The 288,358-nt window shown below is 37.7% G+C and overlaps 1 protein-coding gene across 1 annotated transcript; it reads left to right on the top strand.

The window, feature by feature from the left end:
* The first annotated feature begins 63,520 nt into the window (after nucleotides 1-63,520).
* NAALADL2 (N-acetylated alpha-linked acidic dipeptidase like 2) lies at nucleotides 63,521-276,346 on the top strand. Its single transcript, XM_088523818.1, has 14 exons — nucleotides 63,521-63,542; nucleotides 64,270-64,771; nucleotides 104,805-105,075; nucleotides 119,732-119,851; nucleotides 138,707-138,851; nucleotides 167,590-167,733; nucleotides 177,818-177,910; nucleotides 181,754-181,959; nucleotides 183,466-183,585; nucleotides 205,259-205,405; nucleotides 221,901-221,996; nucleotides 257,291-257,384; nucleotides 264,282-264,480; nucleotides 275,730-276,346. The coding sequence occupies exons 1-14, from the start codon at nucleotides 63,521-63,523 to the stop codon at nucleotides 275,926-275,928; spliced, it is 2,358 nt and encodes a 785-aa protein (XP_088379944.1). The 3' UTR covers nucleotides 275,929-276,346.
* The last annotated feature ends 12,012 nt before the right edge of the window (nucleotides 276,347-288,358 follow it).

Genomic DNA, 288,358 nt, shown 5'->3' with positions numbered 1-288,358 from the left:
CCCTGGCCATGCAGCCTGATCCTGCCAAGCGCCGAGCGCAACCGGGACAAGGAGGCTGGGCGCAGCGGGGAAGGGCTGCACGATTCCTTGTTCTGTGTTTTCTGTTCCTGTTCTGGGTGTTTTGTGGTTGGATATAAAAAAAAATGTGGTTAATGTTTACCCGTTTAGCTTGTAACTGACTTCAGCTGATTCCCGCCCCCCCTTCTTAGACATGCAGTTGTGCTCCCAAGCTGGGCACCTGGCATTACTTTTGGTGGGGTTAATCACATGGGTTCTCCCCCATTTGTTAACAAACACATCTTCCCTGCTTAAGCTGGCAAAGGTTCAGGAGGTGGGATTTCTTCTTTAGACCTACCCAAAAGCAAGGGGGGAAAGAAACAGAGTGACTCTAAAAAATCCTAAAAGCCATTTAGAGGAAGGTAGACTTGGTGGCCAGCACCACTGCCGCAGGTTAGTGTGTGCTCTGGTTAATTTTATGTGCTGAGGAGCGTCCCTTGTAGCTTTATTTCTGTTTATTGCCTTGCCTTTAAGAGAGACTGAACAAAAAAATTTTGCTCAATTTAATAATGCTTGTGTCCTAGTTCTGTAGCATGTACGACTACTGCTGAATTTCTGCTAAATGAATATTGGGGCAATAAAACCTGTTGTTTCTTGTCCGTTTACAAGGTCAGCTTTTGGGTTTAAGAAATTTAGACCATTCTTTTCCTAGCTTGGAGCCAGCTGCAGCTCCCAGATCTGGGCTGCAGCTTCTATTGTAATGGCAAGGGAGCAACTGAAAGACACAGGAAAAAGCACCTTCATGATGCTCAAGTGATTTCTTAAATAAAATGGGCTTTCTGTTGTCTCAAGCAGATGCTTGTTTAAACCCAATCATGAACTTGGACTCAGACTTAATTTGGCATTTAATTTTATTCCAGTCTTCTGTAAATGAACTGCCTCAGGACCAAACAAGTGAGAGTTTTCACTATACTGAAGACTTTGACTGAGGCTCTTTCAGCAGAGAATTAAGTAGCTCGGGAAAAGAAGCAAAATTACTGGTGAAGCAAGCTCATGCATATAGATATTTGCCAGGTTTCAAAATGATGCAGGACCTTCAGTTTGCAGCTAGTCTCTAGTCAGGTCTGAGTAATCTAGTTTGCGCCAAATTACATCTGAGATGTCAAAAGTCAAGCTTCCAAAAAGTAATTTTATTTTATTGCTGCTTTTATTTTTCTTAGCTGTGCAAATCTGTGGCCCTGACTGTTTTCTGTGTTTTCTTATGCACTGCATCTGAGTGAAGGAAGATTAAGTGCAAATGGTAAAGCGGAGATGATCAGAGAATCAAAGCAAAGTTGCGGTCGGAAGGAGCCCCTGGTTGGTAGCTGATGAGATTCAGCTGGGACTTTCCAAGTTGTTTTTGTGCAGAAGGCTGAAACGATGGGACTCTTGCTCTCCAACCTGATGTGCAAACACGAATGTCGCAGGATGAGGCTTTGAACCAAAACCAACTGCTAAAGCTTTTGTGAATTGCAATCATACACTTCAGCAAGTTAGGAGTATGATATGCACATACCTACAACCATTTTTAAGAGCATTTATCCAGAAATTCAGTTTGTCCTGGATGTGATAGTTTTTTTTATTGAGCTTCATTACCTGTGGATTTGATACAAATTCTTCTTCCTGTTAAAACTGGCAGAAAAATATATATTCTATATTTTCTCTGTCATGTTCCGTTAAATTCACTTTACCTTGTGTATATTTTTTGCTCAGAGTAGATGAAGGGGCACTTAGTCCATCCAATGGCCATGTCTGGCTTTTGGGAAATGAAGAAAAGAAAAATAAAATGCCGTGTGGTAGAGGCAGCTCTATCTGTCTCTGTGCTTTGAGTTAACCTTTAATAGGTGGTGCTTATATCTGGAAAACATTCAGAGATTTTTGTGTAGAAAAACATCTGTTGAACACGATTGCACATTCCAAATTCAGCTCTGTAATATTAACTGGAATTAGATAAATTGCACTAAAATCTATTTTAAAGGAAAAGATACCTATCTTCTTGGAGTACTTCTGTTTAACAAACTGTTTAGTGGCCAGCATCTCATTTTCCTCTTGTTTTCTTGGATGTAATACTTGCATTTGGGCTAAAAGGTTATATTGGCTGTGCTTTTTCTCTGTTGGTTTTGTTTTGGTGTTTGTTTATTTGGGAAAGTTAGCATTTACGTATCCGAATATGCACATCTACTATAAAGATGGAAATCTGGTGGAGGCACGATTGCTTACTGTAATAGAAAATGAAAATCCTGTATTTCATGGACTGGACTGGAAGCAGGATGCTCAGATGAGATGCTTGAAGAAGCAGCATTTGAGACATTACTTGGTTGTTCGGATATCATTTGTGAACCCTGTAACTGTGAGGCATTTCAGCCACTCTAAATTACTAGTGTAAAAATGTTTAAATTATGCCAAGTGTAAAGATAAACATTTCTATTATGCTTCAGAATTGGAAGATAATCAGTAACTTCCTATTCTTCATAAAGTTCAATTTCATGCAAGAGTAATTGATGTTTTCAGATGCAGTCGGTGATGCTGAGGCTTCAGCAACGCACTCGGTTTGTGAGGTGGAAGAAATCAGAGATGAAGAATTTTGAGGAATGTGTCGCTGATTTACTGAGGCTGTTGTGACAGTGTCTCCAATATTGTGTTATTAAGCTCAAGTGTTTTATTAGCCATTTTATGTGTTATCATGATCATATAATTTGTCATTCATATTCCATATACCTAAGTCTGTTTCTTTTAGTTTTTACTCTTAAATAATTTGGGGCAGATTTTAATTTCCGTGTGAATTAGCATGTATTTTTGTGAATGAGGTCAGTCTTTGTAAAAACTAGGAGATATTGACTTTGACCATTAAGAAAGTTTGCTTTTGTCCTCAAGTTACAAATCTCATATTTCTTAATAGTTTCTCTTTCTATAATTAACTAAAATTAGGACAGTAAAAACAGGATTTAAAGGAAATGGTCCTATTTGAAATTCTTTTCATTTTTGCCATAATGAGTGATTCCAGTGATTCCTGTTTTGTTATTTTCCAGATCATTTATATTAGCAGTTTGCTCTGGCTGATTAAATGTATCACTAAGAATCTCTCAGGACTATCTCTAGCCCAGTGACTGCTGATGTGATGTGGAAATTCATTGGAAATGACAAGCTCTGTCCACCTGGGATTTCCTCCCTTGTCAGAAACATGGTGACAAGCATCTCAAAATACAAATATAAAATATAAGATGCAACAACTAATGGTGTGGGACGTTGTTCTCATCCAGCAAGCCACCTGTTTTCGGTTTGGGTTGGGCTCATGTTCTTATGTCTCTGTCTAGCTGTAACTGGCAGGAATATGTTTATTTTGGTAGTAGTGGTTTCCCCCCAAAGCATTTTGTGTTGCTGTTGTGTTGCACTTACTGTATTATCAGAAAGCTGTGAACTGAGTCCAATTACATGCATGGTCAGCTGCAAAATAGAAGCTACTTCAGCTAGTTCTGAAAAAAATGGCAATCTGACCCTTCCTTCTATTGTTAAGAGCTTGCTATTTATAAAAATATTGCAACTGTTAAGTGTTGCATATTAGGCAAAGTTTCTGAGGTGAAATTGTATGGTCCGATTTTCTTTTCTCTGATGATTTTGCCAGAGATGTACTAGTGCTTTAAATGTTTTGATACACTGGAAAAAAAGAAAAGGGAATATGAAAATAGTTCTTTTTTTAAAAAAAAAAAAAAAAAAAAAGGCAAGAACCAGTTGCAAACTGGAGTTGGAACAATGATTCAGTCTTCATATGATCACAGTGATTAGTTATTGTGTTAAATTTGGCTTTGATCATTAATATCGGGGAGGGGGAGAGTTATAAAGCAACATTAAAATGATGTTGTAGGAATACACATTCCCCCCTTCTGGATATATAGCTGTCAAAGAGTGCAAGACCTGGAAAATTCATGAGGAGAGATGGCAAAAAGCTTGCTTGCAGCTCCTAATCCATAACCAAATCTTTAATTTTCAAATGGATAATGAAGGGGGTGAGATTGTATTAGTCAAATGTGATGCTTAACTCTGCCCTCTTGACTTCCCTCACGTCTGTTCCTCTTGTGCGGCACCAGTAACGGCATCAAATTTGAGTGGCTTCATCCCTCTGGTTACACCCTCCGGACTAATTCTGAGGCACTGGTAGGATGGGAAGGAAAAAATAACTCTGCTGAGATCTTCAGCATTGCACATATCCCACAAATCATTAAGGCTCAGCTTGTCATTGTGTCTTACCATTCATTTTTGCTACTGGTGCTATCAGGGTGAGCAGGAAAGCATATTTCAGTCTCACTCTTCACGAGTTGTGCATATTTTAGTAGCAGATCCTCAACACTGTTTGGAGCTTGAAGTGTATTTATAATACTTATGAAATATGGATGCTGCTCTGCCCTTTCTTTCCTGCCTTCTGAGCTGTGTTGTGTGAGGGAAGGGGTCTTTGTCGCTTAAGGAAGAGCTACAAACTTCATAAACTGATTACAAAAATAATCAGTGTACCCAGTTTGCATACATTAGGAAAGCATTAAAGGCTCATTAGTGCTCTGAAAAGCTGCTCGTTATGAAGCTAGTTGCAGTTGGTGTACAACTTGTCTTGCACATTTTGCTTTGATACAATAATGTCCGTCTAAATTAGAAATGGAAACATCCGAAAAGCAGAAAGAAGAAAAACCAGTATTTCCTAGCCGCCTTTGTGGGGGCATGAGATCATCTCTGCTGTTTCTGTTGGTAGGGGTAGCTTTGCATCTCTAAAGGCTTTTTTATAAAGTGCTACAGAATAAACGATGCTGTGGGGACTCAGCTCCGCGTGACGTCTCGCTGTGAACGTGATCCCAGGTGTGACAGTGGGAGCGCTGCTGAATCCCAGCGGAGCGGCGTGCTGCTTGGGAAGGACAGGCGCGTGGCCTAGAGACGAGTTTCCTTCCAAACCCGGAGCCTGAAGTGGCAAGTTTGCATCCCAGCTGGGATGTCAGCGCTCTGTTGTCACTTCCTTCACTCAGGAGAACATTCAGGGCACAAAACTTGGCTTTGTCGAAGCTTTGCTTGTGCACGAGTGTCCTGCCCCACTCCAGCTTTTTGGGCGCTCGCTGCCTGCAGCCTCTCGAAACCATCAGATCTGCAAGTGCAAAATCTACTTTTGCCCCATTTCTCTCGCTCTTTCCTGCCTTGAAAATCTTCAATTGTAGTTTTAGATTCAGGATAACTACCGCTTTGCTAAGTGCACTGAGAGGTAACGAACCATTCCATCTTACTTTAGCAACCCGGTGGTATCCGCAGGCTCCCGAGCTGTGGCTGGTGAGCAGCACTTTGCTGATGTAGAGTCACCCGTAGCTCCAGCCTCCCAGTCCATTGCTATTCTGGCGCCTGCTCCGCTGTTCAAAGGTCATTATGGGCTGCTTCTCTCTTGAGAAATGTGGTGTGTGCTGGGTACACAATATTACACAGTGCTGCTCAGGAGGTGCTGATAACAAACTCGATATGCCAGTTTGCTTGATGCTAGATCATGTTTCCTGCTTTGCAGCCCGTTCAGGGTAGAAATCAGTCTAATTTACTTCAATTTAAATGTTAATGATCCTTTTCTAGATGCAAAGGGAAGCATGCACAATCACTCTGTGAAAATAAAGATTTATTTTGCTCTCCTGGCAATCTTTGTGATAAGTTTTATGTCTAACAGTCCCTTTTAAACATTTGACTTGCTCGTTGGCATTAAACTCTTTCTTAAATAGACACCTTTTTTCAAGGCATTGATCAGAGGATGGAATATTTCAGGCTCAGTCTGACAATATAGGCACTTTTTATTTCAAGCCAGCATAATAAATAAACAATGGTAGGTTTTAAAAAAATATTTTTCACACTGGAAATATCAACCCTGTTTGCTTTTCTTGCTGTTGTCAATTTTTTACTAGCTCCATGATGTCTTTGGAAGCTTCAAAGCCTTTTAGGAATTCTGGGGATGGAGGTGTCAGTATTTCATCAAATTTGCAATTCAGCTTTGTCAGATGCTTTATTTTGAGAACTTTGCCAAGCTGTATTTATGTAATAGTAAATTTTAAGATATCTTACTTAAATTATGTGCTGTATAATGTGCTCAAAACTGGTGCTCTGCCATGAAATGGACTTTGCCTTGAAACTCTTTAAATGAGTATCATGGGCAGCACAATCAGGTGAATGTGGTACCAACAGATGGGTGGAGAAGCGTGAAACCTATATAAATATATATTATATATATGTTTATGGATTTAATTACATATCTAGAGAAGTGGAAGGACTTTGGCCGCCTTGGCTCGCTCCCCGCTCGCCTGAGCTGAGGCTCGTGGTAAGGCTGCTCTCGAGCAATGGAGTTGATACTAGTTTGAGCATAGGCCAGCCTAGGCCTATTCTGTTCATTAAAATGTTTGCAAAAGTGCTCGGTTTGGGCTTCAAGTGGTTGTTAGTGTCCCCTCTGTCCATCCTTCCTTCCATACTGTTCATTCTGCCTGTCTGGAAAAAAATGCAACTTTAGGCTGCGTTTTTCTCAGCAGTCCATTCTTGGACCTTTATCTCCCATCTGTCAGGTTTATTTATTTATTTATTTATTTTTGTTTTTTTCTTCACTTTTCTGTCTGAAATGCCCTTATAAAGGCATTTATAGGTTCAGTCTTTATAAGGAGCTATCTAATTCTTCATTGAGCCATTGGTACCAGTTCTGTACTCTTATGTACTGTGCTTTAAACTTGAATTCCATAAACAAAATAACAAATGCATAAGCAAATAGCAAATGCATCTACTTACCAAAAAGGTTATATTCATCCTGAACCTAAGAAAATACAGTTGTTTCTTTTAAAATGAAGGGGCTGACTCTTTATGGCAAAGCTGGGGCTGCCATTATTTTTTTTTTTTATTTTGTCTTTCCAATATCTTTTGTAGGCAAAGGCAGTAAGATGCTAAAGTCATCTAGCACTTGCACAGCACTTCTGCTGCTTGCGGTATTGTTTACTGGCCTTGGATTAGATCTTAATTACTTGATTGCTGTATTCTGGATTTGGGTACATGCCTTTGCTTCTGTGGCCTTCCAAATCTCGTTAATATCAGCCAAAAATATTGAAGTCGTTGGTCCTTGGTGCACAAAGCTGTGTCAAAATGGAAGAATGTGTCGATAACAAAACAAATTTCATTTCAAATGACTACTCATAAATATGTAGAGGCTAAAGAGCTGGGAATTGTTGTATGAATTCTAATGGTGTGGTATGCCATAGTATTATGTAAGAGAAAATCAACGGCATAAATTACAGCCACATATTAATTCATAACTTATTTCATTTTACATGAGAGCTGTATCTGTATGCAGCCTAAATGATCCATTGTTCACACATATTGTGGCTCTCCTGCTACAATACGGAAACTCATCTGTTACTACCCTGAAATATGGTAATATTTTCAATAGTAATCATCAAAACTATAGTGCAGTTTCAGAAAGGCTGAGAAAATCTGTTCTGTCTAGTACCCAATGTAGGAGAAGGGAGGTAACAAGTAGTATTGGTTCGTTTTAACACCGTATTAGCATTACTGTGATTCCCTACTAACTTTTTTCATTAAATTTTTAAGTAAGTAGCTGAATAAATGATAATGTAGAAAGTAACCTTAAGCTACTTGTGTACATTTCCTTCTGCATTTATCTTGTTGAAAGCGATGTAAACAAAGGATTGTTTGACAAAGTGATATTATTGCTTTGGATAGCTGTTAATTTTATATTGGTGGGAGGGAGAGAGCTTTGCATGTGGTCTCAGTGTGAATTCATGGATAATGATGGAAGTAATGCATAATTTGTGATAGGCAGCAGTGGATGTCAGTGCTTTTTCTTCTGAAATCCACGATCAAAGCAGAATCCTGCTCAAGGATGGAACCAGGACATGGATTCAGGAGGTCACGGCGCGTATTCAAGAGGTCAGAGCTGCATGTATCTTAATGTTACACTCTTTAGAAAAAATATAGACCATCATTTGAGTGTAGTGTTGGCTCTCATAGGAGTAGTTAGAAGCCTACAGAAATGAGAGCAATTTGCTGACCTGCAGAGGTAATTATTACTGACCAGCTCCTGCAACTTCCTTGCAGAAGAGAAGAAAGAGGAGGTTCAAAGTAGAGTCATGCTGAGCTTCACTAGACAAGTATCCTGAGAGGAGAAGGGAATAACGAGTAGAAATGAGGCACTGACTTCCAGCTAACTTTAAACCTGGGTCTGTTGGTTTGAAGTGTCAGACAACTACATTTTTAAGGATGCATGAAGGAAATGAGGAAAAACAGAACTTTGGTTGCTTTGCCTAAATTCACAAGGCTCTTCATTGACAGGAGAAAGTCTCACTGATCAATAAAATGAAAAGCCACTGGCTTAGAACTTGCCAGACCCATTTTTGGTTAAAATTACTGTAATATGAATTAATAATAACTGGATATTTGATAACTTTCCATATCAATATTTTAATTAACTACAAATAAAGTTTGGATTGCCCTTGGTACTGATGACATCCTACAAAGTTCTGCTGGTTTTAAATCGTTCTGTGGGTTTTGCTTTTGATTAAAATTTCCTGTAGAATGGAAAGCCCCCAAAGATTCTCTGTCTTTTTATTTTAGCCATCTTTATTGGGGAAAATTAGGCTTTGAAAGGTGTCTAAATTTTGCAAGAAAAGCGGAACTCAGGTTCTCTAGTGTATTCAAATATGCACAAACGGGCACTGTGCAGCAGCTAGCTGAAAATCAAGTATCATGTCACAGCTATAAAAGGTATCACAGAGTTGTTGTACAAGACATTTTCAGACATTATTTTATTAAAATATTAACTAAAGGCAGTATTTCATACCTGTGTTCTTATATCAAAGATAGTTGATATAATTTATTAGAAATTGAGAAACTGAGAAAACTCTCAGCACGTTCATTAGCTTTTTGATCAGTTCCAAAAAATAACCCTTCACAATTTTTCACAAAATTTCCGAGCAAATTTTCTGTTGATTTTAGGTAGGACAAAGTTGTGTCCCAAAACATATTCTTTTAAGTAGCAGCCACTAATTTAATTTGAATCCCCCTGTGCAGTGCAGTGTGACAGCGCAATGTGTGAGTTCTTTGAGAAATGGAGCCATGTCCAGATCTTCAGCTGGTGCCTCTTGCCACATGCAAGGTAAAAATACAAGATCACTGCACATTCATTTACACGTCTCTCTGTCATTTCACATTATATGCCGTGGGAATCCCCTTGAAAATTGCAAAGACAAGTTCCTTTCTCTTGAGCGCGTGCTTATGAATGTGAACAGGAAGCAGTGGCACCTAGGAGCAATGTTGCTGCAAAACCAACTAGAAAAAAATAGTTTTCCTGCTATCCTTATTCTTCCTTCTGGATATGTTGAAGGAGAAAAGTATCTTTGACTTAAGAAAAAGTTCTACAATGTTGTTGATTTGCCATCCAAAAATAGATATATTTTTATTCTAGATGTCTATAATCAGCTTCAGAGTCAACTATCTTCAGGTATTTGATGCTTTTTGAAGTAATTTTCAGATCTTTCAATGATACCTGATATTTTCTGATTGAGACACACATTCTGTAATATATTGGCCAAGATTTCAGCTGGCACCTTATGTGAAGACTAGTCATCTGCTTGTTATCTTAATTTCCTTTATGCCAATTGCAACCCAAAGAAGAATAGCAAACATACAGAACAGTCAAATAAAACAAATTAAATCTACAAAGAAAATCTGTTCATAAATGGACAGCTTAAAATAGGCTGCAGGAAGTATATTTTCATTACAGTTGTGCCTATTTTGTCTGTCTTGAAATGGCTAGAACTAATATCAAAAAAATTACATGCAATATCAGTAGGCTTTGTGGAGTATGTTTTTAGAAAAGAAAAAGCTCTGCAGCTTGGAGATAAAATGTAATGTAGTAGTTGCTAAGGTAACTGCATGTTTTCATGAATAGTGGAACAAATTAGGTGAGCAAAACAGCTGTAAATTGTCAATACAGAGGGTAGAGCTGCCCTAAAGCTGCAGAAATTAACCTCTTCAGAGCTACTAGTCAAGCCAAGAAGGTGAAGGAGGAGTGGTGGTGCTTATCTGTTTGTAATGCTAGTGCTTCACCTTTCTGCCAGGGAAGTGGAGGACTGTGGTGGTGCTTCTCCAAAGGGCAGTGAACAGATTCAAGCCCAGCTGCTGGTGCAGAACGTGCAGCTGCTTTGGTTTCATCTCAAACACTAGCGTGGATTTGTCTGTGTGCCCCAATAATTGTCTTCTGCTTCTGGTGACTAATTTTGGAGGAAGATGAGGCAGGTAGTTTTGCTGTGAAGATGCATGTGAGTCCTGAGTTTGAGCTCAGGTGGTTCAGGAGTGGTTAGATCTTATTTGCCCCTTATGTTGGAGGTATTTCTTGGTCTCCTAAATGTACTTCTAAATAATGTACTCCTGAAAGTAAAACAGATTTAGCCTCCTCTGCAGAGGTGTCTGTGTTGACTGAGCCCTTCAGCAAAGGGCAGCAGAGACCCAACAAAAACCTGCATCAGGGCCTGTTCAGCCTGGAGAAGAGAAGGCTGAGAGGGGATCTAATCAGTGTCTATAAGTACCTCAAGGGAGGCAGTGAGGAGGATGGTGCTGGTCTCTTTTCACTGGTGGCCACCGACAGAACTAGAGGTAATGGCCACAAACTGAAGCACCAAAAGTTCCACAGGAACTTAAGGAAATTTTTTTTTAACAGTGAGGGTGCCAGAGCACTGGAACAGGCTGCCCAGAGAGGTTGTGGAGTCTCCTTCTCTGGAGATCTTCAAAACCCGCTTGGCCGCAGTCTTGTGCCACGTGCTCTAGGTGACCCTGCATGTGCAGGGGGGTTGGACTAGATGATCTCTAGAGGTCCCTTCCAGCCTTGAGCATTCTGTGATTCTGCCTGCAGTGTTTGCTTGACTTGGTGGCATGTCGACATGTTTCACAGCTTACATGTTGTTTCACAGTGACTTAATTATCGTTATTACCATCCTAAACAAAGCTCTGGGACCCAGAAGTGGAATGATTTGCTGAATATTTTGGTGGCGAATCAGGGAATAAGATTATGAGATCGTACTCCTGAGTTTCTTCCCAAGTTCTTGCCTGTTGCCTTTAGTGCAAGAACATGAAAGTCATCTATGGTGCCTTTTCCCAGAAGGAGCTTAGACAGATGTTCATGCTGGATATGGACTATTTACAAGCCCCAAGAAGAAACATCTTATGGGAAGGAGGTGGATACTTGTACCCCTGATTTGGCCTGGTCACTATGTGGTCTGACATAAACAATATCCTCTTTCTGTCCCTCACTTCTTCATGTATTAAACAGGTTATGATTTTTCTGTGGCCTCCCCCCATGTGCATCTTGTCTACCCTGATCTTTGGATCTGCAAAGCAGAAGCTGTTGCCTTTTCCTGTGTAAACGTCCAGCTCATACAGTGAAGATTCGCTGTGATTTTCAGTGTATCTAACAAGCAAAGATAGTGTGGGGTTGGTTAAAGTGGCTAGAAACCTGCTTGAAAGAAGAGTTTGCAGTAAAGATCTATAGAGGTTTATCTGTAAGGTGTTCACTGAAAAAAGAAATCAGAGAAAGGCTTGAAGCACTTCCCGTTCAAAGAGTTTTAATGCTTCAGCATGCACGGTCCTGAAATATGCTTCTTTTTTTTTTTTTTTTTACAGGCATCCAAATATTAAGCTACTAATCAATTTTACTCATATTTAAAGAAGTAATAAATGTAGATGATGAAATAATAATGGAGTAGGAAGCATACATTCTTTCTCTTTAATTTAGCCTTTCCTCATAAAGTTGAATATTTTATCGCTTATAGTGAAATTAGCAAGATTCAGTACAGAAACTAGACAGAAGTAGCATAAATTATAATTCCGTTTAGTTACTTAGAACATATTACATGTTATTGAGGGTCTCTATTAGTCCCTGACATTGTGCAATAACAGCATAATGATACACCTTCAGAAAATAGATTTATAGATAGATAGCATCAGATTTAATCATTAGAGCAGGCACAGTGTATGATTTTTATGGAATTAATTTGCTGGGAGCTTCAGAATTAAATTTGGGATGTGGCATTGGCACACATACTTCCAACACCATCTGTGTTAATCAAAGCATGTGCTGCATGGTTATGGCTTAGGCTGCCTCTGTTACTGTATTTTGTCACAGTCTGTGGCTAGATTCAGATTCTAAAAGCAAAATAATTTTTGAAATCTTGTCATAGTGGAACATATTCAAAAGTGAATATGAAGTGAAGCAAACTGTCAGTAAAAACCACACCTTTTCTTACCTAGGAGAAGGACCAGTATTTCATGATTCTGTCCCAGAAACAGCGTTGGCATGTATCATGGATGCACCAGTGATGAATCTTCCTTATCTTAAAAGGCTTGTTGAAAAATATGAATTCAGAAAAATGAGAATAAATAAGAAGTAACTTCAGATTCAAAAGTGCACAAAAAATACTTTTTTCCAAACAGAAACAAGGTATAGACAGCACTAGCTGGATTTCAGGTTGGCTGGTCCATATACAGAATCTGAAATATTTTGTCTCTCCGAGGAAAGGAAGAAATAAAATTAGGCAGGTAGTATTTTTTGCAGGTATTTGGTCTATTTAGAGAAAAGCAGGCTCTTGTAGACTTAATTCTGTAAATCAAGCTGTGCTCCCTTGGCTTGAGATGCATGAGCTTTACCAGCTTCACGCTTTGGGTTTCATGTTGTCTTTTTAACAGTTTGATTGAGTTTTTTAAAACCTCCTACCTTATCTCCGTACTATTTAGATTTCATGGTAGTTTTCTGAAATGGCACTGACTGGTGCTAGTGGCACAGAGAGGTAACGACTAGGTAGGTAGGATGAGCTTTCCCGTGGTAGGTTATCCATGGGCTTTAGCTTGCAACTGCTGGGGTTCTTTACGGGCTAAGTTATAAACGGATTTGCTCTGTGTAGCTGCATCTTCCAGCTCCGAAGCCTCCCTGTTTTGTCCCTTCTAGCGCGGTGCTTGCTAGAATTCTGTACTTTGGAGACAGTTTCCAGCCCAAATGGCTGTGTTCAGAGTTGAACCGGGAGGTCCCGAAAGCTTTTATAAAAGTGAAAATTACATTCATCTGGCTCTGAGCGTGTTTCCATTCCCTCCATATTTTCCACTTCACCTAACTAACTTTTGCTGTCTCCTTCTAGCTAGTTGCAGTCAGAACTGCTTTTCAGAGTGAGGTTCAAGACCATCTAACAAATAGTGTTATTAGTGTGGGGCCTTAGTGTGGAGCCTTGTTGATGGTCATCTTCACTTCTTCAGAAGTGAGAAACTGAGGTGCTGCCAGATATCCTGAGGTGAGCAGGACGCCGGGCATCAAATACAGCCACGTTAAGAAACAGAATTCTGCTCTCTGGGCCACTCTTGGGTTTTTTGTTCTTTTAGGTGGTGAGTACTACTCATGTATGTCTCCAAACTACACGTGCCATGTCTCTGTACCATGAAGTATGTATGTTCAGATGGCATTAACAGAGTGGGGAGATGCACTGACTCATAAAATATAGATCTTTATAAATATATTATATTTTGCTTTCTCTTTAAAACTCTTTGAAGTCCAGAGACTTTACTTTTATGGCATCCCTTTTCTCCTAGTGAGACCTTTGCCGCCTTCTCTCCAGGCTTCCTTTAACAGCAATGACTGGCTTTGCAGTCCCTTCTTTCCTTCCCTTGGCTGTTTTACTGTTAAGCATTCCTCAGTTTCCTTCTGGAGAGCCCTTAATTATAATCTGTAAACCTTTAATCATTCTGTAATTCCAGCAGGGTCTCTTGAGGAGATAAATCCTCTTGGTTTATGGCAAATGTTGACACCTGCATAATTTCTGCAGTCTCTCAGATGAATGGTGATTATTTCTCAAAAGAACAATCTCAAAGAACTTCATTGGAAAACTGTTTGTGTTATTGGCCTCTAACAGGAAGATCCAGACTGCTAATAGCTGTCAGTCTGAAATGAATACTCTTGGAGTCTATCCAGAAAATAGTTTTGCCTTATTAAACAGAATGTATTATTTTATATAAATAAAGTGCTCCCTTTCTCGATGGCAAGGTCTATACTGAAGAGTACAACTTAAAAATTAAAACCAAAGTTAAGAAATTGCTTTTCTCTTTTCAGCCTTAAGGTAAAGTCCGTATGTGATGGATAAATGGGAGAACCGGCAGCTTGGTCAAAAACTGGGATTTAGGCCTAACAGCTAAAAATGGAACCCTATTTTTTTTGCCTATTTTATTGGCATTTCAATTATTTACTGAGTCAGAGAAATGGCAGGCAGGTAACACAAACACACTGCTATTGAAAATGAGGCAGAATGGTCAGTACTGTGCAGGCATACATAAAAATGAGGGTGAGGGGATGGAAGGGGCAAGTGTTTGCGTGTCGGCGACGATGCCCCCTCGGAGCCAAGAGGCGACGCGCAGCCCCCGGCCGGCACTCGCTGCGGGGGACGGAAGCTTCATGTTTTTGGTCTAGGTTGGTTTTCCTGTGCAGGCAGGGCATTGCTGCTGCATTTCTTTTCAGATGAGCCAAATATTTTTTCCTGTAGGAATTTGAAACAAAAAGATCCTAACGCATTCCGCATGGAAAATCTATCCGTTATGGAAACTCTTGACAGGTACCGTAGGGTTTTAAATCCAGGTGACAGTCATGGCTGGTAGCGACAAATCCTTAATTCAAGAATATAAGAGAAAGTTTGTTGCAAATCAACAAAATAAATTCTGAAATAAACCCGTGCACCTTTGTAACTTATGGCAGTGATTGTATTCCTGAGGGGTTTTGCATGAAAAGTGCAGTGTTTTAATGCGTTTGACCAGTGCATTCATCTGAATGAATATTGTAAATCCTAAAGCCTATGACTTAGATGTGTGTTTTGAATGTGTATAACTTTGTTACAATGAGGAAGCAAAATTGTCTTTCTGTACAAATGTATTGGAAAATTATGGCATATCATGCTGTTGGAGCTAACAAAGCAAACTTGGAGGTGGAAATGCTTTATAAGGTGGTGGTGAGGAGCAGGATTTCAGAGAAGTTAGGAGCTCATTTCACCCTTAACTGCAAAAGGTTTGTTTTCCATCAAAATGACTTTTTTTTTTTAGGTGGAGCTATTGTGTCTATGAAGGATAGAGAATGAGAAAAGTTGGATTTTTGTTTAAAAATAATGTATTGGAAAAGCGATGCTCTTACTATAACTGAGCTGGGTGCTTGTTATCTTTCAGATTAAAGCACATCCTGGTTTCCCTAGGGATGCACGGGCAGTAAAGTCAGGATTATGTTGTGTTTCTGGAGCAATATGAAGAAGCAAAATGCATTTTCTCAGGTAGTCAGAAGGAGGGAATGGTTTGGTACTACTGATGTATTTACAGGCTGGCACCCAGAGTCAGAGATCATTTTATGTTAGTAGATGGGTCTTTAAATAGCCAAACACCTTCTGCTAATAATAAGTGTCATAAATGAAACAGTTATCCTTAAGGTCAAATCCTCTGAAGACTGAGTTAGGCCTTCTTAACAAATTTGGAAACCAGAATCTGAAACTGTGTGTTCAGGTACTGTAAATGTAAGAATTGAGTGTTTGAGAATAAGCTGTTGTAGACTGAAAGTTATTGTGGATGTGTGTTTAAGATTTGCGATGCTCATCTGTAGGATGTGAAGCTGAGATTAGAATTGAACTGGTTCATCTTGTAGACTGGAAGGCTCAAAGCGGAGGGAACATAGATCTAAGGGTTGTGAATCTGCTCTGTTTTAGGACTTCTAATCATCCGGAGTCCTGGAACTGTACAACGATTCTTGTACCTCTGAACCATGACCTAAATAGCTAAAATGTGGTGGACAGGGAGCATCTAGCACACAAAGTATTAATATGGCTATAAAAAGTAAATAGCATTTTATTTTTAAGAAAAAGTTGAATAGGCATGATGGAGAATTTTTGTAGTATAAAGTGGTGTGTTATCGTTTAGATTATCAAAATGTAATAATCGATTCAAAACCTCAGCTGCTGCAAATTCAGAGAAACCCCACGGAACGTAATGGATGTCGGTGTTGGAGCCGTTGCCGTTGTGTGTGTTTTAACTTGCCTTGTCACCCCTGCTGTCCATGAGCACCTCCTCATGGCCCTTTGCCAGGCAGGCCTGGCCCCGCTGGACAGGCTGGTGGGCAGGAGACAGGAGTTGCTGCTCCAGACCCTGTGCTCTCGCTGCCCCAGCCCTGGCCCACCTGCAGCAGCAGCGTTTGCATGTGTTAGATCTGGGATCAAGCTGAAAGAGGGTGATTTGCTGCCAAAGAGGAGAGCAGCAGCAGCTTCAGCTACCTGGGGCCTCCCATGCCCGAGGGGAGACCAGAAGTGCTTGGTGACACTGTGGAAGAGGATGCAAAGGGCTGGGAGGACACACTGCTGTTCCTGGCTTTTTTTTTTTTTTTTTTTTTTTAGCTCTCTCTCCCCCTCTTTTGCAAAATTTATAGGTGCAATCTGCATCGGATCTTCCTGTAAGAATAGCAACCTGTTGTTTAAACATTAATCCAGATAATAGTAGCATCGTAGCATGGATTTGTTTTGTATTCCCTGAGCAGTGCAGATCCCCTTGAAAGGTGCCTGTCAGCCTGTGTGGCAAGCCCAGCTCTTGGATGCTCCTAGGTCCCAATGACAATACTCAGGTGATAAATCAGTGCTCTGTTTCCTTCTTACTTTCCTTCAGTTCTGTGTATTTTTAGTCTAAACTTTTACTAACATGAATTTGTGTGGCGAGGCTCCTCCTAGCTACTTGTTTTTGCATTTAGCAGTATTGATAGAGAACTTACCCATTCACGGTCTTTTCTTCACAATTTGTACAGGAAAAGGAGCCCAACAGCAGATGGAGCAATGAACTATTTACACTGCTGCATTCTGACATTGCATGTGCTTTTTATTTCTTATTCTCTCCTTTTCCCCAGGCTGTTTAGATCGATTGTCAAACATCTGCCTGACTTAAAATAAAATAAAAGGTTGGGCTTTCTATTCGGAAGATTAATAGGGTTATTTCAGTGGGAGCAAAGTTGCCAGCTCTTGTAAAAATGGGAGGAGAAGGATTGCAAATTCTAACAGGTATTGATTAATAGCGGATGTATATTTAAAGGAATGGAAGATCAACTGCCTCTTGCAGGGATTTGATGGATAGGGCAGTTGCTTGGCAGTTTCCTGGGAACGTGGCACAGGTCCCGGTGGGTCTTTCCCACATGAAGAATCTCCATTGATTACGAGGTGGGGAGCATTGATCAGTCAGTCCCAGCTCCTGCTGCTCCTGCCCACGTTTTTCCACTCCAAACTCTCTGGAAAGCATTTGCCCCCGTTTGTTGACATTTCTATTATTCCTTTGTGCTGTTAATGGCTACCTTGAAGCAACCTGTGTTTTCAGAGGAAGGAGGCAGCCCAACAGGCGTCCTCTCTTTATCAGTTATTCCCGTTTAATGGGGGAAGCTTCCAGCTGAGCGGATAATTCAGTGTTTTGGTCAATTAGAAATCAGTGTAATCCAGAGCAAAAGATATAAACTGCACAGAGAGCAACTGGGGAACAGATTTTTTTTTTCCTTTAAATGTAATTTCAGAGCTGCTGGTTAATGCTGGAACCAAAACAAAAAAAGGTCCACTAAGAGTAAATTAAGTGCTAGACTGCTTTGTGGTGTGTCCAGGTACAAAGGGCCCACAGTTTTATTTATACCATCAGGAAAGATTGTTATTGTTGGCCTGTCATATGCCACAGTGGGATTTTTCTTGGCATTTTGTGCCCTGGTTGCCTGCAGACAGGTAGGTGGCTCTTCTAGGAAGGTCCGATGAGAAGATAAAGTAGAATCATAGAAGTAGGGAAAGAAGAGGTTGGTGGTAGAATTGCCAAGGGACTTTATAAAAAAAAAAGTACCAACTTGTTACGTAAGATATATAGCACAAAAATGCTAATCTACTCTCTGGAGAGGAATTGCAAAGTGTGCTGGATACAGCAGTATACACACGAACAGGGGAGTGGGTTTGAGGGTGTACCCTCTTTCTCATCGGTTCTGTGCTTTTTTTGCCTTGTGAAATCCAAAGCTGAAACTCATTCATATATATACACGCATATGAATATATTTGATAGATCTGTGGCAGTTCATTTCAAAGAAATTTGGACTTATTTCTAAAGGTTTCTTCTCATCTTTTATTTTGGAAAGTGTCTCTCTGATTTTGCATTGGGGCTTGCGTGATGGCGTTCCAGGATGACTGCCGGCTTCCTCCGATGGAGACTGTGTCAGCTGCAGATGTCCTAAATTATCGCGAACTGCAGAGAAGCAGCCAGCTAGATCCTCACTTTCTGGTGGGTTGACAAGCACCTTCCTGCTTGGTAGCAACAGGAATCAAACAGGAATCGAAATCTAAAGTCTGTATCTGACTGCAGAAAGTAGTGTCCTTTTTGCCTTGGTCTGGTGTGCTGAGTGTCACCAGCAATATTCAAAGTGTCACAGCACTGCATGGAAATCAGGTGGGCTGGCTGCTTTCAAGGAGCACAGGTCTTTGCACAAGTCAAGCAGGTAATTATGCCAAACATGAATGGATTGGGTGCTTTTTCCTCTCTTTTTCCCGTTACATGCATGAAAGCTACATAGAAAATGTTTGGTTCCGCTGCTGAGTCAGTGGACCCACAAGGATGGGGAATGGCAAGAGGATCTGCTTCGTCTCTGGATTTTTGACCATGTCCCTCAGCAGACCCGTGCTTGCCAAGGCGGCTCCATGAGGAATTGCTGCAGCAGCTCCAAGGATGTTGGCTGAATTACAACACTCCTTAGCTGGTGGGTGTCTTTGGATGATGGCAAGAGAAAAGACTATGTGGCTGCGTGAAAATAAATCTGTTGCGTGATAAATTACACTTTTTTCTTTTATCACATCTGTCAAATTAAAAATGCATAAGCATTGATATTACAGTTTCTGACTTTCAGTGACGGTACAACTAGAAGAAATGCCTTGGAGCCGTGAGAAGTTAATTGAATGAAATATTTAAATATTCTGCTTAACCTCCTGATGTTGCAGGATAGGTTTGTACGCTGTGCAGGTGTTGCTAGTGATGGATGCTCTTTCTCTACTAGAGGGAAGTTGACTGGAGAGTCTACAACTGTCAAATTCTTACAAATTTGCTGTTAGTGAATGAAAAGTTCCTTGCCTTAAATATGAAACAAAACGCAGAAGTGGATAGAATTTAGTTTTTGACACTTCACAGTCTGCAGGAGGCTTTGTTCAAGCATCTCCCTGTTTGGATGAAAACACTTTGCAACTAGAAGCTGAGGAAGTAACTGTTTGTCAGAGTTCTGACACACTCATAAATATTAACAAGATAATTAATAGAAGTGCTGGTGGAGCTTCCTTGGATCCAGTGCTTTGTTCAGCTGATATTAAACATGGGTATTTTCCAATCACATATAGAGAAGCTAAAGGTTCTGAATTAAATACCACATTATTCATGTGAGAAAATAATCTGATGAATTATCTTAATTTTGGAGGGGGGAGGTGATCTGAGTTTCATTCCCGTTCTGAGAGCTTTCCCAGGGCAGGACCATGGCAGCGCTTCCCGGGGGCCCCATCCCGTGTCGTTGGGAAGGGGCTGCAGGGTCTCAGCCACTCTCTTGGGCTCGACGCCTTTTCCCTCTCCGTGTAGCCCTGCCTCTGCTTTGAAGTTGCACCACGTTAACTCGAGACTTTGTCTTCAGCTCTCTCACCAAGAAACAGTAATGAAAATGTAAAGGTCTTCCTGCTTCAGGCTCCTCGGGCGAAACCACCTGCTCGCTGCCATTACCCGAGGCTTTCCATCACCCGCGCTTTCCCATGCCGCCAGACTTCAAAGGAAAGGCATTAAATGCTACTTTGTCTTAATCATTAATTGTAATACAGCATAATGCAGTTTCTGGTTTCTCCTGTCTTGCTTAGAGAGGCAAGGAGCCCTGGCTGGGAACTGATTCAGAAGTTTGTTTCGTTCTGTTTTCCCCTCTCTTCAGAGAAAAAGTGCCAATGTAACAAAGTCCAAATAAATGCTTTTATCTTTGCTTAATCAAAAATCTATCCAAAATATGATCTTTGCTTTCGTCTTTTTAATGTAATATAAACATATATTCGTTTTTCTGTTTTTCTTTTTTTCCTGACCATCTTCCAGTGTACTTTTTTGTAGGCTTACTTGGGTTGTGTCCTCGACTTTTTTATTGTTTTTTTTTTCTTCTGTTTTCTTTTGAATAACAATTTCAGCCTGTGGAATAGGATCGGCCAATCAGTAAAGATGGGAAATGACAAAAAAAGACAGTAAAAGTGAAGAAGGAAAATTCAAGAAATTATCAGTGTTGCCAAGCACAGAAGCGCAATGCACAGTGTTTGTGATGTTCCTGCATTGTAAGATCTCACTTTAAGACACTGAAATAGTGGAAGGATAAGTACTACCTTAACTGTAAGCAGACCTGAATGTGATTTTTATTGCATTCGTATATCTCATCCACTCATCTAGAAATCGGTCCAACCTCTATATACTCTCAGAGAATTCAAGTTTCAGCAATGATGTTTTTGCTGCTCTACAGCCAAGATTAGCTGGAGAAGTTCAGCAGGAACCGTAGACTTGGAGTGTAATCTGCCTTGGCACTGAGCAAGAGAAAACCTGGATAGGTGAGAAATATCACTTGTGTATGTGTATATATATAGATCGATAGAATCGAAGAAAAAAATATAAAGGCATAAAGGTCCCTCTTGTAACAGTGAAATATGCGTATTTTTCATTTGCTTCTAGGCCTTAATACTAACTTAGACACATTAGCTTTTAGCACTCTCTTTTCTATTCATGTAATGAATCAATTTTAACCAAAAGACTGCTTCTGCTAAAAGTTTTCAGTATTATAGTATTCTACCAACATCCACTATAGCAGCTTTTTACAGCGTGAAGGACCACCGCTACAAATAAGCATTTTTGTGCTGCCAGCCTGAAGTGTTTCAGGTTTCCACACTGAGCTTAGTGATACTTGGGTGCTGCTTCCGTGTCCGTGTCCTGCCGTTACGGAGGAGGCTGCCACCCTGGCACAGGTGAAGGAGAGGCAGGTTTGTGTGAACACAGAGTCGGGCTAGTTTCCTGTAGCAGTCAAAATGGTTAGAAAATAGGTTATTTGCTCCTTAGCCATTTTAGAAGTTCGCATTTATTGTATTTAGGAAGAAGGCTGTTTGTAGGTTTAAAGTTGTCTGCTACAGAGTTGTCTGTGTTGGATCTTCCTGATGCTTCAGCAGTTGCATCACCTGTCAGAAAGGGTTTTTCGTGATTATTTATTTATTTATCCAGTGTTGCTTTCTCCCCAGTTTTGCCTGCTGCATAAGAAGGCTGGACATGAAGGGAGGGAGGCAGCTCGCCAGCTAATGCTTACTGGGAAGGCCGAGCTTGCAGGGCAGGATTTTAAACCTGCTTCTCCCCATCCTGTGTGAGTGCTGTAGCTTAGGTCACTCGTTGTACCTGTTGCTTTTGCTTCTTTTTTCCATGAGTTTAGGAAACTTCACAGTGAGGTTTCCAGCATCCATTTTTTGGAAACCTCTTAGTTTTTTGAGAAACCAGTGCTTTCTAAGGGGGACCGGTTTTCTTGGAAAATCATGCTTATCTGTTCTCACTGTTGAGAAGTGACCGTGTGGGTGGTAGTGTTGTTTAATATAAATGCTGAAGTATAACCGTTGGGGCAAAAAAACACCAAAGCAAACAAGAAAACCCACGGAACCAAATAACAAAAGCCCTTTGCCTTAACCTTTCTGAGTGTGAACTGATTCCAAGCTCATCACCGTTCTCCTGGTCCTTGTTTGTGTATGTCATGGCCATCCCCAGTGCCCTGGGCTCCCAGCTGTGGGAGCAGTCTCTTTCTTCCCGTGTTCTGCCCAAGACACGTTTGAGTTTACTGGTAGGGAGCCCTATAGACTGTCTCGTCGTTACACCATGGCTTTCACTTCACAGTCACAGAGAATTTCCCCTGGAAGGCTTCAGGCATCCAGCGCGGATGCGTGTTTCCTATCCTTACAGAGGAATAAAACCCAGCAAGCTCCAAATTTGTCTTTGCAGTAAGCTGCATTTTCCCTGGATTTCCTGCAGTTACAGTATGACAGGAAATGAGCACCAACAGCAGCAATACTTTTATTGTATTTCCTTATTTGTGTATAATACCTTTTTTCATAGCAAAATTCTGAATGCATCCAAGTAAGGACAACACCCTTAAAGTGGTTCTTTTTTATTTGTTTTTGTTTTTTTAAAGAAGAGCTTTCTGCTGTTACTCAATAACTCTATAGGATATTTGCCTAAATGCTTTACTCAGGCTCCATATTTGTTTTTATTCATATTTTAAATCGCCTCTGTTTAATTATTAATGTGAACTTTGACTCTTGGGAGTTTTTTTATAGCTGCTACCTATGGCAAGAATGTCATTCCAAAAATGGTGCACGATATTACTGTCTTCTCAGAGGGCTGTTTATACCTAATGGGGCAAACGGAGAGATTACTTCTAAATCAAGATCACCTTCACCAAGCTAACTACTAAAACTCTTCTTATACTTTAAAACATTATTCCCTTAATGAAAATTCATGGGAACAGCAGAGAGAGGAGAGGTGGTGATGTGAAATATATATTATCAGGCACAAATATGTTTTATGAACTTGTGTCACATGAAGCCTTGGGAAATCTTATACACATGAATGCTTTCACAAATTATGTTTATCTTGTACGTGCGCGGGAACAAATTATATTTTTATTCTCCAGGGTGGCTGAGGATGGTTCTATCCTTGCCTTAGTCTGCACTAAGAAATACATCAGTATATCAGCAGGGCTCTGGACTCTGCAAGGTCGCCTCAAATGGGCAGGGTATGAAATTTCCTACTGCGACTTGAGAGCAGATGAATCCAGGTAGTTTCATCCCTTCAGTATAATGTGAATTTTTTTTTACTAGTTGTGGAAAAGTAAATAAAAGAGCTAGCAGAAGTGTCAGATTAAAGCATTCTTCCGAGTTCTGCTGTTATGGAAAGGGAAAGAAAAGCAGGGTTTGGGGAGGAGGAAAGGAAGCCTTATTACAGGTATATAAAACGGGCAATTCCACCTGAGCGTCTTTCCCAGCAATAACAGCGTTAGAGATGAGCTCCATGCAATGAATTGTTCAGAAACATTAAATATCCGAGTCGGTTCCGTGCAGTTTCATTACAGCGTTACGTGCTGGAGACCTTCCAGCACGAGCAGCTCCGTCCTCCTCCCCTCTGTGCAGCCCAGGGCAGGCAGAGGGCCGTGTCCTATCGCCCTGCCTGTCTAGGGCTGCTTTTGTTGGCTTTGGAGATGCGGCATTGCCTGAAAACAAACTTTTTTACTTAATTTTCTTTTTAGTACAGTGGGTTTTTTTGGTTTAGAACAGGTATCAATCACAGTTCCTGAGCGTAAGGCTTAAAGTTGTTCTTTGGGAATTAATCGTGAGTCATGTCCCAAGGGTGATCCTTGTGAAATAGGTCTGGGAACCCTTTGGTACATTTTGCATGTCTCAAAACTGGATTTTGATATTTTTCAAGTTAGCTCTGGTATTTCAGGCAATGATAACAGAAATAAAACCATCCCCGCTGTGAGTAACTCGCCGTTTCCCAATAACCTTCCAAATAGGATCAGTTTTGCATAACTTTCGCAATGACTTTGAAGAACATTCAAATATACTTCCCGTGTTGAAACACTCTTAGATTTCCCACACACGGGTCCACGGTGAGCAGTTCTCTGCAGGGCATTCCCAAAGCCACGTGTGAGAACCTGGTGCTTGAACCACTCCTTCCTCGCGCCTGCCAAACCAGTTGTTTTAGCTATCGACTTTCTCTTTTAATCTTTGCTCTCTTGGTTATTCACAGGTACTGAAGAATGAATGTTATTACCTCTGATGATGACAGAAGTACTGCATGCAAACTTGTTTAAACTGGGAATGTAATTTGAAATTTATAAGGGAAATCTTCAAGTGGAAGCAAGTTCCCCACCAGTAGTTTTATAGGTCCTGTTTCAAATACAGCTTTTCGATGCATATTTGAAAAATAAAACCTTTATGGTTTCTTTTCGATCCTGTGTTAGAGAGATGCTTTTCTGAATTAATAAATGAAATGTAACGTTATTCGTATGGCAGGCAGGGAGATGACACTTTTGGGGGCTACAGATAGAATCTGTTTGGGCACAACTGTATGGAGTAATGCAAGGTATGATCAGCCCAGGAGAATGTGCTGAAAATGTAGCCCACGAAACACTCCTGATCTAAAGGTGAGAGAGAGTAGGACACCAAATGCCACAGCCATAATGTGCAATAGGAGAAGAGGAGGAGAAGTGAAAACTGTGGCTGTTGCTCTGGTTATTTGCAATAGAAGGAAATTACTGATTTTTTTTAGTTGCAAGGATTGGGCCATGAAGGGGAAGGAGAAAACAAAAATGGCAACAGTCCCTTCCACTTGAGATAGGATGCAAATCATCACAGAACTAATGGAGAAATGCATTTTCTGTGTTTTAGCTGGTGTTTTCTTTAAATGTGGCAATGTCTTTAAAGTGTTAGGAATCTGCTTTACAGTCTGTTTTTCTCAGGTATTAAATGGAAAACTTGTCCTTCAAAACGAGTATTGATGAATAGTAGTAGTGAGAAAAAAAATAAGGCTACGGCTGTTATTCAGAAGAAACAATTACCGCAGTTTTAAACTAAGCATGAAACTTAACTTTTAGGAAAATTTTAAAATAATTAATCTCAAATAAATAGTAGTTGCAGCATAATCTATGCAAATCTATGTAAATAGGTAGTTTTGCTGAGTTAGAATGTAATATGACTGAATAGACTCTTCCAAGATTTCATGGAAGAAATAAAGACTAAAAAGACTAAAGGACCTTGTTTACAAAGAGAAATATCCTTTGCTCTGTATCAGTTGCTGTAGGTTGTTAGTTTGGTCCGAAATGACCAGCTTCTTATTAATCATTGTGGTAAAGATGGGTTTAGTGAGCGTTAATGCACTTCTCACCAGGCTAATAGTTGTGCAGTGCAATATTTATTAATATAAATGGAATAAATTGGAGGCAGAAGCTTCAGATACTTAACCAGATCTTCCAAAAATTGCATTAACTAAACAATGATACATTGTTCTTCAGTACTTTGCATGCTTTGTTTTGCTTCATTCTCTTCTTTTCCACTTCCCCCACACTCAAAACTGAGTTCAGCACAGGTGAGTAGCCCAGTGTAGAGTAGTTTGTGCGTAACAAAGTGCTGATGGAGGGTCTGCCCATGCTGTGTGTGTGTAGTGGAATATTTTCGTGGCTTTATGAACTTGCTGGACAAACCACCTTGTTATTCAGGCCTGTGTATTAAGGGGAAAGCCTCAGATTTTCTTGAGTTTAGAAACATTTTCTCATCTCTGAAAATAATTCTGGAATCAACACTTTTTTTTAACTAAAAATCTCCTTGTGCACTTAGCTCAGAAATATACATGTGTGTCCATATCTCAAAACAAAAAAAAACATACAAACAAACGCTAATCAAATTGATCCAAAAATCCCCAAGAGTGATCAGCTCTTGTTTGTAATTCATTTCCGTTTCCGGAACACGGATACGCACCTGAAATGGAAGGTTTGTTTCTTTGAACAGGCTTTTTCCTGATCTTTTTACCCTTTTAAATAACAGTTCCTTCTAATGCAAAATGGATGACAGCTACAAAGATGATGATTTCCTACCCAATCCTGGTTCCTGCTTGTAAATCACCTGACAAAAAATATCATTAAGAAGTAGGTGTGACATGTGCTCATCAGTCATTCCTGCTATTCTCCAGCAGCTTTGCAGCGAGCAGGTTGGAATAAGAGCGGCTTTCCCGTGGATGCTCCTCAGGGTAGGTGGTTTCAGCTTTGCCTTTCGATTTGAATAGGACAGGCCTGTTTGCAGTTGTCAGTTCTTTCAGAGCATGCCTTCACATGCAGCTTCTCCGTACCTTTTTGGACAGTCTTAAAAGAAATATATACCTGTAGTTGACCTACTTAATCCATGCAGTTGCTTAGCTTTGGTAGGGTGCCTGTACATCTTGTTCTTGTTTCTCTGCTTCCCCTCCTCTGAGTTTGGCAATAATTTCAGTGCTTGCTGAAAATGCCATGTATTTGGTAATGGAGTGGGAGTTTAGTATTTCTGTTATTGCGATTACTGGCAAGGAGGGTGGAGGCAGATTAGTGTCTCTCAAAGTCCCGCTCATTCACTGTTTTCTCAGAAGTCCTGTTGGATTAATTTGGATCTTTGAAATAGTATTTAGTAAAGGAAATGGACTCCTGATGGCGAGTGAAACATCAGTGGTTGTTCTAGTCAAAAATTCACCTGTTTCTTGCAGAAAGAAGTGTAGTGGATCTAGTTGGAGGCTTCAAGATCCAATGGGTATCCTGTGCCTAACTGCTACCTTCTGTGTGATGCCAGTTTTCCTCATTTTTTTTTTCTTCTCCATGCTCTAAAGTAACAATACTCTTTAAACCTCCAGAGTTTTCCACGTAGGAAAATCGAATATTTCTATAGATTGTTGCATCTGCATAGCTTGTATTGAGTGAAGGCTTATTCATGCAAGATAATGTATGCTTCATGAGCCAGCTATTAACATGTTCAACCAGAGACATGTAAATAGTTTTGCTGAAAACACTGACTCTTTTTTTTTCTGCTGTGTGATTAATGCTAAATTCTTAACATATTATATGATCTATACCTTATTCAATACAGTTAAAAATTAGCAAATTTCCTTACTACTAAATATCAGATTAGCCAAGCTAGAAGTGACCTTGTGTTTATTTGTTTAATGATCCTGTCACCAAGTTTTTTTTTTTTTTTTTTTTTTTTATTGATAGAACGTTTTCAAGTGTGTTTTAGGTACTTAATAGCATACGAAAGAACAGGGTCCTTGCTTCTTGTTGTTCAAGATACACAGATTACTGTATGCCTTTGTACAACACTGAGAACACGAATTATTTGCTAGTATTTTGTTTCAAAGTTTTTTTTTTTTAATTCAGATACTGTAAATAGTTGACAGTATTAACATGCATAGAGAACTGTGTGAGGATATGATGGCTGCATTCTTAGCTATGCAAATTGTTACATAAAGCAATGATCTAGTTACCTAGTGATTTGGTTGTAGCACTTCTGATGCTTTGCTTAACATTTTTCTTGTAAATGTTGCTTTTATAGTCTCTCTAACCTATTCTTGTGTCTGTTATCAAAAGGGTTGCTTTGCCCCTTGGCTGTCATAGGGAAGCAGCTGTGATTTAAGACATCAACTTGGCTATTAACATCAAGTGGCTGCATAACAGCTATGAATCATTTTTTATGAATGTGCTCTGACTAAATCACAGGGCTCATTAGGGGTAGATGGATGGATATCGGACAGCAATAAGGGTACTGCTGCCTTCTGAGGTAATGAAAAAGTTTTCACCTTCACTTTTCTTTTTATGCCAGTCTTGGATATGGTTACCTTGTCATGCAAATGCCCAAAACACTGCTGAAAATGGGTCTTACATAGAAATACCTGAAATGGTTTTGTCTATCGTTTCAAATCCAGTCATACTCTGAAGACAGATTTACCTGAATGAACAGTGATTATTCACAGTTCAGGATCAGTGTTTTATTGGAGAAGAGCCAGTGAAGTCTTCTGTGGTGGGAAGTGACCTGGAGTCTGTTTGGAGCTTGTCTGTTGCTCATGTTCTCTTTCCAAGGCATGGAGATTGGCTGCAGGGAATTGTATAGGAATATACAGAAAACAGGCAACTTTGTTATATTCTTAATTAGATGATAAGCTTCTTACCTTTATTCCTGCTTAGACATTGGATGAGAGCATCCCCTGCCCTGGGGTGAGGGGTTTTCACCTACCAACAGCTATTTAGACAGGCCAGTGTGAACCTCTCTCTCGAGAGCTTCTTTATTTCTTCTGTCTCTCTCAAATATATAATCCAATATACTGTCACGTGGTTAAGGATGATCTCCCCATGCTGCCCACTCCTGATCACCCTCGTCTGCCACGTGTTTAGGGATGACATCCGGGATGAGGATCTAGGTTAGGATCTGGGGGTCCTAGGCCGACACAGTGAATTCCATAATTAAACACCTTCAGAAAAAACAAAATATCTGTAAAGAAGATGAAACTTTCAAAATACATATTTTAAGCTGAGCGCTTACATGAAACACTCTCTTGTACAGCAAGTTCTGCCCTCCAATCTGTGGTGAGCAGTTAATAAAGAACTGGAGTAATGACGGATGCCGCTTCCAGCCGCAGGAATGTGCACGGCGCCAGTCATAAGCAGGGAGCACATATGCCCGTTTGAAGGATGAATTGAGGTTTATACCAAGCTATTGCTTTTACAGTCAAGCAGATGTCAGTGGGCTTGCTTTACAGGATATTATGATATATGGAACGGGGGCTTTTGAGAGGTAAAAATTACTCCTGTCAATTTGTCTCTGTGCATGGCACTTTGATATATCATTCATAGCTTAATTATATTGTCATAGTTGAGAGATTAAAACAAAAGCCAGGTTGACTTTTGCTTAAACCTCTCTCTAAAATAATGCTGATAGGTGAAGGGGGAAGAAATCCATAAGACCTATCTAAAGTTCCATTATAATGTGTTGTGCCATCAATAATAGGTTCCTTTCATGGTGTAGTTTCACATACTGCAGAAAAGGAGATATTCCACAGGTCCTTCCTCTTAGGCAGGAGCACAAACTGCTAATATCAAACATATCGGGAAAGCAATGGGAGGGATTGTGTTCTCTATATGAGTCCTGAAGGTGTTGGGGTCTAGGTTGTGCCAAAACCATCTGGAATTAGGGTCTGAATGAGCCCCAGCAAGTGGACAGAGAAATGGCTCCACTAGTGCAGCTTCCCAGGCGGGCGGTAGGAAAGAGTTGGATAATCTCAGACTCCCAGCAGTGCTCGTGCTGGAGAGATTTTGGGGGTTATTGACTTAGTATTGTCTTAAGTAGTTACCAAGGAGGTGCACATTTGTCTATTAAATGGAGAGTTAAAAATGACCAAACTCTCGAATCAAAATAAATTGCCATATGCCTTTGGGCATGCAGGTTTGAGAGATAAATAATTCCACTGACTAAAGTGAAAGCAGTCACAAATTAGTAGAGATTTTGCTGCCTTCTTGGAAGCTCTGCCAGGCTTCGTGCTTGGGCACTTTGCTGCACAAAATAAGCTGCTCTCATGTGAAGCTCCTGGCCAAAGTGAACCCCTACCAAATTGGTACCTACTAGATGCCTACGTGGCATTGGAAGATCCAGTCACTTACCGTAACGGTGTTGAAATTTTTCATTTTGTGTTGGGTATATTACTTCTGTGAACTCATGTTTCTGGATGATACTGTGGTACATGTGCAAATTAAATAATAATACCTAGATGCTGTGAAAAATACAATTTAAATACCAGATAAGTATAAAGCTTGTTGAAACAAGCTATTGTCTTTACTAGTTGCATGTGTTTTATGTGCATTGATTCAAATGATGAGCTAAGATGTGTGTGCTTACTGCGTTCAGCACCTTTTTGGTGTGACTTGGTGCACTGGATTCCTTTCAAGGTAGCTGGAGTTGCAGAAGGGTTGGTCGGGTGGCTGTGGGCTGCCAGGGGCAGGGTGTTGAGCAGACAAGAGTTCAGGTGATGAAGCCGATGTCTCAGACCTCTTTATCTGGTGTGGAGCCTGGAGAAAACTCCAGCTATCTAGGAAAACGCGTGTGACATCTCGTGCTGAAACCACAGCTTGAATGGAGGCAGACACGTGGATTGGTGCTCGTTGTGTGAGTAGAGGACCTCTGCAGTTAGAAGTAATTTTCTGCCCCAAAAGCATTTTGCATATTTTGTACTTGGAATGTATTTGATCATTGTGACTTGGGTACATTAAAATAGAATTTAATTATATAGATATATTTTCCCGTTACAATCAGAGACTTGCAGAAAATAGCGTTTTCTTTTTTTTTGCTGAGTTTTTTATATTTCTTATTCTACTATTTTACTTGTCTAATGGAATATCTGTGTGCTCAGGGTAAGATTTCTTTGTCTATTCTGTATTAAAGTGTTAAGTAGGTCACTACTGACCTATAACACTGTAAAATTGGCTTGACCTAATGATACTAATACCTATTTGGTGAGTTTCATCCATCTGATTGAGATATAATAAAGTCAGTAAATGCTGGGGGTTTTTTTGCTGCATGGATAATTCTTTTTTTTTCTGTTTTAATTTTTTTCTAAAGCAAAAGGAAGAGGTGCAGTCCAGTGACGTGTACTGATGGTTGGCATAGTAATATTTCTGTTCCTTTAGGAAAGCATTGCTGGGCAAAAGACCAGAAACAACAGCTTAACTACTATTAATCTCTCTGTGGAATATGTAATCTTCTGTTTTTGGATGGATTCTCTAATAGAGTGGTTCTCATGACTAACCAGTGTTTTTCTGAAAAAAAAATAAACAGATTTGATCATCTGTAGTAGGTCACTGAGACTTTTCCCTCTGTATATATTCATTATATTTTGTATGTAGTAAGTAAGTCCTATGTTCAGAATTGTGGCATTACCTCATAAAATTAACTGTAACTTTTTTGGTTTGTTATTCTGGATGCCTCCTGCTAAATAAATAATTAAGGTGGTGGATAATATAAAGCACTGGTTAATCGTGAATTCCATATAGCTTCCATACTAACGTACTGTACATACAGAATACCTATATTCAGAAAGCACATTTTTATACCATGCAGCACATTTTTATACCATGCAGGTATAAAAATGGCTTGTTAACAGCCATGGGAAGGAACCAGTGCTGTGTTCCTGAGCTATGGCCATCACTTTATAGTACTTTGTTACTTGATTTTTGGCAACAACATGGCACAGAGTTAATGGTGATCATAAGGGCTCTTACAGTAGGAAATTGGACTGTAGTTATTGTAAAACTTTATTTTACATTTGCAGTGCTACTTTGATTGTAAAAAAGCAAATGATTTTATTCTTGACCTATACCACAGCTACTGCAGTTTGGCTCATGCTGTAGGAATGTGCTGTGCTCATGTTTGCAGGTCATGTCATCTTTGGAAGTACCTGTTTTGTAGAGAAGAATATGAAGAAGCACTTCTGTGCTCTTTTTTATTATTTTTTTTATTCCTGTTGGGTTGTCTTTCTCTGTTTTAGTCATTCCATTCACAAGGCTTTAGAGTATCTTGTCCTGAGAAGCAATGACTCATAATTTGCCGTTAAAATTCAGTATCATCTATGCAGAAGGCTAAAATCTCCGCTTTCTAATAAAAATTGGAGGAAATAGACTTTAGAGAGATGGGGACTGTCACATCTGAAAGCTGAGGAAAAGGAAAACTGAACTGTTCTAGGCTTCTGGTTTCATGCTGCACAAAGCTTTATAATGCTATAGCTTTTTTTTCACTTTGTAGAAAGTTGGGAGCTATAACTGCATCTTACCTAATGTCCAGTAGTAGTATTCATATATATCGTCATTTATTTCTAGCTCTTTTTCTAGTGTTATGTCTGATCTGCATGAAAAAGGCCGAAAATGTGTTTTTTGTTTTGCTTTAAAGGGCTGACTATTATACTAAGAATGTAGCTGATATTCTACACCCTGTAACTTAATTGCTCTTAACTTCATTTAAGTAACACCACTGGGAGTGAAAGCGTCTCCATGGACGTTTTTTTCCTGCAGGAAAGAAGATATGTGGATTTCCAGATATATGGATTTCAGTATCTTGCCTTTTCTCCTTCTCGTGGTGTTCCCTGGTGACTGCAAATGCTCCTCTCTGGGAGCAGCTCTGGCCCCCTGCTTGGGGATCCTTGGGGAAAATTTTAGGGCCAGACCAGAAGACAAGGCAATTGGAACATGAAATATTTTGGTGGATACATAGGTGGTTCTTGACTTGCTGGTATGTTCAATAGAGCTCATTCCTGAATTTCCCCAGAAGCTTTGCTGTGAACAAACATTATGTCCCATTTGCCGATCTGTTACAGGGGAAATGCAAGCAGTAGTAACCTTCTCTCACAGCAAACCTGATACTTAGCTATGTTTTCAGATATTGAGAAGAAAAATAGATTTTGCTGTCTGACTACACTTGTAAATTACTGCACTTTTAAATTACTTCAAAATTACTACAGTAAATTACGGCACTGTAAAATACTACTTCATAGTGGTTCAGGAGAATTTTTTATGTACATGCCTCACTTAAAGGATACTGTAACATTAATCAGATTTATTTGAAAGGTGTTATTAGATTTTGTGTACTCTGTACTGAATAGTAGTGTATCTTTAGCAATGATTACTCATAAATCCTGCAATTATTCAAAGAATAACCTCATGATTAGTAGCATTGACTGCATTATCCTCTGCTATTACAACAGTATGGAAGCATTTTCATAATAACAAGGGATTTAATTGCTATGAAGATTTATTTGCAGAATACTAAACACATTGGTAAGCAAGGCATTTGAATTGTATGTTACCAGTGTTCAGAGTATTATCAGCTAATTAGGTATTGGAAGGGCATATGTGATGTTAGCTAAGGCTGTTCAACTTTCCAACACAGTTGTTTTTGTTTTTTTTCAGTATCGAAGTGGTTTGAGCGCTGACAATTTCACAATTTTTCTTTAAGTATGTTTTATTTTCTTGTGCGAACGGTTTCTAAAACAGCTTAAGCAGTTCTCAGGGAGCAGTGTTATTAAGTTTTGCAATGAAGCTACTGATATATATCTAGGAACTTCTGCAGAAGAAGTGTTTACATGAGTAATAAATATTACAAATATTTAATCTGTTTCCAATAAAACCTGATCTTTAAGCTAACAGCAGCTCTATTTCCAGAGGTGTGGTGGGAAAGGGTGGCTGTGGGTTGATCCCTGCACGTTGAGGAGATGCCTTACCAAGAGTTTCATGCTCTAGGGAGATCTGGGTTATTAACTTGTCACTTTGAAATCCCATCTTTAATGTACTAATAAAAAGCTTGTGACAGCTTTATTGTTATTCTTAAACCTTTACAGAAGGCGGATTCTCCTCTAAATCCTGCCTATTTAGTATACATCTGTTAATTATGTGATATATCTTGCTTTTTTTTCTTCCTTCCAGACTAGTGTCCTCTCTGGAGTTCTTTTGCGTCAACATTTCAGCTTCTCAATCCTTTCAATTTCTCAATTTGTATTGAATTTCTTGGCAGAAATGCTAGCTCAAACGAATACGTCATCTTTTATTCAAACCTTTGATGGTTTGTGACCATCCAAAACACCGGAGCTGCTATCTGCTGGAATGCTGCTGCAGGTAGCCTAGCTGGAGGGTTTATTTTTTTTAATGAGGCAAATGTTTTATCATCTAAGAGCAATGTTGAAAGTAGATAAGAATATATTATTAATGCTTCACAAAGAAATAAAACTATTGCTAAGCTGGACAGGGTGGATTGTAATTTCATGGAAAAAATGCCTTTTTCTTTGTGGTGCACCGTGGCGAGGGATCGCGTTGACTCCCCTGGCCTGCGAAAGCACACAGCAATGTCAGTGTTTGCTCCTTGCCAATCTTGAAACGCGTTACTGAGCTGCCTTGTCAACTGTGACGTTGGTGGAGGTTTTATTTGATTATTTATTGTTTGAAGGTGGCTTAAGGAATCCTTTTAACTCTGCCTGCCCAGCACTAGTCCTTACCTGTTGGATGGAGCTGTGCGCGTCCAGTGCTTACGCGGGGACGTGTTTCACAACCACAGCTGGAGGTAACGGAAGGGCAAAGTATTGTGTTGTGAAATGATGTTGCTGGTAGACTTCACTGAGAAAATACTGCGCAAATTTAACATTTTTACGCTTTTCCAGGGCATTGTAATACCATTTGCATCTCTAACATCCATAATTAATATGTGAATGCAGCATCATTTTAAAGACAGAAGATGATGAATTACAATGAGGAGTTTTATTTCTGTTATGTATAGTACCCTTCAGCCACATTATTCTTAGATCCCAGATGTTTTATAACTTTTTGATAATAGTGCAGGGTGTTTTATCCTTGAAATTAATTAGACTTACACCTTTATAAAGAAGAAATGCATTCTTTCCATCCTTAAATATGTCGAAAACAAGATATTTGGCAGTTTATGATTCTACCGTAGATACTTTAAAACCAAATGCATGCACACACACGCAAAGCATTGATGAACTATATAGAGAGGAAGCTCAAAACTATGTTCTGTGTTGCAGCTGTGGCCTGGGATGCTCAAGCATAGAAGGGGGAAGTATCACTTTCAAAGCTGAGCTTATAGCTAGGAAATAAGCTTGACTCGAAGAACACTATGGTTATACTGTTTTGATTGAAGAAGCTATTAGCTGGTAGTACATGAGAGAGTTTTAAAAGAAATTGATTTGCTTACTAACAATGTTTTCTTGCTTGAATAAGAGTTTAATCATATTGGTGGGAAGCAAAATTGATGAACCTTTAACATCACATGGTAGAGAAGGGGTGATTAAAATCCATTAGCCTACAGTTTAGAAGACAGAAATTTAGATTAAGCACAACTGAAACATCAATTTAATCTAATTCTGTTGAAGCCATAGGGATAATCTGCTGCACCAATAGTAATCTTATTCCTCATTTACAGCTATCAGAAGAGTACAGTAATATCAGTACAACTCTAGCATAAAAGTCATCAATATATTTTCTTCTTTGCACGTAATGCAAATATGCAATTTCAATCACAAAATGTTGTTGTCTTCCTGTGACACAGCTTTTTCTTGAGCCTCCCCCTGCCTAGATAAATAAATAAATAAAAATCTAGCTTTAGCTTTCTAATGCCAAGGAAGCGAGATGCTCAGCAGTTGAATGCCTGTTTAGAACAACTTCTCCAAAAAGAAAGCTTCTCCTCCCGCAGGTGGTTTACAAGCTTGAGTAATAGAGAGAGATCACATTTTTCTTTGAGCGTATTCCACTTTTAAAAAAAAAATGCACAGAAGCTGAAATCACATATGTACTTTTTCACCTTCTGCCAAGGCTGGTCTGGATGCTCGTGTCTCTTCTCTGGCACATTCAAAGTGGAGACAGAAGGTTGTCTTTTCCCTTCCACGCTGATTTCCTACTAAAAGGAAGATCACTCGTGGAATTTCTCTCTCCTTGACATGGTTCCGTGATGTATAAATACTTCAGTTTTCATTGCTCTGTTGAGAGAAAATGTAATTTTGTGATATTTTTGCCCATTGAATCAGGCACTTGATAGGAAAGGCACTCTTGGTTGTTAAATAATTAATTTCTGGTTTACCAGAAGAATCAGAGGATGCCACAGATGGGGCTCTTGGACTCCAAAATTCATCACTGTATTAAAGCCCAGATGTGTTTGCCCATGTATGTAGGCATCTCTATCACATAGGTGCACTCTTACCTGTAGTACTTAACTAAGAGCTGGACCTTCCATGCTGACCCTGAGCTGCTCCTCTTGGTTACGGCAGCATTCCTGAGGTGGAAAGAGGGTGGCTAAAAGGCTCTATTTGACTTCAGGCATAGCCTGAAATGGAAGAGGCCTGAGGTGCTCCCTTGCACGTTGTGGGCTAAGAGCAGGTGACCGCACAGTTCCTGTGGCTCAGAGCTGACGTGGGTAATACCTGATCCGGCTGCCTTCTCACTAAATATCTTTATTAATGCTTGCAGTTGACTGTGCAAAATTCATATTGGCTTTAGCTTGCTTGGTAATATTCAGGTTATGAAGGACAGGCACATGGTGGGTTTGGAGGTGATTCTGCTTATGTACGTAGATACCACAGAGGTATTTGTAGCAGTGTTAATGACACTGCTTCTTACAAACGAAATGCCCTCCTGTTTGCATGGCAGGTAAATTTAACCAGAAGTTGTGCACCAGGGAATAGGCTTGAATTGAGATGTGTTGGCTTGCTGTGTCTTCCTGTTGATGGCATCTATTGCTCTGTTATTGCAGAGTCTGTTGTTATGTATATCTGCTTCAGTAAGGTAAACCCATGAAAAAACTTTCTATCTGAAAAATTTGTGCTACATAACACCCTCAGATAATACACCCTAATGGATTTTTTTATATACATAAAATTTGGGGTTAAAATGCATCTCTAAAAAAATTCTATTGCTATAATAAAACAATGCGATTATTCACCTGGGATTGCATTTATAGCACAATTTCTTTAAAAGAAAACAAATTCTTTTGTTTTTCTCTTCTGCAAAAAATTATCAAGTAATTAGTGTGTGTCAGAGTAATTATTCTTATGAAAGCTAAAAATCAAATCCAGCATAGTTCCTTCCATGGTAACATGCACTACTTTTAAAGGTCACCATTTAGCTGTATACTTCCTTTTATTACACTTTCTCAGAAAATAAAAAGGGAGATTGAAGGATGAGAACTTGGATCTCTCTAATGCTTAATAAACTTAACCTTTAACATGATGCTGAGCTTGGTGATCCTGCATGAAAGAAGAGTTCATGCTGCTTCAGAGGCATTTGTGCTGACTGTTAGTTAAGCATTTTTATTTGCTTTATGGATAGCACAAGGAATATTTATTCAAATTCTTCAGAGAATAGTAAATATAAAGAGAGATTAAGGTAACCAAATAGGAAGGACAGCTCCTCAAGAAGGAAGGGTATGTGTGGATACAGTGTGCCGTAGGGGGTGCAGATTGACTTCAATAAGACTTCTCCGTGAGCAGTTGTCCTGATGTCTGAGCCTGCACGTTCTTACATTTGTAGGATGCAGATTAAGCTAGGAACATGATTTATAAAGTATTTGATCCAGGGCTTTGCACTGTAACAAATGGTTACAATGTGACATAAGAGAAATCCTGGAGTTTTTCTGCTCCTATGCTCATATTAGAATGTCTATGGAAAAACAATGATTTTGAAAAGTAAAAAAAGAAAGCCATAAAATATAGTTTACGTAGGGGTATTCTTAAAGCCCATCAAACTCAAAGCTTTGAAATTTCATCTCCGATCAGGTATCTTTTATTGCTGCATTGTAAGGAGTTAAGTATCTGTTCTCAAGCAGACTATAATTCTTCTTCATACACGTTATGGTAAGTTGCTTTAGGAGGTAGCTAGAGAATGAAATTGTTTTTCTTTTATTACTGATCCAGAAGTAGTGCCCAGAAACTTACTGGTTCCATAAGCGCTTCTAATGCTTCATTAAAATCATGCTAACCATGATAGATTGCAGGATGCTGTCTTTTACATCATGGTTCTCATCTGTATTAAAATTAAGTTCTTGTTTTGATAATTGAATATTAAATTTACAGTATTCATCAGTGGACTAGATCCTTAGCAAATATAAATTGGGGGTTTATTTGCAGCAGATGTTGATCTAACCTCAAATACAAATCCCTTCCAAGGCGCTCTTCCCAAAGAGCCTTGGTTGCTTCCCTGCACCGTGCTGACCATGCAGTGCGTGGGTCCTACCTCTAGGTTGTCCTCCTGTCAAGGGGATAAGGAAGATCCTAGTAAATTTAGTGCAGAAATATCAAATCTCTGGGGGAGACAGAGGGGAGAGGCTGATTTGTGTTTCTCCTTCCTCCCCTCCCCACTCATGAATATGTGCTAATATTATCCTTGTTGTATTACAGGTGTGGGTATCTTCTTACAGGTCTTCTTCACTAACACATTTTAAAAAAAATGTGTAAAATACATATAATGAGTAAAGTAGACTAGATAAATAACCTCATCTGATCTGTGTGGTAGGAGAAACTAATTAGAAGTAGCAGATGCCTGTGAGATACAGGCAGAAAAAATAGGTCATTAAAAAAAAAAAAGAGGTTTCAAACACAATTAGTTGAAAGAGTCCATCAGGAGTGATAGCTAAAGGTCTGAAAAATTTGAACACACATGTACATTTAGGAATATTTCCTATTAAGTGAACGTTTATGTTCAGTGGAAAGGCCGAGGGATGATTAGCTCTGGAAATATTCTAGCTTCATCAGGATTTACGCTGCTGCACACAGTAAGGAATCGGTCTGTTTGTTCTCCTGAGATCTCAGCCCAACTCTTTGCTCCAGAGGAAAAACGAGGTGCGAGGCAGGGCCAGTGAGGGAAATAAGGATGTCTGGACAAAGAAGCTTGACCAATTGTCCCTTCACTACATGCAGCAATATTAGTAACTGCAGATAGCACCAAAAAATGTATCAGTGGGGTAGTGTTGCTCTTTGAAGCCATCTCACCTGCAAGTTTGTCCTGGTGTCAGTCTCACTTAACACCCGACTCGCGTGTCAGCTTGTTCCGCCGCTCCCGGCGGCAGCGCAGAGCTACCGGCACGATCCTTATGTTAAAACCTCTTTACTCATTGTTGGCTTTGGTGTGAAAAGCATCCGTCAGCATTGCTGGTGGGAGGAGACTGTGCTTTCTGTGCCAGAATCTAACGCTCCTGGTGAGTGGGTTTGTGGTGGTGCCTCCTTGGTGCCACCAAGATGGCGGCGCGTCGCCATGTTGCCTTACGGTGCCGCCGCAGGAGCTTCCTCCGTGGGCTCTAAAAGCAGTAGCTTCCTCCTGATGCTTGCTCTCCACAAGCACTTAGCATATCCAGAAGGCAGAAACCTGCTTTCCAGCAGAGTTTATTTTCCTGAGAAATATGTGCAGAACTTCTGGCCGCCTTGTGTTCCTTCAAGGATGTCAAAAGTAGGAGAGAAGTAAAAGGTGCTGGCAGTTGCTGCTTTAATTTCTGTGTGGGTCGCTGTTTCCTTTATGTGTTAGTCTTTTCAACAAATAGCTGGGAGATAAAGTCCCTCTGTTGAGATGGACTTGAATGACACGTCCTCCGCTGTAGGGCGTATGGCTGCTCCTGAGGTTCCTCGCACGGAGATGCGGTAGGACTGCCCACCTGCCCGGGCTGTTTCAGACCTTTCCCTAGGGAGGAAAAATACATTACCAAGCATAAATGGAAATAAATGTGTTTAATTGTGACCCCACCGTACACATGTCTGTCCTGGGGTGTTCTTCGAGAAATGACTATTTCCTGCGTATTTCTGACGACCAGATTATTCAGGCAGTGTGTCTGTTGCAGTGGCTAAAAGCAGCTTTGCTCAGAATTCCCAGGTGACAAATGTGTGCCACTTTTTGCTGGCACGTTCAGTGCTAAGCAGTTTGTATTAAAAGCAGGTTTAAATGTGTATTATTCGTGAAGCTGCCTTCAGTACCCAAAACAAGGTATTACTGAATTTATGAAAGTTGGTGATTACTGTGAAACTGAAAATATTTTTTTGCATGTTACATATCTGGGCAGGCAATTAAGTGGCTGTTCATGTATGAAACATGTCTAAAATGTTGTTAACAAGCCACAACTCATTGCATCTCCAGACTTGTGTAAAAAGGACTCATTTTCACTGCAAAAGAGACATACTTATCAGATGGAGAACTCTGTAAAATATGGAGAATTTCTTTGTGACTGGGTAATACGGAAAGGTGCAGCTCTGCTCAAGCAGAGTGTCCTGTTCTGCTGCTGCAAACGTTCATACAACTCTGTGAGATATCAACAGTATTTTCCATGGCTCACTACTTATGTGAATAATCAGCTACCACTCTCTTTTGCAATAGGCTTGATTTCATAAAATTCAGTACTGGAATGGTATTAGAGCTTGCAAATATTTCAGTCAGCTTTAATACAACTTTTTATACTGTGCTGGAGTGAAGCCATAGTCTGAAATAATTTAACATTGTAAGTGGTTCTAAATGAATGCTCTTGCAGATTATTTCCATCACATTTGTGGAATAATAATAATAAAAAAAACTCTTCCCACCTAAATAATCTTTAAGTCTATTACATTATGAGAAAACAGTCATTTCCGGTTTTAGCACCTGAGTGGTGCTGAGCTTGGGTGATACTAATAGGTAGGTAACAGCTTCGAAGAATAAAATCACTGCCTTATCAGGAAGAAAAACCCTTTCAGTGCAGATTTAGGAGTCTGTCTAATAGATTCTGGATAGGCACAGTCCACTGTGCTAAAGCCTGATGCTGTGGTCTACCACTTTGCCACTTTCTGGATGTGGATCTGAGATAAATATATACATGTTATTTTTGGTAAACATGCGCAAATACACGTTTGTGTATATGCATCTTGCAAATGTTAACACTATGTTTTTATGTTTACTAGTTTACTAATTATGAGCTAGTTTTGGGTTATGGGCAAAGTACAAGCAAATCCTGAGCATAATACAGAAGGGAGACTGCTTCTTTCGAGAACTTATTTCCATCTCATTTCATTGCTTTCAGAACCTTCTCCAAGGAGAAGAGAGCAAGAACTGTTATGCTCCTTGCACAGGGCACATCTACCAAGAAAGAAAAGGTTACAGGAGGCCTGAAGTGCCTTGTTTGCATAGCTCAAAGTTCAGGAAGAAAAGGCTTGGGTAGGTCCCAACGCTTTGCATGTCACAGAACGTTGTGTGTGCCCCCGTGTTCAGAGGAAACTAGTGGAATTCCTAAAACATCCGCAGAAGCCTGTGGAGCAGTACAGCCCCCCTTGAAGTCTGGCTCTCTAAGTTCATGTGAACATTTTGAGCCAGAGTGGGAAGCAATAGTATCTGCCTACTTAACTATTTATTGCAATGTCTTTAATATTCTGCTCTGAGCTGTTTCATGCTCTGAGCCACTCACCATTATACTTCGGGGTTTTGCTTGAATGTTATAAAGGTTTATGCATTTTTAAATATAATTTGATGTATGTAACAATTGCTGTGAGGAAAAATGATTCTCGTTTCTTAGTTTTAGGCATGTTTTTATGGAAAATTGAAAACTCCAAAATTACCACAGAAGTGTATCTAGTTTTTTTTCTAATGCAAATGCTGAGGATGGAGACAAAAATACAGAGTTATTTTCCTTTGTTGGGGTTTGGGAAATCCCATGCCTTGCAGTGTATTGCTTGTATAACACTTAGGATTGGATTGAAGTAAAATGGTTGAATTAAAAATTACACTTTTTTGATGCTAGTTTTAGAAAATTCTAGGTAATACACACAAGTTATTTTCTGTTATGGACAAGACAAACTCTTGTCTCCTGGCCTGGTGGAGACTGAACCTTGGGTGTCTTCCTTGATGCATAGATGTCTTCATCCTACTTCTGAGGCTTTCCCTTAGATTTTATAGACCATACTAGCGTTTGTAGCAAGTAAAACACAGAAAATCCTGTTCTTCAGCAAATTTTAATCAAGCTGTTTAATCACACTGCTAAGTTAATTAACCTTAACAATTTAATGTTGTTGTGATGCTTTGTGGTTCAGCCCTTAGGTTCAGATTGCTGTGTGATACCGAAAACCGGTTTTGGACAAGAGGAAATAGCCTCAAGTTGTGCCAGGGGAGGTACCAGTTGGATATTAGGAAATGTTTCTACACGGAAAGAGTAGTCGAGCATTGGAAGAAGAGGCTGCCCAAGCAATTGATGGAGTTGCTGATCCCGTCAGTTTTCAACAAACGTGTTGATGAGGTGCTTAGGGACATGGTTTAACAGGCAGGATGTTGAAGGGCTTACGGTTAGACTCGATGATCTTGAAGGTCTTTTCCAATCATAATGATTCTGTGACACCTCCACGAGCTGTTGCATGCTGGAACGCTGTAGCTGTCACTTAGTGAAAGGATTTGTCAAGCAACACCCCTGTGGGCATGTCCTCATCCCTTGCTCGTCCGTGTCCACGCGCAGGTGGCTCCTCCGCAGGTCCTGCTTGCTCTCTCCCACCTTCTTGTGAGGCACCAGCAGTTCTGATCTTCACTCATGGCTGAAGAGCCTCTAAAGGAGATGTCTAAAGAGATGCTCAGTGCAGCATCTCACTGATTCGGTTTTGCCCATTTTTAGCTTACATTTAACCGCAATGTATGTCCTGCAAATGTACCTTAGAACGCTGCATAGTGTTGATGGTAGAGTACTAAACAAGTAGCTCTGCAGCGAAGCTGAGCTGTGAGACATCTCATTGGATTTCCTTTTTCATGGACCAAAATACAAAGGCAGCAGGGAGCAGTAAACACGTTCTAATTCAGGTAAAGAAAATCGTCGTTCCTCATATGATAGCCGAATGAACACCTTTTCTCAGATATTCTTCTGAAGTGCAAGAACTTGACTATCTTATGAAAGTATGCATGGAAAGTGTTTCTTTTTTTCTTTTCTTTTCTTTTTTTTTTCCTTCTGTAGTTTTTGTTTTGTAATAGCTGCCAACAGGTTGTCTAGGCTGACAAAATTATATATACGAAAGTACAAAGTACAGGCTTTTGGTTGTCAGAGCAACCTATATATTTTGGAGCAGTGGGTAGTAGGGTGGATCCAGTGAGATTTCGAGGTGATTTACAGCAATGAGAGAGATGAGAATCTAGCCTGTATTACCACCTACAGGAGACATACAAATGGGTTTTATGGAATGTGGTTTTTTTGTCTGTTTTTTTGAAAGTGTTTATTAAGGAAGAAGAAGAAAGGAGAGGAAAGTGAAGTTACCTAACAGCATGCTTTATCTTTTAAAATGTTATAAGTTAAAGAGTTTTTAAAAGCAGTATTTCAAATATTGCTCGGACGTTATTCTTCAGCTTTCTTTCCCCTTCAGCTAGTAATGATAATTTCTTGTAATGCTCTGTATTTGAAAACCTTCGTCCTTAACAAAAGGAAAAAAATACAATATTTGGGGTACTCGAGTTGCATATGCCAAGCTCTTCACACGTATTGCTGGAGCGTGCAGGAACATTTTGTGCACGTTTTAGGAAGCTGCCATTGAGCTGGCTGCAGCAGGAGCCCTTAGAGGTGCAGGGAGAGCGGCCACAGACCCTCGCCTGCAACGTGAGCAAAACGTGTCCCTCCTTCCAAGAATTCGCTTCAGTGCGTTTGTTCCTGGTACGAGAGATGAGCTTGAAGCCGTGTGTAGGGAAGCATCCTTTGGTGATACGGTTTTGATGGAATAGTTGGCTCTGAAAAGTCTCTGCTCTGGGCTTTTGGATGTAGAAATCTATAAATCTGCCTTTCCACACTGAACATGTGCAAGCATGGTTCAATATATAAAACTATCTGTCACAATAATATATTTAGGTGTGTTTTTTTTGAGGTATTCTAGAGGGATATTAAATCCACCAAGAAATTTTTGCTTTTGAGTACCCTGGACTTTTAGTCTCTCTGAAGATGGGGATTTAGCAGTTTGGTTTTACCAAGACAAGACGGAAAGTTACATTAACCTACTTGGATCTGTTTAAAATAAATAAAAGTACTACCGCTTGTTTGAACATGTGGTGTCTTACCCAAAGCTTAAAGTTGAAGGCAAATATTTTTGTTCCATTTTCTTTATAACAGAGCAACCTTTTAGACTGGGAAGAGAACAAATATGTCGCATTGTTGTACATCTAGATTTATATGAGAATATAAATGTCATAAATGAGCGTAAGTGTCTGCTCAGTCCCTGCCAAATCAAGAGTATTATTTTCATAACAAATGGCTGCTAGAAAAGATTTATTGATTTCCTTACCTAGGTTTATTTGTCTGAATGCTTGAGCAAACATGGGAAAGGCAAATGTAAGAATTGACAATGATACCTGGTCTGTAAAGAGTTGAAAATAAGAGGGTGAATTTTGATCTATGTAGCAACAAATGTTATCCAACAAAGGTCATTCTCCAAAAGAGCAGCAAACATATTTTTGGCCTTCTTTGATAATGAGTTTAATAAGTGAATTTAATTAAAGAGATGGCATTGCTTTTGGATGCCCTTCCTCTCGTTTCCTCCTTCCTCGTCACCCCCAAGAATTTCCTAGTGCTTCATGGAACCTTTGGAGTCAATTTTAGATCTGTGGGCATAACTGCTGACATCTGCTTTCCTGCTGAAAACAGGATGCTGTTCTCTGTTTTTGTTGCTGAAATGTTCCTTTTCGTGAAGGTGAATACTTTACTGCTTTGAAGGTGAAGGCTTTACTGCTACTCCAGGAGTCCTTTTGAGGAGACGAATCAGTGGGATCAGTTGGAAAATGTCCTGCTCAGGAAGGAATTGGAGATGCCCATGTTGGTCTCTAAGTGCCATGGTTTGGTTGGCTTCCTTTAATCCTCCCACTTTGGGTTCAGAAAGCAGGACTGAGTGACCTAACAGGTCTGCTGTAATTTTAATACTTCAGCGTGTTTTGACTATTATGTCAGTGTTAATGTGGAAGATGTGTATATACATCATTAGAAAGGGATACTTACAGCTTGGGATTCAAGGCAATAACAGCTTTCCTTCCCGCAGCTGCACAAGAAACAGCCTGTGTGCAAGGAGATGGTACAACCAGCCTGTAGCCACACTTGCATATTACAGCCACAGTTCTTGTTTACTGGGGTGCTCCCTGCATATGTAAAAAAATGAAATTGCCTTCTTTTTTTTTTTTTTTTCCTGCAAAGAAGACTATTTTATCTTTTTCCCCCAGGAATCATGAGATTCCTTGTGCAAACATGGCAGACTCGAGGGGGAAAACCCAAACCTTTGTCCTAGCATTCATAAATGCAATGCATGCTAATTTCTGTGGAATATAGTAGTGCTGGAGAGCCACCTTGTTGTAAAGGAAGCAAGTTGCCCATATCTTCATCCAGGAACATGGGCAAAATGTAATTAAAAAAATACTAAAATGTATTTTTACTTTGCATACATAGTCCCTGTTGCAAATGAATTTAAATAGAGAGTTGAATGCTATTAATGAAAAAGATTTTTAAGTTTTTTTTTTTTTTTTCCCTTGTCTCCTTTTCACAAATCCAATTTTGAGCTTTGGGTTTTTTTCCCTCTTTGAAGATTTGTTGCTGCTGCCACCAAGGAGAAGGCTAATCTGTGTAAGGGAGGTCTGATGTTCAACCTGAGCAGCTCGTGTGCCTTTACCTGGTCCGGGCAGAGCCTGTGGAAAACTGCATCATCCTCTGCCTGTGTTATGGCCTCGTAAGTCTGAATGACATGAAAAGGAAAAGCTGGAATTGCCTCTCAGCAAGGCTAACAACGAGGAGGAAAAAAAAAATACAATAAACTTTAAGACCACAATTCTTGCTTAAACATCTTTCTCCTTAAACTCAATGCTTTTTTTTTTATTTTTCCTTTTCTTTGTATTGGTGCTGAGTGGTTGCACCATGTGCATCACGGAAGGGCCCTCCGCTTGGTCTTGCTTCTCGGAGCACCCGAGGCACCGCGCTAGCCTTGTGCTTCGGAGCAAGGTCAGACAAGCACCAGAGGGGTATTTGCCCTTCCCTGAAGCGTCATTAGCAGGTGAGGTTTCCGGGTGGACACGCTGCCTGTCAGGAGAGCGAATTTGCTGTGGTTTTGGTGAACCTGACTATAAGGCGGTCTCCTCTCCGGGGAGCCCGCGCAGGACGTCATTCCCGTTGCGTGTCAGAAGGTGTCCTGAGCATTGGCCGGGATCCCTGAGCTCGCTCCTTCATAAAGTGCCTTTTATCAGCAGGAAGGAGCTGTCCCGCGGGACCTCAGGGACCTGCCCTGCGCCTCAGAGTGACTTGGACCCCCGGTAATTACCAGGGCCCTGGAGGCACTGACTGATTCAGTTCATGAAGCCTTTGCTCTGGTGCCTTCCTGCAAGCAAAATGAGCTGGCAGCAAGAAAGGGGGAAAGAGAGGTGAGGAGTTTGAAGTAGCAATGTAGAGGATAAGCCGAACACAACTCCCCCCATGTGCGTGTTGTTTTTTTGTGTTTTTTCCTATTCACAGTACTGTTGTTGCCTTGCTGAAATGCAGTTCTAAAGGGTTTTGAAAAATTGAGCTGCATTGCTCCAAAGAGATTCATGCTAATATCTAGCCTCACGTGGCCGACCGTGTTTTTGAGCATCTCCAGAACTGAAAGCAAGGATACATCTAAATAATCAGCTTCAAAGAATGACATTGTGGAGCCAGAGTGTGTTTCTTTTCTAGGTTGAAAGCTTTATGTAGTCATCTTGTTTTCAAGGAATTGTTTGTATCCAGAATATAGTTTTGAAAACATTAAAATATATGAAGGAGAATATTTTAATAATTGATTTTTTGATTTCCTTCTTGCAACCTTCAGAATAAATACAAGTAGTATAATCCAAAGCATGCAAGGTCAGAACACAGTGGTTATGGGCATGCAATTTCATCCTGTTATTTAAGCACAGGTGTCATCTTAGGCCCTTTTGATTTGAAATCCCTCTAGTCTATCATGCTATAGGATATATTATTCCTAATTAGAATTGAGATTCAGTGGAAGATAATATTGAGCACTGGCTATTTTAGAGGCATGCTTTTACTAAAGCTTTGGATTTAGCTGATATTTGGCATTCGAAAGAATAAAGAAGTTGAAGATCATCTGGGCTTTTTGATCCAGAACTCCCTGAGATCAGGAGGATGGTGCCCACCAACCTCAGCTGGCCTTGGGTCAGACCCTCTCAGGTCACAGGCTTATTCTGCCTTGGCTTCTATTCGAAGGCTGAAGGAATTTTAGTGAGACTTGGTTTAATAGGATCTCAGAGGGCTTCTATTGGTGGGAAGCGGCATATTGTACTGATAGGTAGAGCTCAAAAACCTATTTAACTTTTATTTATCAGAAACCTATGACGTTCTCACCACTTTTGCAATAAATGGTACAAAATAGCTAGAATTAAATGAGTAAATTAACAGTAATAAAATTAGGGAAGCATGAAATTAAAAAAGTGGTTGCTATAATAAGGTGTAAAAGTTTTCCAGGAAAAAAAAAAAAACTTGTTAATTTAGTGAAAAACAATATTAGTGCTGTTTGTTAGAGGAATGCGTTTATACTGTCAGTCTCATCTGAAGTCTACATACATTTCAGATTCCCCTACTAACAAGGGCATTAAAGAGGAGGAAGAGTGAAAGAAGGGGAAGAAAGGGTAAAAAATGAGGTCATATAGTTCATCATTACTCCAGAAGGTGGAGTTTGGACTTGAATTATTTCAGGAAATGAAAAAAAATGGATTGAGGCTCTGCAGAAGCAGCTGATCTCTGCATCCTCCTGGCTGTGTCAAGGGAGAAGTAGGCAGATTGCGAGAAAAGGATTTTTTTCTCCATCAGCTTTACAACTATTCCATAAAACGTGGGGTATAGCTCAGTTTTCTCTTTCCTTGATCCTGCACAGCCATTCATATGGGGATGGGAGTCTGGAGGTGAATCCAGCTGGAGTGTTGGTCTGACTTCCTTCTCCATCCTCCACATTTGTTGGTTTTGCCAGTGAATGGGTCAGTGTAGCCAAGTGAAATCTTGGATAATGAACAGCAGAATCCCAGAATAATCCTATTTTTTGTTATATAATCAGTTTATTTTATAGCAGCATTACAATTAATAATGTTTCACCACAGTAATATTTCTGAATAACTGTTGAGATCCCCTTTTTTTCCCCCAAAGATCTTCATTTACATGCAAGTAGAAATATCCTAATAAACTTAGAGACAGAAGATATTCAAGAGAATGTCATTTTAATAAACTGTTTGCATGAAAACAGTGTTTCCTGGCTGAATTAGTAATTGCGTTCCCCCGAGGTTCTTTGCTTTCACAGCTCTCCAGTTGGCTGGTTTGTTTGGTGCTAAACAGCTCGAGCAGATCTGGAGAAGCTGAGACGCTCGATAAGGTCAGAAGAGCAGATGACTGCTGAAAACGCAGTGCACTAAAAATGCATATAATTCATGGGATGCGTTTTTATTCATCTTTTCAGATTAGCGTCTCACATTCCTTATGTTAAAATGTCGTTCTTTTTTAATAGCTTGCTTTCAGAGCTGCTCCGTGCTGTTTTCTTGATTCAATAACCTTAAATATAGGTGCTTTTCTTGCAGGGACATGGGCTGCTTTGCCATGAGGGTTCCAAGGGGCTCTTGGCACGGCAGAGCGCGTCGGGTGTTGCTATCTGAGTCCCATCAGCTCAGTGGCACTTTAAGTAATAGGCTGAAATGGGCTTGAGCATGTTCCCCTGAGCCAGCCTGAGCTGCCTCTTGTGTAACCAGCCCAGCTGAGGCCGATGGAGGGACCCCGCGTTCGGAGGCAGCAGGAACGTAGCTGGTTTTCTACTCTTGCACCTATTTTTTTCACTAGCTTTTGGGCTGGCAAATGCTTTTGCACCTTCTCCAAAGCCACTGATGTCAGGAAACAAGCATTAGAGATGATGGATTTGTCCTGTAGCACAGAAAAAAAAGTGGGGAATGAGAGAAGGCATTTAATATTTGCTCTGAGAGGGGAGTTGCCAGCTGTGGCATTGCCCCAGACCCTGTGTCTGATACTTCCAAATCTATATCCTGCCACTGGCACAAGGCTGGAAAGCTTGTTTTCCGTGATGTTCTCGATGTGACCTTTGGAGAAAATACCTAATTTCTTTGTTTAGAGTGCAGAGGGCATGGATCTCGGAGCAGTTTGTGTTAAATGCAGTGTATTGCTTCACTGTCAATGTCACACTGTCAGAAAGTGGCGCTTTGTTAAGATAATGTGACCTTTAGAAGAATAATCTTCCAATTCTTTGTTCTGTCTTAGTACAGTGAATCTGTGCTTTAATTCTTAATGCCCTCTGATAAAGTAGAAATAAAACGTAATTGAGCTATTTTTATTATTTACCTTCAGCTTTGTAACTTGTTTTTCTTCATAAAATGGCACAGGTGTCATTTCATCCATGAAAAATATGCTTACTGACTGTAAAATATACATCCATGCTGAAATGTAAATTGGAGAAGCATTTACATATTAAAAAAAAAGAAAGAAAAGAAAAAAGTAAGACTGATATAATGCTATCGACCGCTTTCTGTTTAGATGGCTTTTATGGAAAAAACAAATGGACAAAAATTGCCCTACAAGCTTTGCATAAGGTTGTCTGCTGTGGGAACACAAAGCCAATGTCCTTGAAAAATAACTATTTCAGATGAGCAAATGAGACCAGATCTTCACAGCCCATGGTAAAATATCTAGTTTTTTTGAGGAGTCCGATTTTTTGTTTCGAATCACATAATTCTTGTATTTACCATTCACTATGTCTTGAACTTGGTCAGAAGCTTGAACTTGGCCTTAGTGGTTCCATTTACTCGGGCTGATACAATATGCTTTGGGTCAATGGAATGGAGGTTTGTATTTCCATAAACGTATTCTGCTTTTGAAAAATTGGTAATTGAACAATGACAATTGATAATTGAATTGATAATGAACAGCTACCAGGCAGCTTTAGTTGGAAGTTTCCTATCCAGCTAAATTTCTATTTACTAGGTGTTCTTTTTCCTTTTGGGTTATGAACTCTCTAGTGCCTTGTGTGAGTAGAACCGCTAGAGAAGGAACCAGCGATTCCTTTTCCATGCTCTTTGTCAAGATATAACTCAAAAGTAATAGAAATATAATATATAGATAAAGCTATTTAGCCGCAATTCTCAATTTTTGAAACAAAATTGAAGAAATGTTCACATCACTGGAAAGAAAAGAACAGAATGCCATTCAAAGCATGCTTTTATGGTGTGATGTTTCAGTAATTTTTAGTAGTAATTATATGATGATCTTAAATACTTGCAAATATTAAAAAATATATATATTTTTCTGAGCTATGGCAGAATCCCCCTATAAAACCTCAGCATTGTTATTGTACTTGGACAAGCGATTAAGGATTTGTGCAGAATTTTAAAAGGTGTAATATATATATACATGTTAACCTTCTAGAGGCAATCAGGAAAATAAAGAAATAAAGACAAGTATACTGTTTTACATTTTGCTAGTGCTTAAAATTTAGAAGTTTAGCATCTCTTAGTGGCAATATTTAATAAGATTTTTGAGATATATTTACTTTTGAAGCTCCCTTAAATTTTAAAACAGTGTAAGTTTACAGAAAAAGTCAGTCATATGGGGATTACTTCTGATTGAAATACAAGGATAGATTTCTGAGAAAAAACTGCATAACCTGTCAATAAAAATTTCAGCAGTAGAGCTTGCCAGAGACTTGATTTTTTCAAGGGAAAAGACATTATATAATCTAATTGGAATAAGAAGATGAGTATGTGTTTATATGAGATTTTTGCTAATGATAAATGTTCAAGCTTTCCAAAATCTCCACTGAAATTCTATACTCTTTAAACGTTTCTTACTATGAATGTATTACAAAATATTACAAAGTTCTGGGGAAAAATATATACAAGTTATTTTTATTTTTAAAGCTCATTTTCATAAAGCTTTTCACAATCTTTTGAACAAAAATACTGGACTAACTAGAGATGCATAGAATTTGTTAAAGCTGGTAGTTTAAGGATGCATATTGACACTTAAAGTGAGTCTCCCAGATGGCAACGCTGTCATTAAAAATTCATTTTATAACCACTAGACCTGGCTCTAAAGATTTTTGACCTGCTGAGGCTTTCTAATTGTATATTGTTGCTCTCGTTCACTGTTGAAGCGAATCCAATGACTTTCTCAGCATATGGTCTACTTCTGTAAATGAAAGTGCAATTTATTCCCTTTAACATATAGATTGTAAGACTAATCTGATTGACACATCATAGTCTTCTGCGTGTGGAGCCCGGGCTGCCGTGGCTGGGTGAGGATACAGTAAACCAGAAGACACATCGATCACCTCGGTGTCATTTAAAATGCAATTAGAGCTTAGGTTTGTAGTTGCCCTTGATGTCAAATATTGGGCCATGCTCCTCTGTAGGGTGCATCTGTTGAGCTAATAGAATTATATCAGGCATGAGGTCATCCTGCTGCACTTTGCAGTCAAGAGAATCAAACCAAACAAACCAAAAATAGAAACATTATATAAGATTGAAAAAACAACAACAACAAAAAGGTTTATTTTGCAATCATTATTCATTATGCAATCGTTAATTCCACCCTGCGTTGGTGGTGGGGTGTTTTTCTTTTTGTACATATGTTTGCTTTAAACCTGTATCTTCTTGACATCTTACTAGAAAATGAAACACAAAACCAGCATCACATGGGAAAAACTATTTAAACTTTATAATGATAGCCTGAATTGTTTCTATTCCTTTGCATTTATTTTTTCGGCCATTTTTATCCCTTGGTTTCCGACGGCAGTGCAGAAGATGTTTCTGTGATGTAATTCCAAATCATTTAGGTAAAGAGGACTTCTGCTGACCTGGGAGGCTACCCATCAAACTTTGCATTCTCCAATATTGCAATGCTCTCCCTGAGCATTTTTGGCTTCCTTGGAGGTACCACATTTGCATAGGTAGCACGTTAACCGGACCAGCACAGACTTTCCTTGTTTTTAAGTTCCTCTATAAAAATAAAGCACCAGTTCCTGCTTTATCGCTGATGTAGCCTGTGTACCCATCTTTGCTTCTGCTCTTTGAAACAGCAATTCTGTGCTTCTGCATAAAATGAAGAAATAAAAAGAGCAAGACTAGCATTTCTTTCCTACTGCTAACACTTCAGGAGTATCGATGTTCCTTTCTGACTCAAGGGCATATATTGCGTATCCGTCTTTCTGACCTCTTTGTAGCTGCAAAACTGATGACAAATTCTCTTGTTCAGTACTATATGATTATAGTTATTTTCATTTCTTAGACAACCAGTTTATGTTGCTTTTTTTCATCTTAAATATTGTGATAGGAATGAAACATGGTATAGAGCTTACGGTTTATTACTGCTTCAAAGTACAGAGTAGGTGGAAAATAATTGTCAATTCAAGAAAATCTATTACATTGTAACGAAAAGATCAAACTGCATGTGGCTTATTGCCTCCCTTTTCCCTTTATGCTTTTGGAGGCATAAACAGTGTTTGCTTGTCTTTGGAAAACTTTGTTCATGTTCTAGGTGCTATGTAGTTATTGCCTGCTGTATCACCATCTGCTTACCCGTTTTTGAAGTATTTATTTTGTCTATGTGCACATCCACATAGATGTGCATTTATGCTTCATGACTTCAAAAAAGTGCTAAAAAGTGATGAAGTACACAGCAGATTGGGCAACTTGCAACCTTCTAAGCAGCCCATCTTCATTGTCCTGGGTATAATTTAGCATATTTTCTCCACAACTAATTATGTTGTTTCAAAACATGGCATGTTTATGTTGGTAATAATAAAATATTATTTCTGGGATGAATACATAAACAAAGTCATGTCTACAGATAAATATTACATATTTTCCTAATATGCTATTTTATTTAGCTCAGTAGTTGAATTATTATCTTTAAGTGAAAGATGTTTCAGCTCATTAGTCCTTGCACTCTACACTGCAATATGGAAATCTTAAAAACTAAGAAACTAATCGGGCTGCTCGTCGGAGGCCTGCCAGAAAGCGGCATTTAGATTGCAGTGCTAAGAGCTTCAAGTGCATGTTTGCCTCCCAACATTATGGCATCTCATGAAAATCAATTAGAGGATTCAGAGACATAAAGTTGGGCATGTCAGCCAGCAAAAAAATACTGCCTAACTTCAGTTGAGGGGAATAGAAACCCACCAAGGATACAAAATCTACATGGGAGAAGGACAATAAAAGGTGAAATCTGGCTCTGGCAAAGTAACAGGACTCCCCCTGGCTTCATTAGGGCCGGGAGTTCGTTTAGGGTGTTAATAATGGTTCATGTAGATCCTTGATAACGTGCATTCATTCCTGGTCTGGTATGGAGAATTATGGGATTTATGGATTGCTGGGATATGTCAGCCTACCCTTCCAAGAAACTGGATATCTGTTAGTTGAATGAGGTGCAGAACTCACGGTTTACAAAATGAGGACCATGTTGATGCTAGACCAATAATTGGTTCTTAAATTACATACCTTATATAACATTATCTTGATTTATTTTTTAGTATTTTATTTATTTATTTTTATTTCCTTGCTCATTTTGTAATCATTTGGGGCTCGGTAAAAGAAATTCAAATTGTTTTCAAAATCATTGTCTCTCTTTTTCCATTGCTGTACTCAAAAATTCAGCAGTGCCACTGCTATATTTCGTATTCTAAAATATTTATTTTTTGTTTCTCATTAGTTTAAGGAGACTGCACTCCCCTCAGCCTCCTTATAGAGGACAAAAATATTTTGTTCTTGCAGCCTACTATTGGAGAGATGCCTGCTCATAGATATTTGCTCAAATGCAGTAGCGTTTTTCTTTCCCTGCATGCTTAATTCCTATATTGTTATTGAAACTGTTAGGAGTTTGGGATAACCTGCATCTCTAATGACAATGACATCTCCTTGCTTCAATGATAACTGCCTCAAAGGAACATAAAAGTGTTTTAAAACAGAGGTCAATTTATTTATTTATTTTTTATTTTATTTTTTATTTTTTGTATTTTGTTATTGAACTCAGCCAATGGCTTAACAACTGATCTGGAAATGAAATTCAGTTCTTCAGTTCTTTGTAGCAGTTGCCTACTAGGCAGCACAGTCTATGGGCATTGAGTCAACTGTCTTTTGAAGCGTTGCATCCACCTTGTTTGATGTTAATCTCTAAGAATAAAATCCATATGTAGCCCCAGACTGGTGTTTGTGGGCCTCTAAATTACCATCAGAATAATTAAAATTTTTACTTTCATGTCACAGATGGCAACTGCAGTAGATAATTGTGTTATTGCAATTATTCTGAGCTAAGTTTTGGAATGAAAGTTAAAAATTCTGAATGATTTCATAGCAGCACCCCATTGACTAAACTTAATTATTTCCTAGATCTAAAAGGGAAGGAAAAATGAAATGGAATAATACGAAGAGATTTACAAAGAGTTTGTGCATTTTTGCATAGCTACATGGTTTGGGGTAATTTTCTTTACACATATGACAGGTTAGACTTTTGGCATGACTTTGCAATGAATTTTTTTTATTTGTTTGTAAGATTACTAAATAGTGGAACTGTTTTATTTTGATCTTTATTCTGACTGTGCACCTTGCAATATCTATTCGGCAGGTAAAGCCTTTGAATGTGTAGGAAGCAATTCATAGCTTAGACAATTTTTTTAAGAGAAAGAAAAAGAGTTTTTTAGTGGCGTATCAATTGCACATAAAATTGAAGGCAATTTTTTGCAATCTGTTTGCATTATTGTGATAAACAAGTGTTTCAGGCTTCTCTTTGGCGGGACAAATATTCTGTGACAAACCTGTCTGTTTAACAACTTACTGAATGTTACTTTTTCATGGCATTTAGTCTCCTAACAGCATTGCTTTTAAGTGTCATTGAAGATGCTTTATTTTTAATAATATCCGTGTTCATAAATAAAGTATAAAAGCTATGAGAAGTCTTTAAAATAGTTCAAGGTGTTTGCTAATACTTCTGATTTATGCAGAAAGTACAGGTATGACTGTGTATCTAAAATGCATGGAATTTGGTGTGTATGCTGCTGGCAGAAAAAATAGCACTCAAACTTTTGCTCAAAATTTATGTTAATGTAACTGCTTTTGAATGTCGTTTCTTGATTCATCTTAATTATAAATTTAGTTGTTTTAAATTTTTCATTAGCTTGGGTGACTTTTCGCTAGAGACTGATTTTCCTCTCTCTTTCCATACTATAAATCATGAAATACTCTGTACTGCGAAGCCCAGTGGAAGATACTTCACTGTGAAAATGAGCATAAGTGAGGAAAGAAGTTCTGCTGTTTGAAATTGCATGGCCTGATCCTCCTCCCCAGAAGCTCATGGGCATCTTCTTTCTCTCTCGCCCCACTCTTTTTTTCTCCCTCCTTTCTCTGGAGCTTGAAATTGGGTCATGTAAAAATAAGTTGTTTCATGAGGGAAATACTCCTGCTGAAAGATGAAATTTTATTAAAATGTTAATTTTTCAGCGAGAAAATGATTTTTTTTTTCTTAGCAGAGTAATTGACTTGTAAAACAAAGCAATTGTTCAGTTTCGAACACCATTTCTGGAGACATTTGGAAAAAAAAAAAGTAGTTTACGCTTTTGAAGTGCAAGGAATTATATACGGGGTTGTAGAGCTGTATTTTATCCCTATTTCAGTATATCCATTTAGTGATATTTCAGGAAGGACAGAAAGTTAGGGGAGACCAGGGACAATGTAATAGTTACAGCAGTGTATACAATTTCCCAGAGGCCTGAGGAGAGTCAGAAGAATATTAAGGATAATCTGTCTTGAATTTGCTTGTTTTGCAAAGTATTTTTGTCATCTTTTTGTCTTTTCATCCTTCAAGGTTGCAGCAAAGTATTACAAAAGAAAAGAGTGAAGGTAATGTGTCTATACTGTGTATTGTGGTCCAAAAATGTCCATATCGTGATAAAACTATGCATATTTGTAGAGTTTATGTGGTCATTATACCAGTCAGGATCATTAATACTGATTTTATGGGCTCCTTTTACCAGTCAATTATGGATAATATTTTCACAGTTACTGTGAAACTGTGTTCTTAGCTTATGGAATATCTTCATTTATGAGTTGCCTTTTGAGAATGTATATGAACATTGTTTTTAATGGTTCCTCACTTTGTACGAAGAGCTGGTGGTGAAACCGATAGTTAGATGATAGAGAGTCAGACTGGGAATAAGGTCAGTAGAAAGCTTTTGCAGGTATAACAACATTGAAATTTCCTTGAAACTCTCAAATGTGTCTTGTAAAACACACTTGTCTCCAGTAGGGAGGGTTTCCATCCATCTCTGTCACTGGGAAAGCACGGCAGATACAGCCCAAACTGGGAGGCAATTGGGTGCCTTGCTGCCAGATGAAGGAAAAAGCCTCTGTGCTAATGATTTTCCTCCTCCTCCTTGCTGCAGGTCCCGCTTCAGAGGTCCCGTGGAAAGGAAAGGGTTGTCTGCCCAGGCCTAGGACGGGCTGCTGTCTTAGACCTTTCAGAAATCTGGCATGTTTGGTGCGTCCCAACCTCAATCTGCTCCGCTCCCGGGAGGAGACCTTGCAGCATTCTTGCACTTCAGGGGTTACAAGTCAAGCAGAGCGCGATGTATTTATTTTATTTATTTATTTATTTTAAGCAATCTGCCGGTCTGCTCGGCTTGCTTTGTAGTTGTAGTCGCTTGCTTTCCCACGAGCTTGCAGCAAATGCTCATGCAGTCTGATTAACGTGGTTCACATACCAAGGACACTGGCTTGGGGACTACCAGGTTTTGCTCCTGGAAATGCAATTTGTACACCACGGCTGCTGCATCTGTGAGTTAGGGCTCTCATTTATGCTTCTGTTTCTATGTCTTTTCTGTGGTTTAGGCAAGCATTCCTGTGTAGACATTAATGACTGATTATATTACTTTTTAAAAATAGTGTTATTTTCAATAATAAACAGGTGTATCTACAGTAGAAAAGGAAAGAAATTCCATGTGCTTTGGTTCATATTGAACCTTTTAGCTCTGCACTTGATCTGTTGTTCACAGTAGTCTCCCTTTGAGTGCAAAGTTGGATTAGCTGCCCCCCAGAGGTCCCTTCTGATCAAATTTCTGTGATTCTGTGACTCCTCTTGACTTTTCAGTATGGATTTCCAAAATTAAAGAGAATTAGCGTAATTGAATCACCACACATTTTTTTTAAGAAGCTTTAACGTATTTTGTGCAGTGATATGAATAGTTCTGTTTCACAGCTAGAGAAGGGAAGAGAGGACTTGGTCTTCAGCATTTTCCTGGAATAATTTGAATTAGTATAAAAGTCAGAGAGAGGAGCTGACTGCCCGTGTGAGTGGATGTGCAGTGTGTCATCCACTGCACCCCTGTGTTCTGGAAGCAGAATGCTACCCATGCTGTCTTCAGAACACACATCTTCTTCCAACATTTAAGAATATTCTTTTCTTAGGTTAATTATATATCTGAGGAAGAGGAGAATATGGCTGTTGCAAAAACAGGGCTTAGGAATTTATACCTGTGAATCATAGGGCCCGTGAGGCATCAAGCAGCCAGAGCTGCATTATTTACACGTTATGTAATTGTGCCCGTCTTATCGTGATGAGTCACCAGGTTAAGTAAAAGCAGATCTCACGTATATGGGTGAGGGTGACTAATCACTGCGGTGCTGCTGGCTGTGCTGGGACTTTCACTGTTTAAAATATCATTTTTAGTGTTTAAAGGTTTAGTGGCAGCAAACCGTCATTTCCTGATAGGACTGCTTTGCTGTGGCGTTCCAGACATCTCTAGTTGCGTTGCACGAGAGCAGGTGCCCAACATGAATGTCCAGGATCATCTCTCAAGAGCACCAACACACATTTGGGTGATTTTGTAATACTGAATTAGTGCAAGTCATCAATATTTCTGTCAATTCTTGTTTTGGGTGCCTAATGAAGAAATACCGCAGACACTGTATGATTTGCATCCTAGTTCAACTCAGCATACCAAACTATGTAAGTTTTCTGAATATGCCTCTTAATTCTTGTCTTAATGCATACTTTATCTTTAGATCAAAAAGTACTAAAGCATAAAGTGTTTAAGCTCTAATGCCTGTGTGCAAACTGTGGTCTAGTCTAAAAGATCATGAGGGTTTATTGAAAATATTTGCTCTAATGGAGCTGATACCTCTCTATTATACTTAAGGCTGCTCTATTCACAGTAAAGAAATATTATGTTTACTTTTTAAGTAGTTACTTTAACGTCAGTAGGATAGACTAATTAATAAGAACAGTTCAGAGTTCTACTTAATAATAGTCTGATAAATTTTGCACGTCAAGTTTTCCAAGTTGCGGGTGTCTGAAAATGTCTGTAAGAGGTGGGTAGGCAAAACTGAGAATTGAGCTTTTTAAATACTGCACTTCTGTAGTTCATTAATCATGACACCCTCATTCTCATACATCTCTGAAAAATTTGCATAAATAGAGGACAGCAAGTCTGTGGAATAAATTATTGCTAAATCTTCAGCCTTTTACTGTATACCCAGGAAGCATCTATGTATTTCATCTCTCAAGACTAAATAGGTGCTGTATGTGGTTTAGCAGTAAAAGAGCATCAGTTCAGCTGGTTTGTGTGGTTTAATTTGGGAAGGGCTAACTGCAGAGTGCAAAATTCTGTTAGAAAGTCATTGAAAAGCATGTACACTGCTGAGAGTCTTGCTTGATCCCAGGTCCTAAATGTGTCTGCTTAGTAGTGCATAACTAAAGGGGAGAAAAACAAACAAAAAAAGTGTTTAATGTAAGATGCTCGCACACTGAGCGCCCAAATATCAGGCAGGGAAAGGCTGTGTCAAGCATGGCAGAACTGCATTACTGATATGTATGCAGGCAAAGAAACAGAAAGAATGACGCTTCCTTTGAGCTTTATTCATAGGAACCCACTGAGGATTCCTCTGCTGACCCGCACTAATGCACCTTGTGTTTTGTTGCAAAGAGAAGTCATCAACTCAGTTCCGCACGAAGACACTGGAGCACGCAGGATGCCGTGTGTCACCCCGCGTTGTCTGCATGTGAAATAACACGTTGTGATAAATTTGCAGGGCTCATGTGGCCTGCAAAGTTACACCTCCAGGCCAACTCAAATGACCAACCTCTGACATTTCTTAAACTTGACAACTTGTTTCAGCAGAGATTTAGATTTAAAAAAACAAAAATGTCTAAGGTCACCAAACACATTTGCACTCCACTCTTCACCTACAGCTATAGCAGCCCTAGACCTGCTTATGTTGTACCTTACAGCAAGTTCAGTTAGGCCCTAGGGACAGAGGTAGTGGCTTGATGGCCTCAGGATCCATGGACACCACCCTGCCTTGCCTGTTGTACACGGAGTTGCTACCCCCTAATGGCTTCAGTGGCTGTGGCCTCCGTTTGCCAGGGTCAGAGTGGGACCATTAGCCAACGCGGAGGTGGATTGTCCCTAGATGGTGTTCTGGAGGGTTGCTGTGCCTCGGCAGGGCTAGCTGGGCATAGGAATGTCCTTTTATAAACGTTTTCTCCTCTTCGTTTGCCGTAGAGGTTGCCTTGGTAATGGTGCTGCGTGTGCCCAAATTTTAACACTCTAGAGGTCTCCCAGAAAAAAATCTGGCATGTTTGTGAGGTAAACTTGCTTATTTTCTAAATTCTTTGGATACATATTGTTCAAAAAAGCTGAAAATTACCCTCCTGCCATACTCTGTTTTCTGCTCTAAGCCATGCAGGGAATCATTAGGGCCATCATCTATCACAATATTGTAAAATTCCAATAGAGTTAAATTGTAAATGTTGTCGTCTCCAGTTCCATAATATATTATTTTTAAGAGCTCTATGTCATTGTTGAAGTTGATAAAACTCAATCAAACCTCACTGAGCAAGAAATGAACAGAAAAAACATCTATAAAATAAACCCCTGGATCATCACGTCCTGTGGGTCACCAGAGATAACAGGGAGTTTTGAGTCAGACTCCTTTCTGCAATTTACTGAAATATGGCTGAAATATGGTCTTAGGACCTCATGTTTGCAGGTCTAGTTAGCTCCATGGTACATCCCCTTATCAGGGTGACCTAATTTCCAGGGCTGAATTATGTCAAGGGTTTTTTTTTTTTTTTTAACTGGATTAAGACTACATAATCTTGTATCCTTACCTACTCAGAAGGTGTCTTTCATCCATCATGGTTTTTGCAGCAGAATGCCCTAATATTGTATTTGAGTGGAGTCTGTGTTTGAATGAGCTGTTAATTTGCCTATTGTGACTGAAATATGGGCTAAACCTCTGTCGCAAACACGACAAAAGCAAAAATATTTCTGCAGAGAAATAAGGCAAAGATGATGGAAATATCACATTATTTCTTGAGTTACAGTACAGTGTAATATTGCTCTTGTCAAGTCGTTCTGCAAATGACTTGTTTTGGGGATTTACAGCGCTGATGAAGAAATTTGGCTTGGCCTGAAACTGGGCATTAGCTGATTGAAGAGTGCCAAGTTGCTGTCATAGACACTTAAAAGACCTGGATGTGTGCTGGTTTTTTATTTTGGGAATAAGTACATATATCTGCCCTGAAAACATGTGACAGTAGATTCATTTGAGGAGTCTGCCAGACACAAAATGATTACAAGGACTTAAGGCCAAAACACTCTTAATGGAGAGCATTAAGAGAGAAGTGAATCAGAATGAAAGAAAACCATTAAAAATGAGATTAGCCCACAGTCTCGGATTTTGCTTTTTGTGACTCCTGAAAGAAGCAGTGATGCTTTAGTACCTGTCCATGGTAAATCTTGCCTTTTAGATAATGAACACTATCTGTCCTGAGAAGGCACCACTGCCTCTTTCATGCAGTCCTTGTTATATGGTTGTCAAATACTTCATTGATGGGGACTCAACCAGGAAAGATGCCACAAAAGAAATTTCTGGTGGTTTCCTCCCAAGATGCCCCTACACGTAGCGCGTAAATGCGTGATTTTTAAATGAAGAAGCAAGTAGGCTCATTAAGGCAATAACGGCCGGATATGTCTCCTGAGTTCTTATGTACCCTTAACTGAAGGATGTTTAGCTCTAATTTGACATCTCACTATAACCATTCTCCTCATAAATAAGTGGAAGAATAGAAACACCTCAACTTTATTGGGTATCAGCTTTGGTGCAGTCCAATATTCTACTCTTTATGATCCCTTTTGCTGTTGAATGACTTTCGAGTTTACTTGGTGCAGATTCAGACCTTTTATCTTTATAATAAAATGTGTATTTGACAACAATTAAATGTTGAAACAGCTTGCAGGCAGATGGGAGGGATTTTCTATCTCCTGAAGTTTTCAGAAATGTCTTTCAAAAGTATATTCATTTTATGGTCTGTTTTGAAAATGACTGAGGTACCATGAGGTTATTTTTCTTGGCTTTATACTTAATCTGACTTTCTGTTGTCTATTTTTCACTTGATTGTTGTCTTTGTAATGCTTTTATTCTACTAGTTTGTACCTAAAATAGTTTATATTACGTAACATTTAAGCCAAACTACCGCTTTAACTAGCTAAGCAATAAACTAGGATGTTAATATACATTAAATTTTAGAGAATGAATAATTTGTACCTTCAGAACTAGCAGACCAGTTTCTAGAATCATTATTGATATAGTTAAATACACTGAATCATGGTATCAGATACTTTGTGGTATGTTGTGTCCTTATAATCAAACAGCAAATTTGCCAATCCTAGTACAAAATGAGAAGACATTCACTGAGACTGTCATGGGTCTTTAACAAAAACACATGTATTTCTAAGGAGATACACAAAAGTGAAGATAACTTTTTTATATACTCTATTTTTTGTTTCTTTTTTTAAGTTTTTTTGGATGGTTTCTTTTCTGAAGCGCAGTAACTGGGGTTGGTGCTCTGTACAAAAATCGAATGGCTGAAATATGAAGCTGTATAGTGTGGTTACTGCTCGCCTGCATTAATAACCATTTAAATAAATTTTGTAAGAATTTTTATTGTACACTTACGTGTAGCAATTTAAGTAACCTGCATTAATACACTCTATTAAACAATAACATACATTTTTAAAATGTCATATATGCGTGGAGAACTTAACTACCATCACTATGTAATGGTCTCCATTTAAAAGCTCAACAGGTTTCATATTTGCCATGCAGCAAAATTTGAAATCCTGCCTTTAATTCATCTTCTGTAAGTAATATTTTAGTGACCTATTAAAAGTTCATTTATTTGGCTAAAGCAGCTTTGTTAAATGACTGAATAATTCAAAATAATTATTTCCAAAACACAGTAATATTTTGTGTTGTTTTTAAAGGAAAAAAACAGCAAAAAACTTTAATTTCTGTTAAACATAGTACAAAATCGAGTTGAAAAGTTGAGGTTTCTGGGCAGTTGTTCTTTGGTAGTGTCATCTGCCACAGACAGTTTGCAAATGAATCCCTCCATCAACAGAACAGGAGACAGAGTGAAGAGGGAGTTAGGTTGAAAATGGTCTGGACAAGACTTTTTTTTTTTTTTTTTTTTTAAATTTATTGGTCTGTAATTGGTGTTTGTAACGAGCACAGTGCCCTGAGGATCAGTTTTGGAAAATCTGTTAGGCAATGTCTTCATCAACAGCCTGGATGATGAAGCAGAATGATCCCTCAGGAGACTTAGAGGTGACACGTGCTTGACGTGCTGAATTGCAGAGCTCCAGTTCAGAGGGACCTTCACAAACTTGCTAGATATCCTGTGTCTGGTTCGGGGTACCCTGGTTCAAGAAGGATGCTGAGAAACTGAAGGGGGTTCTGCACCCGGTCCAGGGCTAGTTTCTTCTGGTGAAGATGGGAATGTAACAAAGTGCTTGGAGAGACAGCAGAGCTAAACTCATCTGGGTAGGGCTATGTGATAAAAGAAAGTGCAAACTGTGGCTTTGGAGGTTCAGGCTCACATTAGAAGAAATTCCAGGAGGAGTGTAGGGCAGCAGTGGAACAGGTTACCCAAGGTGCTGGGATCCTCCATCCTGTGAGGTTTGGTAGGACAGAGCCATGGTTTGCTGATACAGTGCTGGCCGCAGTCCTGCTTGGAGGGAGGTGCTGAGCTGGATATCCTCCAAAGATCCCTCCAGAACTAACACTGTGTGAATATATCATCCTAGTCACTTGGAAAAATGAAGCATGTGTTATTTTATAGGACTGTAGCTACATGACCTTTGCCATTTTGATCTCTGATCTGCAAACCAATGAAGCACATGCACGATTTAGAAAATGAACCGTGACAAGATGCACAAATGCACCCCGGAACAGCAAGTTTATGTGACTGCCAAACTGAACAGGATCTGAAAAGACCTGAATGTTTTGCACATCTTTAGGGAAGATACTTTTGATAAAAACTCTAGGATCCTTAAGGACAACTGAAATATTTTTTAAATATTCCTCATGGGTTTTCCAGAGAAAAGCATGCAAGTCCATTCATTCAAACGCACTTAAAATGATGCAGTGTTGCTTTAACCCCTGGTACTAAGGCTCACTTGGAGTACTTTGCAGAAACAAAGGCAAAATGCCTTATGACTATGCAGGTTTAAACCATTTGTTAACCGGATTTTAAAGACAAGCATTTCGTAATCATTATTTAAGTAAATAATGAGGCTTATTCACACTAATTTAGATTCTTTAGTTAAGCTCAGCCTAAGCTCTGTTGCTTCTGCTGCATACAGAAGAATTTCGATCGCTGTTGGTGGATGGATTTGCAAAACCTACATGACAGGTAGATTTGAAACATTGTTGAAAGTATGAGCTATATTGCCAGCAAGTTGCAGACAAGGGTTTTTTTTTATATGGCTTTGTGAGGAAATAGGATCTGTAAATTGGCATTTTATAAAACAAGATAGTATTTCAGTGAACAATAGACTGGTTCATTATATCAGTGCTTTCTAATGGTTCATTTTTTTCAAAGAGCTTCAAAAAGCTAAACTCTACTTTGCCATTAAAGTAGGTTCATCTATTATGTGGCCAAAATAATGCTAGCTCGAGGTAGGTCTTTAGAGAAAGGAAATGTCTTAAAATATCAAAAAGGAGGTGTAGTGTTGTGCTGTAGATGTCAGTCAGCTCTCCATCACTGTGAGACGTTTAATACCTATAGCTGCAGTCTTTCTAATTGATGGTTCTGTCTAGTGTTTGAAAAGCCCTAAATTACTGATGCTTATGTGATGGACTGTCCACGTATGGCTGAAAACGGCACCGCACTGTTGCAGTGTGTTGAAAAAATGATTTGTTGAAAATTGACTTGGAGAATTTGTCCTGGAGGTCAGAGCTCCGTTTAGAGAGCTCGTGCTTCCATAGGAATGGTTAGAAATGCTGCAGATTGGCCTCACGAGTAAATGAACGATTTTGATGTATGTACCTGGCAATGGTTTTGATTCATTAAAATGGGAAAAATAAGTGGAGCAAAACAGCTGGGGCATTTTCTAGGTAAATTCATCAGTCATTCGGGAACTATGCATTTAAAATACCCATAAATAATAGAATACTCTATCTAAAGGGAAGTCTTTTATTGATGCGTACATGCAGTGTCACCCTGAATTTTCATTTTTAACTTATCATTTCCTTGTGTTTAGAACCACATCAGGCAAGTTATTATTATTATTACTATTTTATTATCATTATTTTGCTTTATTTTAAAGGCATTATTTTGTATGATGAGTAAAATGAAGTTGATGCAGTTGTTGCAGCTTTAAAATGACTTTCAAATAATAAGCAATTGCTTTGGAAACTATTTACCTTCACTCAATTTTTAATATTGGAGACTAGAGATTGAAAAAATAACATAACTGTTGTGTTTTGCCACTGGTATTTGTGAATCCCCTTTACTAATATTCTTTCAATATGTTGTAGCTGTTTAAATATCTTCTTTCCCCTCTGTGATGATAATCATGGGAGTGATAATGCTTCCAAAGGCAGGAAGGAGTGTCGAAGTAGTGAGAAAGGCACACTCACTTCGCAAGAAGCCAGGTTCTGCTTTTAAATATAGATGCTGAAGTCTCTCAGGTTTACTGAGGAAACATAAGAAAATGAACTTTTGTTGTTGTTTTTGTTTTTAACAGATAAAAAGATGGCCTACCACAAAGTGCACGCAGACCAGAGGGCCCAAGGGCACTCTCCGTACCTGGACAGCGATGACCTGCAGGCCACGGCGCTGGACCTGGAATGGGACATGGAGAAGGAGCTGGAGGAGCCCGGCTTCGACCACTTCCGCGTGGACGGTGCAGCCCAGCATCCGCTGGGGAACTCGCAGAGCCCCGACCTTGATCTGGAGCCCATCCAGCCCTCCGCGTCTCCCAAAGGAAGATTCCAGCGTCTTCAGGAGGATCCAGACTACATCTCGCATTACACGAGACAGGCACCAAAGAGCAACCGCCGCAATTTCTGTCAGATGTTTAGAGTACTTTGCACTGTTTTGATTGTATTTATTTTGGGCGTTTTGATAGGATATTATGGACACAAGAAGTGCCTGCCTTCCTCAACATCTCCAGAGCCAAATAACCCTCATCTCTACCAAGAGATCCTCAAGGAAATCAAAGCTGAAAATATTCAACAGACCTACAGGTATGTAATCTTGATGCGTTTTTGTCTAAAGGCAATCAAGTGCCATAAGTTGCCCTGTGTTTTATTTTATGTGGCATCTTATTAACAAACCTTCAATATTTCTTTCTGTGCTCAATTTTACTCTGATGCTTGGGAAACTTCCCATATGTATGTATGGGAGAAAGAGAGAGTGAAACTAGAATGATGTGCAAGAGCATGGGGATTTGTGTTGATCATCCTGTTCAAGAAAGGGAGAATTATTGGCTTTGCTTTAATAACATTCTGTTGCTAAATATCAATATTACCTTTATTGTACGTGAGTTGGAGAACACTTAAAAGGAAGTGGTAGGGAACGCAGAGAAATCAACTTGGTAATCCGGTGAGCTGTCCAATTGCTTTGTCAAACAGCAAGATTTTTGGACTCAGTTTTGTAATATTTCATACTTTAAGAAATCCCCATTTAATCTCAGTGACAATTGAAGTGGATCCTGACTTGTTTTTCAGCCGATGAAGTGAAAGTGAGCCTTTAGTCTGCATGAAAATGTTAAAATTTACTGATTATAAAGTCAGTGTTTTAATCTCAAGGACCTCATTTAGGGACATGGAGGGCTATGAAATACCCACTGAGTCCTGTGACTGGCTTTGATAATACATATATGTGCACCCACACACACAAATATATCAATATATAGACATATGTTTACAATTATTTAAATTTATATTTATGTTCGTATTCATGTATATTTAACATGGGCTGTTCCCACTGATTGGGAAGTACACTTATCAAAATACACCATTGGCCCAAGATAAATGTAAATTATAATCACTTTTCCCTAACAGTGAATGTGGAAGAAACCAGGTTTTCTGTCCTAGTTTTGAAAGTTAATTTCTACATGAAGGAAGAAATCAGCCTCCTTCAGGCTTGTGAAACTGTCCTGAAACAGTGAACAGTGGAAGTTTTCACCTTTTTTCTTCTCTCATGATAAAGGAGGTGCCTTGATGGCTTTATCATTTGTAGAGCAGAATGTATCTGAAGTTACAAAGGACTGTTGTAGTGGAAGTCTAAAAAACCAGTCTAAGTAGATGAGAAGTAAATTGAAAGTATTCTTTTACATATATATATGTGTGTGTGTGTATGTGTATACACACAGATATATATATAATATTTGATAAGTGAAACTAAATAAAGTACCATGTTTCAAGCCAAGGCTTAACTGAATTCAAGAAGAAAAATGTATGTACGACTTGATGTCAGTTTTCCTGAACTGATCCATCTCTATTTGATAATGTAATTACTTCCATAAAAGAAAGGATGTAGTTGATGAAAAAATGTGGTTTTGAAGGGTAAAAAAATCAACGTCCTTATCTGCTTGGAAAGGAAATTAGATTGAAGTTTATCATGAGACTTAGACATGAACCAACCATCTGAATAAACTGAGCTATACAGATTGGGTATTATAAGAATTACCATAAATGATAGAGAATTTGGTGAGTCCTAGGAAAGTATTCCATTAGACTGTGTTTTGGGATTGGGAATCACTTTTCATTTTTTATTTCAAAGAATGTCATAAAAACATTCATTTATTTTAACACTGTTCAAACTGTTTCAACTTGCTATTAGGATGTCAGTGGGAATCCAGATTTGAGAGGAAGGGAATTACATAGCTGGTTTGGATCTTACAAAACTTAGGTTTCATTTTATCCCTCAATTCCTTATCTTTTTATAAATATATACAATTCTTAGAATTTCAGCAGGACATATTTGGCAGTCTGTTGGTACTACACATAAAAAGCCAAACAATGCTTCTAGTATGGTGCAGTACTCAGAAAATAGATTTTCCTAGCTCAATATTTTGGTCCAAGGCAGAGTTCTGTGTGTTGTCAATTGTACGTTGTGTTCAGTTGCTCTCCTGCAGCATCTGTTTTGCAAGAGTTGGAGCTGTCACATGTAGCCCCACAAATATAAAGCAGACAACATCTGTTCCTTGGAGAAAAAGAAAAAAAAATCTGACAAAATCAATATATGTTATTGTAAGGCTTCTTTCAACTTAATGTACTTGGAATTATGAGGATAAGTGACAGCTGCTTAAATTGCAATTTCTAAATGTTACTCAGAATGACATTAATTTAATTTTATTAGATTACTACTTCGATCAGAATCGATAATAATGAGAAATTTCGTTAACAGTCCTGAAGAAGGGAAATAGGAGAAAAATGCACACTGGATGTAGCAGTACCAATCTTATCAACCAAGTGCACATCACCTTGATGTGCTTGGAGATCTGGAGTAAGAACTTTCTGCTGCAACAAAGTCTGCTGCACTCAGGTGAATATCGGGATCTTCTGGGCTTTTCTGCAACTTGAACTGCACCAGGAAACATTTTGGAGATAATGCATCAATGAGCATAGTTAGAAAATAATGGTGTTTTGATTCTGTGAGCGTCATAGATCCTGAGTCTTCAGAATAACTAAAATTCAGTTTTCAAAATGATGAACGTGATTAGATGTGGAAGTCTCTGAGGTTTGGATCAGAAGATTTTGAAAAATGTGGTGACACCCAGTGATTCTAAGTGCATTGTCAAAATTTCAAAAGCAAATGAATCTGATTTTCTGTGAAAACAGACACTGTTGAATTCTTCTTGAAAACAGAATTCTGTTTTCTATTATCACTCAAGTGCATCTGAAAGTTCAGCTGTTTTTCCCTTCTTGCTGTGCATAGAGAGGGAGGCACTAAAGATGCATTTCTATCCTGTTTTTATTGTGGATCTGCCAGATGCGGTTTAGCTGTATAGTGTTCATTATTACATAATTGAACTATTCAGCAGATTAGTGTTTATAATGAGTGGATTGAACTTCTGTTGCCAAATTAAAGATCAGAATGCCATTAGTGCTGTGCAGTGTCAGGCGAATTTTTCCTGACCTATTTTCTCGTGGAAGATACAAGGGAAATAGAAAATCGACAGTAGTGTGGCATTTTGGTCACAAAATTCGCTAGTGCCAAGGTTTTGTTCATCGTGTGTGTTGTTAGGCTTTCACATTTAACAAGGATGAATATTTAGGTTTTATGCAAACAAGAGTTCATTGGTGTTTCCCATTAAGGCTCGAGTTGAATGTTAATGATGAAATCAAAGGGGACAAGACTGTGAAAGCATGGAAGCCAAAATACCACCTCTAAGACCACTAATATTGTATTAAATACTATTGCCCACTGTGACATCCTTTTCTTAAAGTATTTCACATTGTATTTCTGGTAGTGCAAAGCATTCAAATAGAAGAAATATAAAAACCAGTATTTTAGTTTTGTATGATGTTAGTTTAAGTTGTTCCAAGACAGAAAAAAGGAAACAAAATCCTAAACTTGGAACTGAAATATGGATCTACCATGTATACTTAATAAGAAGCTGTAATTTTGTTCTGACTTATGTAAATTAAAACAGATAAACAAGATTATTAATGTTGCATAGTAAGCTGAAAGAAAAGTAGACTGTTGTGTTGATATGGTAAGTCTACCTATTGCATTTTGTTTATCAGATTAGTTTATTCTCTCAAGCGTTAATTTTGAAACCGTAATAATCTTATACTGCTTTACTATGTAACTCCTTTCACAGATTGTGTATCTCCGTGACTGTCATATTTGTGACAATAACAGATCGTATTTGCAGTCAACTTGGATATTATTTTCCATAGTTAAGAAGGTGGGGCCACAAACAGAAGGATTTTTTGCTTTTGTTCTTCATCTGGTCTATTGCTCTTTGTTCTGTGTATCTTTACTAAATTGTTATTTTTGCTACATTTTTTTTCTCCTTGAGCAACAGGAAGGTTTAAATCCTTTCATAGTACATCCAGTTGTAATAAGTGTCCTCTGGAGGCATATCTGTTCTTTCTTCCAGCTAGTCATATCACCTGCACAATCTCACAAATCCATCTGTGGTAGGAATTGATTCATCACTAGTGCCCAGTGTTATCCATAACTTAAGCTTTACTGCTTCAAAAGGCATTAAGAGAGTAGACAGCAACAGCTTCCCTATACCATCATTGCCAAAGAAACAGCAGTTCCTATACAGCTTCACTTTCTGGAAGTGAGATAGGAAAGTGCCATTTGATACCCAAATGTTTGATGTCTCTATCAGGTCTATTCAGCTCTGTAAAAAACTTGGAGCTTCAAACCTTTTTCTGTTTTCCTTTTCTCCAGGTAAAAGCCTATGAAATGTATATCCAGCAAGCAAAACAAGTCCAGAAAGTCTCAGCAAAATCAAATTTTTATAGTTTGCACTGAATTACATTTCCAGCCTGCTGCTTGGCAAAGCTTTATCAGCTGTTGCAGGAATGAGGAATCGTGGCAGGAGCGAAGTTTTGTCCCCTCCAGGAAGGCATTGAGGAAGGAAAGGAGAAATCAGAAATTCTAGTGTCCCTGTGGGCTCTGGTGGCTGTTTCTCTTGGGAAGGACCGGAGACTCTTTCTGAAGAGTTGGTAGTAATGTCAAGCAAATGACAGTGTCCCACCATTGCTACCTTGCCAATAAAGAATCACTTTTATAGAAGGAGGATGCTGTGCGTGACCCAAGGGGTTCTCTGGAACCATAACTTGGTGGATGTGGGCTACTGGTGGCTGGTTGTATCAAGTGTTGTGACTCCCTTGCAGACAGAGAGTATCTGGACCTCGGACGTGTTATCAGAAAATGTCAAACATAGCTCTTTCATTCTTTTTTTATAGCAAAAGAAGGAAGCATCGTATTGATACAATACCTAAAAAGGAGATGCAAATTTGTTCCTGTTAGAGTCGGTCAGTTTTTGAATAAGATCAGAATTTTGCCAAAAACAGCTTGGCTTATGATTTTTCAGCATTGTAAGGATTCATTTAATGTTTCAGGTCCACTGTATGGCTCAGTGAGCACAATTTTTCTCTGTTGATATTTTTTGTAAGGATAGCCATAAAAATATATTGAATTTTGGATGTTAGATTTGGGAAGTCATTTACAGTAAAATCTGATTTTGTATAATGTCAGTATCCTTTGTAAATGAAGTACACCATGTTGCTTTAAAGCGATATACCAGTGTGATAGAGGAATGAATTAGATCTAATAAGCTGTATATTCGCATTGTCATAATAAGTAACTGGTCCCTTGATAAATTTTCTTATCTGTCCCAGCCGACATGAGTGGTTTCTGCCTTATTGTTTGTTTCTCAAAAACAGCATGTAGTTCTGCGCTGCAGAAAGAACATCAAAATTGGGCCAACTTATCAGTTCATAAGCTCTTTAAATGACAGAAAGTATCTAATTTTGTCTGAGATGTGTGAAAACAACAGAGGTATTGTCAGGCCTCTGAGACCTGTGCTCAAGAGGGAAGAGGCAGGAGACTTTTAGTGTGTTGTATATGTCCTGCCTGGCTGTAAGGAAATGGAGAACGATGCATTGGAGTGTTCTAGCACAGCAATGTTTTTCCACGTTGTTTATCTTGTGGAATTGCAGAGCGTGCAGATGAGCTAGTTGGGGATTTTCAGAAGTTCTTATTGCAGGCTTTTGTTGTTGTTGAGTCTTTCATAAATGTATTTTTGTGATACAGAGTGAGATACCTCATTTTAATGAAGCATTCACAGATAAAGAAGGGAAACATGAGAGCTTATGCTGAACTCTGCTCAAGCCTTATCCTGATTTCCTCTCAGAAAGGGAATCCCAATTCCTTGAATTAACCTGGTTTCCGAGGCTGCCCTTGTCATGGCACGTCATCCTGGATGTCCTGCCCTCTCCCTGGACTCATGCTGGTGAAGGCTGCTTGGGAAGCCAAGGATGTTTCTTAGGGTTGTTCCCGTTGTATCATGACAAACTGGAAAGATGGCAAAGGACCCGTGATTCACAAAGTATTAAGGGGTTTGTGTAGTGGTTGCTATACTTTTTATATACTTTTGGTTGTGGCAGGCTGTGTAGTAGACTATTTCTGAAGAAGGGAATGCTTTTCTAGACAATTCTGCTTCCTCAGATTGCCTCAAGTGACTCTAATGGCCCAAAAGGCAGTGTTTAGGTGCGAGACCCTTCATGTCGCCACTCTTCAGTTTTATGAGTTTCGTTTAACAAAAAGAATCTGAAAGAAAAAGCACAAGTGCCGCTGAGGTGACAGCCAATTTTTATTGTGGGCCAGTGGCAAAATGCCAGGGGATGGGGGTATGGGGCGAACCTGTTCTTCACTGTCACTTCCCAACCGAGTAGAAGAAGACTGGACAATTTTAGCAAGTGATCACAGGGACATACTTAAAGACAGGGAGAAGCTAAACCTTCCAAAACAAAAGCCCTTAACAATTTAATTAGCAGCACCGGGTGTGCTGACTATCTGCTAATTGCCTGGGCAAGGGCAAGGGTTTGCTCCTGCAGGAGCTCCTGCAGGAGGCAAGAGGACAAGAGTTGACTGCACTGGCTTTGCATCTCTGCCATGCAGCCTGGTTGGCTCCACTATCTCCAAGGAGAAGTGGAGTGGGGCAATGCCAAGAGTCCTCTTGGCAAATTTCTGGAGCCCTGAACCCATGCAGATGCCTGCTTAGGATGCATCTCCCATCTGCAGACTGTAAAGCTGAAGCCTCCTGGTCCTCTTGAGATGCAGCGTTGGAGGAGAAAGCTGCAATTCAAGGGTCTGCACTGCAACAATTAGCAATTAGCTTCCTGCCTGTGTACATAAATCAAATTAACAAGGCCTCGAGGGGGAAGAGTTTTCTCCACCAGGTTTGGTGGTGCTTTGACATGGAGCTCCCCACAGTCAGCACCTACGACAGCTTTTTGCTGGAGGCCTGCTGATATGTCAGATTCCTCCCAAATTTACCAGGAGCAGCAGGATGGCAATTTGTGGTGCAGTATTAAGTTATCTTTCATGCAGCATTTGTAACTGAAGCTAAGGAGCATTGCTAGGAATCGATCAGAGATAATGAAATTGATATCGTCTGAATAATGATCAATTTTAATAAGCGTGCTCTCACGTAGCCTTGCATTTAGGGGCTTCTAGTCTCAGCTCAATTCTCTTGGAAAGGTGATGAATTTCTGAAGTGTAGGAGCTGTCGTGCTGAAACAAATAGAAAATGTATTAAAAAGTTGGGACTTTCCTGGACTAGCATCTCTGAATTTCTGAGGAGGGCTCTTTGCAGAGAGCAGGGTAAATAAGTCTGTGTATAGGGAACATTTTTCTCAGTCTCACTAACAGATGACCTTTCAACAGGTAAGAAGTCTTGTCTTTAGTGTAAGCTAATATTTCCCAATCATAAGGATATTTGGTCCAAATTTATGTCCATGCAGTACATAATGCATCTTGGTCAACTGGTGCTTGTCCAAATTAAGAGACTGAGCCCCACTCTGCTTATTTACCTGGATATTTTTCAAGATTGAAAAGGATTAAATATTCCAGTTGAATAGAACTTTATCAATTCATACGTTTTCTTTTTGTGAGCTGTAAAAACTGAAAAGCTCACTCAAATATTGCTCTCAAAACAAAGTTTTCTAATGTCACAGAAGCAAAATTATTTGGAAATTGTTTTAGTTTCTTTAAGCTTTTAGTTACTTTTTTTTGGGGGGGGCGGGGGTGGTTTGTGTTTTCCATCCAAAACAAGTTTTGTTCATCAACTAACTTAATGTCCTGATTTATCTTTTGCAAACACCAACCTGACACCTTTTATCTCTTCAGCTGTTAGGAAGGGATTTGTGTGTCTTTCCATTGGAAGTTAGGATATGGCTGAAGATTGATACCATAGCCCACATAATATGATATAATGCTACCTAATATAAAATGCCCAAAGTTTTAAATATGCTTTGCCAGCTCATCTATCTTTATCCAATATTTGTGCTTTGCTCTCTGCAATAACAGGTTATGCTTGTGAGCTGGAGCCTGTAGGCTGCAGAAACCTGGGAGCTGCAGTGCATGTGGAATTGCTGAAATGTTAGCATGCCCTTGATGGGAATGTTGTGTTTTGCTGGAGCGGGGCAGCTGCAGGTTAGCACAACGCTCACCTATTCGCAGTCCTTCTTCTGACAGGGCAGGAACACATTCCCAGCGGTTCTGTGATCCGGTTCCTGTTGCAGTCTGCATGAGGCAGCGCTGATGTGGTGCAGATTGGGATTAGTTAATTATTTAAATAGCTGGGTGAATGCAATTGGAGAGCAAAAGGTGGCAGCTCTGGGAAGCTGCTGCTTTCTTGGCCAGTTTTGAGCAGTAGCTATTCAATACTCTTATTTTTAACAAATGCCAACCTAGGTGATGGGCTCCATGATGTACATTATTAAATAAATAGACAAGCCTAGAAAAAAAGGCCATACGGTCATGAGGAAAGTTTCCATCCCCTGTCAACTATTTAGGGAACAAAGCAGGAAGCTCAATTATTCATGATGTGCTTTGTGTAAGGCAAATGGAAGCTGCCACGGTGCTGCTAGCAGTGCACATAGTGATTTGAAGAATACGAGTAATTTTCTTCTGTATTACCGAGTTTGTTTTTCATTGCTAATATTTCTACAATCTATTCGAGAAAACAAAATGCTGACAAGGAACGAGTAAAGTCTGCCTAATTTCTCAGAATCCTAGGACAGACCCTTGGGGCAGATTTTGTGATTTTTGTTTCTAAATTATTCAGCCTATGTGCTAAAAAGACAAATAAAACATTGTATTTTGAAAGTTAATACAGGTATCCCTTTTCTCCCAATGGAAAACTTAATCCCTGTAAGTTTCATAAGGACCATTATGTATTACAGGAATATGCAAGAGTGTGTGCATGTGTATGTATATATATATATATATGGCTCTCTCTATATAGCTGTATACATAGCTATATGGCAATATAGCTATGTGTATAGCAGAGATTGCCAAATATACTACTCATTTAAAAACTTGAATGTATTGTAGTGTTTCCCATCATTTCTTCTTTGTGATAATGGCTGAAACCTGATTATTGTTTTAACCTTAAGATCCAGGCTTTCTTTCAAGGTCTTCATAATATCGTATGTTACCATCATATTCTTAGTTTCAAAGACACAAAGAGTTACTAAGGATTTAGGCCTGCAGTGGAGCTTTGTGAATCACTGTTAGTAAAAGTGGTAGCATTTTTTTAGTATTACATGAGAAATACTTGTTAGATCTGCTTTGGGGGTGCTCATTGCCTTCATGTTGTGGCTGTTGCAGGTCACTATTCCATGTTGTTCTCGGTTCCACATTTTCCTTATGAGAGCAAATTCTTAGTATGCTAGTGTTCAGGTGAGCAGGGAGGTTGTTTTTGTTACTATCTTTTATAAAAAAAAATGCAAAACTTTGAGCAAAGGTTGAAAAACTTGAGAAGCTCTATCAGTTTATCAAAAAGATTGAGTGGGTAGTTTATCACATGAAAACAGATACCAGCACTCCTTAATTTACTGTGGGAAAAGCAAAAAACAATGTTGACAAGATGAAGCATAAAATTAAAAATAGAAATGACCGATAAAGGCAAGGTGATACATGAATGCAGGAGGCTTCATCATGACTTTGTTACGAGGACTGGATATTTTTCAGTTAAGGGGCTCTACCCAAGGCAGAATATATGTGCATCTGTGGCACAGAAAGTCTCAAATGAGATATTTAATAGTTGGTTTTGATCCAAAATTCTCTGAATCTGTGTGTTTCATCAGTCTTTTCTAAATTTTACTGAAGTGTTCTTTTAGTTAAAGAGATCAGTTAAACTTGTCTGTATATGAAATAGCTCACATATCTTGGAGGGTAAATTTGCAAACTCTTGGTATTTTTGAAATGGCATTAGCTTTTTTTTTCTTCTGATTAATAATAGCGCATTGACAGTATAAGAAATTGGACTCCTTTGAGGTATAAAAGCAGAACATTGTTCTTGTTTGAGTTCCTCAAAGAGCCAACAGGAATTATGTTGAAAACAGGAATGTAAACTTTGACTTTTTGACCGTGCTTTTAGATTATAATCACCATCTCTGAACTAGCGGTTGAACTGCAGCTTGCTTGTTGTAGTCAGTTACTTCTGTACCTTTGAGGATGTGCACGCGAGGTGGCGGCTGGAGAAATGAGAGAAGTAAAAGCTACAAGCTTTTTTATCTCCTCTTTAAAAAGAACCCCAAAAAACAACATGCACTTGGTCTTTTTTTTACATTATAAGTCAAGTAAACTAACAATAACTTTAAAAAGTAGATGAATATTGTGTTCTCTTCAGTTAAACAGGGGGGTGTGTGACCTTGTTCTGTTAAGTAGCCTGTTAACAGAGAAAAAAGTGCTTAAAATACATGTATCAAAGGAGGACTGTCTTCTTCACTACTACTTTCCTGGGTTATAAAGTTCCTTTAAGGGGGCTATCTGAAAAGGCTTGATATTAATACTTCCTTTTGAATAAACCACCAAACAAAAACAGAGCATTTGATTTTTGGCAGTAACAGATGTGGTGGCCAAATGGGGTTGTGTCCCGCATCCGCTGGAGCTCCCTTGCACACAGCGTTATCTTGGAGTTGCAGTTCTCAAATGGCAAAACTTAAAAACCAAAAACAACAAAAACCCCCAAACAGACACTGTTAAAACAAGAATGATTTGGTATTATTTCAGCAATACAAAGATAAATAAATTAAATTTTACTTCAGTCTTATGGATTTGGAAATTGGTTTTACACGCCTTCATCGCATCCTGACTGGATTAATCTAATTCCCTTTTTACAGCTGTGCCAACATTGCCATTGCAGAAGCTGTGGCAAGTACAGACTGTGGCAACTGTAGCCATGATCTCTGAGTCCCCAAGGAAGCACAAGTCTCACCAAGCTCTAAGTCTCTCCTGAGTCTATTTTCTCCTGATGTGCTCTATCTCAAAAAGGTCTCACTCTTGGGGAAACAGATAATTGGATCAGGAAGAGTCCTGCCCAGGAGTAAATGCCGGAGGTATGATCAGATTGCGTTCTCTTAGTTAATGTAATTAAGTCTGACATTAAAGATCAAATTATCCCTTGCAAAATTAGGGCCTCGGGTAAGAGAACATCCCTGAAGAGCTTCTCCCTGCCGTGCTGCCCTGCCTTGCTAAGGAGGCCGTGGGGTCAAGCAGCAGAAAGGCCGGTGCTTGTGGCTCCCGACAGGACAGGGCTGTCCTCAAAGGTTCAGACCTCTCAGGTCTCTGCTGGCCTGGAGCCTAAGGGTCTGTGGAGATGAGTGTACCCAGTGTAGAAGTCATGCCTGCAGAGCAGGGAAATAATGTGGAAGTGCCTCATGCCAACTGCTACTTTGCTCCCGTTGTCCTCTCCTTGGGAAGGGACATGCATTCCTCATCCCGGACACAGCTGGTGCCTTGGCACAGGAGCGGGAGAAGGATCATGGTGTTATTTTGCAAATGCATAAAATGCTGTACTGGTGGCACAGGGAGGCCTGGAGGATGGTATCTGCTGAACAGAGCTGCTGTGAGGGGCCTGGTATCCAGGTATGTGCTGCCACCGTGGCTGCGTTTCGCTCCTCCCTGGCCTTCCACAGAGGCGCTGGGGTCAAGATTTGGTTCAAAACATTTCTAATGGGAATACGGAATCGTATGTAATTGCATTTATGTCCATTGCATCTTTTTGCTGTTACCTTTTCTGTATCACCTCAAGGATAACTATGGACCTTTGCAGGGTTTCCAGGTGGAGCTGGGCCCCCTACTTCCAGAAATGTCACAGAACAACCCAGGGCCTCTGGAGAACTTGGTCTGAGCTGTCTTTGCTGAAAGCTGTTTCTTTTCTTCAAAACACCTAATTTGTTTGACATCCAGTCTGGTTTTCTTCATCTCGGATAAGAGCAGTTGACATTTTAGCAGCACCTTTAAAACCACAGGATTTCTTTTAAGAACTTGCTGCAGATTGATTTCACCTTCCACAGGATTCTGGATGTTTGAGTTGGAAATGCTGCCTGCCAAAAAAGAATCAAGGTTAAGATTAGGTTATTTATTGAGATCTTTTGGTTCATAAAGACATTTTAAGTACTTCTACTTGTATGTTGAGCATGGGTTGCAGGCTGTGCTATATTTTCTGACTCTTGGCTCCGCAGAAATGTAAACCAGATTTATCTAAAGATAAGCTTGAGTGTTTTCGTGTGTTGTAACATCATGAACGTTGACGGGGATGAGGATGGTGCTATTCCATCAGTAAGTCAAGATACGTTGCCCAAAAAGAAAAATTGTTACATAACTCTAAAGCAAGGGAAAGTGGCTTTACAGGAATGAGTAAGGATAGTAGTAATTGTCACAGGACTTTACTGTAGGTCACACGCAAGCTGGTTCCTAGTTTCTTATGGTTTCTTCTTACTATAGTAGAAGAGGTAAATGGGCGGATCATAAAAGTAATCAAAAGATAACTTCCAAGGAAGAGGTAACCTTGCAGATAATGACAGGGTAACCAGTCCGGAAGTAGTAAAAGGGTATCATAATAGCGTCTATCTAAAATCCTTTAAGCAGGTCATTTGATTGTAATGATGAATAAGTGTTCTTTCCTAGATTCACTTTTAGCTATAAAGTGGGTCATTTTAGAATAAAAGCTTTGTGCATTGCAAATAGTATGCTAGCATGTCTTTCAGTCAATATGCAGTTAAAATTTGCCAGAAAAACTCTTCATCTCCACTGATGTTTTAAATCATGTAAATATTAGAACATTTTAAAGATTGTTTCTCATTACTATAGCCAAAAGCAATATAATCTGTACCTGTTCGCATATTTTTGAGAGTATCTAAACTGCCCTGGAAATATTTAGAAATACAGAGCAAATGACTTTTTACTTAGAGTATTATTTGAGCCCATGAGACTACCATTAGCTTTGAGAGAGGCCATGTTCTCAAGCTTTGGAAAACTGAAGTGAATATTTGCTTGCAACTAATTTTATGACTGAAGTTCTACCTAACAGGGCAAAGCTCAGTAGGAAAGTCCTTATTTGATCTTGTAGGTTGTAACAAAAAGTTTCCAGTTTCTTTTGCCTGTTTGCCAAAAGATTTCCAGACATACTGGAACAAATATATTTATCAGCCTTGCATATGTAGAGATTTCAAGGTACAGCTCCACAAAATAGTTATCTCTATAGTTGAAATTTTGAATATCAGATGGGGATTAATTATTTAAGGAAAATGAAGAATGGATGAAGAGGAGAAAGTCTCCTTGATGGCATTCTGCTTGGATTCCTTTCAGAAAATGCATTCAGTAAAATGTTTTTATTTCACCAGATGTAATTACCTTTATTTCAGTCTTCTTTAAAAAAGAAACTGTTGGAACTAATTAAAGGGCAGGGAATGAATAGTTTTGTGAGCAGTATTATGCACTGGGAATCAAAAAAGTTTGAGCTCATGTTGTTGGGATCCTTTTTGAAGAAATAATCAGACTCACTGAATTTCATGCAGAATTTTATCTTAATAACTTTATTGTAAAACCAGATTTGAGCTGTGACTGGGTTTCAAATTGCTCTGCTTCCGGTTACAGATAGAACTTTTTTTTCAGGAAAAAAGATGCATTATGAATTAAAATGAGCATCATTTTAAATAATAGGCAGGAGACCATGCAAATGGAACTGAAGTTTTGAGAAGAGCAGCAACCACGTGATGGCCTATGGCAAGTGACATTCAAGGCTTCTAAAATCCTCCTTGTCTTTCCTTTATCAAAGAAGCGAAGCCCCTTCAATTTGCATCCATCTTTGAGCCTTTCTAAATATATTACTAAGTAGCATGAATGTAGGCTAGACCTCTTGGTAGAACACTGGTATCATAAAGGTCCTAGTGATTTGGGCCTTAATTATGTATCTAAACTATTACATTTGGGCAGTTGTCCAATTTTCCAGGGAAAGCTAATGGCGTAGGAGTCATTTTTGGAGAGAAGCTTATTCTTTTCATTTGAGTTTGTGCAAAATGCCCGTTGATTTAATAATTAACGAGCGTGGCACAAAAGGTGCTGTGTCTGAAGAACATCAGGCACGTTTCAAAAAGATTGGTACCCTGTGGCTACAGTTAATTTTGTCTTAAATATGTTTATTTTTTTACTAGTATCAGAGAGTTCAGCTGGAGTTTGAATTGCTTCCCTGTTGAAGATAATTTGCTTTCAAATGGCAGCCGTTGAGTGGTGTATAAATAGAGGAAAATTCTGCAAAAACTGTACTGTATGTAAATCATCATCTTCAGGCAAGGAGTTTGGCGTTAAGTTGCAAGTTATGTCTTAAGAGTTGAATGATTTATGGGTTTGATTATAACGTTTTAGAATTCTGCTGCACATGCCTGTTTTTTAATAGCTCTTGTGTCATCCAGCTGGCAAATATTATGTCTGCACATGAAAGTTGAAGTTAAAACAACTAACCGTGTCTTAACGCAAGGTTTGGAGAGAAAGGGGTTTCAGAGACATTAATATTTTTTGTCAGGCAAATGCTAAAAACGAGATTCAATAGCTCAATAGCTTGGTGGAGACATGGGCCTGGGCAGGTGGGAGCGATTACGGTGAACCTGCTTGGCTTTGATGCATTATTTGCCAATGCTGTTTTCTTGTTTGCATGCTGGGATTTGCATGGCTCGGTGTGCCAGGTATTGGGCTGCTGAAAACTACCTGCATCTGCTGAGGTGTTGGGAGAAAAACGCTGGAGGCCGGCCAGGTTTCTGCAGTGCTTCTGCTTACGTGTTTGACAGCAACATCTGGCAGCGCAGCTGCTGAATTGGAGAGAGCCGTAATTATTTTGAGGGTAGGGAGAAGTTGTCACACGTAGTTATAATCATGGTACTATCACAGGTATTAGAATCAGAGAGATCATTTTGTTCTTTGCTGACAGCATATGTTTTCTCAGCTTTGGAGATGTGCTATTTTGATGCTATGCAATATGCAGATTAAAAATCACCTTGTTTTTAAGTAGTTTGAAGGGTATAAAAAAGCAAAGAGGATGTAGATGTAAAATGCTTTTCTTTAGATTGCACAGGTGGGGTCCCTGCCAAAATGTTTTGCATTGTCCTTAAACCACTCATAAAGACTATGGGATTTTATACTAATGAAAGGAATGTGCCTTAGCTCTGTTATCTCGAGTGTTAAGGTGTTTTATTTTATTTTTTAGCTCTGTGTCACTTTCAAACAGTGTTGCTGGAAGAAACGTGACAGGTGTGATTGGGGAACTTTTGCATTTACATAAGATATTGTACAACAAATATTTAAACTTCACTAAGAGAAATATTTAAGATCTGCTAACAGAAGAAGTCTGGAAATTTTAGTTCAGTTGGCCAATTTGATAATAAGAATTCACATCCTTTTCTATAAAAACAACCTTGAGTTGAAAACTGAAAATCTGCAGTTGTTACTGCTTTATGTCCTTACGGTAAATACCAGGATTTCTTCTTAAAGCTCTGCTTTTGGGCATCTGTGGGGCTGGAAATGATGAGCATCTTGTGAAATTTTTGAAGTCTAGTCCAGTGCACAGCAATGTTTTAACATTTTTCTGGGCTTACGCTTGCAGTAATAACATGAAAGATTCCTTAAGCAACTCAAGTTTCTAATGGAGTTAGTAACAAAAGACCGGATTTTGCTAGATAAATCTCCCTCTTCTCTAGATGTAGAGGAACCCAACCGTGCACTTGCTACTCTTTGCACTCTCTAGGACAAATCTTATTCATCTTAATACCTGCGTGGATATGAAGGGAATTTAACAGAGTGGAACTGAATACAGGAGTCCCAAACTTCAACTCTAAGTACTACTAATATCCTGCTGATACCTCATCCCACACAGTCTAAAGCTGAAGTTAATATAAGAACACTTTTATAATACTTGTTTTTATTCAACCTTAGAAATGGGTGCTTTATTTTCTTTAAAAATATGGCTTTACTTGTGTGTTATTGAAAAGCGGGTGTGTTTGTTTAACCTTTTGAATAATTTCTGGTTTTGTTCTGCTCTGCTCATGGCTCTTCTGGTTTAAGAACCTGTCACTGCAGCTCTTGCTTTTTATCTTCTTCCTTCCCCAGGCCTTGGAAGAGCAGCACCAGCTATTGCTCTGAACTTTTTCGCAATGCTTCCAGATTTGTATTAAGAAAATTATTAGAATCAAGTCTTATTTTTTTCATCTGATGCTTACAGGGATTAGCAATTATTATTTTGCAAAGAAATGGCTAGGTTTATTCTGAAGCTTTTCTACCTTGCTCTGAGAGCTTGAACACTGGTCATGGCTGGAGATGGGCCCCTGCACAAGGTGGGAGATTCCTTTCCAGCTCCTCAGCTCTGTGATCCCGCTGACCAGGTCGCTCCACAAGTGCTCAGTTTGCCGAAGCAGGAGTGCAATGATGAGCAGAGCGTGTAGCTGGCTCTGAAACAGTTTGGGTTTTATGACCCTTCTTTTAGCATTGGCCTCTTCATCTATAAAGAAGAAGAAACTGCAGCTATTTTTATAATATTATCTATTTGTTTTAACAACAAAAAAAAGAAAAATACAAGCATTATATTTGGCCTATAATTGAAAGCAGAGTTCCTTGTTTCATGGAACTTCTTCTAAGATGATTTTTATTAGCTTATTTTTTTTCCATTCATTACATATAAGAGTGAGTTTTCTCTATTTTTTTTTCCTTATGACTTCGTGTGAGGTAATGTAGTTCTCACATCTAGAATTATGACCAAAAGATACTATTTTCATAAATGCATAGGATTTTGTTCTTAAGTGGTGTATTTGCCAGAAGCATGAGCATTACACCATTATGTGCTGTGAAATACTTGCTTATTTAATGATTCATACTTTTAGTCTTAGGTTTGTTTTCTTTAAGGTTGAGACGAGAAGAAGAGTTACGGCAATCCTCATGATGCTCTCTACTGTACTTACCGATTCATCTGCTGCTCCAGAATGTTAATATTTTTTCTATTTTCATCACGCATAATAGAAATTACACAGTGACCCAAATCTCGGTTTTCATTAACCTAATGTAAATCTTGCACTTTTCTACTGGAGTCACTTTGGAGTTATACTGAGATCTTGAGAGAAAGAATTTATACAACCTTAATTCTTTGGTATCTGGCTTCTGCTACAAATATAGGTTGTTATTGAACTATGTCTAATATATGGCCCATAAAACCTAATATTTTTTATTTTCCCCTTCACTTTTTTCAAAAGTTACTGTGTTTATATTCTGGGTAAAGCATTGCACTTGCCTCCCGTTAGAGGCAGATAGATTACATTATCCTTTAGGGGATAGTTTGAGACATCTCTCCTGCAAACTAAGGAAGGGGGGTTCTATTGAATCTCGAATATGCATTTGGTACTTTAGTTGACAACTGTGAAAACCACATTTATTCTTGAGAACAGTGTGCAGAACGCCAGTGTAAATGATGGAGAAACTTTACTATGAATCAGAGTTTGTATCTGAAACCCTGTCAGAGTAGACCAGATTCTCTGAAGATTATAACCAAAGAAATAGTGATGTGCCCGTTCACTGAAGATAAGTGGGAAGTTGAAGACAGCTGTATATTTATCCACACAAAGAGATGCTGTGCATTTCTGTGTGTGTGCGAGTAGAGGTGATGTGTTTTGGTCTCATTTCTAGCACTAGGTTAGGGGGTTTTGGCTTTGCTCAGGTGCATGGTTCAGCTCTGGCTTTTCAGTGGGTTAGACAAAGAAGCATTTTCCTTCCATAAGAGGATATCATTAAGGATGGAAGCAGCTGATTAAGCTTGATAGGACTGTAACATGTTTAATCCCTGTGCAAAATCAAAGTCGGGAAAAAACGATCCATGATGCTGTGAGATTTCTTCTTAGAGCGGTGTGAACAAGGTCTTTCTCATGGTCCTTAGCACCATGCAAGAGTGAAAGTGGAATGAAAAACTCAGCTTTTGGGCAGAGGCCTCAGAATTTCACCTTACCAGGCCTTGAACATTCAGGTACTGATCATGATTGATTAATTGCAGGGAAAATGAGTCACTGCTATACTACCAGGACTGAGGAATTCATGGCTTTTTTGTCAGCTGTCAGGGACCAAGAGTGGCAAGAGGAATGGTGGGTCAACTCCCCTGTTGTCCTGTGGTGCTGGATGGCCATTGCCAGGCCATTTCTATCCTGCACCTGCCTTTACTTCTCCAACTGCTACAGAAAAGGCCGATGTCTTTAGGTGGATGAAAACTTTATGCCACTGGTTCCATCAAGAAGTAAAACAGGCCATTTACCAAGGGGAGTAAGTGGAAATCTGCATCTTTGCGTGCAGCTCAATAAAAGAGGTGCTGAGCAGGCTGCTGCGATTCCTGCAGACCAGAGCTCCTCTCTGAACGTACGTTTGTCCGAGGTTGACATTTTCACTCGAGGCTCCAGTTACTACCAGGTTAACAGAGAGCTGCTAGCGGCCCTTGAGAATCTCTAAAATATTAAATCTTCATGTGATGGGACAACACTTTTTTGCTTTAGGCCACCTGTTACCTACTTTACTAAGGCCTCACTAGTGTCCCTTTGCTGCTGCGCTGTCCCTACATTGCTTTGCTTTCCAGCAGTTTGCATTCCTCACATAATCATTTCCTCGTTCAGACGCTGCCAGTGCTGAAGTTTCCCAGAGTGAGTCGTTATGTAGGTTTGACTTGACTTTGATGTAAGTGTTGTATTATTTTGCTATCTGTTGGACAGGAATGGATGCCAAGAGACACATATTTTGCAACTTCCTGATATAGTTTGTTGATGCAACAACTTAAGCAATTTAACATCATTTTCTGCTTTCTAGTTTTACTGCTGCTGAATGAAAAGGTCTGTTTAGTTTTATTCTCCTCTTTTATTTGTCAAGAACCATGTCTTTGATCCGTACGTCTGTAGTACACCGGGTCAATTTTTAGTTTCAGGCCCCTCTCAGTAGCCATGATGTAACTACACCAGTTAACCCATGAAGAAAAATTGGGTCATTTTTACATCTTATGTGGGACACTTTTTTCTTTGCTTTATGTTGTTATACTGTTGTGTAACTGATGTTCAGTTGAATTTCCATGCCATGTTGCTAGCTTGCATGTCAATGGCCTCATAGGAAATATTTTCACCCCAGTCCTTTCCTGTAATTCTCTACCATCTTTTTCTGCTGTGGAAATCATGGTAGCTCCTCTCTTCCATTAAAATCAGGATTTCAGATTATACATTAAAAATCTGCAAATAGTTCCAATTCCGTGTTATTTGAAAATACTGCTTACATTCTTACACATGATAATGTGATTATACGTTCATATTGTTAGAGTGACAGATAAATTACACTTTAAAAATATATAATCCCAAACATCATTTGTCATGTGCACCTTTGAGTTATAGCTCTAATTTGTTACAATGGAAAAGTGCTTGTAACAGCAGGATTCGGATGTATCGTTCTTCCTTTTGTCATCCTATGGTTGGTCTTATTTTTTTTCTTGGCGTTTGAAATGGGTAGAGGGTCAGAAGAGTGCGACGTGGTGACCTCCTTGCTAGGTGCTCTTCACCGGGTGGTTGGGTAGGTTGGCTGCAGTGCTGTCCCTAGCACTTCCCTGAACAGACTAAGTACCTGGGTTTGGAGCGATGGGTCTGAGGCCTTTCTTCAGTTTGCTTGTTGAGTTCTTTGGTCTTTGCTTTTCACTGGAGTGCTGGTAGATCTAATTTATGAACTTGAGGCTTCATGTGAATATATTTTATAATCTTGTGATCCTGATGTCCATATTGAACATCTGCATATCCATATTAGGAGCTGTACAACTTAGACTATTTGTTTTTTTTAAAAAAAAGAAAAGAAAAAAAACAGCAGGCTTTTTGTTTTGTAATGGTTTATTTTAGGATGGTGCTTGAGGTCTTATTATCATTTTTCAAACAAAAGGAGGAGTTGCTTCTCTATCTTTTTAAAGTGTGCTGGAGATTATTTGATGGCAATTCCTGAGGACGAGTTTTGCTGGTCTTCCTGCCGTGGATCTGCTAATTTATCAGCCTCTTTTAGGGGTGTAATTGCCAGATGCTGTCTGATGCTCATTAATCTGGAATAACACTCTTCTAAGACCACTGTGGATGTACTGTGATACTGCTGCTTCAAACAGGAAAAAAAAAAAACCTGTCATCTAAGAACGCCAAGGAATGTAGTGGCCGTAGAGCATTGCAGCAGACATGGTCTTCATTGATGTGGCTTTCTATGAAAAAAAGAAAAAGGAGGACTAGTTAAAAACCATGTCGTGTTGAGTAACTTAGATCTGCCCAGTGAGCATTAATCTTGATATTATTTACTAAATAATTTTTACTCCCACTCATCTATTATTTCTATCTCATTACAGAAGGTAGATTCTGAGAATAAGATAGCTGAACAAGCTCACCTGAAGCTAAAATTCTGATTGTTTTTCACCTGAAGAATTTTCATTTTTTTGAACAGATTTGAATGAAAATCTCAAATTTGAACTATAACTCTGGATAAGACTGTGTCAGTAACAAACATTTTTATAAAAATATTGCATTTTTGTGTGTGTTGTATTTATCACTTGAGGAATCAAAGACTCATACAAAATTTGAGATAAAATTTGGAACTGTGTATACAGGTGTGCTGAATAACAGCAGAAAAGAAACTGTCCTGAGTCCAACTTAGTCATTGATGGGATTTAATTCACTTAAAAAACAGGAAAATGTACAGTACACAATTTCAGCATCTTTCAGCAAGAATATGGAAGTTGATATCACTTCTGAAGATCCATAAACTACTCGGATCAAGCATGTAATTGAATTATTTTATTGCGTCCTGTTCCCTGCCAATGCCAGATGCATCAGAGCACACTGGAAGAGTTCACAGTCAATAATTATGGCTCAATTATTGGTTGCATTATGCCTCGAGGAAAAAAAAAAAGACTGTTCTGCAGGTTTTTATTTTACGTAAGGAAAAAGTTCTCACTAGTCATCCTAATGCATAGTTCCTCTCTAAATGTTGCCTTGCTGCTCTTCGCAACTTTATCTTGCAAGGGAGTATTCTACAGTATGATTGTGGGTTTTTTAATCCATTTTTAGGTGGTGTTTTGCATAAAAGAGGGTTGAGTTTGAGAGGGGAGGGGTGAGGATGTACCACAACTGGCCGTGGCAAAGGTGACCTCTCTGCTGGACTGCTAGTGCTTCGAAGTGGCCTGTGCGCCTTTGGCGGTGGCACGTACCAAGTGATGGGACCTCTTCCATCAGGGTCATCTCCTGGTGTCCTGTCATATGGAAGTTCTGTGACATCTACAGCCTAATCTCTCCTGTCTCCCAGGCTTTCAGAAAAAGACCCGAATGTACAACAGAGTGAGGTTTCTTGCTCACTTTGGGTTGTGTTGGCAGTAGTAAGATTTGGGCGGTGTCTGCAGTCATGGGATGGTTTTAATATCCCCTTAAAAATCCATGTGTGCAGAACCCCTGAGGTCAGTGGCCTGTGCAGTAAACCTAGCGAGAAGGTGGAATACGTGGCTAGGTCTGAGAAGATTGATGACCCAGAGGAAAGCACTTGAATACAAGCTGATACACTGGATGTGTGGGGCCATCCCTGCTCAGCTGCCTCCAGAGACCCCCGTTTCCACTAGTTATTATAAAGGGAAGAAGTGACTTCCTAAGGTAATCCTCCTGGATTACCTTAATGCTGCTTACAAATTTCTCTAAAGATCGAATCCAGAGAGCTCTCCCAGATATTTTGTTCCAGAGCTTAGTTATTTCAGGCTTTGGGGCTTAATTAATAGTACTAGTATAACCATTTTTCTTTTCTTTTGTAAATAAAACTCAACTTGCAGATTGCATAGGTTCATAATTTAATACAGAACCTTATTTAATAAACAAACTCTATTTTTATCATGGACCTTATTGATCTCAGTGTCATAACTCTAATGGGGAGATATTTCCTTTTAAATCTGGAGTGAATATATTATTGAATTTCATTTAAAAAGAAGAAAAATGTGCAGTTTTTTAATATGGCTAAAGTTCAAATTCAAGTGGGTTATTTTGAAGGAAAATGTGCAGATACCTATTACATGTATCCGTTCCTACAGTAGAGCACTTGGGAGGTTTGGTCCCTATGTTTTGGGGCTTGCGAGAGAGGTTGAAAGAAGCCCTATGTGTTGTGCTCAAATGAATGGCTGGCCTGAAACTGGATCATATTGTAAAATTAATAAGGCACATTGAACATTGTTGGGTTCTTTTTGCAAATATTTACTTGTATACAGTAAGGCCAAGAGGCAGCTTGTGTTGAGAGAAACAAATTTTATACATTGTTTTTGAATTTTTTTTGAAGTTATTTAAGTATATTTGCTTTAATCGATATACATTAGGTTTTTTATGGATTTCAAAGGTATTGGATTTTATTTTATGGCTCATGTAATTGTTAAACTGCCTTTGCACAAACCTGAAAACCTCTTTTTTTGTCTCGAGTATTACAGATATATAACGATAAGTTATAATAATAAGTTGATAAAATGCCCTTGTCATATGGCAATTTGATGTTATGGTGTTGATGAAATTTAGGTAACTTATTGCATAGTCTTTTCTGAGGTTGACAATGGTATGCACACATTTGACAGTTATTTTCTTTTGCTATTAGTTTTAACAAATTGTGTAGCATGTTTACTTACGCCTGATTTTCATCTTGTTTGTTTGTTTGTTTTGTAATAACAGTCGATGATTGCAGGAGGTATCAGATTGGCAGCCCTAGTAAATGACATTGGCCATTGAAATTTTTTGGAATTGTTCCTTCCACTTAACATACCCCCTGTAAGAAATTTTAGTCTGCTTTGGTTAAACTACAGTGGTTCAAAGTTTTATGAACCAGGAGGCTGAAGGAATCCATTCAGTAATGGATTTTTTTTTCCTGCTTTTTGACTTTTTCCTTTTTTGCTTTTGGCTGGCCGATGGCCGTTTAAACTCGAGGGGCAAAGAAAACTCTTCTGCACTGCTTAAAAGAGTCTTCTATTTTATGACTTTCTGGTGACGTGGTGATCCTGAATTGTTAGGTCACCATTCTAGGACTTCAAGTAGATTTTGAATTAGTGGGTTTTTTTTTTTCTTTCCTCTAAGAAGATCATTTGACTTAACATGATTGTGGTTTTTTGGCTATTTGATGGAAATTTGATTTGAAAGAAGTTGACGTGTCGGAGAGAAGAAGTGAATAAGGTGCGTTTAGAAATGTATGTTTTTAAGATCACCCAGCTGATACCGCCAATGTGTTCATAGACCTGTCGGTTAAGATGAAAGATCCCCCAGTCTGGAGCCGTGCTATCGCTCTCCATCCTTGTAAAATTCGATATATCAGTCGTTGCTATCTGGTGACACTGATATGAAAGACCGAAGTGAAAATCTTTATGAAAAGGACGAGGAAACTTTCCCGGCTGGAGTCGGCCGGCGCGCTGGGCTCCGGTCTTTGCCTGCGGGCTGCTTTGGAGCGCGGCCGAGCCCGTCGGAGCTGCGCGACCATATATCTGCTTTTGAAACGATCCGTCTGGAGGCGGCTGATAAGACGACCAAAGGCAATCTCGAGTTGAGAGGAGAGACACAACAACAGGATTTAAGATGATAGGCGAGAGGTGAGGTAAACAAGAAAGATAGATCTGGGGATGATAGATGTGTGCTCCGGGCAGCACTAAATAACATCCCGCCTAGCAGAGCAGCCTGTATATATATATATATATATATGTACAGATAGGCTGTAAGGACGTCTTGGGAACGTGGCTGGTGTCCCTAGGGCACTGTGGCCCTGTGCAGCTTCTTGTTCCCGTGTCACCTCTGTCCCCTGGGAAGCACCAGCGGGAATGGGGCCTGCTGGTTGGATGAACCTCCCGGCTCTCCTGCTCCGGACATTGAAGCACTGGGTCTCCTGCCCTGTCCTCTTGCCCACAGCAGCAGATGCCTGAGCAGGATGTTGCTGCTCCAGACCCAAGGCAGGGCTGTGTGTACCTTTCCCTTCTGCACTTGTGGGCAGCTCTCTGAACTTACCATGAGACCACTTGTGTTTGCTGAGAGTAGGTTGCTTGGTTTTGCTTTATTAATAGATTTCTGTTTTTCTGCCTAGCTTTCAGTGTGTTTTTTCACATGTTTGCATCTATCCAGTGTGTGGTGGTGAGCTGCTGTTGTGCTATCCAGGGGCATCTCTGGAAAAATGGTGCCTTTTTGCAGGAGATAGGAAGGAAGCAAATGACTGTGGGGTTCTCTCTTCGAGAATGAGTGAGGTAGTTACTGTGTGCCAAAATTATTTATGGATAACCTTGGAATCACTTAAACTGTCAAGGGCAACAAGAAGGGGGAAAACCCCTGTATTTTCAGTGCTAAAGGATCAGGTTACAGGTGGAATAGCTGGGTTTTCAGGCCCATAACATGTTGACTTTGAGCATTTCTACTGAAGTCAGCATGATTTCTGCCTTCAAAAGCACTTGGCTTCATCTCCAGTTAGCTGGGCCTCAGTAGCAGGCACTGGTTTCCCGCTTCCTATAGGGAATGCATGGCCAGCCCAGGCCCTGCTGGCACCAGCGCTGCCCTCCGTGGCTACCCTTTCCCTCACCGTTTCATGAAGAGGGTTTCAGTATTGCTCGTGCTCTTTAAAATAAAACAGTCCATCTCATTCCAGTTAAGAACTTACAATCTAAAGAATGTAGTTGGCTGGTTATGTGGCTATTGTTCCGTTTCCAGCACAATGTCAACTAAACTATTTAATAATATTGAAAATAATGGGGTTTTTTATGTGTTTTTCACCAGTGATAGCTGGTGAGGGAGAGCTCGCTGCTGGGCCCCGCCGCGTGCCCTGGTTTGGTGCAGCGCTCCCCCCTTGGAGCGGGCTGAGGGAGGTGACATCGGCCGCCCTGTCCCCTGCGTGTCACACAAGATGCGCGCTCCATCTGGTGGCAGGATCACCAAGGAGAACGAAAGCAGGAGCCTTTCGGGAGCCACTAAAAGCCTTTTGCTCACTGTTGACTGAGCAAGGCAACGTCTCCTATGGTTAGAAATTAAATGGTTAGCCTTGTATTTTTTTTCTGATTTATTTATTTATGTTTCATTTTTTCTTTTTTTCCCTCCACCCCAGAATAGACTTCTTAATGTTTAGAATATATTTTCTGATATATTATATTATGATAAGCAAGTAGTGCTTAAACATAGCTACTCAGGTGCCTCTGCATCTTATCAATCTAAATCAGAGTGGGTTTGTGTCTTGGCCTTCTCGCTGTTTCAAATCTCATTGGTTTTCTCCATCATTTTGCAGCAACATAGATCCTGTGGCCTGGCACACCGTAGCTGTCCAGCTAGCAGGAGATGCAGGCTGTTTCTATTCAATTTGCTGTTTTTATGTGGTTATTGCAACTCTGATGTTGTGCCTGGGCTTGGGCATAGAAAGCCTGGCAGCTGCTCTGCCTATGATGATTCGTCTCCCCCCTTATCATTTCTAGCTTATGTGCTGAAAAGTAAATCTATTCAAATATTAAGCTAAGATTTTTTCTTTATTGGTTTTCTGCTTTCTGGAGGGCTCACAGGTCATTCTGGCACGGCCTCCTTTGTACTCCTAAGAGCTAAAGACTTTTTAATAAAACTGAGAATCTGACATCACAACAGTAGTCCGGGAGCTAAGTCGTAGCGATGCATGCAAAATAGATTTGCACTGGCAAAACTTATTTGTTGCTCTAGGCGTTTCTAGAAGAATCCAAGAATAAAGCTGGGGGTGAGGAAGGCTTTTTTGTGAACCGTGCGTGCCATTTCAAAGTAATATAGCCTGTCTCAGTAATAGTGGTTTTAATGTTAGACACTCCGGGCAGGATTTTTACAGAAAAATTCCTGTTTTAAGCATGTCAGTGAGGCAGACAATGGTACCATGTCATCTTGTTCTGTTTTTGGTTTCCCATGTGTCCACTCTAATTTGTGTTTATGAAACTGCTTTTAGCTGCATTTTGTATATGTGGAGCATTGACCGGGTATTTTTTTAATTCCTAACGTGCCTTAACATGTGTTAGGGATTGGGAGTAATAGAAGCATGTCTGTTCAATATAGCCAATAAAGGGCCCACATCCCTCCTAAATTTTTAGTTATTGCCCCCTCCTTCCTGCGTGTATCTGTTTTAGGAGATGAGGAAAATAATACTAACATCAAAATTCATATGTTGCACAGTCCAGCGTTCTCAGAAACACCTGACGGCCTGTTGTCTTCTCAGAATTGTAGCTACCATGTCATGTTCATTGGACGTTCCTCAGCTGGTGACTGCAGCATTTAATTTTAATAGTGATTCTAATGCGGCGCTTAGCAGGAATTACTTGATAATCTGAGCTCTGACAATTTGAATTTTAAAATTTTCAGGCCATTTGGAAATATCTCCTAGGATGTGGGAAAGCAGATTATAGTTCATTTGTCTGTGGCAGGTTGCATGTCTTGTTTTTTGTTTGTTTTTTTGCTTGTTATGTTTTTATGTAAGCGTCTGCTAAGAGTTCAGATGCATCATTTCTGTTTTCAGTTACATAGGAAAGATATATAAGAGCTTATGTAATAGCAGGAATGCTACTGTAAGCAAATATTTTAGTATTCATTGGTCACCTGTATTTGGAGGGTTTGGGAAAACTCGTTTCAGATGATTAAAAGAATTGTTCAGCATGGTTCATGAATGCATTTCCTGGTAGGGAAATGTTTTTGTCACGTTGTGGTGATGACTGTGATAGAGCAGCTATTCTCACAATTTTCTATCTTAAAGGTGTTCATGAACATGCCTTAAAAACAAAGAAAAACGAGAGATAGTAGGTGTAAGACTTCGATTAATTTAAACTTTACCCTTAGTGCAGTACCATGACTTCCTGGGCTTTAATGCAAAGGCACAGCTTGCTCTGTAATTAACGCAGTTGGACAGTCAAAGTTCAGCATATGTGAGGTGATCCTGTAATTATTATTTTAATCTGAAGACCTTCCATTCACTTTCTGACCTTTTTGGATAGTGTTTTTCTAGTGGCTCTGAAAAACGCTGCTGTAATTGTATTATTTCCAAAAGATACTAAGGGGAAATGAACTTAAAATATCATCAGTAGGCTCAGTAGTTTGTCCGTGTCATGGAAAATCCTTCTCTTCAGTGCATTAAAATGCAAACGGTCAAGGAAAAATCATCTTTGCAAATGAGAAAAATGGGTGCTGTTTGGTTTATTTAAACTTCGTGTAACCAAAGGTTTTTCTCCCTTTTTAGCCTTCATGTGTTTCTGGCAACTGTGACTATGCAGAGTTAAAGGGACATTTTACAAAGAAAACCAGAGAAGTGGATGAATCCGTTTACGCAGTGGGACAGCCTGATGAGCTTTGTTTTGCCTTATTTTTCCCTCATCCTAAAGCAGGGGCTGGCAGCATCGGGAAGCTGTTGTGGAGCTTTCCCCGAGCTTCCTTGAGCGACGCCGAGTGCCGGAGTCATCCCTGGTGCCGGAGCAGCCCCGCGGCAGCCGGCTCTCCCGGGGCTCGTTCTGCACCTCTTCGAGCTTGGCGTGTGCAGGGGCCACGGGAGCAGGTTGTGGCCCTGGCATCGGCGCCGTTTGCTGTCGTCGGGAGCTGTCCTGAGGGCTCGGGGTCCTTGGGCCACCAGCCATCGCCTTGAGAACAGCAGGTGCAGATGAAGCAGTTGTCCAGGTTCTTCCCTTTACAGCTTGTACTGTGTGTACGTGTACACCTACACACACACACACACACACACTTTACCATCTATACTTAAATATATATCTATACTTAGAGAAAATGTGATGTAGGGGTTTTGTTTCAGAAAGCAGGCCAGCCTGTGCCTTTTCTGAGAGCTGAGGAAGTTCAGAGAGTTGTCTGAAGTTTGGTGGTTTGACCAAAAAATTGTAATTAGTCTTTGTTACCTAGATGTTGTGCCAGACTAACAAATACGCTGTATGTAAACTGTGTAAATAAACCAAGCCTGTTTTGCTTGAGCTCCTTAGTTGTTCCACCAATGGAGGTGAACAAACTCATTTTCAGATGGAGGGCCAAGGAGTGCAGGAGGGTTGGGGGACAATCCTCTCCTTAGTGGAAACACCTGGAGCCAGAGGGATGTATGAGTTCATGGGGGGAATTTCCATCACTGACACGGTAGCAGTGTGTTTAAAGGAGATGGCTTCATTATGTGAATAGGAAATAGGATGCTGAAACCAGCTACTTAACTCTTCATTAAAACTCCTACGTATGTGACCTGATTTTGAGTGCTTGTTGGTTTTTATTCCAGATGTCCATTTATTTATTTGTATGTTAAAATATGGAGCTGGGATTCCAACATAACTCATCCATTAAAAACCCTTGGCTGTGCTTAGTTGGATTAATTCCTTTTTTCCGGTTGCTGATATGTCTACCAGATACACAGCTAGAGAGGGTAATTCTGTTGATGAGTTAAGAAGCACTTGTAGCAACACAGGATGTTGTTGTCTTTATACCAGTGTGCCATAAAGTGCATATCCTCGTGCAGTGCCAAAGTGGACAGAAGATAAGATAAGGCCGAGGGAGATTGATCTAGTTTACTGTGTCTCCAATCTGTAAATGTTCTCATCTGTCTCTGGGTAACAGTTATTCTCATGAACAGCTTTACAAAATATTCTCCTAATGAAATAGAAAGAAACCACCTAAATACAAGCTGCTCTTTTGTATATGAGTAATATTTCAAATAAAATTGACAAGCTAATTATGAGGGTAGCAAAAGGTTTCACCTGTTTCCTAAGGACGTGTGTCTTTTATTAGCCTGGAGAGCAAACTTTGGGTTGGGGGACACCAAATGCCAGCATATTATGAAACAGTTATCTCAGGTGGCTTTTTTTTTTTTTCCTCCAATTTCAAAACCAAAGGACATGAAGACAAAACATTTCCAAACAGCTAGTCTGTTCCTGTCCCCACTCACCACCTGCATGTTGTGAGTTACAGTTTTGCGACAGCGTTTCTGGTGTATTTTTGGTGCTTTTTCCCGCACCTTGAGTGCGGGTGGACGTATGTGGGTAGTTCCCTCTCAGGTTGGATTCTTTTCTTCCCCTGTTAAGATGTTTTTGTTAGACCAGCTGTCTCTTCGTTCCCAAGGCTCAAATACATATTTTATGATTTGCTTCCTGATCTTTTCAGTATGCAAAGTAACATATTACACAAAAATATTAGACTGGAGTTGATCAGGAGTATTTCAGGGGTGAAATGTGGGAAAGGGAAAGAGCAGAGGTGAAGCCACCATAGATAGTGTTTATGTTTCCAGATGATTATTTTGTTTAGTAGCAACCCCCAGTAGTAATGTAGTTTACCTACTACTTTTTACCCTCTAACATTCCCTGAATTGCTCAGCTCCCGTAATAGTTTTTACTTGTGCTTAAAGTGAAGTTCATAAATTTAAAAACAACTTGATTAAACATCTAACCAAACCTCAGACGTTAATAAACACTAACCTAATTCTCCTTGTCTTTGGCTTGTATGCAGGAAGAATTTGAAGTAGAAATAGTAGAACTGAACCAGTAGGCTGCTTTCAATTTAGGCATATTTATTTTGGTTTAGAAGTAGCTTGTTTGGATGGAGAGGGAAAGTAAGTTTGCGGTTTGCTCTGGGGTAACGGGTTGCCACTTTGCAGCACTGGAGTTATTGAAGCTCTATGTGGGCACCATTTCAGCCAATGCAAAGGACTAAAGGACTCGGGTGATTTCTCATTAAATACAATAACTACTTTAAAATGTCTGCATCTGGGTTTGCACCCAGGTAATTCAAATCAGTCTATTAAAACAGATGGGTGCAAAATCTATAACTTGATATTACCCTCAGGAATAAATTTACATGAACTGTTGAGTCTTTTGATGTCTATTTTTTTAATCTCTTTGTCAGGATTCTATTTATAGTGCAAATGTCAGCACAGTCAGCGAATTTGTAGGAATATGGGCTATTAATTTGAACTGTTTGGAGGGGGAGAAAGTTGAAGAATGTGGGGAATAGTCATTAGCCTGTTTGCAGGGAGACTCTTGTTGTATTCCCATATTCACTAAGGAAGATACATCTATTTTGTGAAGATTTCCTGTAAAATTAAATTCAACTTATTTTTACTCCAGAACAAAGACTTTACAGATACCTGTGTCTTAGTGGCTGTTTTAGATTGCGGATACATTAATAAAGCTGCTTTGGGGTCCCCGTCCACTAAAAAAAACCTGCTCGTCAAACTCCTTATTAGTTTTTCCCCTTCAGTAATTGTCTTTTTATATCTTAGTATCACAGATTTTTGGAGGATGAAATATTGTTGCTATGTAATATGCTTATGTAGTTTGTTGTTAAGAATGTTAGCATGGATAATACCCGTATTAGTAACATTAATAACAAATAAACCCCTGCTCCCCAGTTCCTCCACCTAGGAGGCAGTTTAGGAGGTGACTTCCTTGTTTCAGGGTAGAGACAAGAGGCAATATTGGATGGCAGATCTTGCAGAAGCATCTCCTGCAGCGTAGGTTCATGACCACAGGGCCAAACTTGCATTACGTGGTAAAAACAGGTACCAAATTTCTGCATTGGAGTGCAGTTTTGTGTCTATACATGTAGCTTATTTAATACCGCATTCAAAACAAGGCGAGACCTGGAATCATCATATCTTTGCAGGAAAAGAAATGAGAAAAATACTGAAACTTACTCTGGGTACATAATGCTTCTGCTTTTCTTTTTCCCAAGATTTAATTGATGCTGCCGCTCACAAGAGGAGCACTTTCCTCTCCACTGCCTAGCAACAGCCACCCCCCTCTGGCCTTGGGGTTTGAGCATTCCCGAACTACAATAGCCCATTTGTACTTGCAGCGAGCGATTCCGGTGATTGCACCTTAACGCATGTTGAATACCAGGGGGCATTTTTTAGCCTTGATTCTAATTTCTGAACATCTGTGTTTTGCTGTTGTGTGCGTGTGTTTTTTTTTTTTTTTTTTTTTTGTCTTATATTTGTGCTTTATTCAATCAAAAGTGGCGTGGAAATTCAAGTTAGACTGTAAGAGATGCTGAAAACGAAGGGGACTGTTGAGGTAGCACTCTGGGAAAGCACCAGCAGCTGTTTGTGTAACATCACTGTTTATTTTTTTTTAATTTTCTCAGATAGAGAAGGGCCAGAATGCTGAGAGGAGCCCAGAACAGGCGAGATCTTTGGGGCAGGTCGCTTTGGGGAGCAAGTTACGCTTTTGGTGTTGCCAAATGGAAAGAAGGAATAACAGGGTAAAAGGAGAAGCCTGGGGCAGGCCTGCCTTGCTGTAGCCTGTGTTTCCCGTAGCGATGCTCCCGTTGGGGACACAGTTTTGTGGAGGTGCCCAGGCCCTTACAGAGCAACCGCTTTGGATGCTGTGGTGTAACGGGAGCTGCAGAACCTTCAGGGCAGGGAGGCTCCTGAGAGGGGTGCTGTCCTCTACAGTACAGGCTGCAAGGTAGACCTTGCAAGACCTCCGCTTTTTAGGTCTTGCACTTTGTGTATAATTGCTTATATGAGAGGTATTTCTGAGTAACATCTGGTCCCAGCAAGCCTGTCTTGATCCTCTCCTTATCAGACGTTTTGCTTGCTTCTTTGCAAAGAGCTTTTGTGTCTGATAGCTATTAGATCTGCCATACAGCAATAGTAATTTCAGGACATCGTTTTGGTTATCCAAGTTGATTCCTTCAGTTGCATGTCAGAACTGAAGGGACAGTTTAAAGATACCAGTATTTTAATTTAAAATAAATTAATCTGAAATGCAGTTTCCCTGGTGAGATGGAGATCATCTGAAATGAGCAATGTGGTATGACACACAGGATAACATTTCCCTTGCATAAATATATGGAAAAGGTATTGGCTCCTTTTTTAATTGACAAATTTTGTTTTAATTAATTCACTTGACCGAGGATTTGGCCATATGTATTATGTATTAGGTTGAATATTTTCATAAAGCATCTAAGTTGACATTATATTAGTAGAAATCTCCTTAGTCCTAGCGGAGTCGGACCGGTAAATTAGCAGGTATCGATAAGAAACATATGTCTGTTAAAGGAAAGATGGTAGAAGCACAAGGCAGCTTGTGTTTGATTGAGAGTTTCCTCTATATAGGGGTAATTTTTTGAAATTCATGGTTCAAAATGAAGGCTTTAATTTTAAAAATTAAATATTTAGCTGGGGGTTCCAAATCAATCTAAATCTCCAAACAACAGGTAGCTCTTCTAAGCATTGCTATATGTTTTTGGGGATTTGACTTGGCCTGCCTTTCTCAGTGTCCTTTGGGAACTGGCTCTTATTCAGAAGTTAAATCATGTAGTTCAAGCAGAGATGACTGGTGCTGCCAGAGCATCACCCTGTGTTCAACGTAACTGCTTTCCAAGTCAGTGTGACGCCGAATGATTGGCAATGGTGAGGGGTAAAATCCTGCCCAGTGGGACAAGCTTTTAAGAACATGTGAGCAGCCGACCTGCTATATGAAAACCAGGTTTCAAGACGTTTGATCAGTAGGTTTTCTGCATCAAAAGCATTGGTAAAACATCCATTGCTGATCGCATACGTACTGAGTTTGTCCTTTGCTCTCCATTAATGGAATTGTCTTAGGCAGTAAAAGATGCCACTCGGACTCGATAGCTGGTCACATTTTATTGAGACGCTCACGCGCTCCCTGCACTCTGCGCAGACAAGAAGATGCTCTCGTTGTGAAGCCTTGCTGGGGCAGCACTCACCTGCTAAAACGGGGCTAGGCGCAGGTGCTTTCAACGTGGGAGATGTTGTTTTGTCGTCCTCCTTTAGCTGTAGTGTCTGTTGTCCTCGGTGTTTTAGCCCGTTGGATCATGCAGAGACCTCTTGCTTGAAACTCTGGGTCTGAGTCTTCTCTTGCATTAGGAGAAAATAAGGATCAATTCCTTTGTAAACAAGAGACCATGAGATCCAGAACCTCTGAGAAAGAATATTTTCACTTTGCTGTATTAAAAAGAGAGACTCAGGTATCCTTGTATGTCCCAAGTAAAGAGTTAGGTCAAGTCATGCTGAGTGGCACTGTATCTTCATAGGTTGGACAAGTTTATTAAGGTATTATAGGGGCAATTATGCATTGACATAGAGTGTGGTGTTATACACATTTATAATCCTGTATATGATGTAGGAATCATAGAATCATAGAATGCTCAAGGTTGGAAGGGACCTCTAGAGATCATCTAGTCCAACCCCCTCCACACGCAGGGACACCTAGAGCACGTGGCACAGGACTGCGTCCAAGCGGGTTTGGAAGATCTCCAGAGAAGGAGACTCCACAACCTCTCTGGGCAGCCTGTTCCAAGGCTCCGTCAGCCTCACTGCTAATGGGAGTCCTTTGTTTCTGTAAACTTGAGCAATGAAGTTAACTAAGTTAGCAGTGCAAATCACTAAGTGCAAATCAGGCCCTGGAACTCTTAGCTGCCCAGTTTTACAACTTTTTCAATATGCTAACAACTTTTTCAAAAGATTTGGATGGCCAGGATTTGCAGGTGCTGCTTATTCATGACCCACCAGGAATATTTACTGCTTTGCTCTAGAAGACAGTCTGTGCCATACACAGAAGAGTTTTCCTTGTCCTGGAAAGCAATTTATGCCTAAAGTTCCTTCTGAAATGATGGCTTATAGTATCATGAATTGCGGAAAACAAGAATAAAAGAATGCAGAGAAGATACAAACTCACATAATTTCTGCAGGGTGAACAAGTATTGCACTTCTTGCTAACATGTGTTCGGAGACAGATTGCTTGTTGACAGGTATTTATTTTTCCAAACTTGCTATGGATTAATTGAGATGGCTTCTGCAAATGTCAGTCGATGATTTGTTGATGGATCTACTCCTTGTGTTGTAACAGAGTTAAACTTTTGCTCATCATCTATCTTCCATGTCTGTCCTCTGAAAAATGTAAGAGCTAGGTCATCTGGAAAGCTCCGTTTTCCGCAGGGTCTTGCTTGACACTGTAGGACTCATGATGCTGTGTATCCCTGTCTCAATTTTGTAGACAGCCATTTATTTCTTTGCTTTTTACATATATATCTTATCAACATTAATGTGCATCTTTGCAATTATATTAATATATGCATAGATATTTTTATCCATTAATTCTAATGGTACTAAACTTTCAGTGTGAGCCCAAACTTGAATCTTGCAGAAATTAAATCATTTTCTGATTACTAAAGTATACTTTACCCTTTAAAGGGTATAAAGTTTTCATGTGAACGTCTGCTTCAGCTGCTACACGTGTAGCAAAAGGTCAGTAACTTTAATTTGAATAACTTTTTCTTCCACAATCATAAGATGTAAACAGTAACTTATTTGCTGATGACAAGTCATTACAAACTTTACAAACAAACAAAAAAGAGAGAACAAAGGTAAAACAGTGCAAATTTGAAGAGTTGTCAAGCATGGATAATCGTGCTGTTGCTCCTGAAATAGTAATTTGTTGCTTTTAAGATGAATTTTTTGATTAAGATTAAATATCAGTTATAGCTGAACTGCAGATAAAATCTTTGCTTTATTTTTCCATTAATAGACAGATGTAAGCAAAACGCGATGAACTTTTGAAATATGTGTGAATGAGCTGTTTAGTGCTATTACACTGAAAATATTTTAAATGCTGTTACATTATTTCTGTGCCTCATCATGGCGAAATATTGGGATTTTACTGTAGGATTTTTTTTTTCTTTTCCCTGCAGTAAAAAAAGTGTGTATTGAAAGTTGTTTGATAACAAAATTAAATGGATCCCAAAGGAAATCTTTTCAGCTAGAATGGCATGTTGTTGCTGGAAAGGAAGGCAAATACTCTCCAAGAAGTCACAAACATTTAGAGAGAGCTTTGGAAATTCGAAACAAAAATGACTGGAGACTGGGAGACTGTTGGAGGGATTATTGTGCACGCTAGTGTCTCTGTACCCATTTTTGAGCCATTGTTTGAATGGAGTTTGGCCGTTGTTAGTTGTGACCCTTTGGGAATTGGGGTGCTGGCTGGGTGTCAGCATCACCCCCGTGAGTGCTCGGAAGGTTCTGGAAAGCTTTCCCGTGGCTCCTTGCTCACTCCGTGCAGTTTGGTGTGCAGGACCAGGGATTTGCCGGCTTTTCAGCGAGCTGGAGGAACGCGGAGCGGAACGCGGCGGTCGTTTCTCAGGGCCTCCCGCCATCTGCCTCGACACGCGGCCTTGGCTGCCGTCCTGCTCTGGGCAAGGGACACTTCGGACTTGCCCATCAGTTTTCTTGAAATCATATAAAAGGGATTTGGCTGTCTCGTGCAGGGGGCAGTACCAGTATTCCCAAGTCCTGTAATGAGAAAATGTATAAAATAGCTCAGTTTGGAACAGCATAAACTGAGATACCCATGCCAAAGAACTTGGAAAAATAGTTGGTTTGGCCCATCACTGTTGAGCATGTGCTTCCAGCGCAGGGTGCCTGGGTGTATTTTTGGTGTTTTTTTTGTTTTGTTTTGTTTTGTTTTTAATATCAGTTTAATACGATTGTCTGATAACTGCCATACAGTTAAATTATTCTTTTATCTGGTAGCCTGACCTTCTGTAAGTTTTCAGTATCCTTTGAATGGCATTTTTTGTGTTCTAGTGTCACTCTGGCAATGAAGAGCTGGTTTATTTGCAATACTTTTTCTTCTCTTCAGGAAGCAGTATTGAAATAAGTGCTGTTTTAGCAAATGACTTTCCATTAAGCTGCTTCAGCTCTGTTCCCCATGGTTACCAATTTTAAAATGAAATTCCTGTATTTTGTGTGTTCGTTCACCTTTGATAATCATCTGTTGTAGATTTATCTTTTGAAGCTGCAGAGACCGTCAAAAGCACAGCTTTTATTACAGATGTATTTTGTCTTGTTTCGAATTATGTCCGTAGCTTTAGGACTTTGGACCTTCTGACTGGCTTGTCTTAACTTGCCCGAACATTTGGCAGGTCAGTCAGTAAAATAATAATTAAAAAAACAGCATAAATAGATCTTCATAAAAATTTTCTTTTTTGTGATCTTTTCATGCTAACAAAGTGGGAAAACTCTACCATATCTAACTGAGAAGTTGTGTGCTTTCTAAGCACATTTAAGCACAATTTTGTCCTTTATTTTAATTTTATTTTTTCCAGCTCAGGAAGATAGCATGTTTGAGGTGGAGCAGAATGTGTGTTGAAGCAACTTATGGACTTTTTTTTTTAATCTACCTGTGCTAGGAAGTAGTGGAAAGAGCAGTGAAAGGCTCTCTGAGATGCCCAGATAAGGACACAATACATTCTGGTTGTTACTGTCGCATTTATTAGCGCTGATTCTATCATGAGACTAAATCTCAAGTCCCCAGTGGCTCCCCCTCAATAAATCAGACAGATTTACAGTAACTGAGGACCGACCATTAACTTTGTCGATATTCCCATTGATTGAAGTGGAACAAGTAACTGCATAAAGTATCATTTTAATGCAAGGGAGTAAAAAATTTGGCTGACGTTATTAAAAGCAGTCCTGGAAATGGAAATTGGCAATCGCTTTGCTATCGATTCCTCCCAAGTATGCAACAGCTTGCAAAAGTGAGAAACATAATCATCTTGCAGGCCTGTTGCTTTCAGCTGCTTAGATCTTAATACCGTGAATCTTAATGCCCTGCCCTGGCAGTTTTAAAAAGTAAATTAATTGCCATTGGTAACGGTGGGGAGGATGACGATGGAGCACGTGGGAACTGCGGGCTTTGCCCTTTACCAGCTAGGAAAGGTTGTCAAACAAACGTTAGCGTTGTGAATTTGGTCTGTTTTAGGAAATACTGGTTTCACATATTCTGCTTGTTATCTAAGTCGGATGTAATAAAAATAAGGATGCAAATTGAGCTCTGGCTTTAAGTCCGTGTAGTCAGCACATTTGTATCAAAGAAACTCAACGATTGTAAGAAATTGTGAAAAAAAAAAACCTTGGTGCTGCGTTGTTCAAAAGACTCATCAAAGAAGTCTACCTGCTGAGATACTTTAATAAAATGTGTGCCATAGTTTGTGATTTGATTTTAACATTCTTTAGAGAAATTATGGAGTAAATAGTGGGTATGCTCATCGTTCCTTTGATTTAATCAGATGGGCTGTCAGGCAGGTTTCGGAGGCACGCTTACTTGATTATGGAGTGGAAGGCAGCTTATTGAGGGAGCGATTTGATTAGTGAATCTTCTCCTTTTATTAATTCCTTTTATTGAGATCGAATGCTCGTTGGAATGTGCCACAATATTATTGGTATGGGATACGTTTCTTCCAACTGCTTATTAATGCTTCTATTGCCTGTGGGAGATGTGGATGTTTTACTAAGGACCATTAATCAAACAACTTTCTGTACTTCTGTATTGCCCAAGCATTACATTAGCAGGCATGGAAGGAGAAACTGTAGACTTGAAATACGTAATATGCTGCAGATGGGGTTAACTTGTCTGTTTTGTGCAGACTGCCCAAAGACTTGTTCTAAGTAACTTAGATCTTTCAGAGTTAATCCTCCTTAGAGCATCGCTGAGATCTCTAGTTCCAATTCCTGTAAAGTTTTTGAACTTCTTATGCCAGTACTTGTGTCATTGTAATGCAGACTGTGATACAAAGTATCTCTTTAGACCGTTTTTAGAAAGAAAAAAACAGATGTTAGGATATTTATTTTGTAGTAATATATATAATGTATTGAACATGAGACATTTGATATTTGGGTGTTTTCCAGGCTACAGTAGAAAATGTTAGCGCTGGAACGTTGTTTAGGTAGGAAAATGTTCTTTTTGCAGTGGTCTGGTAGCCCGTTCACTAACTTGCTTGGAAATGGGGGCGTCCACGTGCTTTCCCTCTGCCCTCACCTTACCTTAGTGCTGCTCTGCTCGGCTGAGTGCCGACCTCTCTGCGAGCAGGATCAGTGCGTTCCCTTTGGCGCAACTTGCCCCTTGCAGCTGAATTCCTTTAATGCAGGTGTCATTAAAGGCCCCTGTGCACTTGGTGGGATTCTCAAATACCCATCCATGGCAGTAATGGTTTTAAAAGGCCTGCACATTATTCAGGCGCCGCTTTTGATGTGGACAAGATGGCCAAGGTATTTCTCTAAGTTCCATTAGGCATATAAATATCTTTTGAAAATTGGTCTTGTTGCGAAGGGGAGTTTATGAGCGAGAGTTCCAGCAAGCATCTGTATCTCTGTGCTTGGAAATTAATACCTCAGTGCTCCAGCCTCTTGCTGCTCAGCCCGGCGAGGTTTGCAGCCCTAATGCAATCGAAAATCCTCACGCAATTCAGCATGTAGCACTTTAAGCTTTTTGCTCTGCATTTGAATAGCGCTTTTGATTTGAACATTTGTATAATGCTTTCCCACCCCACTCGTGCTCTACAGGCACTTTATATAAGTAAGCAGAGACCTTCCAGGTGTCCCTGCAGCACCTTTCCTCTAAAGTTACCCTCAGTTCATGCTCTAAGCTTGGGCTCTTAGGTGCTTGCTGGGTGAGGTGGATGGGTGGCTTTTCAGTGCTGTCCTCACGGTCATCCCCGTCTGGTCACGGATGTCAAACTGTGATAGAAACCCAGTGCTAGGAGCCCTAACCAACCCATCTGAAGTCTCTGCCGGCCCGAGGGATAGCTAGTGCCAAAATAATTTGCAGGCTCCTTTGCTGCTTGCCAAACTGTTGGCTCAGGTAGTCCTTTATAGGTATGAAGTCTGAGGGAAACTTTCTGACAAAAAAGGTAATGTTTGAAGAGACAGTTCCATTCTGCTCAGCAGATTTTTGCATTACCTGATGAATTTGAGCCAAGCATGTAATTATAAGTAATTTTCAGCATTGCTCCCTCCCTGCAGTCCCTGAAATATTGCTTCAGATTACATTATTTTACATTAAATGGTTGGTTAAATTGATGCAATATCAGAAACTTGATCAGCATCACAGGGATTAATTTTGAAGCAATTAATGTGATAATTTCTGTGGGATTCTCCACATTGCAGTTGGATGCTTTTCCTCTAAATATCTAGTTCTCATTTTTATTAAAAAAAAATGAGTGTTTGGAGCTTTTTTTTTTTCTTTTCTTTCCTTATTTAGTTTTGTCTCATACCAGGTAAGGAATTACTTGCAAAGAAAATGGAGAGTGATTATTTTGCATGTTTGATGATCCGTCACGGATCTCATACTTCACATAAGTGAAATTAGTCACTATGATTCTAGTTGGAGGCCTGTGGCTAGTGGTGTCCCCCAGGGGTCAGTCCTTGGTCCAGTCCTGTTCAATTTATTCATCAATGACCTGGATGAAGGCACAGAGTGCTCCCTCAGCAAGTTTGCTGATGACACGAAACTGGGAGGAGTAGCCGATACCCCAGAGGGCTGCGCTGCCATCCAGAGGGACCTGGACAGACTGGACAACTGGGCGGTGAAAAACCTCATGCAATTCAACAAGGCCAAGTGCAAGGTCCTGCACCTGGGGAGGAATAACCCCAGACACCGGTACAGGCTGGGGACCGACCTTGTGGAGAGCAGCTCTGCGGAGAAAGACCTGGGTGTCATGGTGGACAACAAGGTGACCATGAGGCAGCAGTGTGCTCTTGTGGCCAAGGAGGCCAATGGGATCCTGGGGTGCATTAAGAAGAGCGTCTCTAGCAGGTCGAGGGAGGTGATCCTGCCCCTCTACTCAGCCCTGGTGAGGCCACATCTGGAGTACTGTGTCCAGTTCTGGGCCCCACAGTACAAGAGGGATGTGGAGCTGCTGGAGAGTCCAGCACAGGGCTACAAGGATGATCAGGGGCCTGGAACATCTGCCCTATGAGGAGAGGCTGAGGGAGCTGGGCCTGTTCAGCCTGGAGAAGAGAAGGCTGAGAGGGGATCTGAGCAGTGTCTAGAAGTACCTCAAGGGAGGCAGTGAGGAGGATGGTGCTGGCCTCTTTTCACTGGTGGCCACCAACAGAACTAGAGGTAATGGCCACAAACTGAAGCAGCAAAAGTTCCACAGGAACTTAAGGAAGAATTTCTTAACAGTGAGAGTGCCAGAGCACTGGAACAGGCTGCCCAGAGAGGTTGTGGAGTCTCCTTCTCTGGAGATCTTCCAAACCCGCTTGGACGCAGTCCTGTGCCACGTGCTCTAGGTGACCCTGCGTGTGCGGAGGTGTTGGGCTAGTTGATCTCTAGAGGCGCTTTCCAACCTTAATGATTCTATGGTTCTATTCTATGAAATTATGGCCTGCTGCCTGTTGACAAGGTACCAATGTCTTAGGGCAAAATAAACAGGAACTTGTGTTTTCTTTTTTTTTCCCCAGAGATTTGTTGCAGTTTCCTAGAGAAGACGATACAGATGTTGCAATGAAAATCCTGGCTCGCTGGACTTCTTATGGCCTTGAAGATGTTCAGCTAGCAAATTACTCTGTTTTGCTTGACCTGCCAGGCTCTGCTTCGAATACAGTAACTCTGAAGAAGAGCGGTGAATGCTTTTATCCTAGTGGACAACAGTGCAAGAGGGAGACCAAAGAGCTTCGCAGCCAAGACCTGCTGTACTCGTACGCAGCGTACTCTGCCAAAGGGACTCTTGAGGTAATGTCACCCTTTGTCTCTGTTGTTTTGGGTGAAATAGAAAACAACAGCGGTTGAATTTGGCTGGCAAAGTATGCGTGGTTGAATGCCCAGCCTGAAACAGCTAAGCATATTCAGGTAAAATCACATTGGCCCAAACCTCAATTCAAAATTAAGAATTAATCAGACCTGAAGGCCTTACAGGATATTTCAGAAAAATAATCATCCGAGTTGATGAATTAGCATCTATTGCTGGTCAACAAAAACATCCTGCATATTAGGGTTGGTAAGTGGCCAGGTGAAGGGAGATGTTTAGATTGTCATCCTCTGGCCTCTTTACTCTCTTCACTGGCTACTTGCCTATATTTGCTGCCCAAACACATCTGGGGCCTACAAAGGGGCAGACATTTCCATTCACCTTCCTGAAATACTGTAAATATGGATAAGCATATCTGAAATATGAAAGCTGAAATGAATTGCATTACTGTTTTCTTTCTCCTCTAGGAAATCTTGTGTATTGCCCCCAGTGATGCGGATTTGTTTAGTCTTAGTTCATTTGACTGTTGTTTAAAAGATGGATTTGTTTTCGTGACTTAGAACATTAATAGATTTAAGTAGGAATAGGCTTGATGGTTTTTGAATTTGGATACTCTTCCAGGAATACCTTGATAGTTTCTGAGTTTCTTAATATTTAAAGCATATCAATTAATTTCTACAATAAAATACAATAGCTGTGTGTTTTCTTTTTGGAAGTGTTTGCCCATAATTCATATAATGTTATGCACTGTGTAGATCTTGTAAATGTGTCAAAATAGAGTAAGTTGCATGATGTTAACTCTCCCATTTTCTGAGCTCCTGGAATACTTTGAATTTTGGTCTGAAATTCAGACGTAGTAGAAGGAAATCTGAGGGTTGCTAGGAAGTCAGACCTCACTGTTCCTTGTCCTGAGGTCTGCAAACTTCAGCATCTTTCTTAAAAGCATCCAAGTCTTTTCTTTTAGCCCAAGAGATTCCTGTAATACAAAGGGGGGGAATGGGGCTCCTCTTCATCTTGTTTTTCTCTGTACTCTGTGTATCTACTTTCCACGTTGAGTGTCATGCTCATTATCTTATTACAGCTCCTCTTCCAGGGCTCCATCACTAAAAAACAAACAAACAAAAAATTGAGGTTCAGTTTTAAGAAGTGAATTAAAGCAGGCAAGAGCAAGTCTTAACCTTCACATTACATGCTTTAACTCTTTTTATTCCACAGGCAAGTAAAAAGTACTAAGAAAAGGTATAGTTTACATTTGTCGGGAAGCTTCATATGTAATTTCATATTCTCATACTTAGCTAGAAAGACTAGTAACTGTAATGAAATAAGAATACAGATGTGGCCTTGAAGTTTAGTTCATGAATGTAAATGCTGCTAACAAATTCATCAGGCTAAAGGAAATCTAACATCCAGAGAAAACCACTGATGTACTTACCAGCTACAGTTATGTTTCAGGATGCTTTTCTCTATGCTTGGGTTCTGCAGGGGTCAGGACTACATCTATGGGTGAAGACTCAACAGGAGGGCCTTGCTTCAAAATCAAAGCTTATACTTGAGCCAGAGATGCCCGTATTCTGTTTTTATAGAGGTTTTTAGAGTCGCTTGTTGGAGATATCAGACACCCTCCCACTTTTATATATAAGATACACACACACACATATATATATATATAAAATTCTTCCAACAGTGTAAAGAGTGTGCACTAAGTGTCTGTTGATCTACAGAGTTTTGCCTTAAAAGGGAGATTGAGCTATTTGTTTAGGCTATGGAGAAATTACTGGTGATCTCAGGCTTAGACAAAAAACTCTACTATTTAGTCTAAGGGAGTTAGAAAATCCTTAAATGAGAAGTAGCAGGTGGTGGTTGTTGCTGGGATCAGCCTTCAGAGGGAGACATAATTGCATGCAGCAAAACTACCTATTGTCTACTTGGAATATGTAGCTTTGGGTCAGGATTGCAACATCTTGAGGGTTTTGCTGTGAAAACGTATCCTTGTAACAGCTACTCATGATCTGAATAATTTTCTTAAAAATACTTTGCAACCATAATGGCCGGTTTCTATCATGTGGTGCATAATCTGTTGAATTGCTAAAATTGCTTCAATACTGCTGCTTCATTGTATCTCTTTTGTATGCTTGTTTTGCTAGAAGTTCAGGCAAATAAAACCATTAAGTTATTGTGGCCTGGCTACCAGTAGAGCTATAGTTCTACATTCCGTGTGACAAGGTTATTTGTAGAATAACAGGACTCATTTTCTTTGAAGACCTGTCATGTCCATTCATCATATGGCCATTGTATATGGGCTGTCCAATTTGTGCTTTCTGGAAACAGTCTAAACAGCATTTGTGATATCTTAAATCTACTCCAAAAACCTACTTAGTGCCATTGTGATGGATGGTGCACTTTGCTACTACTCTATAATTCACTGTGCTCTGAGAAGGTGACACTGTTTACCCATCATGGTGACAGGCATGACAGCCTACTGTTCTAAAGAGAGCTGTCTTGTCAGGTTTGAAATAGATATTACAGTGGTTATGTAAATAATGTGCATAGAACCAGGTCAGTCTAAGGAAAAAATGACTTAGGTGAAACATATTTTTAATAAAACTTAACTATCTTTTATAGGGTTTAAACCTTTTGTTTGATGAAATCAAGAAAAGTACTCTGGCCAACGGGGTAAATAAAAAAGGAGCTTGCGTTGCCTCCGATTTCTGCGTTAAGGCGCAGTGCAGTGTTGAACAGCAAGTGAACGAAGCTCCAAGACGCTGCAGCCTGGCCTCCCGAGTGTGGTTTTCTTCGCCTTCGCTGTGCAGCGTTTGCAGAGCGGTGAAGGTTTGAGCCTGGGAGCTGTCAGCATGGTGCGTGGAGAGGTGAACCTGCATCCTGTCAGCATGGTGTTTGTCTGTTGTGTGGCTGTAGGTGCGTGTTGTAGCCCATCTGTTAAGGTGCAAGCACTGATCTCCGGAGCGGAGTGAAGAGTAAGTAGGGATTTCTTGGAGGGACCCGCAGCGAAGGCTGGGCGATGCTGAGGTGATCTGGGTGGGTGGTTTAAAGTCAGCCCACTGAGTGCTGTGAGTTTTAGAAAAACAAGTGTTTGGCTTTGGTTTTGCAACATTCATCTCCTCTAGTCTCTATTTCTTTCGCAACTGCAAAGGGAGAATCTTAGCAGATGTAATGGTTAGTGTGTTGAGACAACATTTGAAGACGGCTAATTAAAATGAAGATTATATTTACTCTGTATTCCCTTTGCTTTTCTGAAGTTGTTTGTGTGACCTGATTTTTTCCTGACCTTGCTTTCAGGGCTTTAAATTTACTCTCTTTGCTTTACAGAAGAGTACAAGGAATTTCTATCTACTCATGCTACCCTCCAGTTGTCCTTCTCCTGGGTAATAAGTGTCTGCCTACAGAATGCTCCAACTACCTGCTAGTTCCCTTGCTCTTCCTACATCCTTTCCTTTTTCTGTCCTAGAGAGTCTCAAACAGACCAGGAAAACGTTATTCTCCCTTCTTGGACCATGACCTGGCTGGACTACGTTGGCTCGGGAACTGGGGGTGGATGCAAAGAGCAACTATTGGCATGGACAGCCCCTGGAGTGGGAACATACGCGTGGGCAGGGAATTGGGGGGGTTTGTGGTAGAAACGAGCCCCCTGTCTCTGAGGCACTTCTAACATCCATGTGTTTCTCCTTTCTGTCTGATCTCTCTGTTCCTATCCCTGTGCAGCCCAGGGGGTTTTGCTGTTCCCCTCCATGCTGCTCCTCAGCGTGCCTCCCTTCCAAAGCCTCCTTGTAGCCTCTTTGTAGCCTCCAGGCAGGCAGCGAGATCCTTGATGAGCTTGAAGGGGCTGCAGGCAGGGGCCGGCCCGCTGGGCGCAGCGGCTGCTGCTGTTGCCCCTTCCTGAATCCGCGCTGCTGCGCAGGGGCATCTCGAGCGCATCCGCCCGCTCTGCGCCGCTGCCATCGGCGGCGTTTCTGCTGCTTGGTGAGAACTCGGCACAGGAGTAACGCAACTCGGAGCAATGCAAGAAGGATGAGGCAGTCTGTTCCTCTCTGTTTGTCATCTTCTCACTGCTTTTTTTAATGTCAGCAAGAGGGGAATAGAGTAAGGGGTGCTCAGATTGCTGTCGCGTCTCCTTTTGCAAGGAGGACGGCATCCTGCCCTCCGTCCCCTTCCTTCCCGCATCCTCCACCCTCTGCGGGTGGCTGGGACCCTTCCATTCCTCCCCACCGAGTCCCTGCTTCTCCCTCAGTGGGAAAAAGCCACGAGCAGCTTCCCCTGGTGGCCCTGGCACCAGGAACTCGTTGACCCGGCAGCGTCCCCTTGTTTGATGGCATTCAGCTCCGCTGTGCTGGGAATGTGATTAGTGTGCCCTTATTAACTTAGCTTCCCTCTAGCTAATCAGCATTAATTTCCTTAACAATATTTCTGAATTAAGATTGGAGTCAGCAGGTTGGCTTTAGAAAAGTTTAAAAAATTATTCTGCCCTGGGTTATTGTGGTCCCCAGGCAAAATGAGCAGATGAGCCTTCCGAAGCGTGCTTGCTAACGGGGCAGAGAGGGCATCTCGCTCAGATTAAATAGTCACACCATTTCACCCTGAGTCTTTCGGTCATTTTTGTTAACACATTGGTGCAAAATATCAAGCTAGGGGGAATCTTGATACAAGTGTGCATTTAATTCTTTTAGGCATGCCAATTTAGTTCATTATCATGTCTATTAAGATTTCTTTAAATTTCTTCCCTGAAGAGACATGTACTATCTAAATGAATCTCTAGCTACGGGAATCCGTTTGCAGGCTATTGGTTGAATAACACATGCACATGAAGAATCATATAATTTATGTAAAATTTACGTGTTTTAGAAGCATTTTATTTACCTTTTATTTATAGAGGAGTTTCTCAGAAACCTCTTCTACAAATAATCATAATTTAAACCGCTGCTATGCATACCAAGTAGGCCAAGCAGATTTTCAAGACAATCAAGAATATGGATTTTAGAGTAGAGTTGACCTTTAAATAGAAAGCAACAGTCAACATTAACTAGAGCATAGATGCCAATCCGCTATAATTAAATACAGAAAGCTGTGAAATGCAATGTAAAGGTTATATAATGTAAAACTCAAATCCAGAATAACAAAAACGATCACTGAAGAGACTTGCAGCAGAAAATTTTGTTGGTTTTCTGGCATATATCATATAATCATTAATAAATAAGTTTCACATTGCCCTAAATTAACAGTTGTAGTTTATCATGGGCAATAGCTCAGTTGCTGTTGCTGCAAGATTTTCCATCACTGACGAGCAGGGTTTAAAAGCTGCACTTGGCTACTACTGCAAACCCTTTTGTTGAGAATATTGTACTAATACTGGGACTGAGGCTTTAGTAATATTTTTAGTAATCACTTTTCAGTAACAAGTTAATGTAATTAATAATGTAATTAATAATTGCAGAAGGCCAAAGGTGAGAAGTGTGGATACCTGCAGATATAATAAAGCACTATAATTTGGACCAGGTAAACAGCAATTCAACTGGGCAGGTTATATCGACCCAGGTACTCTTCTTTCATGCCCACTTTCTGTTAATGGTGTTTGGTGCAGGCCTAACTAGCAGAACTCCAGGTGAGATGGGAATCTTTCTGTAAAGCTGCGAGGCATCTTGGTTTTTTGCATTGCCTTTTTAATGTCCTTCTTGGTGAACATGAACCTACCTACAACATACCTGTAATTCAGGGCCATATGATGAAATCTTCTTGGGGACGTTTGCAAAAGCAGCTTTCCTAATGGAGGAGGAATGCCAAGCAGGCTGTGGGTACTGCTGTGAGCAGTTTGGTGTGCTTCTCAGGGCCCTTCTTCATGATCTTTTTCTTTTCTTGAACTTTCTCCAGAATTTTAAAAGCTTGAACAGCTTTGAAGGGATCTTGCTTATGGTAAAAGCTGATGAAATGCTGAAACCGAGAGAAAATAAATAAAGCAATGTTTTCAGTAATTAAGAGATGACTAAGGTGAGAAAGGGATGTGAGAAACAACTTTGAATTTATAATGAGAGCTAACAATAGTAGCATAAACATTATTTACTGTAAAATACAGTAGCAATTCAATTCCTAATTTGTTTTTGTGAAAGAGAACCAAGTACTAGAAGCTTTCAGGAGAGCAGTCAGGTCGAAGTGGCTGCGGCTGGAGGCAGCAGGCTCTTACCTTTCCTATCCATCCTTTCCATGGGAGCACGACCTTGGCAGTCCCTAGAATCAGCCAGCCAATCATCCATTTGAGTGCAGGTTAAAATCCCCAGAAAAAATATCTGAATTATTACACTTTGGTTTTGAATTTTCGAAATAGAGTAAAAAGCTAAGTAACAAAGGTATCCCGTGTGAATTAGAGCTGGCAGCTGGAAAAAATCAGTGACTATTTTAATTTTCAATGCATCCTGATGAATCTTAACAGCAGAAGCCTTGGCAATATGTTTTACCATAATCGTTATCTGTATCTACGAGTGTAACTTTTACAGTAAATAGTGCACAACATTTTGTCGAATCTTAAAATATATTTCCTGTAGTGTAATAATATCAACTCCTTAAACACTTTTCTACAAGTGTTTACAACACTCCCATTATTAAGACCTTTTTAATATTACAGGATGAAAGTAGCATTGAGAATTCCACAAAAGTCTCCAGATTTCTCCTTTTTGTATTAGAAAGTGGTGATAGCAAGTCCAAATACCATTTTCTAATACTGTCACTTGAGCTCTTATTAAAAATAAAGTTTAGATGACATGTTGTAACAATAAACTAATTAAGGATAAAGCTACTGTAATAGGAGCAATTTGATCAGGATGGATTTGAGCTGTCTCTCTGGCATCGTTGCTAAAGAATTTTTGTGTAGTGGAGCAAAGGATATATTTGGTTAGAAGTTGCTTTTGGGAATGTTAAAAGCCTTGACACAGAGTCTTAATAGTAGGAAAGACCAAAAAGCCAAGAACAAGTCTAAAAGACAAAAAAGAAAACTTTGAAGCAAGTATCTTTTGAAAGCTTTTCAGAGGAGAATGAAGAAATGTGCAGAATATAGCTCTGATACAGCTGGTTCAAAAATATATGTAAGAGCTGAAGTTTTTAAAATGTGTATTAAAATAAAAAAGGTGACCCAGTTACTGCCCATAGGCAAGCCTAAGTTTGGTAGCCAGGTGTAGCTGGTAGAAGTCTATTGTGTGGGTCCATGAACAGTCAGAATTTTCAAGCCCGTACACTGACTCAAAATGGCACGAGAACAAGCTTTTTGTTCAGAATTTCACTTTTGATCCAGTTGGAAATACAGTAATCCTCTAAATGAGGAGAAAAAAATATATATGCATGTGCAAATATATCGGTCTGCCCTTTTCCTAGAATAAGGAATTATTTTTGTTGTCTGGTGTGCTGTCTTTTGCAGTGAGTACAAATAAATCTAATGACTAGCATCTCACATAATGGATATTAGTTACTGTGTTTATCCCATTCATTAAGTGGGCCTTAATGCGAATTAATCATGAGAGATACCAGTGCTGTTCTCATAATTATTTCTTATGTTCTGTGCTCTGCAGTTCAAAGAGAGGGTGATTAATCAGTCACTGGCTTGTGGCTGGCCTGGGAGCTGCTGCACACGCGGAAGATGATGCTTGAAGGAATTTATCTTCCTTTCCTTGAATTATATTGCAGCGTAGAGAGTGAAGCTTGTGTCCCATGAGCTTTGCTGCTTCACACTGGTGCCCTCGAGGGTCAGACCAAGGGGAATAAGGGGCAATAAGGGCAGAAAAGGTATGGCAAATGTCCCAGCTGGCATGTCCTCATGGAGACACCTCTCCTCCCACTGTGGTCACTGCTTTCTAGGCGCAGTCTTGACTTGGGAGCCAAATAATGTTAGAGAGCAAAATAATAAGAAAACCTAGAAATTGTGTGACAGGGAAATGACCAAAATTTTAACTACAATTTTTATTTCTGAAGATTTTCTCATTTAGATAGGAAATTCCAGCATCACAGGGCAGAAGAAAATGTTACAGTCATGTAGCGCTACAAGCTGAACACCCAGAAGGAAACTCTTTCAGCCTTGGCTAGGATTTTAGGCTCGGGATCTGATGGATAAAACGGATGATTGTTTCAATTCAGGTGTTTTGCTGATGATCTTATTGCCTCTGTCTTACTGCGTATAGAGCTTGTCTGCCTTAAGCTTCCATTTTTCAATTTTCTCTGCTGAAAATTACACTAGTAGCTTCACTTTTTGCTGTGTTTCTGGAGTGCATTTCAGAAATGCAGAGAGAATATTGAGGGAATCTTTTCTGTATATGATAAAATTAGTGAATGTTTTTAAGGGCAACCATAGGAGATATAAAGGAGATATAAAAGGAAGGTTGAGGATGATGAATTCTTTTCTACTAGAGGTTAAAGCTTGGATAAGGATTGTTCAGATTTGCTTTAGGGGAAAAAAAAAAAAAAAAAAAAAACCCTGATTTCATGATTTCAGCGCTTTGCAGGATTTCACATACCCCAGATCTATCTCCAGGCTTTCCCAGACGGTCTGTAAATGTGAGTGTCACAGGACACACAAAACACACTATTTGCTGCCAGGAAACAGCATGCTTGGATTTTGAAGTCCTACACCTAATGGCTCACAGTGTAAATAGACAGTGGAAAGCTCACCAAGAGGCAGTGTCATTCTGAAGTTACTGTAAATACTGGAGTGTAGTGTTTACATCCTGCTGTTTTAAAGACAGGAATTTGTAGTTTATAGCAAAAACAGTTCAATTAAAAATGATCCTCTCATGTTAAAAACAAAACAAAAAAACTCTGTATTCTCAAAAATGACTTTGTCATCTGCTTCAAATTCTTTCCAGATTTTCTTTGTATCTTATGCCTGATTTGTATTTCTTTTACCAAACTTTGAATTGCGTCCTTGCTTTGTCAGATCTCTTCCTTTTTGTTAACACTGAACTTCACAAAGTAAAACACAGAAAACAAAGACTACTGCACGTGAACTTGGCTTCCGTGAATTTTCATAGAATTATTTCACTCATATTGACTTTTGTTATTGTAAAAGAAACCAATACTTCAAACTGCACTTTATTTTCTTGGTTAAGCCAAGCCTTCCTTGAATGAGAGAGTACCGAGACATCGGCCTTTAGCACATGCACTTCTCCCACTGTCTATTTTTTAAACTTCAATCAAGTGAAGAGAAGGGAAAAAATTAGTAAGTCTGAATATATACAATATATACAAACATATATATATGTGTATGTCTGCATATATGTATGTGACCATATATACTTATATATATGAGTAAATATATATAGCAAGGCCTAGCGCAGCTTGGGCAATAGCAACCACTAGGAGATGGTTCTGGTTCCCCGACTACCCACCCCTCTTCATGTCTATGGATGACGAGTTTTGATTTGCAGCCAACTTTGAGTTTCCTTTTTTTTTTTTTTTTTTTTTTTTTTTGCTGTGCTGAGTGCTCTCTTCAGCCGCAATTTCGGAGCTGTGCAAATAAATTACAGTGAAGTGTTTAATTAAAGTTAGCCTCTTGCTCTGATGGTCCTCAACTGCCTTCCTAGTTACAATTGGCAAATACATTTTGGGGATTTTACTTTAGGCAGAATGAATATTTGGAGCTTATCTGACTTTGATCATAGATTGGATGTTTGTTATCTTTATTGGGTGAAAATAGGAATGGAATGTCAAGGGGGAAATAAAGGGCATAGAATTGCATAAATGAAGGCAATGGAGGGAAGTAGGCCTGAACACTCACTGCTCAGAGATGTTGGTGCTTCCAGAATTACCTCCTTGCTCTTTAGAGAAAGTGTCTTTCTCAATTCTGAGGAGTACATAGACTTAAATAAATCATATAGAGAGTGTATGGTTTAATTTTTTTTTTTTTAATACTTGGAGCTTCTGAGATTCTTTTGGTAGTCATGGCAGAATTTCCAGGAATTTTTTGAATGTGCTTCTGAGTATTAGTTATTTCACTGCTGCAGTTTCTAAGATCTCGTTTCTCTGAAAGTTTGTGTATGGGCAATTGTTAAATAGTAGTCAGCTGAGCAGTATTTGATGAAATGCATTCATAATTTTTGGATTCATTGAATATGGGCTGCTTGTGCTGAATTTTTCTTCGTGGATTTGTTTCCTCTAGACTTTGAAAGAAACTGGCTGTACCTCACACTTGCTGAGCTGAGGCATTAATAATTCTCAGTAGCACTAAGAAGGGATGACACTGATTTTCATCACAGCCATTTTTATACCTCTGTATTTTTGTTTTTGGCATAAGTTTATGCCCCTCAGATAAGTTATATAGAGATGGCTCAACACTCACCTTAATGTATCCTCCTAAGGATTAGAAGTAAAGCTCTTTGCGTGCACATGATGTGTTTCTAGCCTGGGATTTCCAGCCTCGACAGCTGGAGCAGAGGCAGGTGAAGTGCGACCTTCCCCCCTGCACTGTCTTCCTCTGGGTTGTGGTGGTTGTTGCAAACACCTGTGCCTGGTTGTGCAGGGCTTGAGTTGAGAAAGGGAAGTTTTAAAATTGTATCCAGGATCTTCAGGACTCAGAGGGCCACCTATTTCAGATTATTATTCACGTTTTTCCTTTCAGAAAATTTGCTTTCTCTAAAATAAGTAAATTCACCGTGACTGGATGAAGTATGTTGTTTATCCTCTTTATTTTTAGAGCTATGTAGATAAGACTGAATAAAGGCCTTCGACTGCCCTGTTGGTGGCATTTTCAGAGTGCTTGACTTTGCTAGATTGATGTGGTTTTATCGTAGTTTTTAAGACAGAACTAAGACACAACTTTTACAACTCCTTGAGCATCGTCTTGGGACCTAGAAGCTAAATAGTAAGTCTAACATAAAATAATTACTTTTTCTAAAAATGTTAGTTTTCTTACCCGCCTTCATTTCATGCATCAGGGAATACTACCAAACTTCATATTGCACATCACAATTTGTTCTTCAATAATCGTATCTTTGTGCCTGATAAAAAGAAGGGTTCACTTTTGTTTTTAAACAGAATTATCCTGCGAAACAAAAGCACTTCGTCACGTATGGATGGCTAAGGGTGGAATATACTGCTTTTTAAAATATGGCTTGTGCAAAATAAGGATTATGTCATATTGACCATCTCTAAAATGAAAAACAGCAACAGAAAATTCAAACTTCTTTTTGTAGTGGCTTTTAAAGAATATTATGGCTAAAACAGGGCTTCATACAACATAATCAGAGAGGATTATTGAGAGGGTACTGCTCTTGATTACGAAAGGGTTCTTTTAACATGATTTTGCAAGTTTTTAAAAATTATTTTTATGCAAGAACAAAAGGATCCAGTTAATTGTGCCTCAGCATATTCAATAAAGTTAAACCGTGACTGACTATTCTGAGCTAGTAGTGCTATATGGTATTTGATGAGATAATACCATTGAGTAGTGCTAAACTTTCCTTATTACAAATTCCATTAAAGTCTTCAAGTGTGGAAGACGGGAAGGGTCATATTTAAGGTCATACTTAAAACTATCATTATAAATATAATGTTTACCTATTAGTTTCTGGGCAGTGCTGCTAAAATTTTATGACCTTATTTTAAACTTACATTTAATAATTGATTTAGTTCAGGAGAGGAGGGTTACTGTGCAGTTTTCCTCAAGGGTTTTTATTTATTCTTGTTCTTTGTAATGTTAGCTAAAGTTTAAATCTAAAATTAGGTGAGCGAACCTCCAGCTAATCCATGTCCGCTGGGGCTCTCTGATGTGATGTTACCAGGATGTGATAATTATTTTAGTAGATATGTGCTATCTTTACTTCCCTGCTTCTCAAAAAGGTAAATTTAAGAAGAACTGTGATAAGACAGCTCCTTGGAAGTTTTAGTGAAATATAGATATATAATTACCCCTAAAGTTAGGGCTGACAAGAGCCTTAGGTCAACCTTCTTTTCAGGCAAGGATAAAAGAAAGATTTGTGATAGATTGCACTTTGGCAGTTCCTTCATGTGGAAGAGGTGCAGTGAAAGCCCAAGTAACTCACTTTCATAATATAGCCAGCTGCTTTTTCATTATATAATGATTTCTTACATGCTCAACATAGGGAAGTATTTAACAGCTCTGGCATTGCAGCCTGTTTTTCAAGCTGTGGAGCAGAGAGCATGGTCTTGCAGAGCTTTTGAGGCACTAGTGAATGAAATTCTGTTTCTCATGATTAAAAAGGAAGCTATGTTTTTGTAGCGCCTTTTATTTCGTATTTTAAGTGACTTTTGCTGAGTTCCTGTGTTGACTGGGATTGAGCAGAGAATAGCTCTCCAAGATGCCATTTGCACCCACAAATTACCCTGCAAACTCTTAGGACAGTTAGCAAGTATCAGCCATGCAAACATACTTGACTTTCTAGGCTTTAGAGCAGGCGATGATGGCACCCTGGAGGAAGAGCTAGCAAAAGGTGACAGGAGAAGAGGCACCTGAATGGAGCTGGGCAGGGATCTCGTTTCCAAACAGGCACACTGTGGAAGCAAATAGTTTGATACCTCATTACGTCCTATTTTTGCATATTGGTTTGTGCCTTGGGAAATTGCAGTGTGGTTTCCTCTCATGCAAGTGATGAAAGCTCTGATTTTCAGTTTTCTTAAGGGTAAGTGGGGAAAGGCTTTGGATCCAAAGGAATTAGATTAGAAGTCTCTCTGACAGTCAGTTTCCATATAAGGCCCCTCTCAAGCCCCTGCACTTGTGGGATGCTGAATAATTATTACACTTCAGTGTATCTATTGACACTTCTGTACAAAGTAAAATAAAGTTCAGATCTACAAAATGAGACAAAATTTGCGTGAACTTTGAGGAAGTCCATTGGTTAATTCTCTGTCCTTCTTTGATATGATCTGTTGATAACTAGACTCCTTGTGTGAGATCTTTTTGTACAGGAGCATCAGATGGGCTTTCACGACTATAAGCAAATCTTCACTTGCTTTTATTGTCCCTTACAAACAAGATGATCACAGATGAAAAATTTACTTTTGATTGAAGCCTCTAGTCCCCATTTGAAATTTTATAAAATAGTTTTCATGTTCTTTAGCTACTGAAACCCTACCTTTTTCAAAACAAACTGCACCAGGTCAAGATTTTCTCATCTCAAATGTCAATATTTGGTGTTAAATCTGATGTTTGCTTGTTACGGAAGTGTTTTTTTATTGGCATTTTTAAATACTTGGTTTCTACAAGACTGCTGATATCCTGTAGACTTAGAAAGTTGCTAAATTGGAAATTTAAAATAATACATTTAGGAATACAGGGACCTCGAGGCAGAAAGTATGAATTCCACTTAAATGTTGAGTCACAAACTCAGGCAAAATATTCAGATGTAGCTGTCAAAAGTTAAGTACTTTCCTAAAATAGGAAGCTAGCGTAGGAAGCTAGTGAAGTTTCACACATCCTACGACTCGGGAACGATTGTTAGATTTTCAACAGTTTGTGTAGAGAGGCCTAAAATGAGAAGATTGCCTTTGGCAATCCGTCCAGACTCAAGTTACCCTGGCTGAACCCGGGGAGGAGAAGAATCTCTTCTATCCTGTACGGTTCCTCTTTAATTTTTAAACACTTGTGTAATATTGTTTTGTCATCTTGTGCTTGTATTTTATATAAGCAGTGTGCAAGAATTAGAGGTTCCAGAGCCTTCTTGGCAATTTCCTGTTAGCTCCATAACATTTTAATGTAAAAATGTACCAGACTGATTATCCTCATAGTTGGTGTTCACCCAGAGTTTATTGCCTTAAATACATGCGAAAAATGCCCTCAGTCACTCTTAAATTATGAAAAAAAAACCTTTAAAACCTCTTGAAGTATTCTTCCCTCTCTGCCAATGCTTGACATTTAATCATAATTTAGACTTTTAACACATCATCTTGGAGTGTTTTAAGAAAAGAGATAGATAAAGATTTGCTTGTTGTAGACACTTTGGATTTAGTTGGAAGTAAGCTAAATAATTTTAAAAATTGATAGAAACATCAAAGTGTCATCGGTCATCATTATGGTGATCCATATATAATGCTTGGGTGACTGATGGATGATAAAATTCTTTAACTGTTGGACTAGGTTGCTCACAAAGCTTATGGGATCACCTAGGAAAAGAGTATGCTGATAGAGGCTGTATATCTAGATATGCCTATAAGTGACCAGGATAATCGTTCATACTTCTCTGCAATGCTTTACACGGCTGTGGTTTCATTTAAGAAAATTGTCGGGGGTGAATGAATACCCCTTACATGGTTTTAAATGCACTTGTGTAGTTAATGAGGGAGAATCCTCATCTGTCAGAGTCCAGTACTGACTTCAATGCGTGCAGAGGGCAGCATCGGCTGCGCCAGGTGGTTTTGTACAATCATCATCTCTGTTTTATTGGTAAAACAGTGGTAAAGAGTGTTTTTATTATTATATATATGTATTTTATTGCAGGAGAGGGTTTGTAATTTAAAACTGTGATGATCGAAATGTATCGGTCAGATCTAATTCTCCAGCCCTTGAGAGTGATGAGGAATAGGAGGGAAGGACATGGTGGCTCCTGACCAGTGTTGGTGGTTCCCCAGGCAGTGCTGTCCCTCCGTACCGAGTGTCCTCATTGCTTTTAAGCGTAACTTGAACTGTGTCTTCTCTCCCAGGCAGAGCTTGTCGATGTGCAGTATGGGACTGTTGAAGACCTGGTCCGGATTCAAGCCATTACTGATGTGACCAAAAAAATAGCACTTTTGAAGCTGGGACAATCACCTTTGCTTTACAAGGTTAGTTATGTGCTTGCTGGGCTTCAACTAATGTATTGGTTTGGTGTTTAGTTTCTAAATATCAAGGCGAGGCCTTTCCCATCACATCATGGTAAGTCAGGATGCATTGCTGTTTAGATTCCTAATGCTGACTAGCTGTCCCTGTAGTGGCTATATGTCTTGCTGCTGTTGATTTTGCTGCATATGTTACAGTGCTCCAGTACTGTCTCTTCCCTGGGTACACTACAAGCCTTTCGGCAAATAAAGAAATCCCTAAAAAGTACAAACAGAAACAAACAGTGTAAGCACACTACCCCACGAGAGCTGTGTATGTGTATAAATACCCTGCCAGCAATGGTTAGTCACTGTAGGTAAGGATTTCTTGGTCTCCTGCTGGTTTAGCACTCCGTTTTTCTCCCATTCTCTCCTTCCTTTTCTTTGGTTGCAGGTGTATGGAGAGGGCTGTACGTGTGTATGTCTGCATGCTCGCGCCAAGGCTGCTTCTCCTCCACCTTTAGTGCTGTCAGAGACCACAGAGATTGGGCTCGTGTGTTCTCTTGTGCATTAGACATGACAGACTCAACATATAAAGCCCATTTAAGCTCCTAATGTCAGGCTTCTCTTGCAAGTACTTCATAAACAAAAGCGTTATGTCTTCAGAAAGCAAAGTAGCCCTGTAAATAATTAAACAATTTATGCCCAATTCACAAAAGCAATTATAAAAGTCCAGTAGCTCCAGGTTTTGTAATTAACAGAATTTAGAGCTGCTCACTTGGCCACAGAAAGCACAATTTAGCCCACAGCACAGGTTCAGGAAACAACCACTTTTTATATATTATATAAATATATAATTTATATATTTTATATATATATATACCCACACACACACACACACACACACATATATATATATATAAAGAATAATAGTTGCCTCAGTAAAAAAATGCCCTTTTCAACTCAGTAACTTTAGCTATTTATCTAAATTATTTAGATGCAATCTAATTATGTTCTTGAAAGGTCAGTTACTGTTATTGGAATTTGGCTGTTGCCCATCATCTCTGCCCCTAAGACCATTCTTCTCATTTCACTGCTCTCCGACAAAAATAATGAAAAAGCTGTGGGAGCTCCTAAGATACTAATTTGGTAAAGATACAAAATTCACTGTAATACTAGTATGTACAGTGTTTGCAAGACTGAATTTTAACCAACTTAATCTCCATTTTTGTAAGCAGATTTTAGGAGCTTTTATTTTGTATTGATTCTAGCCTGGTCCCAGGTAATAAAATGTTTACTGGTGGTGGAAGTGTATCAGCTGCATTCCTGGTGCTGCTCATCTGCTTTAATTTTATTTAGAAAGAATCCACTTTGCCCGGTTAGGGAATGCTACACAAGGTGAACCAAAGGGTGGTCAGCGGGTTGGTCAGGAGGGTGACTTCAAAACTGTGAACTGCTTATCTGGACTGAGATGGTGACGCACCCACACACACGTATCCAGCTTCACTTTTAAAAATGCTCACTAAAGTCTATAGGGGAAAAACAAAAACAAACCCCCAACCCCCCACCCCGCCAAAAAAAAAAAAAAAAACAACCTCCAAAGCTATTTACTTGTGCTCTCCTTATCCTAAAGATAGGAAATCTGCCCTTCACTTCAGCAATTTTTTCTTTCTGAGGTCATAAACTCTCCTTTTTGGAATATAAACTGCATAGAGTATCTTTGGTTGGGAAATAATTGTGATTTTTAGAAGTATCAGAAAATATGTTACCAGATGCTAAGTTACCAGAAATATATTCCTTCGAAGAAATACTTGTAAGTGAAAGTATAGGGAACATTTGGTAAGTGAAAGATGAAGATAGCTTTAAGCAGGTTGTCCTAATGGTTTAAATGGGCACAGTATCTCACTGCTGAATCTACTGTTTGTGTACTTTTTTCTAATACATACTTTTGGGTCTCACATTCTCCTTCAATAGACACTCCTCTCTATTTGCCTGTCTTTTTCCTTATCTTTGACTTGCACGTGGCTGAGTTTGCATCACATTAAAACAGAAAGCTAGGTTCTAACAGAGCTGTCACTGTACTTTTCTCTTGCCCCAAATCTCTGCACTTACCTTGTATTTTTAACATTTCAGTGTTCTTTAATTTCTCATTATTTTACTTTATATGTCCCACTCAAGATTAGACTCTTACCTTTTATAGGTCATGTACCAAGATACATAAAGAGGTTTCATCTTCATACCATGAATACAATGTTTCTTACTATGTCTTTATTTTTCATTTTCCCTTGCATGTGTGTGCTTTTCACTTTTCTCCTTTTTTACTGTCTTCTGGTCTGTTTTCATGTGTTCTTCATTTTTCCCCCTTTTGTGTTTTTATTTTCTTGGTGCTTATGGCAGTGGGCAGATTAGCTGAAGGTTGGGCAGAATCACAGAGATGTGTCCTGATCTCTTAAAATGGACCCTTTCAAATGAAAAATAGGTTAGTACAGCTATATGATCAATCATACATATAAAAAGGAAGAACATGGACTCTATCTTTAGAGCAGGGCAATGCACCCAAAGACAGCATGGACTCTGAAAAAAAACAGGTCGAGCTTGCACTTTTGTGATAAAAAGGATATATAAGGGATATATATTGAAAGATCTATTAATAACAGATTAGAGGGGAGGTTTAGCAAGTGCTTTTATCTTTGATACAGCACTGATAAAATCAGTAAGGGAATAAAATTCTGCAGTCTGATTTATAATTAATATTAAGAGAGAGAAAATGACAGAAATGCTTGAAGGGGTGAAGACAGGTATAGTAGAGTGAAGGTGGAGTAATTTTCAAATGCAAACGGAAGAGTTTTAGGTATTTTCGGCAGCGGCGCAGGCCGAGGCAGCTGGTTGAGCGGTGAGGGGTGGAAGGAGGATTCCTGGGTGCGTTAACGTGGTGCAGCCGTGAGGCTGCTGATCCCTTCCTAAAGGGCAGCAATGAGTAACTGAGGAAGGGTAAATTCTTCAGATACTGTGGCTGCCTCAGAAGGGATCTTGAGACTGCAGCCTCAAGATGCTTAAAGAACAGGATTGCTCTTGAATAAAGAGGGAAGTGGATTAAGAAGGGAGAGAAGAAAGAAAGGAGGAAAAAAAAAAGTTGAAGCTAGATAAATTTAGAATATAAATGATGCACAGCTTCTAGAACTAATTTCTAGAGACAAGGTAGAATACATATTTCTTCATGCCTTCAGATTGAACTGACTGCCTTCTGGTAGCCTGGCTAGAAGGGAAGTTTCCTTCCATCAAACAGAAGTGGCTCTTTGACCTCAGGTGGTTGGGATCTCTGGGCTTTAGTAGCCAGTTACGTGCAGGAGGTCAAAGCAGACCCATCCATCCCAATAAGTTGGTTCCATCCATGTGGGGAAAGATGGCAAGATTTATTAGTAGTGATTAAGCAGCTTACTCTTGTGATGTGAAATACCTCCTTGAGAAAGAGCAGCTTGAGTTGTCCGATTCGTTTATAGACAGAAACATCATCTTCCAGCAGTATAAAAATGTGTGATGACAGACTGGTTAAAACACCTCAGCCGCATGCAGCTCCACTGCCCTCCAGCTCTTCCGAGCTCAGGACTGTGAGCCCGGGAAAAGCAGCAAGAGGAATTTTGATTTATTTTTTAATAGAGCATTGCACAATAATTTCAATATCCAAAAAGATATTCCAGCCTCCGGAAATACCGCCACCAGTTTCATGTTTTGAAGAATATTGTGATCGTGATTTAATCTTTTGGGTTCAAGTTTCAAGAAAAAGCTGTAGTTTCTGTCCTAAATTAACTTTTAATAGAGTAACAAGAACCCTGAAGGCCAAACAACTTTATCTTTAAAATGTTCAAACATTAACTTTTTTTTCACATTTGTTAAATGAAGATGTTGTTTCAATGTGTAAATATCTATATTTGTTTTAATAATTCAGTGCTTTCATAAATATTCATAAAAATGCTTTTTCATAAATTTTAGAAAATGTGGATGCTTGTATGTTTATGCAGAGGTTATGGGCAGCCGCTTATGGATGAGAATTTCCTAAATATGAAATCCTAAAGAGTCTTAAAATACAAGCAATTTGCAAAAGGCTTCTATTTAATAACTGTGTTAGTTATAAATATATTTACTTTAGAAAAAGTCATTATACTTTCTACAGTCTACATTGTTTATTTCTCCTTTTTTTTGCTTTGTTTGTTCCCTCTGGCACTTTTTATGACTAGCTCATAACTGTAAAGATTACATTCTAAATCTCTGTTTAACTAGGACTGACTTTTTCTCTCTTCTCCTTCTCTCTATATACACACGCATATGAATGTATAAATTATGTTGAATGTAAAGTATTTTAGGAATTGCTAATACCTCATATACATTTTTATTGCTATGGACGCAATATTTTGTGTAATGCAATGGAATTTTTTCAAAGGTGCATAAAATTTTTAGATACCCAATTCCCGTGTGAATTCTATGGGATGTAAAATTGTATTATATTCCCTCCCACGCCCTTTTTGTAAATTTGAGCCCTATATAGGCTATATAGGGCTATATAGGGCCCCTATAGGGCCCTATAGGGGTTCAAATAGGGTAGTGTGGATAGAAGTCCTAGAAACATAAAAAAAATAGGCTTGGAGATCTGAATCTTTGCTGTCCCATCCCCAGGAGCCTGACACTTCCCAGAATTATTTAGAGCAAGCATGTCAATTCACACCATATTTATTCCAACATCCAGTAATGGATGGATGGGATACTGTGACCTACACCACCTAAAAGTGAAGCAATGCCAACACACTTGTGAATCCAGCCTGTACCTGTCCAGGAGAATACGAAATAGTTGACAAAATTTTGCTCTTTGATCCTTTTAGTCAACTGCACTGCAGTAAATAGACGTACAGGAAGAATTCCTTCCTTCTGTAGTTTAATTAGGGGAAAATGCTTCCTTCCTGTAAACGTGCTCAAGTAATCAACATTTTGGCTGCATCAGTAAAGGCAATTTTGGTTATTACTCATTTCTGGTTTGATTACAAAAATCCTGGATTTGTTTGAATGGAAGGAGAAATGAGCTGTTAGTAGAGAAAATGAGGGGACATATAAGTTAATGAACAAAAGTGGATATTGCTCATTCTTTGTTTCTGGAGTCGCAGTGTTTTTCAGGGCTGTTCTACATACATACTTGTAGTCCCAGCTCAAGTTCCCGTTCTCTCTGTTGCTTTTGGGTTGTTACAGGGGTTTCTGAATTCCCTCTGCGAAATCAAACCCTAAGCTCCTAGCTATTCAACTGTGTACCGTAGTCCTGGTAAAGCTTCAGTAAAGTTTAAAGCTTAATTTTCACTTAGGAAAGTAATTCTAAATATTTGTATGCTCAATTGGATGTTTAACTGCACATTAACTGCATATGCTGAAGGCATCCTCTGAAAATGAGTCCAGCTCACATTATGATCCAGTGTTTCCAGAGGAAAGGGGCTGTCTGTTTTACAGCACACCTCCTCCTATTAGTCTAATAGGCTTAAATTGAGTGAGACTCTAAGTGGCTTCCATTCAAGGCTAGAGGTTGGCTGACTCATTAAAATTTGATGTGGAGTCCTCTGAAACTCGTGTTGAATTTTAGAGGTGTGAAACCCAAGCATAATTTTCTATTTTATCAAGCCCTTAAAAGTAAGTAGTAAATGCAATCATCCAATTTACTGTCTGATGCTATGTCCTGAGAAATGGAGCAAAGTCAAGTGAAATGGCTTCGCTGCGAGGCAATTGCTCGCATGTCGAGTGGAGTAAAGGAAACCATGGCCTCAAATTGGACCTCGCAGCCTTAAATTCATGCAGCTGTTGAGCTACTGAAGGGCAATAGCAAAGACTGACTTTCTTTCCATCATAAAATTCAAACCTTTTAGCTGTGGTCCTTCTGCTGGTGCACTAACCACATTTCTACCGTGGTTTTGGCATTTTTGCTGCTCTTTATATAAGTCTAGGCTACTTCTCTGAGCTGTTTATTGAGCAGGTGGTGCTTCACATGTCTTGAGCTTGGACTGCATGGAAGAGCCACTGCCTGACAAATTGTCCTGGACCTGTCTCCACCTCATGTTTCCAGACCATGCTGTGTGATTTCAGCAACAGCTGAGAAAGTGAAAAAGTAAGGGTGAGGAGTGAATGATTCTGGAAGAACAGGTCTGTTTCCAGGTTGATTCTCTGACATTTTCAGTTACAGAAATGTACAGAGTAATTCAAACTGTCATTGTTCTTCAGAATTGCCCAAACAACACCACTAAGGATAATTATAGACCAGTACATGCTGGATAGTTTAATTTTTCTGGATTAGAGGACAAGGTTTGCTTTCTTCTGGTAACAAGTGTTATGTCTATACTAGCTTCATTCTGTTGTGAAATGTATAGTGTATTCTGCAGTTGTTACTGATTTATTATTATAAATAAGCTGTGTCTGTGCTCTGGCATTTTTATGCTTTTAGTTTTGGGGGCTTTTTTTGCTTTCTGGTTTCATTGTAGTTATTTCTTAATAATCATTTTCTCATTTACCCACCTCAAAGTCATTATAGCTGAACAAAGTTCTTGTGTAAGATTTTTATAGCAGTTAGAAAAAATGAATAGTTCCATTCCTAGAATCAACATTTTTGTTGATAAATCAAGATGTCAGAAATTGCTTCTACTTAACTAGAATGATGTCCATGCCTAATGGCTTGTTTTGTTTTGTTTTTTTTTTTTTGTCACCTGCCCTTTAAAATGTATCTAATTGTAACAGAATTAAGAGAAAAAAAAATGTTTTGTCAACAGAGTAAGTTCTCTGAATAGAAATAACCTTGAAGCTGGTCCTGCAGTTTGAGCAATATAGCCAGGTCCCGATCTTTCTGATCTGTATTTATGTTGTGAATGGCTTTAAAGTTTCATCTATGGAAGGTGTTTCACAAATTGAGCACTTGAGATTTGTATAGGAAATGCCTTACTACACTTGTAGTTAGCACTGCTATCCGAACTTGGAGTAGACACATGGTCCTGCTGAATGCTGATACCCAGACTTTTCTTTGACCTCAGTGGAACCGGGTTTTATACTTTTTATACATTATATTCTATAGCCTATGAAAGTGTTTTTTTTATTCTTATTATTTCTGTAGGTTATTTGATGTACTCTCTTCAGATCTTCTGTATCTGAATTTTGTGGAACAGAGCTGGTAAAATATATAACCCTTTGTCCTTTTTTGGGACAAAAAAAAAAAGGATTGTCCTCTTTTGGGCTCTTTCTACACTATATACTTTGCTTTTCTCTTTCTTTCCATTATGTAATGCTGAAAGAGTGCTATAACACCAAAGTTAGAATTTTATTCTTAGCCTTTTGGGCCTGTATCTGTTTCCAATGACATTTATACATCAATGTGAATTTGAAAAGGGCTGAGTGTGTCATTATGACTAGAATTGGCACGCTTTTTGCAACTACAGCAATAACCACTTGGAATGTTTCATTTAGTTTGATTGTTAAAACATTAACTTTCTGTGCAGAAGGTGATTCTGCTACAATTAACATATTCAGCAACATAAAAAGACTGTGTGTTTGAGTAAGAGAACTGAGGCGTTTTAATTTCATCTTTAGGTCTGAGTGAATAATTTGTAGCAAGCATCTTACCAAATTTTTACTTTTCTGTTAACTCTAGAGCTTGCTGTAAATTGAATCACATAAATTGTAAATTTACATTTTTCTGTGCTATATTTCGATGTTCTTAAAGTACACTTTTTTTTTTTAAAGTCTTAAATTGATTCTGAGCAGTTTTCTGTTAGCACTTGTTTTTCTACCTTTGAAATTTGGGTTGCGATCATTAATGTTGATTGACAAAACAACAAAAGAAGCTGTTGATGTTTTTGATGCAAATAGCCAACCAAGGATGTTACGTACAATGAGTTTCCTGAGCTGCTTGAAAACTGCAGAAGAGAAATCAAAGTAGCATGAACACAGTCAACATTAAGCTAAAATAGGTGAAGATTATTTCCTAAGTCAGCTTAGGATGCCATGTAATAATTAGTATGTTTTCATTAGCAGTTCCAAATTTCTCACTATGGTCATACTTTGTTTTTCTTTTTTTCCTAAATCTAGTTCTTCATCATATAAAAAAAAAAAAAAGTCCATAAAACGTTGCTTATGATGGACTTGTAATTGTAAATAATCGCAGTATGTGCAGTGGCTGTGATTTGTCAGCGCAGCACACAGTTATGTCTAGATACAGGTAATATTTTAGGTAGAGGACAGAGTATTTGCATTTTGCGAAGGTTATAGGAGTGCCTGCACTGACAGGCTAGCCTGTTATTTATGACTTCCCACGGCAAGTTATTATGCAGCCATCATAAGAGCTCCCGCCACATTGCCACCAAAGTGACCTTGGGGTGACCTAGAGAGCCCACCCTTTCAATAAGGAGGGAGCATATTTTTCACTTCTAAGTCAATCTTAGTTTTCTCTAGAGTGAAACCTGATTATATTACCTTTTATAGCAGTATTCAGTTATATGTGATGGTTTTATGATATAAACTGTCCATTGGGGAGCTGACCTGATAACTCATTTCACTGTGGCCTCCTGCTGTGATCTCAGAGGAGAAAAGATAACATTTAATCCACTTAACTACCTGACCTTGTCCTGTTCCTGCTTATCATATTGTAGGCTACATGAGGTGCCAGGTAAATCCATATCTGTTGGTTCAGGTAATGCTTGGATTCCAGTTATAAGGAATCTTCATGACAGATTAGAGTAGCCTTGTGCATCTGACTGCTGTAGACACTGCTCTTAATGAGCAGGTATGTTAATCCACAGATTCACTTTAAGCAGTTCAGGTGATGGACTGGACCTGCTGTTTCTGACATGAGATAAATTTTGAGGTCTACACACACTTTATTGGCTCTTGCTCTGTGTGCCAATGTTTGTGTCTCTGCTGTAATATGCCATATGTGAAGCTTAAAAAATGAGATACAGGAAGACATTTAGATTAAATTAGGAGAATTAAAACCTAGCTTCCTTTTTTTTTTTTTTTTTTTTTTTTTTTTTTTCTGTGTTGGAAGCATATGAAGCGACAATCACATTCGAAATCACATTCCATATTACAAAACGAAAATGGATGCAACAACGCTCCATAAGGCATACAAGCTTCCCTCTCTGTAGGACCAGACCAGAGTAAATCATAGAATGCTCAAGGCTGGAAGGGACCTCTAGAGATCATCTAGTCCAACCCCCCTGCACACGCAGGGTCACCTAGAGCACGTGGCACAGGACTGCGTCCAAGCGGGTTTGGAAGATCTCCAGAGAAGGAGACACCACAACCTTTCTGGGCAGCCTGTTCCAGTGCTCTGGCACCCTCACTGTTAAGAAATTTTTCCTTAAGTTCCTGTGGAACTTTCGGTGTTTCAGTTTCTGGCCGTTTCCGCTAGTTCTGCCGGTGGCCACCAGTGAAGAGAGGCCAGCACCATCCTCCTCACTCCCTCCCTTGAGGTACTTATATACACTGATCAGGTCCCCTCTCAGCCTTCTCTTCTCCAGCTGAACAGGCCCAGCTCCCTCAGCCTCTCCTCATAGGGCAGATGTTCCAGGCCCCTGATCATCCTTGTAGCCCTGCGCTGGACTCTCTCCAGCAGCTCCACATCCCTCTTGTACTGTGGAGCCCAGAACTGGACACAATACTCCGAAATTGGAAGGTACCAGCTGTGTACCAAATGCTGGTCTTCTCCCAATAAGGGCCTTAGGAAGTTATATTCTTTGTCTTTTGGCCCCTAGATGAAGAGATAATATAATAAGAATTAGTGATTCAAGAGCCTGTGGTCCTTGCACAATAACATACTAGTAGGCGGTGGTGTGATTGCTTGCTTGTCTTGTGAGATTTTTCAGTTATTTTGCCTCCCATGACCAAGGTGATAATGATTATCTCTGAAGGTATTTCTAAATACCAGCATAAAATTTTTTTCTCATTGTGAAGTACAAAGCACATTCTCTGATCACTATTTTCTAGCACATTTATCACTGCTATTATCATATTCTCTAAATGATCTCAAAGAGGCATAATAAAAAATTGCATGTGTCTTGTATTTAAAGAAGAAGTAACACTTTAGTGTCCTCTGGTGTTGACCTGAGTCACCATATTAACATTTCAGGCAATTTGGTTTCAAATAGTACACCTTTGTTCCAGAAATCTGTTAATAATTATTTTTGGACAAACCTATATATCATGCATCTTATAATCCATATAACTTTAATTTCCAAGCTCAGACCAGCTGGGACTTTTATGCTGATGGATAATACATGATGCTTATTGCTTTATGAAATTTAGAGGAGAAAGGATGATCTGAAGTGATAATGTCAGTAATACAAGCATGAGAATATATGGCCCTGAATTTTATGGCATTCTGAAGAGAATTCTTGTACATGTTAGTAAATTTATGCATTATAAGTGAAGCTGAACGGCACAGGCGGCATATAGATATAGAAAGCATATGGTTACGGAAATTAATTACTGAGTAAGTAATCAATATACCATAATTATGGAAGCATTAAAGAATATAAATATATGGAGAAAATGTCACATACAAAACATTTTTAAAGTAAAAAACATAGTTCAGAGATCTTATGTTCTCTGAATTCTTCCAATATCCATGCCATCTGCTACTTCCAAAGGCAAAAAGAACAACAGTTAACCTTCTTATTAGAGAAGAATTCATATATTCCTCCAGGTACCCACTTATTAGCCTTATCTCGGCATCAATAGAGTTCAGGACCTTCTTCTCCACAGCTAACCAGGAAACATTGGGGAGCTTAATGTCTTCTTTTTGCATCTCTCTCTAATGTAGTGCATGTGAGAGATTTTTGGAGAGAACTTTCTCCCAAAACAACGGACTTTTCTCTCATTTACACCAAAGGAAGGTAGACTTTTTCTTGTGCTTGATTTTCATCAGAAACAATGCGGTTTTGTTCCTTCATGTCTTAAATTTTCTTAAATGATAAACCCTCAGACTTGGCACTCTCAGTGAGTAATCTCACAGCATGAGGAACCTTCCTGCAAGCACACGCGGCGCGGAACCGGCGGGGATTCCCTTTGTCCCCGTCGTCACTGAAGCAATTAACTCTTTATCTTTGACTGTTGTTTCTTCTTCAGTTATTCGGGTTGAACCGAAACATCTTGACTTCAAACTATATTGTTTCACTTCTTGGATACATTTGTAGGTGGCATCAAAATCAAATCCAGCTGTTTAGCAATAGAATGTAGTTGTTTCTATGGTCATAGGATTGAAAATAAAACCTGCAAGAACACACTGTCATATGTCGTGATTATTTTCAGGTCTCACAAGTAATTAAAATATTTCAAAGAAAGATACAAAGCAGAAAATCTTCTTCCCCCCTCTCCCCCCCCCTGCCAAGGAAATACTAAATTGATGCTGTAAGCAACAGAAATAAAACTAACTTTGGCTACCTCGTTGTTCTTGTTGAAGGGGCAGCCGAGGAAACAGGTCAATGCAAGAAGACTGATGATTAGTTAACTGCACCTTCTGGAAAATCGTAAAAACAAATAAATAAAGTAAAAGAAATAAATAAGGGAGATCGCTTTAGTTGTCTTAACAAAAACTGTTGATCTGTTCAGCGCTTTCAGTTGGCGTATAGATGCTTGTTGGAAAGATGGAAATTAGTTTTGTTTCTCTGTTGATTGTAGGATTGAGTTTTGTCTAGTCTTATAATTGGCTATTCTTTTATGTACTGAGTCTGTTTTAAGATTAATCTTTAGCATTTACTATCTAAATGAGTCATAAATTGTATATGTACTTTAAGCATTTTTCCCTGCTCCTGAGATAATACCATTCTTTACACTTAAAACTGTTTTCAAACCTGATTTTTCTAGTTCATCTATAAGTGTATGTCTGCTATAATTTAGAAAGTTATAACGTTAAGCTGCTGCAATGAAACACAGACCCAGTGATTTCTGTAACTTTCAATATCCTAAATATAATGGATGTAGTTACATTTTCCATTAAGAAGTGATACAAAGGTAGGATTGATATTTAACCTTGAATTGGCTTTCTTTTCACCTTTTTGACCAGTTGCAAGCAATGGTAAGTGCAAAGATTAGTCATCATTGCCAATGTGTCATCAGAGAAAGGGAATTAATGGACGCGAACAGAAATTTCTATTTATGCTGTTTCACTGTCTCATTTGTAAAGATATTGCATGAGAAAACGCTTGTCTGAACTTGTATTATTCGTTGCTTTCTATAGATCCCTATGCTGTGCTAAACACCAGGGGATATGAATATCTTCTTCACTTTTATGTCAGACCGTTCATTAGTTGGCCTTGCAGCATAATGCTGTGTGGTGCTTGTGTTTTTATTCCTTACTTTTTGGAGGGCAAGGTTGACAAAGCTTTAAAGGATTTTACTGGATGCTCTATCTCAAGGGAAAACAATGGTGTAACAGGAATTGACTGATCATGGGTTTCATTGTATATCGTTTTCATTTATCTTCAGACTCCAGGATTCGGTGTTTATGTCATTTAGAAGGCAGTTCGGTAAAGTTTTAGGAGCCATAAGCAGTGCTAAATCTTTTAAATGGGCCCATTAGAGAGAACTGTATTTGCTTTTAACATACAAGGCTTTGAAAAATATTTTCTTTCAATCTCTCCTTACCTTCTTCAAGAAATTGTCAAAGAAGAAAATAGCCTAGTGAATCTCATATGTGAAATTACTGTGACTGCTGTCCATGACCAAGCTGACCTGGCTGAGGAGGGAAGTGATAGGGAGAAATCTTGGTGCTTAACCACCCATTGTATAACCTTGATTTGCTAATCACTGCAAAAACCATCTTTATGACAATAAATCTAACATATTTATGATTCTTTTTTCATATTTTACATTTTTTTCAGTCCAATTTTGATGTCAAGATAAGGGCATGATTTTGAACCGGTGTTTCAGCCTACTCCTATACTAGTTGTAGCAGAGTTAGTGGGAGCCTCTTATTGTTTTGGAATTGATTCCTTCTCCCCATCTCTCCTTTTAACTGATGAGGAATAAATGACCATAGTGCTTTGTGACTGCAAGGCTAATGCAGCTAACGTTCCTCTTGTCATCATGTACATCATTCTTGGACCTCATCATGACTCTTTCGACTATTTCATTTTGCTGAAATGAGCTATTGAGTAGGTTGAGGGGGAAGCTCTGATTTACTCATGTGCTGCATAGAAAATAATGAAAAAAATAAGGATAAAGCAAGTAAAATACTTCTAAATGTTCACTTTTTCAGCTCTTGAACCTTTCGTATAGGTTACCTGCAGTTGTGCTTTACCTAAGTTATACAGAAGTAGTACTTTGTTGCATATTCCACTACACAACCTAATGTTAAATTGCAATGATACACTAACGGTATATTCTATATAGCTTAGTCAGTGAGAAAGATCTTGTAGAAAAATTTCCAGAAAAAAAAACTGTTGATAGATCTCGAATTTGGGGATTTCTAGGCAGGCTTGGGAGTGGAGATTAATGCTGATGATTTATAAAGAGCTTTCAAAGCTAAAATATTTAATTACTACTTTAATATTTATGGTTTTCAAAATAATTTTATACATTGGGTCACATTCCCTATAATTATTTCTTTATTTCCTGGCTTGTGACTGCTTTTCTAATAAGGAAGATAAATAAGTTCATTTCCAGTATGAATTTATTTAAAGGCAGGCTAAGCAAGTAGTTAAACATTGGTCTTTTCTATAAATGAAAGTAAAATATTAATCAACCAATTAATATTATGCAATTTTCCCAGTTGATATTCAGATATGCCTGAGGCTTGTATATAGCATATTCTACATCATTATATGTTGTAGAAACGAAATTAAACCACATGTAAATTTGAAAATAAATAGCAGTTGTTTTATACGATATCTAAGGAGATTGCTGCACAATATTCATGGCATTATTTTAGAAGCATGAAACCCTGATGCAGCATAAGGCCCCAGAAAATAGTGAGCAGAGAATCTGCTTTGTGCTTCCTAAGAAATAATGTAGCTTTTCATAGACTCTCTCAGGACACTAATTGCAAGATAATAAAATAAGTGAAGGGGAAGATTTTTGCACAGGTCTAACAGTCTGTTGTTTTAACAATGTAACAGACATCCTACCATGCAATTACCCAAGGCAGCAAATGTGCCTTAATTAAAAGTCTACGACCAATTGTTATGTGGGTTAGAGAACATCTGCTAATTTCTTGATAGATACCCTAACATCTGCACTCATGAAGCTAGTAAAATCAAAATCCTACTTTAATCTGGAGATGGTATATCAGAAAAGACACAGGCTGTTTGCATTTCAACAATACTTGCTTTCAGTGTCAGTTCTGGAAAATGTATACTGAAGGCACCCCAAGAATATCCATCCCAGCTATAAGCTGTATCTCCTCCCTAAGCTGAGAAAAGATGGTTGTGAAAAGAAAGATTGCAAGTTTGCATGGTGTGAGATGCACTTTGTGGGGAGTTTAGATAAGCAGGTATTTCCATTTCAGCTTATGTACTGCTAACTAGTTAAGTGGCACTTTCAGAAACACCATTAGGATTTTTCCAAATTATTCTCTGCTATTTTTGTACTGTGTTGATGATCTGGGACCATTTAATGTTCAGACACTGCTTTGGAGAATTGTTCGTGGGAAACCATACATAAGTGTGTGTGTGGAATTACTGCCTATGTCACGTGCATAGTAGGAATAACCCCAAGAATCCCTGGAAGTAGTTTTAATAAACTGATGTTTTACCAAAACGGTTGGGATATTTGGCGTTAATTATCACAGAGTCACAGAATGGTTGAGGTTGGAAGGGACCTCTAGAGATCATCTAGTCTAACCCCCCTGCTCCAGCAGGGATACCTAGAGCACGGGGCACAGGGTGGCATCCAGGCGGGTTTGGAAGATCTCCAGAGAAGGAGACTCCACAATTATGCATGATTTCAGCGTGTCTGTCACCTCTGATAGCAGATCTAGTGTTAGACTTTGAGGACTCTCGGCTGGAGCCAAATGCTCACCGCGTTTGCCGTATGTGGGATGCCCACTGGTCTGCCTCGTCCCCAGAGAAAATCTTCTGGGCTTTTTGTGGCTGCTGGGAGGTGCAGGACAGCGATGGAGACTGAAACTGTGACTTTATGTAAGAAGTGCCATTTCCTGGGAATATTTATAAATTTGGTGTGCTGACCTTGCAGCATCTCTCTTGTAGCAACAACCAAAAGACAAGTTTAAGGATTAAGGGAAGTTGTGCCTGGTTGTTTCATGCCTACAACTGCGCAGTCCCTTTGGATTTTGGATTGTAAGTCGCATAAAACACATAATATTCAATTCAAGGTCTATTCAGTTCATTCCTGATGATTTACCAAGTCTTAATTATATTATTTAGTAATTGCCTTTTGTATAATGGATGTTCAGCCCTAGTCTCTCACTAAGCCTGGACACAGTCTGAAATAATCATAGACACTTAAGGAGCAACATTTCCCATGTGAACAAGGAAACGCTCTTAGCTTTTTGAAGATCCCACAGCTGGACATTCATCCTGACTTGTTTGTTTAGGGAGCATTTAATGATACTTACACAGTGCTCTAGCAAATGCTTATTTAAAAGTAAGTAGCGTTTCTTGAAGATTTGGGAATGCATGACAGTATGAAAGCTCTTGTGTTATATACTCATCAAATAATGAAGCATTTTTTTCTGGACTGTAAGCAATTCAATTATTTTGTTTCTGAAATAAGTTAAGTAAAGCTTATTGAATCCAATCAGCCCTTGTTTCTAGGGAATTGCAGTTCAATTTCATTTTTAATTAGATTGAACATTGTGATTTTCTTAGCAATAGTAAGCAAGTTCTTGCAGTAAAATATGCACTCAATTTGTATTAAAAGTTCATAAAATCACGTGTAGGGAACTGGCAGTATATTTGACTTTGAATTTTACCATCCAAGTGAAAACTTTATTATTGTGAAGTCTTTTTAAAAACTGATGTTTTACGAATAACTCTTTTAAAACTGCATTGGTAACAGCTTTGCTTGTGCAAGGATTACAGGCAAAGTTTTGTCCGATGGAGAGAGAGTGGCATGATTAAACTTTTAGTGTGGTAATCAAAAATTAAGCTAGAGCCAAAATGGACCTTTGCCACCTACTTGTTAAAAACATGTAAATTGGAGGATTTATATAGAAAGATATTTATAACTTAAAAAAAAAAAAAACCTTTAATATTGATTATGATACTAGCAGCCCCCAAATACACTGCATTGTAGTAGGTGGTTGAGAGGATAGTAGCATCTAATTAAATCTGCACTAGATATAGATGATATTTGTTTATTTTTAACTCAAGAAATAGAAATATGTGGTGTATCGAGGACTTCTGATAATTTAAATGGCACTTTACTCCTGCTTGGTAATTTTAGGTATTGACAATTAGCAAAATGGGGTGGGTGTTTCATGCAAAGCCTCATTATTTTGATTAGAACTTCAGTAGAAAAGAACAATTAATAACTTACAGCCTGTCCAGCTAGTAAAGCTGTGTCACGGATTAATGAATCATGTCTTTTGCATGTTGAGCTATGATTTCAAAAACTCACTAGTTAAAGACTATTTGCTGTTTTTTCTCTAATTAATATTGGTCATTGCACTGCAGTGTGGCATTTTATATTGTGTCTCTAGTGAGTTTAAAAAAAAAAAAAACTGATATTTTGCCCTGAGGCTCGATACAGCTGTTAAGATGTCAACTTTATTTAAGATGAAAATGGAAACAACAGTAATTGTTTATTGCGGGCGTAGCTGACAAAGTTGTGATGTCAATGTCCAAAAATTAAAAAGCAGCAATTATAGCTGAAACTTTACAGCCGATTTATAATTTTGCATGTAGAATGCAACTTTTCACTGGAGATTGTAGCCATGGCAGCAGTAGTTGCTCTACTTGGTGAATTAGAGCTGTATAGTTATTTTCGTTCTGCGAAACCAAAAAATTTAAGTGTTTTTTGTTAAATAAAACATTTCAAAAGCTCTTCTTGAATGAGTGACTGCATATGTGTTTCTTGCCTGCTATACTATGAAATAAAATCAGAAATGAAGAACAAGATATGGATGCTGGCAGAGAAAAGGTAATTGTTATTGTGAATCCTGGCTGTTACATCACTCAGCTATGATGTTTCTTCCTCCTCTTGCAGTTTTCCCACCGCTTTTGTTGCATTTTCAAGTTCTTGGCTGAATACCTGTATAGGAATATAAAAATGGGAGCAGTGCATTGCAATAATAAACTAACCATCCAGCTTGGAATTTTTTTTTGCTTGTGTGGCATATAAGGACTCTCATCCATTTTTAACCTCCGATTAGGAGTGTTCCTCCAAACGCCTGTGCCTCTGTGTACAAGACACCTGGATTGATCTGAATAGAGTTGTCTCAAGGAGACTGCTTTTTAATCCCTATAGGGATTACTCATATAATAAAGCTCATAGATTATGTGGGTGATTTTGTGGGAAAAAAAAAATGGTTCACTTGCACCCGTTTTTTCCAAATTCATCTGTTCTGTGAAGATCATGGCTAATTGCAATAGTAGATGTGCTTACGTACAAAAATGGCAAATAGCAGGCATAATTATTCTTATACCTTTTATTTCCCATCATCTTAACTTTCAAGAAAAGCAGAACTAAACATGACATGTTTTGGAGACTTAAACTGAATGCCATATATTCAGGTAATTTACATAATTGCAAAGCCAAAATAACTGTGCATAAATATTCCTTAAAACCAACATCTAACAAAGAAATTGAAAGAAGATTCCTAGTCAAGGGACTAAAAGAAGAAAATTAAACTGAAGAGTGGAGGGGTAGTCCCAAGGTCTCAAGTCTCTACAACACCCGACTCGTGCAGTCTAGAAATAGCCTCTTACATTTAAACATACTTTTAGTCATTCCTCAGATCTCTTAGTAGCCATTTGGAAAGTCATCAGTAGAGTGTAGTGAATAGTAACATAATCTCTAAAAGGGAAAATTACTTCCATCTGAAGAATTAATGCACTTTGGTGTCAATGCTGTAGTCTTCAGTCACTTGCAAGTATCTAGAGCATTAAAGAGAAAGGTCATCTCATTTCATGGGAGCCTTTGACACATTCTACTTTGATTTCAGCTGATACAGAATAAAATCCCCTTAAACAAAAAAAAAAAAAAATTAAGGTAAAATCAGGGATTTCTCAGTCAAAATAGTTCTGTAGGCTGCTGTATGCTTGGATGCTTTTGCCCTTAACTTTGGGGCATTGCCCAATCTGCTGCCCTGGATCTATAGATTTTTGGAAAGGCTAATTGCTAGTACCAACTCAAGCTGAGGTGTTCTGATAAGATAGAATAAAACCTGTCTGACAGGAGTCAGAGCCCAAAGATTCGGTAATTTTGATGGCCTTTTTATTTTTTTTTTAAATGATCTAGGAATTCCTGCTTTCTCTCTTAAGGGCAGCCGTGACCGGAGATCCTACGCAAGAGTGATGTAGATTAAGCAAAGGGCTTTTATGTGCTGCGCGCGTTTATGCATGTCCTTGAAAAAGTAAAACTGGATCACCATAAAAAGTGAAGATGTAACAGTTACAGATTTCAGCTGCAATTTCACCGGGCACTGTGTTTCCTCAACATACTCCATACCATTTATTTTGTAAATAAGAATTAATTTTGTCATTAGCCTTTGGAAACAGCTTTTAAAGTGAATTGAGAAACGCGATCTTGAACTGACTTTAGTTTTTAATTTTCTCTTTAGCTTTCCAATGATAGCTGCTGTGTTTAGGGGAAAGCCTGCGAGATTAAGCCCTCCTCTAGAGCATTCATAACGAGAACTGCGTTTTGCCGTGGCTGGTGCGAGTGGCTGTCCGTGTGTTTGTGTCCCCGCAGCTCTCCCTGCTCGAGGACGCGGGGTTCGGCGGCGCTCTGCTCTACGCTGACCCCTGCGACGCGCCCGGCGCGGCCCAGCTCGAGGCCTTCATGGTGTCCCTGAACAGCGGGGGTGATCCCTCCACCCCCGGCTACCCCAGCAGCGGTGAGTACAGCCAGCCCTGTCCAGCTCAACACGTCCCAGCTCCAGGCGTTACGTTTGGGAGCACAGGAAGGCAAATCCCATCGGGAAGAGGAAGCCCAGAGGAAGGGAGTGCTGTGTGAGGGCAGCACAGCCCACAGCGGGGACCGCAGGTGGCTCTGCCCTAAGTAGTTTATTTAGTTTAGCTTTTTTTCATTTTTGGTTTTTATTTCATTGTTGATTTAATCCTCACACACACTCTGCACCATTATTATTGCCTTATTGCTTATTCTTACCACATGGCAAAAAACATTAATCCAAGTCCACCTGGATCTGCCCCACTGAAAAACGTGTTTTTTCTTCCATTCTGTATCCTGCACTTTCATGTGAATGGTAGCGGAAGTTTCTGGACACTAGCTCCTAGTGCAGTATAACCAGACAGATAATATAGATGCAGATAATATAGGAACAATTTCTAGAACCCTTGTGCAAATATCACTTGAATAGGGTTTGTTCTTTTTTGCTTTGTTTCAGTTCGTAGACTTGCTTATTAGTTATGCATCTCTAAGTACATTTTTTTAAGTATGGGAAATAAATAATTGACTTACCTTGACTAAAAAGAATTAGGTACTTAAAAATAACTTTATTTTTCAAAAGTAATGTACATAAATTGGAACAGCAGTGTATTTGACTTGTACACACCATTTAAATCTCTCTTCTGGCAGTTCAGTGAATGCGTGTTCTGCCTGTCTACTGTCTTTTCAGCTTTACAACCTTTTTTACCATCTGACTATTTGGAAATGTATTACGCAGCACTCTATGAGTTTGTGACAAGGCTTCATCAAGTATATTTGGTCCAGTTACTAGCTTAGACATCTAAAGTCTGACTTGAATTGGCACTAAATCAACTGAGGCAACGCTGAGATGCTTCATGACTAGAATGGCAGAAAATAGAAATATTTGCCTGGTTGTCAAAGAAGGGTGTTAGCTATTCACAGCATGAAATGCCTTGACAGCTCAGTGGGAAGAAATTGCACATTTTCTCAGCGTTTCTGTGTACCTGACCTAGTGTTCTTAAAAATGCCCTTGGAGCAGAAGAAGTAAATGTAACGTTTTCAGTCTTTATTCTTGCTCATTTCATGGAGCTGTTTGAAGAATGATGTGCTGTTTATCAGTCTGACTGTCTCCATAATGTTTTATTTCTCTTACACGAGGAGAAGTTAATTAAAAGAGATATGTGAACATGAAAAGGACATTTAAGTGTCTAACCCTTATATGTGGGTTTGCTCACAGTAAATGTTCCTGTGGACTCTGTGCATTCCAGTCTCTTGTTTGAGAAAAGCCTCGATACTACCAGAAACGGTGACAAGATTTTAGGCGGGTTGATGGATTTTGCTGGAACCTCAGTACACCTTGTCTGTGCTTTCAAACCTCTCAGCACCATACATAAGCAGGAATAGGCTTATCATACTCTTAGAAGATCCCCAGAAATTCCTAGGAGTGTAAGTGATCCAAAGGAAACAAATGGATGAGCTAATGAACAAATAGTGTTGTACTGGTTGAGCAAGATGCAGAAGATGCACATTGCCATGCTGTTACATATTTTTTTCTTTTTCCTCTGCAAACAAAATTGTCTGTGGCTTCAGAGTATTGTACTGCTTTGGTTTTTTTTTTTTTTTTTTCCTACAGGAAGATCTTCAGGAAATAAAAAGGTTTATGTATTTCTTCCCAAAGTTGACACCACTACGCCACTTTTTTTTTTTTTTAATGGGGTTTATGTAATAATTCAGCAAGAACTTTGTAGCTCTCTTGAGGTTTTAGTTCAAATCATCTTCTGTCTCATGAAGATGGAAATGCAATACTTCTGCATATGAATTATTTCAGAATAGTCAGTAACAGCTGGAGGATGGGCCTGAGATGTCTTTATACTTGTGAGTGGATTTTTTTTTTTGTTTCTTTTTTGGCTTTCTGTTTAAAATGAAAACAGGAAATCTGTTCAAAAACTGATAGGAAAAGAGAAGTCAACACCTTTAGTTGAAACAGAAAACCAAAATTTTCTGTTGAGATGTTTGATAATTTACTAATTTGTAGTTCTGCTCCTCTTGAGAGGAGAATCTCCCAATCCTGTGTCTCTCCACCACCATGCCAGTCCTGGAATAACTGTTTGAGAATCGTTGATTCTGGTTTCCAAGGACTATCCACCTCCATTTTCTTCAGTCTTTGTTGTATTTGCTGATTTGGAAGTGAAACAGATCCAGTGGCTGGGACTTGAGCATATGTAATTAAGAAGGTTCAGAAATGTATAAGAGAATTATCTCCTAACTCACCCTAAATAAAGTCCTCTTAAGAGTCTACTTAACCAAAAATTTTCATGAAAGTGGAGCTTAGAAGAATAGCATAAAAATTGGAGCAGCTTCCTACGTCTACTTCTTTTTTTTTCAAGTTTCTGAATGTTTTTTTCCATCTTACAGGTTCATCAGGTTTCTCTATTGCTATACTTCAGAGCCATTTTAAATAAAATCCCTTTCTTGATAGAAAAATGGCTCAATAAACAAAAATACGGATGGAACCTAGTTGTCAATATTAGTATGTAAATGTAAAAGTGTCCTTGCAATAAGCGTTAAGAATCTAGTCCCTGAAATAAGGCACTTTTGTAATAGGATTCCTCTCCGAGCAATGAGGGACTAGAAAGTATTCCATGAAATATTCTCCAGATAGTATCATAGAGAATATTTGTGAGTTTAAAAACACTGAAAAATAGTGGCTCTGAAATAGTCTTACCCAGTCAGCCAGAGGTTCTTGTGTTATATTTTTAAAGAATTTTTACGCAGAGGTTATAGCCTTCAGACAAAGCAGTATATTTAAATATTATTATTCAGAAATAGCCCATGCTTCAGGCCGCTGTGAATAGCTAGTTGTGTGAACTGTAATACAAGGACTTGTGTGAAAAACCCTGTTTTTCACAGACTGTACTAATAAGGAATTGAATGCAGTAGATGTGTACAAATAAAGGCATATATTTAACAATGGTTAATGTTGCCATATATTTATGTGAGTGTATATAATAGTATAATGTCTTCCCAGCATTCTTGTACACACATTGGAATACTACAAAGTAAATTCTATATATTGCAAAGTTATATATTGCACCTGCAAGTGCACCCTCATAGTATCAAGAGCACTGCAAAGTCAGCTGGCTGATTCTTTGAGCAATCGAAGGTATAATTAGTTTTATAATTGAAATTTTGTTAGTGCAGTTTGAATAGTGCAAGCCAGTATAAACCAACCCATCTTTAGTTCAGCTTGATCTTTGTTCCAGCCGACTGCTAACCATATTCAGCTGCTGCATAAAAAAGATAATAGCACCTCTTTCTGCTTTCAGACAGGTGGAAACTCCCCCAGAAGTAAAACTAATCATCTTAAAGTGAAGATATGAAAACTGTTCTTTTATTACATAAATATATAGTATTATATATTATACACTACTGTTCTACAGAGTAGTATAAGATAAAAGTAACTCATCACAATGTGCTTTTGGCCAATTTTGAGAAGGATTTTGTTCTTTATAGTAGCTTTTTTCAGGTTTGCGTTGTTTTCTTCTCTGCAATAGTAGAATCCCAGTGGGAAGAGAGAAGAGAGCGTAGAAAGAAGAGAGGCTGTTGTTTTGGTTGTTTAGCTGGTTGGCCAAGGACATTATTGGAGTGAAGGAAGTGGATAATCCAAGATAAACGGTGCATGTGGTTAGTTCATGAGGGTATTGTGGGAGACAATGTCAAAAGCCTTGCTTATGTCAAGATGAACATCAAACTCCTCTCCCCTCATCCACCTAGCCACTCATCATAGAAGGCCTGCAGGTTGCTCAAACATTATTTCCCTTTCATAAATTCACACTGAATACTCCTTTCCACGTTCTTGTCCTTCATATATATTTGGAAATGGTTCCCAGGATTATCGTCTCCATCACCTTCATGGGAATCAAGGTGAGACTGATGAGTCTATGCTTACCTGATCTTCCTTGTAGCTCCTGGTGAAGATAGTGAGATTTGCTTTCCTGGCCTCACAGTAGCATCAGCTAACACCCTCATTAAAGGGGGGGTGCTTCCCATCAGAGCTTACCCTGGTGGGTGAGCTTACCTTCTCCTCTGTAGCTAGTGCTCTCTGAAGCTATTTGTTCCCTTGGTCATCATTCCCAATGTCATCCTCCTAATGTCCCAAGCTATGCTTCTTGCTACAGCAGTTTGAATGCTGAAGATTCATGGTAGATGATGGTTCTTGGGTATGGCAGGATGCAGAGTTACAAAATGAATTTTGAGCAGCCAAGTGGGGTATCATGTCCAGCGAGGTCTCACACATGAGGGGAGCCTCCTTGGTCTGTTTGTCCTCTGTCAGATGGTCCGTTGGAGTGATGCCATGGAGGGCTCGAGGTACGTGTGCTCCCTGGGACAGGAGTGTAGAGCTGTGAGGCTTTTGGAGGAGTTCTGTATGCCGTGGCCCTCGGCACTATTTGCCGTGCGATGTGTACAAAGCCAGATCAGGAAATAATCAATTTGTTGCTGAATGCTTTTGTTTTCTGACGTGTTTTTATATGCAAAAAGCTGGCTGTAATAATGATGTGAATATACCTTTGGAACTTTGCTAGCTATTTCAGTTTCAATTAGGACAAGTATGTGTAGCTTCAAATACCTCTCAAGTGCGGATATCAAATAGCTTCTGTTGACCTGGGCGGGGGAAAAAAAAAAAAAAAAAGGATGAGGCCTCTGGGGTTATTTAAAATCTTGCTAAAGTTATAGCTGTTTTAGAATAGTAATATAATGATTTGCATATTTATTTAAAAGTGTGCTACAGGGACATCCCTTTACAAAACAGGTAATGAGCAAATGCTTGTGTTGTCTACATGGGAGGTAACAATTTTTTTCTTAGAGCAGACGTCAGCTAAAGCTGACACTTTCTGATGGACGATTCCTTTTTGATATAATGCTCATAACAGGGAGACTGATTTTAGAACAGCTGGCATCCTCATGTTTTAAAATGCCTTTTTTCTTTCATTTCCAAACATCAGCAATCTTTCAACCTGTCCACTGTGCAGTTTTTTCAGCATTAGTTTAATCCAGGACAGCAAGGGATTTTCAGCAATATTTTGCCCATTTTGATGGAACTGAGCCAGCCGTTGCCAAGTCATTAGCAGGTAAAGCTCAGGAAGTTGTAATTTCTGCATTATGTAGAAAACAGATGTTTACTTTTCATAATAGTTAATGCAGCATATAGACGAGGTAGGGCTAAGAACTCATTCCCTAGGTAGCCACCTCTGCGCCCTCCCTCCCCAAGGTCACTGGATTAAATGTGACTTCGAGTTGCAGTGGTGAGAGGCAGAATATTCCCCTGTGCAGAAATGGTTTGTGCTCCGTTGAAAAAAGCAGACAGATCATCTAACATCCACCGCCTTGGAGGATCTTTTAAAAACTGCTCAGATATAGAGCAAATTCAGGCCTTGAGGAGGTAGTATGAGTAGAGTACTTCTCAGGAGTTAGAGGTAGGTGGCAAGGTGTAAGGAAGGTAATGTCATGTAAAGGTAATTTCATGAAGTCATAAAATAATGTCATCAAATATTTTTAGTTATAAAAGGGGGGAGTGGAGAAAAAGTGGCTAAAGAGAAGAAATTCAGTAGTAACAAAAATGTAGGCATGTAAGTATCAAATGACCACTGCTGTGTTTAATTTTCTTTCATTCTTGTGTTACATTTGTAAACCTGAGCTCTTTCAATCCTCTTACTGCTTTATTAATGTTAGCTTTCTTTTTTATTTTAAGGGAACGTGATATCCTTGTAAGCCTCATGAATAGTGGGGAAAACAGAAACCTAGCTTGAGTGATAATTAAAGAAAAGAAAAAAAAGGAAGGAATCTAACAACAGAATTTAAATGAGGAAAGTCTCTGTTGATTTTTAAGTAACTTTCAGAATTGTTAGACATTACTCATGTTTCTTTAAGTAACTTTAATTTGGAAGAAGAACTCATCAGTTCTTAGATAGAAAGTCTCCTTAAAAGTCATCTTAAAGACAAGACAGGAGCAGCATCTCAACTGGACAGTAAACGATCTTTTTAAAGTTACCGTTTCAGTTTCAGAAGTTTTATAGGTTTCTGGTAATATCATCTTGATAGACCCAAAACACTTGTGTTCCTAGGCACTGGATTTATCCTCTGATTTATATAACAGATCAGTAATTCTGAACTCTGAAACACTGATTTGGAACTCAGTGCCTTAAGGTAGGATTTAGTTACATCTCACATCTCCTTTGTAAGCTGAAAAGTTGAATTGCAAATCCTGTAATAGATTTACAAATCCTAAAGCATATGTGGAAACATTGCAAAAGATTTACAAATCATTGCATAAATCTTAATAAAGTGATTTTTAGCTTTACAGAAGGAATATATTCATTTCCAAGTCAGAAGCTCTATGATCCTGGCAGAAGTCATACGTGAATTTTGATGCCTGCTTTGCTTTGCTTGTGGTGTTCATGATTGTTTTCCAACAGGATTTATGTTTATTAAAATACTTTGTCTCAGTTTTTTCTTTACCTTCCTAGATCAAAAACCTTAGAAACATTGTCCTCTGAACAGAGTTGTTGTTGTCCATTAGGAGCTGTGCTCCCAGTGTACTGTGCTTTCTTGCCCCAAACTTCATCTTCCCCAAAGGAGTGCAAAAGAGGAACTAAAATATCTGATTTTCAAAAGGTAATAAATGTTGTCCTACTGTAGTCAAACATATCTCCTGATATTTACATTATAATACAAGCAAGGAATTTCAATTTGCATAAAATACCATGATACTTGGTTCTCTATTTTTCTTTATGATGATTTTTATCTCTATTAGATACCTTTGACAAAAACTTCTAAATGGATTTAGCATTAATACTTAGAATTGTGTTAAAGTATTTCAGTATCATGTTGTTAGTCTGATTATTTTTTGCTGGCTTCTGTTGAGAGATGGATTTTTTATGCTAGTAGAAAATTATTTAAAACCTTCTTAAATATTCTCATACTGCTTTTTGTTCCACATGCTTAATTAATCTGTATATAATCTGTTTATTCTTCTGAAGATTGAGAAATATAAGTGGTGTAAAGATAAAAGTTCCAGGGATCAGTTTAACAGAAAATAAATGTTCCAGTGTGTGTTTAGGTTGTGAACTTGCTCAGGTTCTGGGTCATGCAGTTTTATTGTAAAAATCATAGAATCATAGAATCGTTAAGGTTGGAAGGGACCTCTAGAGGTCATCCAGTCCAACCCCCTGCACACACAGGGTCACCTAGAGCACGTGGCACAGGACTGCGTCCAAGAGGGTTTGGAAGATCTCCAGAGAAGGAGACTCCACAACCTCTCTGGGCAGCCTGTTCCAGTGCTCTGGCACCCTCACTGTTAAGAAATTCTTCCTTAAGTTCCTGTGGAACTTTTGATGCTTCAGTTTGTGGCCATTACATCTAGTTCTGTTGGTGGCCACCAGTGAAAAGAGGCCAGCACCATCCTCCTCACTGCCTCCCTTGAGGAGTTTTGTGTTATCAATTTATATACTTTAAATTGGCATTGCTTTCTGAACTACGTAAGACACCGAAGCATCTGTTAGCATCATCCAAATCCTGCCAGTCTTTGTATTTGCATTGATTTTCATGAATTCTGGATTATCTGTTGTAGAGATTATCTGTGTTAGAGAATTATTAACTAATACTGAGATTGTAAATTGTTGAGGTACTTAGCCCCATGACAGGCTACTTGTATCATAATTTCAAGAGAGAATAACAAGGAAAGGATTTATGTAAATAAGAAAATATGTTTTGAAGGACGGAGAGGAGTGGAGATGGAGCTTTTATGTACACCTGAAAGGTCAATATAGATTGTTAGATAGGGCAATGGGTTGGTCATGGGCAATTTGGACAATGTTAGGCAAATTCCCTCCTTTTCGTATAGTTGTTAATTTATCGAATGAGGATAACATAAACACAATAAAAGACCCTTGCTCAAAGCCCTTAGCTCTTAAAATGTATTTATTGTTGATGAAGAACTGTGTGAGTGCTAGAACTCTGACAGTTTTGTGAGTGCTTTGGGAGAGAGCTATTATCTTAGCTGTTTATGTATTTTTCAACATAGAATTAAGGGAAAATTCTCAGAAAAAAAAATCTTTATCATAATTGCCTTTATTGGCCCAGAATCTACATTTTCTAATCAGTCTGTTGTTTCAAAAAGTATTTGGAGTATTTAAAACAGTCGATAGTATTTCATGTTTCAAATAGATGTTTATTTTGTTATTGCTACCATTGCTTAATTCATTTGTGAAACATATACAGCTTTTCCCTCTCTTCCTCTGCCATGTTACAGCAAATAAACACTTGCTATTACTTGCATCGTAAAGACTCAGTTCATAAAGGATAATAAGAAATTGTTTCTCTTATTCCTGCACGCTCTATACTATGTATATGCAACTTCTAAGTCTTAGCAGTGAATGTATTCAGTTAAAATAGAATTTCCCTGAGTCAGAATTTCAAGGTCTTTTGTAAAATTGATGTATCCCTGGTTTTGGTACAGAAGTCTCTTGTACATGGATATTTATGTGCAGGTGAATATTTATGTGTGTTTGTCCTTTGCATGTGAACAGACGCTGGAGATGAGTCCTGTGTTGGTATGTAATCATCCTTGTGGTAGATTTCCAGGATTTTGGCTTCAGTCTGTACTGAATCCAATCCAGACTGTTAAACTTATTTCAGTAACTGTTGGATAGAGCTCAGAAAAAAAAGGATTTTAAGTAATGTCAGTCAAGTGCTTCAGTTCCTCTTCAGCTTTAAATACAGAAACTTATTTTTATAACATAACTTTTTTTGATTATATAAAAGGTACTGTAAAGGGGTTGTGCATATTATACAATTAGCAATAATCTATATAGACCTCTGAGTTAAAGGAACTAACTGAAGGTTAATGAAGGTTAATAATGAATATTTGAGTAAGTATGAGAGCAACAGTGTTAATCTGATTCTTTCATTCATGTATGAGGTTCTTTCATTCTTGTATGAGAACAGAACACTGTTTTGCAGGACTGGTATTATAGTTTAGTAGTCTACAAAATTCTTCTTCACTCTCCAGAATTCAGGACAAAGATAAATCCACTGTTTTAGTTTTCACTAGTGCTTCACAAGGCAAAGCTACAAGTGGATTACTTTGAAAGTATTCTGTCTGTAATTAAAAAACCTACATGGAGGTAGAAGAAATGTGTTAAAAGGATATCCAGAAACATTCTAATGGCTTTCTGTGCTTGAGATAAGATCTCCAGGTGTATTGCTTGTCAATAGTGCCAAAGATTGTGATATTAAACAGCTAGATAACAGCAGTTTAATGCTCAAAGGTAGGTTAGAAATGTTAAACCCAGTAAACCTCTGGCCCACCAATGTCTTGAAGTATTCAAAATCTATAAAGAAAAGTGATCAAAATGAAAATTAGTCCTTATGGACTTTATATGGACTTTAAAGGGTACAGAATGATAGTAACATCAGGGTAACAAAAGATTGGCAGGATGAATTCAGAATATGGGCAAGGACACATTATGTTCATAAAAAAGAGACTAGCAGGTGTCAGTGAAAGAAACCATCTTTAGACAATTTGCTATTTTTCCAGTATTTGACCTGATTATTTGGTTTTGATATTCTGTGATGTCCTAGTTTTCTCAATAAGTCCTTTTCCAGCATATTCATCTTCCACTGTCCTCTTGAAATGGCTGCTGTGTCTTCTCCTGAGTTTGATACTGAATCTCAAGTGTTCTCCCAAGAACTTTTTATTTAGTGTACCAGTGAGACAGAGGGAAGGACAATTCTGAGGACTTGAAAACCGGCTATAATTTCCGCCCTTCAGGATGAAAACATGTCGTTCGGATCAGTGCTGGCAAAGGTTCAAGGGAACACAGCTTGTTAAAAATACTCCCATCCCTGGAGAGCCCTTTAAAAATGTTTTATGAGGTCCTCTGGGAAGAAACTATTGCATTCCCTTTGCAGCCTGAATTGCTTGGAGGGTAGGTGGTCTGGGGCTTAAAAGAAAAATGTCTCAAAGGACCTGGTGAGGCTCAGAATGAATTCTTTCCTAACCCTTTCACTGATATAACTGCAGTCTGGTTACACTGCACTTGTAGGACATGCTAGAAATGCCCAATCTCTTCTTGGGGTAGCCCCAGGTGCTTTACAAGAAGACGCCTTCTACACCTACCTGTACTGGGCTAGATTTTGATAAATATAATCTATTCCAAATATGTAAAACATGGTGGTTTTTATTTTTTTCTTTTGCCACAGCCTGGCAAGATTTTCTTCATGTGTTTGGTGTTAAGTAAAGGATAGATTTTGGACATAGATTTTGGGGGGGAAGTTTTGTATTTTTTGAACTTCTACTGAACTATATTCAGTAGGAATGCCCAAATATTATTCAGCGTAAGTTACCTTTCTTGTATTAGTCAATAACTAATTTTATTTTCCATTAATTTGTGGATGTAATAATGTATCCCAAAATGAACTGAAAACCAAGATACAATGCCAGAGTTCTGAATGTATTTGAAATATTCCTATTCCAATTTCAGTGCTGTTAAAAAATAAATTAGTGTATTATTTCCCTTTCAACTCCATGGTGATAAACTGTAAATGGAAAATTTGAGTATTTCTTTGGTTAAGGCTTTAGTGGCCGTAGGGAATAAATACAGATTTTATAAATAGACCTTTTGGCACTATTCAGATGTCTTCAGGTAAGACATGGTACTTTATCTCAGATTTTCACATGGAAAACATTGTTTCCGTTTCTTCCCCTCTCAAACTGTGTCTCAGAAATCTTTTAATTGATGCTGAAGTAGCAGAAGAACGGGTAAAGAAATTATGACTTGCTCTGCTTTGGTGGTGTAGCATCGGGTCTGCTCTTCCCGGCTGCAGGGATTAAGTACTTACTTTTGTTCTGCAAACAAAACTACTACTACTAAATGTTTTCTCCCTGTAAGGACAAGGTAACACCTCCTTTAAATGGTCCCTCTCTCTGCCTTAATTCTCAGTAGCTTGTTATATGCCCTTAGAAATATTTCAAAAACAAACAAAATCAGAAACACTTTATCTTTCCACTTTTGACCTTTCCTATTTGGCAAACACTGTTTTTGAAGAGCCATGAAAATAGGAAATGCCATCTTAGGGTTTCTTACTTTTTCTCTTCTTTTTGAGGACAAACTATCATGTTTCTGTATTGCACACTGTGCTACTTACTCATCAAGGGTTTCTGGTGTCAGCATGTTGACCCCTTTGCATGTGCTCTTTGCAATGAAGGCATAATGAAAGAAACTCCTTGAGTTACTAAGTTGAGAAACATAATAAAATGTCTCTCCTGTTTTTATAATACTTTATCCTTAAAATGCCTAAAACAGGCCCTGTCTCCTGGCTGGCTGGCTGTATTGGTTGGATAGATGTTAGCATGTCAGTGGCACATGCTTTTTCCTGTGTCTGTATCAGCAGAGTAATGACTGCTTAGGGCTGTTTTGTTCCTCACTATAACCTCTGTTGTTTATTACTGCTGCACTTGAAAGAGGATGGCAAAATTGGCTCCTTCAGATCTCTAAAAATTCTGTTCAGAAACCTGGATAAGGGTTATGCTAGCTTTAAACATTTAAATGTTCTTAACTTTTATTAAATACTTTATTAAGGTGAAAATATGTTTTGTAGAGTGGGACATTTACTTCCAATTTGGCTGATATATTATATTCCTAAGGTTTTCCCTGTTAAATTCCACTTTTTATTTTATAATAACCAAATATATACCAAAGGTTGAAGTCTTCTGTGTGTCAAATGTACATGAAACGTCTTCCCCCTCACGCTTTCAAATTGTGATTTAAAAAACTCTTGTTACCCATTAACAGTATTTGCCCAAGAGTATTATATTGTCTGAAGGTGAATAGGTGACTTTCAATGAATTAAAATAGGTATGTAGAGTAGAATTTCTAATAATAATCTGTAATTCCTTTTTTATAGAATAAAAAGTGAGAGGTAGGTGCTTAGAGAACTAAAATTTTGGTCATTTGAAAGTCCATGGCCATTTTCTGTTGGCCTCAGGGTCAAAACTTTAAATTTCCTATCTCTGAGTTATTGCAAGGTCAAGTCAGCAGAGATTAAAAAAAAAAAAAAAAAAAAAAAAAAAGTCACATCTGTGTAGCTTGTGCAACAGCACTTCAGAAAACATTTTGAAGTTGGGTGTTTGGGAATTAATTCAATTTGCTGATGCATGTCCACACATCCTTCCCCGCTGTCATTACCTCTCTGTTCTTTCTCTATTATTATACAAAGTTTATTTTCCCTTTGGAGCAGACACTGCTTCCTTTTTTCATAACAGACTGGTAAGACTTAATAAAACAGTACTGAGAGACAGTGAACTCATTCTTTCTACCTTGGATCAGTTGTTTGTTCAATATAAAATATGTATTAAAACAGCTGTCACAATATTTCTTAATTTACTTTTTAAGCCAAATACTCAAAATATTTCACAGGTGGTTGACTTTTGTTTTTGATATGTCCATGTTTCACTGCTAACAAGGTAAAATACTTAAGACTGTATTAATCCATCCCTCACCTCCTTATTGTGGGGTCAAGAATGGGTAGTGAACTATATGTATTGAACTGGCTAAATGCCTTTGGTCTTGGTAATAGCAAAACATTGCTGTCGAAATTAGTTTCTGTAACTGCTGACAAAATTTGAGCTGAACTATGCCCTTCCTTATATAACTTTCTTATTTGTGTTTAAAGCTTTTTCCACTAAGCATTTGAAGACGGTAGCAAAAACAGGTTTCATTTTAGTCTGCCAGTATCGAGGAGCTTTCTGCTATTTATTATTCACAAGTGCAGTATCTGTATTCACTCCTCCTAGACTTCCTGCATGACAAGTCATTAGAAAAGTCATCCAGGTTGCTTGGTTATATCATTCAAAATTACAAAACAGTGTCTTCAGTCATCTGTGCCCCTTCTCCCTGTTTTATTTATCAAGACTTAAATCTACTCGTAGTTATTCACAGCTCAGTGCCTGTTGATTTGATTGGGAACTCTTAGTTATAAGAAGAGTTTAAAACGTTATTTTTGAGAATTCTTACAAGCCGGGAGGTTTGGTAGGGAAGCAAATAACACTCAGGCTCTGGATGCTTTTTTTTTCATCCTGACAGATTCATCTTTTCAGACTATATAGCTTATAGTGTATATAGATACATTCAACAGTATCTCCTTTCTTGATCCCTATAAGCTGTTGGACAGATTGGAGGGATTCCAGCAGTGAACTTACAAGCAACCCAAAGTACTTTTTTAACTGTCATTTTGAAAGGTTATCTTGCCATTGGCTTTGAACTCCTGAGAGCGGAGGTGCCTTTTCATTTTGGTCTCCTGGAGGTTTGAGTTAGACCAGGAAGGAAAATAGAAGCCGCAGGCATCAGAACAGGTGGTATCTCAATGTATTGGTAAAGAGTATTTGATAAGTTAATGTTTAATTTAGCCAGCCTATTAGAAAGCAATTTAGTATGCAGCCCAACTGTTGTCCGACATCAGCATACACTTTAAGGTTATATGCTGCTCTCCCTTAGAATTGGCTTACTTCATCTTTCCTTTTAGTAAACTGATTTTATATCATACCTTTTTTTTTTTTTTTTTTGTGTGTGTGTGTGTGGCCTACACCTTTTCACAGGAAAAATGTTGTTATTTGAAGTCATGACTAAACTAATTTAAGAAATGTTATTTTAAATTAATAACTGAAGATCCCTTTACTGTATAGGAAGGACATGTTTCTTTGTGTTTCATTATATAAGTATTCAAAATGGCATTTTTACTTCGTTCCATCCCATAGAAACCTCTTTCTTTTTATATGCCTTCAGCTATTTTGCCCATTTTTATTAACAGGATGGAATTATTTATTTTTTGTGTGTGTGTTTTTGTTTTTCTCCAGACAACATATGCAGTCTCAGTACCTTCCTTTGATAGGCGCTAATATGAGTTTCTTCATTCTTCAATCTCTGCTGTTTCTGTGATAAGGGTAGGAATTAATGCTAACGCTCTTCCTCAGGAATATGAACGGTGGTAAAACAGGTTTACGATGTGGAAGGAATGGAAACTGCCTGGATGAGCCATCCCGGGCCTAATGCGACAGTTACTTTTTCCACTTCTTTTGGCTCCTTGCCTCGTTTGCTGTTCCTCAGCCTCGAGTGACAAGTGTCTGTAGTGATATGGCCCTATCTGCCTCCAGGTTTTGCTAAGAATGGCTTCCATGCCAATTATAAATGTTGGACCCACTAATCCTACTTTAAATGGACGTGGTGAGATTTCTGTATCTAAGTACACCAGAATATCCTCTTTAATGCAACAAAACTTTATTAGTAGGCCTAAAAGTCCAACGTGGTGCTCTGAGAACTTGTGGGAATAACAGTTTCCTCTCTCATGGTTCTTATATTGGAAGTTGTTGCATAGTGTTCCAAAAACTGTTGCTTAGATTGCACCATTTTAGTGGTACAAATATTTTTCTGTTTGCATAAGTTTAAAATGTATAGAGATCCGTCTTTGATTAAATGAACAACTTGCTCTGGTTTTGTTTGAAAGTGGCTATTTCCTCCTGTGTAAGCTGACATTAATATTGTATTGTCAGTAGCTGCCCATTTCAAATGCCCAGAAAAAGACCAACCCAGACGCTTTCAGTGAAGGAGATGGTCACATTGTACGTACATTCTACATATGTAATAACCATGCCATTTTCCGATTTCAAAATCCCCTCTTCCATGGTTTGATATACTCTTTTCACTGAACATGATATTTGTTCCTCCTTCGTATTTTAAATTCTTGGGTAATTTTATTGATAACTTAAACAGCCGCAGGATACAAGTGGCAGCTAAAGTTCTTCTAATGTATAAAACGCTTAAGCCCTTCAGGATCATTAGAATGAGATATAAATTTGCATTTGTGCTGCTGGGAGACTAGGGCTATCAGTTATTTCAAAGGAAATCTGCAGTTGTTGCCAATAGAACCAGCGAGTTTTCCCTGGTACCCTATCATATGTTAACCTTTTCTTACCTTTATGCTTAGGGAATGTTAGCACTGATATGCAGAAAAATGTAATTCCATTTTGATCCAAATACATGTTTTTCACGATGTGTCATAGATGGTCATACATACCTTGCAGCCAGGAGGTTGGGGCTGTATGGTTTGAGTTGGGCTATATGGTGACTGGTCTCAGTGCAGGGCTGGCACAGGATGGTCTGAATGCCCTGACAGAGGGAAGAGCAGCGTTGAGTGACGCTAGTGGGTCACCTGGGGACATGTTGAACACTGACCCTTTCCCATTTAGTTCTTGCCACTGTTTCTTACCAGTAAACCAATCATTAGCACGTAGTGACACTCTTAAGGATGAAACTCTCTTGATGCCATCAGTTTTGTGCATCTTCCATTGCGCGCACAGCGGGTGTTTCAGCATATATTCAGAGTCTCTGACCTCTAGAATTCAATATGTTGTGAGGTTCTTAAAGAAATACTGAGTACAGAATGTACCTATGTAATTAAATTCCATTTTATCCTATATGTTTTAATAACATCCCTTTGAGAGAAGAGGAAAAACACAAACAAACAACAGAAAGAACATGACACATTAACTGTAATATATTCTACATGTTACTCTGTTTTTATTCAGCTAATCTAAAAGAATTGAGGTTATATTTGGAAGTGTCAAAAGGACTTACTGTATTGAACTTTTCTGGAGTTAACTGTGTTCAAAGTTGTTAGTTTATGTCAGAGTATTAACCTCAGTGTAGTTACCTACACACTAAGCATTGCACACAGATTATTTCACACAAGGATTTGAAAAACATTTTAACGACTCGGGGTCATTTTCAGAAACTTATAAGTCCTTATTTCATTAGAGGTTAAAATGCTCTTGAAAATGAACATTCCTCCAAAAATTTTACATTGTTCACCCCAAAATCAAAACACTAGACTTCTAGTCTTGTTTCAGTCTAAACTTCTGTAAATTTACTGCAAAATGAAAAGGTAATTTATATTAGTAGATGATCTGTTCCTGTGACTGTGAGCACACATTCAGATTGTGAAGTTATAAAGCAACATTATAGGCTATTGCCTTGGTGGGAGCAGAGATTAACTTAATGGATAACAAAATGTTAACATTTTGGGTCAGTTTTGTTTTGCTCAGTAATAGTTCTCTTTAAAATGTATGTTCCATTGAGTCCTGCTAAAGTAAATAGGAACTGCGGGTTAGTGAGAAACTTCAGGTTTGAACTGCAAGGATCTGACATTCTCCCCTTAGGAAAGAAAGAGAGTGGGGGGGAAAAGTGCCACGTTGTGGTAATTTAGGAATACTTTCCTTAAATGACATGTAAGAAGCCATAGATGCTGCACATAACAAACCCCATGAAACAAAAACCCAGCAGAATTTACTCTTGCATAGAAAATATTTCTGAGGGAAAGATGAATATTCCACAGTTTAAGGAAGGTCTTGATCATTTGTTTTTGAGGTAAAACGAATTGGAAATCTGCACCACTTTTAGAATCTTGAATTTCATTCCTGTAGGTGTCTACTGTTGTAAGTAGCTTTGGCAACAATTTCCACACCTTTTTATTTAAATAAATTGCTTTTTAAAAATCTCTTAAATTAGAGGAACTGGAAAAGGCATTAATATGTAGAAAAGCTTCCATTGGCAGTGTATTTTATATTAGTGAGTCTGCAATATAAATACGCTTCAAATTCGTTCGTATGAAAGTAGACTGTGATAATCCATATATGTCAATCAAGGTTCTTGCTGCAAATCCACAGAATACAAAAGAACTCTCGTCTTCCCTCAGTGCATTTATAATCCTTATTCACTAAGTGTGACAGCTTACCTAGCCTACCCATTTTTTAATTTTTTTTACGTGGGTATCCTAAGAATGTTTACAGCCATCTTGCAGAAGTTGTTTTACAAAAGAATTCAGGTGAGCTGCATACTAATCCTCAATATTAAATTGTAAATGTGAAGTTGTAGTGAAATCTGAGCTCCACAGTTCCTCACTATTGATGCAAAAATGGTCACAAGTGATTTGGGATTCTATTTCTACTTATTTTGGGAGCTTGGTAGTATGACCGTGGAAGGAACAGGACACACGTGAGCCAAGTGCCAGGTTCCAGCTTTGTCTTCTGCTGACACCAATGCATAAATTCTGTGTTGACTTTCTTCTGAAAGAGCTATTTACTTGCAGTAAGGCATTAACTGTAGTGTCCAGCCTTATTCTGATTATTCCTCAGGGAGGTGACTCCTACTTAAGCAGTAACTGAAGTACTAAAGCGAATTGTGGCCATGCTTTTTTATTATGTGTGTTTTTTCTTATTTTTGCTTAGTTTATTTCATTTTCATCAAAAACATAAAGAGGGTGTAGGATGTGTAAGAAGTTATTTCTTTTGTGAGGTAGATATCACAAGTATTTGGACTGTGGTGGTTAAAATTCAGTGTTAATAAGAAGACTTCTGACTGCTGAAGGAGGGACGGTTTTGTGTAGTGTATGTAAGTGTCCTTCTTGGCTACTTTCAGAGGAATAATATTTGGCCAGTCAGGCTTCCCTTGCAGCTTAATTTACGCTTTAATTTATGCAGCCTTTCTCTCTGCTGGTCATGCTGTTGGTGTAGCCCAATGCATATAGTTTAATTCAACAATCATTGGATTCCCTGTGTGCCTTTTTGTTGATGCGGTTACCTTAAGGAGGCGGAAGGTGCTGCTGCACTTCTGGGGTTGGATTGGTGCGATAGGTGCCAGAATCCCTGTCTTGTACTAGATGTCAGCATTCAAAATTAAAAGTAATGGGAAAAAAAAATCATAGAACCTGCAAAAAAAATCTAAGGTTCAAGTCTGATTCTGCATGGAAATACCTATTGAGCCTTGCTGTTTATTTTGCAGGTGCTGAAATAAGTCATTTAGTCATACGAGCAGATTAAGCCTCTATCTGGTTTTTAACTGTATGTTTCTAATATGCACAGTCCTTACAGTTAGTAGTAGTACTGCCTAAATGAACTGAACCTGAGCAGAGCAATAAATCGGTACTTGTTGCTTTTCACTGAATTGGGGGCTTACAGGACTGCTTTGAATTTAATCTTTTACATATTTTATGTGTCATTTTGTAACCATACAGTTTGAAAAGATACCTCTCAGAACTTTTTTTAGTGTCAGATACTTTTCCCAGAAGAAATGCTTTTACTTTTTGCAAAGCCAAAGTTTGACTTTGCTTTTCAACATGATATTGTATGCTAAACTTAAAAGGGAGGGAGGGAGGGAGGAAGGCAGGAAAGCTACCAAGAACCACCACCCAACACAGGAGAGAGAGAGAGAGAAAAAGAAAAAGAAAAAGAAAAAGAAAGAAAAAAAAAAAAAAACAAGAAAAGGACAAACAAAACCTCCAAACTGCATTTGTAAAGAATGGTGGAAGCAGTTTGAAGAAGAATAATGTCACAATAAATAATCAATACTGCAGTTGTAGCTTTATTTTCTCTTGCCATTTCAAGATACACGAATACTGTTTATCAGAGAAATATTTCTTGGAAATTTTAGGGCAGAGCAATCCAATTCTGACTGTATTTTGCACATAATTCAAGCCAAATAGTTTTGCTGTCAAGCTCATAACTAACTGTAGCAAATGCTTTGGAAATGCACTTAGTTTTGATTTAAATGACAGTGCTTCTGAGTAAGTTTTGATAGTATTTTGCTTCTTAAAAAAATATTTTTTAGGATGCTTAATTACAAGTATGAGCTGCATAGAAAGGCTGCATCTGCCAACCTCAGTCAAACCTCTGCAATAGCTTTTGCTCTGCCCTCTACATTATCTATAGCCATGAAATGACACAGATGAAAGTATCTTTGGTATAGAATTTCACTGAACGACATTAAAGCAAAATAGGTGGTTACGGTTATAAAAGCTCCTTTGAAGAAGCACTTTGAGTTTTACAGATTGATCTAAATTATTTCAGTCTATTATTCTGTGAAATATTTACCTTGCTGAGCTGAAGAACTTTCTGACTCTAAGCTGTCAGCCAGAGATGGTTTCAGGTAGATTTGGGTAGTTTGCCACTGTTGAAACCGTCAGTTTATCTGACCGTAATGAAATGAGTTTCTCCTGCAGGATGATAAAGGTTTGCAGCAGCTCATGCAAAAGAGGCCCCACACTCTTGGTTGTGCTCAGCGCAGAGATGGGTGAAGGAGGATCAGGACAGGCAGGATTCGGATCGATCGCATCCTTCAGGAGCTGCCCCGAGTAGAAGGTTACATGGGAATGTGCAACTCGGGCACAGTTTCATTTCCCTTTGTGAAATGCTTTTGAAACCCACAGAGAAGTTCGTTACAAAGGACTCGAACCTATCTAAAGGTTACTACAATCAAGCCAACCAAAAAACCCAAGAGTAAGTTCTGAGCTCCCATTTTCTGCTTTGGCATTAGATCCGGGCAAAGTTTCTTGTTTTGACAGACAACTGAAGTTTTTTTCTTGTTGTTTTTGTTTTTGTTTTCTAAAACCTGTAGCCAATTTGGGAAGGAAACCAAAAACGCTGATCTTGGGAGGGGAAAAAGAGTTTTGCTTTAGTAAAAATTCGAACATTTAATTGCAGTGTGTTTAAAATGACAACCCAGCTACTTTATTTCAGCTGAGTTTTGTAAGCGGTAGGAGCCATAACCCCCCTGCTATGAGATTTACTCAACTGTGAATGACTCCACCAGTGTTAGGGAGTCTCCTGGCTTCCTACACCTTCCATACCACCAAGGTCATCATGTGAGCTGTCGCTGAGCTTGAGATACTGCAACGTTGGTGTTGTCAGAAGTTGTTAAATGAGTCGCCAAAGAGCTGGACCTGTGGAAAAATGGATCACTGCAATCTCACCAGTGGCAATCCAGTGGCATTCATCACATCTGGCGTTTTTCTGCAAATATTGGCATCCTTAATCGAAATACAGCAGTATATAGAGGTAGATAAGCAAACTTGGCAATAATTCCTTACGTGTTGTAGGAGACAGGATGCTTTTGGACATATTTTAAATAAATTGTAATTAGATTGGTCAATCTAAGGCAATACCTTATTCTGCTCATTAACCTCTGATGAGAAGATAATTTAAACAATCAAGTTGAAGTGCATAACTCAGAATCTGGTTTTATGATTAAATCATATAGGTTCAGAGATGCGTAAAGGTTCGTTAATACAGTTACTGTACTATATAATTATATGGAAAAGAGAATTCTGTAAAGGAATAGCATTATTAGCTTCTAGCAAATTCATAATAATAATTGAAATAATTGATAATTTCAGGCTTCCTTTTTCTGTGTTTCCTCATAGATGGTTAACGCTTCCCAAGAGTCAATGGCTTTTTTTCAGCTGCCCTTAGTAAAATCAGATTTTTTGAGAAGGCATCGTGTAAGGGGCTAGATTTTTAGTTTTTCAAGAAACTTCAATTTCTGTGTTTCCTGACACATCAATACAACTGGAACACAGTGGATTTTTTTAATATACATTATGGTCATAAGGAGAAGATAGCAGCTTCTTAGCAGCCAACTTTGTGACAATGTGCTCACCACTGATAATTGAGAACATAGAATCATAGAACACTTAAGGTTGGAAGGGACCTCTAGAGATCATCTAGTCCAACCCCCCTGCACACGCAGGGTCACCTAGAGCACGTGGCACAGGACTGCGTCCAAGCGGGTTTGGAAGATCTCCAGAGATGGAGACTCCACAACCTCTCTGGGCAGCCTGTTCCAGTGCTCTGGCACCCTCACTGTTAAGAAATTTTTCCTTAAGTTCCTGTGGAACTTGCGTGATTGCACAATGGCTGGGACTTCTGTGGCTTAGGATGGCTAAAGCCATCTTTCATATTGTCTCTTTGTGCTTAGTTATGTGCTGAATTTCAGCTTAATTTTAGAGGTAGGTGGGACCTCGAATCATTACACAAGATTAAAGCCAAACTGTATTCGCTTTAGTTTTAATTAATAGGTGTTTATAATAAAAATGGTTTACATTTGCTCAGGTTGGTAATTTTTTCACTTGTTTCATAGCATTCACTATCTTCTCCGCGTAATTATGCTAATAGCAGTGTAAAAGCCACATATGAAGTGAAAGTAGAATAATTAAGTTCAGGACTGTCTACAGACTGAGGTAGTACTTTTGTCCTCTGCTTTGTTGCCTCTTTAACGTTATCCTTATTTGCTGAAGCTTAGCTGTGACCAGTAAAATGGGATTATGAATTAGTAAACTAAAATCATGTAGGAATACTTGAATTTTGGCTCCGTTCATAAAGTGTTCATTTAGTTCCATCCGGCTGACTTAAGTGCTCTCATTACAGCATAATGTTTTTGAGAATGAATTGTTAGCAGTGAGCAAATGCAAAAATACTATTTCCCCTCTGAGTTGCTCTATATTATTATATGTATATATACATTAGCAAGAAGCAAGATATTTGAGGACAAATTCCAACTTTCTTACAACACTCTTGAAAAGAAATAGTTTATTATAAAACTGCAAATACTGTTTTACACATTTTGTATAAAATATGGTACCTGTAGCAATGGAAAGATGCTGTTCCATGTTGTACAAGCAGTCACATAATATATCAAGTGTCACATCAGTAGAGCAGTGTCAATAAAATTCGCAGATGTGGCATCTATTTATTTTTGTCTGTATTGAGAAAGAAATGAAATAGCAAGGAAGTGATGATTACTTGTGACACGTTCCTCTTATAAAACACTGTTTTAACCATGTTGTTATAACATTGTATGTTTTCTTTTTATTTGTGTTTTGTGGTTTCTTTCATTGAACTATATTTCAGTATATTTGTGCTTCTGTCCATCAATGTGATGGAGTCAAGAGCATCTATTATCTCCTGCAAAGTTCAGATGATGGTTTACTGGCTTCATGCAACTGTAGCCTCCAGCAAAAATAAAAATCATGGAACTGAATTATGACAGGAAAGTAATAGAGCAGAGACTACCTTAAATGTTAAATTTGCAAATACATTTGGAAATAAATTCAGTGCTGTATAGGATTTACATTAGTGGCTAACTGGTGTGGGTGGGTGCTTTCACATTGAAAAAATCCAACATGGGACTGTGGCTAAAAGTTGCACTCATGAAAGGTCAACACAAATTCTTTATCCAATATGATTGTTTTCTTTATTTTCTTTATGAGTCGCATGCTATATGTTTAGCTCAGTTCTTATTTTTTATCTTTTTTATTAAACGGATTTCAGTAGATGTACCATCATGGTTAGTTGCTGAACCAGAAGCCTGTGCTACATGATTTTATCATAAGATGGAGACATACGAAAGACTTGTAAGTCTTGAGGGTTTTTAGAGCTCGTGTATATTTGTAAGTCTAACTTCAGACATTTCGACAGTCTGCTTGGTGGAGGCTGAAACCTGGGGATGCTCAAGGTCTCAAAACCTGAGCTCATTTCCCTGAGAGACAGGGGAAGTCCTTGGAGATACCATAGAAGAGGAAACTTTAACAACCTTTGGAAGGGAGGGGGGTATTACTGCTAAGACACATTTATGACATTTCTTTCTTTTCCAATATGACACTCTCCATAGGAAATATATATATATATATATATATATATATATTTAAAAATATCTTGGGTTCAAAAGCTAAAGTGGGACTGCTGTGAAAAGCAAGATTTGAGTGTGAGCCGCACTCAGTCTGCATATGTTCTGTGTGCTTCCAGGTATCATTGAAAATTCATTAAACCTCAGTGTAACAGTCAGGATGAAACTAGATTTGTATCGATTTCTCTCCTCCTCCGTTCTTTGGGGGATTCTTATAACCTATGTTCTTTGATGTAAAAATAGGAAATCTGTTTTTCTTTTTTTTTCTGATTTGCCCATGACTTGAGGTAGCTCCACACCTTTAACACTGCAGAAGGAACAAGGGATGGTTCAGTGCTACCCTGTCCTCCTGCCAGTGGAAATGAGCCGTGAATAGAAAGTTATTTGAGATCTGTTAGGGGTCTTGCCTTTCCTTTTTAAAGGGGAAAGGTAAAATTAATACTGAAAATTATTAAGGAACATGCACCAGTACAGTATAAGCTTTAAGTCTTGTTAAGAGAATAAGAGAAATGACTGGAACTTCTGTTTTGTTTTTGGATATGTAGCATTTCAGCAGAGTATTCCTATGCATAGGCAGGAAAATTTAGCATGTGATGATAGGTAAATTAAATAGGGACTTCGAAATCATTTGAAGGAACTATCATAGGAGGGGGATATTGTTATAATATTTATATACCAGGATGTATCAGGATTTGCTTTTTTTGTCAGAATTTACTTTTGGGGGTGAGGGAACATGTGGCCTGGTTTGATGTGCCCATCTAGTGCTGGGACTCCTGTGCCATGCCCAAAACATGGCTTAGAAGGGAAAGATTAAATATAGTGAGGCACTCAGGTCTACAGAGCAAAATGGGCTACTAAAAAATGCTTTAGGAAAATGCAGTTACACTGGTGTGTTTCAAAATCAAAGCAACTCAGACGAACTTGGAGTTCATCAACTAAACTATTGTGAAATGAAATCAATTTAAAAAAAACAGAAAATATTGGAATTCTTCTCTACAAGGCAGAACTGCAACACAGGCAGTTCATAGCTGGTGAAAAAATAAGCAGTAACTGAAAGTGAGAAGGTTTTGTGTTTGTGAAGGCTACTTTGAATTGAATAGGAAATATATTTTACAGACGAATGTAGCATTTGTCAGTAAAGAGTTCCTGTGATTCAGAGAAGACAAATATCATCAAATTATCTCTGGCTTTGAAATAAATTTCAAAATATGGCTTAGGTCATCAAAAGTGACCCTTTCAATTTCAATTAGAATTAAGTCAATTCAAGTTGGTTATACTATTCTTATTTTTCTGCTTAATATTTAAAGTTCTATGAGCATTAGGTAATCTCCTTTCATTATATTTACAGAATTGCTCTTTTTAATCATATTCATTAAATATTTACTTTAAAGAATAAGTGCAAGTGTCATTTCTCAAAAATATGATGAGGAATATATTATCACCTTACAATTAATAAAAAATCTTGAAATCGGGAAATTTTGTTTAAACTCAAAGATTTTTTTTTTCTTTTCCTTTACAGAGGGGATGGTCAGGCACTGGACATGTTGCCCAGACAGGTTGTGGAGGCTCCGTCTTTGGAGATGCTCAAACCTGCCTGGACACAGTCCTGGGCAGTCTCTCTGCTCAGACAGGGGCCTTGGACGAGGTGATTTCCCATTTTGGGGTTCCCCTCCACGGTTCTGTGAACTCTGTTATTGTCCCGTCCCCTCTGCTTAGGGATCACTAACAATAAGGCCTCCTCTGTTTAGGGGTCTTATATAATATTTGTATAATTTTCTCTGTTTATCTTGATTTCAGTCTTTTCTGATAATTTTTATGAGACTGTTATCTTCTCCGGTGGGGATTATTTTCCTAGGGTTTGCAGATGATGGCATATTTGCAGTTCAGAGCTCCAATATGGAAAGTTGCCAGTTTCTCTGAGGAGAGGCTTAGCAGATGGCAGTCAAAAGAGAAAGCAAGGGGATTATCTTTTTTTTTTTTTTTTTTTTAAAGAAGAATTTCAGAAATATTTTGTGGATAATAAATGTGGTAAGTGTAAGCTAGGGAGCTAAGCAGAACGCATAAGGAAATAGTCTAGGCCATCCTGATTAAACATGATTTAGCATATTATAGAAACAAAGGGAAGGAGAAAAAAAAAAGTCTGTACCTTAATACCTGGTAATCAGAATGCAGCTTCTATAGAATTGATGCTTGTATTGGTATAGTAGGGAAATAATAGGGTAAGTAAGTACACGGCACAAGCATCCAAAAATTTTCCAGACTGACAACTAAACAGTAAACATTAGAGAGGTATTAATGAAGCATATGGAATCTAACGTATGGGAAGGCTGGGAAGAGGGACAGTGGGTTGGTGGCTACCCTTGGGTGAAGGGGCCCCGAGTCTAAGTAGAGGCTGATCCAGTATTTAAACAGTTCTTGGGCTGCGAAGGGCTTCACGTCACTTCTGATTCTGATCGCACGTGGGCATCTGTCCAGTAGGGCTTGGCCTGTGGTCAGCAGCTCATTTCTGATCAATCACTATCAGCTATTTTGTGTGTTAGATGTACCAATTAGTTCCTTTATAAGACGGACTCTAATCCAGTAAGGATTTTTTGTTTTTTTTTCTGTGAGAGGATTGTGTAGCCAGGTTATAATTTTGCAAATCCCAGGTTATGAGGCACTCCCTCATGAATCAAATTGCAAGTTTTTAGAAAAATCCTAGAAAAATGGGGGGGAAAAGAGTTTTTAAGTGTATGAATAGCTTTCCATGGAAGTGCTTTGAATTGATACTCCTATTTAAGTGCCCTCCTGGGCTCAGGAGTGGCCCTTTGCATCCCGGTGTGCAGCGGGATTCCCTGCGAGTGATGTTTGGTGACACAGGTCAATGTTTGGTGACACAGGTCTGGGGCAGGCTTGCTTGCTGGGGGGATTTATGCCACACTTCCTCCCTCCTTATCTCAGGACACCAAACTCCTCCTGTTTGCTGTGACTTAGCACTATTGCCACTTACTGCCAACTGCGGGACCGAGCTGCAACGTGGTGGAAAAGGAGAGACTTAAGAGTATATATTAACCACCTGTCATCAAGCCAGAGCCAAAATGTGACTTTCTTTGCTCTCAAACAAATATGGAGGAATAAGCTATATATTATATTGTGAAAGGAGCCCAGCATTCTACAGATAATACAGGTGATTTTATTTCATGTTGTCTGCCAAGTGCATACAGACAGCACGTGAGTCTGAATCATTGCAGTGTTCACTATGTGCTATAAACAAAACAACTGCTCTCCTAAACCTGTCACTTTCAGTGTTTTCTTGGAGATTTTTCTATTTCCATTCAATTTCCTTATAGCGTGTTATAAGGCTTTTATTATTTTTAATAACAATAAATCTCATTATTGTGAGTAAGTAGGACTCTTTGCTTGTTCATAACCAGCACACTCATTTTAAGGATGGCATGTGTAATGTGATGCTTATTCTGGCTGCTGTAAGCGTAATTCACCTTAAGTAAGACAGTCCATTTTGCTTTTTGTGGTCTTGCTCCTTAGCAAAGGGAAGGATCTGTGTCAGTGTCTCATTCTTGAATTTGCTGGTTGGTCCTGCCTTACTGGCCATCCTGAATGTAGAAAATAAAGGTTTATTTCTTGAGGGAACAGGTTATAGAGCCAAACTACTAATTCTCAAGTGGGGCAGAAGTTGCTTATTTCTTAGGCCATTCAACGGGAATAGTTGATAATAAATTTGTTGAAAGGTTTTTTTTATTATTTTAATGTATTTGAATTGTAGAATTAGAGAATTAATGCTTTGGCATACAGATTTAAAATTTAAGTAAGAATTCAGCATTTGTTTCTGAAGTCCTAATGATACTTAGTATCCACTTTGAAGTTTAGATAACTCGGATTAAGCATTTTGTGGCCAATTCTTTGTGGCTAATGTTCTTGCATCTTGCAGAGTCTCCCTATAATAAGCAGTGTACAATGCTTTTCAGTCTGAGGATGTGGTGATACCTAAGTCATGGGTGTCACAGACAAGCTGGTTTTGCAAGGAGGAATAAAGAAATCTCTGTTACAAGCTCCATGAGAAGCCAGGGAAGCGTCGCAGCCATCAGCAGAAACGGAGCGGGGCTACGTACGCGTTCAGAGTGCAATTGGTATAAGCATCTACCGTGTGTCACTTGAGGCATCTTTGTTTTCATGAGGGTTCACACAAGATCTAGCCTTGTCAAAGGGCCCTGCAGAAGATATTCCGAGAATGTGCAAAGGGAAGAATTCCTCTTTCAAAAAAACGCATTGAACTAAATGTTCACTCCAGGCAATTGAATAAGAGAACCATCATATTTAACCAAATGCACTTCATTCTGGCTTTTATGCTGTAATTTATTCTCATAGCATGCTGTAAAGTCCTGCCTGAAGTGTCTATTCTTAGCATAAAACTGTTTGTCAAATTTCCATTAAGCTTCAGGTGAAAAATTAATGAGCCATTCACTTCAGATATTTCAAAACTAATACTGTTTTATTATTAATGCAGCAGAAAGTCGAAGATATGGGTATGTACAATTATGGTTTAGTGTTCAGTCGGACTTTTTTTTCATAAATTTTGAGGGCCTTCATTAAAACTGTTTTGGGTCATAAAAGGAATTAACTGTAGTGAATGTCATCAATAAACTTCTTCAGCCACTTTGATGTGTTAACTTTTGGGTTTGGATTTGTTAACTTTTACTGTTCTTTTAGAGGGCCACTTTAATAAACAGGCAGGGGTTAAATACTCTGCCTTTTTCAGTTTATCTCTGAGTTTGGAGAATTTGGAGAATCTTCTCCAAGGAGTCTGGCAGTGGAAGAGCTAGACAGAACCTGGGAAATTTCTTCCAATATATTAAGTTTCCTAATGAAATTGTGTTACATGGTTTTTGTGAATGGTATAGACCAAGCTCATTAGTTTTTGTTGTAGTTGTTTGGTTTAGATTGTTTTTTTGTTTTTTTGAAAAAGGGAACCTTTGGGTCCTTATTGGTTTTTATTTTGGGCCTTTTTGGTTTTTATTTTGGGCCTTATTGGTTTTTATTTTGGGCCTTGATTGATTTTTGCCTTATGATACTCTAACAACTCTTTGGAGTTGCTAGCAAAAAACAAATAAAACAGAGGGAGGATGCATGTGGATGTTATAGAATGCAACTCAGGAACAGCATCCCTGCTAATAATTTTTATAAAAACTTATTAAAATATATGTGCTACTCATTTCTCATAACCTCTTCACCTTGTTGATTGTAGGTCACAGGCTGAAGAGGATGCAAGGAACTCGGTATCCACAGAAAACGTGGTATTTGCTTAATCGAGTTCTCGGAGAGTCCTTGCGTTCCCAGTTCTGGCTGGGATTTTGCAAATAATTCGTGGGCAGGCATGCTGAAAAGCTTCTGGGGGTTTTGCAGCTTGTTTTAGAGCTGCTTTCTGTCCCGTGCTGTGAGCCCTCTCTGTCTTTCACGCAGGCTTTTAGTCTCGCAGGAGTGTTCTTGGTTTCCCCATGAAGAGGTGGTGCCTTTGTTAGGGGGCTGGCAGCGTTGGGGAGAACAGGCAAGGATTTGTCATGGTGCACTGCAGAGCATCTCAGTGGCCAGGGCTGGCCGTCAAAATGGGAAAGTTGGCCTCACAGAATGTGTTGTATCTTATCTGAGTCCTTCCCATGCTTAAAACCTGGAAAGCCCTGTGTCTGAAAAGTCTGTTTCCTTTTTTTCAGTTAGAGGCAGATGTTAAAATATGAAGAAATCTTTTCATACAATGAGACTTGTGTTCTACCTTCTTAAGGTTCCAAACATGTCGTGGAAAAATTGATGTTTTCTGATCTGTACCTCCACCCACCTTAACATACCTGTTCAGTTAGCAGTAATTCCAGAACTCCTTCAGTCGAGCTTTCAACCATCCATCACAAAAAACATCGCTGCATTTATAAAATAAATCATAGACAACTTAACTCATTTGGGATCCACTTTGAGCATATATGCCTTAAAGAGGAAGGTGTGTATTCACATTTCTAGGCTCCTGCGCACATGGAAGATTTTTTAGGGTGGATGTTAGATGTGGATTTTTGGTTGGTCTAAGAGCTGTGAAGAAGATAAATCTTCTTCCTAAGTTCTATTTATTAAATTGCTGTTCATTTTCTATTATTTAAGATGGAATCTACAGACAGAACCGATCAAACCTCACAACGCTGTTAGTGCAACCTGTTTCTGCAGTGCTTGTCAAAAAACTTATTTCCTTACCTGAGGACAGCATCAGAAGAGAGAAGTGTGTCCCCCTTGAACTGCCAGCCACAGGTAATACTTTTTAAAATATTTTTTCCTCCTGATTATGGAGTGTCCTTCAAGTGTCCAAATGTTCCCTGTGATTTTATATATCTATGAGGTTTAGCCAATTATACATATGTTTTGTGTAGCAGCATTTCAGAAGCGTCTATGTTAAACTTGTAAATTATGCTCCAAAAATCTGCTAGTTGGGAGTTGAGCCCAAAGAGAGGTTCAGAAGTACTACAGAAAATCCATTAAAAAATGCTCTTTTATTTTTAGCAACCTTACTCTTTTTACTTCTAACATTTAGTTTCAGAAATTCTCATTTGCCAATGTTCAGCAAACGTGGGTCAATATCTGGAATAAGAAGTCTTATTAAGACTTGGACTTCTTATAAGAAGTCCAAGGCATTAAGCTCTAAATCTTGCCTAAAAAATTTTTTAGATTCTTGCCAAAAAAAATCCCACTATTGCTATGCACCAGCACTGAGGAGATACTGTTAGTGCTGCAGTAGTTGGTTGGGCCTTGTTGGGCTACGAAGAGTGTGCTCGAGGCATTAAGGCACCAGTAGCAGTATTAAAGCTGTGTTTTTTGTTTTCTTTCTGCTTCTGGCAGAATATACTCTGTTATTCTAAGTACTGATGTGCCTTTCTGTGCTCTTTAATTTGGAGCTATTTTGTAGAGTATAAACAAGGTATTGTTGTCTGTCAGACACCTTTTCCTCCAAGTTTCACCTGGAAAAACTTGCATGCTGATAACAGTAGCAGCAAAACAAAACACCTTTAGTAGGGCTAGGTGTAAAAAAGAATGTTTTCAGAATACCTCTTCAGAGAGCTACAAACTTCATATTGATTTGGGGGAAAAAAAAAAAGTGAAACTGAGAGTGTAATCTTACAGAAAAAAAATACTGCACAGTGTTACGATGAAGGGAGGAACACCAGGTCACCTTCCAAAAAAGATGCGTGTATAAACAGTAATGTTGCCTTGACTTTTATTTTGTACCAGCCTACCTTTCACCAGTAAACTGAGCAAACTGAGCAAACCGTATCTTCTATTATTTTGCATGTTTAAATTAATTGTTTTGAAGCAATGGCTTTGGAGGGGGTGAAGGCAGGGTAAATTTGCACACTATTTCCTTTATTAAGTGCAATGATGGCAACAGTAAAAGCAAATTTGAAGTGCATTTTAAGGGCAACTATTGTAATATCATATATGTGCTTGTATCACTTGTTTATTGCTTTTGGGAAGTTAATGTGGATTAGGAATGCAATAAAGCAAGTCATAAAAATAGGTTGATTAACTTTATGGCTTGTGTTGGCGTTTCTGTTGCACATACTAAAAAGAAAGGCAGTAAGACCCTATACTTCGTGGCTTAAGCTGTTGAGTTTAAGAAGGCCTGTTGCTCTCCATTCATGGTTGACTAGATATTTTAATGAGGAACTGATCTTCCCCACAAGCAGTAGATAAACTTTATCAAAGGAGAAAAGGGCCATTCAGGAAGGGGAAAATGCTTAGTTATTCCAGGTAGGTTGTGTGAAGCTTGCTAATATTGTGGAGGTTTCAGCAGCTGAAAGGAAATCATGAATTTGGACTGGCAATACTCGCTTTAGAATGAGAAAAAGCTGAGCTTAATCTGGTTCTCAAAAAACTTTGGAGTTTGAAGGGTAGAATCATCTAAATCACCTTATTCTTTACTTGATAGCTTTAGCATTTCTAATTTATTTCCCTAAGAGGGCAGCAATTCTATGTGGTGGATGATATCTGGAAAGAAAAACTGCGTGAAGCTCATGCTAGCATGAGTCTATCCATGTCCCCCTTATTCTGGATGAATTTAACAGCTTGGATGTGAGGTCATGCAAAGCTTCTTAACTGCAGTTCCACAATGGGATTTTAAAAAAAAAAAGAAAAAAAAAAGAAAAAAAGAAAAAAACCTACTTCGTTTAGCAAGGGGGGCCTACAATAATAAGCCTCACATAATTCTGGAATGCATTATACTATATTGTGCTTTGATATACTGGTGGTATACTGTTAGTGTGCAGAAACATATAGTATGATGGAGCATTCAGAATCTGCCTTAATGGAAGGGATAAAGGACTGGTCTTGAGATAAGAAATCTTACATAACTATGTAATAATAGCTATAGAGATTATGCTGATCAGAGCACTGCATATCAAAACAGTGAAGGCTGAATTTGTGGCCCTCCAGTTGATTTGGAGCAGCTTAAGAAAGATATTTCATTTTTGACGTAGAACTCATCACTTAACTGTCAAAAGAGATGAATGAGCAGTTCAGATGATTGGCTGGCTTAAAATTTGTTAGAATAAAATGATCATCATTTTTTCATCAGTATGTTTCAAAAAGCTGAACAGCAGATTCATCAGTAATGATTAAACATTTATATATAGTTTTCTCACATTGCCTCTTTTTTCCTTAGCCTTGCAGTTTTCAAGAGACATAATGGGATGGAGGGAGTGGGAGGATATGATGAACATCTGAGACATATCAAATACTTAAAACCTACAAGTAAATAGTGAGAATTAAAGTTAGTTGTAGAAATTGAGTTGCTTTTTGTTTTTTATGGGGCAGCCTTAGTAATCCTCATTAATTGGTAATTCTCTACTGCTTTGAACAGTTCCCAAAAATAGGTAATTGGTAAAGAATTTAAGATTTAAGTGTTTTAGAGAAGGCACATACTTCCAAAGCTTTTATTCTTTACGGAATATATGCAGGATATTTGCTAGAATGTTATGAAGATTACCATAAAACCAAAACATTCTTATCAACCTGAATGAGGCTGCACTGCTGTGCCGCAGTAAACTTCATTTGTTGTTTGTTCCGTTATCTGCCACTTGGCAGATTTCAGTCATTTGCAGTTCATCTCAATGAATCTCTTGAGTATTTAAAGGAATTCTAGCTACTGTAATTTAATTTACAAGGTGCCTTTTCATTGCTTCGGGCCCTGTATTTTGGTGTTGAATTGAAAAGCTTCATAGGCTAAGGACAAATTCTTAGAAGTATTAGGTGTTTATTTTTTCTCTTTGGCTTTAAGTGTGAGTTTTCTTATTCAGTGCTTCACACTGACGGTGGTAAAATATTAGGAAACCTAGGATTTCACTAGTGGTCTCCACTTGTCTGCGGAGAAGGGTAAATGTGAGAATTTCACATATTCAGGTGTCCTATGAGATAATAGGCAAAAACATGTATATTTTTCAGGGATCGAACTGATCCCTCAAATTTGAGCCATCAGACTTTAAGTAGGGATATCAAGTAGATATTACTGGAAAGGTTCTCAACTGAGATCCCATCAAAAGCTCTTAGGTAAAACAAGATAGCATGGTTTAAAAAGAATTGTGTTGACATGGATAAATATCATTTTAAAAGATTGGAAACGAAAAGCAGGAGCAAATGGTTGATTTTAGCAGTGACAGGTTGTTACTGTAGCAGCCTGATAAATCCAGTCCTGTGTCTCACTCCATCTGGATCAAGCAAGAAAATGGGGAGCGTGTTATTTCAGAGCATATCAGATAGTTAGCATATACAGAAGATGTGATTTCTTAAAGAGTTCTTAATACCCTTCACTGTGAAGTAGATGCGTGTAGTTGTATCTTAATCCAGAAAATGGTAAAACCAAAGCACCAGTAGTTTAAGTAACTTCAACAATATCAAGCAGTATATATATAAATAAAGCTGGTAGGGTGAATAAATAAAGTCAGTAGAATGCACTCGGCTCAAAATGCTTTTATTTTAGGTAGAAACATTTGATCCTCTGTAACCTTTTTCTAGCCTACAGATTGCAGTCACTGATCAATACCAAATCATCGTAAATGACTGCAATGCAAAGCTGCATTGGAGCCCGTAAACAAATCCATGCCTGCTGGCAAAAAATTAGAATGGAACAAAGAACTAGAAGTCCCCCAGTTCAACTGAAGAGGTTTCTGGCATAACATAGTAACTGAGAACTTTTTGAAACAGTTTGAATACTGGTTTTATTCAGCTTTCTGCAGTTCTACGTGTCAGATGGTCATTATAGTGTTAGGTCCGGTATCCGAACTGACAGGGAGAGAGACAACCGCCATAGATATATTGTCTTTTATTAATAGAAGAAAGATAATAAGTATTACCAGCTAGCTGGGGTCCGGGCTTTCCCACGCAGGGGTCACACCACGGACCCCGACCACTTCGAGCGTCCCTCTTTTATACCGTTCTTACCCAAGAGTGTTCCCCCTCCCGTTTTCCTGTTTTGCATTCTTGTTAATGTTATCTATTTTGCTGAATTAAAACATCTGGATAAGCAGCCCCCCTATCATCCTGATTGAGGGCAGGGTACCCTAACCCCGCCACCTATCAAGGGTCCAGACCTTGCCATGAGCAGGGCATCCTGACCCTGCCATCTATCAAGGGTTCTGCCCCTGCCATGAGCAAGACATCCGGATTCTGCCAGTTATCATGGGTCCTTGTGCTCTAAGACTCAGCTTATTCTACATTAGCTATTTAACCCCTACCTTCCCTGCTAATGCACCCTACAATAGTTTTATAGTCAACTCTGATATTGGCTACTTGCATCGTTAGTTGTACTGAAGACATAACTTGAAGATGCCTTAGTTTCTATTTAATATCATCATGGTCCAAGACAAGCAAAGTTCTCTGACAAGTGCTGCACCCCTACTGCAAATCAAGCCTGTTGTCCTTTCTATGGGGAGAAGGGCATAAAATATAAACCAAAAATTCTCACACAGGGCATCAGGCTGTAGCCTTGTGATACTATTATATGTGTTTTTCTTTCATAACCTGTTTACTTGTTAGACAAAAAGAAGAATACCCTATTCTATACCCTCTAGCTGTGCCATCAGGCAGTTATATCAGGATACAGAGAATCCCATAATTTCTCAGTGTAATAAATTTGCACTATATTAAATACAAATCCAAGAAAACAAGTAGAGAAAAAGATACCAACATGCAGTATGGCTACGTACGTATTGACCAAATAGATATTGTTCTACTCGGCAGTACAAATGCAGCAATGTTCTCCAGGTATTGCTCGCCAACATGCCAGACAAGTATATTTAAAATAGGGAAGCAGATGGAATATAGGCATACTGTATATTAAAACACAGAACAGTTATACTCTCAGATTTTCACTTTGGGATTACTTTAAGTTCTGTTCTCATGGTTAATTAGAAGTGCCTGGAAGCAACTAAGCTTAAACTGCAGGAACTTTAAAAAAAAAAAAAAAAAAAAAGATTTACCTCTCTACTCTTAACAGAATTATAACTGATCAAGATACTTTTTCACATTGCCGTTCTGTGTCCTTGCTTTGCTGTGTAATGCTTAGGATCTGGTGGCTTAGAAAGCAGCGGGATGGGCAATCTTTGAAAAAGAATCTCTTTGCAAAATAATGTGAGATTGTGGAATTCAGCTGTGAAATATGAATCGTTCTCAAAATGTATAAGTATCTTCGATATAGAGTATGATATATTTATTCTACTTCACATTAATGATCCCAGTGTAGAGATTCCTTAAAGAGCTTTGTTCTAGACATCATTTATTTTCCAAAAAATTCTTGAATAGATTTATTTTTGGATTCCTTTCTCTGGATCAGAAAATTTGATCGAGTAGCCAAGAAAATTACTAATAAAACTCTTAAAAAAAAAAAAAAAAAGACTAGGCTTGAGGACTTAAGACATATGAATATTCATATCAAAACATGTATAATGTTACTAGACAACAATAATTCATTAATCAAAAGCTAGTATAGAAAAAAGTCAGGCATACCAGACTTGAGGAAATAAATATGTATTGCCCATATAAAACACAATAAAGGCTTTCTGTGGAAGAGGCATTGCTTTATAAGTTTTGACATATTTGGCACAAATAATTTTCTAATTTAATAATTCTGTACTTTGCCATAGATTCAATGTTGATTTTTGCGTATGCATTTTGAGTATTGAACAAGATGTAGGTGAGCGTTTTTTCCACCAAAGATAATTTATATAAATTATCAATCACATGCTGTTTTTTTAAGTTCATTTCTTTTTATAGGTTTAAGTTATGTTGCATATTTTTGGCATGAAAGTTATATCCTACATAAACACTTATAACATTTGCATTTCCATATTTTGAGAACATATATCTGAACTTAGTTGAAAATGGATTAAAAATCTGAAAGTATGAAGTAGAAAATATGAAGCAGAAAGCTCAAAATGGCTTATGTAACACTGAGAACTAAGAAAGATACAAGTTTACTGTTAAGTAAAGTTTCAAAAGCCGATAAACTAAGCAGTCTAATATGGCAGTAGTTTAGATTTTGTTTTGGCCAGTAGCTCTAGAAAATTAAGAATTATTTTCAAATGATAATAAAACTTGTTTTACCTACATGGCTTTTAATATATACTCATTAGATTGATGAGAATGTAACAGCATATTGCAAATATTTATATTATAAATATCTATATTAATCTTTATAGTATCACCAGTACAAGAGATCAGTAAAGGATTTGTTTATACTTTGTATGCAAGCAGCTCACAGTGCTTCTAAATGAAGTACAGTCATTCTTCCTGTCTAATAAGTTTTGGGGGATTTTAAGTTACTTTAAAGCCTCAGTAAAAATAACTTCACAAAAATTGTAGATTTCCTGATTAAAGAAATTTTTAGCCTTTGGTAGTGTCAGAAAAGCTTGATAGCACCAGCTTGGAAGTTAGCCATTGAGCTGGTAGAGCCTCTCAAAAACCTTTTGAATGGCAGGAACGAGAAACATTATGTAATCTTATCCTGGCTACTCCAGTTGCATAAATGCACCTTAAAATAATTCAGCTACACCTGATTGATGGTGATTGAAAGATTTACTTTCATTGTGATTTAAAATTGATGTCTTTTTATTCAGGCTATGTTGATTTCAACAGGTATTATATATACATGAGAGACCGAGATAGTCCTTTGAATCCTTATTCCTGAAGTTTATTCAACATAACATATTTGTTTCTCCAGTCTTCTGGAATAACTTCTGTTTTTATAGTCTAAAGACTATGATCTGCAAATGCATATATTCAGTTTATTTTTGATGATTCTATGCTTGAGTTAAATGTGCATGTGGGGAGATTATCGTGTATTTGCAGCAAAGGTCATGTGAAAGGAAGTTCAGTTTTCAAACTCAAGTTCCTAAAGATACTTTTAAAACCTTGTAGTGAAAGGGACACTCAGACAAGTAGATTAAAACTGTTTCATATGAGCAGTAAAAGAAATCCAACTCAAACTTTGTCGCTTTTCCGCATTGTTTTGAGCTTAGGGCAAGGCTAAAAATGGAGAGAGAAAAAAAAAAAGGCAATAAAACTCAATTCTGAGGCCACAGGAAGCAATTTTGCCTCATCTGAAGTTCCGAAGTCGCCAATCAAACGATTTGCAAGTAGTAATCTGGCATTTTAAGAAGGATCTGAGTAATTATGAGAGGCACAAGTAGTTATTAGCTGTGACACAATTTATCAGTTTCAAATCAGGAAATAAATAAATCAGGAATACTGACAAAACACAAATATTTTTCCTGTTTCCTCTTTCAGAAGTGGTTTTTGGCATGTATATATACTTGAAGTGTATCTTGAGCATCGTTAAGCTTAATTCTCTTCATAGGCTTCCAGAGAATACAGGAGAAAAAAAAAAAAAAAAGTTGTCAAAACCTTTAAAGAGTAGCATTGGGAAGCGAGATTTGTTGTCAGAACTGTTTAAAGGAGATTAAATTTCACTTTTGCTGTATATACCAAAGAGAGCGCGCTCAGTCTTTTCATCTGGTGTGCTAAGCTGTTAAGCCTAAGTCACTTTAAGCGTTCTACTGTATTATGTGACTCTTAACTTGAATATCTGATTCCAGAACATGTGCACTGCCAGAAAAAAAAATCCTCTTGCTCTATGTTCAGTTGAGGACTGCATGGGTGATACTCATTAAAGGAAAATGTTAAGAATGACATTAAATCAGTTGTCCACCAAAGGATTTGTCTTGTTCTTTGTGGAAGTGGGACCTAGGGAGGTATGCTGTATCTAAAGTGTTGTAGGTTAGGAAAAAGAAGGAATATGAATTCTGTCTTGAAAGTCTTTTTAAGCTCAGTAAATTGGCCCTATAATCATTATAGAGATGGAACTGGATCTTGAAGTAATATGCATAGTATAGGTGAAATTAAAAATACTGATGGATACCATGAACTGGTTTCAGATTTTTAAATAGGATTTTAAAAAATTGTAAGTAACAGTGTTGTGACCTCTTTGGACTGATTACCTTAAAAGCAAAATATTTTATAAAATTCTGGAGTATCTGAATGTCTTCTGCCAATTCATCATCAAATGGTGATGACAGAACTTAGATAAAACTTAGAAAACTTAGCATGCATCAGAAGGACAAAGTTAATTAGGACTTGAACCCCCACGTACACATGACAGATCAAAATATTAAAGGTTCTGTGTTGCTTATTGCAAAGAGTATTTTTTTTTTTTTTTAATGAACTGTGTTCAATTCACCCTTTCTTTCCCGTTGCACTCTAGTTAAAGACATATAGGAAATGTATCTACTGATAGTAAAGCGGTCTTGTCTCTGTGAAAAGTAGGGTAAGTACTGTTGGGTAGTAACCTACACTGTTTTTAAATATTCTGGCTGTTAGGCTTGTTCCAAAAATCAATGAAGGATAGTGGATGAAAATATATAGAATTTTGTTTTAATAGAATTTTGAAGTAAATTTTTAGCTGAAGAAGCCAGCTGAAGTACCAGCAGATGAACCCTGAAGAACATTGGGGTAGAGATGTGTCGTCTTCTCTTTGCACCACACTTTCCCCATCAGTGTTCTCCATATCTTGGGAAACAGAGCTTGGAAAGAAGCTGTTAGAAACGGAACAGGGGAGAAAAAGGAAAATAATCTGGGTGATGGAGAACAGAGCCATCCACGGAACATTGGTTGTGGTCTGTGGTGGCTGGATTTGGGCCTTGCTCTGGAGGAACTCCAGCTCTGCTACACTTCCCAGCATGGGCCTGTCTCAGGGTGGTCCGATCCTGTGTGGAGGTAGGAAAACCTCCCAGAAGAGTTGGGGATGACACGGTGGTTATTGGCAGGCAATTTGCTAGCATTTACATGCGAGCTGCTTGAGACATTTCCCTCCTTTGATCGAAGTTCTGACCTTTTGGATGGGATGAATGCTAATGCAGTCTGCCGTAATGCAGGTGGAACGCGTAGAGGTGGCCACATCTGCCTGTAATTAGCTGTGGTGTTTGCTCTGCCACAGGCTGCAGCGGAGTTAGAGGGTCTGACGTGTCCCACCTGGGGCACAGAGAGCAGCAGCAATTCTCAGCAAAGGGCAGCTGGGCTTTATAAACTATTCTGTCTCTGACATTGACATTTCCCTGTCTTTATCCTGTGCTACAGTCTCAACTGGCATAGCTTGGCATTGGCAGCTCCCTTGTAGACCGGTAGTTTCATGAAATTTTTCTCTCTGGAACTAGCCCCATCCTTCCTTTGATATCAGCTAAGCCAAGTGTGCTGGTCCTGCTGGCCTAAGTGTGCAGCTGTGTCACTACCAGATGCCCTGCTGGGACCGGGGCTGCAGAGGTACAGTTTTCCCATCTGACTTGGCATAGAGTCTTCCAGAAAAACAGTCTAATGTAAACCAGGAGGAAGTTTTTGAATGCTATCAACAGAGTGCCTGGATGAGGCTAGTAAACCTCTTGGCTGTTACCTCTTAAACCTGTTACCTATTTCCTCTTAAACCTGAGATTAAAACAATTATCTATATCATAAGAGTATGTAAATCTGCCTCTTTTGCTGTACCTGTTGTATTGTATCAGCATTTATGGGGTGAATTGAATAACCTTTTAACTCCAGAAGTAGAGGCTGCTTCTGAAATTCCGGGTTTAATCCCTGCTACTGAAATGGTACTAGGAAAATAGTGTGATATTATTTCATGTTTTAATCTGCTGCTTCTTTAATATCTTTTTTTATATATATATTTTTTATTTTAATTTTATTTTTTAATGCATGAGTTTTTCTGTGGCTTGTAGATTTCTTGGCTGGGTAAATAGCAGTTTAACATGTTCTTAGTTTTCTTCCTCTTTTTTCTTTTCCTTTTTTTTTAATCTTTTAACAGACAAAAAAATAATCAGTCTGAATATTCAGTCAGTCACCACGTACAAGACAATTTCTAATGTTATTGGATATTTAAAAGGAACTGTATTTCCTGGTAAGTAGCCCTTTATCATTTGTGTTGATTAGTTATTTCAAAATGGCTGGGAGTCATGGCTGGGATCAGGTTTCTCTTTTGCTACATAATGTACGTATAAAGGAGAAAAAAGTCTTTGTTGCAGAGATTTTGTGATATGATTTATAGTAAAATGCACCATACGAATTACACAGAGAATGAGCTCAAGGGGATGTTATAGTTAAAATGAGCATATATTACACAAAAAGAAGGAATTATACTTGGACCATAGATGGTAATTTTATTTTATACTAAGTAACTGTGCTTCTGGCTTTAATAATAGAAAGTGTTCTGTTGCATGTTTTGAATTATTATGTGAGTTGTCTGGATGACTTTAGAAAATGTTATAATTTTATAATAATTTTGTGATACATTTATATAGATATATTTGTAACAAAAAATGCGCATTTGCTAGGAGGATTTCCTTAGTATAGGACCTATGCCAGAAAAAAGTAGGATGGATTTGGGGGGGGGGGGGTGTTTTATGAATATGAGCCTGAAACTCTGTATGATTCAAAGCCACAACACAACTGCCTAGCTGAAATGTCTCATTGAAACCACAGTGTAGCATGATCTCTGCCTTAGTTCAAATATTGAATGTGATTTGAGTGTACAAACATCTGTGTTTAAGTTCTTACCCAAATTTTAAGTTCTGCAGCCTTATTTTGTGTTACAACCATACTTTAATTGTATACAATTTTAGAAATATTGACTGTTCTGTATGTCTGAGATTCAAACAAGATCAGATGTGACTTAAAACACAAACCTTTTCTCTGATTTGATGTCATGTGTAGTAAATATGAGAATCATGGCATCATAGGAATCACAAACATCTTGTTTACTGTCTGCAAGTGACTTTGTCTAAAAGTCTAAGGGTTCCTGTAACATAGCTGAACCTTGTTGCTGATTAATTTGTAAGGGATTTTAATGTAATAAAAAATTAAAGTTTCCAGTTTTTACTATTGCTAATGTTTTGCAAATAGCCGTCACAGAATTTGAAAGGTAGAAACTGCCTTGTTTAGACATATGTCACCTCTTGAATTGCAAAAGTACCAATTTCTGTTTAATAAATTCTATATATTCTCTGTGCCTGAATCTCTCATCTTATTATTGCAGTTGTCTTAAGTTGCTGCTTTTTAAAGTACAAAGGTATGGTTAATTTTGAGGATATATAATGAAGTGAGGTCAGTAGGGCTGTTCAGATGCCTGCAATTAATCCCATAAATGTCTTCATGAGTAAGGACTGTAACAAGGGGCTTCTAATATAGACATAAATTAAGTATTTGTACCTTTTATTCTAATCAACATTAAACCTTCGGCTATTTCTTTATTTTTCCTCCTTGAAACTACAGCTATGCCTTCTCAACTGTTATAATACTCAGTGTTTTAATAGCATTCATCCTCTGTCATTTTGATGATTTTTTGTTTGTTTGTTTTATACACCTGAAATACTCCCCTTGAGAAATGCAGAAAGTCAACTATATTTTCAATGTAGCTTGTCTGTAGACATTCACCAGAGGTGGATTTTTCCACACACACATAATGGTGATTATCTTTGACATTTGAACTGAGGAATAACAAAGAAGCAGAATATCTGAAATCTAACCAAAAGGTTGAGAGATTCAGGAGCAAAAGAAATGTGATGGTTGAGGAAGCCTTTTAAAAACCTGAAAACCTACCATTGGTTTTGTAGCTCTGTTGGGCAAGGTTAAAAATGGAGTTACAGCAAGAGAAGATAGTGTAAGGATTTTTCTTTAAGTGATTTTTTTTTTTTTTTTTTTTTTTTTGTCCAGGCCATCACTACCTTGAACACTAGCATCTCACTTTCAGGACTGTTTGATGGATATTTTTTCTCTACCTCCAGTCCTTTCTTTCGTTTTCCTTATCGTGTCATCTCCTGGAGTCTCCTGCAATAAGTTGCTGCTCATACCTTGCTCCTCCAGCATGTTCTGTACTGTGTTTCGGAGGACTCTTTCTGCTTCCTTTCATATATTTTGCTCATAGGTCACGCAGAAGTGATAATGTGGGGCAAATATTGATCCTGTCTGATCATCCTGCTTTAGTGGTATGTTCTGTAACCACCAGGAAGCCTGGAAGGGCTTTTCTGCATGTTACTGTTCCTGATTCTCATGTCAGCTGCATTTGAGATCCTGTGACTTTTCACTGTCAATGCAACCTATGATTAGTTTTAATATGATGCAACATAGACATCTGGTTGTATTAGTGAGACAGTGTTTTTTTATGTTAAATTGTTATGTTCTCTCAGATTTCTCTTTGGCTCACAAGATGTAAAATTTATCAGCCCTGTCACCCAGTGAAATTGTCATCTGAGCAACATCCGCTGATGGAAACAAATTTTCATATCTATATGCACCCTCGTGTGTATGCACCCTGCCCAAGCAGTTGATGGAAAATGTTGTGTTACAACTACATACCAGATCTGTTTTAAAAGCATTTTCAATCCCATATAAAACATTGTTTATATACTATAATATGCATATTATATTGAAGAAAGCTGATAATAGACCAGCTTGATAAAGAACTGTTTTATAATCTAAGTGTATAGTATCCAGTAAAATATGTTTACATAAGCAGTTGTATCTTTAAGAATATTTTTTAATTTATAACATTTTATAGGTATTTTATCACATATATATCTTGCTTTATTCTGGCATACTGACAAACAGTGAAGAATGAATCTGTTTTTCTAAAGTAAGCCTACTAACAGAAAACTGAAACACTTTGCACTCTGTGGAGTACAGATGACACTTGGAGATGGTTGCGGTTCTGACATCGCTTTATAACTACTCTTCTGTTTCAATAAGAGTCCTGAAATATGGAAAGACACCTCTAAAAACTCCACATCTGGACTTCAGAAAGAGGCTTTGCAAACTATCAAAGACCTCCAGTGAGGAATCCTTCAGAGAGGATTCCTGTGTGAGCTGACCTTGCCCAGCAAGGCTAATAGTTGAGTAAGGCATTCAGCATGGCCTTGCGTGGACTTCTCAATGCAGGTCGGTGAGACCAGGGGTTCAGTTGGATAATACCACAGCATCTTCATGGAATAAAAAAATAGTTCTTTACAATAGTCAATAAATTTTGGATTATGTATTATATCTTTTGGTAGAAAATTCTTCTGATTAACTATACATATTTTCTTATTTCAGGTCAAAACCTCTTGCTTTTAATTCTATAGAACACTTTCTTCCAATATCACCAAAGTTGATAGGTCTGAGTTAACTTTTCTGTATCATTCATTGTTTTTATTCCTCTGTCGTGTCTTCTCTCTAAACCTGCAGTCCAGGTCTTTTCAATGTTCCTTACATGGAAGTCAGAGTCCTGATTTCTAACCGTTCTGGTTACCTGCTTCAACTGCTGTTACTGCTATGTCTTTTTTGGGGTAGGGCGGTGAGCACTGAACACAGTCTTCCAGGTGAGGGAGTACAAATACTTGGTTTATTTTCTTTATGTTTCTCATTGTATTAACCTACCTTTTTTTTTTTTTTTTTTTTTGAGCATGCAAGGTTTTTACATTATCTGTGTGACAGAAGTCCCTGCTATAAAAGCAGATAACATTTATGAGAAGAGACAATAGTAAACAAAGAATGAGGGGGACAGCACAGTGTTTAATTTAGGGAAATTTACTAATATATTTTAAGTAGTATTCAGTTTCATATATTTATGTTGTACAATTGTCTTGCACATGATCATGTAAACTTTTGTTGACAGCACTAATACATTTCACCCTTTATTTTTGTAATTCTTTAAATATTAGTATCCTTGAGAAATAAGATTCCTTTTCCTTTCCCTTTTCTCCACATTCAGACAGATATGTCATCATTGGTAGCCATCACAACGGTTTGAATAGTTACGGTGGACAAGAGTGGGCCAGTAGCACCACAGTCATTACTGCTCTTATAGAAGCCGTGATGTTGAAAGCCAAGAGGGGTTGGAGACCTGACCGGACCATGGTTTTCTGCTCATGGGGAGGGACATCATTTGGGAACATCGGTTCATATGAATGGGCAGAGGTAAAATAATTTTAGGAAGAAGCACTGATGCTATTTGTTGAAACAACCATGAACGTTGTATGAAACCGTGCTTGTATATAGAACCATTCATTAACTGGTCTGTGACAACTCTGTGTATACCAAAATAATATACCCTGCCATGTGCATACCATAATAAAAGCAGTGAAAATATGTACGTAGGCAGTTTCTGTGGAACAGATACATGTGATAATGGGCTGATACGGATGGTTCCTAGAGCTGGGAAGGTTGCGAGGTGGTTATATACAAGAGCTCTTATGAGCTGATTTCCCTGGTAATTCAGCACAGGACTGTGAAAGAGAGCGTAGCCTGAGAAAAAAACTGAAAACGAGGAATACTTTAGAGGACTCCTTCTTGGAGGTTTAGCAGTTACAAATTTCTTATTGATAGGCTTCCTATGGAGGAACCCCAACCATGAAAAAAGATTGAAAGATGGAAGAGAACCGTACCATAATTTATATTAATTATATACAGAAACATTTCAGTGTTTCTGTGGTTGGTTCTGATTGGCCTATCACATATTTGTGCTTAGGAGCTGGATTCAGTTCAACACAGACAATTCCTTGGGCTGTTGATTTCAGCAGAATAAAAATCATCCCAGTGAAAGAAAATAACTTATTAAAGTCCTGTTGATCACATATGATTACAGGAAAATTGATCAATTAAAGAGGAATAGCCAGCAGAGAGGCCCATGGCTTCTGAATTAAAACAGTAGATGAAGTGAAGAGTTAACTTTTATCATTTGTGAGGAGCAGCTAGCTGTTTTCTAAGTTTCATATTCCAAACATGGTTATTCTTCAAAAACAAGAAGAGGGTGAAAAAAGTCAAGTTTAAAAAATGCAAACTGGAAGCAAAATTTATTTAGCTCCACTTCAAATCAGCTGTACATCAGATGTAATTGCGTTGCACCTCTTCAGTGGTTCCTCTTCTCTTTATGCAAAGAGGAACTCATTACTAAGGTGGCAAAGGTGATCTTTTTTAAAACACATAATTGGAATGGTTCATATGTGCTATTTTCCTAGTTTTAAACATAATAAAGTGACACCACTGGGGAAGTTATGCAATTCACATCTAAATTTGGACTTCAAAAATTCAAGTGCATTTAGCTGCTGATAATGATCGCTTTTGAAGTTTGTCTTCTGTCAGGCATAAGTTTAAAAGGCCTTCATGTTGTTTCACACTATGAAATGTTTTCATTTGGGGGCTTTATAAGTGTAGTCATTTTTAATTCCTTCTAGGCCTATTTGTATTTTGCTGAAATGAAGTGTGAAATGGAATTACAGCTTCTGCTATAGAGAGAAGTAACGCTAAGATACCCTTTGAAGATCTTAACACCATATTGCTAGAAGAATTATTAAGTAATATTCATCAAACCACAGAAGACAAAAACATAGGGGGCAGTTTTTCCTTTTAAAGGAAATGAAATAATAAAGCAAATCTTAATTATAGCAACGCATAGTAATAACCACTGTTCTGCTTGCATTCTAGGGTCTCAAGAGAGTTCTTCAGAGAAATGTCGTGGCTTATATTAGCCTCCATAATCCAGTCAAAGGCAACTCCACTTTGCAACCTGTCGCATCACCTTCTCTTCAGCAGCTGGCAGCAGAGGTTAGAAATGAAGTATTTTCTTTTATATATGGTTTATGAAGTTACATGGCTAACTGCTTTGATCCTGGTTGATTTTAGGCAACTACAGCTGTTTTTTTTTCTTTTTTCTTTTCATGTTGCATGAACAATTTTTTACTAAATCAGCAGGCTGAGAGCACAGAGGGTAACTTACCTCAAGAGTTCATTAAACCAAGTCTCACTGTTATTTGCATTCCATTCAGCTTTCTCCATTTTTAACAGCTTTAAAGTAGCGTATTTTCTATTCATTAACACATTTTTTTTTCTTCCTAATCCAATCCTTCAAGACCATCTGTCAATTCACATTTAACCTGTAAATTTGTCAGATGTAGCATGTGGCATACAGGGAAAGTAATGCTCGTTCATAATTAAGGTTGTGTCAAGTTCACCCCTCAGCTACACCACTGGAACTAGCCTCTGGTATCTCATAGTTGTGCTGATATAAGTGCACATATGTTTTAAAGGAATGATCTTGTTGTTTTTATTAATACATAAAATTAAGAGAAAATAATGTAAAGTAAGTACTACATTATAAAAATAGTTTAGAATGGGCTGCTTAACATGGAGTTCAATTTGACTTTCATCAAATGAGCACTTTAGGTAATTTTCTTCCATGAATTTGCCAGGCTAATCCTCATTACCTTTTTTTGATGTTTCTTTGAGTTGCCTCTGAAGAAGTAAGTACTAAACATTGATCAAAGCAGTAGCACTTGAATTAAATGGACTTATGGCAATTTTTGGCTTGGCAATTTCTATCTAAATTTACTAAAATGTTTTGTTATCAAACAAATTGTTATACCTGTCCAGTGACGGGGTGGTAATTTTGTCCTGAGAAGAATCTGTTTTATTTTGTGCAAATACTATATAACGCAAGATGTAAATTTAGTTTACATTTTGCTTTTAAGAAACAAAAGAAAACAAAAAATATATATAAATTTATGGGAAATAATTCAAAATGTTGTAAGTATTGGTCTGCAGGCTGTCTGGACATGTCAGTTATATACATATATATTTTAAATGCTTAACTATTGTGTTTTTGAAAAATAGTGATGACTAGCTAACTTTCCGTTGTGATTTGCAGTCCTTTCTCCATTAAAATGGGTGCTTGCTGTTTAAAAGAATAAATATATTACATTAGGTCCTTGAGGTATTTGACTTCAAAATATGATCTGTGCCAGTGATACAAAAACCGTAAGCTGCCTGGAGCTGTACAGGAAGCACTATCTCTTCTTATTATAATTTTATTTTTTATTTGTGCCTATCATGTTGTTAAAAATTCATTCTTTTATTCTAATAAAAACAGTATTAGTAAGAATGCTACAGATCTGCCGTGTATTTTGAAAGCAAAGGAGGTTTGTTTTTGGCCTCCGCTTTCCTTATGTGGTACATTTGGATATGGAATTTTAGCATTTTATGATTATTTGTGTAATAGCAGTTTTGCATCCTGCTCAGTATTATGGATACAACCTCCTTTAGCAGTCCAGTTAATTAGCCTGCAATAAATGCAAGATTGCATACTTTTTTTTGGGTAGTATAATTTTCAGTTAATGCAACTGTAATACAGTCTATGACATTAAAACAACTTACAGGATCTACAGCTTCGTAAAGCTGGCCAGAATTCTGAATCCATGTCAAATATATCAGCAGTGATGGAGTGGCCAAGCACACATCTGCCGTTTGTTCCCATGAGCACTCTCAATTTGCCATGTGTCTAGAGCACTTTTTACAGAAGATTGATCTTTTCATGAAGAATATTGGTATTACTTCAAGTGCTTGCCAAGAAGGCCGTGTAATTTACCTCAGAATTATGATAGTACAAATAGGGTAAGAACTGTCTTCTTGGAGCGCATCCTCTCTTGCAGAAATTGGGAGTGCACTCGCATGCGATTCATGTGAACAGAAGTAAGTGCAAGAAGCACTTAAAGTCCAGCAAGAGGCAAGAATAATTGTAATGTGTATTTAATAATTCATCTTAGGAGTAATCCTATGAACATAGATTTGTTACAACAGAAATGGAGATGAAACAGGAATTTAGAAAGAATGACATCAGTAAATTTCTAAAGGAGGATGGAAAATGGCCAAGGTTGCGTGGCTAGATGGAAACAATTCTTAATTTGTGGGCAAGTGGAACATGGCTCAGTGTACTATTAGTCTCAGTGGAAGAAGTCTTATTTTAGCTAGTATTAATATTCTAGACTTAAATCAGAAACCTGAGGAGCTGGCTACTATGTAAGATTTGATTGTTAGTGCGAGAGTAGCGTAAGTACTTGGCTGATTAACAGAGACTGTGACTTCTTAAAGATATTTTTACATAAAGGATTACATCTTTATTTTGTATGAAGGTTTAATAAGGAAGCTACATAAGCAGTGGGCAAATAATAATTTTATGTGCCTATCAGTCATAGTGTTCAGTGGGGATTCTGTTTGAAACACAGAATTACATGAAAAAACTAATTTAAATATTTGGATTATTTAAGCAAAGAGGAATTCAAACAATTCAGAGATCTTGACATATTTAATTCATGTCTTTTCTTGTATAACCATGTTAATTAATGTCCACATTAATGAGAGGGAGATCCTGCCAAGTTATGTTTTTACCTACTCTTATTTTATAACAGGAGTGTTTATTCACTTGCTCTGTTAGTGAATCACCACTTGCTGGCAGAGAGTCATTGGTAAATTGGGATTATTTGATGCTGACATTCATTTCTTGTAAAACACAACAGTAATCATTTTTTTTCTATATCTAACATTTCACATGTATAAGTTGTTATGGTTGCTAGATTAATTGCTCTTTAACTGATCCTGTGGTCATTGCTGGTCAGACTCTGGAGCTGCTGTTATTGATGAACCCAAGAAAACTTACTGTCCCTTAAAAATCTAGTGAAGAAGGTGAAGAGTGGACTGAACACTTGCTATATTAGAATTAAAAATGGCTGTATCAAGGAGTCTTCATACTATTACTTTCTATTATTGGAGCAAATGGCAGAAAAAAAAAATAAAGCTTTTAACGTTTATTGTTATTGGTATTGACAGGAAATATTCTTTCTTTTTGAAGAAGAGCTATAGATAAATTTCTGTATAGTTGTAGTGATTATTTTTTGATTTTACTCAAAATGTCTTAGAATATTGTCAATATTAATTCTTCCTCTCCCACTTCTGAGGGATGTTTTGTCATCTTTAAAAGTAGAGCTGCCGTTTGGGAGTTTTCTCCAATTCCTTACCTGATGTAGAATAGATTTTGGTTCCAAGTATTGTGTATTGTAATTGACTGTGCCTAATGCAATAAGCGATATTGAACAGTGGAAGAGTCCTTATCCAATCTCTGATATTTGAAAATTTGCCTTCAATTCTGTCTAAATATTCCTCTGTTCAATTTCCTCTTACTGTTCCTAGTTATTTCCCTCTGGAACTGACTTCTTGATGATAGAAAGATGTTTTCATAATGACAGAAAACCTTTCAGGTAGAGAGTTTTAAACTGAACTTCTAGTACTTAGGAAGATGACAGGTTGACGGCTGTGGATATTTTAGATCATACCCATAACCAGAGGTAATTAAAAAGATTCTCTTGCTGTTCTTGTCATTATTAGCTATGATAAATGCATTTAGTAGCTATTTAACGGTTATTATGTTATAGTGACATGGCTCTGTTTTTTATCTCTGTTTTAATCAAAAATAATTACATCTATTTTGTAGCTATCTGTTTTCAGACTTAATTGCTGAGACACTATTTTCAAAAAGATCTTTCTAACATTTAGTCTCTATACCTTTTTTTTTTTTTACTTTGTTTCATCTCTCCCCTTGGATGGTCAGATATTTTGCTGTATAATTGCTTGAAGAAGGTTGAATTGTCTACCTTCAGTAGAAAATTTGGCGTTACTAGTAGTGAGTGGTATCTTGTTAAAAATAAATAAATAAAAAGTTGGAAACTAGCTTCTTCCTCTGAATTTTCACATGATGGTGAACTTGACATTGTAGTCGGGGCTTGTTGGGTCATCATAAAGCAGGTAGGAATCCTTTCAGATGCTCACCTCGCTGTGTAAACCCCAGAGAATTCATGTGGCCATTTTCCTTTGTTCAATCCAAAACTTCAAGTTTGGTTTGACAGTTTTGAACATTGAAATAGTCAAAATGCTTACAGTGCTACAATGCTAAAAGGCTTTATTTGGCCACAGTAAGTATTGGAAAATGCTTTTAGAGGGCCCCAAGGACCTTCCCTGTCAGCAGAGACTTGATTTACTTGGTATGGGAACATCACACATTGTGGGAATCCTTTGTCTCCCTCAATTCCATGAGTTGAGTGTTACAGATTTTTTTTTTCTCTCTTTCCGCTCATGTATAAAAACAGAATAAACTCACTTTTTCTGCTAAATCAGAATGAGTCTATAAATGTTTCTATTTAACTGAAGAAGCTGTTCTGTTTCTTCTCTTTGAAATGAGAATGTCTAGATTTAATTTCAGAGGTGAAAACTGAAAAAAACCTGCAGATCAGATTGTAATATATTGCTATTGAATGGTATTTTATTTTTGGAGGCTTTTGAGCTGCCCTTTATACACTCATTGATTTCAATGTCTGGGGAAAAAAAAAGCAATATTTATTATTAAGATTAATAAACAACTTTTGCTTTTTTTTCCTAAATACTTACTCAGCTGATCCTCCTGCTGTTTCATGTGTTATCAAGATCACCTGGAGAATTATCAAGATCACCTGCTAACTCTGAGTAACCCAATTAGACTCTGCAGTACAAAAATATGTCTGAGTTTATGGAAATGTTAACCTTAATTTAGCCATACCTTCCACCCCTTCCACCAAGATTATTTACTATAGATATTTTCTGAAACAGTATATTTGAATAACTAAAGCTATTTGCATATCTCTCTCTCTCATGAAATGGATGAGTGAATGACAAATTTATTTAAAAAATATATATTTTTATTTATTTTAAAATTAAAGAAAAAAGTTTGGTACATTTTTACTTAAAAAAAAAATAATAGGGAGACCGAAATTCAGTTGAAAAGAATTAATCTGGGCCACTTAGGCAATGTCCTGAAAATTAACACGAAAATACTGAAAATTGTTATGTTGTTTCAAAATGGGGAGGGTGGGAAGGGGGTAGAAATCTGTCTAAGAAAGCTAGAGATCATTTTTGATTTTAACTGCAGTTTTGCACTCCAGCAAATAGTAACTGATGAACAAACCAGAAGGATATGTTGCATAGAAGATACGGGGCATGTTAGCTAGCATACGTGAACTCCATGGAAGTATCAGTTTTGCTTTTCATGCTATTTACAAAACATCTTATATGAACATTGATATTCAAAGAAAGCTTGTCTTGTAAGATACATTTTATTGTTTGCATTTCGTACTGCTTTTGATCTGCTTACCAAACTTTGCGTTATGATTAACTTTCTATTTAAAACGAGTAATGGTAGTTACTTGCAGTTGTCACTCAAGGAGCTTAATTAACTTGAAATACTGCAAAAGTGCCATAAATCATATTTACAAAATATCTTCAGGTAAGCTTGTAGAAAAGTTGCCTGCACAGCTAAAATGGCCCGAATATTCAGGCTAAAAGGTGCTTTGGAACCAATTAAGTGGTAGTGGATATTTCTTCCCTGCTTTGGAGGATTGGAGGAGAAAAAAAAATCTTTTTTTTATCCTGTAAATTAATGGATTATTGTTCTTATACAATGAATAATGAAACACAAAGGTATAGTATTACTTTTTTTTTTCTTCTATAAAATAAATTAGAATCTTATTTCACAAATTCTAAATATATGGGGTGAATAGGTGATATGTAAATATCAGTGAATAATACAAAACTGCAGGGACTTCAAGCAATCCAGCTTAATTCATCTCTACGCACAACAGCCAAAAAAAAAAAAAAAAAAAAAGTATCTCCAATGTGTGTGTTTTCAGTGTAAGAAGTTCTACACCTTGCTTGGATTTTATTTTCCCTCCATCTCTTTAAGTCCTCACCATTGCAAACTACTTTTTCCTCTTATTTTTTGTGTTTCTCCATGTGATATGTGTTCTCTTTATAATAATCTTTTTGCATACTAAACAAGTGTTATCATATTCTCTGTCAGCTGTTAATTATTTCAGAAACTGTTGTTTATTTCTACCATAGAATACTGTAGAATGGTACATGGCTTCAGAGATGGATAGATTCATGGAAGAAAAAAATAGTTGGTCATTAAGTACAAAAATCCTGCTTTGTGGTTTTAAGAATTGCCTGAGCTTTAGATAAACTGATTCTGGGAGATTTTTTTAGATGTAGCAAGAAAATTACATCCTTTGAATGTAGAAATGTCAACTTCAGAGAATTGATACATCTTCTTCAGAAAGTTTGTTTGAAGTTTAGCTTTTGTAATGGATTAATATGTCTCAGATGAGTAAGTGAAGTCTTTGTTAACTCCAGTGTTTGTCAAAGATTCCCACTTGAGGCATATTGCTCTTCAGCTAATATTCTCCATTGAGTTCAAATGGCAGAAAGATATACGTAGAGTGGAAGTGAGAATCACAAATCAGAAAAACAGTATGAAAAGGTATTTCATTTTTGTTTGTTGTATGTTTGCTGTAAAGAAAAAAAAATCCTGATCTATTTGCCAGTAAAGTAATACCTCTTGAGAACAAAGCAAGATATTTGAAATATATCTTTGTAAACTGAAGTAGCTGACTAGCCAATGAATCTGGAACAAAAGGTTTTCCATTAAACTGAGTATGATTAGTCTGAAGACAGCACATCTCATTGCTTTTCTTCAAGATGCTTTTTCTTCTTCTGGAGTTCTTCCAAAACATTTTTTTTAATTCCTCAATTATGCACAAATCTCAATTGCCTTTGATTCTGGATAATATTTTCTTTATATATTAGTCCTTAAATATTGTTTTCACATAAAAAGGACGCACCTAGTCTCCAATATGCTATGATCCTTACACCTATCACTACTTTCTATTTCATTGTTCTGATAATGGAAAAAGAGGTTGAGGATGTAATCCTGGTATCACTTTTATTTCTTTAAAATTCTGTAACTGTAGTGATTTAAGTATATTTTTTTTCATGATTTGTATTGTTGCAAAAGAGAAAAGATATGGATCCTGACCCTTGAGTTATTTCCTCGTAAGGCTGACGATTTTCTGCACTAGCACTGAACAGCTTTCATTCTCTGTGAAAAGAGCATTATGTTTATGTTGACAGAACTGCAGAAGGCATCTGATCTTGCTCATCAAAAACTGGTTGTCCTCGATATCAGCTAATAGCAGTAGACGGGTGACATTAGATATCTTCTGAGTGATTAATCTATTTGTTCAAGAGAAGCAAAAATATAAAAAGAATGTCATAATCTTTAAATAGATTGCAGTATTAGTCTTCTGTTCGACTGTGTGCGTAGGGTGTCTAAAAGTTTGTATTTAACTATGTATTTTTCTTCCCCTGAATTAGTCTTTTTCTTTCCTATTCATGAACAATTGAAAACAAACAAAAATAAAGATAAGGAAGATAATCTGGGAGTATGTGTGTGAAGTTTAGAGGAACCATAATGGTAGAAACAACTATAACAGAATCTGCTTTGGAGATCCCGAGCTGCAGAAAATCAAAATGAGCAATTCTTTAAAACATAAAAAGGCAGCAAAAATTTGGTGTTTTCTTTGGGAATTTTTAATGAGTATGTGTAGACCTGATCAGCTCGAGGATCTGCCAAGTGCATATGGCAATTTCGCATTTTAGGTTATCAGTTTAAATCCTGCTAAAAATAGCTAAAAATATTTTTATCCTGTTCGCTGCCCATCATTGCTCTTGCTAGTGATGCGTGTTTTCCTGCCTAGCACCACAAAGCACTAGCACCAGTCTTTTCTAGAGCTTCCACTGGGGGTGAGAAAGATGGGAATTAGCTCTTCTATCATAATGCAGAGATTAATGCACTTCATGTTTACGTTTCTTGCGTATGCTGGGGAGTTGGGGGAGTGGGAAAGGATCCTGGGAGAGTCCTGCTTTTCCGCAGGTTCACAATTGAATTTTGCCCTGTTGGATAAGTCATTAGGATGGCAAAATTCGCCTTTGCCTAGCCTGCTGCACTTGGGCGATATCTTGAGTGTTTCTACTCATCAGGTTGTTCTGAGTCATCATGTTGTAAGGTCAGGGGGTTCTAAAAGAGGTTTTGGGCATGCTGGCGTGAGCTTGATATGGCAATGTTTAATTATACTCTTAAAATAAGCTACTAAATGAAAAATCATGATTTGTATGCTTTTCTGCCTACCCTGATATTCCACATTTCCATGTCAAAGCAAGTTCATCCCATTTAGGCAGATTTAACATAAAGATCCTTGTGCAGTGCTGATTTAGTAAGTAATGCTGTAGCTGAAGGCAAAATATTCTTGTAACTTGACTTATAGCCTCCCAATGACCTTTTAAAAAGCAAGCTGTAACACTAGCTGAAAGGAGGAGAGCTCATATGTGACCTTTAATTGGGACAATGTGCTTACGCTCCACAAAGAATACACTCTGCCTTGGGCTTTAAACATGCATATTTTGGTCCTTACTCTGATTTTCTGTACATGGGTGTTCATCGGGAAGAACTGTATAAAGACTGGTGTGGCTGCACTGGTCTGAGAAAGTGCTTTTCACTGACAAAACGTTGAGGTTCTTTTTTCTGTACAGAGCTAAAGGATGGATTTTCAGGGGAGTTGGATTTTTCCCACAAATACCCTCTAACAGAGTTTCATTTTTTTTAAAGTAGTTTTTTAGTCCAGGGAGTGATGTTTGGCTTGACCATTAAAAGATTGACCTATATCAGCTTCTAATTGTGTGAATTCAGATGTGTAAGATTTTTATCGCTAGGTGTATTTTCTCACTTCAGCCTGTGAAGCACAAGCTTAACAAGGATCTCTTGGAATTTGATGATATCCTCACAGGTGATTTCTTCAATATTATCATTCTACATCTGGGACTGTTAATTAGCCAGAGCTCCCTCTAGACTGTTGCCTTTGCATCATGCATTAGCATTTTAACACTATCTGGGGTCTCCTCCATCAGAATATTTAATTTTAAAACAATAGATAGCTTGCATAAATATATTCCCTGTGATATAATAGTTTCAATAGAGCTGAAATTCTGGGTTTACAGCACTTCAAATGTGAAGGAGATTTTCAAAAATATAGGTAAAGGTGGATGTTAAAATCCATTGACATTCAGCTGGAGTTAGTTGCCTGAGCAGCCTTTGTGACTTTGAACATCAGATGCCAAGAGACCAATAAGTATGGGAAAACAAACACCATCTCCCTTTTATCAAAGGTAACCTGAAAAAAAAACAGAGAGGTGAACAATAATTGTTCAAATCACAAAATAAAAAAAAGTGGGGGTGGGAGGTGTTGAATCCAGAACTGGTAATCGATTATGAGGATTTGAAATCTCAGTCTCCTTTTCTGCATTTGGACACTTAAAACATCTGGTAAAAAAATAATTAATCCTGACAGTAGATTAAAGTAGCTGTGGGAGCTGCGTAGTATTAAGTGCAGGATGCAGGTAAGTTGTTCAAAATGTTGTAAAGTGCTGCGTTCAAAAAATGACAAATTTATGTTGAGTGAAACTTCAGAAATATCTTTTCTGTTCATGCACTATTTCTGACTGTCTTATTCTCTCAGGCTTACTTGTTTGAAGTAGTTTGCAAAATCTTTCCTGCATTGAATCTGTTATTTATAGGTGGTCTGAAAGCAGCACATAAGCATCTAATATTCAAGTTGGTTAATTTGGAATGGATTTTTTTTCATTTTATTGCTGTTTGGATAAGTTTTCTAATGCTTTTTATTGTTAGCTTTTTATTGTTTTAGCTTTTTGTTATTACCATTATTTTCTTTTTTTTGACAGTTTTCTTCAAATACTTTCAATCCTTGCTGTGGTGCCTTACTGACAGGCCGTGTTGTCTGGAAACTCATATTTGAATTACTTTCAAAAATGAAATTTACTATTGATAGTAGATAATGACCACATCGTAAAGGCTTGAGCCTTGTTATGAGTGAATGTTGGGTCTTCTCTTTAGTAGGTTTGAAATTAGGCTTCAGCCTAATATCAGTGGACAGATTTTGGCTAAGAAATCGGAGACGGTTAACGCTTTGAGGTTGCAGATGAATGAGAGGGAAAAATGTAAATGAAGTGAAAATGAGAGGCAAGTTTTTTAGAACTTGGGTTAATATGTACTGTGTGGCAACTAGGTTGAAAATAATTCCTCATATAAAAATTCCTTTAATGCTTTTAGATGGAAATCTGCAGCTCCCTTAATGTGAAATAATACTGTTTATCTCTTCAAATTGAACTCTACATCAGAAGGTTTTTTTTTTTTCCTCTGTAACTCCTTTTAATTCAGCATGATTGCCTCCAATTGTAACCTCTTCTTTAGCGTTTTGAGAAGTCAATCAGCCTACACTCAAATGTTTTAAAATGAAGCCCTTGAAGTGAAATTTATAGCTCTAGGAGATAGACTAAAATTTGTCTGCATTTCATGTTTTGATCACAGTCTTTAAAAAGCCCTATAAAGAATTTTGTGTGAGAAGTAAAGTACTAAAAATTCAAACTAGGTATGTCATGCAGTGCCATGCAGCAAGAAGGCAAATCCTAGTATTACAGATGATAATTATCCATGTTTCCGTGTTGTGTCAACATGGAGATGTGAGGAGAAACAGTATTTGGTTATAATGAGTGTCCCAATAAATGTTCCTTTGCAAGTTATGTCTTAGTAGCATGAAGATTAAGAGAAAAACACATCTTAGGGAAAGGATATGTGGGTATTTTAAGCATTCTTTTTATTTCCATTGCTTTGCAGTGTAGTCTCTTTTTGTTCTTTTAAATAAAGGTCTGTTTTTTTGTTCCAGCTTTATGTCTTTTTCCTTTTTTTTTTTTTTTTTTTTTTTGATTGCCACTTTTCAATATGCTGCGCATAACAATATCAAGTCTAATCTGTCTTTCCCTGTGACTTTAAGTATATATATTTTAAGAGACTTATCAAATAATCAGTACCATATCATGTTTTCCCTCAGCAAATATCCAGATTTGTTTGAAATTGTTTTGTTTCTATAACTTTCGAAACTACTATTTCTCAAGAAAATCTCTTTCTCCAGAGGATCAGCAGAGCTGATGATCACTCAGCACCTCTGAAGAACTTAGCATTTTAAGAGTGAATCAGAGATGTGCACTGAATAGTAGTAAGGAGCTTAAACTAGGGACAACTGTGGGTGGGAGGTTTTTTTTCATCAATGATTTCTTACTCATTAAATTGACAGTAGGTGAATGTAAACTTTGCATTGTAGGGGTTTGGGTTGATAATAAAAAGCTGCAAAATATATTTGCTCATGCAAAATTACAGGTCTCCTGTGACCCAAGTCCATTCTTATATACATATACAAGAATATAATATTATATGTATGTGTATATATATGCATATATATATACAGACACACATATAATTTTTTTATTCCACCATCAGAGATACAGATAACAGAGCTTCTTAGGGTAAAGATAGCCATGGAGAAACATATATAATGTTTTTATTGTATTTCTGTTCATAGAGGGTGAAATATACTAGTGTAACAGGAGTCTGTTACAGTAAAAGTCTGTTACAGTCTGTTATAGTAATGACTCTGGAAGACCTGGAAGAGATCTGTCCTTTAGATAACTTAGTCTGGGTTGAGTGTTTCAGGATCCTCGTTTTAGGAATGCAAACTGAGAAACAGTGTCTTGAGAGCTTGCTACTCATCTCAAAGTTGTCCTTAAACTAGGTAAAAATAAAGCAAGACAAACTTACTGGCAAGATTCAGCTACCTGTAACAGAGCCTTAAATCGGCTGTTACTGAGATTAACTTTGATTAACTTTGTCTCAGCCTAGTCTATACAGCAACCTCAGTGCTTTCAGATGCAATAACTGAATGGAGAATTGCATTTGGAAGCTCATCCTTTCTTCTATTTGCCTAATATTTCTTCAAAAGTGTGTGTATGTGTGTGCAGTGGCAGGGTGATTCAAAACAAGTTATGTTTTAGTGAACTATGATTAACCCCAGATTGACTTGATAAAGTTGTTCATAACTAAATATAATAATGAGGTGGTGATTCTTAACTAAAACTAGGAAATAACCTATATTAACCACTGGTATATTTTTTTAACTGGACCTCTTCAACAGGCATTCGAGAAGAAAGGGGAAAAGGCACCTTAGAAACTCTTGTTTTTGTTCAGTGTTAACTGTGGTATGGATTTTTTGCTTGCCTTTTGGCTTCTAAAATGGTAGTCTCAGATTAACATAATCCTAAAAAAAAAAGTCATCTCTAAAGGATCAGCTGAATTTTGGATTAGCTTTTACTCCAACAATAGCATTCTCAGATTAACCAATATGGCATCGTAAAAGTAAGCAAGGAAAAGACAATATAGAACATTTTTTGAACCTTAGTCTTCCTATGTGAACACTATATTTTTAAGTTTGCACAAAATCTGTGATTTGAAAAGCAAATTTTCTGTAATACTTGTTATTACAGACTTGTTATTTTCTGCTTAAAATACAGTGTCAGTTCAAACTTAGTGGCTTAGGGAGAGTGTTTGAAGGACATACTTGCAATGTAAAGCAAGGACAGTGGGATTATTTCATATCCTGAGGCAAAACATAACTGTTTTGTCTAAAGCAAAGGTACAGGATGTAACCAGAATATTGTAAAGAATTCTGAAGTAATACAGTAAAGCTTCACTTTCTTATTTGAAACCAAATAGATAGTGTAATGGAATTACAGACATTATTAAACATCTATGGCATCCTGTGGGGGAAATGAAGAAGAGGACAGATAAAGTTGTTGCTCTCCAGAGTCTCATGATCCTGCAAGCCCAAAATACAGGAAATAAACTGTTGGTTAAATTAGTTACACGACCTAAAATATAGGAACTGAGAATGCTTCAGAGCTAGAGAAGTATTAATGCTGCATCAGCACTAAAAAGAAGTTTAAAGACCTTTACAAGTGTACATTGATTAATTTTGATAATAACCCAAGACAAAAATAAAGTGGCAATGGATTCAAATGTAATGTGAAAGAAGGAAGGCAATTAATGCCTGCCATTTTTTTTCACACAAAACCCATCTCTTTTTTCATGAAGCTTTTTCATCTTCCAAAGGAATTATGTATTTACTCTACAAAGGCAACTGCACAGACTTTTATGGAGCATTTTTTATGGCACTTCATGGAATGCAGAATAAAAACAGCTCTTTGATATGCCAGCTGATCACATGGATTCCAGATTTACACAAGTTAACTGATAGATCTTCAATAGCTATTACCTGCTAATGGAGATCATCATTGAATGGGGATTTTTCAACCAGCATTTTCCAGGCAGCAGCACTCGATTCAGTGCTAATCAGCACTTTCATTACTTATCTGATAGAATATGACTACTCTTAAAACACATGAATGGTATAGCATAAAAAAATGACGCAAGAATCAAAAACTGGAAACTAAAACTTATCTCAGTAAAAGAATAGTGATTTTTGAAAGGAAAATGTTGAAGTAAACCTTACAATTTTAGCATTTTGCTTCAGAGCCTTGAATCTCAAATCATTGCAGAAGGAATACAAATAAATACGGCCATGTCCATGTGTAGTAGGACTGTTATTGCCATTTAAGCATCATTCATACCACCAAGCGGTACAATCTTAATCATGTCATGATCTGTTTTCTGTATTTTTAAAATGCTTTTGCATCTGCTTCACTTTGTGAATAGCACTCTTGACCTCAGGGAAACACTTCATGTCCATGAAATTGTTTGCATATATGTTTGGGACCAGTGTTTTATCCATGGAAGCTGGAACCCCAAATCATCTTAACTAAATTCAACTTTGTTTTCAATGTTTTAATGTTAAATAAAAATCATAATGTTTTCCCGTTAGTTACTAAAAGCAGAGATAGATACACACATCTTGGTTACAATAAATCAGCATATTGATGTTTCCAAGGCTGTGCTAACTCACAGTGGGAGAGCATCATGCAAAAAGAATGTCATTGGAATGACCCAGTTTATTTGGGGGCTTGGGAGTGTAGGTTAGAACTCTTTAGTCATCCTCCTATGTAGAGTATGTCCCAGAGTGAACCATTGCTGGTCAGATTTTGTGCTTCTGGGAATAATACCTTTTCATATTATTAAGTAAGAGGATTCTTTACTGAGAGTTGCCTTTGCATTGATTTGTTTTGGTAAAACAATGAAAAGGTTTATGTAGTAAATAATTCACTGAGAATATTGGAACTGTTCACTGTAGAACAGTATCACTGCTACTGTATTCATGTTAAATTGAGCTAACTAATACTCTGGATTATTTTTTTTTAAATATATGTATTTCCTTAAATTTGTGGTGTGAACCAGTAACACAGCGAGCAGACAAGCCTGGGCTTTGTAGCAGTCGCTGTTGCTGATGGTTCCTTTCAAATTACGTTGTGTGATACAAGTCTGGATCGCAGCAGAGTGAACACAGTCTGCTGCAGAGAGGAGAGAGAATGGGATTGATTTTCCCTGGGGATCTGGTACTTTGGACTTTATGATAGAGCTCAGCAGGATTTGCGCTCCCCCTGGGAAGTGCTTTTCCGAGGAGTTCCAGCAAAGCCTTCCAGTAGAAATGTGATAGCCCTATCTAGTCCAGAAGGAAGAGTAATATGAGGATGCTGATAGTTTGGGGGAAGGTAATGAGAATGGTTATAGAGGACTCTAGTGTTGGTGGGGGGAATGGGGAAGAGAGGCTAGAATCCCACTGGTGTGAATTATTTAAAAATACCCATTTGACAGGTGTTAAATTGAGCAGCATTAGATCCAGGAAAGTACTACTATTAAACACTCTATGTAATCAAAAAACAGTTTGAGTGCATCCTCTAATTATAAATAAAAACATGCCCTACTGAAAAAAAAAAAATTAAAAAGTAGATTGCAAAATCTAAGCTATAAAGGGAAAAAACACACATACTCCCACCATCACCACCATGTGCTCTGTATACTCAGAGCTGCATTGGAGACGGTTTTCCTCTCTTATAGTAAATTTCTTGCTGGGTGTTTGCTGTAACGCACTGTGATCGTAAGCTGTTTTCTGAATTTTATCATAAAGACAAGTAGTATATTGAACATTCAGGCCTGTCACCATGGGAAATAAGTCGTTGAAGACACTTCACCTTAGCTGCTAAGAGAACTTGGTTTTCATCTGTGTTGATAGCAGAAGGTGGGAAAGTTTTAATGCAAGACTTGGTAGCTTTTCTGTTTGGCGTGCCCAGGAGTCTGGGGTAAAATGATACTTTGGAGAAACACAGCAAACAGCTCTTTTCTGAAATTCTTTAATTGCTTTAGGTAAATCTTGTAATTCTCTGTTTCTCAGATACTGAAATGTTCATAATTGTTGACAGCATTCTAAGTGCTGTCTTGACACTTGCATAATTTATGCAATATAATTTTAGCCTGTAATATTTTATTGCACTGAAATTCTCTTATCAAATGAGAGCATATTGCTTGATTTTTTACCTCCCTGGTGAAAACCATGAAAATTCCCAGCAGTTCTAGGAGTTAGCGGCAAGTATATCTGAGTTAGGGTGGCGTGTGGCTTCAGTTTAGGTATACAAAAGATTAATGTATCATGTAGGAAGTATCAGAATTCAGAGAGACTCAGTAGAAAAAAAAATGAACAGAAAGTATGAAAATTATATGTACACTATATTTTTTCAATGCTTTACTTTTGTGTTTATTACAAATTTGAAGAAAACTTTGCCTCTCAAGTGTGGTTCAATCCTATGTGGTTCCTTAATTATAAAGACCTTGTGCTGTCAGTTGATTTTTTTTTTTTAAATAAGATAATATTTTAAAATAAACAAATGTTCCTTAAGAGAAAAGAAAGCCTTGAACAACCAATGCAAACTCATGCTTGTCTGATGTTTCGTGATTATAAATTAAATCAAAAGCATACTAATTTTTAAAGTAGTATACCAAACATATATCTTCCCTCTTCATTATTTTATAATCTCTGATATTATAATTTTCCAATTTTGTAAGGAAAACACCATTAAAAGACCAAAATTATTTGAAATTTTTTTGCAGTATTAAACTGAAGTTTTGTCTAGTAGCATTTCATGTTGCTTAGTTAAGCTTAATGTTCTGTGGTTCAATGAAAATCTGATAAAAGTATCAGAACTAGGTCTTTATTAATCACAGTTTGATCTGACCTTTTCTAAGCACTGCAGTTTTCGCAGTTTTCAATTTACTTTGCCCCGCTGTGTGAGAAAGGTCTTTTCCTTGATGCTGGGTACCTATATACATTTCCAAAGAATGATTCTTTCAAAGCTGAATTCAGTTATCTGAGTGGCAGGCAAAGCTTGCAAAAATATAATGTTTTTCCCATACAACCTAAAAAGAAGAGTTTCCTTGGAATTTCAAGATTCAGTGCTTTTGGATAAGAAAATACAGAGTCCCTTGGGGGATTGTGCACATACACAAATGTCAAACAGGCACACATCTCATTTTACTGTGAAAATAACAAAGAATAAAGTCCATGGAATTTTCTGAGAATGAAATGCATCTTTTCTGTGACTGATTGGGTAGTGCTACAGAAGTTTCACTAGGAGGGTTCATGTTACCCTTAAATTAATAGTATTCAGATTTTAGAATATTTGTGGTGGCACTTCATGCATATTTAAATTATTTATTCAGTGGAATTAGAGAATTATGAAGACACCAAGCATCCAGCATTTTATTCCCTTTTTTTATTAAACTTTTTATTCTAAACATAAACTTAATTAAAAGCAGCAGTCTCTAATCACTCTACCACAGAAATTGGTTTGTGTGGTTTTAATTGTATTTATCTTATTCTGAACGCTTGCACACTAGGTCTTTTTTCAGTGTTCAGACTTTTGTTATATGACTGTTGACTGAAGTGTGCTGCAAAGTAGAGTAAGTATTATCAGATGGAGTTTGGTTGTAGTTCAGTATCCTGCACAGCACCAGCAAATCAAAGTTGACTGTGAAAACAGATTTTAAATGCTCTCTGAACTCTGCAGTTACTTATAAAATAGGTGCAAACAGCATGCACAAGCATAGAAAAGACAGCTTTTTAAACTATTACTCTAAGGTAGGCCATTATACCTTGCCCACCCCTTTAAAAATTATTTTTGTTATGGCTCTGAAATGGCATAATCATATGAGTCCATTGTGTAAACAAGCAAATATATTGCAGTAGTGGCATGTAACATTTAGGCTACTTAAATCACAACTATTCTCTGCATCTAGTTCATTAGTTACACTTGGCACATTTAATTTTTCTTTTCTTTTCCACTGAAGTGGAGGAGGAGTGAGCAGGTATCATTTGCAGTGGTTGTGCGTGCCTGAAATGTGACAGTTTGACAAGATTTAGGATTGGGAAATGCGACACCCTTGATTTGTGGCTGGTCACTTGGCTCTGTGACATTGGACGAGACTGAAATATGGGGTGCATTGCTTGTCTCTGCGGTGTGGAAAGTGCTTTGAGGTCTGGAGAGGAGGGTGCCCTACAAGGTCCCCATAATAATTTTATAAGCTAATGATTTGCATTAACAGTAACAGGTCCTGATAGCTGATCAATTTGCCAGAAATCCTCAGTGAATCTCATAATATCTGTTGGATAAGAACTATGCCGTGCTGGACTAGGGCTTGGAACCGCATCCCTTACTTTGCCTTCCCACACAAATGCACTTCACCTGAAATGAGCACTGCAAGAATCATTTGGTTCCAATTTGATTTCTGGACCCAGTTTCATTCTTAAATTAAGTTTATAGAAAGTAGCAGGGCAACCATTATTTTCAAGTAGCTATTTGTTGGGGAGGAGGTTCCCCTTTACTAAATATACATCTGTGGGTTTTCATACAAATTCAGTTTTGAGAAGAATATCTGGGAGATACAGGACCACTTCTGTTGTCTAATCTGGTCTTCCTGGGCCTTCTACTACATTTTTTTCCACAACCTGTGTTTGATTTAATAATAGATTCTGCAATTCTTTGTTTAGCTAATTTCACTTTGTCTGGATGGTCTTATGTTTCTGTTCCTCAAGTGTGTTTGTCTTGCACCAGTTTCTTTTTACCAGTTATAGATGGCTATTCCACTCAAGAAGTAGAGCTCATTATGATTACTCATGAAGAAAATGCTTCAGAAGCTGGTATAAGTGATAATCTATAAGGGTAGTAGGTCATTCTTTATTTGTCCTGCTAAAAATGCTTAGACATGTTAATCTTCACAAGTAACTAAGATTTTGAATCATTTAGTTGAACCATTCAGTTGCATAAATGCAGAAGTTGAATTCCTATTGAGATGTGGTATCCTGCATGCCTGCAGATGCCGTGTTAGTAGGATCCGAGGTCCTCATATGTCTTGCTTCAAGCCTGTGTGAATGCCCCAGGACATTGCATGTGGCACTGCATGTGGCAGCCTGAGGTGTTCCCACATCTAGCTACTGCCATTAATTCTCCTCTTCTTCCCATTGCTGCTGTCATTCCACATGCTAAGAGCATCTCATTTTTCCTCTTATTCCAGGGAATGTTTCCTGGATTTCTTTTCTTGTACTCTTAAAAAAAGAAGGCAGAGTGGAGAAAGAATCTTCCTTTGCTAATCCTTGAACTTACCTTCTTGGCACATCCACTTCCCTGCAACCTTTGCATTTCCCTTGACCATTTTTTGTTCCATTTTCAAATCCCTGTTTTACTTTGTGCTGGTCTCACTTTTTTCAATGAACAAGAAGACTTTCCCCTCCCATCTCCATCTCCTTGGTGCTCACAAATCATAGCAGCTCTTACTTGCTTTGATTTGTTATTATTTGTGGAGCGTATGGCATGCTCTATGATGGGGCTGTTATTCCAAACTTTCTTGCATTGATCAAGTTAATAGCTTGTCCTAGTTTAGCAACATTTCATTGGAGGGAAAGCTTTATTAATTGTAGGACATTATTATTCTTTATCTTAATATAGTCCATTAATTTGGGGAGACATTTCATTGTTTAATGAATGCAAAACACCCTGCATGAAATTTATAGTCACTGCAAAATGCTTGAGGAATGCTGATGTTTTCACTCCGCTTAATGATGAAAATGAATTAGGAAAGGACAGTGTTTTGCTTGTGAAAATATTTCCTATATGAGCATATTTATTGTTGAAGTATACATACAGTGTTAATCATCGTCAGGCACTCATGTGTCAGGACATAAGGAAGTTAAACAGACAGTTAAACTCTTCAAATACGAGGAGTATCGATTTGAACATCGCTGCCATAAAAATAGAAATATTTTACCACAGAATATGGTGATCTAAAACACATAAACATATTCATATGCTATTGTATTCTTAATCGAAAATTTAAACATTTTATATGTTGCATTTCATACAAAAAAACTATTTCAATGTTGTTGCACTGAGGGAAAGAAAGTAAAAGATTATTTATGAATAATTCAAATGAGGTGTAGTAGATTATTTTCTGATGAACAGAGTGCTGACTAACAGGCAGACTTCAATTTCTAACAAAAGGACACGTCTCTACTGGGTTTCTAGTATGCTAAAAGAAGTGGGAATTGGTATATATTCAAAAATGATCAAGTCTGTCATCATTTAGAAAAAGTGCTAAAAGAGAGCAGTATTCAAATGCTCTGTTAATCAGCTGCATCTCTGCAGTAGAAGAAATGACATCTTTATTTCTTCTAATAGTTATGAGAAGAGCTTCCTACATGGAAGCTCATTAACTTTTTTGGTTCTGTAACCTAGGTAGTTTATTGTAAAACTAACCTGAGTAGTAGGGTGACAAAATGGTCCATTTTTTTATGTTCTTAACACTAGGCCAACAAATTTCAGGGTAGAGGGGAGATGGCAGGGAACTCGATCTCTACAGGCACACCGGTTGACTTATCACATACTAGACTAAAAGTTTGAAACATTCTTCTCTGTGTGAAATGTTTCTCATTGTGTGAAAGCTTGTTTTCTGCTTTGCAGTGACATTTTGTTTCTTATCAAACATGTGAATCCCATTATTGGCAGTATGCAATCTCCTAAGTTTCTAATTGCTCTCCCAGAGTCCACATTAAAATTACTCCAGAAGCTGTTGAATTAAATTGAAGCTTTCCCTTTAGCTGCTGTATGTCTTTGTGCTATATTTGAGTTTTATCTGAAATTAAATACTGACGGGATGTATGTGATGTTATAATTGAAATGTCTGAAAACATCATATATTCAAGATAGCTGTGAAAAAAGGGAATTAATAATATTTCTGTTTAAGGCAGTATCCTCTCTGTGATGTATTGGTCATAAATTGAACAGATATCTCTACATGTAAAAAAATAAATAAATAAAAAAAATCTGATGTGGGATAAAAGATAAAATGTCCAGAAATTTGAGGGAAAAAATATTTCTTCCAAAAATATTTCTTCCAAGAGTATCATTTCAGAAATTGCTTGCCCCATATGACAAATGTGTGTATCATAAAATCTAGCAATTTTATGAAAATCCAGGAAAAAAAAATGAAAGTGTGATTTGTAAAGTAACTGGAATGCATTAGCAAATGAATAAATGTTGAAAACATGACCTTACCTTCCAGCAGTTCATCCTAAATTAATGGGGACACAGTGGAGAGGATCCAGTGAAAGTAAAGTTTTATTTGGAAGTACTGGACAAATATTTGTCTAATGTAAATGCAATGGTAAAATCTGCAAGGACAGCAAACTTTCCAAGCTATGTGTTAGAAAAGTCACTCCAGTGGCAACCTAATGTAGTACTACTACATCAATGTAGTCTCTGGTACTTGAAACTTTTTAAGAGTTCAAAAGCAACTTGAGTCTCCTATAGTAAGTGTGGAAAACTTCTGTGCCTACTGTTTAAGTGTTTAATATCCTAATGCATTTGAAAGCTACGTGGCTGTGTGTCACTCCTACTTCGTCTGGGAGTTATTTTTCCAGTTTTCATCTTAGCATTTATTGCTGTTGTGGTGCTAAGATTTGAGCATTAACTACTTATGTGAAGGAAACGTAAATGTCACTGTGTAGAATTGTTTCAAGCCATTACCTAGGAAATCTGTATTTATGTATCTTTAGTTTTTTCATTCCATTTTTTCTCTTAACCTCTAGTCTGCAATTGCAGTAAATTTTTTACATTGTCAGCTTTTTATGAAATGTGATATTTTGTGTATGGTGATCTGATTCAACCTTTAGCTATTGGAGAGCACACTCTCAACTGGGTAAAGTATTGATTCCTTTGTCAATGTTACAGATGTTATAACATACTCTGAAAAGACAGCGTGGTGACTTCTCATCTTCTGCCCAGTGCGGGTAATTTCACATGCTTTCCAAAGGCAGCTCCCCTTCCCTTACCCTTTGTACCATTTTAATTAAATATGGCATTCGTTGTCCTTTGAAAGACTCGGACATGTTGCAGCACACTCTTTATTCTCTGCTCTGTCCTAACGCAAAGACTGTAAGAGCCACCAGTGGAGGATGAAGGATTTGTACTTCCTTCTGAGTGAGAATGAATCAGCTAACGCCGGTGAGCACCACTGTGTCTACTGGCCATTTTTTAAACTATTTCAGCTCTCATAGGGTTGGTAATGTGAGGTTTGGTAGTGCCTGCTTACAAGTAAGTACTGTTTTGCTTTGTGTTTCTTTTTCAGAGCCAGAGCTTCAACTGTATGGAAAAGACAAAATGTCCAGCATCTAATGTGAGTTCTGTGCAGATACAGGGGGATTCGGATTATTTCATCAACCATCTTGGAGTACCAGCCATGCAGTTTTCTTATGAGGACGTCAAAACATCAGAGGTAGTTACAAGTAAAAACTAACAAACTCAAGATAGCAGAAATGGAATTAGGTTTTCTCGGGTTATATCCTTCTATACTATCTGTGGTACTATGGGAAGCCACATTAGTACACTTTTTTCAGATCTTCAGAGGATTTCTACAACTTGATTTAACTGGATTTTGTAGGGACACTTAAACAAACTTAGATATTTAAAACAAAAAAATGCAGGACAGTATTTTTAAAATGTTATATTATTTGGGAGTGTTATATGACCGATATTAGCTAAGCAAACTTTTCAGGCCTCTTCCCACATAGGAGAAATTATTTTTGATTTCTTTTTTCCCCTCCTGTTTGGTAAGACGAGGCAAGACAACCTTCACAATAAATTTTCTATCTATCTTCATACTGTGAGCTAAACCTGACTCTTGACTGTGTGTGCAAGGTCTGCTTTCTTGGTGGGAATATTCAAAACACTGTGTTGTTTTTTCAGGCCATTGCCATCTGTTATGCACAAGGTAAGTGGAAGGAGATCAGATTGGAATTAAACAAGGATAAGCTGTTAGGAAACTTTGTCCTTCTTCGTCCTTTATTACTGTAGGTTGTACTTGTACCTGAACAGCTCTAACTTAATCTCCACTGTTTCACTGAGGATCAGGAAGTCTGGCATTACTTCTTACAAGAGCCACAGTCTTGGGCAAGTCGAGAGAAAATTCTCTGTTAAAAAAAAAAAAATTGCAAATTTATTCCCTAGAAATAAATTTGCCATAGGTCTAGCCACCAGTTCTGAAGGTTGTGTACTACATCTTACAGTCTGCTGTACGATGTCCTGGCCTCACGATACCTGTTTTATGTATGAAATAGATCTGTTAGCAAGATGTGTAAATTTATATTGGTAGCAGGATGAGATTTCTATATAAAAGTGACTAAATTTGGATTCTTTGAAATTTATTTTATTTGTTATTTATTGTAGTGCTTATTAACATTTCCTTAAAACAATGGCTTATGTTGCATATAGTCTGCTACGCTATACCAGACAGGCAGGGGACAATTAGAGGATTTTGTTTCTCCTCTCAAGAAATGATTCAGGGTTTTCATCATTAAATATTGTATTACTTTTTATTCAGGGCTTGTGTTACTAAACATTGTAGACGGTTCTGTTCTGTGAGTTAGTGAGTAAAAATAATTTGTTGATGTCTGAGGAGAGTTTTTGTTTTGTTCTGTATTTCTTTGTTTCCAAGCTATATAGTGTTTTAAACTACACCTCATCTCTATGATGACTGTGTTTTCAATGCTATTTCTGGTTCGTAATTCATCGATGTGGATCTGCAAACCCACTGAAGAGAAACTGTCCCATAGAGTAACTGGGAGTTCTTTCCTATCAGTTGCTTTTAAGTTTTGCTTTTGGCTAGCTTTCTTGCAAAACTAAATTTGGATTTGGAAAGACAAATTTCAGAAACTGAATGTTTTGAAGACCTTCCTTTTACACGGTTGCTTTCCTTTAATGTCCCTTTCATTTGTTTGTCCTACTTAGGAAGGTCTTTTATTTTGGAATATACACGAGTTGTTTGTTTTATCCATCTGTTAAACAGCATGTGATGTCCCATAAAACTGATGTATTTTCATGTAGGAAATATTCCACACTCAAAAAGAACTTGTTTTTACTGCAAAATAATCCAGGATCTGCACCTTGTAGTCTGTCTACAGAGCAGCAGTTACAGGTCAGCTCTAGAAATGCATTTCTTACACAGTAAGCATAATGCCAGTCCTCAGAGAGAAGGTTGTAAAAACCATTCGTTGGCAGGAACCTGAGGAGTAAATAAGAGGTAATAAAGTTGTAAGAGGAAACATTCAGACTAGAAGAGTAAGTAAAAGTGTCTTGCTTGAAATTACCCAAAGCGCTGAAGCAGAGCCTCGGGGAAGGGACATCTGCATGGCAAACACCTGCAGTCAGCTCCGTGCGCTGGCAAAGCGCGTTCCGAGTGCTCAGCCGTGAATACAAAAATGCACTGAGGAAGATGGAGTTTGTTTATTTGCTAGCAGAAAGCACCCAGCATTTTAATCTGCAGTAACAAGTAAACTTAAAAGACTCTTTCTAATTGAAAAAAAAAAAAAAGCATTAACTCAGTTTCCTTGGATTTTTATGTAGCTGCTGAAGGAAGGCTTCCTTCCTGACTCCTGGTGCATGGGCTTTCCCAGTGAGAGTAAAAGCATTTTTATGTGAGGGTCACATTCTGATTTGCAATGTACTATGACAAAGTAATGTTTGTAGGACAATGCTATTTTCAAACCAATAAATAATCCATAAATATTCTTCATCATGTGGTATTCACATTTGTATAGTGGAGCAGCACTATTACCCCTTTGGTAAAAGACTTCAAACCTAAACATGAAAATGATTCTAAAAGAGCAAGGTATTGAAGGGATAATGACTTTCCTTATTGAAATGAGTGAAAATTTCAACTGTTGGTACAATTTTGTGTTGTTATCTACAGGCTGTTCAAAAAAATATTTGGAAGATAAATGTCATTACAGAGCCAGTACTGCAGTTGTGACTTTATTCAACCAAGTAGATTAACTCTACTTGAGAAAAAGAGTAAAATGAATCTCTCAGGATCTGAAGAGTTTTTGCCCCGTTACTTTTAACTCCAATAGAAGCACTTTCTCTTACTGGAAAAAAAAAATTGCAATTCAAAATGGCAGTTTACACTGCTGCTTGTTATAGAGATAGTGATTTCAGCAGGTACGTATTGAGAAGGGGGCTACATACACTGGGATATATTTCGATAAGGGCTGTTTCCAGCTGCTTAGGGAATCAGTTATTTAAGACTGATGTGCTGAAATACACCTGTTGTTTGTGAAGGGAGAGAGAGGCTTATCCCAGAAGTTAATTCAAACTCTGAGATAAAAATAAATGCAATTTTCTACCTGAAATTTCTAATCCTGCTGTTTAATGACCTCATCAAATGTAGTTAGGAGAAAGATTGCTATGCTGAAAATTTGTGTGTCTGTATTTGAGGCATATGGACATGGGACATGGAATGATCCATACTGTTGTAATTACTGAATCATTCAGAAAGCTTTCTGCTAGTTTACTTGGAATAGATTAATGCTAACTTTGTATCTTAAAATGGACCTGCAGAAAAGATGTGCCACAGTATATGCAGTAGTGCTGCTGGCCTTTCTCAGGAACTTGTTTGACTTAGATACTTCCTTTCGTTTTTATACTGCATTTATCATATAAATAATTGATATAAACATGATCTTGCCATGCTTTGAGATGGAGATTTGATTGGTTCTTGGACTTTATAATTAAGTAACATTAGACTGTTCTGCATTTTGAAGACTATCTAGTCATTTGTAAACATAAGACAGTGCAGGAGTATTTTGAGCTGTTTTCAAGATTGAAGTAGACTGTTACTGCCACATTTTTGTGGTATAGCTGTCTACAGCTTCATGAGGAACACATCTTTTTTAAGTATAGCTAGATAATTTTATATGTTATCTACATAGTATCCAACCTTCTCTGTGATCCATTACATAATGATTCTAGTCTGATAAAACAGAATCTTAAATGCCTTTTCCAGTAATGTGGCAGGTTACATCAATGTTAGCGTTATCATTTTGTAATGAGAAAACAATATAGTGCACAATATTTTTTTAAAAAAGTGCTGTCTATTTTTTATTATTTATTGATGGATACATATTTAGTATGAAATATTTAATGGTAGCTGTCCAAGTTTGGCTATGCAAGGCTTACAGAACATTTATTTTTACACCTAGGCCATAAAAATTGTTTTCCGTATCTTCAGTCCAACTTAAGCACAGGCAAGAAGAAGTATAAAAATTACCTGTCACATTATTCACAAGCTAGACCAAGATAGTGTAATACCATGGACCACTAAGCTAATTTAGAAGAAAAATGAAAAGAGGTTTCTTTATAGAAGGCATTTGTATCTAATATATGTAGAAGAGTTTAGAATTTTGACAGTTTGAGATTGTATCCTCTTTAGAGAGAATGCATAAAGATTTTTATTTCTGTTGAAATATGCATAACTTTTTGAAGGTAACTTTCAAATTTCATTAGAGCTCTTAAAATGATTTTTCCCCCACACTGGTGTAAAAAAAGGCCTTCTCTTCAATGAATGTGGCCTCTATTTTGCCATCCTCTTCCCCTTGCTCCCTCCTTTCCCCCCTCTCTTCTCTCTTTCCATCATTCTTTTGGGAAGTTTACTGAGGCTGCTTGATTTCACTATTTACATGCTTAGGCTTGACATATCCTGCAATTCTATCAGAAGAAATCAAAAGCTCTCCAGTGATTTGTTATCATAAAAGAAGCGGAGGAGCTGTCCTTGATGGGGTCTAGTATACTGAGGAATAACTCCCAGGTTGCACGCGGCTTTCATCTTTCAAGTGTTAGTGCTAGTGTACATGGAGGCTTAGGCAGTATGGGGGGCTCCTCGCTGCATCTGGCTTGTGTCGTAAAAGACTGAATGGGAGACTGGAGCTTATCTGTGTTTCTGCCTGCATGGGGCAACAAGGTTCTTGCCATAAGTTGTATTTTATGTCCTGAGTGATTAAGAGCACTCTCTGCCTTCAGAAGAAGGTAGACCCATGTCCTCTGATTTGGAATGTGTTCAATATTTGCATTTAATGGCAAATACTGTTTAAGAATTGCCAATAAGAGTGGGGACTTTTCAAATTGTCGGAAAGCCAAGATTGCCATCCTCGTTCAGTCTACATTGACTCATGTGAGGAAGGTATTAGACCTCTGATAAAGAGAGTTGCAATCTTGGAAAGGAGAAGAGGGTATGTCTCTCTGGGGTCACGTCAGCACCTGTTAAAGCTGGCTACTCCATTTTCCATTGACTAGTGCTTTAGAATCAACCTTTTATGCTGGGGTGTGCTAACCTTATCTACCAGAGGGATGAGGTCTTGTCTTGAGGTAACTAGTCTAGACTAATTCGGCACCAAAGTTTATCAGTCAGTAACAAACCTTTCTGTGCTTCTTGCTATATTGCCTGAGGAGGGCAGTTCTTTGGATTCTCATATATATTCTTATATATATCACCTTAAATGTAGTTAAATATATTAATATTTGTGCATGCTTATCTAAAGTGGTCAGCAAGGTGTAACAATAGTGTTAGATACATCATGGTGAACAAAGAGGTTGCATTTTTGTCTATGGATAAGAGATAAATTGCCAGTATGTTTATTCAAAAAATAAAAAAAGTCCAAGCCATCTCCAGCAGATTATCCAGGTGATTTTGGAACTAGTCATGAAGATAGATGCAAATGACACATACTCATGTGTCCTGCCTTTTCTGATAGATACTCATGTGTCTTGCCTTTTCTAACCTTGACAGGTTATAGTGTTTTTCTAAGAGTCATTTTTTTTTTCTTATTCATGCTACATTTCTTCTAACCATGATGGTTTCCTTTTTTTTCTGTCTGTCCTTAGGATATACTAGTGCTTTTTAAATCCTTCATGGGTTACTCACTTTAGTAGTCGCCGGTAATACATTAATACATTAGTCTGTCTGAAGTGTGCTCTTACATATTCCCTTGGATGCTAATTTAGTTGAATTTGGTAGTGAGTGCATGCTGACATTGTTAAGGTTAATGGCTCAGTGTTTTACAAGCCAAAACACATTTAAGTTTCAACTGTATGAATTGTTTTATTGAACAATGTGATTATGTAGTTACTTAATCTCCCAGTAGAGAGTCCTCGTTATTTCCCTAATGTTGGTCAAACTGATGATGTCCTCTTTTCACACGGCGTTTATTGCATGAGGGCCACCCTTTGAAAAGAGAATTGTCTCTCAAGTCACATCATCTTGAAGGAATGACTTTTTATCTGGCAAATTCATGTGGTGTGTCTTAGAGAAAGCTGCCTAGAACAGAACTGTGGTATGGAGCTGCAAGTTAACAAATCATGCAATAAACTCTGAAAGGAAAAAGGTCTGGGCTTAGATTTTTTTCATTTTTTTGCCAGTTGGTGGTTGTCTCCAAAGCTAAATAAATTATATTCTTTTTAGGTTTTACCCAAGCTCATATAGCTAATAGCTGTACGCTATTAGTATATGTACTAATGCATGAGCCTTATCATCTAATTATGTGGTACTTTCCTTTTAATGTAGTAGTGAAGGTCACTGATTTATAGAGTATTTCATCATGGATCAGTACAGGAAAAAGTAGTTGTTTTGCTGTTATGAAATAATGGCAGGGTTTGAAAGTTCTCCAGCATGATTTAAGCTAAAGATGTGGAGAATGTCTCGCTACTTGGAGAGCTTGAAGTTCTTCATGATGTTCTGCTGATCAAAAAATGGAGATATGTCCTGGGCAAAGAATACTGTGAATAATTCCTATCATAGAAATCATACTATAACCTCCAAGCTGTGTTTAGTCCCAACAGAGGCATGAGAAGCAGCAATCTGGCAATCCATTGGCAAATGCTGTTATGCCAAAGGCTGCCTGTGGAATACAGTGATAAGAAATAAACATTTCGCAGATACATTTCCTTGCTCCAACAGACAAGAATCTCTTTGGTCTGACAAATCTTACTACTTTGATGTTCCAGATGTTCCACAGTGAATCCAGAAGGGGAAAATCCCTTATATAAATCTGCCAAACAATGCAAAAAAAAAAATGCAGTTTCTTTAACCTTCACAGTGCCTGAGTGCGGATTGTTGCCGTAAAGCCTTTTGTTGCAGAGTCTCACAGAGGTTCTTGATCCTCTTGGAACTGACTAAGGCTGTTGAAAGCTGGTGGAAAAAAAGGCAACCTGGAAGTCAGCAGCATCAATGGGAAATGGGAAAATATGTGAGAAATTTGCTTCGACGTAAATAATTGCTTCTGTTTGATAGTATCCAACTACTACAAACAAATATGGCCTCAGGATAGAAGGCATCTGTCCTCCCTGGAGGAGTGAATGGCACATTGTGTTCAAGATAACACTTCACCATTGCTGTTTCGAGTGGCTAAACTCAACAGAGCCTGAAATCTTCTGCTTGAGTATCAGAAAGAGTATCAGAAATTATTTTATTTCAGCAGTAGTGTGGCTCTCAATTTCGTCTCTTAAAATTTTTAAAAATCTCAAGATCACTGGGCTATCAGACGTTTGGGATTTGAGTCAGTTTTACTTTTTCTGAGGAACCTTCAGGAAATGAGAGTAATGAGCTGTTAGTCATAAGTCCAGATAAAATGCATGAGTTTGTTGCAAGCAAGTTTTGTACGGCTTGATATATTCTACTTCACATGGCTATTTAAAAAACATTTGATAAGGCTTGGTATTTGCCTTGTAGATGTTATTGATGGTCTCTTCATGGGCGAAAAGTTGGTCTGTATGGTTAGTGGCAGAGACAAGCTGACTCTGATCTAAAGGTTATGTAGCTTGAGTGACACAGTAGAGTTGGCATTCTCTGTAAGACTTGCAGCTTGTGCTGGAGCCTTTACTGCATTTATTTTTCAGAGTGGAGATTGCTTGTAGATTTAGGATGGAGACAGGCTGAATTCTGCCTTTTCAGCTGGGTCCTGCATTGCCTTTCTGCTCCACAGCAGTTGGTGGAGCAGTTTCTTTACTGCAGGAGTTCCTTGTGTGCAGCGAGGTCGACCATTACTAGTACTCACATAGCAAACAAGTGCCCAGGTTGGACACCTAGATCAGGAAAGGTCTCCTTTATTTAACCAAGAAAGGAATCCCATTGTTAGGTTACCTAGTGGGACCTGATCTCAGTAAAGTCAGTGGAAAGAATTCTGCAAGGTTTTTTTTTTTTTTTTTTTTTTAATTTTCAACACCAAGATAAGGCTATAGACTTCCTAAAAATATTCTGACTTTTGAAAACTCGGGTTCTTCTAATCACTACATGAAAGGCTGGCTTCAGATTTTGGGGGATGAATGGTTCTTCCTGTTCTACCATTAATTGAATCAAAACTGAGAAGGTGATGTAAAATATTGTGTGAGTTATAAGAATAGCCCATATTTTTCAATGCCTTTGATTTTTCGTCCTTGCAACATTGGGTTTCAAGATGTGCAAGTTCTGTAGGTCTTTAAGATAACTCAAACTATTTGAAGGAAACAATTTTGAGCTATTTTAAATTTAGTTTTCAAAAGCTGAATTAGGAATGTTCTGCAAGTAATATACCCGAACTGTTCCTACTTTTTGATAAGAGAGCAGCGAATTATTCTGCTGTTCGGAAGGAGTGGCAGCTCTGCGAGGGGGTGTTTTGAGTATGAAGCTAGGGCAGAAGGATTCGTCAGTGACGGTGCTGCTGCTTTTGTTACTGCTTTGGGAATGCACAGGTTGTACAGGATCTAATTGAGAATAATTGCAATAGATACTTAACACCATTAATCTTGGAGTCAGCCATTTTGCAACATTAAAAAGTTTCAATATGAACTCCTTAAGAAAAATCTGTGCTCGCTTTCATCTTTTCCCCATTAAAAAGGTGGTGATACATAGCTAATGAAAATCAATTAAAATATAAATAATTTTTTTTGTATCCTCTGGTCTATGCTGTCAAATCGACTGGCCTTTAAATCACAGACATGCAGAGGGTTATACTGATTTTTTTATCCTATTTTTTTTCAATAGTTCATAAATTGCTGAAACAAAACTTCTCAAAAGGCTTTTAAATCCTCACCACTGGAATTTCTTTTACAGAATATGTCTCTAAACCAATAAAGCACTTAACTTGGCAGCTCCTATCTTAGTGGATATAATTGGGTGTTAGGCACCAAACTCCTCTAGCCTCTTCAGCAAATTGCTGTCTTTATACTGCCTCTATACAAATGTAATTCTTACAGTACTGAATGGGCTTGAGGATTTTTTTTCCCTGCAATACTCTGTTAATATTGTAATCATACATTAAAAAACAGAAGTTATTAGAAGAATATAATAAAAATATAGACTGATATAAATTTTATGGCTTACATAGGCATTGTTCTTTTCTGGATGCATGTTTTCCTGGAAAACTCATCTAATTAAAGTCTTATCTACAATACAGTGTAGGAGAGTCTACTACATCTGAGGCTGCAGGGGAGGCCTTCCCATTTTCCTTTGACTGCTCATCCCACCTGCAGCTCTCGGTTTCTTCTGACACTGTAATTTGTCAGAAGTTTCCAGATCATTAATATGTGGTGGGATTTACTCTACCTTTTTCAGCTGGTAGTTAGGCTCATACTGCTGCTTACCTCAAATCCCAGCTTTCAGTGGTATTCTGGCGAGAGCTGGTGTAGAATGGACTATTTTGATATAATGACATATTTGAGCAGAAAAGCACTGAATATAATTGTAAGGCTAATGACAGAAACACTTGTTTCCTTTATATTCTTCCTATCAGATGAGTTATATTAAGAAATAATTTCTCCGAGGAGCTACTTAACCAAAAGCAGGAGAAATACTGTTTGGGAAGATGGGGCTATGTGGAAAGCCCCAGAGTCCACAATCCACACTGGGAACCCTCCTGTCACTAATTCCAGATCAAACTAGAATTGAACTTGTTCTCTGGCCTAACTACAGTAGGTTGGTGAACTGCTAGGGCCTGAACAACAGGCCCAAGTCAGGGTTGACTTACAGATGAAGTACTTTGTAGAAGTACAGAACTTGCCTGTAGAACTGCTTATACTAACGTGCTCGTAGGCCTGCCAGGCTGTTTATGCTAACCTGCATGGAGGCTTGTTAAGCTGTAACTTTTGTAGGCTCTCGTGCAAGTGTTTTTGACCTTGAACGGAGCCCTCCCATCCAAGGCCTGGGCTCTGGCCAAGTCCCGGTCCTGAACAGTAGGGAAAGAATTCCACAGCGGATGTTACCGCTCAAAAGAAAATGCAAGTTATCGTGATTTGCTGATTTGACTCTATAAAAGCTGGACCCTCTTGCCGCGACTTTGGAGACCTCACTTAGGGGTGGACAAAACGCGTTAAGATCTCTCAGTTGCCAGGAAGGTTCTCCAAATCCTCCCTGCAACAGGGGTTCCCAAGCGACTGCGGATCTGGGTGATGGTCATGTATTTATTACCATCTATTCTCTTTCTCGCATAGCAGTGGTTAGATGCATTACCTTCCTTATTTTGTCTGTTGCTAAAAGTGAGCGCATAGTAAGCTTATTATTTTGTTAAATGCATCATTCTGTATTGCCTAAAAAATTAATAGTGAAATAAGATCATTATTTCTGCTAGTGTCTGGTTCTTTCCATCGCCTCCCGCTCCCTACCATCCATTGGCAAAACAGTTGGATATTTGCTTTCATACAAATGAGATCCTTAGGTACCTTCACTGATATTCCAGATCGTTTCAGAATAGTACAATTTGTCTTTCAAAACCTAATGCATAGATAAGATGTAGTAAAAGCACCCAGTTCAGTGGCGTGTTTTATCGGTAATGAATCTGAGCTGAGTCACCTGTCTGCAACCTGAAGCTTTAGAAAGATCTCTCTGAGGTTCCAGATTTCTCGTTTGTGCTATTTACTCCTACTTATGTTGCTGGTGTTCCTTTTGGTTTGAGAAACAGCAAGGTAAGGTAAGAGGTATTCCTCTAAAGAGGAATAAGCAAGCATCTGAGATTCTAAAAGTGGCTTTCTTTGTACTGCAGTTTATGAACTTATAGCTTTAGAGCAATTATTTTCAATTTACTTCCTAATGCAAGTAAGAAAACACTGAATTAAAGGTTATGAGTAAAAACTACTTCTTTAGTAGCAGTAGTAATAGTTCTTTAGTAAAATAAATAGTAAAATTTAGAAAAAGAGAAAAGACTTTTGGCAGAAACTTCTCCTTTCTGCCATAGCCATTTTTATACAGTAGGGACATTCGCACTTGGGCTCAGGCTTTTCACTCTGATATTGCATTAGACTGTGGCAATTGAAAAGCTCTGCTTTTGAAATATAATTTAAAAACATATGTAGCTTATGTCTTTAAATATTAATCAGTGGAAAACAGCTTTTATGCCACTTTCTAGATTTGTTCTGGAATGTTTAATTAAGTGTCAAGTGCAGTTGTTGCATAGGGAGAAGCCAGTCTGCTAGTGAGATGCAGATAAATGCATTTTCCTCTAGCTGTAGTACCTGCAGCGTCAAGGGCCTGTATTTGTGTGAAATGATACATCATGCATAAATCCTTAGTGTCACTCCATTGATTTAATTTAACCCACAGATTTGACTTTCGTATGTTCTGTACTACATGATCCACTTCTCAGTAAATCTGTTTTAAAAATCCGTTTCAGACTGTAGCACCTTCTGAAAATAAAAGTTTGCTAGATGGCTGATAATAAACTATATACTAGTCTGTGAGGTGCCTTTTTTGTTGCTCTTTATCTGATACTTCTTCTAGTGAAACCTCTGACTGAATCTCTCCTCTCCTGCCAGAAGAAAGAGGAGGATGGAGAAGAGATGGCCTTTTAGCAGATATGAGATGAAACACCTGTTTTACAAAGGAATATGACTGTATGTTTGCTGCCAGCACACCAATTGCTTGAATTAGGGTAAGATGGAAGAAGGAATTAGTAGGAGCCTGCAGTGCAGATTTCAGAGGTTTATTTGTTCTGCTCACTCCTCTCACCTTATCTTTTCTTCTGATGTGTCTTTCTCCTTTGTGCTATGGCAGGTTTTTGGTGCTGCGCTTAAATACAAGTGCAGACAATTCCTCATGCAATTGTAGATGCCTGGGTGTCTGGTGACTGCTTTGGGGTACTAGTACAGCTCTGTGATGTGTGCTGTGCAGGTGAGTTCTGCTTTCCACCTGGACTCATTTTCCAGGTTGATTGTGATTCTGAGCACTGTAGTACGTGGGCTTGGAGAGCTCTCGAGACCTTTTGGAGGAAACCAGTCATGTTCCTTGACATGAGCTGCTGTGTGTTGTTCTGTGGGTTGAAGGGGAGAGGTGATTGCTTTTAGAAACGCTGGGGAGATTTCAGCAGGCAAGAAAACTGTAAGCAGGTGTGGATTGAGAGCCTACTAAGGAGTTATTAGATATACCTTCTTTGAGTTTCCTAACAAATAGTTTAATAGCTTCTAAGGTCAAGCAAGCAAGTATCTTGCTATTGTAGACGCAGCATTACCTCACCCTAGTAAACAAAAAACAAATTGTCTGGTTTATGTACTGCTTAGTTATTTCTGGTTCTGAGACCAGAGGAAACCCACTGTGTAGTAGAAGTTGATTTTTCTAGTGGCAGCAAAACTGATTTCTAAAATACAGCTTGATATTTACTCTTTTACATTAAATCACTGAAAGTGCTGTGGGATTTTATTCGTGCTTTAAAATGCATTGGGTGAAAGTTGGAACATAAATTGAAGGTATGCCATAACTATGTACACTAGGGATGGCAAATTTAATACCTTTATAAGGTGAGCCATTCTGTTCAGTTTATTAGTAGAGGGAAGGATAAGATAAGTTAGGAAAATGAGTCTAGTAAATCAGAAGTGAATTTTAGTGTTCATCGTAAATAAATGAGAAGAAGACAGGTTTTGGGTTCTCAGATTTTTCTTTTTGCATTTTCGATCCTCATTTAATCATTTCATAAATCAATTAATTACTGTCTGGAAACCTGAGGGCAGCAGGAAATTGGGTTCAAATTAAAAAGAAAAGGAGGCAATTTGTTTGAAGATTGAAAGTTGACTGTTCAGTCAAAGTTTAATCAGAAGTGACCCATTATTTGAAAAGTGGAACATCAATGTCTTTCTAATTTCACAGAATGCTTCATTAAATTAGTATTGAAAAGATCAGGTTAACTGATCGTTCTGAAAGGCAGATGAGTTAAGAAAGGAGGTTTGGGGAGCCAGCTTGCAAATACATATGCTGTTCCTGTCTGTTTCTCTTCTGGAGAGCTTCACAGAGAAACAAAAAGCATTTAGCTGGGAATTCAAGGATTATTGGCAATATCTTTTCTACAGCTTGTATGAACTGTATTATAAAAAGATATCTTGCTTTGAGAAGAGCAAACATTCCTAATCCATTTAGATCGCTAGGTACCCACAGAGCAATTTACAAAAGACAATAACCAGCAAAGAGGGAGTTTTCAAAGACGTGAATGGGAGCTGGGCGTCTAGATCTTAGGATCTTTTTAACCTTTTGGTGATCTAAGCTTGCTAAAGTCTCTCCATAAATTAATGCCATCCTGAGATTATTCCGTTCCACAAAATGCAGCACACTGTGCGCATGATGCAAAGTGAGTGTAGGTTGCTACCGAGCTGCTGGGTGGAAAGGCAAAACGAAGGGTCCATTAAGAGTCCTCCTAACTCCAAGGTCTCTCCTGGCCTGTTGTGACCTGCATCCGAGGCCCAAGCTGCACCCCAGTCACTGCTCTGGTGCCAGCAGGCTGCTAGGCTGACACCCACAATGGCAAGAGTGGAGAAGATACCAGCAGTCATCCGAATTCTCCATGATGCTAGTGCCTAAGTAGAAGTGAAGTAGCAAATGAGTGTGGGAGAACATGAGGGGAGTAAGTATAGCTGTAATTCCTGCTGTAGGTGAAAAACATTAAGGTATAATGTACTTATTTTTAGTGTGCTTTGGATTAAAATGTCTTTTTCTTAGTGTGTATTTGCTAGAAATTTGCTTAGCAAATTGCCATTAAAAAAAAAAAAAGCTCTGGTGTGAGCTTGCTGAAAGAATAAATGAGCAGGCTAATTCACTGTTGCTCACTGTTGGAAGTTCAGTTGCTCTTGCTGTTAAATGCCGAGAGCAATCCTGAAACATCATCTAGACCCATAGCTCTACCAGACGCGTTTTAGGGTAAAGTGGGGTCTTCTCTTATTTGGCAAATTTGTGCAGCTCTCTCTGCTGGACCTAGTGCTTGAATAGCAGTAAAAGACAAGAGAACTAGAATATGCTTTCTGCTATGGTAGTTTATTATGGTGATATTTCTGGTACTGCCACTTTATCCAGCAATTTGCGGGTCAAATAGGTTGTCCAGCTCATTCTGAGGATAAGGTAGTTTGTGTCTCTTCTCCTTTTTGACTTCTCTCGTTTGAATTGAAGCTAACAGCACGTTTTTTTTTTTTTTTTTTTTTTTTTTTGGTGAAATACTGTTTTTCTTCAGCCTTTGCATGGTTTGGAACCCAGCCTGTGAAAGAGCAAAGCTCGGGCGCATAAAAAGAAGTTGTACACACCAGAACAAAGCCACTAAATTGAGGGAACCAGAGAGAAACATATTTCCTGAGGTTTAAAACAGTCAGTCCTACGGCTTGTTTTTAGTAAGTGAAAAGAGAGTGGAGGGAAACCCTTACAAATCAATCCTGTTAAAGCTAGGATCAGTATTAATATTATTTTTGACCAGAACATTCTGCTCCTGCACAGCATGCCCTCTCTGAATGCAAATAGCTTCATGGCTGTTGAAGAATGAGCTGAGTATCATTGCTAGCTTTAATGTGCTTAAAGAAAGAGCTTCACTACTTATTTGTACAGGGTATGAGTCATTTTTGGAGCATAAGGACAGAAGTATTGAAGATCAGGAAATGACAGGAGGAATGCTAGTCTCGTAGGCATGGGAAGCTGGTATTTGGACAGGACGTGTTTCCAGGATATTGTCAATATTGTCCAATGGTCTGGAAAAAAAAATCTAGCCCAGAGGAATTATTTGTCTTAAATAACAGGACTGTTTTAGCCGCATTCTGGACTTCTATGCATTTTATTTGGAGTTCAATATGAAGAGACTCTGAATGTTTTCCAAAATGATTTTTATGGAGATGGAATCATATTATTATCCCATGATGATTTAGGCATTTCTGGGCCAGGGATGTTGAGAGCTTCTTATTGCTGCTATTACAATTTTATATGTATTTTGATAGAGCATAAAAATTGTACTCGGAATTGGGGCACTCTCTTATTGGGTCTTACATAAAACTCCTGAACTAGCATATGTAAAATGTTATGATTATGAATCTGGCAGAATATATTCATTTCACGACTCACAATTCTCTACTTAACCTTTCTTGATGGTTACATTTCTTATATTCTTACTGTTGTGCCTGTAGAGGCAAAAAAAAAAAAAAAAAAAAAAACCCTTAATGGCAATAAGAGCCAGCATGTGAGCTCTAGGACTAGGCTAACTTAATCTGAACCTGAGTCTGCATCCTTGGAGATTTTATAAGCTTTGTTAGATAAAGGGCAAGACTGCTTCCCCAGGACTCAGATGGGAAGAGCTGCTATGTGGAAGTTTGTCAGAGAGGCTTATAGTTCCTTTACGTTCTCCTGCACACCCCTCTCTGGTAAGCCTGAGTGTGGTTCAGTGTGGCACGCAATGCAGTGCACACTAAATACGAAATCCAGTAAAGGACTTTGGGATATTTTAGCTAAACGCAATAATATTATACTTAGATGCTTTGAGACTTACTACCAAAATAGCCATCAAAATGCAGAATAAGATTCAGGGCAAGGCAAGACTGAGGCCTTTTAAAAGACGATAAAATATGATGCCAAACTTAAATGCTAACCAGAGCAGGACCTGAAGTGAGGAATTGGTTGCATCTCTGTTTAGATGTGCATTACAACACAGAATTTTCTTTGAAGAGTATGATTATGTAAAAGAACTGCTCATAACTAATAATTTACGTGACTAAATGTCGTGGTAGTCATGTACTTGCATATCCTCTTGCTGGTCTCTGGAATAACTGTGGCTTATATCGACACAGAGAAAACTTTTCTTCTTAGTGTAGTTTTTGGGCTTTTATACCAGATTTAGGAATATGAGTTCAAAATTAATCCCATATATGGTAACTTATGCATCTGTGAGGTGTGGGGATTGGTTTTGTGTTGCTTAGCTTTTCAGTGGTGGCCACCGGCAGAACTAGAGGAAACAGCCAGAAACTGAACACGGGAACTTAAGGAAAAATTTCTTCACAGTGAGGGTGCCAGAGCACTGGAACAGGCTGCCCAGAGAGGTTGTGGAGTCTCCTTCTCTGGAGATCTTCAAAACCCGCTTGGATGCAGTCCTGTGCCACGTGCTCTAGGTGACCTGCGTGTGCAGGGGGTTGGACTAGATGATCTCTAGAGGTCCCTTCCAACCTTAAGTGTTCTACAATTCTATGATACCTGGTGTTAAAAAGCGGTGAATGCAAAGAATCTGCTAAATTATGTAGATGGAATTGCTGTATACAGAAGTAGGATTATTAAAGAAGATAAAAACATACAAAAGCATATATTGTGATTATTGTATTTGAAGACTAGATCTAGACTTCTTTTGAAGACTAAATCATAACTCATTTAGTATACGTGACTATATGTGATTAATACAAGTGATTTTTTTGCCTAGAAAAGAATTAAATTTATAATTTTTTTTTTCTCCTTCCTCTAGGCAAAATTCACTCCTTCTCAGGGAAATACAAAGACAACAGAAAACCAAGTCATTAGAAGTTCTTGGTTCTTCTTTGCAGACTTGGAATGAGTTAATTATATCAGTGAAAGAAAGACTAATAATCAGCAAAACTTAAAATAATTTGAAGACTTTTGAATCTCTGAACAAAATCCAGTAAGCATTTGAAGAAATAAATGCATGTGGAATCCTAATAGTGCTCTCATTTCTTTTTGATAGAATTCCAACTTTCTCCATGAGGCTCTTTTTCCTGTACACCCAACAAAAGCTGAAGAGTTGGATCCATCTTTCAGATTGCATGAGACCATTGCTAAGGTAAAAAGAATGGAGATATCTCATTTATATGTACTTTCTTTCACATGGACACATCTGAATTTGGCTTGTAATTGTAATGATATAATTGCATATAATTGTAACTATACAAGTAATTTTGACATTACTTCTTTTTCATGAGCTTTTTTTTTGTAGTTAAAAGTGTGGGCTTTTCCATTTAGATTATGAATATTCTTTTGGGCTACTTTGGTCAACTTGCATAGTCAAAAAAAATCTGTGCATATATTCTTCGTTTTACGTGATTCTGTTTTCTATTAAAATGTATTTTGCATAACTGACATTAAGCTTAAGATATTGGAATGAGCGTGGGGCATTGAGCCCCTTGATAGCAGGGTGTAGCAGTTTTGTTATCATCCATGTTGACGCTGTTCTGGCTCCCTTCTCTTGCTCCAGTGTAATATTCCCTTCTTGTTATTTATTAATGCAGCCCAAATACTGTGTCTCTGAGGTGCTGCCTCTTTGCTGTAGAAACTATGTAAGCCCTGACTCTAGGAAGATGAAAAACTACAGATGAGTTAAAGTTTAAACTTCATACACTTCAAATAGTGTGTATGATCCAGAATATAGATCCATATAGATCCAGAAGTATCAGACCTCATGAGCTGATTTCTTTGTTTATTTGGTGGTAACAGCAGCTGCTATTGAAACACTTATTTTGGTACCAAAAATAAATTGACAAAGCTCAGCAGTGTGCAAATTTAACAAGATAGATACTTGACACAGTAACTGTTCTTGGTTTAAAAAAAAAACAACAACCAAACCAAAAGTAGTATATGTTCGTAGGCACTTTTTTTCCCCAATCTTGGCAGAATTTGACCATTAAAGGAGCAGTTACAAGAGAAGAGACTTCTCTGATGTTTCTTTAATACAATAGGTGGTAGTTAAGCCATCCTTGATGCCAAGGGGACCAAAAAGGAGATATCCAAGTTTCTTCCTTAAGATTGAGGAAAGTATGTGTGTTATTAATTACTGCATGATTTGTAACTTACTAATTAGTGTGTGATGGAGTGTGTGTATTCTGAATAATCTGTATGTCAGTGTATGCTCTATAGTGCTGACTAATACAGAAAAACTTTTGAGAAATTTGAAGTATTTTTTGCCATTTAAATTACAAATGATTTAAAGTAGATTTATTGAACGCTACAGTTTCTTTTATAAAACATGATGAAGATCACATTGTGATACGGCTATATTGTCATTTTGCTTTTCAGAATATGCACCTGAATGCTTTCAAAAAGAATGTTTTTTTAAAGACTAATAATGATGATAAGAATAGAGCAATCAGGCGAGATCTGTAGTAGATGATATTGTGCTCTTTATCTTACTTGATCTTCAGGTAGTTTGTAAATAGCTAGAATAGCAAAAGTATTCTGAATTTCATCTTCTTTGTATTTAGATGACAGTGTTGTTACTGCCTTACTGCTTGATTCCCTCTCCCTCTCTTCTTCAGAGTAACTAAGGCAAACACTGGTGTTAGATTTTGTTCTCTTTTTCAATTTGAAATCTCTCCTTCCCCCCCCCCCTTTTTTTTTTTTGATGAATGTCCAGAAATGTGTGCACAACTTCCTTCGGCAACAGTTATTCTTTCATATTCCTGTTGGGAATACCGTGTCAAATACGTTTTATGATAGTGCTGAAAACTGTATCCCATTGGTGACTGAGTCACTCTTGGATTGAATAATTCATCCGAGCCCCTTTGGTGTCTTCTGAAACCTCCACTGAATGAGCCCCTGTTTGAAAAGAGGTAGCTGTAAGTCCCTAAGAAGGTGACCTTGCAGTCTGCATTCCTGTTTTATCCCATTTCTGTTCCCCCAGTACTGAGGAACATTCAGTTCTCACAGGAGAAACCTAGCACAGGAAATCAAACATATCTTTTAAAAAGGAAATGATTAAAAGAGAAATATTAGCTGGGGAAAATGTATGTGTTCAGCTGACATCTGAAAGTAATGAAAAACAGTGTATATTACCATGTGTATAGACACTACAGAAGACAACTAAAACTAGGTGAGCATTATAGTGCCTAATCAAATACCAAATAACTCCCGTCTTGAATTTCCCAAGCTAATTCAGGAAAATTCACGCCAGAGGACTAAACTGAAACATTAAGGTTCTCCCTAGTAGACTTGGATTGATCCCATTGCTTGGTGCATTACAGTGTTATAAAATCTCCCTGAGGTTGCATTATATCCAGCTAAATTGTTTATTAAAAAAAATTAAAAAAGGATTGTAAGGTGTTTATTTATAAAATACCCTTTTTTAAAACTAATAAGACAGCTGTATAATGTTTTTCTTTGCAATTTTATAAAGCCCGGAAAAAATACTTGGATGGCAGCAGAGTCCTTTGGGGGTGCTGGAATCCCCCAAATTCCCCTAATCACAAATCCAAGCTTTTCACCGGATGCCAGGTTTATGCTGCCTGGAGTGATCACTTTCTCCTTGGGCAGATTCTCTTCTTTCAGAGCGCCATTTGATTCTAGTCCCTGGATGTGTAAACAAGCTACTGCATTTGCAGTCAGATTTCTAAAGAGTTAAATCTTAGTTATATCTGGGAGCTATTTCAGAAATGTGTATTTTTATAGCCTCTGACTGTATCATTCTACAGGCAAATTAAAGCAATTTAAAAGGTAGAACTTTGTTTGTTTTTTAATCTTTAATTCAGTCTGGTTTCCATGGTAAAAGAGAAAATATTTTGAGGTTTAGATAGAAATATAACATTTTGAAAAGAAATAGTGAATCATTTGTATAGTCTTTCAGAGCACTAATATATGGCATGACATTTAGATTTAACTGTGTGCTTGTAACATGCAAATATGAAGAATAGTAGAGAAAAGGTAAGCTAGTTGCTGGAAACTTTAATATAAGAAGTTAAATATCGGAAGAATTGATTTAAGGCAAAGTATTTCTAATCAGATGTTTGCTTAATGTTTCATCCCAGAAATGCATTTCTATGCATATATTACATTGTAGAAAATTTCTCTAAGGGAAAATATGGAGCTGTGTGAAGATCATACAGCAGTAACGTGATTACTAGTAATATTGGCAATTTGCCATGGCACTGATGTGGGCGATGAATGCAAATGGATGGCAGATGTGCAAAGATTTTCTGAATTATTTCTTTTTAAATATGGATTGACAGGTCTTCTTTCAGAAACAAGCACAAACAGCGACTCAAAAGACCATTAAACATTATGTACCTTGGTTCTGCCATATTTTCATATATGGTGTTTCATAGGCCCCAGGATGAAGTCACATTTAGCAAAGAGTAGGATCAAAGGATTCTCAAATTAAAAAATGATGCTTATAATGTCTGCCCTGTTTTAGTCTTCATCTTCATCATGCTGACCAATTCCATCATACTAAATGTCTACTTGCATGTTACGGTTCACAGAGTAGAAAATTGAGATTTTAAGTGGATGGGCATCCTAGACTTTCTTTCACAAATCTATGTCATTATATTTATCATTAGCTCTCTAAGCTCGCTTTGCTCTGAGGAGGAATCTGTGCTTAACTAGTCGTTCCTCGGTTCTTGTTCAGTGTCCTTTGCTGCTCTTCCCTAGAGGGTTACATAGGAAGAAGAACAAAGAAAGGGAGGTTGAAATAAAGAAACAACAAAGAGACTAGTGCACAGAAGAAGCAACAGTGGAAGAGGGGTAGCTGTAGCCTTCAGTTATGACTGAGAAAATGCTAAATTTGCCAAAAGGAAATATGCATAGGAAGAAAGATAAAAAATGGAGGTCTTTATTTATTTTTAAATGGCAGGAGGAATGGCAAGAAAGATAGGAAGTTTTGCCTCTGAAAAGGAAAAATATTGGTATTCGAAACAATGTTTGCTCTCTTTTTTTTCCTGAACTTCATTGGACAGGATTTATAGTCAATAATGGAATAATAATCAACTAGAATGGTCTAGAATTACCGTGCATGCTCTGAAATAGCTCAAGGCAACAGTTTTGAATGGGCAGGATGCCTTTTCATGGTTGGACCTTTTTGTGATATTTATAATCCTCTCAGTTATTCAAAAGAGCTTGTTTAACTAGATATTAATTACGGTGAAAGAACAAGGGAAGACAAAAGAAAATGCTTGAAAAAGTAACTTCCAATTGTTATTTAGGTAACTAAGTGCTATTAATGCTATCCTTACTCTCAAATCTTTATATTTTCATTGTGGTACTCAGCAGGTGAGGGCAAATTCTCTATTTAAATATGTATTATATATATGAATATATTTATATTCAATTAATTACACATACTGTTTGCAAAGAATTTCTATTGTGAGAAGAATTTTACAATTTCATTATATAATAAGAAAAAAACAGATCCAGTGAATATATGCTTAAAATACAGCAAATGTTACTAGTACAGAATGCAGCAGCTTTCAGCTGGATTTATTTTCGAGCTGATATGTTTTTGGAGCTCTTCTTTTCTCCCCGTGGGAGATGCAACACGGACAAACTCCTTTTCATTCACAAATCTATGATTAAATTCAAGTAACTCATTTGCCAAAATAAAAGTTTTGACAACTGTGTATTTTCTGTCAGCGAATTGCTTTACTGTTTTTTTCCAGTACATTAGTTTCAAGGAGTTACACTTTTCTAAAGATATCTTGCCTACTTACTTTCCTTTACAGTTTATAAGCACATGATTTCTGGAAATAAGCCTGTCAAGCACTTGGTTCATTATTTAAAGCTGAAGTTAGCCATCAAAATTGACCTTCACCAAATCGAGCATGTTAAAAGTATTTTATTGCTAAAAATGAAACGAATAAATAGCTGGGTTTGTGGCAATTATACAGTGCTAAGAGGCAGCCTAATGTTGCTTTACAGTTGGATATACCCATACAATACAGTGTCAGGGGACCATGCTTCTTTATGTTGACCTTGAAATCCTGGAAAATAGCAGTAAAGTTCCGTGGAGATTATTAAATATCATGTCAAGAATTAAAGCAATGCGGCATTTAGGGTCAAAGATGATGCTTCTTGGCACAGTGTGATTATATATATTCTGGTTATTCTTGAAGTGGTGATAAGAAGCAATTTTGCACACTGAAATCTGAAGATGTCCGTCAGCCTGAGCATGGATACTGTTTTCAAACCGGTGGATCTAATTTAGCTCACTGCTGCAGCAAATTGGAGCTTATTTCTCCACTGATAAGAGAGTGCTATGCCAGTTTATAATGGGCGAGAATGGCCTTTCTCCGCCACACTTTTTTTTTTTTTTTTTTAATACAAGATACCATCTGTTGTTTGAATATTGCCCAAGGGGTGCTTAGAAAATGCATCAGAAATTACTGCCTTCTGGAGTTACAGGTCTGCTAAAAGCTTCATCCAAGTCTGGGTGCCGAGATGATCTAGTTTGTCACATTAGACAAATATGAATATTTTAATTCTTGTAACACGCACTGTTCCATGCCATCTTTCCTTCCTTAAATTGTTCACTGTTACTTACTTAGTAAAATTAAACTTGGCAGAGCCGCAATGTCTTAATATATACAAGAAAACAAACAAACACAACGTAAATAGCATGGATTTTAATGTCAAGTTTATTCCAGCTTCCTCCATGTCTCCTGCCCACGTTTTGGCAGTAATTTTATAGCAGAACTCGACAGATCTCTCCATTCAGTTCATCAATCAGGTCAGGTCTTTGGCATGACACTCGAAACAACTGCCTGGCAGTCGGGTTTCATAGCTGCGAGTGTCAGAGCTGACTTGTCCCTGGGAGTTACACGTCTCAGCTGGAAGTTAATGGTGCTCAGCAGGTACATGCCAGCTGACCATGTGTATGCCCCATTGCAGCTGCAACGAAAACAGATTATCTTAATTGCTTCGAAAACTTTAATTTTTCTTTGCAAAAAGGTATTTCACACACAAGTTGGTTTTTTTGTTAAAAGATGTAAATATAATTTTAAAAATTTCCTCATAAATGGTGCATGAGGATATTTGAAAATGGAATTTTTCTTCTTTGAGAACAGACATATCTTTATTAATCTTCAGTTCTTTCTCAGGTTGAAAATGCCATGCTATGATCTGCTTTATTCAGATACATATCTGCTTATATTTGCTGCTGTTTGCCCAAATACAAAATAGTGAAAGCCTTGTTTACAGAGCTGCACTAGTACGTTGTTACTGAGCTCTAATGGCTTTGGAAAATGTGAAAATCCTTGCTACTTGTCATTTTTTTTTTCTGGGATACTAGATGAAAGAAACTTATCCTGTAGAAAGCTCATGCTGAGGAAAGGCATGTGTGGTTTTGGAGATAGAAGTTCTGGAAAATAATTCCTGTGTTGTATGTCCGTGACTGATAGCTTACCACTCTCTGAAGGTAAGCAGTATCCTGCCAGATTTGAACTTCAGCTTTTGGTGTGTTCAGAGGCTTGGTACAAGCCAAGACTGACAGCCAGGAAATAATATAACATGTTCATATATTAATGTAATTCTCTCTATTCCGGTGTTTACAAATTTGATTATAGTATCCAAAAATCAATAAATAATTTGTACTTTATAGTAAATTATGCCCCCATTAGTAATCTTTGTGATTTTTCCTTTGGCAAACATTAATGGACAAATACAAATTTGTTTGAAAAGGGAAAAAGCTCCTAAGCAGCACACCACTGAAAGAATATATTTGTTCCATAATAATACGTGTTGCAAGAGAACGTATTTCACAGCTGCTTTATTGGGAAACCTTACATTTAAAAATACAGACTCTGTTCTTTTAGTGACCAGTTGAGACCTGACTTGAGTGATTTCTGCATCTTTTGGAACATTCACGGTAATTGGTATTTCTAAGAAACAGCATATATTACTTGAAGCCAAAGCTATTTTATCATTTGAAATAGAAGTTTGGGAACTGAAAAAAAGTTAAATTTGTGGCAGCAGGGCATACTTGTGCTGGATGTTGATTATCATAAAAGCCATGTTTACGTTATTAAATTGGGATTTATTCATTCATACCTGGCTGTGAAGATATTGTAGAACTGAAATATCTGAAGACAGAATCAAAATAGTTGAAAAAAGTAAATGTTAGGAGAGTATTATCATTACCAAACTATGTGTAAACTGATGAGTAGAGTGAAGAAAAATTTGACTTTTTTTTTTTTTTTTTTTTTTTAATATATGTTAGATCTGGGTAAAGCAGTTCATCAAGGAGGTTTGATTTCGGAAAAAGATTGTGTTCCTTGGTTCCTGCTTCCTCTGGAGCAGGAATAGTCTCACCAGGTCAGAGTACAAGCCCATTTCATGGCGTGGGTAGTGACAGATAGAACGTTCTTGGGGAATAAATACACAAAACCCAGGGCGGCATTGCAAGCTACTTTCTCCTAAATACTTTCTTCAGTGTACTGTGCTATTTTTTGGTCACTTGGTGTAAAATTTCTTAAGCTCTTAATTATTCTTTCGCAGCAGTTTCCCAGTCCACCCTGCAGAAGCTTACTGGTCCCCTTTTGAGTTTGTACTCTGACCTCCCTAACATCCCATAAGATCAAGACCCACAATACTTTATTTATTTTATTTTTTTTTAAACTACCCACTCGTAAAGTTTGTTGGTTCCTCGCTAGTGCTTTTAGTGTGAGAAATAAGCAACAAGCATCCTGTTGTTTACTTTTGGTATCAGTTGCTTTTTCCTCAGCTGAGTTGTGTCCAGAGTAACTACTTGGAGCCCTTACTCAGTCATTGCTGCCCAATATTCATGTTACCTCTCTCCTTTTTTATCATTTCTGTAGCATCTCCTTTCCTTCGAAGTAATTAGAAGTTTATACTGAATTTAAAGTATTGGAGTGCCATGGATTCATAGAGGACAGTAATATTTTCTTCTATAAACCTTTTCCCAATAGTGTATGACATGCAGTTTGTTTTTTTGGGGCTAATACTAACCATTAACTGTTTGTGATAACTTGACTGTTTATTTCTTAAATGATAGTATCTAATCTCTATGTTATAATTTGTTTATGCATACTCATAGGTTATTTTTTCCCATGTGCATTTCCTTGTATTTTTCAACGCTAACCTGCCATTTTCAGACCAGTAGTCAAATATTGTGAGATGCAAGTCAAAGGCACAGAGAATGGAAAACCTTTAGTCCTGCCCTCCGTTTGGTTTGGTAAAATCTCCTCATGTCTACATACCACTTGCTCTGCGCTTTGAAGTGGATGGAAAAGTTTTTGCTGTTTCTGGTGTGGAATGATCGGATTCCCTTTATCTCTCTGAGATAAATAAGACTTTAATGAATTTAATATGTGGGTAGTTTGATACTGAATAACTAAAGATTCCAACATTGTTTTTTATGTGAGATTTTGTGTAAGATCAAATAATGAGCTAATTATGGCTGATACAGTCTGAACAGGATAGTTACTTTTGCCTTTATAAACATTTCAGAAGGAAAGACATTCCTGAATGTGACAGGTAAAATGAGTGAGAAATGTGTGTCTATTAAGGAGATGGCTTTTCCTATCAAGTCAGGTGAAACCCCATTGTCATTGAACACACACTCAGAAAAAGTATATGCTCTTCAGTAATTGTCATCACCGTTATTTAGTCATTTACCTCACAATGTTTCATTATAATGAGGCAATTGGAGGAATTAAGAGGAAGTTTGGAAATACTTTTGAGTTACGCTTAATAAGGTAACCTAATAAGACTTGAGAATTGTATAGTTCTGAAAGCTTTAATGGCTTTCCCCCCATCAGCTGTACTACTGGAGCCACTTACCAGGTTATCAGGCTTGGAATAATAATAGTCTTTTATTGGTCCCTGCCAAAGTACAAATCAAAGCGTTGAAAGGGAGGCCAAAAGTGACCCCATAGACTTTGTGATGAGCTATGGCTGCTGACAGCAAACCCTTGAGAAAATTAATAGTGATGCTGATGATTCTGTACCTCAATTATGTGCTGCATAAACTGCACGCACTAGAACTAACTACGGTAATGCAATGAACTTCTAAAATAAAATAAAAAAGCAACAGAGAGGGATATTTTCATTTGTAGAGGAAATACCTTTGGGCCTTTTGTATGACATACTGTAGTAGTTCCATTATTTTTTAAATATAAGCGCTTTCAAGATGATGACAGGTAAATTCTTTTCTTGAAGTAAATAGAATGAAAAGCACTGGACTGCAAGACTGCTGGTAAATGAAATTCGCATTTTAAGCACAGGCCAGTACAGCACAGGAATTTTGATTTAAAGAATTCACAACTAACGGGATCAAACTGCTCTTTTCTTTTGAAACATTGGCAGGATAAACATTGCCACTTTTCCATTCTCTATTTTCACTTTTTCTCTAATCCAAGGATAGGGAATGCCCGTTTGTGTTGGGAATGCAGTGGGCTCTGTGTTTGGTTGTTCCTTTTTGCATAATGTCGCTCAAGTTAGTCTCTGTGGTACATGCTACTTGCACTAAGTATTTGGGTATCATGTTGCATTTCCTCTTCCTACATAATGTCTGTAAGTAAATTCTTTTTTTAAGATTTTTAACATTTTAAGATAATTTAATTTAAGATTAGATGGCATATCTAAATTACTGGGAAAGTGGCAAAACTCTTATGAAGATTGAGAGGGCATATTTTGAAAAAGTAGAGTAATAGTGAGAAGAACAATAATAATACTGTTTTCTGCCAGAGTTTAAAATGAAAACAAAATCTCATTGTAGTCAACCAGCTGGAAATTTCTGTGCATTTCATTCAATCTTCTGTTGTACTTTTGTGAGGGATGCAATTTTCCCTAGTATCAAGTAGAAGCCCTTTGACAAACCATGCACAGCACATTTGTGTAGCAAAGTTTTACTGGAAACATTTCTGCCAACGCATTAATATTGGCGTAGCTATTTCAGCCAAGTCCGTTCACATTCATGTGTTTGTGCTCCATCCATCCCTCTCGGTGTCAGAATGTTCTGGGAAAGGCTGGGTGGCAACGTGCCTAGGTACCCCAGTAGCTTCTGGCATCAAGGCAGCTGGATTTCCATTGATGTATCTTCCTTTTTCATTAAAAACAAAATGTCCTGTGTGCAGAACTGGAGGATTTGGCAGGGTTCAAGATTTCTGAGCAGCAGACACAGAATATTGCTGCGGAGTTACTGCACGTGTTACTGCACATAGGGTGCACACAGGGTGGATCTGGTGTCCTCAGAAAGCAGAAGTCTGGTGCATCCAAACCAAGTGCATGTGCAATAAAACCCATGTGTTTTGTAAGCCCAGGCAAATGCATGGCAACCTCTTGATTTTTCTGTTTGCCCTCCCAAACCCAACAGCAATTTATGATATTAATCTAAAGTAAGATGCTGTTACATGCCAATTTTGTTGCTAGAATTTGATAATGTAGATTCAGCAAAATCCTCCAATTGCCAGATATTCTCTCTATAAGTTAAATTACTAGCCTTTCTTTACTGATCAACTTCTCCTTTACTGCTTCCAAACATCGTGCTGGTATTTTATGGTCTGATAGGATCTGAGATGTGCAAAGCAAGGCTGTTCTCTGCGATCACAGTTTGAGTTCACACAAAGAGAAACTTGTCTGAATTTTTCCGCAAAGAGGCATAGTAATGTTTTACTGGTACGGTTTGATTTAGCACATATTCTCTTAAGCACCCAAGTGAGAGCTTTTGTTTTACCTTTAGCCTTCTTGCATGAAAGAGCATATAATCAAGTTCAAGCCGTGGGTAAATACAAACCTGCAGAGAACTCCCCTCTGACAGTGTGTATTTTATTCCGCAGCTATTGTCAGCAGCAATAAAAGCAAGAGCAGGTCTGGTGATATAAACTAGGACTGTAACTTTGAGGATGCTCTATGAATTGTGGTGAACAGGAAAGTAGCAGCATTCAAAGAACCTCTCTGGGGATTTTCTCAGCATTAGGTGTAAAGAGGCAACTTGGCTGGAAAGTGCCTGAAGTGTTTTGACAGACAGTCATTCTGCATTCGAGCAGACAACATATCCTCTATCTACTCTAACCTGGTTAGAGGAACCTCGTTAGAGTAGATACACTTAGAATTTTTCAGTAGTTCTCTGTTCCTAGAAGCAAATATCCACAAGGACTATTACACTTGATCCCCGAACTCTGATCAATAAAGACTAAAAAGTAAAGATGAGCTGAAAATACAGGACTCCAGATAAAAATGAAATGAACCTGTTTCAGTGACCAGCACAATTTCACTTAGTTTCATCAGGTATTAAAAATTAAAACATCCCCTTCTGACTCCTCCAGTGTGGACAAGTGTTATCAGCAAAGAACTATTCATAATTTGACATTTTTGCATGAAATTGTGAAAAAAAATGTCATCATTAGAATCTTCCAAATCTGTTTCTGGGGATCTTCATGAGCTCCTGGTCCTTAGTATGCTCTCAGCTCAGAGAACCCTTCCAACTGTGTGAATGTGAAAATAGTTGGGAAGTGGTGGCTCCAATAAATAAGCTGAAAATGCCAGAGAACACAGCCGTCATTAGTGTCAGGATTTCTGTCAATACCCTTCCTATTGTCTGTGTACGGTTGCAACTATTCTATTCTTTGACTGCCAGAAAGCAGTCAAAGAATAGAAAAAAATCCCTAAAGCGAGATGAATACATTGCAGGTTATTTCAGTTTGCTTTCTGATATTACAGGAAGACTTTGTTCTTTAAAAAACTGTTTTCATCGACTGCTATCAAGACTGTTTCTTAACTAGGTTTCTGTTACAACCATACAGTTCCCAATAAATCTTTGAAGCCTAAATTTTTCTTACTTCCTCTCGAGATTCATTTGGCAGCCATCAGCAATAGAAGAAAAAAAAATCATTGTGTCATTTTTTCAAGCTACAGGTGCAGTTTGAGCAAAGTAAGGAAATACATGCCAACTCTATTTAATGCAAGCAAAATGCAAGTTAACCATGTAACTATAAATGCAGACATACCAGTCCAATGATGGTTTTCCATTTTGTCCAGTAATGGCCTTATGCATAAATAAATTTCTTATGTCCATTGCTTTTATTCTTAATAATTCTGGACATGAGTGTGACATTTTGTCGAACACACAAAGTTTAGGTATTTCAGAAACATAACTATGTTATGTGAGATATTAAATGATTGCATATATACATGCATTTTTAAATGAATGTCAATACAAATGTTTTTAAATACAACCGCTGAAATTTGGCACAAGTCTGAAACTTGCTACTTTATTACACAGGAACATGTATGGCAATATTAGAATTTTACCCTTTTTCTGCTGCCTGTTCTGCAGTGCATACACACATTTAGTTTACTGAGTTAATCAGGGCACCATTTTTAACCAATTATTTAGCATCATGAGTGTTTGTTATTGGCTAACAAATACAACTGGCAAAGATTGAATTCTTACTTTGTCATACATGTTCTGAATTAGATGTCTGTGTGAGTAAAATGAGTCCTCTTAAAAAGTGATACTTTTTCTAATTGTCTGAGTACTTCAAAAGTACCATTTCTGTTGTATTAACTTGCTGTTCATCTCTTTTTCTTTCTCCTCCCACAAACCATGACTGTCAGTGCTTATGGATCATACACCACTTAATTAGGTTTTGCTTAATTAGAGTTTATATTATGATTTTGCATAGAACTCCCTCTTCCAAGGGAATTCATATTAGACAAAGAAGTCAAATCAGATGATCCTTCCCCTAGAGCATGCCTCTTAAAATATCTAAGTTTCTTCTAAGAATAATGTAGGGATTTTTTTTTTTAACGTTTTACATAATCCAATTTGCGTATGAGGGAAAATGAGATAAAATTTGTGGAACTTAAGTGTCTGCTTAAGTGCTTTATTAATTAGATAAAGAAATTACCTATTTAAGTACTATAGATGAATTACTTTGTTGGGCAAAACGGTGTGAACAACCTGCAGAAAATATATTTTCTATTAAGATCCATGAGATCTTTAGAATATATTTATTTCTTCATTGTATTTTTCAAACAATACTTACAACTTCATTTGGTATACAATTTTTTGTGCTATTATTATTATTTTAAATTCCATGACAGAACTAACAACACATCAGAGCCTTACAGATGCTGAAGTTTCCTGCATACACTCAGTCCTGTATTTAAAACAAAGCTTTGAAAAGAGTTTAGTTTCCCTTAAGGAATTTTAAAATGTCACATTTTTCCCCAAGAGGCTTAGTCCAATCCATGCTCTAAATCTTGTCTTCAAAATGTCAACACCAATTTTAGCACCTAAATGATAGTAGAGCTCTGCTGGAATCCCTCTCTTGGTGATGAGCACTTCCAGGCCTAGTGAATCTTGAATTCTTTGCAGCATTTTCTACCAATACATTGTAGATTGAGCCTTGTAAAGTATTTTTGAGTAGTGGAAATTGCAGATTCATGTCCTTCAAGCCACAGAAAGAAATACAGTGAGGTCTGACAACCTCTGGGAAAATGCACTGATGTGTGGGGTGTTAAGTAAAGTCATCACTCTCTTTGAGTGGTTGTGTTTTAATGGGCATACACTTACAAACAGGCTTTAGGCAAGTCTGCCTTTCAGAGCAGCTCCAAGTAGCTTTTGGCCAGAAGACAGCCCAGATGTGGGTAATTCAGGATATGCACACAACAGAAAACTAAATGTTTCTAGAAACTGACTTTAATATGGAAGACATCTTGTAAATGTATGTGTTTTCCAAATTATAGAGGTGTTCTGGGCTGTTGTATTTAGGTGCCAAATGTTGACTTTGGTTTGCACAGGTTTATATTTATGTCAGGAGTGTAATCTTGTCCAAAGTTCATTTTCAAGTCACAGAAAAATGTTAGTTATAGTTATCAGTAATCACATATTAGTATGGTCCTTCTGCTGTCATTTCTCTATTAATATTAAGAAACATTACTTTTATGTTTTGTTAAAAACTTGTAGGAATGCGTATCTTTCAACTTGAATATAAATGTTAATTATCATGCTGGGAATATATGTCATAATTTAAATCAATGTGAATAATAATGGCTCTTCATGGTTTTAACCGTGAAGCTGAAGTTTTCATAGCAGTTGTTGAAGATCACAGTGCAATGCAGCCATGTGTGTAACTCCCCTGTCAGTACCATTAAGAAATGGACAAAGATTCCAATTAAAATTTTTACTTTCTGTTTCCTATTTCAGGACCTCAGGTTCTTCACAGCAAAGATACTTTTTAAAAAAAAAAATGAAATACCTTCTTACTGTACATTTTTGGTTTCATGATTATTTCTGCATTGCCTAAGCTACTTCATTATCTATAGAGTAAAATACATGTCCAGGAATGTCACTGTCATTTTCCCTAACAGTGAAGTAAATGTGCGCTTATCTAATGTCTTCTTCTTGCAAGAACATGTATTGTCTAGTTTTGAAAATTACTCAAATGTTCCATCACTGGAGATGCCTTCTCTTCACAAAGAAGGCTTTCTTGCTGTGCAATGAAAGTTAAATACCTGGAGATATTTTCTCTTGCCTAGCACAGAATGTCACTTCTCTGCTAATTTCTGTTAAAGTCATCCTGATTCTTTGCAGTGTGAATCAGGAGAGACTAAGGCCCCGTGAAAATGGTGTCGAGGACGGCTTTTGTTTTTGTCCTTAAATATAATCTGATTCCTTAAAGTGGCAGAACGGTTTTGAAAATAGCATTTGTGCATATTTTTCTCCTGACTACTAAAAGCTGATGAGGTTCCCACTTAAATTTGAGCAAACCTATGAATATAGAGGACCCTACTGATTTACTATCTTAGATTGCTTGCACTATTAATCACATAGGAAGCATTTTTAATAATATAGGACAGTATCTTTTTATGACTTATAAATAGAAAGTAGACAAGTTAATTGAGGGACATCATAACTTTTTGCCTAAACTAGTGGTACTGTGAGAAGGCATGGTGTACTGGAATCCAGGTAATGTACCAAAAGATAATCAAGAGTAGTGTGAAAATCAAATTCCAGTTGTAGATGATCTGCATTCAAAGCTCTTGCTCGGAATTGTTCAGTAAGAGAAAGTACCTTGATGTGCTCTCAACAATGAAGAATTTAAAGATGTTTTTGAAACATATTTTAGTCTGTGGCTCTGCCCTCTGCTCTCAGCCTTTATTTTCTTCTGTTCTGTCTCCTAATACATTGATATGCAGCTCTTTATTTTAAATAGAGTGTAACTGAAAATAAAAGTGTAATTATGTCTTTTCTTATAGTTCTTCTAAAGGAATGATAACATTAGTGCAAATGAAAATTTTCCAAATGCAGTTGGAAAATGCAATAGAACTATGTGGAGTTGTAGAAGCTGTGAGACCAACCTATTAAATAAATAAAAAGCAACAAAAACGTTACATTTATTGGTCTAGGGATAATAGATATTAACAAAGGTAAAGGTGTTAACAAAATCCCAGGAAGAACATCTTGTTCAATATCAGGACAGCATCTTGTTTATTGGTCTATTTTTATTAGCAGCATGGTCAGTAACAATAAAAATTACTGCCATGTTGTAACACACTCTAGTATTAAAGCAGCTAAGATTAAACCGGTTAATGTTAAACAAACAATATCAATTAACCTTAAAACTACAACTATAAAATGAATGTAGTGTCTTACAGAGTCAGTGTGAACTGAAAGAGCTTAGATCAGAAACTAGGAATTCTTTTTTTCTTTTTAGAATCTACCTAAGCCTCTTTACCCCAAAATCAAATTTAGAATTTTTCAAAGGCAGCAGTGACATCTATTGATAGAAACATGGCTGAAGACCTTCATTTTAATGTTGTTGAAGCAAAGCACAGCTGCTGTCTTGATTTCAGCATAGATATCTGCCTCCAAATACCCTTTCCTTTCCCTTTGTCAGAAAACTTTCCACATATAGTTCAGTGTTTAGCACATAGAGGGATACACCAACAGTAAGAACTGGTGTGCTTTGTCACGCATGGAGTTAATGTCTGCATTTAAATTTTGATATCTTTTAGTTTTTATTTATAATAGGAATTTATTAAGTTGTAAATTAAAATCCCTATTTCTCCCCAAAAATAGAGAGGCAAAGTTTTAACTATTAAGACTGAAGAATTATATCTTTCAAAATAACCATTTCAAAATAAGGAAGACAGATAAAACTTGCTCTGGAGTAACAGGAATGATATTTTCAAGGCTGTTTTAGACTTACACTGATTTAAAATGAATATGATTGTAAAAATGTTTATGTAAAAGTGATGTTTTATTGTTAACCTTAATGCATGCATCATCCATGAAAAAGTAGTGCATAGGTTAGCTACGTGGTACTTCTTAACCTTTGAAGAGTTTACAGCAGATGAAAGAATTTTGCTGCTCAGATATATGTGGTATGTATATAGGGTTTGTGCATGTTCCAAAAGCTTTTTTTTTTTTTTTTTTGGAAAAACTTTTCTAAAGATAGAAAAGAGGAAATGGTGCCATTTCCAGATATGAAGTTTCTCTTGATCAGTTTCTAGTTGTTACAGGTAGGTGCCAAAGAGATTTATTTTGTTGCTTATTGGATGTGTTACATCAGCATCTACATGCTTAAATCTTTGGGAAGAATGAAGCTTTGATGGGGGGTCACATTTCTTGTGACTAAATAGTTCTAACTAATCCTAAGCCATCAAATAGCAATATTTCTGTATCAAACTGATATGGATAATATGTGATGTGGAGAGTGGAGACTATTTGCTTTGACTTTTAGGATTAACTATAAGTTTCTTCCTGATCAGATTTGATGCACGCTTTCTGAGATCTACCTGCTCTCAATACTTTGTATCACTGCAGAATTCCCTCCTTCCACTTTGGTGGGTCTGTTTCTTGCATCTTTCATTACTTGGGTAATGAAACTGGCAGCATGTAAATGAATACTGACACAACTCATCAGTATCTGTTGTAGATAATAAGAGTAATTTGCCCAGAGATCATAGCCTGTCCAGCCACCTATCTTGCCTTTGCCTGGGCAGACAGAACAGCATGGCTCATCCATCAGAATTCATGATGAAAGCTCAATGGCATTTGGAAAATGCAGTTTATAGGAAAATGAGAGAGGTGTGATCAGGGTAGGATGAATGTTGGCATATATTATGACTGATATAAGTCAGCATTTTGAAAAACAAATGCTGATTTCAAACTTTGAATAAAGAAGGAATAAAAATAGTAGGATACAAACTGACCTCAATCATTTTAAGTGAGTGCGACAGTTACAGTAAACCAAGCTCCTTTTCTGATCCAGGAGATTGTATCAGCACACCATTTCTTCATCTGGAGCAAGGCAGATGTACAGTTTTCACTTAATATTGGATAACTGTTCTGAAGGCACTGATATTCAAATAGCTCAGCTCTGGAGAAAAAAAAATGAGCAGTGATGCTCAAAAAAGTCTGCTTTCTTTATTCAATACTAGCCCCATTCTTTGTTGTAAAAATAACTACCAAAAAAGCAAAAAGGACTATTATTACCCGTGGTTACTTTTTTCTATATATTGCTGACTCTAAAAATATTATTGTTATATTTTTTAATTTGAATTAAGGAACTTCCCCTTTTTTCTTAAAGCCCTTATTTGGCAAAATCATACTTCTACTAATTTAGTTATGTTTATGAATATGTACATTATATATAACCAAACATGCTTCATAAAATCCAAATCATTTTACGGATAAACAAGGTTAGAAATATTACTGAAGATTGCTCAACAGTATTTTCTATATCTTTGTATCTTTGTAAGGAAATAGAAGTGTAATAGAAACATTTTTTATTTAAAAACAGTAAATCTGGGAAAGTTCAACTTTCTCTTCCAATATGCTTTGTTTTTACAATTTTTGGACTGTTCTTATCACAGCTTTCTAAAATATCCAAGGAAAGAAACAAAAATCCACAGACATCAGCTCAGATAATTATTTTCTCCCAATATTCCATGATTCTAGGATTTTTACTTGTTTTGGATTTTTTTTTTTTTTTTTTTTTAGAAAAGCAAATGTGCAGCTTGAGCCAAACAAAAGGCACTTGTTCTCCATGAGTTGTTTTCCTGGTGCATCTTTGGTGGGCTCTAATTTTAAATTGCAAGTTGTTTGCATCTGTTCGGTCACATCTGCCCAGGTGCCAGCCTGTGTTAGTCTCCGAGCTTTTCCTTTTTGAAAACTCATTACTAGTGCTCCTGGTCAGATAAATGAATATGATGTTAACAGATGAGCCCAGTTCCAGCTGACTTAGGCCAGTGTAAGACCCAGGGTTATAATAACTTGCCCCTGTAATGAAAAATACTGGTCAGATTTTCAGCTGATCACAAAGTGTTTGAGCTCTTAATTGCAGAACTTCTCCCAGATTTTCAGGTGCAAAACGAGAGGCAGCAGCTGCAGATTTGATTCATTATGTTTCAAAATGAAATCTGCAATTCTGTTTTTTGACTATAACACCTATTGGGGAATTAAATTGTAAGCCGTATTCTTCTTCCCTTCGCCAATCATCCAGTACTATGCCATATTGACTCTATTGCTGCACTTGGGAATGGAATTTAACCCCACAGCTTAAAAATGAAATGGAGGAACACTTAAAAGAGTAAATGCTTATTTTATGTGCGCATCTGAAAAACTTGATTAGGCTCAGTGGAATAAATGCCTGCTACAGGCAGTAGTTCTTGGTATTATAAAAAAGTAAATTGATTGAATCGGTATAAAAAGGCTAACATTCCTCTTTTACTTCTTTATTTTCACTTCAAAAGTGGATAACACTCCTACTTTGTGTCTGCTGAGCTTATGGCTGTGCATACTGTGACCTTTGATTTTTGGAGGTTATTCTAGGACAAGGAGAGGATTCGGCAAATGAATTTTTGAATAGGAAGTCTATATTCAATATAATAGTTTTAAAACGTATTTTATTTGATTACTTAAAGAAAGATGTAGCAATCCTAGTAGAAGTATAGAAGTATTACTGTTATAATTGTTGTCTCTAAAACTATTTATTTACCTTACTATGGAATAAAACTATTGTAATTTAAGCTTCCAGTTCAACTTTTTTTTTCCCAATATCTCAGAAAAATATTTTTTTAAAAAATCAACCAAGCTGCCAAAGAACTGGGAGGCCCTGGATTACCACCAAGATGCATGAATATACACAATTTTAGTAGTTCTCTGTTTTCTGGTATGACATCTGCTGTTTTTTTCAACAAGCTGCCTAGAAACAACAAACCAGTCTAGGCTGTATTTGTTTCTTTTAGCACTGGTTTATCACCAGCAGCATTCCTGTGGCTGGCAGCACTTGATTGCTATCTTCTGTGGCAAGAGCAGGATTGCTGAAACACCATAAATTTTCACATGTGCTCCAATGATCAGCTTCCGCTTCTATATCTCAGCTCAGTAGACTTTGGGATGATCTCGGCTTATCTCATCTTCCTCACACCTCATCTTCATAACTCCTGCTTTACCTGACAATGAGTTGCTGCCATACTCTGCTAGAAATCCCATTTTTCTTCATATAGTCCATAAATTTGTAATGTCAAACAATGAGTCATCCTTCTCTGCTGTCCAGAACCAGGAAAAAGATGGGTCTTTAGCTAGTAGAACTTTCATTTTAGAAAGAGGGATTATTTAGTTTGTTGCTTTACTCATTTTCAAAAACATTTCCTTTTCATCTTTCCTTTTCATCTTTGCCAGCCACTAACATTTATGGGTTTCTATATGTAGCATGCTGCCATTGCAAATGTCTTTTCCAGAGTTTTTGTTAGTTCAACTCCTAATTTGCACAGAAAATATTCAAATAGGGTTTCCGACACATGATTGTAACTCACAGACTTTGATGAAACCTCCTGTGATTTTGGTCAGGAGTCTGAGATACTCAGAGTGTGGAGAATGTTCCAGAGTGGAGCACCTTACTGCATGTGTGCTGCACTGCTGGGGTTTGCTGTTACCAGGTCTAGAGAAATTCCCTTGGCACCTATTTAGCCATATGTCTAAGTCTAACTTTCAGGTGAAAAATACCTCTTATATCCAGTTTCTGACGGAGATGCCTCTGACAGTTCTATATTGTTTGTTTGATTATAAATTTAATTGCAGAGCAGCATCCATCCGACGTCTGTTTAATTTTTTTCTCTTAGAATTGTGTCACATTTTCAAACTTGGCTTCAGTAAGCTTTTCTTCTTTATTGTCATAAATTGTGGTGAACATCTTCCTCTTTTATACTTGCTCCACCAATTTATTTCTTCTGTGTTTTCTTTCCACCCTCCCCCTGCCATACCATATCTTCCCTCCCTAATTTTCCCTTTTTCTGTTTGCCTTCCCCATCATTGATACATCATTTCTGATTTATTGTGCCATTTGTCTCTGTCACCTATAGTCCATCAAATGCTGAGCTGAATTTCAAGTTCTTAGCACCTTTTCTTGCAACTGAACGTTCAAAAGACTGCAATACCGAAGATCATTAGATCTACCTGTCAGTTCAGTGCTGCCAACTTCACATTTTTATAGCTCTATCAAACTAACTTTGAAAAATATATATATTTTTTTCCTCCTCCCTTTGAGATCTGATTTACTGTAGCCTTGGTGTCCACGAAAGGGTGACAGTAGAATATAGAAGCAGAAATTCCAACAACAGCTTATTTTTAATAGAATTTGAAATAGGTCTCTAAGGATGCTGAAACTAGCCTAAGAAAGGTTAGTTCTTTGTCAACACTGTTGCATGTTGATTTTTAGATCTGCTTAAAATGCTTGTCTTAAATTAAAAAAAAAAAAAGTCATTTCAGGGTTTTTTGTTGTTGTTTCAGTAGAATTGTAGAGGTATCTTGACTGAACTTGACACATAATAACAAATTGCTACTTTTCAGCATAACTAGGATGCTTGTGGGTGGAGTGTGATTCATTCTGAACTTTGAAGGAAGACAAGAGAAACAAATTACATAGCCTTTTATGAAACTCATTATTAAATCGAAACTTCAGAAATTAACTGTGGAAATTCTGATAGAAATTTATAAAACCTAATTAAGAGCTAATGTGTAAGGTGTAAGCTAATGTGTATTTTTAATCTTGATACTGATGGCTGAGTCCCAAAATCTCGATTTATGAATTTATTGCTTGTATCCTTGCAATGATGGAAAAAAAAATAAAAACTTTTTATTCATGATTTATCGGCAGGATTTGTAAATCTGTTAGCAGCTCTATAAATCTGGGCATAGACCGAAAGTTTGAAAGGTTTGCAAATTTACATTAGGGTCAGTAAATGCACTTGAGCAATATTTGCTGAAAAATCTAAGGGTTGTGTATTTCTTGACTCTTTAAAAGTATATATATTGGTGAAATCTGTGAAAATGTTTTTCATGAGTTGGTACCACACTTATACGTGCAGTATACATTGCTTAAAATCTCCTTGAAAGGACTGTTCCTCTCGAGCTCTTTGATGTGAGTTTTCTTCTTCAAGAAATCATGATGTGAGAGCAGCACTCAGATCCCAAGAGATCAAAAAACCACAACCTTCCCTCCCTCAATCTCAAATATTAGCAATTGCCATTCTCAGATAACGTGATAATGGGCAAGGAACTGTATAATTTTAGGAGCACATTACAACAGGAATGTCTCTCAGAATCAAAGAGCAGAACTTGCTGTTCAGCTGAGCTACCATGACAAATACAATAAAAACAGAGCTGCATCAAAGGAAGTGAATGAGGATAGTGCATTTTTCCTGTATGACTGGGGAGAGGTCAGGAAACACAAATACAAACATAGCCTTGGGAAGGAACTTGAAATAAATTAATAGAATTTTGATATTTGAATAATTTTCATACACCTAAATAAATACTTTAATAGTGAATATATGGCCAATTCAAATTTGAATGCTGTTTATCTTCAGTGAAAATGTGATCCTAAAGAATATACTTTACAGCTAAGAAAACTGTATATGAAGTGAAATACATGTTGGAATCTGACTGAAAATCTTTAGATGGTGCAGTTTGATTTAAGGTAATTAATTTCAGGATAAGATTGGGCCTTCCCATAAATGTCTGCTCATTTAAAAGCAAAATGAAAAATGGAGACACTGAAAGATTCTCCTTTAAATGACATGAATGATAGATATTCTCCTGAACCTGATGTACCAACGAAGTGCAATCACTTTGACTGGCATATCTAACAAAAATTTTAAGTGTTTTTCCCTACCCTTTTTTCTTGAGATAAACTGAACAAACTTGCTGCTGATGGGAGTTTCACATGAGATCCTAATGAGGCAAAGAGAATGAAAATTTCATTTTATGCTGAAATACCAAAACCATAATGACATTGCATTCTGATTTCCAAAAGAATATGAGCTATAAAACTTTGCTTGTAACTAAAAAGAGACTGTGCATAACGTGGATAACTGAATGCTGACTGTTGAGAATATTAGGTGATATCAAAATTTGTCTATCTCCTTCCTTTTTTCATAGAATCCTAGAATCACAGAATGGTTAAGGTTGGAAGGGACCTCTAGAGACCAACCCCCCTGCACACGCAGGGTCACCTGGAGCACGTGCCACAGGATTGCTTAATTTTCAAATAGCCAAAGCTAAAACACTGGAGTTAGTGATTTTATATATATATGGAAAGTATTTTTAATACACTTCAAAAATAGAAGAGCATATGATGCATTCTGTATAGTCATGGGCCGTATATGTGTGATTTCTTTTGCCACAGCTAGCTGCTGATAGGGTTCGCAAACCATTGGTCATACTATGGCTGCCTGCTGTTTAAAGATTAAATTCTTGTTTGAGAAATATAGCAGTGTGGCCCTTCCAATATTACAACATGATTGTGATCTCTGTCCTCTTAATTTGCTTAACTAGAGAGTGTCACACTGTTCATAAATCTAAATTAAGGATACCGCAGAATCTCTTCATTGACAGTACTTACGTAGGGCTCTTTGATTGCACTTAAGGTTGCTTTATAAACATCCTTACAAGATGCTTTGTAATCAAGAAGCTGCTATTGGGCTGTTTCCATATCTTTTTTCCTAATATTTTTTCCTATTTTCACATTGTAATATAATCAGTTAGAGCTGCATAAATGAGTCTTAAACAGAGGATTGCAATATATCATATGTTGTATAATCACATGATTATCTTTGTTAGCATGCACTTTACGTGCATGTTCCAGGGACTCAAAGTCATATTTTGATTCACAATCATATTTCAAGCTCAAATGTTAACATAATTTTAAACAAAAAAATGAAGCAGATACTGTTTGGCAATTTAGTAGCCGTAGGGTTAGTGGGATGTTCTGATTAAATTAGCTGAGGATTTGTTATACTACACAGATGAAATTAATGTAGACTGCTGAATTGTATCTTTTTTGTGTTTCAAGCTGTCCGTAAATTTTGAAAAGGGCACCTAGAATATAAATTGGGTGCCTCTTAGGTTAGCACAGTTGTGGAAATCCATTGAGTGCATTACACAGTGGCATATGCTCGTCTACTGTTTGAGGATGACAATACCCCAGTTAACATTTCCAGCCACTCAGGTAGATTCTTTGCAGACTAAAAGCCAAAATTACTGCTGGAAAATGTTACCTTTGTTTTTTAAGGTCAGATTTCAGTCACACTGTCATTTGCCAGTAAGACACAGGAGAGGAGACTATTCTAAGAGCTCTGCTGACCTTGAGTGTTTCGTATAATGCATATACATAGTTTGGATGAGTGGACTTGATTCTTTTTATTTGTGTTAATTCAGACATAATTTGTGACATCACACGAGTGACTACCTTTTTCCCCAGTTATGAAAACAGAAGGGAAATTAAATGCTGTGGATGAGGTGCTATGAGTCATTATGGTCACTGGTGCTAACTGAAGTTACGTTTCGGGGTATATGAATTACCTAGCTTTAAATAAACGCTTTTGAGGCCATCTAGTTCATTCCTGGCCAACAGAATACGCTTCCCTTTTTTTTTCTGTCTCTCATGAATTGTATTTAAATGTCCAAGAGAAACAGCTTTTGCCACCTTATTCAATGTGTTCCACTACCAATATTTTTTTTTTGTTCTAGTATTCCACCAAAATCTTTTTTTCCTCCTTAATTCCATTGCTAACTTTTGGTTGTTCATTTTAATTCTTACTAGGAAACTTGAATTTCCTATGACTACATGTTCTTAATTTCTGTGGTAAAAAAAAAATCTTTTATTTTGAGATCAAAGGATTCTGATATATATTAGCACTTTAATTATAAACTGCAGAGTGATAACTGAATGAATAGGGCTAAGGCTCATTTAGAGTAGCAGGGCTGACAATTAAAAAGGTTTTTTTCATGACTTGCAGCATAGCCTGTTCTTTTTTTTTTGTTAAATATGGCTATTATTGTAATTGAAGTTTAATAATCACTAATAGCTACTGGGCTCTTTTTAATGTCCTATCCTGCACAAATAAGCTCCTTACTTAAATAGTACTATAGCAGTGAAAACGATGTACAAAAGCTAAGACAATGTGCACCTAATTCAGCAGCTGTCAATATTGGGGCATCTTTTATTTGTGCATAGTGGCTGTAAAACACTAATATATCCCAAGTTTGGTTCATATGATGCTTAAGAATGCTGCAGCATTGCTTACCACACTCAGCATCTTCTGGTGGACTAATTAGTATAATGTCTGAGGTGGATCCTGGTGTCTGCTGCTCTCAGTTCAGAAGTCCCACACATTGGGAGATCTCTGACGTGGAGGTCCAGGCATCCCAGCTCCTGGAGCAACTCATGGTGGCGTCAAACTGTGATCCTTGATGCGTGGCATTTAGGAACTCACAGAATCCATGCAAAAGTATACATTTAAAGCTTTTAAAAGTTTAAGAGGTGTTTAAAAACTACATTTTTTGCTTCTTAGCTATTTCTTTTGGCTACTGAATTTAACAACATCTGTCGTCTTTTCACGTGCAAAAGAATTTTGAGACGAGGTTTTCTCTTTGGTCTGTGGATAATTCTTTGACTGTTGTATGCATATGTCATTCTGGATACTGCCAGTCGTCCTTCTAATTTGTTCACTATCTGTCAATATCTTCTATTCTGATGTAATATTTCAGTTTGAGGGACAATTTATTGGGGATTTTTTCACAGTATGAGGTAATTACGTTGACTACACACTGATTACAGCATGCTGAAGGACATTTTCCTTTGGTATATTTTCATCCTATAGTATTTTAAAAAATCTGTCCCTTTTGCCCTGGGAACATGGACAAACTACTTTTCTGCATCTTAATCTTCTCATGTCTTGACACATCTTTTTCACAAGTCTATTTTCTTTCTGTTTCCATCCTTCTATCCATAGTGTTGCTGCCAAAGTGATCTTCCTCAGCTGTCCTTTTAATCTTTACTGTCTCCCCTTTCAGGTATTCTCCAGGCTCCTAGTTGTATTGTACAGCATATTACAGCCTATTTTTCTTCTTTCTGCATCTTTTGCCTGTTTTTCAAACTCCAGCTCTTCCCCTCTCCAATCTCTAGAATATTCATTTCACTTTCTCCTTACAGTGCAGTCATCAGATCTTCCTCCTTGTTATTCCTTAAGTTGGAAGGACTTGTGAAGAACTTATTTCCTGGTCTTTCTGCCTATATAGAGAACTGGTTCCAGTGAACTGGTTTGTTCTAGAAAGCTAATCCAAAGCTGGAAACAAATAGACAGTCCCTGGGCATGGAATCAATAGGAAGACCAGGAGCTCACAAAACCATGATGCTTCTCAGGGAGGTGAGTCCCAACCATGCAGTTGTTGGTACAAGAAGGTTTGTCATAGGCACCTGTCATAGTCTTGAGGCACCTGTGCTGTCTATATGCCATATGTGTCCTCCTTTGGTCCTGTCATATAAATTTAATATAGCCTTTTAGACAATGATGTCTTTTTAAATTATTTTCTGAGACGTGTATGTTGTTTTTTGGGGGGCTTTTTTTGTGGCAGTAATGATTACTATTGATCATATGATCATATTAATCTTATTAATAAGATACTTAAAACAGGAAACAACTAGAGCAATCATGGTGCAGTACTTTAGGTAAACATTGATTTTTTTTAATGATAAATGCTGTTATTTGAGCAAGTTACTGCTCTCTGCGGTGTTTTAAGATTATATGCCCTTAAAATTTGCTTCTCTATTTAATCTTTGCTGTTGCCATTATATCATACAGCCATTATTGTTTTAATACAGAGCCCACATAAAGACAGGGTGCAGTGGATTGAAATAGCCATTATATTTTGACTCTCTTAGTGAGAGGAATATTATTATGACCCAAACATGGCTATAAATCTCAATTCTGCCTTCAGATAGTTTTTAGATTTTTAATGTTAATGTCCCTTACAATTTTCGGGGCCAGTCTATAGCACAATACATTCTTCTGAGTTTTCTTTCTCCCTAGTTATACAAATATTCTGTGATGAGAAACACTATTTGTTAGATCTTTATTCATTGTTGTCCAGGGACAGCTTTGAAAGGTGAGGAAGTTTCCTTTTCAGGTAAATGGGCAGCCTCAGGAGCATGCTAGCTAATTATAAAATACTTCAGCAGGTTCATCAAACTGACCCGAGATTCCCTAAGGCTCAAAGAGGTTGTCAGACTTTGCGTTTTCCCCAGGCCTGAGGGAAGCTTTCTCAGTCCCAAACATACTCTTTAATTAATGTTTTCTTTTTAAAATAAAACAACCCATCTTCCCCCTACTTTTCCTTGTTAACTTATATTATTTAATTATAGGAGGAAGCATGATTTAGTAAGCATTCACTTCTCTTTTTCAGATGTAAATTTCAAATTATTAATGCAAGTCAAATGAATACTTCTAATTCTATGCATCTCACATGGTATTCATTAAAGATTGAATATCCCCGTTATACGGAATGGAATTAATAAGCTTTTGAAAAAGAAAAGTGGTTTGAAAAATTCAGAGAAATTACATCTTTGAATTATGTCACCAGCAAGAAGCTTAAATACCTTTCTAGCTGGAGAATGATTATGTGAGTGCATCACCAGAGCAGAATGTAACCCTAATTCAAATAATTGGTTAATAGAGAAATTAAACCTCTCTCTATGGTACTGCAGTGACGTGTTTCATAGCTGGGCATCTGAGGGCAGTCTCAATACATATTATTTTTCCAGTTTTCCCCTGAAGAGGAGTGTATTTGTTCATGTTCGTGGTCTTTTCAGTGAGCTGTGTATTCTCAGCTTCCCTTGGATCCTCAGCACTCCGGTTGACTAGAGTCTTTCCCTCAAGTCTGATCTGTCATCTTTAATGAACTTTCAGTGCTCCAGTCCTTACCGATTAGGGTGACCTAAGTGGAAAAAAAAATGAGGTATCTGCATCAGAAAGATGGCAGTAGGGAATAGAACAATATTTTTTTTTCCCATGAAAGCCATTAGCTTAACTGATGCTGGGGGAGAGGTGGAGGCTTTAATATTTAATGCGCTCATGACACTTTTCCTTACACCTACTGAGTAGAGTCTTTTCTTCAGGTTCTTTAAGTCCAAGATGCAGTTTCTGTTTTCCACCGTCCCTGGTTCTCCCCAGATCTTGCCACCCTTTCGGTAAGGTCTGGCTGCTGCCTGACATACGTTCAGCTTTCAACAGGGGGACTCAGAGGGCCCCATAATTGCAAATCCAAGTCAGTTAGAACACAGGGTAGTTTGGGGTGTTCATAAGGCTCCTGGCATTTGCTCATCCTCTTCTCACAAGTCTCCACAATGGGCCTCGTCTTGCATGTTTTGAAGGTCATGCTGTGATAGGGGTTGGTGGTGTATTAATGCATCTCAATATCCAGATACTACGATGATTAATATCAAAAAATTGTGTATGAATTGTGTACAAACTAAATTGAGATAGACAAAAATAGAACAAAAATATATTGTCACAATTCTGGAAGAAAAAGAGGGGGAAATGGACATCAAAGAGAACGTCTGTTAGGTACTGAAGCAGATTACATGCATTCTTTTAATTAAGGGCGCCTAATAGTACATATGGTTTCTTTTGAATACTAATTGCATGGTGATGAGATGTGATTATAGACTTCTTTTTATGAGTTCAATTAAATCAAATCCATTTCTGTAAACGCAGAGTGATTAAAAAGATGATATCAAGGTCTAAACTGAAAACTATGGTTGAAGTTTCCTATTGCCGTTTGATTACTGCCCTCCTCTGCTGACGATTATCTAGGTTTTTCAATGCCATAAGTTTTTGACAGATTCCTACAGATTCAATATGAGAACTGACTTCACACACCAAATAGAAATTTGGCAAGTCCTTTCATGTCCTTGAATGTATAATCTAAGAAGTGGTCTTGATTCAGTAAGTTTTTTGTCATGCATGTGTCTTGAAGCATATGAGGAGATACTTTGATTAATTAGGACAGGAAAGCAGTTAACCACTTGCTATCCTGAGATTTACATTACTGTAGAATGCCTGTAAATCTGAGTGACCAAATGCAGACCTCTACTGCTGCCTTTTTTTGTTCTTTTTTTTTTTTTAAATATTTGTTACTTGTCATTACTGTCTGATTCTTGAGACAGGCAGGACCCAGACAACTGTCTGGCAGCTATTAACAAAATTATCAATTATCTTACTAAATGACATCTTACTGTGCTTTGTTTGTCTATATCTCATGAATGAGAAGGGTTGGTTGAACTAACATCCTGATTTCAGTCTTATGCACAAACATAGATCGGGGAAAGAACTGGTATTTGGTAGCTGGCAGCCGCTCAGTCTTGGCCTCTGATAGTATTGAAGAGTGTGATGATTTCTAGACCTATTAAATATGAAATATCCAAGCTGTTAATCACAGTATCCTGTGCTTTCCTGTCAGTATATAGGAATCCATACTAATATGTCTTATCTTTTCTAATATGACACTTCTCATGACATTTACTGTAGGTAGACATTACAATTTAAAACAGGAAAAAATACATATACTTCATATTTGTCTTGCACACTGAGTATTAGAGAATACTTGCGACCTTAATCTCTCAGTGCCTCAGCGCCTCATCATGAAGCCATGTAGAAAAAGCTGTATATGGTGATACACATAGTGGAAATGCGTGCCACCTTAATGGAAATACCTAAGTGTTGTTTCCCGTGTATAGGGTCCCTACCAAGAGGAGAATCCGTATTTTGTTCATTAATGCTTTTACTTCCCAATCCGTATTTCCTGTTCTGAGAATAACTAAGTAGGCAATCACGGGAGGAGGTGTGGAAATAGGGTTTGTAATATTTATAAGACCTCATAACTTCCGTACTTTCCTTGTTCAGAAACAGCTCTCGGTTAGGAATTATCATGCTCTAGTTCCCCTAGCGTAGCCGCAGAATCGTTGTACTCTTCTCTGCGAGAGCCCTCTACTGACCCAAAACGCGATGTGTTCAACTGTCAGAGACCCAAATATATTTGAATAGGGACAGAAAACCACCGATTGAATTAGTCCACTTTCTGCATTTTCTGAATTCAAAGTTCTGGATTTTGTGAAGTTGTCAGCTTTTGTTCGAAACAAACGTGCTCGTGGATTTATGGCCAGATTTCTATTCGGTTTCTTTGTCTAATCAGGAAAACGTTCTTTGGGATTCAGAGAAATATTCGGTCAATGAAATGCTGGTTTTCCCGTGATCCTAACTCATGCTGCTCTTGTCAGTCCTCAAGAAAGTCTGTTAGGGTTTTTTATGATTGGTATAATAATAATAATAATAACTGTATTACCTGATTAAGCAGGAAAATTTTCTAAAGTCCATCAAGATGCCAGTTTTAAAGATGCTCATTATTTTTTTGTTAGTCTCACAATTTCTGTCATTCATCCCATAATACTAGGTGCTCAAATCATGCTGCTGCCTGGAAATCATCTTTCACTAAAAAAAATTCCATTTCTCATGCCTGCTTTAAAAAATATATATATGAAACTAAAAAAGTAATATGAAGGAAGTAGACAGAAAGTCTAAAAAAAGGCAGAAAAAATCAAAATAATTGTATTTTTAAAGCATATCTTTAATTTTGAAGGATGGAGAGGTTGGGGAATGTTAACTTTTTTAACAGTTTGGATTCTGAGAGGGGAGCAAGATTTAGCCCTTATTGGCAAGCATGTGGACATAACCATTGCTTATGCTTGTTTGGATTGCTGACAAAAAAATCTCTGCAGGTCACAGTACTATGTAGAAAGAAACTTACCAATGCAAAGAGACAAAGAGATAACCTGCTTGGAGATGGTGCTACAGCCAGTTGCAAAAGCTAAACTTTTTCATTCACTTTTTTATAAAAAAAAAAAAAGGAAAAAAAAAAAAAAGGAAGAAAAAGCAGCAGAAGAACAAGTGGTAGCAAGGTCATTTTCAACTTGTCGCTATTGAATAACCTGAATAGCACAGTGTTTTTTCATGCTCTTTCATCAACCATGAACTTCATAGATAACGTGTGTGCAGGGAGAAGGGCAAGGTGTGTGGAGAAATGCAGCTTGGAAACACAATACTGCCAGCTTTCAAAGAGGGAGATGGAGGCCCAGAGTTCAGATTGCCAGTGACACCCGTGCAGTTTGGGCCTGTGGTTGGGAATCCTACACGTGCAGGACCACGCAACCTACACTACGTTATCTGCTTTCTGGTATCAGTTGATGCACTCTTGGTACATGAGCCGCTGTGGTGTGCTGAAAGCACACAGGTATTGGCAAGCTAAAAGTGGCTTTACTATGCATCAAATACAATAATGTAATAACAATAATATAATCTGAAAATGATAGACTTCAGGAAAGAATAAAAGGGATGTTGTAGAAATATGTGGATTGAAATACAGAGGTGTTGTGCACAATTCTGGCTTGTAGTATCTAAGTCACTTGAGCAGGTAAAATTGGGGTATAGCATTGCCAAAGAGCAATGTTCACAACAAGATAAGCAGTTCAGCTGATTTTTTTAAGTTAATTTTGTTTGTAACTTTGTGTTTGATGGTTCTGAGAGGTCTATTTAGAATTTAGCCCTCCTAATGTTACTAAAAAGCTCCTAAAGTGTGGCAAGGACAGGCTCAGCATTTAGTCCCACTGAGGGTTGCATGGAATTAGACCCACTGAGGGTTACATGGCACACAGGCAAGATTTAGTGCATAGCTCCAAGTGCAAGTTCACTAGAGAAAAAATGAAAAATAAAGCAATATATGAACTTCTTTGTTAGAGAATCTGCCAACACACTGTATATGGCTGTTTATTCTGTCAGACTTATCTCTGTCATACATAATATTTCCATACCATCATATCCAATAAATATGTTTTCATTTGATTCATCGTACAAGTTTCTGCTCATATGACAGAGTGGAAGACAGGTTGTCATCTCTGTGTTGTCTGTCAAAAACATGTAACATTAGAGAGGTGGCTCTGCAAGACATAATCAATAGCAGCATGTCCCAAAAGCACCACCCAAGCTGTGCAAAAAACTCCTGGCTGAGTGGAGCCTCTTAGGTTTTTCCATATCCTGGATTTTTAGTATTCAGTTTTTTGTTTGTTTTTTCTTTTAATTCTGCATGCCAAATAAAGTGCTTTGAGCTAGTAGGGAAGCCGGTTTGGATTTCCCACTGATAAAGCAGATGAGCCAAAAAAAGCATTTTTTGTGAGAACTCCCCACACACTCCATTTTAGTTAGATTTTCTCATTTATAATGTGAAAGAGTTAACAAGGTAAGAGATTATTCTAATTTACTTATAGGTATTGTGTACTTAATCGAGTTATTTTATGATCATACACTTTTCTGGAAGTGATGCAGATCCACACAATGTCCCTGAGAGCTGCATTTGAAGTGAATTTAGTTTTGCATGTTGGGTAAATTTCCAAGAAGAAATAGTTCCTAAATCAGCAGGTTATGATGTTATGAAGGAGGAAACAATCCCCAACTGCATTTACAAAGAGCATCATGTTATACTGAATTCTCTTTTAACCCCATCAGTTTTTGAAAGGAATTCTTTGGCTTTTGATATTGCGATTAAAAAAAAAAGAATCTGAGAAAAGAATTTGATCAAAGAGATAAAGTCAGAGTAATGTAATAATTAATATAATAGTTAATATATTATAATATAGCAATTATAATATATGTGTGTTATAATATAATAGTTATAATACAGTAATTATAATATATTAGAATTAATGATAATAGTTATTTTCTTCCTATTACAATGTTTCATCTGTAACCTAAAGGACTGAAAATTCACCTTGCATAGTTAATGGATTTAAACCTGCTTGGAATATTCTGATTTATTTTGCAAATACTGTGTAACTATACAATTTTCATTATGCTTTACATTAATTATCTCTGAAATAATTGGAAGTTCATTAATCGAGGTTACTGAAGAATACCTTTCCCAAAATCAAGTGGAAATATTTTCCATTTTTTTATCTAACATCATAAAAGAAAGCATTTCTGAATCAATTAGCATTTGAGCTATAACATTTTTTTTTTAGATTCGGTAGTTGTGCATATGTTGGATCAATTATTGTGCATATTGTGTGTCTACTACTGTGCATAAATCTTATTTAAGAAGTTGTCATTAGTGTTATACCTGGTTCAGTATGAGAGCGAATTCAGCTATTTTACTTTAACATTTCAATTTATGAGAGAATAGTCATCTGTATTCTTTCCTAAATTATTCTTGTCTTTAATGATTCAACAGTCGGTCTGGACCATTTTTAAAAGATAAAAAGGGGGTAGAAACTTGTCTTTATTTTCATGTATGTTCAGTGTTTTGCTCAGAAGTTTGTGTATACAGAAGAAAAGGAAAAAAAAGATGCTTCTGCAGCCTTGTTACTTGCTCCATTCAAATCAATGCTTGGAGATTTCCTTTATGTGATTGATTTCTTCCAGGTTAAACTACAAAGTATGTGATTTAATAAACACCCCTATTACTTGTTAACTGGCATACAAATGTCTGTATATTAAGCATACTGACACTATAAGCATTCCAAAATGCTTCAGTCACAGGATTTTGAGGGTGTAGTTGTATTTGAATAAATAAGAGAGAAAAATAAGGGCTTTTATAGCACACAAAAAAAGAAAAAAGTAGAAATTGTAGGAAAATATAAAATAAGAGGAAGAGTTCACAACAGGAGTTTGATCCTGGAGACGATGAAACAAAAAGATACGGACTGGTGCCCTCTTCTTTAATACTCCTTTGATGCCTCAGGGGGGAAAAAAAAAAAGAATTTCTATTTTTTCTATTATTAAACCATGCAAAAACAGATTAAAAAGAACAAGTAGCCATGTATAGATGTTCATGTCCCAAAATGCACTCAGCTAGGTATAAATAAGTATCTTTCATTAAGATATACTAAATTATTTTATAAAAATTGGGAGTCAGGGAAGTTGTTAAAAAATTTTATGTGACATAGTAATACTTACTGTGTTTGGGCTCCCTTCTATTTAATAGACTATTATTTTATAGCTGCAGTTGCTCTTCTACAGCAATTTATAGATTATTAATATTTTGGGCAATTGCATCCTTAAGGAGTTCAGTGCAAGGACAAGGAAAGATTTTGCAGAGTGTTTGGTCATTTAGTCAGTTCCTTATGACTGAATTATATAGAACCCCTTCTGGAAACAGGTTATTGTGCATCTCTGCTGGCCCTAACAATTTCCATCTCTCTGCTTCCATGACACCTCTCTGATTCTCCAAAGAACAGTGTTTGCTGGGGTTTTTCAGCTCACAGAGTTTTCTGTGTATAAGCACTGACAGCAAATGCAAAGGCCTTCAAGCATTAGGGTGTTGGGAGGACCATCATAAAAGATTAGTGTGTAATATTTTAACATGAATGTCTGGAGTATTTTTCATCTTCCTCCAAGTGCATCTTTAGTTCCTTAGTTTTCCTGAGCACATCTTTGACATATCCTCATTCCTTACTACTTTTTTTTCCTGTTGTACATCGTCTTTCTTTTCCTCCATGCCTTTGGCAGGATTTTATTCCCTAAATGTATATATTAGTAGTTTAACAATAGGTCTCTATTTCAAAGTAGGATGCAGTCAAATACATAGCTTCCTCCTTTAGTTGCTGTACTCAAATCAGGCAGTGACCAGGTTAAGAAACACATTTCTTTAATGCTTTCCTGGAAGAGCTGTTGGGGTTCTGTTAATGTTTCTCCAGGAAAGTTGTATTTTTGATATTACCCTGGCTTCATCCTCCTTCCCAATAGAGGATTTTCCTTCTCAATTGCAGTACTATTGTTTTTAATGCCACTTAGCACTGCTGTCCTTCCCTACTGTTTTGTATGGTAGAATTAAAATACTACTTTCAGCAGAGTGAGTCTCTCATGACTTTGAAGGATAGATTTTATTCTAACCCCTCTAACACTTTGGGAAGTATTGTACAATATGGTTCTATTCAGTCCACATTTTTATCAGCACAATCAACATTACCTGCAGCCGTCGCTCCATTTTCAAGCATAGCCCTACAGCTATTTTTTTCTTTTTGCAATATCAAGATAGGAAGGAGATGAATGAAAGTTTCTTGCATGTTTTTGTCAGTGTGGTTTTACAGCTTCCGTGAACAGTAACGGGCTTGGCAGCCTGGAGACTGAAATCCTCTGTTTAATCTCAGCATAGGTATAATAGAGCAGAAACACACATGGCCCCTGTAACATTTCTGGGTTTTGAGCAGTAGAGCCCTTCTTCTACATGGTGAAAAAGTGCCCAGGCCAGTCAGTCCTTGGGCTCCTCTCCGTGACTGCTGAAAAGGAGCGTTCATGCCACTGAGATTCACAAAGTCCTAATGTGTAGCCTGACGTGAACTGAGTTCACTTCCACTCATCTGGGAGGTTCTTGCTGAAAACTAGAGAGAATTTGTTTTGCCCAACTTGGAAGTTGGATACCTTTTGTGTCAAGTTGTCAGCTGTCTGTTCCAAAGGTGGTAGATTTACTGGTCAATTTGCTTTTAACTATGTGATTTTAGCCAAGGGTTCGATCACGAAAGAGTGAGAAGCGTGTATTTACAAAAGAGTGCAAAAAGTATATTTCTGTGTGTGTGTATGTGTATTTATATATAAATAAGTATATATATATGTAGAGGGGGTGTAACTCTATGTACATCTATGTTTTTTTATGTGTTTTGAATTTCAATCTCAAAATTTTTTGCCCAAAAAAAAGAAACCTAAGAAAAACAATAGGTATTCCTGTTTTTAGAAAGACGATGTTTTATTTGACAAAGGAAACCTGAAACCCATCAGACCAAAGAAGTGTTGCACAGGATTCTTGTGTGTGGTCATAAATCATCCTATTTTACACTTGTTTATCTTGTAATAGAAAGACAAAGTCCTACCCCTTTTCAAATAGATGTTGTGAGGCTTTATTCAGCCTTCTGTGAAAATTCGATGTAATAAAAGTACGTACTCTTCTAAAAGAAGTGCTGACTATTAAATCTGTTAGACATTATTTGACTCTTTTGTATTCTTTTATATATATATATTTTTCAGCTGACAGCACAAGTGTCTTTACGAATTGCCAGTGAACCAGTTTTGCCGTTGAATGCCCTCGACATCGCATTAGAAGTTCAGAACAATCTTAAAGGTAATTTTTGTTAAAGGAATATATTGTCCATTTGGCCCTATGTGCTGGGTATAGGATGAATGGTGTGATATGAATGAGCTTCACTAAGATTGTAGAGCTGATACTACTATGTTCCTTTCTAATGCTTGTTCCTTTCTAATAACTTCTAATAACTGGTTCCTTTCTGATGCTCTGTATTGTCTTGTGGCCTTTGGGGGCTTGTGGGGAAGTTGATGATAAAAGCAGCAGCATTCTGCACTCTTTTTGTACTGTATTGAGTAGAGCTTTATTAAGCCTATGGCCCTGGACTTAATCTGCTTAAGTTTAGCACAGTTGAGAGGATTCAAAGCTATATTCCTTTTACAGCCGATGGCTGCTGGTCTTTTTTTTTTTTTTTTTTTTTTCCTCCTTCTTTAATACAGTTGTTTTTATCTAATATGTTGTGAGGAACTTACTTTTTACATCATTGTGATGTCCTCTGGTAGTATTGCAGAACAGTAAACCTTCCTAGTGCTTTTGAAAAGAATTGTCTTTTTACCTTCAATCCTGAGAACTAGGGAGGGAGAGGACATCCAGGTTCTCACATTGTCCCTTTTTGCTCATGTGTGTCACCCCCTCATTCAGGATCATCTGTCTTCCTTCTCCCATACAACTTCTAATATTCCAGTGTATTCAAGCGAGATCCAACTCCCCTTCTCTCAGTGATTAGCTGAAAGTAGGCTGGATGTGGAGGGCATATGAGTGACTTGGTGCTGGGAGATTAAACCTTTTCCTAATTTAGCTGCCAAACTCTCTCTGAATTTCTTGGGTGAGTGCAAACTGCAGTACTTCAGAAGCTGAAAGTTTGGTCAGAACTGATCAAACCCAAGGCACATCCCTGAGGAGATGCTATCATTGTCATTCCCCCAGCTCTGTGAACTTTCAAAGCATGCTCCAAAGCATGCTGCTGTTAGGACTGGCAAGGGGAAAGTATTTATTTATTTTAACAGAGGTAAATGTTGTTATTTCTTCATCTCTGTGTCTTAAATAAAAAGTGTTCATACTATGCTAAGGCCTTTCAAAAAGAATTTTCCTAATGCTTTTAATATCTGTTGGACTTTCTTGCATTCTTGTAGTTATGTGTAAATACCTGGGTAACTGAGTTGCAGTCTTGTGCTTTCCTAGACATTCTCACACAGGGATGTGTGTGTCTTAATATTTATTAATACTGTACTGATATGTCCTTTCACAGAACTCGGTTCTGTAATGTGCTGGGTATCCTTAGTATGTGTTAAATTCCAGAGGCAGGTTTTAGGAAACTATCATCCACTGCATGTTTACGTATGACTTGAGACATATTCCTCCAAACAACTAGGGGAACAACTATTAAGTAGGATGTGCTCACTTCTTCACTTGCACCCCCTAGAACCCTTAAAAACAAATTACTGCTTTGGGGTTTGCCTGACAAGAAGGGTTGTGACTGGTGACACCTTTCCTTCTGTGCATCTGCTGGTGCTGATGTTCAGCTTGGGAGGTCATAAATGTCATGAGTTGGTTCGGAGATTGAAATCTGCCTCCCTGGGCTATTGAAGCTGTTGAGAACAGAGCAGTCAGATTGACTAGTGATAACACACGTCCAGAACAAGAGCATTTAGATTTCTTCCAAGTGTCTGTTATGTGCCTGCTGCAAATCATAATTTCTCCATGCTAGTGTGACACAGTTATTTGTGGTTCCTTACACACAGGGATTTTGTATGGCTTAATGTTTTAAATACTTGGAGAATTTAGAATGGGATGAGCAGTCATAGCACAAGAGAGTTTCTTACAGTATCTGTTTGCAAGGATCTGTCCAATCACAGATGCGATTTTTTTGTTTATTAGATTTGTAAATAGGCTAAAAAGATTATTCTTATTAACTGCATGCTGCAGTAGCACCGTGTTTGTGCCTTTAGTACATTTAAAGTCAAGACACACTGCAGCTTGAATCGAATACAAGAATATCTTGCTAAGCCTTGCATACTATGAAAACCCAATTTATCTTTTGAGGTCTGGAGCAGACAAGACATCAAATCCAGTATGTGAATGATACAAATGGTTGGATTACCTGCAAGCATTTTTATTCAAAACATATTCATGCTGTCAGCTGAATGCTTTTAGCACTGTGCAGATTGGACTTCCTCCTTGGAGCCTATCTTGCATGGAATCAAGCTTCATTAACATTTAGTATTTTACAGCAAGCTCGGGGGATTGATGACAGAGGTGTTAGAGCATCTCGCTATGGATCAAAAGCCTCTCTCTAGCTGTGCACCCAACTGACTCAGCAATAGCGAGTTCACCATGCGGTTTGCAAGGAGGGAGCAGCCAGCTGTGCTGCTACCCTGTCTCTTGCTTTAGGTGCTCCTAACCGCAGAAGGTGACACGGGTTTGTCATTAAAACTCGCTGGACCCACCTCGGCTCTGGCAGACCTTTCAGATATTACTCTGTTGCACCTGCCTGGTGGTTGAGTAGCACCAGGCACGACTGTTAAGATTCCCAAGACATGGATTTCATTGCCCGTCAGTGAAGCGGCTGAACAAATGAGATAAGCTGCTGCCGGCCTCTGATATGCACTAGCTGAGAGTGGCCTATGAAAACAAGGTAACTGGGGATCAGATTTTCCCCCTTTTAAAGAGGCAAGGCCACTTGGAATTTTTTCCCCATGAGTTAGGCCATTTCTTCTCCCCACAGCAAATACAAGCTCCACAGATGTTCCAGTAGCTAGAGTACTTGTGATGCTAACAGCAGGCAATGTGGAAGTTTAGAAATAGTCTGCTTCATGATAAGCTGTTTCTGGAAAAGTTTGCATGATTTTCTACAGCCTGCAGCTCAACCTGTACGTTTCAAATCATCACTCTGAACTTTCAGTTCTTAAATCAGTGCAGAAATATGACATATTCTTTGTCATTTGCTTGATGGCCTCAATCTCATTGCCTGCAGCTATCTGCTGGTCTTCAGCATGGGATCATTTTAACTGCTTGACCGTATTTCCTGGAGGGTTTATGGTGCTTTTCAGAATTACTTCTCCAGCTGTCTGTAATGCTCAGAGAGTTTCCCCCTCATTGTCTCCACCCGTAATTCTTGGCTCCTCCAGAGGTGAAAAATTCAGTAGTTACTTATCATTCGAGACCATAATGATGTCAGAAGCCTGACATCTCTTCAGTGTCCTTTCACAGGCGTTATGTAGTAGTACCGAAAAACCTTCCACCGGGCCTTGAGCATCAGAGAAAAACGCATTTTACATGGATAAAGCATTTGGTGCTGAAGGGAAAATACAGGCACCTCTTCTGTATCAGTAGCCTATAGATGGCTGAGCAGCTCTGTGCAATGGCCTTAGTAGCGTTGTCTGTATTGACATGCATTATAATATGCACAACATGTCTTTTTAGTAGCATGACAGCCTCTTTGAAAAGAAGCTTTTTGTAGCAACAACAAATTGGTTTGCTTTGGCCAGTAGTAATCAAGGCAGCAAAATTCAAGCTGATGGCAACATCATTTTTGCACTGAGGAGATCTGTGGATTTATGTTTCTGCCCCCTTTAGGGTGATTTCTACAAAGCTTTCACATTCAGATTTTCCTCTCGTCCCAGTTTTGCACAGCATGAAAAATCCTCCTAGTGGGTATGACAACACACTCAAGTCAATCCTGACTGCCCAAGGTAATCCAAATCTGGAGCAAGTGCTCCTCTCGCTCCCACACAGCCACATGTTCGCCCACGTTTACTAAAACTAAGTGCCAGGCCTTAAACTGCTCATCCGTCAGTGCCCAGTCATTCATCTGTATGTGCACCTGGGCAAGAACATTGATACCAGAAGGCACAAACATGGTTTAAAAATGTTAAATCTCTAATATTACCTTTCATAAGAGCAATTGCTTACACAGGGAAAGGCTATTGCATTCAATCCAACTGTTACAATAAGTACCCATTTGATGTAACCTATTTTTGAATAAAAACCAGTTACAGTTAGCAAGTGTAATGAAATTCAACAGTATAATTCAGTGATCAGCAGCAAGCAGACTCTTGAGTCACTTCCTTGTTCCTTGTGCTTGCAATTTTATTTATTTAACAACTAAACAGCTAGTTCAGATGATTCATCATGATTCATACTGGGAAAAGGACAAAGAATAGAAAATATAATAAAGTGGAGTTGTTTTCTCTCGGGTGAAGTAACACTTGCAATTTTATCTTTTCTCTCCAGAGGTGTCACAAGATGTTTAAGGCATTATTAGTTAATGCATCCTTTTCTTTGAAAATCATTTGCCCTTCCACTCCAACCTTCTTAATTTGTGCAAAGCATAAATCACACTTGGCAGTGGTTTGGTGTGTTGTGAAAAAAAGTACTGACACCCTTAAAGCTATGTCCTTAGTTCTCTCTGATAACAGTCATCTTAGACATTTCCAAGTTTTGTAGTGAAATATTAAAAAAAGGAGTCTGTGTGTTGGTGTTTCATAATGAATGCTGTCTTAAACTGAGGTGTAAGCAGTGCTTTTTCCTTATGGCTGTAAAATAGAATGTAGGGTTTTAGGGGCAAAATGCATCCTATGGTGATATAGGGGGAGCATTTGGTGCTTCTTGTTTGTTTGTTTGTTTGAAAGAGTGGTCTGAATGGCTTCATTTCCAAGTTCAGAATGACATATTTTCCTTTTCTCTTACCTTCGCTATTGAAAAAGCATAGCTGACATTTGCAATTGTTTATATCACAGTCAGAATAAAAATGATAAATATTGTATGATACTTGAAATATTAAGTGCTCTGTTGAAACTAAAATAGTCTAATAGGGTAAATTTTAACCTTTCCATACTAGCGCAACTCCCAGGATAAGCTATGCCCACTAGCTGGGATATGCATGGAAATTGTAAGAAGGTTATTGGTTTCACAGGTTATATGCCCTGTATCATCTGAGCATTTTCATCAAGATGTGTTATTAGCATATGCTTCACACAGATAAGGGATTTCTTTATTAGTTTTTATGGAAAAAAACAAAACCTGTTCTAGGGTCACATCTCTCCTTTTAGAGAGGCCTTGATTCCATAGTCTTATGGCCAAATTCACTATGAGAATACTTTAGTTAAACAAAAGAAAAAGATTGTGGAGGAAAAAAAAAAAAAGTAGTAGCAGCATATGAAATGCTAAAGAAGACTTATATTTAACAAAAATTCTTAATTGCTCTTTGATATCTTCTTTTAGAGAGTTTTAACTGAGGACTGAGGAATCGCCATGAAGATTTTTTGCCAGATATTTTCCTAGCATGTGTCTAACTACTAGATGTCACTAAGTACTACTTATCTAGTCTGAAGAGCAGTTTTTTCCAGAAGTGGTGATTTTTTACAACTCTCTAAGGAAAAAGTAACAACCTTGAATTTGTTCTGTCTTTCATTTCTTTGTCCTATCTGATATCAGATCTGCAATCCATCTGTGTCTTAGTCATGTTGTTGCATTATTTCAAACACACCTTTATCAACATTAAAAATGAAGTTTCTATGTAGGCATCCCAGATAGATCTATGTGTTTAAAAAGCAGTAACATACAAGATGCTGTTGCATTAGAATAAAATCTGTTAAATATTTAAATAAAGCATGTATATATATAAAAATAGATATAAATAGATATTTATATATACATATAAATATATATATATATATAATCCAAGTATCTTAATTGGGTTTATAAATAGAATAACTCAACAATGTTGAGTAAAGCTGAACCAAAGCATGATCTTTGTTTTTCTTTTCATTTGTATCAGTAAGTTGTAGCTGGATTCTAAAGCTTATTGTCAGAAAGAGAGGGGTGCTAAGTAAGGAAAGAGTTCTAAGGAAAGAAAATGACATTATAAAGATCAGACTTCTGTTAGTCTGTAAGTCTGCCACTTAAATTATTGCATTTACAATGAGATTCACAGTTTTATGGAACCATTAAGCTGCCATTTGCTCCTTTAGGATGATTAAACAAATAAGCAGAATTTGAGATGTGAAATTTAACTGCACTTAAATTTGAAAGTTGACCATATTGCTGTTTTGCAAAATACCTTTCCAAAAATATCCAAATATTTTTCTGAGGCAGAACAATCAATCAAACAATCAGAGTTTGGAACTGCTACAGACTTAATTGGATAAATACCAAGCAAGGTCAAGACACAGTGTTTCTTATTATCCATTGTAACTGGGGAAAGGTGGACTGGTGAAGAGTCAGTTATAAGCAACCATGTCCCAAACCAAGACTGATATGAAAAACATCTCATGTCACCCCATTCCCAATGGGAATTCCTGTTCTTTGTTGAAGTACTTCTTCGTGGTTCAGCAAATCTGACAATTTCTCTCACTCCAGCATCTGTCTCTTCCTGATAATGTATTTCAGATCATTTCTTTTTGTACTGCATTGGAAAGTTTAGCCAGCTGAGCGACAGGAGTGCAGAGCTGATCAGTGAATGCCTCTCCCTTTACTGAAGTGTATCCAGAAGCAAATCTCCACTTCCTTACGAGAGGGAGAATATGTCAAGTTGGGGGGCCTCCTTGTACAACTTACTTTTTTCATTCTTGCTACACACCCTGATGGCCTCCATCTGTGTAAGGTTTGAGAAATAAGTAGATACTCTAGTTTACCATTTCTGATTTCTCCATTTATCCACAGATCCAGGAATTTTAAAACTCATTTAACTTGTGTCTTGAACTGCCTGTTGCAATTAATCATCTCCTTCAGTAACATAACAAACAACTTCTAAAGCTGGATGGTTTCTTGATGATTTCTTTTAATTAAGTTATCGTTTTAAAGCTTTAAGGATATTTGAATTCTCCCTAATAGGCAAATTGAATATAATTGCCATATTTATTTTATTTTGCAAGGGTAATAATTGTTATTCTCTGATTTGCTTGTTGATAACTGCCTTTCCTTTGTTGTTCCTAGGTGATCATCTAGATACTCAGCAGTTACTTGCAGTGGCAGCACGTCTGAGGGACACTGCAGAACTGTTCCAGTCAGATGAGATGCGTCCAGCAAATGACCCCAAGGAGAGAGCTCCTGTCAGAGTCAGGATGCTCAATGATGTGCTACAAAGCTTGGAGAAAAGCTTCGTTGTTCAGCAGGCTCCCCCAGGACTTTACAGGTACGGTGTCCCAACTTGTTCTTCACTCACCTCCTTAAGCTAAGCTTGGTTTTCAAAACTGTCATGCTCTTTTGAAAATATGTCTGTGAGAATCCAAGATTAAAGCTAATTTTTCCCCGTTTCATCCTTTCAGCAGAAAAAAAAAAAAATTGTTACAACGCGAGAGATCATTAGAATGCTGCAGTGTAGCATTTCTGTCATGACATCACTGCTAACAAGATGTACTGTGTGATGGCAACTCGTGAAGCATGGCAGATATTTGTGTTAGACAGTGCAGTAAGCTTGCAAAAGGAGGATATATTTTGAATAGTACTTGACAAGCTCCACCTATATTTTATTAAAATATCTGCATATCACTGAAGACTTGGGGTTACACAAGGCCTTGTTTGGCATTATTTAACATATTTAATTATATATCAGTGTTTTTAGGAGCTTTTTAGTCAACTAAAATTAGTACAATGGAGAGAATAGTAGGGCTTATCTCTATATAGGGCCTTTATATCATCCTTTCTCAACTTAAAATTATTATCATGTATTCAGCAGCTCAGCCCACATTGATTTTAAATACCATGATCATTTCATCTTTTACTTTCTAAGAAAGAATTCTGTAGGTCTGTACCTCTCACCCTAGTTTCCTCTACAGAAAACTTTTTGTCATCAGTAGCTTATCAAAAGTTGGAAAAGAAAGAGTCAGGCAGATCTGCACATCATAATGCCTAGCCCTACAACTCTACAACAGAAATAATAACATGTATATGCAACATAAATAACATGGTGTAAATGCTTGAATACAGGGTGCCCACAGGCAGAGCCATCTCTAAAGCCATACCTAGGTTTTACTTTAGGGGAATCAGGGTGGGTAACTCAGGAGAAAAGAGCTTGGAAGTGAACTAGCATAAATATGTAGTAGCCAGTCAGGAGACCAAGGTCATAGAGTGAATGGGGGCTCAGTGTAAATTAAGTTTTTCACCATTCAGCAGCACTTCAGCATGGAGTTCATTATTCACACAGGCAAAGTAGATTGTGTGGAGGTAAAAATTTTGTTATTTTTCCCCTCTTGATTTCATTAATTTGGTGCTATGTTTAACAGTAGATCATTAAGATTCTTCACAGTTTGTGGCAACACATTGGATTTCACTTTACTTGAAAGTATTCTGTGTAACATCAGCTGTAGTATATACCAAAATTAAAGTACACTTTCTGTATCATCTTTTAGATATTTATTTAAAGTGGATGTATTCTTCCCCCCTTAGCTTTTGTCTACTTAACGTGCTGTGTGAATTTTCGTCTTGTGTGTTTGATGTAGCTCGCTAGTGTGCATATGTATCTGTTTTGTAACGTTGAAGGCACCTCAGCCAGTTATTGACACTCTGCAATAGACCTAACAACATGTCTTTATTTGAATTATTTTCACCTTTTCGCAACTTGAAGTCCTGTGAAGTATTAATTGATGCAATCGTTTAACTGTATTTTGTGTTCTGAAGCTGTAATGGTTTAGTGTCATAGGAAAACTAGAAGTTTTTGAAAAACCCTGACATACTTTTCTTTGCCTGGGTAACTTTAAACTTGGAAAAAAAACATTTCTTTTTATAATTTGGTAAAGAAAATAAAATCAGTCTCACAGCTGGGACCTTGTACGTCATGTTTCGGCCCAGTGGGAAAATTGATGGGCAAGTTATAAACCTCTGAAATAGTGGTTTATAATGGAAATGCTGGCAGCCCTTTAACTATAGCAGCACAGGCAGTGCAGCAATAAATACTATACTTCATCTGTAAACAGAAATTTAGGATGCAGTTTGCAGCCTTGACCTTCAGGCTCCAACTGTGTTTAGATCATTAAGATTCCATAAATACTGTTATTTACAGCCTTCTGAAGGAAGAATTTGTGTGTGCAGTAAAGCACGTATTCTTCATGAAAAAATGATTGCTTCCTGTATGCCCATTTGGGCTCATATTCTCAACCTCAATCAAAGTACTTGACAAAAATTTGCTGAAGTTTAGACATCATTTTTAGTCTTGTGCTTGTCCTAATTCACAGCTCTCAATCTATTCTACATTTTCTCTTCTATGAGTTGAATTAAAAAGAAAGGTCTGTGTGTGTGTGTTTGTTTTTCTTTATTGGGAGAGGTAGATTGCAACCTACTTGTGCCTGTTAGTATACTAACGGGGGAATAATGCATCTTTTCTGCATCTCATTCGTATGGTCTGCATGCTCATTGCCATAGCTGTAGTCCTTTACTACGTATATGTACTTAATGCAATAAATCCTTCATCACAGCGGGTGCTGTAAGGCATTATTCTGTCATAATTGAGGCATTATCCATCTAGAATGAGCCATAAAATAATTCACGGTTACTAAGTAGAATTCAAATATCTGTGACTTCTGATAATTACATTAAGATATCCTCACTAAATTAAAGTAATGGTGATTTACACTGACAGGTTGTTCGGTATACTGTAAGTAAACACTGTAGTTCAGGTAATTATCCTTCTTATCTGAACTTGGTGACATTGAACTGAATATTTCACAATAACATACTTTGCCCATGATTTTCTATTTCCAGCTGAGCTGGAAATAGGCAAGTACAGCTTTCATCAGCTTATTTCAGTCTTACCCAGAAATTGGGCAGAATGAAAAATAATAGGTTGAGGATTATTATCCTGCTTTGCAAAGGTTAATTTCAAGCTTGATTTGAGATTATGATTCTAAATTTTATCATGTCTTAGAATTTATCTGGTTCCCAAAGGATAGCCCTGAGTAGATTTTCTATTTTCAATATACACATTTAGGAATAAAATAGGATAGTTATTGGTTACTTTTCATTGATCTTCCTTTGCTTCTCATTACAATTCGCATGATCTTGATAGTTTTGTGATTGATGTTTTGTCATTTTTGATGGCATAATCTGTAAAGATGTTGTTATATTTGTTTCTTTTAGCTGTCCATTCTCTCTTTTTTATAATCCATATTTATTTTAAATGTTTCTGTCCTGTATTTTTGTCATACTCATATTTTGTTATAATTATTAATAACCATAACTGCTCTACACTGCAATGGTATGGTGAAGATAAGAATATAGGTTCCTTTACATTAGGCACTCTAAAAACACCAGGGTGGGAGGAAACGTGATTGCAAACATATTGTCTTCTCAGTGAGATGGTCAGCGGCAGCAGTTATAGAAAATAATTCTCTAAATGCTGATAAATATATATATTTTTAAGTCTTACCTTCATCAGTATTCACAAAAGGAACATGTATTTTCCTGCCAAGGGCAGGAGAAGATAGATAGAAGTTTTTATATCTGAGATGTCTAAATAAAGGCTGCTTCAGACAAAAAAAAAAAAAAAACATGGATTAAATTAAAGACTGGGAGCAATTTCCCTACAGTGAAAGCAGCTTGTCTAATAAGGTCAAGAAAGTGTGAGATGGCCCCTGTTAGGATACTGATTAACCAAATCTCTTCATGGCTTCCGTGAGAGGACAACAAAATTAATTTCTGTACGTGAATGTTGATATGTTGGGCAATCAGGCAAGTGCATCCATGCTGAGTGATCCTGTTGGTCTCTTTTATGAACATCTTTGTCTTCTTTGCATCTGCTAATCTTTAGAGCTTTTTCTAAAAGACTAATGTTATGCTTCTTCATCTCTTTACCAAAATACCTACCAATGCACTCGTATTGGCAATGTCATGGATAAGATAACAAGCAAGCATCTTTGTCGTCTTTCTAAATGTAGAGCTCAAATCTTACATATGTCTACTGTAAGACCATTTCTCCTCTTCCTGCTGTACTTTACATTATTTCTTACATTTTGCTGATCACCACAGCCTCTATGTACCTTTCAGCCTCATTTCTCTGCCAGGTCCATGTGTATACTTTTTGGTATTCATACATAGAGCTAACATCTTTTTGCTACAAGGCCTAACATTCCTGTGGCATTATGAAAATGAGTATTAGTATTGCAAACAAATGAGGTGATAGAGAGAACTTCATAGAGAAGCACACATTTCTCTATGAGTACAAGCAGTGCCATTAAAATTGTCTATTCTTTCTGGATGCATTTGCTTTCTTCAGGTCTGTGTCTACAACTCAGCATTATTTTGATGGTAGAAAGATGCAGACATTCCTGCAATACCCCATGATGTTCCCAACAAGATTTCTAAATGTAAATGAGTCACTGAAAACAAAGTTTATGTCTTCAATCTTTAAAGGTAGAGAGGAAACAAGGCCTATGGGGACTTAGGCAGCATCTTCTGTTTCAGTTAAAACGTAGTTTTTATTCTTAATATAACAATTATATAATTATCGCATATTAAGATAGTTTAAGGAATACCTACCTTGTGACTGGTGGTTCTTTTAACAATTTTATAGAAGATTAAAAGTCAGCTTGTGTAAAGCCTCTTACTGCAGAGGTTCATCCTCCATAGCTTGCCAAGGTTTTCCTATCCATTAAGATTAAATACATCTATCACTGTTTTTTATGGATTTTTTTATGGAATGTTGGAAGTGTCATTGTGCTATATCAAGTAGAGGTATCAACCGACATATCTAATTACTGGAAAGATAAAGATAAATAATCTGTTTTCAAGATAAACATGGCAGTTTTTCATTGTTCATTTGTGTACGTTAAAAAACAACTTCTTTGCCTCATTTTTGCATGGGTACCTGGGTATGGCATTGGCTTTTCAATGGGATAAAAAGTAGGGGAAAACAGATCAGTGCATTACAATGTGCTGAAAGAAATACTCGATATAAGAAACAAAAGATTGCAGGTCCTAAATTTCCCATAATGAGATGAAAGATGCCTTTAGTACCACCTGAAAATGTAATTTGCTTTGCTGCTAATCTCATGGCACTCAAGGGTTTGTTGTTCACTAGAACAAATATTTTTCTTTCAGATTGGATTTTGTTATATTTATTCCCAATACATACACAGAGTCTATTGGATTTATTTCTATTTTGCTGATAAACTGCAACAGATTCTCAGGTGTCAAAAATCGCATACCCTAAGACTTTAGCTTCTAGAGATAAGTTTAATAGGAAGATTAAAGTCCTTATTTAAATCTCCATGTGTAAACAAGCAGCTCATTGACTTTATCGAGGATAAGCATTAAAGATGCAAATATTTATAGAGACCTGCTAATCTTACATAGTGACATGGATAAACATGTAAAACAATGTCATTTAAAAAAGAGCACAAAAAAGAACTTTCACAACACACTAATTCTGTCTCATTATATAGACTTAATTCTATCTCATTATTTAGGCTCTTTGCAGATTTATTGTATTTCATTATGAACTCTTCATTTGTGGCTTCAAATGGGAAGTTTTTCTCTATATTTTCTTTCCTTTAATGCTTTAGACAGTTTTCATCTATGAAGACTTCAATTCTGACCTGAACAACAACATGCAAAATAATTTTTCTGTTTTCTGCATCCTACAGGATGGAGCAGAGAGTGATAAGGTGTGATGTGCTGATGACTCTTACTGTGGGAAATATTGCAATAGTCCGTGTAGCATTGGCAGGAATAAATTGTAATGTTTAGTTTTATAATATTATCTGCCATATGAAATTTGTGAATACAATACTAGAATGCTGCTGGGGAGGAAAGGGAAGGAAATGTGTATAGTTCTAGAATACTTAACCTCAGATTTTGCCATTCAGTCAGAAAATACTGATTTTCTTCCCATTGCACTGCAATGTTGTTCATCTGACTTTTTAACCTACTATTTTTTGCCTTTTGAAATCTGCATCTCCTTTTCTTCTGTGATTGTTCCACCTCTCATAAGTGCAATTGTGGTAATAATTTGCTTTCTAATCCCTTGCTAGTGTTCTGTATCTCTGTCAGTAACATGATGATTCTCTTTTTTTCTTAGATTCACTTCTCCAGGAAAATGTTGTCTCCTTCTCACTGTATTTACAAACTTGGTCTTATTGTGCCTTGCTTTGCACACTGGTAATGTATTTGTCCTTCCCTATCCATCCTTGCCGTCAATGTCCACATCTTCTTCATTCTGGTTTTACACAACATTTTCTTCTTTCCATATTGTTTTGAAGCATCTGAAATATTATTACCTTCTTGACTCACTTCTCCCTATTCCTCGATTTCTTGGTTTATGAGATTTAAGATCCTATGTCACGCTTATAGTATTATATAAAAAACCACAGCTACTTCTGCTCTCAGCCTCACAAAAACTGTTGGAGAAAGAAGTCGCTGTGATTATTCATTTACTAGGCCAAATACATAGAGTTTCATCCACAGAGATGTGGACTCTTTCTTTAATACTCACCTATGTGTGGAGCAACATATTTGCCATTGCATACATGTAGTAATAATTACTAGCTTGATAATGCCCTTACAGATTCCTGCTGTGCCTTGTGATTTTTCTTGTGACTGCTTGTCATGCTGAATTATGCTGTTCCTTCATACTTAGAAAGGCAGTTACATGAGTATACACATCTACAGCCCTGTCTGTAGGGTGCATCACATCTATTATGTTTTTGATATGGTGAATATTTCTGTGTATGTTATAATTTAATACAGCATTTATGTCTCTGAAGACAACAATTCCTCATTTATCCAGGTCAAGAATATTTGATTGCAGAGAAAGAGTTCATTATTTTTGTGCAGTTTTATAAAGTAGTAGATTACAAATTTACCAAATCTGAAACTTAATTGTTTCTTGCATTATTTCTGTTTTTATTTTAAATGGTCGAACCTACAGAATTCTTTACATGCAAGAAATGCATGGTTCCAGGTTTTAGGTTATGACAGATAGAAGTCAGGAATCACTGATGTATGTTTGAATTACTAGCTGGGAATTTTTCTAAAACAAAATATAAAAATAAGAATTCATTGGTACTAAAAGAGGCAATAGTCAATATGTCATGCTCCTCCTTACAAGATATTGAAAATATTTGAGTAATCTTTACTGTGACAAAAGTATTCTATGCCTACATGCTGTAGAATTTAATTTAAAAAAAAAAAACAACTGCAGATATTTTTTCAATTGAGATATTGTCACTTTTTTTTTTTAAGTAAATAATTACCTCTCATATTTATGCCTCTTCTGATTCCAGCAATGTTGATGCATGTCTTGCGCATCTTGTGGTATGGAGTTACATAAAAATAGTCCATGCAAGGGCTGGCAGGGGAGATCAAGACAATTTGTTGCAACAGGCACTGGACACTGCCTTTTACTGCTTTCTTTAGAAATAGTTTTCCTCTCTAGGAGTCAGATGTTTTACATATGTAATTTCTAAATAAAAATCACTATGAAGGCTTCAGAATATCAGCTGTGAGCCAATTTGAAATAATTTTATTAATTTGCTTCCCTCAAGTCCTTCAAAATAGGAGCACATCTGCCTTGAATTTGCTTTCCAGACGGAGACATCCTTAAAACAAAAATAGTTTCCTCCAAATTATTCAGCATAAGCATATGCTTCTCCATTTGAAAAGCATTAGCATAGCATAAATCAATCTAAGAGCAGCATGCTCACATTTGTTACCAACAGCTATCACTACATTATGTTAAATTTAATGAAGTGTCTTTCAGACTATTTATTACCAACAAATATCATTTTAAAATAAAACTACTTTTATTTTGCTAAATGCATAAATCACTGAAGTATAGATAGTCTTTGTTCTAAGAAATTACAAGAAAAAAAAATTAAAGAGTTTTAAAGCTCTTTAGCCGTTACAAAAAATCACTTTTTACTTTTGGAGAATGGTTCCACCCTAATCTTCCTTTTTCTTTCCTGTTCTTTGACATCATTCTGTACTTTTGAAGTCGTAGTACTGATTCTTCTCACTTACTGATCTTACTTAATCCAAAGAAAGACAGAAGGAACTTAACTGAAGTCAGCATATTTTTACCTGTTGAAAAATTGTGAGTTAAACAGTAATATTGAGGCTCAGCCCTTGCAAGAAAATATACTGTATAAGTCAAATTTTACTCAATCTTTAAACTATTTAGGCTTCTTAATTCTTACTTGAGCCTGTTACAGAATCACAGTGCTTTTATGATTAGAACCTGGACTACTTCCAGGCTCCCTTTATTCGTGTTTATTTCACATATATTCTCAGTTAAGGGGCAGCATGTCCTTTAACTCAAAGAGTTAAACTCAAAGAGCAAGTGAGATTAAGATGAGGTATTGCACATTCTGTAGATAAGACCATAAGTTAATAAACCATATGTGGCTGTCAATAAGACTTAAAAAAAGTAGGAAGGAAGAAATATTGATGGAGATCAAAGGGATTAGGGACCTCGAGGAAGGAGGGAACCCTTCTGTAACTTCACCATAAAATGCTCTGATACACGAGGGTAAACAAAAGAATATAAATCAGCTGATGCCTTTTCCAGGGGTGAAGAATTTATAATATTTATTTCCTGCAATAAGCCAAATTCCTGTGGAACTAGAGTCCTGACATGTAAATAGTTCTGTTAGAATGCATTTATTTATATATTCAGTTAGAATAGTATTTTGTGTTTTACAAATATGAATGAAAACAAGATTCCTAGAGCTAAGGAAATTATGTTCAAAACTGAACATTATCAGGAGAAAGGGAAATGTAGAAACCCTCCCCTTTTTTTTTCCTTTTTTTTTTTTTTGGTGCTCAGAGAGGACAAGAAAAAATAATTTAGAGATTTATAAAACTGAATTTGTGAGGGTGCTGAAACAGTTCTATTCACAGCACATTGGGTTATAACTAGAAAAGACAGAGGGTGCCTATAGCACTTACCTATAAATATTCCACTGAGACAAACTGATCTCCTTTCTTGTTGGACTGTATACTTGCTGCCATGAATTAATGGTTTAGTAATTACTTTCCTTTTCAAAAATGTACACATTGGCTCTTAGATAGGAGGTTATTTGTAAGCAACTGAATAATTCAGCTTTTGTTGCACATTACTCACATACATATTTTTCTTGTACACAAAATAATCCTTTTTCATGACAAGAATAATGCAGTAATCTGCTTTTTTCCTGTACTCTCCAGTTGCTCTAATATAATCTCCAAAATCATTGTGTAAAGCCATTATGTTATCTAGTGTGATTTATCGTTCTAAAATTTGTCGTGTTCATATCAGTTTGGTGAGAGTGGTATTACACCTGTGTTTGTGATAATGAAAAACAGCATTTAACCATAAACGCATTATATTCATCAATAATGCATATGCTCATAGACCTACAATAGGCTCATAAAAGTTACAGATGAGATTCTTTTGGAATTCATCTTATAAGTTTCTTTTCCTTAGTTTACTAAGCCTGGCTCATTTGTATGGAGATACTTTATCTCTTTTATAGGTACTGTCTGAAGTTATTAATTAGGTTTTTTAGCTCAGTGTTACACGTTTCAGGTCACTGTTATGTGTCATTGAAACAAGCCCATTAAGATGAGTGATGTGTGTTGTAATTTTGTTAGTGTCACCAGTAACATATTACACTTCCCTTTTAGAAGTGTCTTTCTCGGTTGCGTGAGTCAGACTGACTGTATGAATTACATGTATAATATCAAAATAGTTAAAGATGAAGGTACATACTTAAGCAATTAGGAGAGAGGCTGGAATTGATGTTCTTTTTAAGGTGTAGGCTACAAAAACAATTTGCATTAAGGAATGTTCAAGTAATTGAGTTTCAGAGGGTAAACAAAAGATACTCCTATACATGTTGTGGTCATACAGTGATGCCTTGTGCCAGTGTCAGGACTGAGTCTTATATTTTCCAGTCAGTGTGTAATTTCGAATGAAAACTCTTTTCTGACTTGTAAAGGCATGGAAAAAATAAAGTAGCATGATCTTTTTTTTTTTTTTTTTTTTTTTTTTTTTTTCATTTGATGAAGCTTGGACAGAGGTAAGAAAACTCTAAAACTGAAAAATTGAGGAATGCAGCAAAAAAGTATCATGGCTTGCAAAGTAGATAGGTAACTGCGAAGTAAAAGGAAGTCAATATTTTGTTGATATTCCCAGATGTATAGGGTAAAAAATACAAAGACAGCAAAATTGTGTTTTGAGGATAGAAATGATTTCATATCTTTGAAAAACATTCAAAGCATCTGTGCAAACTGAAGAAAAGGATAAGGATTGTAGATGTTCGATGATATCATTTATTCTGCTACTTCATTATCATTTTCCTTGGTAGCCTTACAATTTAGATGACTCTTAATCTGCAGAAGATGCGCTTTGGTGATCTTCTGTCTTGCAGGTGGATATACTTGGCAGTTTTGTTATTAATTTGGAGTTGCCACTGTCCTGTCATGCAATTAGGTCACTGGTGGAGTGTGCGAGTTGCCCTGATTTCTTGCCATTTTCATTCTGTGAAAGTACTCGCCCCCAACACCTTCTCTGCACTCAAGGATGAAGTCCTACGCCAGATCACTTGCAGCTTTCCTGTTTTGATTTTCGCTCACTTGTTTACAATCAAAGGAGCCCCTGGGTGGAGATTTATGATATTTACATGCTCTTCTAATTAGGATAATGACTACACCTGCTTTTAGATAACATTTCTCTCCTGCTTCAAAGTCTTGTTGAAATCACAGGCTAACTTTGAATTCTGAGCCTTCGACATCTCATGCAGACATTTCAAAAGGAACCTACATTTGCGTGTATTTCTATGAAAGTCATTAAAAATGTCTGGCAGATACTATCATACAAAAACACAGACCTTTGTGTCATAAGGATGTAGCTGTGCTTTTGACCTGTTTCCTTCATCAGATATGTGGCATTAGAGATGTGTTGCTCTTGTCTGGATGGCACAAAGGATTATTAATGAAGGCTCTTCTGAAGACTGTATGTGTTTTACCATTGACTTCAGTGCAGCTAGGATTTCACCTCTGAAAGGTGAAATAAGGAACAGGTAGAAAAAGAAGAATATCTTTCCCAGAGTAAAAAAAACAAACAAAACAAAACACTTTTTTTTTTACAAGGAAATAAATAGAACTAGCTACGACATAAAATATTGCTTGGGAGTTTGATAGGCCTAGGTTCATGATTTTGAGAAAATCTTGAATGCCCAAGGAGGAGTGCGAGATTTCTTGGACAAATTTTCTGAATGTTTGCATGTAAATACACTGACATCAATAGACAGATACAGTTTAGAAAGCCTTAGTATATATGTGGTTGGGCTGTGTTTGCCACGGGTCAGTTTTACTATACGTAATATATATCATTTGCTTGAAGGGATCCTTGTTGATTTTGATGAATTGTTTGGAGTAAGAGTTTTGCAATTTTCCATTGTTCTCTTTTAGGAATATTCTTTACAGACTAAATGAAAGAACAAGCCAGTTTTCAGTACTGCTAAAGGCACTGGAGCACTGCAAGCTACATCAGTCAAATGAGACCATTCAAGCAGCCTTGTCGGAGGTGCTGAACAGCATCAATTCAGCTCAGGTTTACTTCAAAGCAGGACTTGATGTGTTTGAGACTGCCTTGGCTGGAAAGAAATGAGAGGATTCTGTGCATTCCAAGATGTTTGGTTACAACTTGCAAAACAAAAGTTCGACTCAGAGCAGAGGTTCTCTGAGGATGAAACCTTTCTCAACTTTTCTTTCGCTGCCGCTTAAAGGTACTGCAACGCGTGTTTTTATAAGGATAAAACAGTCTTTTGCACTGTTTGCAGTGTATCTCAAATGTCTTGTTTCTGAATGTATAAAACATAATGAGAGGGAATAACACTTAAGGTATGATTTTTGTAAGGACATCTGCTGTATTTTATATGGAAAAAATATTTTTATTTCTAAGAGCTCAGTATTCCAAAGTACTGACCGTGTCCCCCAATACACTGAAGATCTGCTCCTGGGACAACCCAGATTTATAGCCAGGTGTGCTTTCAGTGCCTCCTGTTGATTCAAACTACTCAGATAATTTTAAATCTTTGAAATCTTATCTTTTGAAAATACCTTTTTTTTCTCCAAGTTGAAAGATGTGGCATTTCCTTGGGTAGCCAATGCTGGTGTTAAACAGGAAATGCTCCAAACACTCTGGTCAGCCTAATCCAACTTTCTGAAACAATCTTTAGTCCTGTGGAATAGTAAGAAATACTTCCATTCTGGGAACAAAGATGACTTTCGATTATTTCTTTTTTGTACAAAATAGATGGGTCTTTTCCACTACTAATTCTTGGAGATAAATGCATGTGAAGATTTCAAATTATTTGAAAAGTTTGAATCAATTCTTAGATCTGAAAAAATACATATTTTGAAGGTTTATATTAAATAAAAGAACTGCCTAATCTTTTAAGGCTACAGGCACGATAACTTTGCAGGTTAAAAAGCAACTCACTTGAAGGTCTCCTTGCATTTCTGGAGAGGACTAAATGAAAAGAAGAGTTCTAAGTTTGAAGAAAACATTTAAGGTTTCACCGCTCGGACACTACCCACTGTTCCAAGCTGGATCGATCTGTCCATCTAGAGTCCTGGATAAAGGATCTGGATTGCTATCAAAAAGAAGCCAACCATAGTTTACATTCTACAAGAGAACCACCAATGAACTCTGAAGGTACAAGCTGGTGAAGCGTATGGCATGACTAAGACTCAAACCTGTTGTTGATTGTGGAATCCCTGTACAAAGGCTGTGGTTACACCAGTCCCGTGCTGGCCTGAAGCAGTCTGTGAGTGAAGGTTTCAGAGGATGCACTGTCCTGAACGCTGTGGAGATAATATGTCCACATGAGAATTGCAAGTCTTCATACTTTATATCTGGGGGGAGAAAGAGGGAGCCTGGAGCTTAAGAAAAAGAAAATCCATATGGATTCCAAGAATTGAAGTATAATTTATTGATAGTTATCTGAGATGTATTGTTATCCATTTTGCTGTGAAAATGTTATGGAGACATTTCAAGTTTCAATACAAGTGGAGCAAATGGCCATATTAGTGTAGAATATTTGGCCCTCAGGAAGATTTCAAGGTGCAGAATTTGCTGAAAGGATGCAAGGTCATGAACTACCACAATATTTTTTTAAAATACATGTTCACAGAATGAAAAATGTGACTTGTTTACAACTCCAGGTCTCTACTTCTCCAAAGGCCTTAGCAAACATACCTCTTATTAGCAGTGACCTGGTGCAGAATAGGTACAGCCATGCTGTTGCTACATTTCTTTGCAAGTCTTTGTAGCATAGACAAAGCATTCCTGATCTGAGTGGACTAGACAGTTGTACAGCCAGAACTGAAGTGGCAAAATCTGCATTATATTGGGAGGGAACGTAAACATGATTAACTCATATCTTTTTTCATCATCTGATAGTCAAGAGTATATGATTATTTTCCTAATGCAGGTACTGATTCTGCTTACTGCAGAGGGAGTTCAACTTCTGAAGAGTAATATTTTTTTTCTGATTTTTATTGTGCCCATCTCCTAGTTTTGTGTAATTTTTATTATTTCAGTACTTAGGTGGTTGGAATAGACACATTCGAGCTGTATGCTCTTTATTTGGTGGTGTTACTTAGGGATATACTGTCTGTGCTATATTTGAATTATAGTTTCTTATAGGGACCACTCTTCTGATCGTCAGTTTAGCAACAATTTTTCTTAGATAACTGACTTCTTCTGGAGTCAACACCTGTGGTGATAAATCATAAGGGTCAGGTGCCATTAAGACCAAAAATAGAGACTAACACTTTCTGAAGTCTTTAATCTGCCAGATAAATTTAATAACTGCTTCCTGAGTCTTAATATGTACAATCTCCCAAACCTTCCTGTAATGTAGCCCAAACTGCACTCATAAAAAATCAGTGAAATATTTGGGGAAGAGTATCCCTCTTGTATGATTTCTCAACCATATAATTCCCCACTAAAACATTTCTCTTGTTTTCTCACTAATGTCCTTCTATAACCACTTTAAAAATAGCAGACTTCAAAGTACTCTACTGCAAAAAAGCACTGCTGTGGTAAGTGTCTGTCTGTTCTAGAGACAATCATATATTCTCATTGGGGAGATGAATCAGATGAGCTATTTAGGGACTTAAATGGATTGGATTCAATGGCATCTCATACTTTGAGATCTCTAAGCCTTTATTTCAAATGTTCAGATCTTATGTGTATAAGTGAGCTCTCAGTGATAATATTTGCACTGTTATAGCTTTGGAAAAGGCACTTTTGATCCGTATCCTGCCATTGATTTTTAAATCCTATCTATTGACTTTTAAAAAATTGATAGCACGTTAAACCCCTAAAAGGCTGACGTATTTCTAACAGAATTTTATCCAGGCAGATGTGGAACATCTAAGGGCACAGTGAAAGAAAAGTGTTAGTATATCATAATAACTTACCCAGATTAAGTTCATTCCCATATTTATTTCAATAAATGCAGCACCTTAAAGGCAGCAGTATGTTTGCAAATTGCCTGAATGATACTAAAAATCTGTTACCTTTTCAGAAACATCAGCTAGCAGAGAGAGAATAACAAACACATTGATAGCTGAGCAGTCTAGAGTCATGCTCACAGTGACCAGAAAATCCTGCAGCTTGCAATATTTGTGTGTGTTGAGCCAGTTGATAATAAAAGGCTAAGAAGATTTTATTAGTGCATATTTTAGTGAGTCCATAAAGAAGCTAAAGTATAATCAACTGAGATGAATAATAAGGACATGGGAGCTGGATTTTGAGTACCAACCTTAAAATAGGCCATGAATTGCTTTTATCATCTGAGAAAAAAATAGCCCGTTTTGATGTATAGTATCTGTTTGAATACACAAATGCAGAAATACGCAAATGCTTTATATCTTCAAAGCATTGTACAGCCACTTATTTATTTGCAGTGATATGATACATATACATAAACATAAATGTAAAACAGAAGCCCATGAGGAATTTAGCAAGCACTTTTCACTGCTTCACTTCCCTTTCAGAAAGTATTTCATTCTAAAGGTGTAAAATAAGACCCTTCAGCTGACCTTAGCTGCTGGAGCAGCAGGTGGGGAATCTCTCAGATAGCTGCTTTCTTCCTAAGATGTAGCTGCTCCAAATCTCTTTCCTTACTTCTTTGTTACTAATTATTTTAATTGGTATAATTGTATATCTGTAATTTCATTCAGTGAAAACTCAGCAAAATCTTTGGGATCCCACAGTAAATATAATGGAAAATTTAGCTAAAGTGATTATTTTTTTAGTTCATTATTTCCAATATTTATTTTTTAGGCTCTAGAGACAAATGTCTTTATCTTTAGAGGGGTTTTTTTTTTGTACAGTCCCTGCTTCCAAATCAGAAGAGTTCTATATCAATTAAAGGCATGATGGAGAACATAAGATGCATTAGAAAATGCAGGGAGCAAAAAGCAATACCTGGCACATTTGGGTGGTTATATGCCCTGAATGTATGTATTTGAACCAGACTTCAGGAGCTCTATGCAATTCTATGGCATGTGTGGTGCAGAAAGTCAGGGAGAGAGGGTAATTGCATGAGTCCGTTCTAAGTTTAAAAGCTATTCCATGCTGTAGACATAGATGTGTTTGGGCCTGTATTCTCAAGGGAGCAGTTCAGACGTTCCTCAGAAGCTATTATCTGTGTTAGAAATGGGTACCTTTGAGGTAGGTTATGGTTGGTAATACCAGGAGTCAAGCATTGAGAGGAAGATGTTCTTTCCCCTTACTTTTCTGTAGTATTTTACCAGTATTTATTCTATCAGTCCCAGAGAACTGTGTGATAGAAAACATATCTCATTTTAAAATGCCTAGGATCTGAATTTTGAGATTAATCTTATACAAAAGTCCATGTGTCCAAAGCATAGTCAGTCTTCTATTGTAGCCCTAAGTCTTGTTACAAAACTTTTGGAACACAGACTGTAATATTGCAGATAAGGATCTCAGAAATGTAGAATACATAGCTACAGACTTTCTTTAAAGTTAAATATATGGTAAAAATGACTTGCCTTCTAATGTGGGGGTAAGATTTCATTCTCCAGGATAGTTTTTGGTGACTCTAACCATCAGACTGGCTTTCCTCCACTGCCACCTTCTTCTCCAATGTCCTCGCATTTGGCTTCTCTTCCATTCTCATGCCACATGTTGACTTTACCCATTTCTCATCACCTTCTGTCCAGTAATCCCCCCTTATGTTTATTCTCTTTCCCTATCACATCTTAGTCTCCCCATTAACTCACCAACTATCAAATCAATCCCTTCCTTTCTCCCTCTGATTCCAGTCACCCTTTTGGTTCCCCATCTGATTCCAGTTTCCTTAGCCAATCGTTTCAGTTTGCTTGTTACCTCAACTCTCTTGTTTTGTGCTTTCTTTCATGGATCTGTGAGATCTGTGCCCAATTTCACCTTTCCACATCTTGATGGAAAATTACAAAGGATATAGGAGACCAGCTTAGCTTTCTTAGGTTTAGATTCCCATTCCTGGTACAGTTTGTCATAGTAAAGAGTTGAAAGTGATGGAAGGGTTCTCCTCAGATCCAGGTGGATAACACTTGACTGAAGGGAAGTAGATTTTATTGGGGAAGGCAAAGTAATTTTCCTTAGTGTCTTTCTCTTTTTCAATGGACTATTTCTGCAGGAAATTTTCTCAGATAATTCCTGGGTAGATAGATAATGATCTCGAAAGTTTTGAATTAAAGCTTTTGAAGTCTGAAGAATAATAATGGATAGAAAAACTTAATCAGAGGGAGTAATACCAGCTCTGTCTACAGAATGAAGTAGTCTGTAAGCACCTACTTTTTCTGCAGTTGTGTGAGTAGTCCAGTATCTTCCACTGCACAAGAGCAATATATGATAGTTCTGTGTGTAAATAGATGACAATAAGGAAATAATCAGAGCAGAAGCAAAACTTGGTTACTGTATTACAGTGTTTTAAGTGATTAATAATAATAAGGACTCAAGCCATAAACACAAACATGCACTTGTACGTGTAATTTGAACATAGGAAGTGCCTAAGAATAATCAAGACTCATTTAAGGAGCAGACAGGTAGCAAAAAATTTAATACTATCTGAATTAGACTTTATATTTTCTAAAACTGGTGCTATTAAGCCTTAAATTATTTTTTCCTGAATTTAATCCCATTGCCCCTTGTTATTTCTATTATTACATCTACACACTGGTTATAGTTGGAGGATACTTAAACCTGTAGGTTTAGATTTACTGAAAGCTTGAATTGAAAGCTTGACTTGGTCTGTTTCTTTCAGCAATGTTAACTTTACCATGACTGTCTTTAAAGGTACAATTTTACATCAATAAAGGTAGCAGAATTTGTCCATAGTTATGGAATTTCTCCAAACATTTATTATTTATGTGTTGTTTATTCTCTTAAATCCTTCAATGTAGATTAGTACAAGCAAGAAAGTATCTTTCAAAAAAGCATGCAGTGAAAAGCATTCAATGTTATTTAAACCCACAGGGCAGAATATAAATGTGTATGTGCAAGTGACGCATTGTAATCTAGTGTTAATTTAATAGTTATTATAAATGTTGGCATGGATTAATGCCCACATTCATTTATAAACTACACAAATTGGAAAATACAAGAGCTTAATTTAAGAAATGTAATCAGAGTGTAGGTGTGGAACTTTTTTTTTTTTTCTCTGTAAATGCAGAATATACTTGCTCTTCTACCTAATCCATTTGGTTAAAAAGATTAGGGTTTTCTTTAAGCTACTTTGCTTTGATTTATTTTCCACCAAGCCTTGAAAACTAAGTCTTGTTCTTTATTTTTCTTTTAAATGCTTGCTCTCTTTGATGTTTTTGGAAAGCTTATCATGTGCTTAGGCAGCATAAGGTCCTTTAGTCTGATCATTCCCGCATTGTGTGGAATTCAAAGCAGGATTTCAAAGCATCTTCTTTGGAAGAACATCATTTAGTGACCCATTACTGCATATTAAATCAATATGCTTAAGTATTGTCTTTACCAGGCAGTGGTATAGGTATGCAATATGATGCTCTGACACACTGAAGTGGGAGGAAAAAAAAAATGGTTTTGTCATAATATTCCAGAGAGATACTATATTTTCCTAATTTAAAACTATGCTAGTCTGAGCACACTGATTATATACCAACTGTAATACCAAATTCCCTTAAGCATCCACTAAAGCTGTTATTACAGGTGGCATGTTAGCAACTTGCCTGAGCCATCCGATGTATTTCCAAAGTGTTTAAATGATGTTCTTGTAGCCCTATTCAGTTTGCATGGAGCATGGTCCTCATGGTGCTCTACATGACACCAAAGTCAATTAGATAGGATTGATTTACATGTTATTTTTCTACAAAAACTGTGTGACCTCCAACTTTAAAAAGCTAAGTAGAATATTTTTTAAGGACTTCCAAGATTTTTGGTGGAGTTAGTTTGTTATCGTGAAAAGTTTCTGGAAATGTACGCCAGAAAACTGTTCTCATGGAGTCTTCTGTCCTGTTCCCAACAGTTGAAACATAGTCTATGAGTTCACTAGAGGAGAATTAAGGAGATCCTTAATATTTCATGTTTAAAGCAGATAAAATGAAGGCAAAATCACTTTATTTTCCATGTGCAGTTTCTGCAAGATAGTAGGCAAAATGCAGTTACTATTTGTATTATGATTTGGTATTCTGAGACAAATGAAAAATGAATGTAATTCCATATCTAGAAGAAACCTGATGAGTTCACGGAACACTTCACGTTCAAGCATCTTAAACAGTTGTGCACGCTGAGGAAAAATCAGGAGTGAAAATATGTGGAACAGATATTTGGGGGAATTTTAGTACAGGTCTAGAAACCAATATTCTGTGTAAAGCCAGGTTTTAAATTGCCTTTTTTACCTAGCTGCATGGTAACATATTTCATGTCCTGATTGCTATAGCTCTGAGGATTACCCTAAATGATATTATCGGTGATCATGGTAGTCTCAATATGAGCTTTTTTTTTAATGTCATATAACAACTTGCAGAGTTTACCTAATCAGGTGGAATGTGCACATATTTCTGCCTTTTGCATGCAAAAGGACAGCTGTCAAGTCATCTTATTTGTGAAGCTCTGACACCAAACGTGAGAGCTAGAATGATGACTCCTTCATTCCACCTACTTGTAGTAAAATTGAGTTACCACAATTGATAGCTAGTCAATTCAGAAGATTAAGTAACCAGGCTTTTTGACCGTGCAGTAATATAAAGTTGATGTAGTGGTTCCCGGAAACCAATAAATATCGTATTATATGGAAATGTGCAATCAAAGGTTGATTTTTATAATACATTATAGAATGTTGAGTCTGAATAAAACAGCTTGTTTGCAAAATTATTTTACTTTATATGAATTTGTGCTTTCATATTATAGTATAATAAAAAGGTAACATTGACTGTTAATGTAAGTAGAATTACATACTTTGATTAAGAAACACATTTTACTTGTTTGCTCTATAAACACAGTTTTGCAGTATGTATTGGTATATTTATGCAGAAGGCAATGTGGACTGGAATACAGTAAAAGACATTATGTGAAAGTGTAATTATAAATAAGACCTCATTTTTCAGTAGGTACATTTTTGCTAGAAATTGAACTGGAATATGAAGATATGTGGATAATATACATTGCACTGAATGATTTGGAATTGTACTCATTTGCTTTTTCGTTGTTTTTGCTTTCTATTTTAATTGGTTCTGTCAGTGAGCTGTAATATATGCCTCTCAAGCTGCTGATTCAGTAACATTGATCCTGGAATATAAAACATAATAGAAACTGGGAAGAAGGAAAAAAGCAAGCAAGAAAAATATAGATAGAACTTCAGAACCTAGGATCTGGTAATTTACCTACAGGTAAAATTTGAATTTTCCATTTTTTTCAGGTGCTGATATACAGGAGAGACTCATTTAGTATGAGACACTATGACAAGGAAAAAAACAAAAGTTTTTTTCAAAGTTATTGAACAACCTGAACATTATCTGAAGAGACAAGTTAACTCTGAGAATCTTGACCGTATGTAATATGCAGATCATAGGAAATTCATATGATCAGGATTTTCTTGTATTTCAGAGATACTGAAGTTGAAAGATAGCTGTTATCTCAGGAAAAAGTGAATGGGCATGTTTTGTTTATAATATATGAAAACTCAGAAGTTTTCCTATACTTAAAAAGCACTTGACAGGTGTAATAACGAAATGGTTTCATTATAAATGAGTTGATATATCCAAATTTTTTTTCCACTATGTATTGTTTTACTTCTGAACTGCGTTCCATTTTACCACATTAAAAGTAAAAATAAAATTGATACCTTTTAAATGGTTTTTAAAATGACTAGAACATTAATTTAGTTTGGTACATTAGCTCAGTACAAAGGGCAGCTCTGACTAGAATATCTCATGTAATGTTAAGAATCAGTTTGTGAAGATATTCCTACAGAGTTTTTCTAGACTATATAAAAATATGCCATGAAAATAAAAGTCATCTCTACAACAACAATTTTACAGAAGTATCTCATTTTCAATTCGTGTTGCTAGAACTAAGCAAGTTTGCGTTAGTGAAAAACATAAACATAAGCCCTAAATCCTTCACCTTTTCATGGTGTATCAAAATCTGCTTCTGTGGCTCTGCTTGTGAGATGGGACATTATCTTCCTTTACTGGATATCTGAGCAAGTTTTTAAATAACCATATTTAACATTTTTTAACACTTCCATGTAACCAGGCAGGGTATGGGACAGATTTGTGGAAAAATGGGTATGTAAACACACCTCTCTGATCTGTTTGTTTTTAAAAAACTTGGAGATTGCTAAAGCGTTTCTTCCTGCTATGTTGCTTACCAAGTAGTAGCATAGTGATCCATGTCCAGGTAGAGTCTATGGGATCATGTAATTTAGGAAGGCATGGGCCTTTAATTTAAAGTCTAAATATGACAACTTATGCAATTGAATGAGTAGCTTGACAGCGTGACAGGGAAATGTTTATATACCAGCCTTATATGACGTTTGTACACCAGATCAGTAGGACGGCAGGAGGAATATATGGGGCCAGTGCATCCACACCTGCCTGATGGGGTCAACGCTGGGTTGAAGGTCCTAAAAGTGCCAAACGTGGACATTGGGAAAGCAGGTCCAGGTAAGAAGATTTCATAGCACTGGGTGTTAGAAAACATACAGTGAAGACCTGGCTCTTGTCCAAAACACGCAGTGGACTGATGTGGGGTGAGGCAGATTAGAGTCAGTGCTGCTGCTCGGCACCCTCCAAACAGCAATGCAGCTCCACATTGATCTGTTTATTTAGGGAAGGGCAAGGTGTGAGGTAGATAAGACTTTTAACACTAGAAACACTTAACAAATCCTGCCTTTGAAAAGCAGAAGTGCACTGCCTTGTGAGTTAGTTACAATATGCTCTCAGAAGCGAATATGAAAGTAAGCGTGAGAGCAGTGCTGGGAGCTGGATCAATGTTGCAATCCTTAGCAACAAGGATTGGGTCACCACCTTCCCCAAAGGCGAGGGAAAGAACGGGCGATCCTGGGACCATGCAAGGTACACTAAGCTATGTCTAAGTGTCTAGCTTAAAAAGCCGTAAAGCTTATAATGAAGCAAATACAAAGACCTCAAAGCAGAGCTTTCTTTCTGTACAATGACCTTGAGCAGTCCATCGACCTCTCCTCTAAGAAACTTCAATCACGTTCTGCATACAGTCCTCTCCCCTCCGCTGCAGGGACTCGGGGCTGCATCTCGAGTGTTGTAAACCAGAATCGCTCCTTTGAGGCTGTTGGTGTACAAGGGAAAACATGATCTGTGTGCGTAGCTCAGCCCTAAATAAATGGAAGCACTTTTTGAGATTGCTTGACTATCTGATTTTGAGAGAAATCAAGTGAGGTTTCTAGCCAATACCTCCCATTCATCTTGGGTGCATTTCAGCTGAGGTCAGTGCTGTGCCACAGATGAATTAGCTCATCGTGTTGAGGGTTGCTTTTCTGGCACAAAAGAGCCAGAACTAATGCCACGCCGATGTTTACTTCCTTTTCACATCCACACCATCTGTTTAATAGCAGTTATTGTGCTGAAAATTGGACCTCTCTCTTAAAGAGTGACAGGTAATTTTTTGTTTAAGGGTAAGGTGATTTTATACTGGGTAATACAAACCTTTTTCATACAGTGTCCTTCTGTGTCCCTTAGCTGTGGTTAAAGAGGAGGAAGATGGGCGTTGTGCCCTGTCAGGACCCTGTCACTTTCTCTTATACAAGAAGGAGAAATAACGTGCAGCGATGTACCATAATATTAAGCATTGAAATAAAGATATAAAAAAGGAGGAGTCACATGTTTATTGGTCATACAGGCCAGAATGGAAGTCAAAGAACTAGTATTTAAAGTGAAGCAAAGAGGGGAAGATTTGTGTCTATTGAAGAGAGAAAATGAGTGGGAAGGGGCTTTCCCTTGATAGGATAAACCAGGGGAGGCAGTCAAAGAAGACAGAATGGAAATCTTAAAAACTGTGGTCCAAGTTAATGGATAAATGCATTTTGTAACATGAGAGAAGTCGCATTACCATGTGAGTAGTAAGAGAGTAAAATATCTAATACTGTGAAAAAGAACTGATGCAGCATATGGAGAAACAAAGATTAAAGATTACCATCCACATCTATTACAAGAAGCTTGACATTTTCAAATGTTCTTTTTTTTTTTTTTTCCTCTGAATAATAATAGAGCTCAGTGTCAGAATTCATGAAGATGGATTTGCGTCTAGGCTGGGTGACAAGCAGGTGTTTGTCAGCGTGGGACTATTCATGAAAGATAGTCAAATTAGGCGAGTAAGTTTCCACATATGCCATGTGCCACTGCATTTCCTAAAATGAAAGATCACTGTCTTCTCTAAAATGAAGATGCAGAACTGTGACGGGGGCCTTGATGCACAGATGTTGTTTGTACAGTGGGTATGAAAAATTAGATCATACCCCCATGCACAAAGTTCACATTACAAATTGTAGGAGGATGACCCTGTAATGAACACTGACGAGTTCACTTTCGGGACTCTGCTATTCGTAAAGCACTTGTCATGCTCCCCTAGCCAAACATAATCAGGGCCCTATGAGTGAGTAATAGCCTTGTATTCAAACCAAGGCAATTTGTTATCCTGTATGTAAAATGACAACTTCATTATCATTCACTCTTACGAAATAGAAAAGAAAGCAGCAGTTGGAAAAAAAAAAAGAAGCCTTTTAAATAATTCTTTTTACAGTACAAAAATCCAATACATAAATTTGCAGTGTGTAAAATATTTATTAATATATGAAGAATTTAACTTGATGTTCCATGGCATACTTCGCTGATGCTCTATCATTAGATTTAGAGAAGAAAATTAATAGTGGCTGGTTGTAGCATGATGGTTTTTTCCAACCAGGTCTGCATCTCCTGCTATGCATTTGCACATTGGCAGAATTCAGCATCAGTTAGTTTGCAGTATCTTCCATCCAAGGCATTGATTTTGGTTTTTGCAATTCAATGCAACTTTATAAACTGACTGCAGGTACTTAGTTCTGATAACAATACGCTGCAAAATACTTGACAGGTCTCCCCATGGGCTTTGTTTTTTCCACGGGGGCTTCACCTTCTGTATGCAGTAAAGAATTATCCAATCAGGTCTTACTCATAATCATGTCTTTTTGGAATAAGAGGAACTCTTTCTTTTCAGAATAATCATATTTACTCACTTTTTCTGTCATCTGTTAATATTTCTGAGAAAAAATCATTTCAGAATACATTAGCTTATTTCAAATTGCATATATTGAAGCCCATTGTTTTGTAAATGCAGAAATGCTTAAATGAAAGGCAATGATTCAACATGGTGGGTAGCTCATTAAGTAATGATAAAAAAAAAAGGATTGCATACAAGATGTGGAGATCCCAGACATTATGGCAAGGTAAGCATCATTAAATGTAAATGGCAGGGAGAGTTAGGTCAGTGGGGAGCAAGCAAGAGGGAGACCACAAAATGGTTTTACAGAGAATTA

The sequence above is a fragment of the Tinamus guttatus genome, unplaced genomic scaffold (assembly GCF_059628265.1).
Source record: "Tinamus guttatus ecotype Peru unplaced genomic scaffold, ASM5962826v1 Tinamus_guttatus_pri_ptg000198l, whole genome shotgun sequence".
NCBI classification, from domain to species: domain Eukaryota; kingdom Metazoa; phylum Chordata; class Aves; order Tinamiformes; family Tinamidae; genus Tinamus; species Tinamus guttatus.
The sequence above is the reverse complement of the archived record's forward strand: the minus strand, read 5'-3'. Positions and strand labels throughout refer to the sequence as shown.

What these genes read in the sequence shown, in the direction of transcription:
- NAALADL2 (XM_088523818.1), top strand. Translation starts at nt 63,521, where the DNA reads ATGCTGCAGATTGGCCTCACGA. An exon ending in GTTCATATGAATGGGCAGAG is followed by an intron (nt 181,960 to 183,465) that starts GTAAAATAATTT and finishes CTTGCATTCTAG; the next exon opens with GGTCTCAAGAGAGTTCTTCA. An exon ending in AGTTCAGAACAATCTTAAAG is followed by an intron (nt 257,385 to 264,281) that starts GTAATTTTTGTT and finishes TGTTGTTCCTAG; the next exon opens with GTGATCATCTAGATACTCAG.